Source organism: Babylonia areolata, chromosome 30 (genome assembly GCF_041734735.1).
Source record: "Babylonia areolata isolate BAREFJ2019XMU chromosome 30, ASM4173473v1, whole genome shotgun sequence".
NCBI lineage: Eukaryota > Metazoa > Mollusca > Gastropoda > Neogastropoda > Buccinidae > Babylonia > Babylonia areolata.
The window spans coordinates 8,988,374-9,233,373 of NC_134905.1; the positions used below are offsets into that span (position 1 = coordinate 8,988,374).

Here is a 245,000-nt window from a genome sequence, read left to right on the forward strand (position 1 = left end):
TTCGTGCTCGCGTGCGTTCTCTTCACTGAGCCAAATGGTTCTGTGTGTGTGTGTGTGTGTGTGTCCTTGCCGACTGTTGGGGGCGCCGTGGCGTTTGATCTAGTGTTCATCACTGACGGGGTTGAGGCCTTTCGGCATGCTGTTGTGAGTCCTCGAGAAAGGTACTCGATCTTCTCCGGTTTTCCTCACTGCACTTCACAGGTTGAAGGGATACCAGACTTGGCGAAGATAATAACAACAAAAGGCAAAAGGAGAGTCCTGTCCATACCTTCCTAACCCAAGCACTAGACACAGTGAAATAGAAGTCACTGCCCCTATGACCGAAAAAGGCTTTTAATTCGATCATCATTCATTTATTTTTAAGGTGGGTACCTGTGCAGTTCTAGTGTCAGGAAAGACAGAACAAAATGGGTGGCTGGTTTGACAGGGTTATGAAGACAGTGAGACAGCCTTGGGTCAACTATATTGGTGCCAGAAATCAAACACTGTGCTGTGGATTTGTACATGTCTGTACGTCTCGATGTGACGCTGTATCTGTGTTTGTCTGTGCAAGTCTCTGTCTCTGTTTATACCTGTCTCAGTCTCTCTCTGTATGGAATATGACCCGTGCATGACTTTATCTTCTTATCATAGTGGGGTTGTTATTTTTTGTTTTTGTTTTTTTCATTTTTGTGTTCTTCTTTCGTTCTTCTTTTTTCTTTTTTTCTTCTTTTTTTTTCCTGCCCAGCGCCGGGCTTGACTGTTAAAAAAAGGTAGCAGTGCTTATTCCACAACTGTATTCGTTTCGTCTTCAGTTTTAGTGCTCTCTCTCTCTCTCTGTCTCTCTCTCTCTCTCTCTCTCTCTCTGTCTCTCTCTCTCTCTCTCTCTCTCTCTCTCTCTCTCTCTCTCTCTCTATTAAAAGTAAATGTCTAAAAGCTATACGTTATAGTATTTCGGAAAGGTGGATATGAGAGAACACTGGTTTTACGAGGATGGTGTTGCTATGCCTGTTGTTAATCTCTATATAGGCCTAAGTATTTTGGACTGAGTTTTTTTCTCAACACGTTTACTAAGTTTTACTGCTGCTTGCAAGGAACTTAAAGTAAAGCAAAGTGCTTTGATCTGTGTAATGAAAAATAAGTTTAACAACAATTCATTCCTGGTTTATTCATGAACGGCTTTTTGACTGCCAAATACAACCAATAGTACTGACAATATGGATCTGAGTTATTGGGGTTAGATAATGCTGTTTGTCATTGTGAATCAGTCCATCTGTTCGCTTTGAAGAAGTTTTTAGGGGTAGATATGCGAACGGCGAATGATCTTGTTTATGGGGGGGAAACAAATCGTTATCCAGTATATATAAACTCAGGCTGTTGTGAACTGTATTTGCTACTGGCTGAAACTTCTGCATATGGACGATACTAGAATACCATTATAGGGCTTATAAAATGTTAGATAGTACTAAGGGAAAGACAAACTGGGAAACGAAGGTGCGTCTATATGTTTGTTTGAACAGCATTGATTTGGTTTTGTATGAATAGAACAGCTAGGGTGTTGGAAGTATTAAGAGTTTCATATCTGTTTTCCGCCAAAGGCAAGTCGACTGGAGATAGCAAACGCGGTGTAATCACATTTCACATTCATACCAGATACGTAAAAAAACCCAGTCTGCTGTGCTCCTGATTTAAAACCCCTGAACAGCATTAAACGTATTATGTACATGTATAGTTATGTCACTGGTGACGTCATCAGAAAAAAGGGAAATAGCTCTGGAAGGCTGAAAATTCACACAGTTTATCTAGAGTGGTATATCTCCAGACCATTTTCTCAGTTTTATGTTTATTGTTTTGGATAATGTTTTATGACCTGAAACACCACTTTCTACTGTTTCCCCCCTGGTACTGAAGGGGATTTATTAACCTTATCAGCTGTTAGACGTAACAGGCATTTGAAATACTGTATATGACAACAAGATTTGGATTAGGGATATCAGATTTGACAGTGCATGTTATAGATACAGTACTGTTAGTGTGAAAGATTTGATATGTCCTTTGTGTCATGAGACCCAAGAAAATGAGGTGCATTTTGTCCTTTACTGCCCATTTTTAAGAAATAAACGTCAAATGCTTATAAAGCCGAAATACTATATGCATCACTGTTTCAATTAAGTCTCTTAATGTCGTCTAGTAATGTCAATAAAGTTTGGTTTTTGTTCCATGTTTTTGTATTGGGCATTCAACCTCGGAGAAATTGCTTCTTTTGTTATCTATATTTACGATTGTTTGCTTATCTTATTTCATGGGTTACTAGTATTATGTTCACATGAACCCCTTCACTTGGGGCTGAGGCCTGACTTGATGTGAATCAACCATTCCAAATTTCAAATTCTCTCTCTAAAAATGGAGTATGACTCTCTCTCTCTCTCTCTCTCCGTCTCTTCCCCTCGCTCCCTCCATCGCTCTCTACCCGCCTCTCTCTCTGTCTCTGTCTGTCTGTCTCTCTCTTTCTCCTCTCCTCTCCTCACCCCCTCTCCGCTGTCCCTTCCCCTCGCTCCCCCCATCAGTCTCTCTCTACCCGCCTCTCTCTCTGTCTCAGTCTCTGTCTGTCTGTCTCTCTCTCTCCTCTCCTCACCCCCTCTCCGCTGTCCCCTCGCTCCCCCCATCAGTCTCTCTCTACCCGCCTCTCTCTGTCTCACTCTAATTATCAGTGTCTGTCCGGCAATTCTCTTTCAATGTCTCTCTCTGTCTCTCTGTCTTTCTGTCTCTCAGTATCTTGTCTGTCTGCACTGTCTCTGTCAGTCTCGGTCTTCGTCTCTCGGTGTCTCTCACCGTGCTGTCTCTCTGTTCAGCCGAGTCTGTCTGTCTCTCTGCCGTCTGCATATGTGCCCACGGTCTGTCTGTCTGTCTGTCTGTCTCTCTCCCTAGGCTGTATAAGGAAACTGAATATGACTCTCCTCTCTCTCTCTGTGTCTCCGGCCTCCCTCGGCGCCTCTCCCATTCTCTGTCTCTTCCCCTCGCTCCCTCTCTCTCTACCCGTCCATCTCTCTCTCTAATTATTAGTTCTCAGTTTTTGCCCAATTCTTTTTCAGTGTCTCTCTCTGTCTTTTTGACTCTCAGAATATGTCTGCATGTGTGTCTGGGCAGCTCAGTGTCTGTCAGACGGCTCCGCCGGGCTGTCTCCGGCCGTCTCTCCGTCGGTGCCTCTCATTGTCTCTCTGTGTCTGTCTGTCTCTCTCACCCCTCCCTCCCTCTGTGTGTTTGTCTAACCCCCATTTCCCTATTTGCTTCACATTCTCTTTGACCGTTAATCGGTCAATGTTTCTCATGAATATATTTTGGGTGCCTGTAGATGCGCATGCGCAGCCTGGAGCATCACTTACTGCAACACACACCCACACCAACCAAGTGTTGCATACGAGTCCTGAAATAGAAAACAGTGCTTTCCAAGACAACCGTGCTTCTGTTGTTGTGGTTGCTGCTGCTGTTACTATTACTGCTGCTGCTGTAACTTTAACTAATACTGCTGCTGTTACTACTCAGTACTACTGTTGCTGCTTCTGACTTGCCTATGCGCTTGTTATCGTTTACTGACTGCTGCCGCTGCTGCTACTAGTACTGCTATCACTGCTACTACTACTACCTGCTGCTGCTGCTACTGCTATCACTGCTACTGCTACTACCTGCTGCTGCTGCTACTGCTATCACTGCTACTACTACTACCTGCTGCTGCTGTTAGTACTCAGTACTACTACTACTAGTACTATTCAGTGCTACTGCTGTTGCTACTAATACTCAGTAGTGCTGCTGCTAGTGCTGCTGTTCAGTACTACTTCTACTACTGCTGCTGTTACTACTAGAAGGCCTGCCGTGCTACTGCTGACTGTAGTGCTGCTGTTTCTTCAGCTGCTGCTGCAGTGATGCTGTGCCGTGCTTCTGCCCTTATCACTATTACTGCTGTTGTTGTTGCTGCTGCTGCTGCTTAAGTTGCTTCTCTCACTTTCCTACATTAAAAAGTCTTTTCTGTCTCTGTGCTCCGGCTTGGCCTGTGGGTAATATCTTCACACACTCTCTCTCAGTCTCTTTGAGTTTTTCTCAGAGTATCTTCTTCCGCTGTCCGAGTCTGTGTCCCCCCCCTACCCCCTTCTCTCTCTCTCGTTCTCTTTGTCTGTCTGTCTCCCTCTCTCTCTTTCAGTTGCGCGCGTACGTGTGTGTATGTCAGTGCGCGCGCGCCGGTGTGTCAGTACTATGATGTGTGTGTGTGTGTGTGTGTGCAGTGTGTGTGTGTGTGTGTGTGTGTGTGTGTGTGCAGTGTGTGTGTGTGTGTGTGTGTGTGTGTGTGTGTGTGTGTGTCTGCTTGCTTCAGAAATTTCTTATCTGGTTTGCATTACTTTACAATTGCGAACGAGACTGTCTGTCTCCCTCTCTCTCTCTCTTTCAGTTGCGCGCGTACGTGTGTGTACATCAGTGCGCGCGCGCCGGTGTGCAGTCAGTACTATGATGTGTGTGTGTGTGTGTATGTGCGTGTGTGTGTGCAGTGTGTGTGTGTGTGTGTGTGTGTGTGTGTGTGTGTGTGTGTGTGTCTGCTTGCTTCAGAAATTTCTTGTCAAGTTTGCATTACTTTACAATTGCAAACGAGACACCAGAACACAGATTCATCCATACAAGTCTCTCATGACCAATCTTCTAAATTACTTACTACGCCTTTTTGAATCTGGTGTTTGTGATCAGCACAATCCTATACAGTATTCTGGCGCCAGTCACTGCACACACGTTTTCTTCAACAGTATGGCAAATCTCTCTCTCTCTTATATATATATATAAGAAAGAAAAAACTTGAAGCGTGTACGATAACTGGGACCAGTGATACTATACTGCCTTCACAACTCAAGTATTCCGCTAGTTAAACATCATCATTGTAAGTCAGCGTTTCTGGCAATGTACAGAGCCGCCCCGAATAAATCAGTTTCCGGCGCAGTTCGTGATCTCCTTCTTCTTTTAAGTACTTTACCCCAAACTGTATGGATTTGTTGATTTTACCAATAATTTGATGAGGAACGTACGTGATGAGAGCGTCCCCCACCCTCCAACCCCCACCCCCTCCCCCACACTCCACCCCATCTATAGTAGTAATAATCAATATTTTATTTTTATATAGCGTTATAATGGTGGTGGTGGTGTGTCCATCGAGATCGATGATGACCATCGTTGTCATCCAGCTGGGGGATGGGGGGAGGGTGGTGGTGGGGTGGGGGGGAGGATGCTCATGAATCTATCTGTGAATGCGCAGATGGCTGAATAGTCCAATCTGCGCACGAAATGTTCGCTGACAGTTGGGGCAGACAAAGACAGGCATATCATTGTCAGGGAGCTTGTTTGCCCGTGACTTTCTGGCCTGCCTCTTCTGAACAGCTGCTGCAGTCCTGTTGGCCTCGCACAACTTGGCGCCTTTGTGCACAGCAGCGCGCCATTTGTCACGGTCCACTGCAGATTCCTCCCAGGAGTCAGGGTTGATGTCAAACGCTTTAAGAGAGACTTTCAGAGTATCTCTGAAGCGCTTCTTCTGACCTCCGTGTGATCTCTTCCCTTGTTGCAGCTCGCCATAGAAGAGCCTTTTGGGCAGCCGATGGTCTGGCATGCGCGCCACGTGTCCAGCCCAGCGAAGCTGGGACTGCATCAGAATGGTGAAGATGCTGGGAAGGGTGGCTTTTGCGAGCACCTCTGTGTCTGGGGTCCTGTCTTGCCACTTGATGTTCAGTAGCTTCCTGAGGCATGTTGTGTGGAAGTGGTTCAGCTTCTTGGCATGTCGTTGGTACACTGTCCAAGTTTCGCAGACGTACAGTAGTGTGGGGAGAACTACTGCTCTGTAGACCTTTAGCTTGGTCTCAAGACTAATGCCTCTTCTGTTCCAGACATTTGCACTGAGTCTGCCAAAAGTTGCGCTTGCTCTTGCAATCCTGGCGTTCACTTCATTGTCGATGGTCGCATTTCGTGACAGTGTGCTGCCAAGGTATGTGAACCGCTCCACCGCACTGAGTCTCTGACCGTTGACTGTGATGTTGGGCTCAACGCAGGGTTTCCCTGGGGCTGGCTGATGGAGAACTTCAGTTTTCCTCGTGCTGATGGTAAGGCCGAAGTTCCTGCTGGCAGTGGCAAACTTGTCGACGCTGAGTGTGAGCGTTATAATACAAGCATAAGCAAGCACTAAGCCCTTTACAATCCAGTACCTAAAGTGAAACAAGAAAGCATATAAAAAGTAGTAGAAACATAAAACAGAATCATTAATATTACTGATAAAAACAATGCATAAAACTCACAAAGTGACATACTCTCAATACTACAACGGGTACACTCCAACACACACAAACACACACACACACACACAGACACACACATGATTAAACGGCTGGGATAACAGCAATTTTCACTTAAGTAAAATACATACATGTAAAAAGGAGCATAATTGTAATTTGCATGCCATAGATTTTGTAAAAATTGTAAAATAACGTTTTGGATAGAAAAGGCAAAAGGGGTAAAAATTGGCAGTCATTGAATGATCTCCCTTTCAAACCACACCACCACCATCCGTCTACCCACCCCATTCCTTCTCAGTACTCACCCATCACACACACTCATATTGCCATGAGCCTGGGACAACAGCACTATTTGAGTTATGACAAGTAGTTTTTAAAGAGATAAGTTTTAAGATTGCTTTAAAGGTAGATAGATGAGTTGTTTGTCTGAGAGCAATAGGCAGAGAATTCCAAGTTGTTGGGCCGAAGACGGACGGGAAAATTAATTACCTCTTTCCACAGGACTGAGTAAAGGAAGTATCGGGGAACAGTTAGAGGAATCAGGAGATCTCAATGTTCTGTTTGGCAAGTACGGGTTAACAAGCTCAGAATGATATGACTGAGGGTGTGGTATTACAACTCAGGCACTGAACTGAGCATAGACAGGCAACTTTATATTCAATTCTGGCTTAAACAGGAAACCAATGAAGTGTCCGCAGGAGAGCAGTAGCACTCTCTCTCCTCGACTTTTTAAGGACGAGTCGAGCTGCACTATTCTGTAAGTTTTCTGGAGCTTGCAGAGTTTATCATTGGAAAGGCCAGCTAAGAGAGAACTGCAATAATCTAGGCGAGATAAAATGAAAGCAACAACAAGTTTGTTGGCAGCATCAACAGACAGGAAGGGGCGGATTTTACTAATCTTACGAAGCTGCAAGTAAAGAAGTTTACTGATACAGGTGGTTCGCTGATATGAGTTACCATCGTGAGGGATGAATCCAGGTAAAAACCAAGATTGCGGACAGAACTACAGAAAGAAATTTCTATGCCAGAACAAATGATAGACGTTGTATTTATCTGCTTGAGCTTATCTTTATTACCAGTCAACATCAGTGAAGTATATGAAATCATGGCACGATCACCACTAAAAGGCATAAAATACTCGATAATTCGATATGTTTGAAGTATACATAACATTTGCTGGAAACTGAAGTGCATTTTATAATCCTTATAATCACAAGTTTCAGTTTCAGTAGCTCAAGGAGGCGTCACTGCGTTCGGACAAATCCATATACGCTACACCACATCTGCCAAGCAGACTGGTGCCTGACCAGCGGCGTAACCCAACGCGCTTAGTCAGGCCTTGAGAAAAAAAAAGGTGAATAAATAATAGATAAATACATTTAAAAAAACAACACTACTACCACTACTAATAATATGTATAAGGCGCAAAAACTTGATGAAGTCAACTATAAGCGTACATAAATAAATAATAATTATAATATAAAAAAGTAGTAGTAGTAGTAATAATAATAATAAAAAAAATAAAAAAAATAAAAAAATACAACAATGATGATAAATAAGCAAATAAATGTAAAACATGGAGACACACATTCACACATACACCCACATGTGCATAACAGATATGCACCAAACATGCAGTTTCACAGATATGAAAGCACAGTCAAATACACATAAACGTACATGAGCCCCAACACACACACACACACACACACACACACACACATACCCCACACACACACACATTACCCTGCACCTCCTCTACCCTCCTCCTCCACACACTCATTTCTAGGCTGCGTATCGCAGCTTCCACGGCACACACACACACACACACACACACACACACACACACACACACACAGATGAACATTTACTTGTACAAGCACACACACATACGCCCATATAATCACAAACTAATCATGGATAAACTTAATAATAATAATAATAATGGATACTTATATAGCACACTATCCAGAAATCTGCTCTAGGTGCTTCACAAAAACGCTTTGTTGACATAAAACATTACATCTATGTTACATACACACACCAAAATGTGACTACACACACACACACACACACACACACACACACACACACACACACACACACACACACTGCATACATACATTTTAACATACATGTGTATCTAACAGCTACCCTAACACATACGCACACATTGTCAGGCACAAACGTACATAAACACACGCACACACAATGCACATTCATATACATGCATGTAGTTATGTACACATACATATGTATACACACATAGTCAAGCACAGCTAACGCAAAGGAAGTGGACCTGCCACAGTTGAACTTACAGCTGAGGGAAAAGGTGAGTTTTGAGACGAGATTTAAAAGATGCAAGGGAATCAGAATGACGGAGGTTATCAGGGAGCTTGTTCCACGTCTTTGGCGATTGAAAAGAAAACGATCTGTGTCCATAGGTCTTACTTCTGACGTGAGGTGTCCTGAGAAGTCGAGTATCAGAGGAAGAACGGAGCTGGCGAGACGGGGTATAGATATGGATGAGTTCAGAAAGATACTTGGGGCCAGATCCGTTGACTGCAGAAAAGGTCAGAGTGGATAGCTTACAGTCTATTCGATCAGAAACAGGCAGCCAGTGGAGAGACTGAAGGAGAGGAGAAACGTGGTCAATAATTATTTAGAAGCTGTGCAAATGAGTCTGGCAGCGTTATTCTGAATTCGTTGGAGTCTGTCTAACAGATATTTGGGAAGGCCGGCCAAAAGAGAGTTGCAGTAATCCAATCTTGAGAGAACCAGAGAGCATACAAGTGTCTTGGTTGCATCGGTTGAGAGATAGTGGCGGATAGAGCTGATTCTACGCAGTTCCAAATAGGCAACTTTACAGATATTCGAAATGTGCTGTTGGAAGGAAATAGACTGGTCTAGGATTACACCAAGACTGCGAACAGAAGGAGGAAGTGAACAGGTGTGCTATTGATCAGAACAGAGTCAGGAAAGGAATGATTTTGACGAAACTTCTTTGGACAGGTTATCATAAATTCAGTCTTATCATCATTTAGTTGCAGCTTGTTGAGAGTCATCCAGTCCTTTAGGCCAGCAATGCACTCCTGTGTTCGAGTCACCAGTGCATCAAATTCAGCTATGGAAGCCGACTGATAAAGTTGTGTGTCATCAGCAAAGCTCTCATGCGACATCGCATGATTACTGATGACATCCGACACAGGAGCCGCATACAGCACGAAAAGAACAGGACCTAGGACAGACCCCTGTGAGACACCATATTTTAAGGCAGATACTCTAGAGTATCTACCATTTACACACACTTTCTGTGTACGATCTGACAGGTAAGACGTGATCCATGCTAGTGCAGTGTCACGAATACCAAAGGAAGTTTTAAGTCTGTTCAAGAGGATAGAGTGGTCGATAGTGTCAAAAGCTGCTGACAAATCTAAGAGAGCGAGAACAGATATCTTATCCTCATCAAATCCCGAAAGCAAATCATTCACTATTCTAAGAAGGGCCGTTTCGCAACTATGACCACGTCTATAAGCTGACTGGTGGGAATTAAGTAAACCATTTTGTTCCAGATGAGCTAAGAGCTGAGACAATATGATCTTTTCTAGCAGTTTTGATAAAAATGACAGATTAGAGACAGGTCGATAATTTTTCAAACAATTATGGTCCAAAGATGGTTTCTTGATGAGTGGACGTACAACAGAAGATTTGAAGCTTTCAGGGAAACAACCAGACAGTAAGGAAGAATTGATGACATGAGTAATATGTGGCAGTAGAACATCAATACATTCAACCAACAAAGAAGACGGGACAGGGTCAAGCTCACAGGATTTCGGACAAACGCTCAGACACACTTTCTTCACAAAATCTTCAGTAACTGGTTGGAAACAATGTAAAACAGGACCACTGTACACACGTTCTTGAACGGGTGAAGAAGGAGACACACCAGAGTCAAGCTTCTCACGAATGCATGCTATTTTGCCGGTGAAGAAGTCAGAAAACTTTTGAGGGAGTTCCTGCACCGAAAATGTTGTAGGGAGAGGAGTGTTTTTCATTTTACCGAGTAGATTGTTCGTAGCGTTGAAAAGCTGTTTGGCTGTGGTGCATGCAAGGATTTTAGAAGAGTAGAACTTTGACTTTGCCCTGTCAACAATGTTTGTTACACTATTCCTGGCTGTTTGAAAAATGTCCTTACTGACGGTCAAACTAGTGTCGCGCCAGTGCCTCTCAGCTCTCCTTCTCTGCCGCTTGGCCCCCAACAGCTCTGGTCCCACGGTGTTGTACCAAGGCGACGGGGGACGATTGGAGATCAGGCGCCGAGTCGACGGGGCGTGCCTGTCGAGTACAGCGCGTAGGGCAGTGGATAGCTGGTCAGCTGTCGGCTCAAAAGGGTTATCAGTCAGCAGGTCAGCTTTAAATAAGTCTAAGTCAATTGAGGTCAGTGTGCACACCTCCCTGTACACACGGGGCGTGGGAGGTTTGGTGAGGTTCAGATGACACGTCACACTGTGATGGTCAGAGGACAGGGTGTGATCAACGGTGGTAGACTTCAGGAGGCAGTCCTTATTTCTGTGCAACACCCAATCGATGATGTGACCACGATTGTGTGTAGGCTCGGTTACAGACTGGTTAAGATCGAACAAACTGACAATTTCAAGTAATTTAGAGGTATAAAACTGTGTGGGTGAATCAAAATGAAAATTAAAGTCACCGACAATAAGTAGAGAGCCTGGTAAACTGTTAGCGTATTCTAAAAAGTCCGGAAACTGTTCTATGAACATCGTATCAGAAAGTTTATTTTTCTTGTTTGGTGGCGGACGGTAGAGGCAGAACACATTGAGGTGGGAATGTGGCAGCGACAGTGAAAGCTGGGCCAGTTCGAATGAGGCATGGTTGAAGGGGAAGGCAGTTGTGTACGTTGTGTGTGGGAGCAGCCTGTCTGACACAACGAAGGCGATTCCTCCCCCCGCAAGTTGTTGTAACACGAGGGAAGGAGGTGGTAGTGTAGCCAGGGGGAGCGAGATCTCGACACTTAGCTTCATCCCCAGTACTGCGAAGCCAAGTTTCTGTGATACACAGGACGTCGAGGCTGATCGAAAGCAGATGTTCGTTGACCAAACTGCGACTTCAAAGAACTCAACAAATCACTAAATAAACTCACAAACAACGGGAAGAAACAAAGAGAATTGATCCTAGCCTGGTACTTCAACTGCCCCAACATCAACTGGACCACCCACAGTGTAGGATCATCGGGTAAGGACCAAAAAGCGCAACAGTCCCTGGTCGACACCACACAAGAGCACCTATTAACTCAAATACAGTTAACCCCAACCCGAGGTCCCAACGTCCTAGACCTGGTTTTTATCTCAAACCCCACTCTTGCTAAAACTTCAGTGAGTGTCCCCGGCATTTCAGACCACGACGTTGTAGTCTCAGACTTTGATGCCAAGCCCCAGATACACCACCAGAAGGCACGAAAGTGCTATAGATTTGGAAAGGCAAATTGGGAGCAGCTAAAAGACGACATAAACAACGCAGCAAACACCATTGAAGAAGAAAAGAGGGCAGGAAAGGATGTTGACGATCTCTGGAATACCTTCAAAAACCTCCTAAATACATCAATGGAGGCAAATATACCCACCTTCCTACTCAAACAATCAAACACGTTACCTTGGTTGACTGCTCCACTCAGAAGGATGATTAAACGGAAGAAGAGAATGTTTCAGCGAGCTAGGGCGAAGAATGACTGGTCAGCCTACCGTCAATTCCAGAAACACTGCAGAAGAGAACTCCGAAGAGCGGAGTGGCAGTTCATCAATGGAACAATACAGGAAGGTCTCATCAATAGCAACACGAAACCCTTCTGGCGTTACATCAGGTTCAGAAAGCAAGACTCCACTGGAGTAGCCCCGCTTAGAGAAGATGGACAACTGCATAGCGACAGCCAGACAAAAGCAAACATACTCCTCAAACAGTTCAAATCTGTCTTCACCACAACAACAGCAACCACCCTACCAAACCTAAAGAAGAACACGAACCATATCGGACCCATCAATATCAACACCAATGGGGTAGCCAAGCTGCTTAACCAACTAAACCCCAACAAAGCCTCAGGACCGGACAACATCCCAAACCGAGTACTTAAGAACCTAGCTGAAAACCTTGCCCCCATCCTGACCACAATCTTTCAAACTTCATTGGACACGGGACGCCTACCGCAAGACTGGCTCAGAGCCAACATATCCTGCGCTTTCAAGAAAGGTGACCGGCATACTCCATCAAACTATCGCTCAATCTCACTGACCTCTGTATGCTGCAAACTACTTGAACATATAGTCTGCCGCTACATCATGTCCCATCTTGAACAACATAAAATACTCACTAACCTAAACCACGGCTTCCGCTCGGGCTTCTCCACTGAGACCCAACTGCTTACCACTACCAACGATCTCCTGATGTCCTTTGACAAAGGGAAGCAAGTGGATATGGCTATATTGGACTTCTCAAAAGCCTTTGACACTGTACCCCATGACCGTCTCCTCCACAAGTTGGCCAGTTATGGCATCACCGGTACCCTCCACACCTGGCTTACCTGTTTCCTAACAGAGCGTACTATGCAAGTGGTTGTAGAAGATACTTCATCCAGCGCCACAACTGTCGACTCAGGAGTGCCACAGGGCACTGTGCTTGGCCCCCTCCTATTCCTATGCCATATAAATGACCTCCCCGAAACAGTCAAATCCCAAGTGCGTTTATTTGCAGACGACTGCCTCATCTACAGGGAGATCAACGCTTCCAAGACCACCACACCCTACAAGAGGACCTCAAGTCACTGGAGTCATGGGCAGACAAATGGGGTATGCGTTTCAATGCTTCAAAATGCTACATCATGAGCATCACACAGTCCCCTGCCTCCTTCCACTTTTACTCCCTAAACAACACCATCTTACAGCAAGTCACCTCAAACCCTTACCTCGGCATCCAATTCTCAGCTAACCTCAAATGGTCTCACCACATCAACTCTATCACAAAAAAGGCCAACAGCACATTAGGATTTCTTCGTCGGAACCTCAGGCATAGTCCCACTTCCTGCTGAAGAAATGCCTACCTTGCCCTCGTACGCCCTGTCCTAGAATATGCAGCAATCATCTGGGACCTGCACACGCAGCAGGAGATCAACATGCTGGAACGCGTACAAAGAAACGCAGTGCGCTTTATAGCAAAGGACTACCGCTCCACCACTCCAGGCTTTATAACAGGACTATTGAAGAAAAATGAACTCACTACACTCCAGGAAAGACGACTCGAACTTCGGCTAGGTTTCTTCAACAGGGTGGTTGAGGGTCTGCGGGTGCCAGCGTTCACTCCGAGTGACTTTATCACACCGCAGAAACCAGGACGACGCATCCGCTCCACGAGAGACAAGAGCACATATCTGTCGCAAAACCCTGTGGAGAACTATATTCGAAACAACGATAGATGCAACTGTGTCCCTGAAACAAACACCGACCAATACCGATACTCATACTTCCCAAAGACAATAATTGAGTCAGTGGAACCATCTAGACGATACCATCGTCCATAAAAAGTCAGTGGATAGCTTCAAATCGGCTCTGGCAAAAGCCAGAAGCCAGTAACACCAACGCGTTGCGCACCCCCACCGTCGCGTCTATGTCAGTAAATGGATGTAAGCGACGTATTGATCCAGATCCAGATCCAGATCCACTCGGACCGCTGAGCCGGCGTTTGAGGCGACTGAGGACCAACTGACTGGGCGTTGAACAGACCTAGAGAAATTTGAGCTGAGCGGTGGGAGGGAAAGCAGGACAGAGGTACACGAATAAGGTTATTAAAGTTGATGCATTTAACAGTATAGAAGTTACACGTCCAGTACCACTTATCAGTGATTCTCGGCATTTTGAACACTCTGCGTTATATGCAACAACAGCAACCACAAAACGACGACAACGATGACAAGAAAAACCAATACCACCACCATTGCTACCACCTATACCAACAACAACACCAGCAACAACACAGATTTTGTGATCTGACTGATGCAAGCAGACGTTCAACGCAGAACTGACTACTGTGAATTAAGTACATACAAAACACAAATGTATTGCTGCTTGCTGCATAAGCGATAGTGTTGCCTTTTCATAATCTCTAATCCAAATATATTTTATAATCATGAAATTCTTATTATATTTTCTATTTGATGATATCCTCTGCTTGTATAACTTCATATTTTCATTCTGACTGTTATGACTGATGACTATTTGTGAGCACACTTCACCTATAATTCAAATACAAGTTATTGTTTGAGATTATTGAAGATGGCTTCCGTCACTCTGTGCACAAAATAGTTGCTCCATCGAAACAATTTCTGAGGTGATTCGTTCCTGTCATACGGATCGGGTTGACATTTTAAAGCGGACAAAGACGCCTGTAGGTATGTGTTGATGTTTATCTGTTTATTGAATCATCATACGAAATTGTTTTACTTATTCTTACATATATTGGGTTTTTTATTTTGATATTGTGATAAAATTGCAACAGAAATTAAGATTTTTACAAGTTATTTTTCTGAAGCAATCCACCCTTTAGTGTCTCACTGCAGTACATAATTTAGTGGAACTAGTGAGTTTCCTTCTCTATCTCTCACTCTTTGTGAAAACAGGAAACAGAAATTATGAAAATATTTCAACTTTGTTAATTTACAATTACAGTGTGTCTTTTGTTTTCACAGCGCCATCATACTGGATGCATGATATAATTATATAATTATATATATGTCGGAATCGGTAATTTATAGTTCTTATACTTGAAAAGTATTCAGTTTTCAGGCTGCCTTTAATGAAATTTGAATCTTTTTTGGGTTGAACTTGAAGTAAACAAACTTGAATTACTTAGCAGATGTAGTGAGATCTATACGTACAGTATAAAAGATGAATTTGCTAAATTTGTGTGGGCATGTAGACTAATTCTGTGTTTGATATTATTAATTCTAGAATGATTTAAACAATTTCATATTTTACGGTTATTATTCAGTGAACACCATTTTTTATTACACTTGGTGCAGAGTCTGTTGACATGACTATTGATGAGTATTGATGAAAAACATGCTTCTTCTAATATTAAATTCTTGACAAACAAATGATATTAGGAACATGATAAACACTGAACAGCAAGCATGGTTTAAAAAGTAGCATTAATGATGGTAATAATAATATTCAAAACTTTTTTTTTTAAATGTTATGTTAGATCCAGACACATGTTGGTTTATGTTTCAAGGTGTAATGATAAACATGATTAATTTTTAAACCTTGCAATTTTTTTAAATTTTTTTATTATTATTAATTTTTTTTAAAGATTAGAACTGAGAACTGCAGGTTACGTCCTTATCATTTCTCACATGCCTGCCATGCAAAATGCTGTAGATTGTTCATGCATCTATTAGTATTAAAATATATGGCAATATTAACATTTTTACCCGTGCACTCTTCGGTGTCGAAGTCAGAAATCAAATCTACCCAAATGGGTATACCGGCTGGTGACAAAGTTGTGCACCATCTCTGGTTCGACATTCTTATATTATAATTAACATTTTTACCCGTCTGCAGTACAAACCATATGTGAGAAAGTCCCAAATGGGTGAAAATGTTAATTATATATATATAAGTTTGTCGAATATAGTAGAGGATTTTAAAACAAACTTTTCGAGATTAGAAAGGTGTCTAAAATACCCGGGCTTGTTACGAAGTTGTGCACCATCTCTAGTTCGACATTCTTATATTATAATTAACATTTTTACCCGTCTGCAGTACAAACCATACGTGAGAAAGTCCCAAACGGGTGAAAATGTTAATTATATATATAAGTTTGTCGACTATAGTAGAGGATTTTAAAACGAACTTGTGGAGATTAGAAAGGTGTCTAAAAAGGGATGCTTTTTGGGGCATTCCATGCACCTAGCAAGGGGCTTGGAAAGAATGGGGGATATGGAAAGTGAAAGAAAAAATGTGACCCATGGGTCAGTTCGAACTTACCCGTCTGTGGTACAAAACATGCATGAAAACGATTAAGACGGGAGTGTGTATATATACACAAGTTTGGGTCAGTACTCGTAATGAAACTTGTCTCGATTCTAAATGCCGGTATGTCCGAGTTCGTGGGGCATTCCATGCATCAAGCAATGGGCTTGAAATAGAAAAATTCGTAAAGAAATCAGGACTGCTTGTCGCTGTCATATCTCCAGGAGCGGACATGCACGAACGGGACGTATAAGGCAGTTCGATCGAAAGCGGTCAGTGTACGCGATCGCCAGGTTATTTAAAGTGAAGACGGAATGAACTGTACCATGCTTCGCGAGAGGATGAAAACAGAGTGGGGGACGAGACAATAGGTTCTGATCCTAACATGAACATGACTGAAAGTAATAAAACAGCTTACATGAAACACTCACGGGTGTGCGACGTCAAAAGCCGGAGTGACGGCAGTCTCCTGTGGTGGGTCCGTTTTTTTCCGCCTGTTTCGTTGTATGTCCTTGCTGTATCGGTTCCGACAGCACTGACCGGGTACACGTGGAAACTGCACACCATTCCCTGTATTGCAGTGCTCAAATGCGTTGCAAAGAGGACTTCACATTAAAAAATGAGCTTGACTGATGGAACTGACCTTCCTTAACAACGTGCTGTGCAGAAAAGTCACATACCGAAATAGGAAAGTGCATTTTAACGGCCGAGTCAGTGTCCGTGCTGAACTTAACCGTTTCAATTGGACAGCTGGATGCCCCTTTCTTGTCAGTGATGCTTGCGCCGGCTGTGAATGTTCAAGTCAGCGATTTCACGTGTGTGTGTGTGTGTGTGTGTATGTGTGTGTGTGAAGTTCTCAACACACACACACACACACACACACAGGCACACACACACACACACACACACACACACATGTGAAATCGCTGACTTGAACATTCACAGCCGGCCAAAGCATCACTGACGAGAAAGGGACGTGCAGCTGTCCAATTGAAACGGTTAAGTTCAGCACGGACACTGACTCGGCCGTTAAAATGCACTTTCCTATTTCGGTATGTGACTTTTCTGCACAGCACGTTGTTAAGGAAGGTCAGTTCCACCAGTCCCGCTCATTTTTTAATGTGAAGTCCTCTGTGCAACGCATTTGAGCACTGCAATACAGGGAATGGTGCGCGGTTTCCACGTGTACCTGGTCATTGCTGTCGGAACCGAGCAAGGATGTACAACAAAACAGGCCGAAAAGAACGGACCCACCACAGGAGACTGCCGTCACTCTTTTGACGTCGCACACACGTGACGGTGTTTCATGCAAGCTGTTTTATTATTTTCAGTCATGTTCATGTTAGGATCAGAACCTATTGTCTCGTCCCCCACTCTGTTTTCATCCTCTCGCGAAGCATGGTACAGTTCATTCCGTCTTCACTTTAAATAACCTGGCGATCGCGTACACTGACCGCTTTCGATCGAACTGCCTTATACGTCTCGTTCGCGCATGTCCGCTCCTGGAGATATGACAGCGACAAGCTTCCCGGTTTATTTACGAATTTTTCTATTTCAAGCCCATTGCTTGATGCATGGAATGCCCCACGAACTCGGACATACCGGCGTTTAGAATCGAGACAAGTTTCATTACGAGTACTGACCCAAACTTGTGTATATATACACACTCCCGTCTTAATCGTTTTCATGTATGTTTTGTACCACAGACGGGTAAGTTCGAACTGACCCATGGGTCACATTTTTTCTTTCACTTTGCGTATCCCCCATTCTTTCCAAGCCCCTTGCTAGGTGCATGGAATGCCCCAAAAAGCATCCCTTTTTAGACACCTTTCTAATCTCCACAAGTTCGTTTTAAAATCCTCTACTATAGTCGACAAACTTATATATATAATTAACATTTTCACCCGTTTGGGACTTTCTCACGTATGTTTTGTACTGCAGACGGGTAAAAATGTTAATTATAATATATATAAGAATGTCGAAACCGAGATGGTGCACAACTTCAATTGTCACAAGCCGGTATTTTAGACACCTTTCTAATCTCGACAAGTTCGTTTTAAAATCGTCTACTATAGTCGACAAACTTATATATATAATTAACATTTTCACCCGTTTTAGACTTTCTCACGTATGTTTTGTACTGCAGACGGGTAAAAATGTTAATTATAATATAAGAATGTCGAACCAGAGATGGTGCACAATGTCACAAGCTGGTATACCCATTCGGGTGGATTTGATTTCTCACTTCAACATCGAAGAGTGCACGGGTAAAAATGTTAATATTGCCAAATATATATCTGAGAATTTAAAAAGAAATTAGGACCTTGGAAAATGGACACAGAAAATTTTCAGTGTCCAACCAGGGACAAAAACTACATGAGTCAAGTCAGCCATCTATCTGAATTTGATTTTTAAAACTGTTTTGAAAATCATATTTGATGGTTGCTGGATGAAAGGCTTGTATTCAAATGATAATTCAAAAGAATTTGCTCAGTTGTAATGAATGACTTTTCTAAATCATATGTGTATTAAATATTGTTGGTTGTAAACTTTGATTTATTCAAATTATTGTTGATGCATTTGTTGATTGATAGTGATACTATGGACTTCTGTGAATGTTTTTCTTTCTTTTTTGTAAATTTATCTTTTACTGTCTTAGGGGGATTTTTGTTTTGTGGCTTTCATGATCATAAAACATTGGAGATTAGTTTTTCTTCAGGTTTGCTTCTGCTGTGTGTATGTGCTGCAACTGCCACTTTCAAGTTTCAGTTGTACAAGTGAGGCTTTTAAGTTTTAAACTCATCATGTAGGAGGAAGTCATATTCCATTTTCAGGGGTGTGCATGCTGGGTATGTTCTTGTTTCCATAAAATATCAAAGGCTGACTTGGATTTCAGGATTTTTAATATGCATATTTCATTTGATCTTCTGTGTGTGTATACACTAAAGAGGGTTCAAACACTAGCAGTTCTGCACATCTCTGCCTTAAACTAAGTTTAACTCAGCAGGTGCACTGAAACCAGAAATCCAACTTGGGGAAAACTAGGGTGAGAATCAAGTTCACTAACCCATATGGCATCTACACTTGTCCTTTGTGTTTTGATTACAAAAACAGTACAGATAATATAATTGATAACCATAATCCTTGGTCCTTTACAGGTACAGTTTGAGCAGGGGTGGTGTAGCCAGTCAGGATGACAACTGCTGCACGTCCGACATGGGACACAGCTCGTGGTGGACGGGGCAAAGGGGAGGGGGACCTGAGTGCTCTGTCCAAACAGTACTCCAGCAGGGACTTACCTGCCCACACCAAGCTGAAATACAGGTGCGTAGTAAGTGTAAGAAGGTTCAGTTTGTAATCATTGGAGAAAGGCATACTATGTCATGTGATTCAAATTTTTTTTTTTTTTTTTAAAGACTTGATGACACAGTTATACTAAGTATCAATCATATTCTTTATAACAGTATATATATACCTGTATACATTTGTTATACTATAGAGAAATACAAATGACACGTCTTATTGAAGGTACAACAGATTTGAAGCTGAATAACAAAAATAAAGTAATAAACAACAACCAAATCAGAAAAAAGAGCATTGAATATTATTTGAAATTTGAATACATTACTATTTCTACATTTCCTGTTGCAAAGTTCAACCATTATCCCCGAAGTTGCCTATATGACGAGATAACTCCTCATGGCAAGCATGTACGCTTCGCTGCCACAATGACAAGATAACTTGTCATCAACAAAATATTTTATAGAGTTTTCCCTGCTTTGCATTCAGTTCATTGACAAAAATGCTGGTAGCTTTAGCTTGGGGAATCTTTCTAGATTCTATTCATAGCTAGAAACACCGTCAGGGCCATGAGGCAGTCCTTTATTTGAATGTTTTGGTTGGGTTACTGGCTGCAGTGTTTGTCTGGCTCCTCTCCTCGCTCAACAAAATGTCGGACTGACTGCTCAAGACAGGTGATTGTGGTGAATTAATCAACCAAGATTGCTTTCTTTAGCTGATGCTCAGAAAGAATTGAAGCGTAAATTTGAAGGAGAAGACAGTGATGAACATTTGTAGGATGATTTGATAGTAAATAAAGGGAGCAATCAAGAGAGTGGCCAAGATACGACTATCAGTGAGTGATGCCGGCTGTACAGTTGTATCAGATGACAGACTGACTGAATTAATAGCAGGACACAGTGTGAGTGATTTTCTTGGCACTCAGCCAATGCGGTATGATGAAAACTGGACAAAGTGACCGTGTGAGAGGGGTGAAGAGGAGGGGGGGGGGGGGTGGAAACTGAGGGGGTGTGGCCTCACATCCATGTTATCACTTGGAGAAGTCACAATGCATTGTGTATCTATCTCTTTTTCAGTTTTTTAAATTGTGGTTGTTCTAGTATGATTTTGTGTGTGCAGATATCCATTTGTCCAGAAAATATATTTTAGTGCAAATTACCTGACTAATGTTTCATTGTTTCTAATGAAAAAGTTGAAAATGTGACAAAAAACAAAACACTGATTTCAAAACAACAGCATGTCACTAAAAATATATAAAATGGGAAAACATCATGTGTTTTGTATTCTTTATTCATTTATCTTTCAGAAAATATATACTTTTATGGGTCTTTCTCCACTAACAAAGAGCACATATTTTTTGAAAATTTATATCTGTTTTTTGGGGAAAAAAACCCCTGGCAAATAGATTTCACTTAAATCTTATTTTCCTGGCAGCGAAAGGGTTAAGTTAAGCAGGCTTGTAAGATAATCTAAAACTAGTAAAAGCAAGGGAACATCTTTCAGCTTCATTAACTTTATTAAGTTTGATTTAACTTGAGAGTTGAAATTAAATTGTTGAGATTTTAATCAGTTGGTTTGTTGAGACAAAGGACTGTTTTTGCCATTTCATCATTTTGGTTCAAGAAAGAGGTGTTGAAACAAAAACAACTCTTCTTTCCTACAAAGAAATCAAGCATGGATTTAAAAAAAAAATGTGAATATGATATGATAAAAATTATTGATACAAAATGACTCAACAAAAATGTATTCATCAGCTTCAAGCTCACACAATACACACAGTGTGCACACACAGTAACACAGGTTCACTATTTTCAGAGTTCAAGTTCCTGAATTCATATTCACAATCACAATCAGAATCACTTTATCAGTTTATGAAGTTTATTATCTCCCTCTCGGAACATATTTCTACACACACACACACACACACACACACACACACACACACACACACATATATATATATATATATATATATATATATATATATATATATATATATATATATATATAGCGCACAATATAAAGCACACAGCAAAGTGAAAGCAGGCCCCATAGAAAAAAACACTCACTAAAATTCACTCATGTGTGCACACACAGTTAATGTGTGTTATGCACACATACATGCACAATATTGTATTGGACAAATGTGTCAGTATCAAAATGATCTCTTGTTCACAGGTAGAAAGGGCAGGCACTGTAATCAAACACACATACACACACACACAGTTGTTTTTTTTGCATATACACATACAGATACACAGATACAGAATATATTGAATAAACATTTCAGTACAAAAACGATCTCTTGAACTGCAAACACAAACACACACACGCACACACACACACACACACACACACACACACACACACACACACACACACACATATGAAAACACACATAGAAATAGGCAGAGATGTACAAGTGGGCTTTTACCCTGCCATGTAGGAAGTCATACTCCATTTTCAGGGATGTGGATGCTGTATATGATCTTATTTCCATAACTCATCAAGCGCTGACATGGATCACAGGATCTCTAATGTGCATATTTGATATTCTGCATGTGTATGCACTTGAAGAGAGTTCATGCACTAGCAGGTCTGCACATATGTTGATCTGGGAGATCGGAAGAATTTCAAACCTTAACCTTCCAGGCACACCTATTACAGGAATAAACTTCAGGAAAGTCAGGTGAGAATCCAGCACTTTTACCATATGGCCACCACACCTGTCCAGTATAGTGCAAATCAATATAATACAATGTTTGTTCTTATTGCCCTTGGAGCCACACATGACCATCACTTCAGTGTCAGATAAAGGATATATGACTGTGGGACTGGAGGTGACTGGTGAGACCAGTTTTGGCCTTGAAAGCTCACCCACATGTGGGACACGTTGGTAGGTACTGCAGTGGAAGTGGAGATAGCTTGTGCCTTGCATGTGATACTTGGCCTAGAGGAGTGATGGCCTAGGAAGCGAGAGAATCTGAGCACACTGGTTCGAATCACGGTACAGTCGCCATATTTTCTCCCCCTCTACTACACCTTGAGTGGTAGTCTGGACGCTAGTCATTCGGATGAGACGAGAAACCAAGGTCCTGTGTGCAGCATGCACTTAGCGCACGTGAAAGAACCCATAGGAACAAAAGGGTTGTCCCTGGGGAAATTCTCTAGAAAAATCCACTTTGATAGGAAAAACAAATAAAACTGCACACAGGAAAAAATACAAAAAAATGGGTGGCACCCTCATCGTAGCGACGCACTCTCCCTGGGGAGAGTAGCCTGAATTTCACACACAGAAATCTGTTGTGACGAAAAAGAGAAATGCAGTACAATACAATACAATACAATACAATACAATACAACACAATTTCCTCTGTTGATTCTAGGGTGAGTCTGTTTTCTGCTGCATACACTCCTTTAGTCAATCAGTGTTTTGCTTTGCCAGGTTAGGCGGTCCAGAGCAAGTGATTCCCAGCTACTGGAACAGTACAATGCATTAAATACAATGAATTGTTTACAGGCAGGAAGGGCAGGGCACCACTGAGGAGCTCCGTGGTCGTGACTTCCGTCGTGAGCTGGAGAACTGGGAGCGTTCTGCTCGTGAGAAGAGAGACAAGCACAGAGGTATCGAATAAATCGTCCCTCTGTCTTTCTTTCTCTCTCTCTCTCTGTGCCTCTTTAATCTTGAATCTTGAATCTCTCTGTGCCTCTTTCTCTATCTGTGTGACAGTCTCTTTCTCTTTTAGTTTTTCCCTGTCTTTCAGACAATCTGAGTCTCTCTCTCCCTCCCCCCCTCTCTCTCTCTCTCTCCCTCCCTCTCTCTCTCTCTCTTCAGTCTTCTCTCTCCGTCTGTCTCGCTGTGAACGTGTGTGTGTGTACACATGATTTGTCCATAGATTATCTCTGGCCTTTGCATTTGTGCTTTGGCATTTTCATTATCTTTTTTTGTTTTATCCCCCATCTGTCCTTAACCCCCTTCTTCCCCTTCCCCCTAATTCCTATCAGTAGTTCCTCTGTTCACCTGGGTTGTCAAGTTTGTGACATTTGACATTTTGAGTTGTAATTTGAGTGAAAAGAGAAGCTGAGAGGAAAATGCTTCCACAGTCAGTGGTTCATAAATGTATCTAATGTCTGGCCTGAAAGTGAAACGTTTAGTGGTGGTTAATGTCATTGACTTGATTTCATGTCAGCCTGTGTTTGTGGGGCAGTGTCTGTGAGAAAGGTTGTGTGCTCTGCATGGTGGGTGAGGGTGGGTTGTCTGATCTTTTGTCAAAATAAATGTGTTTGCATGAGTGAGATGGAGACTTTCAGATAATTACAGGTCGTTATGTGAGAATAATTGATCTGTTCACAGTGACTTTAAGTTTATGAACATTTTGTTTCTTTTTTTTCCCCTGGAACTTCTGACTTCAAATCTGTTGAAAAGATCAGTTGCCATGACTACAAAGTAAGAAATGAAAATTTTATCATTTTCATGTTGCGGGTGTTTCATTGACCAGATCAGTGGTTGGGGAACATGACATACATATAGATTGAACTGCACAGCTTCTCCCTGAACACCCGGGCTTATCACATCACCTGGGCTTTGGTTGAATATCAGTTATCTTTATATCTCACTCTCTACTTGTTAATTTGTAAACACACATACCTCTGTATGTTATTTGTATAGGTTTAAAATGATAATAAATAAATGAATAATTGTGACAAAATACAGTCCGTGAAATTTGGACGTATGATGTTAGACAGTGATGTTGAGACATTGAATAAACATGGCACAAAGTTTTAAATTAAAGCTCTGTTATCTGTTATAATACTTCATTTGCAGCAGGAAATGAAAAAAGATACATTTTATTTTTTTATGATGTAAAATTTGAGGATGGTATTGGTAGAAATGTATATATATATATACATGCTTCGTCTGCACTGTTCATGAAAGGAGGGCTGTTTAGAGTGTAGGTGGTGCATGATTGAGAGACTCTACAAACTACAAGTGAACTTTCATCAAGTCGAGAGGAGCATGGTCTCTCATGTCTTGTAACTTTAGTCTGTGTGTGTCATGCCCTGTGTATGGTGGAAGCATATGAACCCTGGTGTGATGTGTGTCTGATGTGTGTCCAGATTCCTCCAGCAGCAGCAGCAAGAGACCCCGTCTGGAACAGATCCCCGCCGCCAATCTGGATGCTGATGATCCCTTAGATGACGATGACGAGGTGAGCTGTACTTTATGGACTTGCAAGAAGAGGGGAGAGTGGGGGAAAAGGGAATTTATTGTTTGAATGTTCTATTTTCTAATGGAAAACTCATGAATTAACTTGTGGGCATTGTTGTTTACAGTTGTACACTTTGCTACCCGAGTACTGATTAACAGGCATGAGATTTTTCCGACTATAGTCGGATTCCTGACCGAAAATTGGCTCCAGAGGCCATTTTTGAGATTCGCGTAAATCCGTTGAGAAAATTGGAAGGGTGAAGGGGGGGGGTGAGGTTTTTTTCCGACCCACGAAGGTTGCACGAATGTTGTCCAACCGATCGACAAGACAGACCCACAGTGTTTGCTAAAATGCTCCATGTTTGGATAAGTGAACCAACGGTTGGGATTACAAAACTCGCTCGCGGGCTTCACGACTTCCAAAGATACCTGATTTCGTCAATCATCTTCAGTCACTGACAACATGAGAAAACTCACAAAGGATTAGAGGATTTTTGCAGCAGAGATCGATAAAGGAGTGAATGATAAGTGGAACTGGGTCTGGCAAGATGAGATCATAAAAACAGAAGTGAAGAATTAAAAAAATAACTTTATGGGTAGGTGACGCCATTCACAAAATTGACACTGCGGACAAAACCAAGTGCAATTGGTGTCAGATTGTATGGGTGCAACTCTTCAGTCCAGGCACAGAAATCTGTTTTCACATTTGCATTAAAAACGGAGCGTCCATTTTCTGGAAGAAAAAAAGAAAGAAAAAGCCGATGGGCCGTTCTATATCGTTTACCGATGATCTGTCAAAACTGAAAAAGGAATGCTCTTTCGAAAGCGTCGCTGGTTTGTTGACCCGGTGAGAGGCGATCCAGTAGCACCAAAATCAAAGTCCAAAAGTTTCCTAAGGCACTGTGAAAAGTATGCACGCGTGCACATGCACATGGCACATGCAGTCGATCACACACACATACACGCAAACGGACATGTGAGGGCGTGCACAATAACACACATACACACACACACAAACTTGAATGGCACGCACAGATACACCAGTGCACGTGATCTCCATCCCTGTCAAGATCTCCATCCCTGTCAAGCCACAAGGGCCGTGGGTATGGTCACTTTGTTCATTCAGCAAAAGCTGCCAATTTTGCCACTGTATGCACAAGTAACATTGTTGGACTGAAACAAACTTTGTAGCAGCTTATTGACGTCAGTGCCTTTTCTGACACAGCCGAGGCTTCTGTACAAACAGTTCATGGCAAGAGTCCGTGTATTTAGATTTGAGACCTATAGCCGGCCAGATTACCAAAGTCAAACAAGCACACACAGACAGCTGAATTGAATGCGCGCGCGCACACACACACACACTTTGAAAAAAAAAACATGAATGAATTCACATATACACATACTCTATTTTTTATTTTATCTCTCTCTCCTTCACACTTGCACATGTGCACACATAATATTATGAGCGCTCACACAATCACACAGAGCTTAATAATACGCACATGCACGCGCACACTCACACACACACTCTCTCTTTCAAGCACACACGCACGCACACAGAGATTGAAAACACACACACACACACACACACACACACACACACACAGAGAATTGTATATAAAGCAATGTACATATATGCACACATACAAACTTGCACTTTTTCCTCCCACCTTCCCCCCCTCTCTCTGTCTCTTTGTCCCTCTATCCTTCTTTCTGTCTCTCTCTCTCTTTCTTGCATATACACACAGAGTTGTATTCAAAACACACACACACACGTGCGCGGAGAGAGAGATCAATTAAATTTGAAAGCAGTGTATACACATGCAAATACAACTTGCATTCTTTCCTCCTACCATCTCCCCTGTCTTTCTGTCTGCCTCCCTCTCTCTCTTGTTTACACACAGTTAAATTGAAACCACACATACACAAGCATGTGCGCACTCACGCTTGTTTGCTGTCTCTCTCTCTTTCTTTCTCCAACATTGTTATTTTCAGAAAGGGGGGTTACGTGGCAAAGAAAGAAATGTGGCTCTATAAAGGGCAGGTAATGTCGGTGGTAAATTCCTATAACTATCTAGGTATGATTTTTTCAACAAAAATTAGCATTTAGTAAAGCTGTCAGTGGCTTAACTTGTAAAGCGAGAAAAGGGGTCATTGATATTTTTATAACCCTTTGGAGATTAGGAGATTGTTCAGCAACCATTTTTGTAAAACTTTTTGACACACAAATTAAGCCAATGTTATTATATGGTGCAGAAATATGGGGTTTAACACAACAGAAAGCGGTGGAAAATGTTCACACCTTTGCATTGAAGAAATTGCTAAATGTCAGCCCCCGAACCCCAAACGACATGGTGTACGGCGAAACTGGATGTTACCCTTTATATGTTCTTACCTATGTCGCTTGCATCAAATACTGGTTACGTTTAACAACACTAGATGATTCCAGACTTCCACGTAAAGCATACAACATGCTCCTATCACTTCATAATGATGGTAAGATTTGCTGGGTAACACAGGTTTGTAAAACTTTATACGAGACGGGTTTTGGCTTTGTATGGGAAAATCAGGGGGTGGCAAATCAAAATATATTCCTGGGATCTTTCAAACAGAGACTACTAGATTGTTACTACCAAAAGTGGACTGAACATACCAGCAGCAGCACTAGATTTAGTGTTTACCACACATTCAAAACATCAGTATCCTTGGAAGCTTACTTCACTACAGTTATGAACAAACATTTCCGTGACATCTTGATAAGATTTAGATTAGGTATATCCGAACTACAGACACACAAAAAACGTTACACTGCTGTATCAGAGCAAGATCTCACAGGTTCATTCTGCCACAATGCTATAGAAACGGAATGCATTTTCTTTTCCACTGCACAGAATTGAATGACTTACGACAGAAGTATATTCCTAAAAAATACACGCTTTATCCATCGATGACTAGGTTTCAGCATTTGATGCAAGACAAGCATTGCCTCCATGACATTGGAAGATACATTTATTATGCAAACTAACGTCGTTAATGGGGTTTTTTTCTGTTTTTTTTTCTTATGTTCATAGTCTGCTATAACAAAGGTTCACTCTGACATTGTCCGCACGATCTGTTGTAACGGGTCATATGGCCTATACAATAAAATTCTTGCGTTCTTGCGTTCTTCTCTTTCTTTCTCCCCTGAACACACACACACACACACACACACACACACACACACACTGATACACACTGACTCACACACACATCGACACAGTCCAGGCTGGGAACTCTCAGCGGATCCGCTATTTTCAGCGGAAGAGCAGTTGATTTCAGAGAGAAAAAAGTCACTTCCCAAACACCCGCCCCCCTCCTGCAGAAGGTGTGTGTGTGTGTGGGGGGGGGGGGGGGAGGGGGTATGAAACCACTGTCAATGACTGTGGCAATTTTGGCACTGAGCCAAGACACTGACCACTAGCTCCAGCTGAGAATCCTTGACTGCTCGAAAGTGATATAACCAGTCACAGACCCACCCTCTCCTCCCTCCAGTCATTCCCCTTCCTCCTTTCTTTCCTCAACCAACACACATGCATGTCAGTGGAACAGAGACTACAGCTGAAGAGACCATGTGGTCAGTTATATTGGTACAGTGCAAACTTGTGTGCTAATACATTTTCCTTGAAAACACAGATACACACACGCACACACACACACACACACACACACACACACACACACACACACTCACTCACTCACTCACTCACGCACTCACTCACACAAAGAGTTTAACAAACATGTATTCAAAGCAGTGAACATACATGAACTTTAACTCTTTCCTCCCATGTCCAGCCCGACCCCTCTTCTCAATCTCTTTGTCTGTCTCTCTTTCTCACATACACACAGAGAGTTGCATTGAAAACACACACACACACACACACCTACACACACACACACACACACATGAGACACGATTTTGAAAATCATGCCCCCAAGGCTGACTTTACAGGTTTGGAAGCAAAAACACTTCAGTTTAGGAAGAATTGGACTGATTTTTTGTCTTCTGTGGGTTGGAATACCTCAGCAGCATTGGTGGCCCGCAAGTGCAGATTTCATGGTTTGAAATTGAGAAAAACCTTCAGCGTTGCCCCATGGACCCCCTACCAGGGGCATTGCCCCATGGACCCCCACTGGGGGCTTTCTCTTTGCGGCCCCCAGGCCCCCACCTTTCAGACTCAATCACAATTTCCCAATCTCATGCCCGATTAAAAATCTGTAGCTCCCGGTTGCCTCCCTTGGACCGAGTACAGCTTTTTCCATACTGCAGTGGGCACGATCAGTTTCACTCTCTCAGTCAGTTGTATTTTCACTTAGTGCATTTAGCTTGTTGGCTTTGGCGTCTACAATGTTTTTAGGGGTTCTGAGTGTGTTCCTGATGATGATGTGTGCGTTTTGTGTATGAAGTATGGGTGGTCCATTGAAACTGCAGTGCAGCTGCACTGATGGAGTCGTCGGCCTCCTTCCGTCTCAGGAGGCGATAGCTGCACCAGAAATGTAGTCACTGCCAGGCATTGCACTTCCTGCTGTGGCTGCGTAGACCGATGCTGGAGTGGCAATTTCTACTGCATGTGGGACAGGTATGGGTAGATGCTGCTTGGTTTACAGAGTTTGACTTGCGTGTGGCTCTCTGCTTATTTCACCCCTCTCTGAATGGCAGATTTCCAGGGTCCACATGAGTCGGCAAGACATTCCCAGGACAGCACATCAATACCTGTGCTTTTCAGGTCCTGTTTGCAAGCATCTTTGAATTTTAGTCGGGGGCAGCCGTGGGGCCTAGATCCCTCTGATAGTTCACCGTAAAGCAGATCTTTAGAGATGTGGCCTTCATCCATTTGGCGAACATGACAGAGCCAGCGAAGACGGCATTGACTCAGAAGGGCGAAGACAGTTGGCAAGCCTGCACGCTCAAGCACTTCAGTGTTTGGGATCTTGTCCTGCCATCGGATTCCAAGAATGCGTCTGAGGCATCGGAAATTGAAACTGCTTAGTCTCTTCTCTTGGGCGGAATATGTGGTCCACGTTTCACTGATGGAGTATAGAGTGTTTATACCTTTGTGCAATGACATTAGTCATAATTGTGTTGTGATGCACACATTAGTCATAATTGTGTGGTGATGCAAACAAAAAGGTATGTCAGATAGGCCATGGAGTTTTGTGTAAATGTAGGCTTTATAAATGTGTCCATACTAGCTAAAGAACTTGTCAGGCAATGTATTCATAGTTTATTGTTGATGTTTTTTTTGTTGTTGTTTTTTGGGAGCAGGGGTGGGGAGGGGGGATTCTTTATGTCAGTGGTAGCCAGTAGTACAGTGGTAGCCAGTGTTTTTAAGGTATGGGGGTGGAGAGGGGATCCTTTTTATTTTTGGTTGTCAGTGTTTACGGCTAACATTCTGTCTGTTTGTAGGGGGGGGGGGGGGGGGGGGGGGGGAATCCATTTTATTTTAGGTGGCCTGTCTTTATGGCCAACATGTCTTTTTTGGAGGGGAGGAGGGATCCTTTTTATTTTACGTTTTCTCTGTGTGTCTAGGATGAGGATGAGAACTCTGATGATGAAGATGACACTGCAGAGCTACTGGCGGAACTGCAGAAGATCAAGAAGGAGCGGGCCACTGAGAAAGCCAAGATGGTGAGACCTTTTTTTTCTTTTTTTTTTCTCAGTGCTTCTCCAGCCTTTTATTTTCTTTTTTTAAATATCCCATTAACTCACTCCAGACGATTTTCTCCCTTGCTTTTCCCTGCAGATGACCCATTTGTTTAGATTAGGAAAAAAATCACAAAAAATACAAAACATAAAGTAACTGAATGAATCTCACTGTACTTGACCCACTGACCCCTCTCCTCATGTTGTGTGAACGCCCACCCCCCTCCCTCTTCAATGTTCTCACTATCAGTAACTTCTTGCTGGTAGCTTTCTTCACTGCAGATACTTTATTCAATGTCTTCATCATCCTCATCGATATCGAAACCTTGAGTTTGAAGCTTTTCAATCACTTAAGCAGCAGTAAATCCACTGTCGTGATCTGGTTTGCTCCAAAAATTTCCACTTGTATCACCTGCGACGCCATTTTCGATACGTATGCAGATTAGCTTGTTAGTTTGCTGTGTGGGGTCCTGAACTCGCTCGCTTGCTGTGGAATGTGTTGTTACGGAATCTCATGATGAAACTTTCCATTCAACCCTTGACACATTCACAGTGCCCAGTGTAGCTGGGATTGTTATGCTACTCCATGAGGAAAACGTGGGGAAAAAATTTTATTGTTGAAACCGCTATAGCGTTCCGTTGTCCGGAACGCTACCTTACATCAGGAACGCCATAGCGTTCCATCGTCCAGAGTTAGTTAAAAAATACATATTGGTGTTTACATGCATCGAAACATTGGAAGGAGGAAAAAAACCCAATAACAATGAATGATAATACAAAAAAAGGTATTTAAAAAAAAAAAAAAGGGTGGGGGGGTGGCACATAAAAAAAAGAGATAAGATACAGACAGGCTGCCAGATGAAGACAGATAGCATTGAATACAAGAGCAGTCAGATCAGGATCATCTGCATAGTGTCCTATAGATTTATAACATTCTTAGACTCACACGCAATAAGAAAGATAAAAAAGGTCCGACAGTGAATTTCTTCAAGTCATCTATCGTTTCCACATTGACATGTTTTATTTGTAGTAATGATAGTTGATAATACTTATATGATGCAAACTCCCTATATATATATGATGGGCTCTAAGCACTTCACATGAAACAATACATGTATACAGTAGTGCACAATAAGATACCTCTGCATATGAAAAAACAACACATATGTATGTCATTATGTGTATCTATATACACCAAGACAATAATACAAATTGCAGATATAAATACACACACATGCACACGCACACACACAAACACACACAGAGCATGCACACACAGTAAACACCCACCCACAGGCGCAGACACACACACATTACATGATGATTTCAGTAGAGGTTAAAGTTGGATGGGTAGGAGTAGATAGACTGCGGACAAACAGTGATGCTTCAGCACACCCAAAGGCCTGCTTGAACAGGTGGGTTTTCAAATTGGTTTTGAAAGAGGACAGCGTTGATAAGTGGCAGAGATAGAACACACATTGTCTCAGTGAAAAGGAAAGTAGAGAAGTACAATCAAATTAGTCTGCACTGAAGCTGACTGCTCAGTCACCATTTCACTGATAGAGTGCAGAACTGGTTGCACAACAGACATGCGGAGAGAGCATTTCCATCTGTCCACCAGAAGGGTTAGTTTTTCAAGCCCTGCAAGTAGAGATGGTACGTAATACACCTTCCACTTTAAACCACTTCGTGCTCGCTCAGATTTCCTGTATGGAACCAGCATACACTATACCATCACTTTCTTTTCCAGCTTATATTATTGATACAGGCATTTTCCTGGGCCTGTCTAGATTTCAGATAAGAATAGACTTTATTTGAGTGTACACACATATATATATATATATATGTATACAGTGTTGACATACACATATGCAAGGGTAAGTTGTCCCAGACAACTTGACTGGTGGGTATTTATGGAGCCCTGTGTAATGAATGTGATAATTACATACAGCTGCTGTTCTGTGACTTGTTTAACATTCTCACCACTGCACTGTGTTGGCAGGAGGCAGATAGGAAGGTGGAGGAAGAGAGGATTCGAACCGAGAACATCCTGAAGGGCAACCCTCTGCTGGGCCAGCCAGGCCAGGAGAAGACAGAGTTCAAGGTCAAGCGAAGGTGAGGTGTCTAAAGGGTTGGGGGAACAAAACTTTTTGCTTCCCTCCTGTTTGTTTTGAACACCTTGACTGACTGCTGCTGACAAGTACGCTCGTCAGTGAAGGGTTGTCATCTCACTGAAATAAAGCTCCCAGGTTGGGTTGTCAGTCAGCATTCTTTATCTGGACTTCTTCTGGTTGTGGTTTTTGTTTAGCAAAATCAGTCACACCACCTCAAAGTACACATGAAGTAGTTCTTGTACCTCAGATTTATGCCATACTTACATCAATTCATCAGTTCATCATTCATGGGTTTAAGGGACTGAGAAATAGTTACAAACGAAATCATTCAGTATTGGGATTGATTGATCTTACTAAAGCTTACTGTATCTGTTAAAGAAATAGTAGTCAATTTCCCATTGTTAGTATTTTATCTTAATTTATATACTTTAACCCTTAGCCTGCCTGGGGATTTGGCAAATAAGTGAATCAAATTTGAGCAGAAATTTCACACAAAAAACTGGTAGGTGTAGAAAAAAGTATACTGGAATTAATTCTTAGATGACAAAGTAATAAAAGTATGTATTTTCTGAAAGTGAATGGACAGTACAGAAAAAAAACATTTTGTTACAGTTAAATGAATATGTGATCCACAATTTTTTTTTTCAAAAATAAACATTACACATACCCATACACACAATTGTGCTGCACACACGCACGCACGCACACACACACACACACACACACACACATGCGCGCGCATGCACACGCACACACATACATGCATATGACATACAGTACACACACACACACACACACATATATATATACTGCATACAGTGCACTCACACACACACACACACACACACACACACACACACACACACACACAATCCCCAGCAAAGGAATGTCTGTATCAAAATCAGCCCAGTGTCAAACCAGCATATTTGGAATTTCGCACACCACCATCCCCACTCTCCACAGCCCCTCCCCCATCCCACTCCTGACTCCACGTCATATCCAGATTCAGTCTGCTCACTGTAATCTGATACCTCCTTCACCCTAACTTCCTCTCGTTGGTATGTCAGTAACGCACTCTGACAGCATGTTCATTTCTCAAATTGCTAAAATGCTGTCTGCTAGCAAAGTACTCTGTTCTGCTTTCTCTGTGAAGAATAGCAGTTCCTCACCTTCCTCTTCCAAAGAAGCAGTTTTTTTCTTTCTCTTCTTCAAGCATTCATTCTAGTTTTCATTGAGCAGCAGCTCAATCTTGTGTCATAGTGTTCAGTTTTGCTCACACTCGCTTGCCTAATTTAATTCATCTCTCTTTTTTTTCAGCATTTTGATTATGAAAGCAAACCTTTCTTTTATGAATTGGTCCATAACTTGTGAAGTCTGTTGAAATAGTTACCAGTGAGGTCAGTCAGTGCTTGGAAAGGAGGAAGGGACAGTGAGAGCAATTTTTAAGTATCGTGATTTGAGGGCATTGGGATGTACACACATGTGATTGGGTTTAAGTATTGTGACATGCTATTGATAATCATTACATTGGTGATATGAGATTTTATCATTTAGGTATTGTGATATTTGATGTGTATGTTGAATATTGTGCATGATGTTGTTTATTTTTTGTACATGTATACATGAATTACTGTTAGTGTTTGATTGGATGTCTGTGCAGGGTTATATTTGTAAGCTGTCATTTTAGTCTTAAAATGCATGCTTTACTCTTCAGTTTTTAGGATGTGCAGCACAGTTTAACATGTTTTACATGGGAAGGCGCCATATGAATTATTAATATTATCAGTCTCATCACTCTTCTCATTCTTGCCTTGTCCATTCCAGGTGGGACGACGATGTTGTGTTCAAGAACTGTGCCAAGGGAGACGATGCTCGCAAATCAAGGGGGTTCATCAACGACACCCTGAGATCGGAGTTCCATAAAAAGTTCATGGAGAAATACGTCAAGTAAAAGAAATCAGTACCTCCCTGTGTGTGTCAGACAGAGGGAGTGCTGAAGTGACTTGTTTTATGATGATAACTGGGACTGTGTTGCGTGGTGGGTGATGGTAGAAAAATTTGCAGGAGGAGAAAATGTTTTGTGAAGATGGTACAAGTTGTTGAGGTTTCAATAAAGGACCCGGGTTGGGTTGTGTAAGCTATCTTTGCACTGTTTGCTTGGTGCTAAATATTGCAGATATGTCAACTGTCCTGATACGAAAATAATATATGGAAAAGTATGCAGCTGTTCCAGAGGGGGAGGACATTTGATTTCTTCAGGCGATCATGATGGCAAGTTGAGATGCACATGTGCCAGTATTTTGTGGAAACTGGAAATTCAGAAAGGCTGCAAAATGAATCGGCAAACCAGCATTGCAGTAAAGAAGAATGCATGTGAGAATGACACTGAAGAGACTTTAAGGGGTGTCGAAGAGGATGCGTGCAGAACACTGCTTAAGCAAAATCAGTGCAAGTGTCTATAGTTGTGCAACTAGCCCAAAGTTTTTTTTCTCTGTTTTTTTTTTTGGTTTATATATATATATATGTGCTGTTCCATGACTGCGAGCAAATGTTACATGGTGTTACTGATAGTTTTGGTTTTGTTCTGCATCTGGATTTTGGGAGGCTGTGGTACTGATCATATTCTCTTGTAGGTTTCTCTGGAATTTGCTGTAATTATATCATGGAATTGGCGCAGACTTGACACAAAGTAAACTACAGAGATCGTTTGTGCAACCCAGCCCTGAACTGTTAGTGTGGGTTGTGCAGGGGGGAAAACAGTAGGCAGTAAGGTACTTGTGTGTGTGTGTGTTCACGGTCCTTGGTAGTGTGTGGGAACATGTGTGTGCATGGATTGGAACGTACAATCTCTTTTGGCTCAAGAACATGTCTAGAGGAGAAAAAAAAGTGTTACAATACGGATTATATTATGTGGAAGCTAGTTTCATGGAAAACATCAGTATATGTGTATTTTAATAACAATGATAATTGATAATAAAAGAATTGTACACCTGTTGTGCTATTGATGATCATTTTCAAAGTTGTCATCGTTTGAATTACTTTTTTTCATGAAATGGACACATTGTACATTTCATTCACATCATATGAACTGCTTTTATTTTTGCCTTTTCCTTTTTTGTTTTTCACCAAACTAGAGCTATCAAAATCATGAAGTTGTTTTAAATCCAGTTTTTAAATTGTCAGTTCTGTGTTCTTTTTGCAGTTGCAGTGACTTTAAAAGAGTACTCTTTTTTTGTCTGGTTTTTTTTTTCTTCCTCTTTCTTTCTTTTTGCCACTGACAGGAAATTGGTAAGGGACTTACTACAGTGGTTTTTTTGACAAATGCTGGAGACTACTCGCAGAATAATTCTTAACGCTAAGCAAACTTATTCAACACTGCCCTGGTCTGATTGTGAGGGCTGATGTCTCCCATGTTCTGGAGATTTTGTGAAAGGAGTTTCTTTCTTTTATTGTTACTTGTCTTAATTTGTCTCCTTTTTTTTTCTTTTTCTGTCTTTCTTTCATCCTGGTCATTCCTCCTGTTGCTGTTTGTTTGGGGGGGTGGGGGGGGGGGTTCTGTGGGTATTTCTCTTTCAGCTCTTTAAAATGTCTACAACTCAATCATTGACATGCCATGTGGCAGCATTGGTTAGGTGTTAAATTCTGATCCAGTGATCAGGGTTCAAGACACAGTTTCAGTTTGGTGGTGTGTCCTTTGGGGAGAGACATTTTACCACTCTGATTTTCCTCACTCCACCACAGGTGTGTGCCTGACTCAGGTTGGGGACGGTTAAAACAGTGGAAGGGGAGGATTGGGCCCTGCCTTCCTGTGCTGTGCTAGACATGATGGATATGGATTCACTGCCCAGCTGGCTATGTAAGGCTTCTTAACTAGATTGCTATACTGTGACAGCCAGGTGTTCTAATTGTCATGAATGCCAGATGTCCCCATATTATTCTGTTGTGACTGGTTCGCAGTTTGTATAAAGCAGTTCTGAAAGCTGAGTCTGCATCATTGTTTCTGCTTTCCTTTGTGATGCTGTGTTGTCCGTGGTCAAATATGAACATGGAAACTTTTGACTTAATTGTATGTAAAATAGAGAAAATCATATTTCACCAGCCATTTTTAGTCCTTTTCCCTTGACTATGGTCAGCAGCTTTGAGATGAAAATGGACCAGTGTGTGTACAGATTGGTGGGCAGGGGAGGCATGAGGGCAGTTGAATTACTCAGATTCAGTTCTAATGTTCATGGGAGGTTGCTTTACAAGTGTCACATACATTCATTGGTTTTATCTTGTAGTGTGTGTGAAACATTTTTTTTGTTTTTGTTCTTTTTCATCTGTGGTGTTTCTGGATTTGTGTCCTTTTTCACTGATGTGTGTTTTGTGGAACGTGCCTGTTTCGTGATGATGAGTTTAACTGAATACATGTGACTTCTGACTGTGGGCTTTGTGTGTGTGTGTGTGTGTGTGTGTGTGCTGTATGTGTTCATGTTGAGCTTGTGTGTGTGAGTGAGTGAGTGTGCGTGAGTGAGTTGGTTGTGAATGTATGTGTGTGTGCTTTGTTGTGATAGTTGTGCATGGCATGGGAACTGCAATTTTTTCTGCTGGAAAAACAAGATGAACATTTTCAAATTTGGGAATTTGAGCAGTTGATGAACCCGTCCATGAAAAGAAAAATTACCAAAGGCATGTGTATGCACAAATTCACTGACACTTTCACATACACATGCACATGATCTCTCTCTCTCTCTCTCTCTCTCTCTCTCTCTCTCTGACTCACACACACACACACACACACACACACACACACATTTTCACTCACAAGCATACACACATTGATTATTTTTAAGGCATATACATAGCAATGAACAAACAGTGTACTCAATATTTAATATCCTTGTGTTATGCCAGGTAATATGCATATTGTACAAACATTAAGTGAACACTTCCAGAAATTGTTACACTTTCAGCAAGTAGGGTAAAATAACCACAAAGGATAAACTTATATATGTATGTATGTGTGTGTGTATGACAGACAAATATTTTGTTTGCTTCACATAGCAACTGGCAAGAAGAAAATACAAGCATATGACAAAAATTAACATCTCTATGTATTTTCAACACTATTTACACCTGCAGTTCTGACATAAAATGTTAAAGGTCCCATTGCCTTTGACAGCAGTCAGGACAGTGAATTCCTATACACTGTGTAGGGCTTGACACAGAAAGCCAGGGCCCATTCCCCTCCCTCAGCTGCTAATAAGCTTCCCTGATGAGTCAGAACCCATTGGCACCTGGGTGGAGTGAGGAAAATTGGTGTCAAGTGCCTTTCCCAAGGACACAACACCTCCCAGAAACAGCCTTGAACCCTGATCACTGGTGGACATTGGATCAGAACACCAAACCCATACTGCCATGGAACATGCATTCCTTACATGCATGGATATGGAAATGCTTACACACGTATGCATGCACACAAGTGCGTACATGTGTACACACACATAGGCACCACATACATGCATGAACACTTGCATATGAGTGAAACTTAACATATCAGGGAGAATTTAACCAAGTGCCTGATCTGCACTCTCCAACCCAAGAGCTCAGTTCATAACTGGAAGGAAAAGATGACACACAGTACATCTATAATGAATGACTGGAATTACATTACAAGAAAGTTGTTAGCCATTATGCATGAATACATCAAAACCAACAATTATGTTGGTTTGAAGAATAATAGTACCTAAGTGGAAAAAAAAGTCAGATTCATGAGGTATATGATTATATGTTCATACCTGCTATTATATACTGGATATAACAGATATCTGTATAGAATGTTGCAAATATACCATATTTATGAAAAGTGGAAACAGATAAATGTACTTGTTTTCACATGCCTCCCCTTCCCCACACCCCCATGCCCCTTCTCTCTTATGGTCAACCTTCAGAATGAACACACACACACACACACACACACACACACACACACAGTGAAAAAAGCAAAAATGAAAGATGAATTTATCAAATTGATGAGAACACAATATCTTTTCCGCTGCAATAGCATAAAATGGTTGCAGACATATAAACTGATATAAAATTATTTCCTGTCAATAGATATGGATACTGTACAAATGATTAATGTATAAAAAGAATAATGACCAAATGAATCAAACATGTGCTTATAGCACAAACATATAGACAACATACAACCAAGTGAAAATGCTAAAACCTCAGAATGCCAAGTTGATATCCGAGTTTCCCTGAGAACAATTTTGCGTTTTTCTCTCCCTTTTCTTCTGATCTGCTGCCCATGGGTTACCTGCCCCCGTTCTAATTAATTCACTGTGTAGCCAGGTGTACAAATATTCACCAGATTTCCACATCATTTTAATTCAGGCACAAACTAACCAATCAGGGGGTTTCAGTGCAAGAAAAAAATCAACCAATCAGGATTCAGTGGCAGGCAAAAACACCAAGCCAAAAAGTTCAACCAGTTAGGATTTAGTGGCAGGCAAAAAGTGGCTAATCAAACAAAACAAAGAAAAACCCATCCATTTGAACAATGGAAAATGTTCAGCAGTTTCAGTCTCTCAAGGAGGCGTCACTGCGTTCAGACAAATCCATACACGATACACCACATCGGCTAGTCAGATGCCTGACAGCAGTATAACCTAACGCACTTAGGCTTTGAGTGCATGCTTATATATTTGTGAACCAATCAGAATGGATTTCTTCTGCAGAATTTTGCCAGAGGATAATCCCCCCGCTGCCATGGGTTCTTTTTCTGTGTGCCAAGTGCGTGCTGCACATGAGACCTCAGTTTGTCGTCTAATTCCGATGACTAGATGTTCAGTTCGATTTTCCAGTCAAGCTTGCGAGAAAGGGCGAGAGCAGGATTCAAACTCACTCCCTCACACACTGTATAGGCAGCTGAGCGTCTTAACCATTCTACCACCTTGCTTCAGACACCTTCCTCCAAAATGTTCCGGAATGAGTAGGCTATCTTTGCATGTTAGTACCAACCCTTTCCCCTCTGACCAACAGCTTGCATGTGACACTGGTCACCTTTTCCTTTCTCAGCTTGACTGTCAGCAGGCGTTGCTGCCTGTGTTTGGTTGAAAGGATTCTGTAGCCTTTAACTGCAAGGGGGGAAGTGAATTCAAAATCACTTACGTTGCCCCCCCCCCCCCCCCCCCCCCCCCAAACACACACCCACACACACCCACACACATTTTTGTTAAAATCAGAAAAAAAAAGCATTTCAATGTCACCTAAACATTCATACATTGAAAAAGATTTACAAGAAATGAAGACATGAAATAGAATACGAATTTACGTAATATTGCAGAACAAAATTAACCAAAGCCTGCCGATTTTCAACAGAAATCGAGATCACACTGACTTAGGTTTTTCGCATGTGGAGGGTCTGGGAAGGGGAGAGGAGAATAAAATGAAGAAATGGAATGTCAAAAGCACTATGCCTAGGAGGAAAACAAAGTATATATATATATATATATATATATATATATATATATATATATATATGTGTGTGTGTGTGTGTGTGTGTGTGTGTGTGTGTATGTCTGTGTCTGTGCCTGACTGAGAAGCTTCATCAGCTGTTCCAGCTCATCTGGCAGCATGAGGCAGTTCCACAGGACTTCAAAGACGCTTCCATCATACACCTGTACAAGCGCAAAGGAAATTGTCAGGCCTGTGACAACCATCGTGGAATATCCCTGCTGTCCGTCGCAGGCAAGACTCTGGCCAGAGTGCTACTCAACCGTCTCATAACGCACCTTGAGCAAGGTCTCCTACCAGAGAGCCAGTGTGGCTTCCGGAAAGAACGCGGGACTATCGACATGGTGTTTGCTGCCAGGCAGCTCCAGGAGAAGTGTCAGGAACAGAACGCTAACCTTTACTCCACCTATGTCGATCTGACCAAGGCCTTCGATACTGTTAGCAGAGATGGCCTTTGGAGAATCATGGCGAAGTACGGATGTCCCAGAAAGTTCATCACCATCATACGGCAACTACACGATGGGATGCTGGCCCGAGTCCAAGACAACGGAGAGACTTCAGAACCATTCCCTGTCTCCAACGGAGTCAAGCAAGGGTGTGTTCTTGCCCCCACCCTGTTCAGTCTCATGTTTTCAGCCATGCTGACAGATGCCTTCAGAGACGCTGACATAAGCATTGGCATCAGGTACTGCACAGATGGCTCACTCTTTAACCTCAGGAGGCTTCAAGCAAAAACCAAGGTGAGGGCAGACACCGTCAACGACTTCCTGTTTGCTGATGACTGCGCTCTCAACGCTGCCTCCGAAGCTGACATGCAACACAGTGTCGACAAGTTCTCTGCTGCCTGTGACAACTTTGGCCTCACAATCAGCACAAAGAAGACTGAGGTGATGCACCAGCCAGCTCCAGGAAAGCCTTACGTTGAACCAAACATCTTCATCAACGGGCAACGACTGAACGCGGTGGACAAGTTCACATACCTGGGCAGTACACTCTCTCGCACAGTTGTCATCGACGACGAGGTGAATGCCAGACACGCCAAAGCCAGCGCTGCCTTCGGCAGACTCCATAAGAACGTTTGGAACAGGAGAGGCATCACCCTGGAGACGAAGCTCAAAGTATACAAGGCCATAGTTCTCACCACACTGCTCTATGGATGTGAATCATGGACGGTCTACAAACGCCACGCCAAAAAGCTGAACCACTTCCACACCACCAGCCTCAGAAAACTTCTCGGCACAAAGTGGCAAGAAAAGATCCCTGACACAGAGGTGCTCACTCGTGCAAACTTGCCCAGCATCTACACCATCTTGATGCAGGCCCAGCTGCGCTGGGCATGCCATGTAGTTCGCATGCCAGACCACCGGCTCCCCAAGAAACTGCTGTACGGCGAACTCCAACATGGCAAGCGCTCCCATGGAGGCCAAAAGAAGCGCTTCAAAGACACTCTGAAAGCTTCTCTGAAGGCCTTCAGCATCAGCCACGACACATGGGAGCTGAATGCAATGGATAGACCAAAGTAGCGTTCAGCTGTCCACAAAGGCGCCAAATCCTGTGAGGCCAACAGAATCGCTGCAGTAGAGCAACGCAGACAGGCCAGGAAACCTTCCGGGCGCGGATTGGCCTGACCAGTCATCTGCGCACCCACAGAGCCCAACCCACCCACCCCCAGGATGACTAGATGGTCCTCGTCGATCCCGACGGACGAACCACATGTCTGTGTCTGTTACTTAAAAACAGCAGTCGTGAAAGGCAGAAAATTAGACATAAGGAGAACCATGACATTTTCTGTTCACACTGCACAGGACTATCATTACATGCAATGTGTGATGTGGCTGTTATTGGTAAATGCTACAGAGTTGAGTTTCACGATCTGTTGATTGACTCCCTTCAGGTCAACCTGTTCAGGGCTGGGGTTTTAGTACTGTACAGGTTGCGTTGCTGGAGGGGGTGAGTCATGGCTAAACAGAGCATGTTTCTAATATACTAAAGAACAGATCTATTTACTTTGGCAGAAGCTGGCTTGTTCTCTTCTGCATTATACTGTGTCCTGACCACCACCACCCATTCAACCCCCTTCCCCCCAAAAATGTCCGCATACTCTTCGCATACTCTAGAGACACATTTTGAATCCGGGAGGTTCTTTCATCCATCTCAGATGTCACCAGCTAGGTTTCAGTTTGAAGATGTCAAAGTGTGCAAACTGATCCATGTATGATACATCACATTAGCTTAATGATAAAAAATAAATAAAGCAGATGCTTGACCTACTTATAGACTCAAACGTGCTGGTCAGTCCTTAAGACCATTCTCTAGGTTTTTATGAAAACATCTTTTAAAATAGTTGAAAACTGACGAAGAAGAGATAGAAAGAAAGAAGTCAAAGAACGTGTATAAAACCCTGTCCATTTACCAGTTACCTGTGACCCTGATTTTCCTGGTTAATTCGTCTGTGCAGAGATATAACAAAACTTAAATTTATGTAAATGGGATGCTGAGCAGGGGGAAAAAGGGGGAGGGGCCGGGTGGGGGAGAGTGGGAGGGCGGGGGGGGGGGGGGGGGGCGAGTTGTGAAAATGAAGGAGATAGGGGGAGGGTAAGATCCCACTCGTCCACAAACCACAGACACAACATAAGTTTTCTGTTTAAAAAAAAAAAAATCACTGAAGTGACTTAGCTGCAGCGGCGGGACTCCAGCGGTGCGTGGCCTCTTGGCGACCTAACATTGATGGTTCCCGATTGGCTGCCGGCACTGAGATTCAGTGCAGTAGACGAACCTGGGTGTAGCTGTGTATTGTATGGGAGGGCTTAGCGTGGGAGTAATGAAACAGTGTAGATGATGTTAAAAAGGCTGAAGGTCCCACAGCCTTTTCCGGCCATCAGCACAGTGATTTCATATTCCTTGTGTCTAGTGTTCAGGATAGGAAGATGGAAGGGGGGATGGGGAGGAGGGGTGTGTGTGGAGGGGAGGGTGGGGGGAGGGGGCAATCCTCTCCTTCCACCCATTTTAACCTTTCCCAGTCAAAGTGAGGTACCCGTTCACATCTGGGTGTGGAGTGAGGAAAAGCACGTCTTTCACAAGGACACAACACCATGCCGAAACGGGGCTTCGAACCTTCATCACTGATGAACACTGTAGACCAGGGAAGTGGAACGCCTGACCACGGCGCTTCCAATGGTGATGTGGCAGCAAAAAAACAAAACAAAACAAACAAAAAAAAAATCATGCCGAAAAGGAAGGCAGCTCCTCAATGTCTTCGTAGGTGACGGTGCTGATGCGTTTGTCTGCCAGCCGCAGGCCCAAGTGCCGCAGTCTCATCAGGTAATCGGAGTGGAACTTGCCGTCTGTATAGTCCATGAACCTTTTGTAGTCCTCTTGCAATGCCTGTGGAATGAAAACAGAGTTCATGACCTGTTCTGTACTCGCACTTCTGCCCATCACTGCTTTTTTCTGCTGATTAACAGTCATACCTTTGCCATTTCCAACTGACGCCATCCCTGTAGACGAACCCATGGTTTGAAATGTTCACGGTTCTTATCAAATTAAGTCTTATTTCACAAACCACAGTTCTTGTAGATTTTGTTTGCACGTTATGCAGATTCAGTAGTCATCATTTATTTCATCACCAGAGCTATTAGTAAACCTGACAATTCTTAGTTATAAAAAGGTATAATAAAAATAGAAATAATAAGAACACCACCACTACCACCACCACTACTACAACTACTTATAATAATATCAATAAGGATGATGATAGGAAGCTCGAAGGAGAATAGTAACAACAACAGTAACAATAATGATAATATTCACTGCACTACCACTATTTCAACTTTTTTTACAGTGAGTTACTAAAGTCGGAGAGAGAGAGCAAGAGACAGGGAGAGAGACAGAGACAGAGACAGGGATAGAGAAACGGACAGAGAGAGAGAGTGAGAAAGACAGGGAGAGAGACAGGGAGAGAGACAGACAGGGAGAGAGAGACAGGGAGAGAGAGACAGGAAGAGAGAGAGAGAAAGACAGGGAGAGAGACAGGGAGAGAGAGACAGGGGGAGAGAGAAAGAGGGAGAGAGACAGGGAGAGAGCGGAGAGAGAGAGAGAGACAGGGGGAGAGAGAGAGACAGGGAGAGAGAACAAGAACAAGAACAAATGTTTTAATTGCGTATAGGCCTGTGACCCGTTGCAAACATAATATACATAAAGAAACCTACACAAGGCACACAAATAAGTAGATAAATAACAGACAGATAAACAAATAAACAAATAAATTAATAAATAAATCTTTCGTCCTCACAGTATCAGTTAGAGACCATCCTTGTGAGAAGACACTTGAATAAGGCAATGGCAAAACATAATTAATCATTTTCGTACCTTAACTAGTTGGTAGTGATTCATGATTCATAAAGTCTCTGCCCTTAAAAGCCAGAAAAAGAAACTTTGAAAGATTTAGTTTACTGTCGAGTCCACCATTCAAAATACTTGCACATTGCTGATCCCGTGTCAAGTATGAGTTGGAACTATTTATACAATATTTCAACCTGAGGTCACTGTAGTTTGGGCATTCAAACAGTACATGGAATTCATCTTCACAGTCAGCAGAACAAAGAGGGCAACCCATTTGACCAACAGGGGAAAAGCGGTGGATGTGACTATTTATAGCCGAAACACCCATTCTGAAACGTGTAAATATTGTTTTGAAATATCTATTATTAATGTGATCAAGGTATTTTTCACATTCAATGGCGCTTTTAAACGAATTATAGAATTCAAAGCGCCTGCTTTCTGACACATGCGCATACCAACGCTGACAAAAGCAGTTCTGTAAGCGCTCTTTAAATATGCGTATGAAGAGTTTCTCATCCCCAACTGCCCCAAACATCCAAACATAACCGAAACCATTTGTACAGAGAAGGTTCTTTACGTAAGTAATCCAGTTTTGTGCATTGTTACTTCTGTTTTGCATGTCGTAAAGCATATCATAGGCTTTTCTAGAATATCTAGACAATGGCTGTTTATGTAGCCGAAACCAATATAGTATACATCTCGCGGCAGAGTTTATAAACAATGGGTATCTTCCAAGTTCGCCGTATACCATATCATTAGGAGTGAAAGGTGGGACGTTTAGCAGTAATTTGCAAGCTTGCAAATGAATCTTTTCTATGGATTCTCGTGGTTTGAAACCCCATAGCTCCGAGCCATACAAAAGCGAGGGAACGACCTGAGCATCAAAGAGCTTGAAAAACAGTTTAGGAGAATAGTATCCAAGTTTCCTTAAAGTTTTCAAAATTACGAAGGTAGCTTTCTTAGCACGAATAACACGTTCAAATCCAGTAGCAACTTCAAAACTAAGTTTAGTTGAAAATAGGACACCTAAATATTTGTAAGAGTTAACTATTTCTAAGCAATCTTGACCATAAAACCAATGTTCTTTCTTTCCTAAGTATCCACCTTTACGAAAAACTATAATTTTACTTTTATCTAGGTTCACTTTCAAGCGTAATCTTTGTGCACACTCATGTAGAACATTCAGCTGATCTTGTAAACCTGAAATGGTGGAAGACATAAGAGCAATATCATCAGCAAATAGTAAAATAAAGATTTCAATATCATTTGGTTGGAACTGTATTCCATGCTTACCCCGCGTAAACATTTCATGTGCAAGCTCATTAATAAAGAGCGAGAATAGAGTTGGGCTTAATGAGCATCCTTGTTTCAGACCTTGCATACATTTAAAATATTTGGTGCATGAATTACCACATCTAACACAAGATTGTATCGTACTATACATACTCCTCAAAATATTGAACATTCTACCTTTAACACCATTTATAAGCAGTACACCGAACAATAGGCTGTGTTGTACTCTGTCGAAGGCTTTACTGAAATCTATGAATGCTACATAGAATTTCTTATTTCTTGACAGATGCTTCTCGATGCAGGCATGCAGAGTGAAAATGTGGTCAATGGTGGAATATGATTTTCTAAATCCCGCTTGCGCTTCTGAAATAATTGAGTTCGTTTCTGCCCAAGAAACGAGTCGATTATTTAAAATGCTTGTGAAAACTTTACTTACGTTATTGATCAGAGAAATACCCCGATAGTTGTTAGTATCATTAGAATCCCCATTTTTAAATAGAGGGATTATGATAGATTTCGTCCATTCCTCTGGAAAAATACCATCTCTAAAAAGTTTGTTGAAGTATGTGACTAGGAAAGGGAGTACTGGGTCTATTGAAGCTTTCAAGATTAAATTTCACTTATAAGATCATCTGGTCCAGCAGCTTTGCTATTTTTAAGACCTTGGATGGCTTGCTTAATTTCCTCTGCTGTGATGTCTGAATCCAGGATACAATCGAATACCATATCCGAGACGTTAAGTGCAGGTTGGTGCTGATTCTCTTCATAGCCAGAATTCAGCAGATGGTCGAAGTGGACCAGCCACTCATCCTGAGAAATGTTGTTAGCTAAGTGGGCTCTACTGCGATACTTACTGATCTCTGACCAGAAAGCCTGAGAATCGTTTGCAACACTCATCAGAGAATCGATGCGCCCTTGATTAAAGTTACGCCTTTTCAGGTCCTTTAGATTGTTATATTTCCTTCTTAGCTGTAGATAGATGTTTTGCTCATTTACGTCCCCAGATCTTTTAAAAAGTGTCAGCGCTGATCTAACTATTCTTTTGTTTTCCTGGCATTCTTTATCAAGCCATGTTTTTCTTTTTACAATGCTTCTAGCAGGACGTTTTGAGCGTACACAGGCACTAGCATTCATTAGACAGCTCGTAAGTTCCTGAAGAGCTGTGTTGATATTTGTATCAATCAAAGAGGATGCATAATCTGTGTTATGAAAGAACAAATCGCAGGGAGAGAGAGAGAGAGAGAGAGAGAGAGAGAGAGAGGAAGAGAGAGAAAGGGAGAGAGAGAGACAGGGAGAGGAGACAGGCAAGGAGAGAGAGACAGGAAGAGAGAGAGAGAGAGACAGGGAGAGAGAGAGAGACAGGGGAAGAGAGAGACAGGGAGAGAGAGAGAGAGACAGGGGAAGAGAGAGACAGGGAGAGAGAGAGAGAGACAGGAAGAGAGACAGAGAGAGAGAGAGACAGGGGGAGAGAGACAGACAGACAGGGAGAGAAGGAGACAGACAGGGAGAGAGACAGGGAGAGAGAGACACAGAGAGAGAGAGACAGGGGGAGGGAGAGACAGATAGACAGACAGACAGACAGAGACAGGGAGAGAGACAGAGACTTTACCCGAAAATCAGACTCCAGTCTCTCTTTGTGAGCCAACTCCTTGTTGTACTTTTGTTGCAGAACATTATACCTGCACACACACACACACACACACACACACACACACACACACACACACACACACACAAACACACAATCAGTCGTGTACCATTTTTGTGGGTCTGTTTTTCTATTATTACTCACTGACATTATCAATAACAATATTTCGAGTAATATACAGATGCAGTTACAGATGAATATCTCTACGCACGCACGCACTCTCACCAAAACAAAAGAAAGGGGCGGTGGCGGGGGTGGGGAGTGGGGGATGGGGCTGGACGTTGGAGGATCCATTAGCAGAAACAGAAAGAGAATGACAGAGACTGAGGGATACAAACTGAAAAAGAAACAACCCTCAAGAGTGCATCCCAGATTTTCAGTTTCAGTTTCTCAATTCTCAAGGAGGCGTCACTTCGTTCGGACAAATCCATATACGCTACAACACACTTGCTAGGCAGATGCCTGACAGCAGCATAACCCAACGCGCTTGTCAGGCCTTGAGTACATGCTTATATATTTGTGTACCAATCAGAGTGGATTTCTTTTTACATAATTTTGCCAGAAGACAACACTCTTGTTGCCGTGGGTTCTTTTTCAGTGTGCCAAGTGCGTGCTGCAAACGGGACCTCGGTTTATCGTCTCATCCGAAAGACTACACGCTCAGTTTGATCTTCCAGTCAAACTTGGGAGAAAGGGCGAGAACGGGACATGAACCACTGCTCTCAAAATATATGGATAGCTCATTGGCCAGGAAAGCTGAAGCCAACTGGACGACATATTGTTACTCGTATCCGGCCGTCAGTCCGTTGAGAAGTCGTCTGCTAACTGGTAGTTTCTGGACTGTAACCGTCTATCTTCGATGAAATCGTATTATGCTTGCCCGCACGACATGAGAAATGTGTCTCGATTGAAATCTGCCAATGGTTTATTTACCAAAGTTGTTACAGGAAAACAGTGCAGTGACACGTGGTGCAAACTTGCAGTGAAGGCACACACAGGAATGTCAGCTTAACTAACCCCACGAGCAAGTGAAAGCATGCCGTGAAGCCAGCTGAGCGCTCGGCTACACATATGGAGTCACCGCTTCGCGCCGTACTGATACGAGAAGCAAAATGGCTGATTGAACACTTCCGCTGGCTTCAGCTAGCAAAAGGGCGCAAAGAAGGCATGCGCTATCCATTTATTTATAGAACAGTGGTTACGAACCCACACCCTCACAGACTCTCTGTATTGGCAGCTGAGCGTCTTAACCATTCTGCTACCTTCCTCCACCCAGACAAATGTAAGCATGTGTCAAACATAAATTATTAAAACACACACACACACACACACACACACACACACACAAACACACACACACATACAGAGAGAGAGAGAGAGAGAGAGAGAGAGAGAGAGAGAGAGAGAGAGAGAGAGAGAGCAGAAAACACACAAAGAATTGTGCATGAATCGTCCCCTCCCCTCTCTCTCTCTCGATTTACTTTCGTGTTTTTGTTTGTTTGCTTGCTTTCATTGCTGCTTTCTGTATAGCAAGAAAGTCAATCCATACTCACCACCTTCATACGCTTCCCGAATTTGTATTTTTGTATGAGATTACACGGACAACAATCAAAGAGCGAAAAATAACATAAAAACAAAATAAACAAATATGCCGACAAAAATAAGGATTGAAACTGGATACGAATGAAAACATTTGTAAGCTGACCATGAATAAATACTTTTGTGTTTTTATTTTACTTATTTTTCCTTCTTTTTTATGATAACTTGAATTTTCAGAAAACTACAGAACATATTTCTGAAAGGCTTTTGATCAACAACAACAATATATATATATATATATATATATATATATATATATATAAGGTGAGGGGGTTAAATGTAAGCTTCGTGGACTTTTGCAAGCAACTGGGGTCATAAAAAAAGAAAGGAGAAAAACAAAAGACATGCTGATATATAGTTATCAACCAAAAATTGATCAGGACATGAGCTTACTTGTGAATAGACGGACAACCATCCCCAAGTGAACTGGGAAATGAGCTTAGGATCTTTTATTTACTTATTTATTTATCTATTTATCTTTCCTTCTTCTTCTTTTCACTTACTTGTGAGTGAGTCGGTCGACCTCGGCCTGGTGCAGTCTGGCTACGCGCTCCGCCTCCCACCGAGCCTCTTCCTGACACTCCTGCCTCGTTCTGGCGATCACTTCCTGTTCCCGCCGCTTGAAACCTTCCTGCAAGTGGTGCCGAAATGAGTATGTATGACAGTCAGTCGCGTCCGACTATGACCATCAGAACAGCACAGGAGGCATCTGCTGTCCTGACTATCTGGGCTTGAGTTTGATTATAGTGGACAGTCTTGCCCAAGTTACATCCCCACTCTCTCGGCCAAGAGGGTTTTAAGACAGTCAGCGTTGGGATGGTTCCCAAAGGCCAGTTAGCCCCCAAGGCTGCAGCAATTAGAGCCAGTACAATTTTACCTCCTAGTTTGAGAGTCATTGTCCTTCACAAAAGACTAAGCTGTAAATGATTTCCCACTGCAATGGAGAAACCATTGATAATAGAGCTCTCACTTTGCTGTTGGCCGGAATAAGTACTTACATGTTAATTAATGTTTTGTCCTGTGAGTAGCAGTAATAGTTCCCCCGTGGGGATGCCGGGGGTCTTTCAGTATAAATAGCATCTCCGCCTTCTGGAAATTCTGTGCTAGAAATTTCCTCTTTTCTATCACTCTCTTTGTTTCTGCCTTTTTTCTTCCTTCACTGTTGTCTCTTTTTTCTGCCTTCCCAGTCCATTCACCTTTCTTTTTGACATTTTTCCTTTTCTCCACAGTCTATGATGTACTATGTGCTGTTTTGCTCTAGCAGTTAGGTAGTGAGATGTAAACACTGGGATGGACACTAGCTGCTCATTCTGCAATGCTACTTGCCTATATGGCCTTTTTGATGGCTCTGAAGTATTGTTGTTGTTTCGTTTTGTTTTTTCTTCCTTTTTTGTAATCTGGGAATGATAGATTAAGCGAAATGGCTGCCATCCTCAGCATGGCCTAGTCTTATTTGCCATAGGAGCTAAATGGTTGGGATACTGTGTCATGAACTGTGTTTTTTTGTTGTTGGTGGTGGTGTTTTTTTTGTTTTTTTTTTAGTAGATGTGAGTTTTCCGTTGACGCGGTTGAGTATTTGTATGGTTTGACAATCCTGATATGGACCTGTGCGGTTGGCTCGACTATAAGCAACACTACAAGAACAAACAGTTATAGTCGTAGTCGTCGTCGTAGTAGTAGTAGTGGTGGTGGAAGTGGCAGTAGCAGCAGTTGTTGTCGTGTTCGGTTTTACGTCTTTCCATTTGAAATGATACCATAGGGTAGGTGTGGGGCTGAGAAACAACACGGGGCGTACAGAATAGGATGTTAACGCGACTGTGCATTGATGACATGACCAACGTGTTAATGTTGGTTTGTGTAGTTGCACGACTTCACGAGGGGCAACTGTCTGTATACTTTAACAAAAAAAGCAAGGCCTTCAAGACTCACTTGTGATACACTTTTAAAAAAATCCAAGCTTTTTATGTATTGAGTATAATGCATTTACTGTTGTATTTATATTTTTTATATTCTCTAAACTTGGCACTTTGATCTGATATTCGACCCAACAAAAGATCTGTCCTTATTATCATTTTTTGTTCAAACAGGAACTTCTTTTGCCAAGCATGGAAGTTTTGTTTATTGCAAACGTTTTGGTGCAGACAGTAAAACAAGGGAAATTACTCTGCTGGGGGACTTAGTTTGCTTTAAACTGATCTTTCTCATCTTAAACATTACATTTTGAAATTATACTCAATACATAAAAAGCTTGGATTTTTTTTTAAAAAGTGCATCACAAGTGAGTCTTGAAGGCCTTGCCTCTCTTGTTTCAAAATGTAATGTTTAAGATGAGAAAGATCAGTTTAAAGCAAATTAAGTCCCCTAGCATTAATTAGAGTAATTTCCCTTTTTTACTATCTGCACCAAAACGTTTGCAAAATAAATAAAACTTCCATGCTTAGCAAAAGAAGTTCCCGTTTGAACAAAAAATGATAATAATGACTGCTCTTGTTGTTGGGTCAGAATATCAGATCAAAGTGCCAAGTTTAGAGATACAAAAAAATATGAATACAACAGTAAATGCAGTTTGCATATAATTAGGCTTCATTTTTTTTTTTTTTTTTTTGCCCAACCCAGAGGTGCAATATTGTTTTAAACAAGATGACTGGAAAGAACGGAATTTTTCCTATTTTTATGCCTAATTTGGTGTCGACTGACAAAGTATTTGCAGAGAAAATGTCAATGTTAAAGTTTACCACGGACACACACACACACACACACACACACACACACACACACACACAGACAACTGAACACCGGGTTAAAACATAGACTCACTTTGTTTACAGAAGTGAGTCAATAAACCATCCATACATGTATCCACATGTGTATCCGTAGTTCTCTCTCCCCCTCTCTACCCAGCCACACTTACTCTGGCAGCTTTTAAAGCCTCAGCAATCGCTTGCTCTTTCTCCACGGCAAACTCGTTGCGCAGTTGCTTGCGGAGAGCGTTGCAGGCGGCCTCTATGGCTTCCTGTTGCAGGCGTTGACACTCCATCCACTGAGCTGCCAGGGCTTCCTCCTTCTCCTTGTGCAGCTTCTTGGTCAGCTCCTTCATGCGTTCTTCCTCGGCCCTGTCTCGTTGCTCGGAGACCCGTTGGGCTAAACGCTCGAAATACTTGATGAAAAATACAGCGTGTAAAGTGATGGAGCAGGCTGGATGGGATAGATGCTTATCATTAGCGTTATCATCATCATCATGGGATAGATGCTTATCATTAGCGTTATCATCATCATCATGGGATAGATGCTTATCATTAGCGTTATCATCATCATCATGGGATAGATGCTTATCATTAGCGTTATCACCATCATCACGGGACAGATGCTTATCATTAGCGTTATCATCATCATCATGGGACAGATGCTTATCATTAGCGTTATCATCATCATCATGGGATAGATGCTTATCATTAGCGTTATCATCATCATGGGACAGATGCTTATAGTTAGTGTTGTCATCATGGGGTAGATGAGTTATCATCATCATCATGGGGTAAATTCTTATCATTAGCGTTATCATCATCATGATGTTATTATTGTTTTGTTATTGTTACGATAACGTTCAACACAACACAATACAATGCATTATGACATTTCAGGTCTCACAATAATTATGACAAACTGGAAGCACTAACAATCATAACCAATCCATCGTATCAACTTTAACCATCACCAGTATAACATATACCAACAGTGTGATATAACAGACATTGATTATGATTATAACTATTATGAAATATTAGACCAAACCAACTCGTTTGGCATTAATTCAAAATGTCACGAAAACGATAATTTACCAAGGAAACATTCACGAAAATACCCAACCGATACACCAGGCATTTATTCTTAACACAACAAAATGCAGCAGTGTAATTATCATAGTCACCAACACGACATACATATCAGCCATTTACCATGACCTTCAACATATAACCACCAGTTCAACACAACAGGCAGTGATCATAATTAGCACTCGTTCAACATCCCTGGTATGAACTATCACCCATACAACGTGATTATCAAACAGCATCACAAGACTTATAATCATCACCTGTGGGATCAACTATCACACATACAACATAATTAACAGACAACATCACAAGACTTATAATTATCACCCATGTCATCCTCAAATCTAAAAACTTTTTTCAAATAGTCTACATAATCACGACACAGCGTTTTCTTTCGACCCATATCTATTTTTCGTGTGTGTGTGTGTGTGTGTGTGTGGCCTGTGTGTGTGTGTCAGTGTGTGTGTGTGTGTGTGTGTGTGTGTGTGTGTGTGCGCGCGCGCGCGTGTTTGCGGCCTCTGTATGTGTGTGTGTGTTTGCGGCCTCTGTATGTCATGTGTGTGTGTGTGTGTTTGCGGCATGTGTGTGTCTGTGTGCGATGTGTCTGTGTGTTTGTGTGTTCTTGTGTGCTTTGTGTTTCACAGATGCTTTATTGTAAAGCGCTTTGAGAGGTTAGAAAGTGCTAAATGTATTATTATTATTTTTTGTTTTTATTATTTTTGTTGTTGTTGTTATCATCATGATTATATTTATTATTATCCTCATTATTGTTATAATTATTACTTGTTCAACATAACTGTCAGACAACACACAAGAATAAAACACCTGACCGCCCCACACAGCAACATCTGTCAGAATTAAGCCGAAAACAAAACGAGCCACTGACACAACACACACCGACCCATTTCTGTTTGTCCATGGCACGTTCTCGTTCGTCGTCTTTCTCCTGTCGCAGTCTCTTGAGCGCAGCACGCAGTTCACGGGTTGCACGTGCTTCCGCGGCCTCCACGGCGTCATCGATAGCTTTCTGTCGGTCCTCTCTGTCGTCCGACTTGGTCAGGGACAGCAGCTTGTCGCCAAGGTCTGCTCAGGAAGAAGAGAGAGAGGGATTTTTAATAATCATCGTGGTGAACACCGCTGATCCAAAAATAGGTAAGATCAGTGGGTGAACACACACACAAACACACACACAGCTGGAGCGATGGTCTTGTGGTAATGCGCCTGATTAGGATACGAGTGTTCGAAGGTTCGAATCCTGTATGTACGCCGAGATTTTTTCTCCCCCTCATCTCGACTTTGAATTGTGGTCTCAGTCAGCCTGAACGTCACACATAGAAATCTGTTGTGAAAAAAGTAATACAATACAATACAATACAATACAAATGGTATGTATTTTCGCGTGTTGAATGGGAAGTGAATACGCGTGCGAAAGTAAGAGGCAGACAGACAGATACAGAGAGAATACGAATGCGAGATGTTTCATTCAGATTTCGACCTAAGCACCTAACTGAAGGGGAAAGTCATATACGAATCACACATCCGTTTTTCAATAACACAGTGCTCGATTTTTACGCTTGAGATAATTAGTGTTAGGAAAAATTCATATTGATACAGTGCTCTCAGTTGTAGCCATACGCAACCGTTTTATGGTATTGTGAATGTAGAGTGCCACACTTCACTGCACAGTCTCCTTCCTGAATGACATGAGCAAATGAAATCTACAGCGGTAAGGGCTATTCATATAAAACTAAACTTAGGCTGGATACATTTCAGTGAATACAGGAGACAGAGATAGAGATAGATAGAGAGGGGGGTGGGGGACACACACACACACACACACACACACACACACACACACACACATACACACACACACTAACACTAACACTAACACTGAACACATAGTGAGTGTGTGTGCTCTCTTGTGTGCGTGCGTGCGAATGTGCGAGTGTGTGTGTCTAGTGTGTGTGTGTGTGTGTGTGTAGTGAGTGTGTAGTGGGAGAGAGAGATGGACACACACACACACACACACACACACACACACACACACACAGAGAACCAGAAACGCTCAATGGTATATTTGATCGATACAGTCAACTGCACGTTCTGATTAATCAGTTCTAATCAATGGTCCATGCTCTGTCAAAACCTGCTCCGCGCAACAAACACAAAAGCCGGACCAGATCGAACTCAGTATCAGAAAAAAAATCAAGGAACACTTTACGTTTCACACAACTTGAAAATTCTCCTGTCACTGGTCACACCTGATAATGGTGTTCAGAAAGGACACTTTCGTACTGTTTGACAAGCGCTTGGAAACGGAGTCACTGTCAACGTCCAGTAACTGTTCAAAAAGGACACTTTGTCGTGTTTGACAAAATGCTCGAAAAACTCTTCTGTCAACTCCAATAAATGCGTTCAAAAAGTACACACGTGGTGTTTTGTCAAGGCGCTTGAACAATCTACTGTCAAACCATAATTATTAATAGATTCGTTCAAAAAGAACGCTTACGTACTATTTGACACAGCGCTTGAAACACTGTCATTGTCTGATAAGTATGTTCCTTATGTACTATTTGACACAGCGCTTGAAACACTGTGACTGTCTGATCATTATGTTCCTTACGTACTATTTGACACAGCGCTTGAAACACTGCCATTGTCTGATAAGTATGTTCCTTATGTACTATTTGACACAGCGCTTGAAACACTGTCATTGTCTGATCATTATGTTCCTTACGTACTATTTGACACAGCGCTTGAAACACTGTCATTGTCTGATCATTATGTTCCTTACGTACTATTTGACACAGCGCTTGAAACACTGTCATTTTCTGATCATTATGTTCCTTACGTACTATTTGACACAGCGCTTGAAACACTGTCATTGTCTGATCATTATGTTCCTTATGTACTATTTGACACAGCGCTTGAAACACTGTTATTGTCTGATCATTATGTTCCTTACGTACTATTTGACACAGCGCTTGAAACACTGTCATTGTCTGATAATTATGTTCCTTATGTACTATTTGACACAGCGCTTGAAACACTCTCATTGTCTGGTCATTATGCTCCTTACGTACTATTTGACACAGCGCTTGAAACACTGTCATTGTCTGATAAGTATGTTCCTTATGTACTATTTGAAACAGCGCTTGAAACACTGTCATTGTCTGATCATTATGTTCCTTACGTACTATTTGACACAGCGCTTGAAACACTGTCATTGTCTGATCATTATGTTCCTTTGACACAGCACTTGAAACACTGTCATTGTCTGATAAGTATGTTCCCTACGTACTATTTGACACAGCGCTTGAAACACTGTCATTGTCTGATCATTATGTTCCCTACGTACTATTTGACACAGCGCTTGAAACACTGTCATTGTCTGATCATTATGTTCCTTACGTACTATTTGACACAGCGCTTGAAACACTGTGATTGTCTGATCATTATGTTCCTTACGTACTATTTGACACAGCGCTTGAAACACTGTCATTGTCTGATAATTATGTTCCCTACGTACTATTTGACACAGCGCTTGAAACACTGTCATTGTCTGATCATTATGTTCCTTACGTACTATTTGACACAGCGCTTGAAACACTGTCATTGTCTGATCATTATGTTCCTTACGTACTATTTGACACAGCGCTTGAAACACTGTCATTGTCTGATCATTATGTTCCTTACGTACTATTTGACACAGCGCTTGAAACACTGTCATTGTCTGATCATTATGTTCCTTACGTACTATTTGGCACAGCGCTTGAAACACTGTCATTGTCTGATCATTATGTTCCCTACGTACTATTTGACACAGCGCTTGAAACACTGTCATTGTCTGATAAGTATGTTCCCTACGTACTATTTGACACAGCGCTTGAAACACTGTCATTGTCTGATCATTATGTTCCCTACGTACTATTTGACACAGCGCTTGAAACACTGTCATTGTCTGATCATTATGTTCCTTACGTACTATTTGACACAGCACTTGAAACACTGTGATTGTCTGATCATTATGTTCCTTACGTACTATTTGACACAGCGCTTGAAACACTGTGATTGTCTGATCATTATGTTCCTTACGTACTATTTGACACAGCGCTTGAAACACTGTCATTGTCTGATCATTATGTTCCTTACGTACTATTTGACACAGCGCTTGAAACACTGTCATTGTCTGATCGTTATGTTCCTTATGTACTATTTGACACAGCGCTTGAAACACTGTCATTGTCTGATCATTATGTTCAAACAGTTGTGAGAGGCCAAGGGCTGTGCGCTTCGGGAGTGGGGTGGGGTCGGTGGGGGTGGGGGTGGGGGTTAATGCTGAAAAGACATCTCTCGAACGTAAACACACACACACACACACACACACACACACTGAACAATGTACTGACAAGGTTGCAGAATGGACGGGAACCCAGGCTTTGGTACACAGCCAACAGACTTGGAGGAATCTGGTGAACAGTTGTGTACGGCGCCCCAGTGACTCTTCACAGAGTAGTCACAGACAGCAACGCTCTGTGGACCCCCCCCCCCCCACCACCACCACCCCCCTCACACACACACACACACACACACCCCTCCGCAATACAAAAGACGTGCCGGATCGAAGTATTGGTAAAACTCTCGTTGTGTTTGACAAGCACTTCAAAACTGTACTGTCAACGCTTATGATAAGCGTGTTCAACCAGTTGTGACAGGCAAAGTAACGTGGAATACATTATGACGGTGCGGTGTAGCACCTGGACATGACACTCCCCTTGGAGGTATTTCACAACAGGCCTTTAATATAAAACACACACACACACACACACACACACGCCCAAAAAAAGCCCGCCAAAACAAACACCTTCACCCTTTGCCCCAGTTCAACTCGAGCTTCTTTTTTCTTTTTCTGTTTTTCTTTTCTTTTGAGAGGGGGTGGTTGTTTTGTTTTGTTTTTTTGTTGTGTGTGTGTGTGTGTGTGTGTGTGTGTGTGTGTGTGTGTGTGTGTTGTTGTTGTTGTTGTTGTTGTTTTTCCACTGGGATGTCTTTTCTTTTAAAAATAAATATTGAGGGGTCATTTTGAGGCGGAACTGGAATGACTCCATACCACGTCTCAAAAACACTCCCAGGGAGTTACATCGGGGCCAGTGGTATTGCCCCAGTGACACCCCGTGCTTTTTTTTGATTTTGTTTGTTTGTTGTTGTTGTTGTTTGTTTTGTTTTTTGCTTGCCCAGAATTCACTCCATCCGTGTTTGTATGGAGCTGATGTGGTATTGTCTCTTAAAGATTGCCGGGATGTAAAAAGTACCAGCTGACGTTGACACATCATGAAGTGATTTTGGATCCACGTCTTGCGTATGTTGGGGACCCCCTGAAAGAACTCCACTCTGCGTTTTCATCAGTAACATACCGGTTTGTGTTTTATAGTTAAATTGGCACTTTTAGGTGTGTGGAGTGATATCAGAGCAAGGGCTGGAGTCTTCCTACTGGGGTCACTTCAGGCTTATCCAGAATGATTCCGTGGGGGTGCTTGGGGAGAGGGGGTGAGGCCATTCCGGGGAAAGGGGGTGAGGCCATTCCGGGGGAAAGGGGGGGTGAGGCCATTCCGGGGAAAGGGGGGGTGAGGCCATTCCGGGGAAAGGGGGGGGGTTGAGGCCATTCCGGGGGAAAGGGGGGGTGAGGCCATTCCGGGGAAAGGGGGGGTGAGGCCATTCCGGGGAAAGGGGGGGTGAGGCCATTCCGGGAAAGGGGGGGGGTGAGGCCATTCCGGGGAAAGGGGGGGTGAGGCCATTCCGGGGAAAGGGGGGGGAGACGTAACTGTTTCCAAGGTTGTAAAATGTGAACAACTCACACATAACCTCGTAAACTTGAAGACGCACGCGTAAACGTACGTAGGTACCCTGCCCAACACCTGACACACACGCAAATCGCAAAAGTGCGCTATCAGTTTCTTCACGTGGAGAGGCAGAGAGGCACACACACACACACACACACACACACACACACACAGATTGTCCAACAAACACACAACCCAATCAGAAACCAGCCTGATCCGATCGACACAAGCATGCTCGTAACAACGTTGAAGAGTCCCAGAAGTGTTGAACTTTAAGGTGAATAATATCCACTGTGTGTCTCGGGCTCGGCACTGCAAGGCACAAGCCCTATCCTTTCCTGTCGCCTTTTTTACCCTCCCTGACCAAAGTCAGGTATCCACTGACACCCGGGTGGAGTGAGGAAAATCAGGAGTGAAGTGCCTCCCAAAGACACAGCACAATGTCGAAACAGGGTCTCGAACCCTGGTCACTGGTGGACACTGGGTCACAAGTGCAACTTGACGTCACGGCGCCTTCAGGAGTGTGCCAGTCATAAATTCTCACCCACCTGACTACACGTACCGTCACTGAAATTCACCCCCACCACACCACAGATCCAGTCTGCAGCGTTTGACAAGCACTTTAAACGCCCATTGAAAACACCCTCTGTGTCTGAACGTGAAAAAGGTATTTACATGATCTTTTTTTAACAACGGGAGGGACACTAATACCATTTAAAACTTAATAACTTTGACGACTGTGGCATTACAGTGAAAAATTGGATTGATGAACAGAGGAGACTCTCTCTTGTATGAAGTGCTAGAAAATCGGATTAGCACACAATAATATAGTACGCACGCAGCACGCACGAACGCAAGAACGCACCCCCTTCCAACACTGACAGATTGACCAACAGACAGACAGACCCAAACAGAAAGCAATCTGTTCTGATCGACACAGGTATGAACGCAGCAACGCTTAAGTGTTCCAGAAATGTTCCAGAAGTGCTCTAGTCATAAAATTCCACCGACCCGAAGACATGTGCCGTCAAACCAATCCCACAATACAAAAGTAGGCCCTATTCACAGAAGCACCCTATAGTGTTTGACAAACACTTAAATGTCCATTGAAAACACCCTATGTGTCTAAAACACATGGGTATTAACGTGATTATTTGAGACGGGTGGGACAATATAACCTTTAAAAACTGCAGAACCGTGACGACCGTATATCATTCAATTCGTTTTGTTAATTATTTAGCCCAAGGTATCCATGCAGAGGCAATATGCATTTAAAGCTGGGCTGCAGCAAAAGAAGGTTTTGAATATTTCATATAGCAGGGGGGGGAAAGATAGTGGGAAGCGGGGAACAGTTGTGGTTGAGGGGAGTGAGTGGAGAGAGAGAGAGAGAGAGAGAGAGAGAGAGAGAGAGAGAGAACACAGACACACAGGCAGACAGATCATGGAATGAAATTCATCGGAGAATACCATCTTAGCAGACACTGAAAAAGCTTTTGACAGTATCTACTGTGAATCTTTAAGCACAGGAGATCCTATGACATAACAGGACCCCCCACCCCCCCACAAAAAATGGACACACAGTGTGAAGAAGCTTCACGGTAATGCTCTCCTTATCTTCAGTAAACAGCAGCGCCCTTTGCACTCAACATGGGAATTAAACAAGGATACACCTTCTTTCCCTTCTCATTTCATATTATAGAACTGTATATTTTTTCACATTTCTGTTCATCCCATGATCCCTAAATCCCCCCCAACCCCACGCACCCTCTCCCCCCACCCCCATTTTCAAAACAGCTCCTTTCCCCCAACTCTCAAAACTCTCTTAACCCTTTCACATTCAAGTACTCCAGCCCTCACGCTTTCTTCAAGTTTCTCTCTCACTTTCAAAACAGCACCTTTCCCCCAGTCAGTCATAAGTGTGTGTTCCAGACGTTGATCTATAATTGTCTCTTCCCATGTCAAAACAGCTTGTCAAGCAGTAACAATCAAGTCAGTTGACATAAGTACACCCCCACACCCATCCCTGGTCCATTATTGAAGGGATTAACCATTGTGCACAACGCTGTCATTGCAACCGACACGCTCTCGCTAATCCCTCCAGAGTCACTGGGAAGAAAGAGGGGATTGCGTGTGAACAGCTCATTGACTCTGACACGGCTGTGTGACTGGGGGACAAGGATTACTGAGCGACAACTGTAGATCTGTGTGTGTGTGGTGGTGTGTTGTTTTGTGTGTGTTAGTGCTTGGAGGCTCTGTGTGTGTGTGTGTGTGTGTGTGTGGAGACAGAGAGAGAGAGAGAGAGAGAGAGAGAGAGAGAGAGTCTGTGTTTGCGCACTCCTATGTGTATGAATACAGGCTGTAGTAAGTCCAGGTTGTAAATCACATCAAGACACCCCCTCAACCTTCACCGAACCAAGACCCAAGCCCTGAACAACTTGACGTGATGGGCATCAGCCAACAGGTCGTTACACTCAACTCCACGGTAAATCACAGTTGTCGTGGTGCCAGCCGTGCCTGGCTGATCTGTAACAATGCTGATCTTTGTATGCGATTGTTCTAATTCTGGACTTGCGACATTTCAGGTTGGAGCAGGGATCGGAAGATTATGCCGATGAGAATGGGTGGGAGAAAACTACACTGCTCTACGTGTTCCTCTCTATCAGCTTCAGTATGCGCGCACAGATTGTAAAACATATACTTACACACACACACACACACACACACACACACACACACACACACAGCAGACAGAGACAGAGAGAGAGAGAAAGAGAGAGAGCATAGTAAAGGCAAAAACAAACAGGCACGAACAACAAAGCCGTTCCGTTCAATAATCCCCCGAGACCAACAACCGCTCAAGATCAATAACCGGTCCCTATCAATGCCAACAATCGATCAAATATCAATAATCGATAAGGCGTCATACAGGAGGTACAGACAGACAAACAGATCAGTCACAGATCTCTCAAGTCCCGACCTTGCTTTGCATGCAATCTCACGCCTGCTGCACTTGTTGATCGACTTGATTGACGATCATTTCCCAGCCACAATAACGACACACAGAGGCCAGGAGACTCACAACACATATACAGCATGCACACGATAAACAAATTATTTTAACTCTCTCTCTCTCTCTCTCTCTCTCTCTCTCTCTCTCTCTCTCTCTCTCTCTCTCCTTTTGTTTTCCAACCCATACTTCAACTTTCGAAAACTGTTTTGTCTCCATCAACTGTGCATTATGTCCATTAACTGCTTCTTCTCTCGTGTTGATGTCGTGTGTATGACTGAGTACCTCAAGTTCCAGTCTCTCTGTCTGCCTCTTTTGGTAACTTCTCTCATACCGCATGCGTGTTTTTTGTGTGTTTTTGTGGTTTGTTTTTTGTTGTTGTTTTTTTGTTGTTGTTTTTGTTTTGTTTTGTTTTTTGGTTGTTGTTGTTGCTTGTTTGTTTGTTTAGTTGGTTGGTTAATTTGTTTGTTGTTTTTGTTTTTGTTTTCTTCCCTTTTTTGTAAGCATTTACATTATATATGTTTAACACCTCAGCAAAAATCAGAGGCAGAGACAACATCGTGATTGGCACATGGAACGTCAGAACTCTCCGTGCAGCAGGAAAAATCAAAGAACTGACATACGAGATGGAACGATACAACTGGAACATCATAGGGCTTTGTGAAGTACGCTTGAAGAACATTAAAGATCTCACAACTGAAGAAGGCCACAAACTGTACTACAGTGGCAAAGAAGACCGCCACGAGCATGGGGTAGGCTTCCTCGTCCTCAAGAACATCACAAACTGCATCTTGGGATGTCGCCCAGTTTCAAGCCGCATCATCACCATTCGGCTCAAAGCCTCACCATTCAACATCACGATCATACAGGCGTACGCACCTACCTCTGACTACGAGGACAGCGAGGTTGAGGCATTCTACGACCAGCTACAAGACATCGTGAACCAAGCACCACGGAAGGACATACTTGTGGTGCAGGGCGACTGGAACGCAAAGGTTGGAGCAGACGCACAGCCAAACTGGCAAGGCAACTGCGGTCCTTTCTGCAATGAGGCATCCAACGACAGAGGTCTCAGATTGTTGGAGTTTGCCAGATACAATGACCTCATATTGGCAAACACACTTGGAGCGCACAAAAAATCCAGAAGATGGACCTGGCAAAGCCCTGGCGGAGACTACAACAACCAGATCGACTACATCCTGGTGAAGAAACGCTTTCGGTCCTGCATCAACATCGCCAGGACCAGAAGCTTCCCAGGGGCAGACGTGGGCAGCGACCACAACCTGGTCATGATGACCTTCCGACTCCGCCTCAAGAAGATCGCAAAGCAAGGTACCACACGAATGAGATTCGACCTCGAGAAACTGAAAGACCCAGAGGTTGCAGAATCTTTCAAAGCCATGATTGGAGGAAAATTCGCCGCACTGACCATCTTGCAGGACGAAGAGGTGAACATCGACAGAGAAACAACTGCATTTAACACTGCAGTGACTGAGACTGCCAAAGAAGTTCTGGGCACAAAACGACCAGTGAAGAAGCCCTGGGTCACCCCTGACATCCTCGACCTATGCGATAAACGAAGAGCACTGAAGAACAAGAAAGGCACCCCTGAAGGAACAAACAAATACAGGACCGCCAACAACAAGGTCAAATCCAGCATGAGAAAAGCAAAAGAAAACTGGATAGAACAACAGTGCTCAGAGATTGAAGACAACCTGCAAAAGAACAACTCAAAAAGAGCGTACGCAACTGTCAAAAACTTGACAACAACCAAGCAAGGACCAGTCAGCACCATCCAGGACAAATCAGGGAAATGCCTCATTGAAGAAAAAGACATCCTACAGCGCTGGACTGAATATTGCTCCGAGTTGTACAACCATGACACCAAAGGTGACACTTCAGTTCTGAACTGTCCCCCATCAACCAACAACGACAGCCAGCCAATTCTTCGGGAAGAAGTAGAGGCAGCAGTGAAGACACTGAAAGCAGGGAAGTCAGCTGGCGTCGACAACATTCCCGCCGAACTGATTCAAGCTGGAGGCGAAGCGGTGATTGATGCCCTCACCACCATCTGTAATAAGATCCTGCAGACGGGAGAGTGGCCAACCACCTGGACACAATCATTGGTCATCACAATCCCCAAGAAGGGCAATCTACAACAGTGCAAAAACTACCGCACTATCAGCCTAATCAGCCACCCCAGCAAGGTCATGCTAAAGGTCCTTCTCAACCGACTGAAGCCGCAAGCAGAAATGATCATCGCTGAAGAGCAGGCCGGCTTCAGAGCAGGGAGAAGCACAACAGAACAAATCTTCAACCTGCGCTTGCTGTGCGAGAAATATCTCCAGCACCAAAGAGACCTCTACCACGTCTTCATTGACTTCAAGAAGGCGTTCGACAGGGTATGGCACGCTGCCTTATGGGCCACCATGCACAAATTCAACATCAGTGAAGACATCATCCAAGCCATACAGAACCTATACGAAAGAGCAACCAGTGCAGTCCTCTTCAATGGTAGCACGGGTAACTGGTTTAGAACCACGGTCGGAGTCAGACAGGGATGGCTACTCTCTCCCACTCTCTTCAACCTCTTTCTTGAAAGGATCATGACTGACGCCCTAGAAGATCATGTGGGAACTGTCAGCATTGGAGGCAGAGTCATCACCAACCTGCGCTTTGCCGATGACATTGATGGCCTGGCAGGAGAAGAGAAAGAACTTGAAGAACTCGTGCACAAACTTGACAAGACATCATCAGCCTACGGCATGGAGATCAGTGCCGAGAAGACCAAGGTTATGACCAACAACAGCCAAGGCGTAACGTCCAACTTGCACATAAACGGTGAAAAACTGGAAGAAGTCTCCTCCTTCAAATACTTGGGTGCCATTGTGTCAGACGAGGGTTCGAAACCAGAGGTCCTGTCCAGAATCGCGCAGACTACTGCCGCACTGAGTCGACTGAAGACTATATGGAAGGACAAAAAGATCTCCCTCTCGTCCAAAATCAGACTAATGCGCTCCCTCATCTTCTCAATATTTCTATACGCTTGCGAATCCTGGACCCTCACTGCAGAACTCCAGAGAAGAATCCAGGCCCTGGAAATGAGATGCTTCCGCAAGATCCTGAACATTACATACAAAGACCACATCACAAATGAGGAAGTGAAAAGAAGAGTCCAAAACGCCATTGGCCCATTCAAAGACCTGCTAACCACAGTGAAGGAACGCAAGCTCCGCTGGTATGGACACGTCACACGATCAGACGGCCTAGCCAAGACCATCCTGCAGGGTACCGTACAAGGAAGGAGGAAGAGAGGCAGACAGAGAAAGCGGTGGGAGGACAACATCAAAGAGTGGACGGGCCTGCCATTTGCCACAACTCAAAGGGCCGCTGAGGACCGAGGCAGGTGGCGCGAGCTGACCAGGCAGTCATCCATGGTGCCCCAACGACCCACCCACGGGTCAAGGGATAGATGAGATGAGATGAGATGTTTAACTGTATCCTATCTCTCTCAGTTAGCCCCCTCTTTTCCACGTCCACCCCTAACATTCTCCTCAAATTCCACAGTTTCATTGCTCGTTTGTATCTACGTTAAACTGACACTGAGGCAACAAACACGACAGACCAATACTGAATGGCGTTTCACCCGTCCTGACCATTAACTCTCTCCATACGAACGGCGAAAGAGAAGACGTTAACACTACAGCGTTTCACTCCAATTACCACCATCAAAATATTGCGAGCGGAAGGCTCTTATACTCAAGAGGTGAATGTTGACAAAGAATACCACAATGATTCTGACGACGGAAGCTAAAGGTTGGGTCATTCAGACACCCACTGGACATCCGAGGGGTCTGTGTAGAGGAGAAGAGAGGACTGGCCGTACTGAGTGAGTTAAATCAGATCGATTTATCACTTGCCCAGGAGACAAGCCAGATCAATATAATCCACGCAGCGGCGGTGTGGCCAGCCACACAACATGCAGTCCCCCCCACCCCCAACCAAACAGAAATGATCAATATCCACACAACAGCAGTGTGACCACACACAACACCGAACAGCTCTCAAACAGAAAGGATCAATAATCACGACAGGACAATCTCCCGGAAATTGCTCTTCGGCGTCTCCCGCTGGCACGAGGGTTTTGTTATTGTTGTTGTTGGGTGTTGTTTATTTTGTTGTTTATGGGGTCCGTCTCTGGATTCATCTGTCTGTCTATTGCTATCTCTGTCTTTCTCTGTCTGTTTACCTGTGGCCCGCTCGTCAGTTCTCTCAGCCTGCTCTGTTTGCCTGGTTCCCACCCTCCAGCTTTATAAAGCGCTCACAGCTTGTCTCCGAACCAGGATAGGCGCTGTGTAAGTATCCATAATTATTATCATCATCACCACCCTGACCCCAAATCTCTGTCTCTGTACCGATTTCTTTTTCTTTTTCTTCTTCTTCTTCGTGTGTGTGTGTGTGTGTGTGTGTGTGTGTGTGTGTGTGTGTGTGTGTGTGTGTGTGTGTGAGTGAGGGCATGGTGTAAAGAAGCTTTCAGCTTATCCAATTTACCCTCAATAAAACATTTGTTCATTGTTCTCTCTGTGTGTGTTTTTGTGTCATTCTCATCGGTTTGCCAGTCTCTGTGTCGATCACTGTGTGTCGATCTTTGTGTGTCAGTCTCTGTGTGTCGTGTGTCAGTCTCTGTGTGTCGTGTGTCAGTCTCTGTGTGTGTCGATCTTTGTGTGTCAATCTCTGTGTGTCGATCTTCGTGTGTCAGTCTTTGTGTGTCTATCTTTGTGTGTCAGTCTCTGTGTGTCGATTTTTGTGTGTCAGTCTCTGTGTGTCGAACTTTGTGTGTCAATCTCTGTGTGTCGATCTTTGTATGTCAGTCTCTCTGTGTGTCGATCTTTGTGTGTCAGTCTCTGTGTGTCGATTTTTGTGTTTCAGTCTCTGTGTGTCGATCTTTGTGTTTCAGTCTCTGTGTGTCGATCTTTGTGTGTCAGTCTCTGTGTCGATCTCTGAGTGTCGATCTCTGTGTGTCGATCTTTGTGTGTCAGTCTCTGTGTGTCGATCTTTGTGTGTCAATCTCTGTGTGTCGATCTTTGTGTGTCAGTCTCTGTGTCGATCTCTGAGTGTCGATCTCTGTGTGTCGATCTTTGTGTGTCAGTCTCTGTGTGTCGATCTTTGTGTGTCAGTCTCTGTGTGTCGATCTTTGTGTGTCAATCTCTGTGTGTCGATCTTTGTGTGTCAGTCTCTGTGTGTCGATCTTTGTGTGTCAGTCTCTGTGTGTCGATCTTTGTGTGTCAGTCTCTGTGTGTAGATCTCTGTGTGTCAGTCTCTGTGTGTCGATCTTTGTGTGTCAGTCTCTGTGTGTCGATCTTTGTGTGTCAATCTCTGTGTGTAGATCTCTGTGTGTCAGTCTCTGTGTGTCGATCTTTGTGTGTCAATCTCTGTGTGTCGATCTTTGTGTGTCAGTCTCTGTGTGTCGATCTTTGTGTGTCAATCTCTGTGTGTAGATCTCTGTGTGTCAGTCTCTGTGTGTCGATCTTTGTGTTTCAGTCTCTGTGTGTCGATCTTTGTGTGTCTATCTCTGGGTGTCGATCTCTGGGTGTCGATCTTTGTGTGTCAATCTCTGGGTGTCGATCTCTGTGTGTCGATCTCTGTGTGTCAATCTCTGTGTGTCGATCTTTGTGTGTCAATCTCTGTGTGTCGATCACTGTGTGTCGCGTGTCTTCCTCCCCCGGCGTCTCTGTCTGCCTGTCTGTCTCTTCCTCGATCGCCTTCCACGATTCCCTAACAAGTAGGTATGCTGGAGGGGTAGAGGCACAGCCCAGAGAAAGACAGAGAGAGGAGACACACACACACACACATACACACACACACACACACACACTGCACGCCAAAGCGCAGTCTCACAAAGACCAACCCTCCACGGACAAAAGAAGAAGGCAGAAAACGGAGGGAGAGTGGAGGTGGAGGTAGGGTGGGGGATAACAGGACAGTGGCACCTATTCACTGCCAACAAAATGGACTTTAACAGATTCCATTACTGGGTGCACCCAACAAACGAACTGGCTTCACTTCTCAATGTCCCGTGGTGTGCACGTTCGTGCCGTTGTCATGGTGATGCCAATGCGACAAATGGTTTTACCGTGGGGCGACAGACAACTTACATCCGGGCCACGAATACGACTGAAAAAAAAATTGAATCGACCTAAAAAATCGGGACGAACGTCTCAGCGATTTTCAATAACAAACATACTACTTAAAAACAGCCGGTGAATAACACGTCCCCACGATTTGAAGAAGAAGAAGAACAACAACAACAATAATAACAATTATGATAATAACAATAATAATAATAATAGCCTAATAAATCGGATAAGGTCTGCACCAATAGATCACAGCGTATTGTCACGGTAATCAGATGGGCCCACAACCATGCTGTCACTTCATTCAATATTGCATACAGCTGGATTCCGTGAAACAAGTACACACAGAATTTTACAGAAACGAACTAAAGAAGAACTGTTTATGTGAACCTAAAACGCGTTGTTTTGTCTATTTTTTCAATCTTTCATTATGACATAAAAAGAATGGAAAAAAATGCAATGAATTAAGGAACGACCGATAGAAAGAATGAAAAGAAGAAGAAAACAACAACAACAACAAAACGACACGGGGCAAAGAAAGAACGAACGAAAGTAAAAGTTTAAAACAACTGCCGCAAACAGAAAAACAGGCAAGTAAGAAAGCGAAATAAACAACAGCAATTCAAACAGGTTGACAAACAACAATTTGCATTCAAGAGAGCACTCAAAACATATATTTTCAAACTGTACTTTTCTCACTGAAACTTTTTTTCCATCTGCATATGCATGCTGTGATTTTTTTTTTGCTGTCTGTTCACTACAAAGTGATTTAGACCGTACTCATTCATTCATTTCAGCACACAGTGCACATACAAACTCATATGGTGGATGTCGATATTGGGTAAGGGATTGGACGTTGGGAGGAGTTTATCATGTCACTTCTATAGAATAAAAGTAATTTTCGTCTTCTTCTTCTTTCTCGTCGTCGTCGTCGGGTATGAAACCACATGATGTGCCATTTTTGCAAACAAAAGAAGTACGTCGTAGCAGAAATAGTAGCGGTGCTTGACGACGACGACGACGACATGAAAAAGAAGAAGAAGAAGACGATGACAATGATGATAACAAGAGACGATGACGACTACTACATGATGAAGATCGGAGGAAAACGAAGACGAAGAAGAAAAAGAAGATAGAATAACCCAACTGATACAACAAGTCTGAACAAAACAAGGAACGCAGGTCTCTTCGAACGCTAACAATAGAACCGGATCAACTCACTTTCACTTCATTGACTGACAGACATTTCCGAACAATTTTCTCCCAGACCCAACTTCAACAACTACTTGAAGTAAATCTCCACTACCCACCTATAATATTCGTGTGTGAGACACGCTGCGTCGTGAGAGTCGTCTTTTGAAGCATTCGCTCGAGTGTTTCGAGCGGGTCACGCGTTCTCTTGATCACCCGTGTCGACATCTTGTCACACCCTCCCTCTCAGGTAGCTCGGATACGCTGTACCCTGTTCACACCTGTTCACTCTTTGAGCTATCGCGTGCCCCCATTGAGATCGGAAGTTTACGGTTGCTTAGTGTCCACGCTGCGCAGGCGTCATGCCTGAGCTTATTTTGGAAATAATTGTGAATGGCATGTGGATTTAGTACGATTAGTATTATTGTTATTTGTAAATTTCTTGTGTAATTTTGAGAAAAATAACATATAAGCCCAGTGACTAGCTAAAAAAAGGATTTTGCAGAACAAACATGATTTAGATAAAAAGGACAGGACAGAATGAAATGGACCCGGAATCCATTTCCTATTCCTAGTCATTTTTTTCTCTGGAAATGAGTTTACCATCTGACACGAGACAACACGAGCTTGCTTATTCCCAACATGGCGCATATCATGGATGAACCTTTTCCCGTTGAGGGTATTTTGCCGAAAAAGGAGACTGGTGCAGCCAGTTTTCTGAAGAAATATCCCGAATATGATGGACGAGGAGTGACAATTGCAATTCTGGACACGGGTGTAGATCCAGGCGCGCCTGGTTTGCAGGCAAGTAGTTGGTGTTACCGGTTCGCAATGTTTGCCGAGTCATCAGCTGTTCACTTTTGTTTTCCGATACAGGTCCCAGGGGTTCCTCTTCATCGGACTCTGCTTCAAGTTTAGGTTGCTAATATGCGCCACTTCCGGTTGTCTGTACATTTGGCTTATCAGTATCAGTAGCTCAAGGAGGCGTCACTGCGTTCAGACAAATCCATATGCACTACACCAAATCTGCCAAGCAGATGCCTGACCAGCAACGTAACTCAACGCGCTTAGTCAGGCCATGAGAAAAAAGAACAAAAAAGAAGAAAACAATGATAATAATTATAATAACAATGATAACAACTACAATAACAACCATAATAATAACGGCAATATTAACATTTTTACCCGTGCACTCTTCGATGTTGAAGTGAGAAATCAAATCCACCCGAATGGGTATACCGGCTTGTGACTTTGTGCACTATCTCTGGTTCGACATTCTTATATTATAATTAACATTTTTACCCGTCTGCAGTACAAACCATACGTGAGAAAGTCCCAAACGGGTGAAAATGTTAATTATATATATAAGTTTGTCGAATATAGTAGAGGATTTTAAAACGAACTTGTCGAGATTAGAAAGGTGTCTAAAATACCCAGGCTTGTTACGAAGTTGTGCACCATCTCTAGTTCGACATTCTTATATTATAATTAACATTTTTACCCGTCTGCAGTACAAAACATACGTGAGAAAGTCCCAAACGGGTGAAAATGTTAATTATATATATAAGTTTGTCGACTATAGTAGACGATTTTAAAACGAACTTGTGGAGACTAGAAAGGTGTCTAAAAAGGGATGCTTTTTGGGGCATTCCATGCACCTAGCAAGGGGCTTGGAAAGAATGGGGGATACGCAAAGTGAAAGAAAAAATGTGACCCATGGGTCAGTTCGAACTTACCCGTCTGTGTTACAAAACATACATGAAAACGATTAAGACGGGAGCGTGTATATATACACAAGTTTGGGTCAGTACTCGTAATGAAACTTGTCTCGATTCTAAACGCCGGTATGTCCGAGTTTGTGGGGCATTCCATGCATCAAGCAATGGGCTTGAAATAGAAAAATTCGTAAAGAAATTGGGAAGCTTGTCGCTGTCATATCTCCAGGAGCGGACATGCGCGAACGAGACGTATAAGACATTTCGATCGAAAGCGGTCAGTGTACGCGATCGCCAGGTTATTTAAAGTGAAGACGGAATGAACTGCACCATGCTTCGCGAGAGGATGAAAACAGAGTGGGGGACGAGACAACAGGTTGTGATCCTAACATGAACATGACTGAAAATAATAAAACAGCTTGCATGAAACACCGTCATGTGTGTGCGACGTCAAAAGAGTGACGGCAGTCTCCTGTGGTGGGTCCGTTCTTTTCGGCCTGTTTCGTTGTACGTCCTCGCTCGGTTCCGACAGCACTGACCAGGTACACGTGGAAACCGCACACCATTCCCTGTATTGCAGTGCTCAAATGCGTTGCACAAAGGACTTCACATTAAAAAAAATGAGCGGGACTGGTGAAACTGACCTTCCTTAACAACGTGCTGTGCAGAAAAGTCACATACCGAAATAGGAAAGTGCATTTTAACGGCCGAGTCAGTGTCCGTGCTGAACTTAACCGTTTCAATTGGACAACTGCACATCCCTTTCTCGTCAGTGATGCTTTGGCCGGCTGTGAATGTTCAAGTCAGCGATTTCACATGTGTGTGTGTGTGTGCCGGTGTGTGTGTGTGTGGAGAACTTCATTCCGTGATTGTCCGTGATGTGTGTTAGCTTGCTTCCTCGACAGCACGCGTCACATACGTGTGTGCTGTGTCCTGTGTTGCATGTCAGTGTGCTCCTGGCCTTCCGTGGAGAACTGAGGGCGAGACATAAAATATTTAGCTCCACAGATGGCCATTCTTTCCGTACGCACATAGTTGTTCATGTTACGTTCGGAACCCATCAGTTGTCTAGTCCTCCACTCTTGTTTTCATCCTCCCGCTGAAACACGGTGCAGTTCATTCCGTCTTCACTTCAAGTACAAGATTATCAATGCACAGTAACCTCTTTCCTACGTCCCCTTCGTGCACATCCACTTCGGCAGACAGGACAGGTCGTGCATGTACAATCACAACATTCTTTCAACATGTGTCTGGCAGTGTACAGTGGCAGGTTCATTCCGTGTTTGCCAGTGTGTCCGTATAGTTGCCGCGGGGGCTCAGGCTGACTTCATTCCGTGACTTCTGATGTTGTGCGAGCCAGTGTACATTCACAAGTTCATTCCGTGATAATGTGTGTAGGGTTGACAACTTCATGGTTCCGGGATTGTGTGTGTAGGCACTGACAACTGACTTCATTTCGTGGCGCACCAAACCACGAAATGAAGTAAGGTGTCAGTGCCTACACACAGAATCCCGGAACCATGAAGTTGTCAACCCTACACACATTATCACGGAATGAATTTGTGAGAGTACACTGGCACGCACAGCATCATAAGTCACGGAATGAAGTCAGCCTGAGCCCCGGCAACTGTACGGACACACTGGCAAACACGGAATGAACCTGCCACTGTACACTGCCAGACACATGTTGAAGGAATGTTGTGATTGTACATGCACGACCTGTTCTGTCTGCCGAAGTGGATGTGCACGAAGGGGACGTAGGAAAGAGGTTACTGTGCATTGACAATCTTGTACTTGAAGTGAAGACGGAATGAACTGCACCGTGTTTCAGCGGCAGGATGAAAACAAGAGTGGAGGACTAGACAACTGATGGGTTCCGAACGTAACATGAACAACTGTGTGCGTACGGAAAGAATGGCCATCTGTGGAGCTAAATATTTTATGTCTCGCCCTCAGTTCTCCACGGAAGGCCAGGAGCACACTGACATGCAACACAGGACACAGCACACACGTATGTGACGCGTGCTGTTGAGGAAACAAGTTGTCTAGCACACACCACGGACAATCACGGAATGAAGTTCTCAACACACACACACACACACACACACACGCACACACACACACACGTGAAATCGCTGACTTGAACATTCACAGCCGGCGCAAGCATCACTGACGAGAAAGGGACATCCAGCTGTCCAATTGAAACGGTTAAGTTCAGCACGGACACTGACTCGGCCGTTAAAATGCACTTTCCTATTTCGGTATGTGACTTTTCTGCACAGCACGTTGTTAAGGAAGGTCAGTTCCATCAGTCCCGCTCATTTTTTAATGTGAAGTCCTCTTTGCAACGCATTTGAGCACTGCAATACAGGGAATGGTGTGCGGTTTCCACGTGTACCTGGTCAGTGCTGTCGGAACCGATACAGCAAGGACGTACAACGAAACAGGCCGAAAAAAACGGACCCACCACAGGAGACTGCCGTCACTCTGTTGACGTCGCACACACGTGAGTGTTTCATGTAAGCTGTTTTATTACTTTCAGTCATGTTCATGTTAGGATCAGAACCTATTGTCTCGTCCCCCACTCTGTTTTCATCCTCTCGCGAAGCATGGTACAGTTCATTCCGTCTTTACTTTAGATAACCTGGCGATCACGTTCACTGACCGCTTTCGATCGAACTGCCTTATACGTCCCGTTCGTGCATGTCCGCTCCTGGAGATATGACAGCGACAAGCAGTCCTGATTTCTTTACGAATTTTTCTATTTCAAGCCCATTGCTTGATGCATGGAATGCCCCACGAACTCGGACATACCGGCCTTTAGAATCGAGACAAGTTTCATTACGAGTACTGACCCAAACATGTGTGTATATATACACACTCCCGTCTTAATCGTTTTCATGTATGTTTTGTACCACAGACGGGTAAGTTCGAACTGACCCATGGGTCACATTTTTTCTTTCACTTTGCGTATCCACCATTCTTTCCAAGCCCCTTGCTAGGTGCATGGAATGCCCCAAAAAGCATCCCTTTTTAGACACCTTTCTAATCTCCACAAGTTCGTTTTAAAATCATCTACTATAGTCGACAAACTTATATATATAATTAACATTTTTCACCCGTTTGGGACTTTCTCACGTATGTTTTGTACTGCAGACGGGTAAAAATGTTAATTATAATATAAGAATGTCGAACTAGAGATGGTGCACAACTTCGTAACAAGCCCGGGTATTTTAGACACCTTTCTAATCTCAACAAGTTCGTTTTAAAATCCTCTACTATATTCGACAAACTTATATATATAATTAACATTTTCACTGGTTTGGGACTTTCTCACGTATGGTTTGTACTGCAGACGGGTAAAAATGTTAATTATAATATAAGAATGTCGAACCAGAGATGGTCCACAACTTTGTCACCAGCCGGTATACCCATTTGGGTAGATTTGATTTCTGACTTCGACACCGAAGAGTGCACGGGTAAAAATGTTAATATTGCCATAATAACAATACTAATAATAAATAGAATAAGAACACAGTAATGATAACGAATGAACAAATAATAATAATAATAATGGATACTTATATAGCACACTATCCAGAAATCTGCTCTAGGTGCTCTACAAGAACACTTTTGTTAACATCAATGTTTCATACACACACACACCAAAATGTGACAACACACACACACACACACACACACACACACACACACACACACACACACAGAGCATACATTTTAACATACATGTGTATCTAACAACTACCCTAACACATACGCACATATAGGCAGGCACAAACTTACATAAACACACGCACACACAGTACACATTCATATACATGCATGTAGTTATGTACACATACATATGTATACACACATAGTCAAGCACAGCTAACGCAAAGGAAGTGGGCCTGCCACAATTGAACTTATTGCTGAGGGAAAAGGTGAGTTTTGAGACGAGATTTAAAAGATGCGAGGGAATCAGAATGACGGATGTTACCAGGGAGCTTGTTCCACGTCTTTGGCGATTGAAAAAAAAACAATCTGTGTCCATAGGTCTTACTTCTGATATGAGGTATCCTGAGAAGTTGAGTATCAGAGGAAGAACGGAGCTGGCAAGATGGGGTATAGATATGGAGGAGTTCGGAAAGATACTTAGGGCCAGATCCGTTGACTGCAGAAAAGGTCAGAGTGGATAGCTTATAGTCTATTCGATCAGAAACAGGCAACCAGTGGAGAGACTGAAGGAGAGGAGAAACATGGTCAAATTTAGAAGTTCTGCAAATGAGTGTGGCAGCGTTATTCTGAATTTGTTGGAGTCTGTCTAACAGATATTTGGGAAGGCCGGCCAAAAGAGAGTTGCAGTAATCCAATCTTGAGAGAACCAGAGAGCATACAAGAGTCTTGGTTGCATCGGTTGAGAGATAGTGGCGGATAGTGCTGATTCTATGCAGTTCCAAACAGGCAACTTTACAGATATTCGAAATGTGCTGTTGGAAGGAAAGAGACTGGTCTAGGGTTACACCAAGACTGCGAACAGAAGGAGAAAGTGAAACAGGTGTGCTATTGATCAGAACAGAGTCAGGAAAGGAAGGATGTTGACGAAACTTCTTTGGACAGGCTATCATAAATTCAGTCTTATCATCATTTAGTTGCAGCTTGTTGAGAGTCATCCAGTCCTTTAGGCCAGCAATGCACTCCTGTGTTTGAGTCACCAGTGCATCAAATTCAGCTATGGAAGCCGACTGATAAAGTTGTGTGTCATCAGCAAAGCTCTCATGCGACATCGCATGATGACTGATGACATCCGACACAGCAGCCGCATACAGCACGAAAAGAACAGGACCTAGGACAGACCCCTGTGGGACACCATATTTTAAGGCAGATGCTCTGGAGTATCTTCCATATTTTACACACACTTTCTGTGTACGATCTGACAGGTAAGACGTGATCCAGAGTGGTCGATAGTGTCAAAAGCTGCTGACAGATCTGAGAGAGCGAGAACAGATATCTTATCCATATCAGATCCTGAAAGCAAATCATTCACTATTCTAAGAAGGGCTGTTCGCAACTATAACCACATCTATAAGCTGACTGGTGGGAATTAAGTAAACCATTTTGCTCCAGATGAGCTAAGAGCTGAGACAATATGATCTTTTCTAGCAGTTTTGATAAAAATGACAGATTAGAGATGACAAATAAGCAGATAAATGCATAAAATTAACATACAGACACACATTCACACACACATGCATAACAGATATGCAACAAACATACAGTTTCACAGATATGAAAGCACAAATAAACATGTACAGGAGCCCCAACACACACACACACCATCTCCCAAATTACCCTGCATCCCCCCTCCCCTCCCCCACACACTCATTCGTAGTTAAGTATCAGATTCCATGGCACACAAACACACACACACACACACACACACACTCAATACAAGCACATACCTCACCACCTTCCACCACCATCCCAACCCCCCCCACACACAAATATATATATGCACACCCACACGTTCCAGTATTCTGTTGCTCCCACAATGCAGACATGCAATGATGCATACACACACACACCTTATCCTCTACACACACACACACACACACACACACACACACACACACACACTCGGACGTGCACACAGCTCTCCTGACACGTGTACACTTACACACTTGCGCACGCACACACGCCTTAAAGTCTTCAAACATGATTTCTTGGTCTGACCAGAATTTGTCGAGCCTGTTCTTAAAAGTGTTTACAGTTTTGCATAAACGACATGTATCGGAAGACTGTTCCAAATGTTGACAATTCTCAGTGCAAATGAGTACTTCTTCAAGAATGTCTGTGCTTGCACTGGGTATATTTCAAAAGATGTCCCCTTGTTCCTGTATATGGTACTACTTCCTTCCAGAGGTTGATGAAGCCACACACATCCATGTCATAAATTCCTGTAATGATCTTATTTTTCAATCATGTCTCCTCTTAACCTGCAGTAGCTAAGCATTGCTAACTTCTGTTTCTTTAATCATTGGGCATAAGGTAGATCTTTAAACCCTGGAATTTGTTTGGTAGCATGCCTCTGAACTCCTTCGATCTGCTCTATTAATTTTACACTCATACTCATAGGGTACCAGATGGAACTTGAATAATCAAGGTGTGATCTCACTAGCGTTTTGTATAGTGGCAGGAATCTCTTCTTGTTTAAGTGGTCTTTCTGATGACAGCAAACATTTGATTGGCTTTTTTCACTTTTTCTCCTACATGTTCTTCAGACTTAAGCCCTTCGTCAGTCACTACGCCTGTATCCTTTTCTGAATTCACTTGTTTTGGAACTGTATTTCCCAGTTTATAATGTGTTGAGGTGTCAGTTTTCTTCCCAGTCGGCATATGCGTGCATTTATCTGGATGGAAACGCAAGAGCCATGTATCACACCATAAGGACATGTCGTTGAGGTAATCTTGTAGAGTCTCATAGTCATCCTTTGTTTTGATTGTGTTGAATACTTTTGTATCATCTGCGAACATGTGGACTTCTGAGTTGACCAGTTCGGGCAGGTTATTGATGAAGATGACAAGCATCAGGGGCCCAAGCACTGATCCCAGGGGGATTCCGGACATGACCAGTTTCCATTCTGATGCCTCACCATTTACCACAACCTGTCGTTCTCTACCACTCAAGAAGTCCTGTATCCAGTTAACCATTTGGTCTGATATCCTATATGCTCTCAATTTGCTGATAAGTCTGTTATGTGGCACTGTGTCGAATGCCGTCTGGTAGTCCATATAGATGCAGCCCACTCTTTCCCCTCTATCAGTCTCGGTCTATCAATCACTTCCAGAAGTTGTAGAGTAGTTGACCTTCCTGATAGTTTATTAATTTTGTGAATAGTTTGTTTCTCTTCATGAACTGCATAATATGATTCCTGATGATTTTCTCCAATATTTTACAAATGACTGACGTAAGACTTACAGGCTTGTAGTTTCCTGCTACACATTTGTCTTCCTTGTCTTAGAATTAGACTTGGTTTTGTAATTCCACACTATCTTTGGGTTCTTTTTGGCTTTTCTAGATATGTCTTCCTCATACTGTTTACAAAGTCTTTTAGTATGTTTCTTGACCGGATTCCTTGCTCTGTTAACCGTTTTCTGTCCTCCGGCCTCTTGGTTCGAATGGATTGCCTGGAGACAGTGTTTTTAAGTCTATTTTCTCAAATGTTTCTTATACTTGTAGTTTATCTGTGGGGAATCCATGTTTCCTCCTTGTAGTTTATTTAACATTTTTCATCAGCACATACTTATTCTCTGTCTCTTGCACCTTCTCTTTAAATTGCTGCCATGATTTGTTTATATCTGTGTCATCAAAGACAGTGTCCGAATCAGTGGTCTGAATTTCCTTATTTATCTCATCGTAGTTTTTTTGTTTTTTTTAAATGTATATTATGATCATAATATTTTTTCTGTGTTATAATTCCAGATGACAAGTGATGGACGGCCCAAAGTGACAGACCTGGTGGATGTAACGGGATCAGGTGACGTTGACACCTCCACTGTAGTGAAGGCCAAGGATGGCGAGATTGCAGGCCTGACATCTCGGAAACTGAAGGTCGGTCTGTTATGTGTATACTTTATCAGTGTATTGAGCTTTGATTGTGATAAACTTCAAGTGAATCGAGTCTTAAGATGACGTCTCAGAGACTGAAGGTCTGTTTGCTATGTTTGTAGTAGTCTAATACTCTGTCAGTGTATGTAGAACTTAAGATGTGATCAACTTGATATTATAAGTTGAGTGTTGAGATGCATCTTGTAGAGCTATCCATTATGATTCATTGATTGAAATGTATTGATTGTGTTGTATATTTTGTATCTTTTTGTAACTGCAAATTTCTCTCTCAGGAGGCCATACCTCAGAAGAGATCCTGCACTGCTGCCGAGTCACTTTGATGGCACAAATATATTCTTACACTTCAGTTTTTGTTGTTCTTCTGTTGTGTTCTTGGGCAGCAACTCCCCCATTCACTTGTATGAGTGGGATTTTACATCCTTATAAGACCCTTTTTACCCCACCATGTTGGCAGGAATACAGCGTTTTCAGGTGTACGTAGTTTATTTCTTTTTTGCCTCCTGTGTGGGCAGATTCCAGACAGCTGGACAAATCCCTCAGGGAAGTGGCATGTTGGCCAGAAGCCAGCCTTTGAGCTCTACCCAAAGCCGCTGGCTGAGCGCATGAAGAAGGAGCGGCGAGAGCACCTTTGGGACCCTCCTCACCGGGTGGCTCTGGCTGAGGCCTCACGCAGGCTGGAGGAGTTTGATGCTCAGCGTGGCCCTGGAACTTCCATGGTCAGCGTTTGTTGGTTTTGTTTTTGGTTTTGTTTGTTTGTTTCTTGTTAACTTGTGTTTTTTTGTTTTTTGTTTTGTTTTTTTTGTGTGTATGCTCTTCCTTAAATGTGTGCGTGTGCATGTGCGTGCTTGTTTGTGTGTGTGTGGTTTCTAGTGTTGTTAGATTGTGTTTTTGTTGTTGTTGATAGAATGTGATTTTCTGAGGTGTCATTAAACTGTGTGTGTGTGTGTGTGCATATGTGTGTTTTTTTGAGGATTTTTTTTTTTTTTTTTTTTTCTTTAGATGGGGGTGGGGGCAGTGATTGTTAAAATGTGGTGTTTTTTTGTTGTAAAATTGTAGGGATTCCAGGGTGTGTACGGCGCATTGAGTTGCATTATTTAAGATTATTTACTGAATAGAAACGATCCATTGTTATTATCGTTATCTTTACTATTATTATTATTATCATTGTTATAAATTTACATTGTTATTATCCTGACCAGGAGGACACACTGATGCGAGAGGAGCTACAGACCCAGGTGGATCTGTTGGTGACCCTGGACAAGAAGTACAATGACCTGGGCCCTATCTATGACTGTGTCGTCTTCCATGATGGGAATACCTGGAGGTGGGGGTTTCTGTTGCTGTCTGTGTTCTGTTTACGTTATGCTGGGTTGGGTAGTGCCGTATTGTGGGTTTTTTGCCTTTTGCTGTGTTTTATTGTATTGTGCTGTGTTGTGTTGTCTTGACTTACGTTGCCATGTGTCATGTTGTACTATTTTGCATTGTGTTATGTTGTATTGCATCACATCACTTTCTTGTCACAACAGATTTTATCTCTGTAAGAAATTCATACTCCCCTCCCTCTCTTCTGTCTGCAAGTGTATTTGATTTACTACTGTCAAAGGGGATATTTCTTTTTCAATAGAATTTTATTTTGTCAGGGGCAACTGTTTTGTTGCTGTGGGTTCTTTTACATGTACTGAGCGCATGCTGTGCATGGTAATGTTAAATTTCATTTTCTCATTTTCAGCATGTAAACTTATTCAGTGGGCCATATAGCTGAAGACTGTGCCAGCCATGTACATTTAACTGTGACAATCAAGAACGAAAGGTGGTGTGGGGGGGAAGGGAAGTCATGATGCTGATGTTCATTGTTGTACAGAGCGTGTGTGGACACCAGTGAGAGAGGGGACCTGGAGAGCTGTAAACTGCTGGCCAGTTATCATGAAGAGCATGATTTTGCACGCCTCAGTGAAGCAGGTATTTTATGGTGTCACTTTTTGTCATACAGGTACTTTGTAGTCTATCGCTTTTTTAAAAATGATACATTTTTTTTGACACAGCAGATATCTCTGTGTGAAATTTGGGCTGTTTTCTTTTGGAAGAGCGTGCCACCACTGTGCTGCACCATCCGTTTATATTTCTCTTGTGTTTTTTTTGCCTGCAAGTGTATTTCTTTTGCTTTCGATTTCTTGACAGAATTTTGCCAGGGAGAACTGTTTCGTTGCAGTGGGGTCTTTTACATGCCCAAAGTGCATTCTGCACACAGGAACTCAGTTTATTGTCTCGTCTGAGTGAATTTCACCCAGACTCCCACTCAAGATCTAGTGAAGGATGGAATAAAAGCATGCATGCATGGGTGTCTGCACATGCTTTTCTGTGCTTGCACACAGATTCACATTTTTCTACATTACAGACTACAATGTAAATTCCTTCCAAAGTGTGCACTATTTTTATCTGCTTGGAGATTCACACTTTAAAATTTTTTATTGTGAGTGTGTGCTTTGTGTGTGTGTGTGTGTGTGTATAAGTCTACATATGTACAAGATATACAGTGTGACAATGAGTTTGATAAGTATGCACATGTAGTGACAATGTGAAATGAATGATTTAAATACTACAACAATCTTTCATTCCTTCATGTCAGATTTTGAGTTATGGTCGTATTTCATTTATGGTTATGATTGATTATGAAAATAACAATATTTTAGAATTTATTTTGCATGTCAGTGATTCTGTGTCATTCTCTGTCTGTATTAATCATCTTTATAACTTTATTTTACATATCTGTATGTATGTCTTTAATTTGTCTGTCCATCTTTTTTTCTTGATTTGTTTCATTTTCTGTATATATTTTTCTTCTCCTTCTAAAGATAACTGGACTGTGCTGCAACCAAAAGGGAGTTCATATACCACACCTTTCGGCTCACAAGCTGCTGCACACATGAAGCACACCACCTGAATTTATCTGCCAATAATCCCATAAAGTGAAAGTCTTCCATATTGACTGGTGCAGAATGGCTCTGCTGACACCAGATGTTGTTTTCTGAGTAATGACATCATCTTCAGAAAACTGGAACGGAAACCAGACTTGTTTTTGTCTGCTTGTTGATTTGGCTCTGTTACTCCATTAGTCTGCTCTGTTGTCTGCTTTAAAAAGTTGGTTTTTGTTGTTGTTTTTTTTACATAATTTTTACAATTCTGAAACCTGCCAGCCCAGGTTTCAGTTCAGTCTGCTATTTATCATGTTCAAAAAGCCATCAGTTAACTTTTCTGATTTCTCTACTTTCACACCAGAAGATAGTGCAATTTTTTTATGACATAAGAATGAATTGCAATAACATTCTCTTAAAACTTGATGTTGTATGCAGTTGGGTTTCAGTTTGATATAACAGTGAACATGAACCATGCTGAATCAAACAGTAGTAGACTGAAGCATGCAAGTCATACTGTTCAGTGTAATTGTGTGTGTTTATGGTAAACAACAATGTTGATTTGTTGTGACAGGTGGCACCAGGTGACAATCAGAATTTCAGAAATCAGTTTTCAGACACACATAGGGTGCATACAGCCAAAAAGACACAAGGGTCAGATCTGAATTAAAAAGTTACACCGTGTTGGCTGGATATTACGGTAAATGAAACTTGTATAAATAACGATTTTGTCTATAAAGTGATGATTTGGTTTGTTGCCAGATATGATGAACTATTCTGTCAACATCCACAACGATGGAAATGTGCTGGAAATCGTGACCAATGCTGGTAAGTATCATTGGATCCCATTAGGCGATGCACAGGGCATTTTCAGTATAAAGATATATCCCCCCACCTTGTGCAAATTTTGTGACAGAAATTTCCCTTCATTCCTTCTCTGTTTCTTTCCCTTTTCCTTCTTCTGTCATCTCTTCTTTTCTTCTTTTCTGTCTTGCTTGCTCATGTACAATTTGTGTCTGGAAAGCCTTGAATGTTTTCTTTTCTTTTGGTAGGTACCGGCAGTCAAAATTTTAAAATAGAAAAAAAGATTTGTGATACATTTTATAAAAAAAAAAAAAAACTTTAAAAAAATAGACAATATACAAAAAGAATGAAGTCTCTACCTTTCTTAGTTTCTGAGATATGGCCATTTTAAGATGACATGTCATGACGAACTTGGTAAATTTAGATTTTCCCCAAGTTCAGTGATACCTGAACAGCATAATCATTACCACAGCAGGCCCATCTTATTACTTTTCAAGAGTTCATGACATATAAAACAAATAAAAAGAAAAAACAAATCCATTACACAGAAAGTTTATATTTTACAGAGCCTCAGATTTGACAAAAATGACAGTTTCATATGTCCAAAATACCCTGATAAAGCATTTTTGGAGGACAGCCACACAAAAACTATACACTGGAAACAGCTGAAATCTATGATTTGCACCCCATACAACATAGTGATTTTGCATATTTTCTTTTCTGTACAGTTAACTTGGTTTACAAAAGAATAATTGGCCTTTAAAAATGGGGTTTTCCTTAATTTGTGGGATGGAAAAAGTGACGTCACAAGCTGTCGAACTTAAAACAGCTCTAACTCAAAATCTTTTTGATGGATTCGCTTCAAATTTTGCATGAGTGTTAAGAATGTTACACGAAACAATTCTATTCAAACAGTAATATACAAACATCAAATCAGCAATTTTGGTTTATCCATATGATGAAAATGAATATGTCTTGAGGTACAAAAAATCTTAAATTAGTGAATAAAAAAAAAAGTCTAACATATTTCTTTTAATCTTAACAACCTGTCAATACATGTACACTTTATGTTTGTAGACTGTTTCCATTACATGAAAAAATGACACAAAAGAGAAAAAAAAGAGTTTACTGGTGTGGGAGGGAGGTTGGTGGCATTGTCACTGACTGTCAACAAGATTTATGTATATCTCTGTACAAGTATATCTTCCTCATTTTGTCATGAACAGACCACATTCTGCCATTCTGCATTGTAACTTCAAAACCAAAAGAAAACATAAACGTTGCAGAAATACTCCCATCTTCTGGCTTATGTGGCCACACATATGTGTTGTTGGCAACTGTACATTTGCGTAGAAAGTTCACCTTAGCCTGGTCTGGTCTAAAAATTTCAGACACTTCCAACATGAAAATCATTGTCATAGAAGACAGCCATATTTTCTCCAATCCTGGTTAAAACAAAATCCTTAAAAGTGTTTTTCTCTTCAGCTGTGTCGCTGGATTCTGAAGACAGGTCATGGTCTGTATCAACATCCATTGGCTCTGGAAAAAATCATTTGTGTGAAACCTGCATGTACAGCAAAGACACTGGGTATGAAATGCTTTGCACAATATTCATCATTCTGTCCCTCAGTGTTAGCACAAAAGCACACACACACACACACACACACACACACACACATACAGCAGATGTGTTGCTGCATGAGTGCATGCACACTTCATGTGTGTGTGTTTGTGTGTGTGTGTTTGTGTGTGCTAAAACTATGAGAGAGGAAGGAGAGAAAGTGTATTGACAAATGTAAACAAAGAGCTTGATGATGTGATGATGTGAAAGAGGTGGTTATTTCAGGTTTATGTCATGAACAATTGTCTTGATTTAAATCGGCGATCCTTTCTTTTAGAATCCTAAAAGGATCATAAAAATGTAATAAAATGCAAAATAATGCATTTACTTTTCATTACACGAGTTTTCATACAATATTTCAGTCTAGAATAAAATAGCACTGACGCGAAACACAACTGGTGGAAACATGTGTCGATCACTTCTTCAAGCGGTCAAAGCTTACTCCATTTATCACGAAATTGGAACCATCCTATGGATTAATAAGCCCTAAAAACTACGTGGATCAATTAAACATGAATTGAAAACGACATAGTTATGGAATGCAGGGTATTGCTTTTGATTATTGTCACGGTTTTTGTGTGTGTGCGTGTGTGTGCGTGTGTGTGTGTGTGATTGCTTAGGTTCACTGTATCCTTTTTGTTGCTGTTATTTTGTTCCTTTCCTTTTATTATTTTTTTTATTTAATAAAATGTGACCAAGAAGTATAAAAAAAAAATTAAACATGAATTGATTTGTAAAATTTGTAATACTTACGTAGGTGATTTTTGATCTGGATGACGAAAATGCTTGAAATGTTAGCGTCATCGCTTGTTGATTTCATAGGAGCCGCTGCCGCCGAGTCGAGTCAATGTGTGAATGTGTGTCATGGTTGCAAGCGTGCCTTTCGTTGGCTGCGGTATATATGAGTGCGTATGAATACCTTGACCTTTGGTACCATTCGAATCAGCGAAAAATAAGCTTTCTATCGCTTTGATGTACCAATGGTTTATATTGCTTTACATCGCGAAAAATTCCTTCAAATGTGTCCTTTTAACAGGATTGGTGTGCTGGCTCTTTGTTATGAAGTAAATTAATAAAATAACTGATGGTGGAACTTGTTTAGGCTTCGACCTTGCGGTTTGACCTTATTTGAATATTGGGGATGGAAAATTCCACAACCTATAAACAAATCAAAACAACCGACCCTCGGACAACATGAATGTCTGCCATGGCAGAAGCGCAACACGGGATCAGTTTCGCTGATTATGGTAGGCAGTTCTCGGAACGAATACGCACTCGCACACAAGTAAATAAATGAATAATGGATTGAAAGATTAATGGCTTGTCTTTATTTCCATTATGTTTTAAACAAGATTTATACACAGTTTCACATAAAAATCATCAATTGAAAAGTGACGAATTTCGGCCTGCTGCCAGCTTTCCCGCAGCCTTTGTTAGCGGGTGCCGGTACCTACTTTTGGACATGGTTATTTAAGCATCCTTACTGTGCTGTTTTCTTTATGCATGGGTGTGTGAGTCGCCTGCCAGCTTTTTGTTTGTTTGTATGATTGTTACTATAGTTATGTGTAATTCTGTTTTTTCAGGGGTATTTTTTCTTATCCTCTTACAAAAAAAATTGATCCTCTTGCTAAAAATTGATCAAGGTCAGGGGCAAGCCAAGGTTTATGTGCAGTGCATGAATATGACTACTTGTGCCTGATTTTATATTCCCTTTTTTGGGGGGCGGGGGGGTTCTGCAGGATCAGCATTGACAGTGTTTTCAAGCCTGATAGACCCTGTGTAGGCTGGCAAGGTTATCAGCAACAGTGATAGATAAACAAATGCTTGTCAGGGATGGAGTGTTATTTTACTGTGATGAGATGAGGCCTTGGGATCAGTACTTTTTGACAAGGGATTTTTTTTTCTTTTTGCCTGTCTTTGACCATCTGAAATGATTACACTTATTGTCAAACATCTATTTAGGACATTTCAGTTTGAACTTACTTTGCTGTCATTCAGCAGGCAAGGGGAGGGTGCAGCAGCCCAGTGGTTAAAGCATTAGTTAGTTTGTTTATTAGATGTTCTTGCCATTGGCATTGTAAGATCCCATCGGCACAGTTGTAAAATGTTGCAGTTTCCGTGCAGAGCCGCACAGCACAAATATTTTTTTTTTTTTTTTTGTAGGAAAACTTATTTGTCACTCACTATCATTAGTCATCCCTCTTCAGCAATTGGTAAAGTGTAGAAAACGCAAAAATGTCTGAAGTTTTTGAAGAAAGGCTCAAGAAAATGTTTTTTGAATATTCTGGGAATGGAAATTTACATAACTTTTCTGGAATAGACTTGAAAGATGCATAAATGTCTATTGTGAAAATGCAGGATGTTTGATTTTCTGGAACACATTTGAAAGATGCTTAAATGCCTGTTATGAAAATATGAAATATTTTCATGTTTTTTCTCATGGCATGGTTTCTTTATTAACTGTTCCTGCTGTGTTCTTGCAGGGTCTCACGGCACACACGTGGCGTGTATCAGTGCAGGGTACTTCCCTGACCAGCCGGAGCGGAACGGCATCGCAGCGGGGGCACAGGTCATTGGCATCAAGATTGGGGACACACGTCTGGGCTCCATGGAAACAGGAGCCGCCCTGGTCAGAGCAGTGAGTACCTGTTCCTTACTCTGTTTGTGGTCATAGTGATAGTCTTCAGCTTTATGTCTTTACACTCTAAGTGATATTAGATGTGGGGGAAAAATTGCTGGTGGATGTGACAGGGAGAAAAGGGAGGAACGGGGTGACAGAGGAGGAAGGAGTGGAGGGGAAAAGATGTGACTGTGCGCATGTCACTGTGTGTATGCTTGTGTGTGTGTGCATGTGTGTGTGTGTGTGTGTGTGTGTGTGTGTGTGTATCCCCACCTTGTGATGAAGCTATACTCCCATTTTGGGGGGATGAGTGGAGGGGGTGATCAAATTTGTCATTGCCACTTTTGCATTGCAGATGATCAAGGTGATAGAGCGCAAGTGTGACCTCATTAACTTCAGCTACGGAGAAGCCACCCACTGGCCCAACTCTGGGTGAGTCATGCATGCCTCCATCATCATCACCATCATCATCATCATGATCATCTTCATCATAACATCATCATCACCATCACCATCATCATCATCATCATCATCATCATCACCACCATCACCATCATCATCATTTATCATCATCACCATCATCATCATCATCATCACCAACATCATCATCATCATCACCATCACCATCATCATCATTACCATCATCATCATTATCATCATCATCATTTATCATCAGTACAGGCTAAAAAGGTGTCCCAGATCCTGTGGTCTTTCATGCCTTGCTTTCAGGGTGACTACAGTTTCCATCCCCCTCCATTTCCATGCTTAGGATGAGTGCTGTCAAAGTCTTAGGTGTCGGCGGATTCAGTGGGGACTATCATTGGAGAGATGTAGTGGCGGTCTCCAATCTGGATGAGTCTGACTCATTATTGCCACTAGTAGGTGGTGTCCTGCTTATGTTGCCTCAGAACAGGCATTACTGAACACTGAAGTAACTCAACAGCAGTGCAGGGTCTCTTCTGGTGTGTGGCCTCCTGGTGACCCAACATCAGTGGTTCACTTTGGATTGCTGGTGCTTAGACTACGGCAGATAAACCTGGGTGTGACTGTGTATGAGAATCAGAATGAGGGGTGTTGGAGTAATGTAATTGAGATGATGCAGATGATGGGACAGCAAAAAGAAAATAAAAAGGATCAGTGGGATCATCACAGTGTCATCATTGATTTCCTTTGAAGCTGACATAGATGTCAGTGTGGTATGCTGTGTGTGGGGGATCAGGACAGGCACTGCTGAATACTGAAGTGAATGAGCAGCTGTGCAGGGTGTCCTGGTGTGTGGCTGAATGAGGACCTGATATTTGTAATTGATAGCTTGCTGTGGACGGCTGGTGCTTAGGCTGCCTTCCTCCATGAAGATGCTTGGGGTTCTTTCACTTGTAAACAGTATCCCCACTTGAAATTCTGTGCTAGAAGTTTCCTCTTTTCTATCACTCACTTTTTCTGGCTTTGTCCTTTTCTTTCTGTTGCCTCTTGGAGTAGAATCTAACATGTTGACAGCCTTGAGATGGCCTTAGTGGTGCTAAGCACCTTAATTTGATTTGATTCTGTTGCCTCTACCTTTCTCACTTTCTGCCTTGCTGGACCATTTGCCTATATGATATTAAAGAAAGCAGTGAATATGTTTTTATCTTTTTGTGGACTTGGTAATCGGACATTCTCTGTGTTGTTTTCTTTTTTTCTTTTGTCTTTTTCACCCAGAACATGTCAGTTGCTCAGTTGCCTGGTGGCATTTTTGACTCACTTGTGTAAACAAAGTGAGTCTATGTTTTAACCCAGTGTTCGGTTGTCTGTGTGTGTGTGTGTGTGTGTGTGTCCGTGGTAAACTTTAACATTGCCATTTTCTCTGCAAATACTTTGTCAGTTGTCAGTTGACACTAAATTTGGCATAAAAATAGGAAAAATTCAGTTCTTTCCAGTCATCTTGTTTAAAACAAGAAGCCAAATTATATGCAAACTGAATTTACTGTTATATTTTTTTAATTCTCTAAACTTGGCACTTTGATCTGATATTCTGACACAACAAGAGCAGTCATTTTCATCATTTTTTGTTCAAACAGGAACTTCTTTTGCTAAGCATGGAAGTTATATTTATTTTGCATGTCTTTGGTGCAGATAGTAAAGAAGGGAAATTAATCTGTAATTAATGCTAGGGGGCTTAATTTGCTTTAAACTGATCTTTCTCATCTTAAACATTACATTTTGAAATTATACTCAGTACATAAAAAGCTTGTGTGTTTTACTCTCAGTGAACATGGCTTTCACTATTTCATTTGCCCAAGTGGTCTTTTTCGGAAAATACTAAAATCAATACCACGAGTGGACTTTATAGATTTATTGGCTGAGCCCTGAAGGTCATGGGCAAAAATCAGTTGCATACACATATTTATACATATTCAAAGCGCGTGCTCATATTCTTCGCGAACGCGAACGACGCCATTTTGTTTCAAGTTGTTGACCTGCCTGTTCAATCCTATATTCAATCGACAATACACAATAACATGTGATGGAAAGTTGGAGAAGGAGACCGTTAAATATTTATTCAGAGAAAGATTTGTGAATGCCTCATCACTTACTGGATTATGCCCCAAACTGCCATAAAAATATCCATAGAATCAGTGGGAATTCACAGTTAGAAATAATAAACCATGAGAGTTCATACCCTTGAATTGATGAAACGCAAAAATTTCCAGTCTTGACTTTTCTCAAAATGAAGCCCTTTTCACTTACGATGTTTAGAAGTACTTGTACTTAGCTTTACATGTTATTAGTTTAACAAAATACTCAATTTTTATATCAACTTTAAAACTATAAAACTAGAATGAACATAAAAGAGAAATTGAATCGACCGTGTCAACCGGGTGTAACTAAACTTGGACATCTATATTGATCCAGAGAAAACGGCTAAATGTTGCAGTGTGATTGCAGCGATAGCCACGTCTCCTTTACTGCGGACTTTAAAAGAATTGTTAATTGCCCTTAAAGATCTTTTGAATGCCCAAGATACACCAGAATAATATTATTTAAACAGCGTTCTCACTGCGAATGCCACAATCGATTTATCGCCCTTTAAAAAAGCATGTTTAAGTGTTATATTTTTGAACATCAGTTAAGGAGCCACGATAGTGTAATGGGTAAGAAAGCTTCTTCTCACCCAGACACGCGGGGTTCGAATCTGTCGTTAGGACTTTTTTTTTTCTTTTTCTTTTAACCCGAAGCTTTATAATAACAAATACAGAACACATTTTAACGATTAGATTTAAAAAAAAAAGTGTATCATAAGTGAGTCTTTAAGGCCTTGCCTCTCTTGTTTGTTTTGTATGTAAGTTGCTATACATGATTTTGTGTGTGATTATGTTTGTGTTTAGGCAGGTTGCTTTTTTTTTTTCCCCCGTTGTCCTCTAAGAGAAATGGTCAATGTTGGAAGCATGTCCTAGGTTCATGTGCAGGAATGTGATCGTACTTGCACCAAATTTTCTTTTGCTTTTTCAGATTTAAAAAAAATTCAGGTTCTAAGTCACAGATATTGACTGTGTTTTCAGCACTGATATGGCTGTGTGGCCAGATGGGCTAGCAACAGTAATAAATACTCCCAAGCCACACTTTGTGACCTGGCCTTTTGGTTGGGTGACCTGGCCTTGACTTGACTTTGTGGTGGGATGAACTAACCTTATGGGGTGACAGGACCTTGACCTGAACTTGTCATGGGGTGACCTGACCTTGTAGAGGTGTGGGTGTGTTTCAGGCGGGTGTGTGACATTCTCAGCGAGGTGGTCACCAAACATGGTGTCGTCTTCGTCTCCAGTGCTGGCAACAATGGTCCAGCCCTCTCCACTGTTGGCACGCCAGGTGGCACTGTTGGCGCTATCATAGGTTCGTAGTTTTGGTTTGTATGGGGAGAGGGAGAGATGCTGTGTGGATGGATGGGTAAAGGAGGGTTGGAGGGTGTGTGTGTGGGGCCACACTCTTGTCACTGGTGGTACGTCAGGCAGCACTGTCAACACTGTAGGTGTGTAGTTTTGGTGTGTGAGTGTTGGGTAGGAGGGTGTGTGTGGATGAGAGGGTGTGTGTGTGTGTATGTGTCTCTGTGTGTAAGTGGTAAGGTAGGGTGGGTGGGGAAGTTTGTGTGTGCGTGTGAGTGAGGGTGTGTGTGTGTGTACATGTGTGTGTGTATGTAGTTACTGTGTGTGTGTGCATGTGTGTGTGTTTGTGTGTGTGTCTGTGTGTGTGTGTGCGCATGCATGCAAGGCCCTGGTCTCTCCATTTTGGGAATGCTGGGTGGCACTGACAGCACAACCATAGGTTTTTTATGTTGGTATGTGGGTGTTGGTAGGGGCATGTGTGTGTTCAGGTTGGGCTGTGGGTTTTTGTTTGTATGTGTGTGTAAATGAGGATATGTGTGGGTGTGTATGTGTGGGTTTGATGAGTGTGTGCCTAAGTGAGAGTACTTGTGTGAGGTTGTTAGCACGTGTGTTGGAGGGGAGTGTGGGTGTTTGTCTTTATATGTGTGTGAGTGATGGTACGTGTTGAGTGCTATACATTGTGATTATGCGTGTGATGTTGGGGTGAGGGTATGCAAACTTGTGTATGTGTGTATTTATTTATATTAATGAAGTTAATTATAGTAAATAAGTTAATTGTGTTACATGGGTTGTTACAGGGGTTGGCGCCTACGTGACTCCAGAGATGATGGCTGCAGAATACTCCATGATAGAAAAACTGCCCCCCATGCACTACACATGGTCGTCCCGGGGACCAGGGTATGTTCACAGCATTTGCCGGTGGGGATGCCAGGGGCTCTGTCAGTTATGAATCACTATCCTACCTAGCAAAGTGTATGCTGGAAGTGTTCCTCTTTTCTCGCAGACCTACTGGTTGGTTTGACAGCAGAAACAAGGACTGTCCCCCCCCCACCCACCCCCCGCCTCCCCCCACTCCCCACCCCTGATGGACAGCAAAGAAAAAGATTTAAAGTCCTCGGCCCACTGACTCACAGGTGTCTATGAAAACACAGGAGGAGGGGTGGTGGAGAAAGGGGTGGTGATGGTCTGTTATTTATTGGTGGTGGTGGTGGTGGTGGAGGGGGATAGAGGAGTGGGAGGAATAGAGGGCGAAGGGGGGTGACCCCACATGGAGGCTTGTTTCTGGCTTAATCACCCTATGATGTAGTCCTGTGCTCTGCCACCAGTGCTACTTTGTTTCCAGCCCCTGATATGGCCCTGTGTGTTTGGCTGGGTAATGATGATAGTGATAATAATCCCTGTGTGTTTGGCTGGGTGATGATGATAGTGATAATAATCCCTGTGTGTTTGGCTGGGTGATGATGATAGTGATAATAATCCCTGTAGGTTTGGCTGGGTGATGATGTTAGTGATAATCCCTGTGGGTTTGGCTGGGTGATGTGATGATGATAGTGATAATAATCCCTGTGTGTTTGGCTGGGTGATGATGATAGTGATAATAATCCCTGTAGGTTTGGCTGGGTGATGATGTTAGTGATAATAGTCCCTGTGGGTTTGGCTGGGTGATGATGACAGTGATAATAATCCCTGTGGGTTTGGCTGGATGATGTGATGATGACAGTGATAATAATCCCTGTGGATTTGGCTGGGTGATGTGATGATGACAGTGATAATAATCCCTGTGGGTTTGGCTGGGTGATGTGATGATGACTGATAATAATCCCTGCAGGTTTGGCTGGGTGATGTGATGATGTTAGTGATAATAATCCCTGTTGGTTTGGCTGGGTGATGTGATGATGACAGTGATAATAATCCCTGTGGGTTTGGCTGGGTGATGATGACAGTGATAATAATCCCTGCGGATTTGGCTGGGTAATGATGTTAGTGATAATAATCCCTGCGGGTTTGGCTGGGTGATGATGACAGTGATAATAATCCCTGTGGGTTTGGCTGGGTGATGATGACAGTGATAATAATCCCTGTGGGTTTGGCTGGGTGATGTGATGATGACAGTGATAATAATCCCTGTGGGTTTGGCTGGGTGATGATGACAGTGATAATAATCCCTGTGGGTTTGGCTGGGTTATGTGATGATGACAGTGATAATAATCCCTGTGGGTTTGGCTGGGTGATGTGATGATGACAGTGATAATAATCCCTGCGGGTTGGCTGGGTGATGATGATAGTGATAATCCCTGTGGGTTTGTCCTTTGTCCTCTGACCTGTCTGGTTTGGGGTGGCCTTGTGCCAAGAGCACAAGTCTCCCATCAGTGTAGCTCTCTGGGTCAGTGCAGGTCACTGAGGCACAAAAGCCCCTCCCCCACCCCTCCCCCACCCTGTACCCCTCTCCCCCCCATCCCACCTCTCACACTACCTTCCACCTACAGCAGTGTTATGATCCTCTAGGAAATCCATGATAATGATGATACTAATGATGACCATTAATTTTGTTTTTGCATCGATGACCAGTTGTGTATGCATTTATGACCATGATTATGGGGCTTGTTCAGGAGTGACAGTGTACTGGGGGGTGTGCATCAGTGCACCTTTAACCTTACCCATTATGTTTATTAATCTCTTACCTTTTCATTATGCTTCTCTGACCATGTGCAGACCTGTTTACCCGTACGATTTTGGCATAATTTGTACGCGGTTTTGACTTGGAGTTCGCCAGTATGCAAAAATAGATTTCAGTATGACTTTTGAGGAAATGGAAAAAAAAAAAGTTTAGCCAGTCAGATTTCTGGTCCTCAACAACAGAGTGGAGAGCACAGTATTGACACTGCTCACGTGGGGACATGTGAAAAGTTCACTGCCAGCGCCCATCCGCCCGCCCATCCATCAGTGTTACATGATAGCCAGTCAGGTCTGTCTGTAGTCACTCCAAGAGGGCGACCTACATCTTCCTCCCACCTTCACCTCACCCTTCCACTTCCACTGGCAGAGCTATCAAAATCACTGCCGCTCTGTGCCCTCACCACCTTCCCTCCCCTCCCTCCCCTCTTGTACATGATCTATCTGTCTGTCTGTCTGTATTGTCTCTCTCTGTATCTGTCTGTCTTGACTCTCTTTCTCTCTCTCCCTCCCTCTCACTCTCTCTCCCTTGCATGGGTTTATCAAATAGGAAAGGGCCATTCTGTACAATCATAACTGAAACCAGGTCACTACAAAATGACCTCCGCAATCCCTTCCCTTCTCATTCCTTCCTCCCCACCCCCACCCCTCTCACTCATGCTCCCCTCTCATTCACTTTCTCTTGCTCTCTTCCTCCAGACACCACCTCCTAATTGATGCCTGCTTCTCCCTACCCTCCACCCCCCTGTTACATGGTCAGACTGCCGATGGCAGAAAGGTTGGAGGCTGAGGGTGGGTGGGAAGGGGTAAGGGGAAAGGTCAAAGTCCAGTTTTGTTGAGGGGACTGACAGTCACACATGTCAAAGTGCATTGTGGAAAGCCCTGTTGCTAAGCAACCTCCATTTAGATAGAACAGCTGTCTAAACCACCACCTTCCCTCTCTGGAACTGTGACCCTTCACCATCCTCTTTCACTCTCCCCCGGCCCCCTCCCCTCGCACACACACTCCAGCATTGTGAACGCCAGAAACACATTCACACATACAGTGACACACACAGGCACACACACACTCACAATCTGTCTCTGTGTCTCTGTCTGTTTCTGAGTACATAACCCATCCTGATGTGGTCATCCAGGCAAATGAATTTTCAACAGTTTCCCTACCGTGCAAGTGAGAAACAATAACTGTTGACCCCACCTGGTAATAGAATCTTACTTGGATCTGCCAGTTCCTGACGTTGTTTGTCCCACAGTGCAAATGCTGGCTTTCCTTTCTTAACTCTGCATGTTGCTGTTTCCAGTGGAGGTTAACCCGGAGAGCGCGATGAGCCACGATCGTGGCTTTCCCGGTAAAGTGCGATGGGCCACGATCGTGGCTCTGTTTACATAAGGTCCGACATCGTACGGCTATGCTCGGCAGCCTTCGTAAAACTGCCTCGTTCTGGTGTTACTGCCTCCCTGCTTGTGTTTGCACAAACTTTGACCGAGTTTATAAGTCCAGATCTTCGTATTTTTTGTAAACAATGAGTGACACTGAAGTTGACAAAGCTCAGGAAATGAGTGACCTTGTCACTAGTGATGATTCATTTGCTGACAGGGATTCTGATGAAAACGGCTTTGTTATTTTGACACTTGGGCATGCTGGCTTGCTTGTTGTTCATTCAGTTTTGTGTCTCCAGCCACAAAAACTGGGGGGTGGGTGATGGGGGTGGGGAGGGGTGGTAAAGTGGGTTAGGCATGGGTTTATTGCGATTTCTTGACCAAATCAAGCTAGAAAACTGGAAATTATTTTGATTTAAAGCATTCTTGCTGCTTTTGAAAGCAACATGAGCTAAAAGAAAACATTTATTTCTGTTTTTGCCTGTGATTGCATAAAGTATTGTAGATGTGCGCGTGCGTGGCGTCAGTGGGTGTGTCTCAAACAAATAATACAGTGCTTATAATTTCATTGTTTCAGTTATATTCATTTCATGATTCTGCAACCAGAACATTTTCTGCACAGTTTAATGCCAATTTTGAGATTTTGACTCTGTAAAAGATGTGAAAATACCTATAAACATTGTGGTTGACGTTTTTGGAAAACAAGTTTGCAAAATTTGTTGTTTATATCCTGTGGAATATCTCCAACTACTTACAAGGTACAGCCTTTTTCTTACTTTTATCTGATTCTTCATTCACTCTACTTTCCAAAAATGTATAGGTTTACCTATTTATTCTTACTGATAAGCATACAAATGCCCCAAATCAGAGCACAGGTAGCGGAGGCAAACTATCCCTTTGTTTTAAGCATGATTTCTGTAAGTATGTTTTATTATATCCAGCACTTTGAGGGTTAAAAGAAGACTTGAGTTGGCCCTGGATGGTCAGCTGGGCTAAACTGAAATCAATAGTACTGATAGTGATAATGATAACGTGCAATGAATAAATGATACAGTTGTATTGTGGAAGTTATTGAATCGCAGTTTTGGATCTGTTTGCTTGATACACTATTTTGAGGAGTACACCATTTTTTTGACAAGAATACACCAAACACAAATATAAGGTAAACAGGTCTGCACTTGTTTGTGCACTTATGACCATATATCTGTGCATTAATGGCCATAATTATTGGGTGTGTTCCGGAGTGATGGTGCCCTGGGCGTGTGCATGACTGCACCTTTCAACCTTAACCATCTGTTCATGCATCTCTGACCACTTGTTTGTGCACTAATGACCACTTATCTCTGCATTAATGGCCATGATTACTGGATGTGTTCAGGAGTGATGGTTCCCTGGGCGTGTGCATCAGTGCCCCTGGAGCTGCCATCGCCTCAGTGCCCAACTGGACGCTGCGCGGGTCACAGCTGATGAACGGCACCAGCATGAGTTCTCCCAATGCCTGTGGCGGCATCGGTATGTTGTATTTTGTTACAGATAGATAGATAGGTAAATATGTTTTATTTTATTCAAATTATTTTGTGTTATTTTATTTTTAATTTACTATTCTTTTAACATATATTTTAAACAATTATAAGGGAAAACTCAACTGTTGGTACTGTACTGACATGCACGACCACTAAATGTTAACTTCTTTTAGTATTACAATTGTTGTGTTGTGTTGTCCTATCCTGGTTCTGTCAGGCCTGAAGGCCAAGAAAGTCCCAGTTCAATTAGTTATGGTGGATTGTGGTGATTGTGGTGTAGTTTTATGGATTGTTCTGTAGTTATTATGGATTGTGTTGATGCTCTGTATTGTCCAGCCCTGGTTCTGTCACACATGTTGTGTAGTTATTATAGATTGTTATGTAGTTATTATAGACTTGTGTTGATGCTCTGTATTGTCCAGCCCTGGTTCTGTCACACATGTTGTGTAGTTATTATAGATTGTTATGTAGTTATTATAGACTTGTGTTGATGCTCTGTATTGTCCAGCCCTTGTTCTGTCACACATGTTGTGTAGTTATTATAGATTGTTATGTAGTTATTATAGACTTGTGTTGATGCTCTGTATTGTCCAGCCCTGGTTCTGTCACACATGTTGTGTAGTTATTTAGGTTGTTATTTAGTTATTATAGACAGTGTTGATGCTCTGTGTTGTCCAGCCCTGGTTCTGTCACACATGTTGTGTAGTTATGATGGATTGTTGTTTAGTTATGATGGATTGTGTTGATGCTGTATTGCCCAGCCCAGGTTCTGTCACACATGCTGCACAGTTATGACGGATTGTCTTGATGTTGTGTGTTGTCCAGCCCTGGTTCTGTCAGGCCTGAAGGCACAGAATGTTCCCTTCACCCCCTTCAGTTTGCGTCGCGCCCTGGAGAACACGGCCACTGGGAGTGACAACCTGGACAAGTTTGCCCTGGGACATGGCATCTTGCAGGTCTGCTGTCTGTCTGTGTGGGTGTGGAAAGGAGGGGATCTGTGTTAGAGAGTGTTAGAGAGAGTTTGTGTGTATGTGTGAGAGTGTCCTGTACTGTTTTGTACTGCACTATCACATATCAAAACCCCCTCTGGAAACCCAGGAAACAAGGGCAAAGGGCAGTTTAATTACACATACTTAACCATGACCCAACTAGTCCGGACTCCGGCAGGGGTCTGACATTCCTGTCCTGTGCAAACTACTATCCGCCTATGCGGAGTAAACGAAAGTACTACGGCCGATAACCTCCCGCAAGTAGGTAACCTCCCCTTTGTCCCCCTGGCTAGCCCCTCTTTTTCCGGCAGCCTTCTCGACACCTGTTCCTGTGCACTTCATACGGCCAAGTTTTTTTTTTGCATTTTCTGTCTATCGATTCTTTGGCGTTTCTGTTTTGTGTCCAATTATGTCTTCAAACAGGTCGCAAAATTATGTGGCTCGATTGGGAGATCGGGCTAAAATTAAGGCATGATCGCAATCGATTCGCGATCACTCTGGGCCCTCTACCTCTGCCTCTCTCAACAACGCCAACCCCACACCACCTCCACTTTCTCCGCTACCTCCGGTCGACTCCAGACCCCCACTACCCCCTACGCCTCCTCCGGCGACTTCTATAGGTTTGTTATCCCAAACACAGGTCAGTGGTACCATTGATGTTATGAATTTCGAACTGCGAACGGACTCGACGCAATCCGCAATTTCTCGGCTCTGCCAGTCGGCAGTGCCCGAGTCGACCTCCTCTATCCCTTTCCCCATGCCCACAGTCTCAACAAGGGATTATAGCACAAACCCTTTGGGGAAACAACACCATACATTTGCTCTAGATCCGCACGCTAGACTGGGCCCTATGTGCGATGCGTCCGTGGTGGCGGCCATGACATCAGATCACGAGCCCCCCACGTGGCATGCCTCGACCGTCTCGGATCCATTGGCGACATGTGCAGGGAGGAAGGTAGACCACTAGGGGACACGCTTGCCCATACGCGTGCACCCCTCCCCTTGACACGAATTTCCGATCCAAGGGAGGTAACTCCTGCTTCGGCTCCCTTACCGGTGACCGCCGCAGTTACTTCCCTTGCACACCGGCACTGCCGCTTGCCTACAGTGCAGGTGCCTGCAGGGTTCCTGCAAGCAATGCAGTGATGTCCACATCTGCCATACTGCCGGCTGCTGCTGCTTCCCAGCCACTAATGGTCTCTCAGCAAGCTGCTCAACCAAACAATCAGCAGCTCATTGTTAACTTGCTGCAGCAATTATGCTCCACTCTGCTTCCTGATGCCACACCTTCTCCTGCTACTGCTCCTCCTTCTACTGCAGCACATCTCCTTCCACCACCCTCTGCCACCCTCCAGCAGCTCCTCTCGCCTAGAACAGGACACACTCATAGCACCCAGTGCAACCACACCAGTCACGTGCTCAGCACACAGCCTGACCCATCACCCTATGCCATTGAAGAGACATTTTCTGATGGTGACACAGACAGAGGAACCACCTTCGGAGGATAATCAGCTGGTTTCCCTGCAGGAAGCACTAGCCCTCCTAGCTTCCTACACTCCAGATAGGGTGGAGACAATTCAAGCACTAGGCACGCCTCAAACCCGCGGTGCCATGGAGATTATGGGCATCCACAGATCCTCCCATGGCCCTCACTACGCCCTTACACAGTCGCCCATGGTACTTGACACCCTGCAAAATACACTGGCACGCATCAGGGGCCAACCCATCAGCAATGTCCCCTCTGACTCTGTCCCAAATTTTCCAGCCGCAATGGGTCAAGGGAAATTCTTGAAAACCCTGCTCAGACCCACTTCAAAGCCCTCACTTTTAGCTCCAGGTCCTATTCCTCAAAGACCCCTGCCTCTTTCTCAGGAAGACCTACTACTCCTCCCGCACAACTCACATGGCAATCGCATAGTAGCATTGCCCGACAGATCCCTGATGGATCTGGAGGAAGCTACCAGATTATCCCTTGAATCAACTGCCGCCATAGACAACTTCCTTGCGGGCCTTGCCACAGCACTGATAGAAACCCCCACTGATCAACCAGCCGGCCTTGACATCACCATCTTCTCCCCTTTTGTACAGCAGATCAGCCAGCTCCTCATGCGGTCTGCCAATATACAGTCACAGGCCTACATGACTGTTATTTTGGCCAGGAGGGATGCTGTGCTCGACCGTTCTCCATACGTGCGCTCTCCACTAGAGCACGCTTCCCTCAGAGCGCTTCCCTCCACCGACGGTTCCCTATTTGGTCAGGGCTTCCCCACTGCGGCCATAAAACACCGCACAGACTTGGGCAGGGACCTTGCCCTTGGCGCAGGCCCTCTCCGCACTTCGGCACACTTGCGCTGCGATCCGCGGCATCAACCCTACACGTTCAGGCGCAGCAACGTAACCACCTTCAGACCGCGCCCACATCAGTCTTCTCCCTCAAACGCCAGAGTGCAACCCAGGGCGCAACCCAGGGGCCAGCCCAGGGTGTACAGGCGCCAGCCACACACATTCTGCCCTCCACACAGGCCATCAGCCACCTCCAGACCGGCCCACCCCCAGTGACTTACCCCCGCCCCTCACCCGCCACACGCGCAACAGCAGCCAGCAGGCAGCCTATCCAGGCACATGCCAGCGTGGCTTTCCCTCCCAGCATGCGAGTGGGTCCTCCGGGTGATAGGGTCGGGGTTCTGCCTGCCTTGGCTCTCCTCCAAGGCACCTCTCTCTCACTCTCCTCCTCCCTTCCCCCCCCCCCCTCCCCTCCCCTTTCCCGCAGGGCGACGCAGCCTGCTCAGCCCTGCGGGACGAAATCCTTTCTCTTTTCCACAAAGAGGCCATAGAGGAAGCTCCTCCTCTGTCACCAGGCTTCTTTGGCCGCATCTTTGTCGTCCCCAAAGCCTCCGGCGGATGGCAGCCGGTCCTAGACCTTTCTCCTCTAAACAAGTACCTCCAGTACAAACCATTCCGCATGGAATCACCTGCGTCAATCAGGGAATCCATCAGGCAAGGCGACTGGGCAGTCTCCATAGACCTCACGGATGCATACTTCCATATCCTCATTCACTCCAGGGACCGCAAGTGGCTCCGCTTCTCATGGGACGGCAAGTCCTTCCAGTTCAGAGCCCTTCCATTTGGCCTTGCGCCAGCCCCGTGGGTCTTCACCAGGGTGGTCAGGGAACTATGTTTAGCCCTCAGGAGCAAGGCCATACGCCTGAGGGTCTACCTAGACGACTGGTTGATCCTTGCGGAGAGCAGGGCCCTCTGCCAGCATCACCTGAACCTTGTCAGGAACCAGTGCCAATCACTGGGCTTTCTAATGAACACAGAAAAATCGGAACTGGAACCCTCTCAACAGTTCAAATTCCTGGGTATGGCGATCGATTCTGTATCAGTGACCATACGTCCGGCCATACCTCGCCTCCACAGGCTACACAGCCTTCTCTCTCAACTATCACAGGCAACCTCGGCGTCTGCCAGGGAACTTTCCTCTGTTAGGCTTCAGGGAGTCTCTCGCTGCACTAGTTCCGCTAGGGAGACTACACAAACGTCCATTTCACCGTCACTTCCAGGACAGGAGGTCCCAGTCTTCACAGACATGGGACACCTGTATACCTCTAGGCACATGGTTCTCACAGTCGACCCAGCACTGGATGGACATGCAATGGCTTAACGCCGGGGTTCTGATCTCGAACCCAACACCGGATGCAGAACTGTACACAGATGCCTCCAACATGGGCTGGGGTGCACACATGGAGAATCACACAGCGTCGGGGACTTGGATCCCACAACAGCAGTCATGGCACATCAACAAGCTGGAGCTGGAGGCGGTCTTCCTTGCCCTCCAGCACTTCCTCCCCCACATTTCGCACAGGTCGATCTTGCTGTGCACAGACAACACGACGGTAGCATGTTATCTGAACAAACAGGGGGGAGCTCACTCACACCAGCTGTCCCTGCATGCGGAGACAGTCCTCCTCTGGTGTCAAGAGCACAGCATCCACCTGACAGCATGGCATGTCCCAGGCAAGCTCAACATTCTTGCAGATTGCCTCAGCAGATCCCACACCGTGCTCCAAACGGAGTGGACCCTGTCACACTCAACACTTCAGCTGATCTGGGACCATTGGCACAAACCACATGTGGATCTGTTTGCCTCAAGATTCAACTTCCGCATTCCTACATACATCTCCCCAGTCCCAGACCCGCAGGCCTGGGCCATAGACACCCTATTGATCAGCTGGTCCAACCTTTCGGGGTATGCCTTCCCCCCACTTCCCATCATGGGAAACGTCCTCAGAAAGGCAAGGCTGGAGAGTGCCACTTTGATTCTCATCGCACCCCACTGGCCAGCACAGCCGTGGTTCCCCGACCTTCTCCACCTCACTCACGTTCCCCCACTCCGCCTTCACATTGGCAGACACTCCCTAGTCCAGCTCCGCTCGGGCATTCCCCACGGAAACCCAGAGGTTCTCAACCTTCACGCCTGGCTACTGTGCGGGAATCCCTGTCAGCACTACGCGCCTCCGATGACACAGCTGACCTTGTGTGCAGGTCACATCGCAAAGGCACTCAAGGCATTTACTCTGCACACTGGAACCGCTGGCTCTCCTGGTGCTCAACCCACTCAGTCAATCCCACACACCCATCCAATATGGATCTCGCCAACTTTCTTGCCTTCCTCTCCTCCTCCAAAGGCCTCTCTTCCTCTGCAGTATGCGTCTATCGCGCTGCAATCAGATCCACTCTTCGGCAACTGGGCGGGCCCTCTTTCTCAGATGACCCCTTGCTTAGGGCACTGGTCCGAGGGGCTTCCCTCAGTCACACACATAAATCCCTCCGGACCCCTTCTTGGGACCTTTTTCTGGTCCTACAATACCTCCGCAAGGCACCCTTCAAACCCCTTGATATAGCTCCTTTCAAGCTACTCTCCATGAAGACACTCTTTCTCATCTCACTCGCCTCAGGCAGGCGGTGTAGTGAGGTTCATGCCCTCAGTGGCATCACACAAGATATAGCCTTTGAGCCGGACGGGTCTATCTCACTTAGGATTCCTCCCCGAATTTCTTGCCAAAAATCAAACTCCCAGTACACCCTCTCCCATTCTTTTCATCAAACCGCTCTCTGGCCCATGACGACGAGGACAGATTCCTCTGCCCGGTCAGGGCCCTGCGCATATACCTTAAAAGGTCGCGTCCCTTCCAAGCGTCCAAACGATGCCTCTTCATCAGCTGCAACCTGGACCATCCGCGTGATATTAGCAAATGTCACTGTCTCAATGGATAGTCAATGCGATTAAAGGTGCGTATGCAGACGTAGGGTTGAGACTTGATGCCTCCTCGGCCAGAGCACATGAAGTCAGAGCATGGTCCTCTTCTCTTGCCTTAGCGCACTCTGCACGGCTGCAAGACATCATGGATGCTGCCTACTGGAAAAATCCTGCCACCTTCATCGACTTCTACCTGAGAGACGTCGCACGCCTGCGGGATGATGGCTCAAGAGGCATTGCTTCTGTGGTAGTTGCACAGCAGGCCATAACAGCACACAGACAGTAGAACAGGCGAACCCTCCACCTTGTCGCGCTATTCTGTACTAGTTGGGTCATGGTTAAGTATGTGTAATTAAAAGGAAATTTTCTATCTAAAATTACGTTTAAATAACATACTTACCGTGACCCAAATTTAAGACCCTCCTGTCTTCCCCGCTTCCTGTTCTCCCTGCTCGCCGCGCTGGTGATCGTATATTGCCGTCAAAAGAGGGCGCTAGCCAGGGGGACAAAGGGGAGGTTACCTACTTCCGGGAGGTTATCGGCTGTAGTACTTTCGTTTTCTCCGCATAGGCGGATAGTAGTTTGCACAGGACAGGAACGTCAGACCCCTGCCGGAGTCTGCACTAGTTGGGTCATGGTATGTTATTTAAACGTAATTTTAGATAGAAAATTTCCTATAAGTACCGTTTTTTTAGTGACAAACTACTGGGCCACTGAAACTGCTGACAGGAATGAAAGAATAAAAAAAAAGGTTTAACTCACGTAGTACTGCCAGTTAACTCCCCTGATTTCCCCCACAGACAATTCATTTGTATGGGTACAAAATAAAATCACCAAAAAACAAATATTAGAATTTATGAACTGAAAACTTCCAAACTGATTTGTGACATGACGAGTTACTTGGGGACAAAATATAAAACTTTCTCACTTCTTATGCTATCATACAGTAAGATAGTGAAAGTATCCATATTTTTGTTCGAAATTTGCACACACTGATGACTTGTAAATGAATCCAGGAAAGCACAAAGAGTTTGAAACAGATTAAATTCAGACAAAGACAAAGACAAAATCTTTATTATCGAGGGTGATAGATAAGCAAGTAACATGCTTTTTTACATCCAGCCCTCGCCCTAAAGAGGGAATAAAGCTAAAAAAGCAAAAATGAGCACAAAATCAAAACACAATCAAAATGCACCATTATTTCACCATTCAAAGCCATTCCACAAAAGGAAGAAGAAGAGAAGAAAAGAAGAAAAATCATCACACACACACACACACACACACACACACACACACACACACACACACACAAATGCACCCACTCAAGAGAGAGTGAGAGAGAACCCACAAATTGTTGAAAGCAATGTTGGATTTCAGGTGACGTCAGTTTTTGTGAATAGGTACATTTTTAGATTTTGCTTAAAGTTGTTGTGGTTAGTTATATTTTTTAAATGTGATGGTAAATTATTCCAATACGTTCCCAATACGTTCCAGTACGTTTCCAATACGTCCCACTGTATGTTAGGCTGGACTTAAAAAGATCAAGATTTGGATGAGGTATATGCAACTTATGTGCATGTCTTATGTTATTTACTGGGAAGTTATTTATAATTGAAGGAGGTGCTGACTATTTTGTGTATAAAAACAGCCTTATTATATTCTAGTTTTAGCTCCAGTGGGAGGATATAAAGTGACCTAGGAGTTAATGAACATGACTTTAATAACATTAAGTAGCCACGAAAGGGCCACTTCATCTAATTCTGTTATCTGCCTTGTGACTGAGACGAAACTGGGTCAGATGCCATTGTTGACATGCACTGTTCACGTGAACCGGTCTCCGTGAAAATAACTCTCCTGCTCGCGAGCACAGCCACACGCACTGCATTTGTTGGTTGCAGTGGAGAGTGGAAAGGTCTATTAAGATATTCCTAGCTCATAACATCATTATGGAAATTCGGTTCCATTCCAAAAATTCAATCCTATCTGAGGCCATGATCGGGGGGCCTTGCGTCTGGAGTAAGGTTTTGTGCACTGAGATCGTATTTACATAGAGCGCGCGAGGCGCTGCGTGAGCGACGCCACAGCCGGGCGAACTTTCCGCCATTTTGGACACCTACCCGTACACCGGCCTTTTGTAAGAGAGTGACAACAGAGTACAACAATGTCCGGAACGTTTTGTGCAGCTTGGGGCTGTTTCAACAGACAAAAGAAAGGGAAATCTTTTCACAGGTTCGTACCTATAATTTTCTTGATATTAATGAGTAAAAAACTAAAGAAAGGATGATTGACTTTACCCCAAACATCCTGGGAAATTTGCAAAAGTATGGTTGTCTCAGGTGACTGTGTTTGTGTGCGTCATTGTGTGTGTAGGGGTGTGTGTGTAGGTGTGTGTGTGTGTGTGTGTAACTGTTGGTGGTGGTGGTGTGTGTGTGTGTGTGTGTTGGGTTATGGAGGTCTTACGACTGTCAGTTTGTGCATGTCTGTATGTAGGCCTATGTGTGTGTATGGTGCATGATTCGGTGTGTGCAAGTGTGTGTGTGTGTGTGCATGTGTGTGCGTGTGTGTGTGTGTGTGTGTGTGTGTGCGCGCGCGCGTGTGTGTGTGTTTATTATAACCTTAAGTATAAGGGAAGTAAAAATGTTTTGATGAACACTCCAATGACAAAATAAACTTGAATTATTCGTGTTTTGTAATCAGATTCCCGAAGGACGAAGAGAGAAGAAGACAATGGGTTGCAGCCCTGAAGAGGGAGGGATTTCAAGCTACCGACTACTCCAGGATCTGTGGTGACCACTTTGAAAAGCAATGCTACAATCCATCTGGCCTCTTGAAGCACACAGCTGTTCCCACCCTCTTTAACTTTCCTGCTCACTTGCAAAAGGTAATATTAAAATTCATTTACAACATCTCTTCTGCATGGGGTAGTTTGTATATTAAAATATTATTTATTTTTCAGAATGCTGCACTTTTCTTTTATCTGCATGAATTACAACAAATCATGTTAAAAATGGAACTAGAATCCCCTATAACCCCTACAAAATGAAACGTATTAAGGAAATTAAGTCAGTCTTACATGTGCATTCATCTTTTGATAAATGACCATAAAAACGCCTGTGTGTGTGTGTGTGTGTGTGTGTGTGTGTCACTGTGTGATTGTCCGTGCATGTGTGCGTGTGCACGCGCGCACGTGTGTGTGTGTGTTCGTGTGTATGCATGCATAATTGTGTTTGTGTGGATGGTGGGAGGAGGGAGGGAAGAGCGAGGACGGAATGGATTGGGGGATCCTAAGCAATAAATTTTATTATCATCATCCTGCTTTGACGATACACACATGTCAATAAACACAGACGAGCTCTAAAAACAGCTGTTTAAAGATGGAACATTTTAGTGGTTCTAGTGGTATGTTTCAGTTTTAAAGTAATTTGTAGACACTATATCATTGTATAGAAATCATAACTGGTCACAACTCTGTTTCAGGAGGTGAAACCACGGAAAAATCCAGCTCCAAGAAACTTGACAACTGAGTCGTCGATGCCCATGTCTTCATCTCCATCTTCATCTACATTGTCCCAACCTGAAACGGGGGCCCCTGGAACAAGTGTTGCCAAACAACACAATTCTCTCATCACGGGAAAATATATTAGAAAGCAAATGAACAAACTTGTTCTCTTCAAAAACCAGTAACGTCTGTCCTAGAGACATGCATGTGCAAATGCACCTGACAATTCTTCACCTTGTGTCAATCTTTCTGGTACATTGTGATGCTACAATCTGTTAATTCACTGTGCCTTCTATGGCGTCCTTTACCCAGAAGAACATACACACAGTCATCCGTTTTCATGGTGCATACCCATGACATAAGGTTGGGGCTCGAACTTGTTCTGTTTGACTTGTGCTGTCTGATTCTGTTTTGGTTCTTTGTACTGATGTATGTCGAAAATTCCTTGTCCTATGTGCATTTATGAAATTGACTCTGAATCGCATTTTTTCTTTGAGTGTAATGTTATAATACTCTTGAGAAGTATGCGTATTTTTTTTTTTAGAAAAAGGTTTTGCGAAAAGGAGAGATTTCGTTTGTTGTCATCTGAAGACTGGAGATTTCGTTTGTTTGTTGTCATCTTATTACACATTCCTTTGCTACAGTTATTTAGGAAACATGCAAATTAGAAAAAAAAGATATTTTTCTGACAGTTAATTCACTGAACTGAAATTTGGTCAATTTTTTTGATGGTCAAATATTATAATTGGAAATTTTGTGTCTGTTTGTGTGTGAACGCGCGCGCGCGCGTGTGTGTGCATGCGTGTGCGTGCGTCTGTGTGTGTGTGACTCTGTGTTTGTGACTGTGTGTGTATATGTGTGTGTGACTGTGTGTGTGGGAGGGGTGGGGGGGGACTGTATATATTATAATGCGAGAACACAATAAAAATATGAATATATTCCCGTTATACTTTTTCTTACCTCCATCCTCTGCCGTGACTCATTTTGAAGCTCACACACACACACACACACACACACACACACACACACACACACACACACACACAGAGTCACACACACACACAATCACACACACGCACAGTCACACACATACGCACACAGTCACACACACACACACATACACAGAGTCACACACACACAGTCACACACACACACACAGTCACACACACACACACACACACAGTCACACACACACGCATGCATGCATGCATACAAACACCAACAGGCACTCAGACGCGCGTAAACACACGCGGGCGCACGCACAGTCTTTTCAAGACTGAGGTAGGATTAGACAAGTATCCATAAGAGGTGTCCAAAATGGCCGCGGCTTGCTCGCTCAGTTGGCGTCAAGTGACTGCAAGGCGCACACAGCGGCATTCCCAGTCCATGTTTATAGGTCAGTGGTTTTGTGGTGAAGAGCCTGTGTGAACAGAGAGGGGTGTGGTGCAGGTGGAGCAGGCGATGGAGCACGTGTCACAGCACGCCCAATGCCAGGAGCGTCACATCCACTTCAACGTCACCTGTTCGGGCCACACCCGGGGTGTCACCTCCCCCACCACCCTCAGGGGCATCTACCTGCGGGAACCACAGCACCTGGAGAGGCCCCGCGAGGTCACGGTCTTTGTGGAGCCTGTGTTTGAGGAGAAGACAGGTGAGTGTCAGTTCTTTGGGGACATGGCGAGGGGCGGGGGGTGGGGGGCTGGATGAGGAAGGTGTGGGTAGGTGTGTGGAGGGTGGTGTGGATGTGAGTGTGTGTTGGAAGTGTGGGGCAAGTGGGCAGACTGGAAGGATGGTGTGGGTATGCCTGTGTTTGGTGGTACGTGTGTGTGTGCATGTGTGTGTGTGTGTGAATATCATGGCCTGGCTTCGCTGACGAAGATCTAGGAAGGGCGTTGTCCACGTCTGATGCAGGCACGCTCATGGCTGACAAGGCCAATGCGGGAAAAGCAGAGTCGGCCGCAGCGGTTGCAAGGGAAAGTCTGGTCTGGGTTCGCAGCTGCAGCGTCGTGGTTCTTCCTCCTTCTGTGTTTGTCCTCAAGGCTGGCCCTGCGGTTGTTTTCGAAGGAGGAGACAGCTTGGTGGATGGTGCGTCGCCAGGTCTCTCGATCAGCGGCTACTGCGGACCACTGGCGATGGTCAATGTGACAGGCACCGAGAGCTTTCTTCAAGGAGTCTTTGTATCTCTTCTTGGGTGCTCCTCTGTCACGGTGGCCAGTGGACAGTTCGCCATACAGCGCGATCTTGGGCAGGCGGTGGTCCTCCATCCTGGACACGTGCCCTGCCCAACGTAGCTGGGTCTTTAGCAGCACTGCCTCGATGCTGATAGTCTTTGCCTGCTCCAGGACCTCGACATTTGTGATGTAGTCACTCCAGCGGATGCTGAGGATGGTGCGAAGGCAGCGCTGGTGAAAGCGATCAAGCAGCCGTATGTGGTGCCGGTAGGTGACCCAGGTTTCGGAGCCATACAACAGGGTGGGCAGTACAACCGCTCTGTACACGCTGATCTTTGTGTCTTTCTTCAGGTGTTTGTTGTTCCACACTCTCTTGTACAGCCTGCCGAATGCGCTGTCTGCCTTTGCAAGTCTGTTGTCGATCTCCTTGTCGATCTTGGCGTCAGACGAGATGGTGCAGCCTAGGTAGCTGAACTGGTGGACCGACTTCAGCTCTGTCTCACCGATGTTGATGTGAGGAGCGTGGAATTCTTCCCGTGGGGCAGGCTGGTGGAGAACTTCCGTCTTTTTCAGACTGACTTCTAGGCCGAAGAGCTGCGCAGCCTCTGCGAAGCAGGACGTTATACGCTGCAGGGCCGCTTCTGTATGGGCGACGAGGGCAGCATCGTCGGCAAACAGAAGCTCTCTGATGAGTTGCTCCAGTGTCTTGGTGTGGGCCTGTAGCCGCCTCAGGTTGAATAGGCTGCCATCAGTGCGGTATCTGATGAAGATACCGTTGTCGTCGCCAAGATCTTCAGTGGCCTGTTGGAGCATCATGCTGAAGAAGATCGTGAAGAGGGTCGGCGCGAGGACACAACCTTGTTTCACTCCATTTCCAATTGGGAAGGGCTCCGAAAGGTCGTTGCTGTGTCTGACCTGTCCACGCTGTTCCTCATGTAGTTGGATGACCATGCTGAGGAATTTTGGGGGGCATCCTAGACGTTTCATGATCTCCCACAGACCTTTTCTGCTCACGGTGTCGAAAGCTTTCGTGAGATCGACGAATGTCGCATACAGTCCTTTGTTCTGTTCCCGACATTTTTCTTGTAGCTGTCTGAGAACGAAGACCATGTCAGTGGTGCCTCTGTTGGCTCTAAAGCCACACTGACTCTCTGGGAGATGTTCTTCGGCGATAGTAGGCACCAGCCGATTTAGGAGGACTCTGGCGAGGATCTTGCCTGCGATGGAGAGCAGAGTTATCCCCCTGTAGTTGGAGCAGTCCGACTTTTCTCCCTTGTTTTTATACAGGGTGATGATGACTGCGTCACGGAGGTCCTGTGGTAGTTTGCCTTGCTCCCAGCAGCAGACAAAGAGGTTGTGGAGTTTGGAGTGTAGTGCTGGGCCTCCATTCTTCCACGCCTCTGGCGGAATTCCGTCAACCCCTGCTGCCTTGCCACATTTCAGCTGTTCAATGGCCTTGACAGTCTCTTCTAGGGTTGGTAGCTCGTCCAGTTGTAATTTCACTGGCTGTTGTGGGATGCGGAGAATTGCCGAGTCTTGAACCGTGCGGTTGGCGCTGAAGAGGGCCTGGAAGTGTTCCGACCACCTGTTCAGGATCGACATCTTGTCTGTGAAGAGCGCCTGGCCGTCTGCGCTGCGCAAAGGACTCTGGACCTGGTATGAGGGACCGTACACCACCTTCAAGGCTTCGTATAAGCCCCGGTAGTCACCAGTGTCTGCACAAAGCTGAGCCCTCTCTGCCAGGTTGGTCCACCACCCATTTTGAATCTCACGAAGCTTGCGCTGGAGGTTGCTGCATATGAGCCGGAAGGTTGCTTTCTTCACCGGACAAGACGGTTGTGCAAGGTGAGCCTGGTGGGCTGATCTCTTCTTCGCCAGCAATTCTTGGATCTCCTGGTTGTTTTCGTCAAACCAGTCCTTGTTCTTTTTCGACGAGAACCCTAGGACTTCTTCAGAGGACTGCAGGATGGCTGATTTCAGCTGTGCCCATAGTGCTTCTGGAGAGGGGTCTGTGGGGCAACTGGGGTCTTCAAGTTTGTCCTGAAGCTTCGCCTGGAATTCAGCTTTCACTTCAGCTGACTGAAAGTTGCCGACCTGGAATTTCTTCCTAGGAGCTCCTCCTTTCTTTGGTTTGGGCTTGAAGTGGAGCCTGAGCTTGCTGCGGACGAGGCGGTGGTCAGTATGACACTCCGCGCTGGGCATCACTCGGGTGTGTAGGACGTCTCGTACGTCTCTCTGGCGCATCAGGATGTAATCAATGAGGTGCCAATGTTTGGACCGAGGATGCATCCACGTTGTCTTCAGGCTGTCCTTCTGCTGGAAAATGGTGTTGGTGATGGTAAACTGCTGCTCTGCACAGAACTCGAGAAGAAGGCGCCCATTGTCGTTGCAATTACCAACGCCATGCTTGCCAAGGACTCCTTTCCAGGCTTCTGAATCTTGGCCAACTCTGGCATTGAAGTCGCCAAGGATGATGACCTTGTCGTCAGCAGGGGTGTTCTGAACGAGGTTGCGCAGATCAGTGTAAAACTTGACCTTTTCTGTGGGGTCCGCTTGGAGGGTTGGAGCGTACACGCTGAACAGAGTGGCATGCTGTTTGTTCCGTAGTGGGAGGCGCATGGACATAATTCGGTCTGAGTGTCCTGTTGGCAGGTTTTCAAGCTTGGAGGCAATGGTGCTCCTGACCATAAAGCCTACGCCATAAAGGCGTCTCTCGGTCTCTGGCTTGCCTGACCAGTAGAGGGTGTACCCAGCGCCGTGTTCCTGGAGGCTGCCTTCCCCTGCAAAGCGGACTTCGCTGACGGCAGCAATGTCAATGTTCAGTCTCTGAAGTTCGTGTGCGACTAGAGCGGAACGCCTTTCTGGGTGGTTGCTGTCTGCAGAGTCACGCATGGTTCGGATGTTCCAGCATGCTACCTTTAGTCCTTTTGCACCTAATTGTGAGGCAGGTGCCGGCCTTTTCTTCTCTATTGTTGTTCGACCGCGTTTGGAGATGCCCGTTGACCGCGGTTAGCCAACTGGGGGGTATGGAGATGAGCATTTGTTTGGACCACCTTTTCTAGGCCCCTCTCCGTGTGGAGCAAGCAGTGCTGTCCCTAGAAAAGGCTGCTTGGTCGTTCAGGGTGCTGCCGAGTGATGCTGTCACCTCCGGGTCAACAATCAGGCGACCAATATCCTGAACCGCCTGCATGCAGGATTGGAACTGCGGCTTCCAGTGACATCTTCCACCTGCCGTTTTCGCCCCTTTCCCATCGCTACAGGGCTTGGAATAGTTGGTGGCGCGGACGTGGACGTGTCCTTCAAGCCTGCGCAATGGAATTTTTAGGTGGAGTGCAGTGTGCGCAGTACTGGCCCCACCCTTTACACCCGTGGTTCATCTGCCATAGCCTAGCAAGCTGGGACGGTGACAGTGAGGTCCTCAGGTCGTAGGTTTTATATCAGACTGTCCTTGTCCTAGCCTCTGGCTCAAAAACCTTCCTCGGAGGCACGGGGGCACGGCTACTGAAAGTCGGGACATGGCCATGGACCCAGGGTCAATGCATGTCGAGACTGGTCTCTACCTGCCACAGGTACCATGTAACCCTGTGCTACCTGTCACATGTGGGCAGATGGAGCTCGATAGCCTGGGAAGGCAGTCCATCTAAGACAAGGAAAAGTCTGAAGTAAAACCCATGAAGTGCTAAGGAATGCAGGACAGTCTCGACATGCATTGACCCTGGGTGTGAATATAATTAGGTATAAAAAGCACAACTGGTAGGGTGGTGTGGGTTTGTATGTGTTGGTGGTGTATTTTATGTTTATGCTTGTGTATGTGTTAGTGATATATTTTATGTTTATGTATGTGTGTGGCGTTTTATGTGTGGATTGCTGTGCGGTGTGATTGTGTGTATGTGCATTTTGTGTGGTGTGTGTGTTTTGTGGTGTGTGCATGTGTATGTGCATGATGTGTGTGTGTGTTTGGTGTGTGTGTCTGTGGTGTATGCACATATCTCTTGTTTTATATTGGAAGCTTTCTCCCCCCCCTCTTTCTCTCCCATACTCCACCACAGCCCAGGAAGAGAAGATCGCCTTCTCCGCACAGTTCCAGTTGATCTGCGACAGCAGTTGGGTGCGATGCCCCGCCCACTTTGAATTGATGAATGCCACACGGTCATTTTCCGTTCACGTTGACCCACGGGGCCTGTCTGAGGGGGCTCACTTCACCGAGGTCAGTGCCTGTAGAGAGGTTGTGTACAGGGATGTGTGTGGGAAGGTGTGTGTGAGGAGGAGTGGGTGTGTTTGGACAGGAGGGTTGTGAGGGGAAGGGGGGGGGAGGCAAGTGTATGTGTGTGTGTAGAGTGTGTGGGATGGGAAGTGTGTTTTTGTGTTTGTATGAGTGAATCAGTGAATCAGTCTTTCCCTGCGAGAGCAGGGAAGTTTTTGTTTTATGTCTGTGTGGCAGTTGTTCTGATTGCTTGCTTTTCATTTGATTACCTAGCACAAACTTACTCTCTGTTTTTCTGTCATTGCTATTGTTTGTTGAGCTCATGAGTGGTGAAGTCTGTGGTACATACAGATAACAAACAGATCAGTAAAAGAGATAACATACAACATGAAAACATACAGCAAGCTCAAAGCAAGCCCAATAAAACATTACAATTATTAAACACACATACACATGCACACACACATGCGCACACACACATACACACACGCATCCACACACACATGCAAGCACACACACAAGCACAAAATTTGCACCTGCACATATGCACACACTCAATCTCATGCACACTTTTATGCACACACATGTGCACATTGTGTTGGACAGTACCTGTGTGTGATGCACAGAGAAATTATGAGAAATGATGTAACATGTAACTATCTGTTTGTGGTGTACAGAGAAATGATGTAACATGTAACCACCTGTTTGTGGTGGACAGAGAAATGATGTAACATGTAACCACCTGTTTGTGGTGGACAGAGAAATGATGTAACATGTAACCACCTGTTTGTGGTGGACAGAGAAATGATGTAACATGTAACCACCTGTTTGTGGTGGACAGAGAAATGATGTAACATGTAACCACCTGTTTGTGGTGGACAGAGAAATGATGTAACATGTAACCACCTGTTTGTGGTGGACAGAGAAATGATGTAACATGTAACCACCTGTTTGTGGTGGACAGAGAAATGATGTAACATGTAACCACCTGTTTGTGGTGGACAGAGAAATGATGTAACATGTAACCACCTGTTTTTGGTGTACAGAGAAATGATGTAACCTGTACTTACCTCTTTGTGGTGTACAGAGAAATCATGTAACATGTAGCCACCTGTTGGTGGTGGACAGAGAAATGATGTAACATGTAACCACCTGTTTGTTGTGTACAGAGAAATGATGTAACATGTAGCCACCTGTTTGTGGTGTACAGAGAAATGATGTAACATGTAACCACCTGTTCGTGGTGGACAGAGAAATGATGTAACATGTAACCACCTGTTTGTAGTGGACAGAGAAATGATGTAACATGTAGCCACCTGTCTGTGGTTTACAGAGAAATGATGTAACATGTGCCCACCTGTTTTTGGTGTACTGAGAAACGAAGAGAAATGATGTAACATGACCCACCTGTGTGTGGTGTGCAGGTGTTGGCCTACGACGTCCAGTGTCTGGGGAAGGGGCCAGTGTTCAGAGTTCCTGTCACCGTTATTATGCCTTCCAGGTGACACAGCAGCTCAGTCTTGTCTTGTCTTGTATTGTCCTGTCTTTTCTTGTCTTGTCTTGTCTTGCCCTGTCTTAACTTGTGTCATGTTGTTTTGTATTGTTTTGCATTCTATTCTTTTTTATCACAACAGATTTCTCTGCGGGAAATTCTAAGCTGCTCTCCCCAGGGTAGAGGGTGTTGCTATAGTGCAGTGCCGCCTACATATATTTTTTGTTCTTCTGTCTGCAAGCATATTTGGTTTTCTATCAAAGTGGCTATTTCTGTTAATTTTTTTTCCAGGGGCAATCATTTTGTTGCCATGGGTTCTTTTATGTGAGCAAAGTGCATGCTGCACAGGAGACCTCAGTTTGTCTCATTCAAAAGACTGATACCCAGACCGCAACTCAAGGTCTTGCGCAGAGAGGGGGGTCAGGAGTAAAAATCAAGGTCCTGTATGAGATTTAACCACAGGCACTTGCTTCCTAGTCTGGCATACTACCACTGGGCCATGGCAAGGGGGTATGTTGGGACAGAGGGGTTACCGGTAACAGATGTAGGGTGATGTCTGTCAGTTTGTGGAATTTTTCTTCTTTGTGTGAGGGTGGGCTGCAGTCTCTTTGTTCAGTTGTTTATAATTACATTGTTTTGTGGCGTTAATGATGGTCATGATTAACCCTTTCAGTACTGAGAAGACTACAGTTTGTGCATTAGTTGTTAGATGATTTAAAAACTAAAAAATGACATAGATCCATTCATGTATGACATAGTCCACATATTATTGCTTCACTTGTTATTGTTGTAAATAACTATATCAGGGTCAAGAGCACTGTATACATCTCAGAATGATGGGCGCAACAGCCGAGTGTGTAAAGCATTGGGTTTTAATCCTAGGGTCCTGGGTCTGATTACCATTGTGGTGCCTGGTGGGTTGAGGGTGGAGATCTTTTTCTGATCTCTCTGGTCAACAGAAGTGCAGACCTGTAAGTGCCTGAATCCTCTTCATGTATATGTATGAAAAAGATCCCGTACGCATGTTAAAGATCCCATGACCTATGTCATGTCTGTGGGTTTAAGGAAACGGCATGCACGCCCCAGAAAATGTCTGTGCCAACATGGCAGGGTAAAAAGACTTGGAGTATATACAAAATCCCGCTTGTACATACGAGCAGGGTGCATCCAGTCATGGAAGTCGGTTGGAAAAACAAAAATGGTGAAAAGAGAAGATAAAAACTAGAATATCCACCAGTCTCTTTCATCATTCATCAGTGGTGAAACAGACAAAAATTCGAATGAGTTTGGCATTGTGTTTTATATAGAAAAGTTCTGGGGGGAAAAAGTAGGGAAAAGGTCTGGAAAAAAAAGTATAGAAAAGGTCTGGAAAAAGTTTGGAAAAAGTATAGGAACCATATGGAACTGGAAAAAAATCTGAAAAAAGTATGAAAAGGTCTGAAAAAAGTATGGAAAAGGAATGGAATTAGAAAAAAAGTATCAAAAAGGTCTGGAAAAAAAAATAAGGAAAGGGTCTGAAAAAAAGCATGGAAAGGTCTGGAAAAAAAAAGCATGGAAATGTTCTGAAAAAAATGCAAGGAAACAGTCTGGATAAAGCATGGAAAAGGTTGGAAAAAAGCATGGAAAAGGTTTGAAAAAGAAGCATGGAAAATGTCTGAAATAATGCTTTTTTTTTCTCAAGGCCTGACTATGCGCATTGGGTTACGCTGCTGATCAGGCATCTGCTTGGCAGATGTGGTGCAGCGTATATGTATTTGACCGAACACAGTGACGCCTCCTTGAGCTACTAATACTGATACTGATCTCTGAAGACTGTTCAGTGATATATCTTCGTGGGTGCTAATGGACTTCTTGAAAGAAGTGAATGTTTTTAATCAGATTTCAGTGTTTTAAACTCATACGTTTTTTTTCTCTCTAATTTTTTTTAGTGTAAAGCTTGAAGCAGTGATTAGTTTTTGTTGTACTTTTTTAACCTTGACTTGAAGTAGATGCTAACTCGGCGATAGCCTTGAGATGGCATTAGTGATCGGTGAGGCTCTAAGCATCATAATTTGATTTTGTGTTTGTGTATAAGAGGAGGACAGGGTGTAAAAGGGGAAAGCACTGGCGTGTGTTGTCACAGGGTACAGGAGGAGTCACTGTCCTTGACTTTCAGTCAGATGACCTTCAGACCGGGTCAGATACGTCGTCACTTCATCGCTGTCCCCAGTCAGGCGTCCTGGGCAGGTGAGATGGGGTGTGGGTGTGTGAGGGAAGGGGGTGGGAGGGGATGTGTGTTTGGGAAGGTTGCGTGTGTGTGTATGACTGGGTTAGAAACATTTTATCGTGGTCCCCAGTCAGGTGTCCTACACATGTGTAGAAGTGTGTGTTTGTGGATGGGGGTAGGTCAGAACGATGGGGGAGGGGCTTTGTATGTGTGTGTGTGTGTGTGTGTGTGTGTGTGTGTGTGTGATAATTATCATCATGAGACATAAATGTGTTGGAATGCCTAGCCAGCATGGTCATTGTCAAAATGTGAATGATACCTGACTGGTTGAGGAAGGTAAAAACTGCCTTCCTGCGCCCAGCCCTGGACGCAGTGGAATGAATTCACTCCCCCTGTGGCTGTAAAAGACCAAGAGACCTTGAAACTTCTTACATTTCAGATGCAAGTCGCATGGTTTCTGAACATCTGCACATTATGGACCTTGGTTCTGGAAATCTCTGCCACAAAATATCACTCTTCTGCTGTTAAATCGTGTAAATTTAATTGTCAAGCATATTTTGAATTAAGATTAAAAAAAAATCCCATTGTGTCTTTGTGTGTTGATGAGGGGGTGTCAGAGGATGGGGGTGTAGGGGTGATTGAGGTGGTAGAGGTGTGTGAAAGCTGTGAGTGATATCACGTTGTTTCTAAAATGGTGTTTGAAGGGAGTTTGTATCTTAACTTTAAAGAAATATTACATCCCCATGTCTTATTCATACCACACAAATAGTTAAATGCGTTTAGAACGGCAGGGTGAGCACTGTGTCAATGCACATTATGTTTGCTGATATGAGATTGCTATGCTTACAGCTGGGCCAGCATCAAAGTGAGAGCTGTGTGATCAGTGGTTTCTCCACTGCAATGTGAAATCATTTATAGCTTAGTCATTTGTGAAGAACGACTACACTTAAACTAGATTGCACTGGCTCTTCATGCTGCAGTTTGTAAATGTCCTAAAGCCGCCTTGACCAAGAGAGTGGGGGTATAACTTGGGCAAGACACTCTCCACTGTAATCAGATCCTAGCTCTGATAATTAGGACAGCAGTTCCCTCCTCTGTTGTTCTGATGGTCATTAATGTCCATGACTGATTATCAGTCACCATACACGGTGATGATGATGATGTGGTGATGTGCAGTTCTCCAGGTGAAGTGGAAGGACTGTGAGAGAGGGGGTCGATTCCAGGTCCACGCCCTACAGCTCCAGCCACAGAAGGGATACGAGACCCATGAGTTTGAGAAGTTTTTCAATGTCTCTGAGACGGGCGAAACCACCCAGGCTTTTCCTGTTGTGGTGAGGAGTTTTGTGCAGTGAAGATGGCAGCACCTTATATAGAGTTGTTTTTTTTTTTTTTTTTTTTTTTTGTTGTTGTTCTTAAGCTCATGTGTGTGTTTACACAATGTCATCGTCAAATCACAGTAATTCACATGTTGATGGGGAAGAAAATTACCCTAAAATAGATGACTAAAAATTGGTTTTTGTATGGAGTGTTGAAGCCAAAAAGCTGTAATGAAAGCAGGGGAAGTTTGAAACTTTGATTTACATCTATATCATGTGGGAGAATGTGCGTCTGATCTGCTTATGAGAACTGGACTATCTCTCTCTCTCTCTCTCTCTCTCTCTCATATAGATGTATAAGTAAGTACTAGTAGCCATGCAGCCCTGGGGAAAGCAGCTTGAATTTCTCACAGAGAAAACTGTTGTGATAAAATGTAACACACATAATGCAGCACAACACAACAAGCATTGCAAGAACATAGCACAGGACAGCACAGCACAATGCAGCACAGCACACAGCACAAAACACACAATGCAACACAACATCGCACAGCACAGCACAACATACAACACAGCACAAAACACAATGGTCCACAGCACAGCGCAACACAGTGCAGCACTACACACAACACAAAACACACAATCATTGCAACACAACACCGCACAGCACCGCACAACATACAACACAACACAGCACAAAACACACAGTGCAGCACAACACAGTGCAGCACTACACACAACACAAAACACACAGTCATTGCAACACAACACCGCACAGCACCTCACAACATACAACACAACACAGCACAAAACACACAGTGCAGCACAACACAGCACACAGCACAAAACACATACTGCGACACAACACCGCACAGCACAGCACAAAACACACAATACAACACAACACCGCACAGCACACACCACAAAACACACAATACAACACAACACCGCACAACACAGCACAACACAACACCGCACAGCACAATGCAACACGTAACACAACACAGCACAGCACAAAACACACAATGCAACACAACACAGCACAGCACACAGCACAGCACGCACAATGCAACACAACACAGCACAACACATAACACAGCACAGCACAAAACACACAGTGCAACACAACACAGCACAACACAGTGCAGCACAACATAGCACACAACACAAAACACACAGTGCAACACAACACAGCACAACACAGTGCAGCACAACATAGCACACAACACAAAACACACAATGCAACACAACACAGCACAGCACACAGCACTAAACACACAATGCAATACAACACAGCACAACAATGCAACACATAACACAACACAGCACAGCACAAAACACACAGTGCAACACAGCACAGCACAGCACACAGCACAAATCACACAGTGCAACACAACACAGCACAGCACAAAACACACAATGCAACACAGCACAACACAGCACAAAACACACAATGCAACACAACACAGCACAGCACAAAACACACAATGCAACACAGCACAACACAGCACAAAACACACAGTGCAACACAACACAGCACAGCACAAAACACACAATGCAACACAGCACAACACAGCACAAAACACACAATGCAACACAACACAGAATAAAACACACAATGCAACACAGCACAACACAGCACAGAACAAAACACACAATGCAACACAGCACAGCACAGCACAGAACAAAACACACAATGCAACACAACACAGCACAGAACAAAACACACAATGCAACACAACACAGCACAGCACACAGCACAAAACACACAATGCAACACAACACAGCACAACAATGCAACACATAACACAACACAACACAGCACAACACAAAACACACAATGCAACACAGCACAGCACAGCACACAGCACAAAACACACAATGCAACACAACACAGCACAGCACAAAACACACAATGCAACACAACACAGCACAGAACAAAACACACAATGCAACACAACACAGCACAGCACAAGACACAATGCAACACAACACAGCACAAAACACACAATGCAACACAGCACAACACAGCACAGAACAAAACACAATGCAACACAACACAGCACAGAACAAAACACACAATGCAACACAACACAACACAGCACAGCACAAAACACACAGTGCAACACAACACAGCACAGCACAAAACACACAATGCAACACTGCACAGCACAGCACAAAACACACAATGCAACACAACACAGCACAGCACAAAACACACAATGCAACACAGCACAGCACAGCACACAGCACAAAACACACAATGCAACACAGCACAGCACAGCACAAAACACACAATGCAACACAACACAGCACAGCACAAAACACACAATGCAACACAACACAACATAGCACAGCACAAACACACAATGCAACACAACACCGCACAGCACAATGTAACACATAACACAATTCAGCTCAGTTTCAGTTTTAAGGAAGTGTCACAGCGTGTGGACAGATCCATGAAGGCTACACCACATATGCTTGAAAAAAAGCCACAAAAAAGCAGGAGCAGATGCCTGACCTTCACATAACCCAACTTGCTGATCAGGTCTTGAGAGCTTGTCCTGGTAAAGCAGGACAGCAGAGCACAGAGAGATAACTGTGATGATAGAGAGAGACTGTGGAGGGGACTGACAGTTGGTGTTGTGGTGTTGATGGGGACTGACAGTTGGTGTGGTGTTGATGGGGACTGACAGTTGGTGTTGTGGTGTTGATGGGGACTGACAGTTGGTGTTGTGGTGTTGATGGGGACTGACAGTTGGTGGTGTTGATGGGGACTGACAGTTGGTGTGGTGTTGATGGGGACTGACAGTTGGTGTGGTGTTGATGGGGACTGACAGTTGGTGGTGTTGATGGGGACTGACAGTTGGTGTGGTGTTGATGGGGACTGACAGTTGGTGTAGTGTTGATAGGGACTGACAGTTGGTGGTGTTGATGGGGACTGACAGTTGGTGGTGTTGTAGTGTTGACGAGGACTGACAGTTGGTGGTGTTGATGGGGTCTGACAGTTGGTGGTGGTGTGGTGTTGATGGGGACTGACAGTTGGTGGTGTTGTGGTGTTGATAGGGACTGACAGTTGGTGGTGTTGTGGTGTTGATGGGGACTGACAGTTGGTGTGGTGTTGATGGGGACTGACAGTTGGTGGTGTTGATGGGGACTGACAGTTGGTGGTGTTGATGGGGACTGACAGTTGGTGGTGGTGTGGTGTTGATGGGGACTGACAGTTGGTGGTGTTGATGGGGACTGACAGTTGGTGGTGTTGTGGTGTTGATGGGGACTGACAGTTGGTGGTGTTGTGGTGTTGATAGGGACTGACAGTTGGTGGTGTTGTGGTATTGATGGGGACTGACAGTTGGTGGTGTTGTGGTATTGATGGGGACTGACAGTTGGTGGTGTTGTGGTATTGATGGGGACTGACAGTTGGTGGTGTTGATGGGGACTGACAGTTGGTGGTGTTGATGGGGACTGACAGTTTTTTGTTTTTGTTTTTGTTTGTTTTGTTTTTTTTGCTGCCTCATCATCTGCACCGTTTCAGTGGCATTACTCCCACGCTGCTCATTTAGATTCCCCCTACACAGCCACACTCGGGTTCGTCTGTCGCAGTTCCAGTGTCGGCAGTCCGCAGGGAACCATTGTTGTTAGGTCGCCAGGAGGCCACACACCAGAGGAGACCCTGCACTGCTGCTGAGTCACTTCGGTGGTGTTCAGTGGTGCCTGTTCTGATTTAACGTAGTTAGGACACCACCTACTAAGCCCCCTACTAACGACAATAATGGCTTAGTCGCGGAGCCAGACTGAGTGAGCGTCCCTCCCAGAGTGGAGACCGCCACCACGTCCCTCAAACAACAGCCCCCCATGAATCTGCTGACACGACAACATTGACAGGACTCACCCCAAGCACGGAAGTGGAGGGGTATCAAAACTGAGGTCACCATGAGAGGAGGGCATGAAAGGCCACAGACTTTGAGACTGTTTTGTTTATATTGATGATGATGGAGGAGGAGGAGGACGATGACGATGTTGCTGTGGAGGTCCATTTTGGTTTGGGACTGCGTGACAATGCTGTACTCTACGCTTCCTGTCATAATGATATCCCGGCGTTAACCAGGCCCGAGAGATAAAGACGCTTGCAGTGTTGGTCAGGTAATTAGAGCAACACACCCAAAGACGCATCCTTTAAGTGGATGACATTCGACTGTGTGGTCCCAGTCTCCCCATTTAAGCCCACAGCACACTCATCTCTGGGTAGGAGCCGGCCACGGGCCGAAAAACCCACCTCTGCTGGGATTCGAACCCGCGTCCTCCCAGCTGTCAGTCCGCAAAGCTAACCACTTCGCCATGGCGGCTGGTGGGGGACTGACAGTTGGTAGGGACTGACAGTTGGTGGTGTTGTGGGGACTGAGAGTTGGTGGTGTTGTGGGGACTGACAGTTGGTGGTGGTGTGGTGTTGAAGGAGACTGACAGTTGGTGGTGGTGTGCTGTTGATGGGGACTGACAGTTGGTGTTGTGGTGTTGAAGGAGACTGACAGTTGGTGGTGTGCTGTTGATGGGGACTGACAGTTGGTGGTGTGCTGTTGATGGGGACTGACAGTTGGTGGTGTTGTGGGGACTGACAGTTGGTGTTGTGGTGTTGATGGGGACTGACAGTTGGTGTTGTGGTGTTGATGGAGACTGACAGTTGGTGGTGTGGTGTTGATGGGGACTGACAGTTGGTGGTGGTGTGGTGTTGATGGAGACTGACAGTTGGGGACTGACAGTTGGTGTTGTGGTGTTGATGGAGACTGACAGTTGGGGACTGACAGTTGGTGTTGTGGTGTTGATGGAGACTGACAGTTGGTGGTGTGGTGTTGATGGAGACTGACAGTTGGGGACTGACAGTTGGTGTTGTGGTGTTGATGGAGACTGACAGTTGGTGGTGGTTTGGTGTTGATGGAGACTGACAGTTGGTGTTGTGGTGTTGATGGGGACTGACAGTTGGTGGTGTGGTGTTGATGGGGACTGACAGTTGGTGTGGTGTTGATAGAGACTGACAGTTGGTGGTGTGGTGTTGATGGGGACTGACAGTTGGTGGTGTTGATGGGGACTGACAGTTGTTGATGGGGACTGACAGTTGGTGGTGTGGTGTTGATGGGGACTGACAGTTGGTGTGGTGTTGATAGAGACTGACAGTTGGTGGTGTGGTGTTGATGGGGACTGACAGTTGGTGGTGGTGTGCTGTTGATGGGGACTGACAGTTGGTGGTGTGGTGTTGATGGAGACTGACAGTTGGTGGTGGTGTTGTGGGGACTGACAGTTGGTGGTGTGGTGTTGATGGAGACTGACAGTTGGTGGTGGTGTGCTGTTGATGGGGACTGACAGTTGGTGGTGTTGATGGGGACTGACAGTTGGTGGTGGTGTTGTGGGGACTGACAGTTGGTGGTGTTGATGGAGACTGACAGTTGGTGGTGTTGTGGGGACTGACAGTTGGTGGTGTTGATGGAGACTGACAGTTGGTGTTGGTGTTGTGGGGACTGACAGTTGGTGGTGGTGTGCTGTTGATGGGGACTGACAGTTGGTGGTGGTGGTGTTGATGGAGACTGACAGTTGGTGTTGTGGTGTTGATGGGGACTGACAGTTGGTGGTGGTGGTGTTGATGGAGACTGACAGTTGGTGTTGTGCTGTTGATGGGGACTGACAGTTGGTGGTGGTGTTGTGGGGACTGACAGTTGGTGGTGGTGTGCTGTTGATGGGGACTGACAGTTGGTGGTGGTGGTGTTGATGGGGACTGACAGCTGGTGTTGTGGTGTTGATGGGGACTGACAGTTGGTGGTGTGGTGTTGATGGAGACTGACAGTTGGTGGTGGTTTGGTGTTGATGGAGACTGACAGTTGGTGTTGTGGTGTTGATGGGGACTGACAGTTGGTGGTGTGGTGTTGATGGGGACTGACAGTTGGTGTTATAGTGTTGATGGTGACTGACAGTTGGTGTTGTAGTGGTGATGGTGACTGACAGCTGGTGTTGTGGTGTTGATGGGGACTGACATTTGGTGTTGTGGTGTTGATGGTGACTGACAGCTGGTGTTGTGGTGTTGATGGGGACTGACAGTTGGTGTTGTGGTGTTGATGGGGACTGACAGTTGGTGTTGTAGTGTTGATGGGGACTGACAGTTGGTGGTGTAGTGTTGATGGGGACTGACAGTTGGTGGTGTAGTGTTGATGGGGACTGACATTTGGTGGTGTGGTGTTGATGGGGACTGACAGTTGGTGTGGTGTTGATGGGGACTGACAGTTGGTGTGGTGTTGATGGGGACTGACAGTTGGTGTTGTGGTGTTGTGGGGACTGACAGTTGGTGGTGTTGATGGGGACTGACAGTTGGTGGTGGTGTGGTGTTGATGGGGACTGACAGTTGGTGTTGTGGGGACTGACAGTTGGTGGTGTTGATGGGGACTGACAGTTGGTGGTGGTGTGGTGTTGATGGGGACTGACAGTTGGTGTTGTGGTGTTGATGGGGACTGACAGTTGGTGGTGTGCTGTTGATGGGGACTGACAGATGGTGGTGGTGTGGTGTTGATGGGGACTGACAGTTGGTGGTGGTGTGGTGTTGATGGGGACTGACAGTTGTGGTGGTGTGGTGTTGATGGAGACTGACAGTTGGTGGTGGTGTGGTGTTGACAGCCCAGTCGGACGCTGGAGCTGTGTGTGGCCAAGTGGTGGGCCAGCCATGGGGAGACAACCATCACTTACACCCTTACCTTCCAAGGGGCTCAACTCATGCACAGGGCACCAGTCATGGTATGTGTGGGTGGGTGTGCATATGTGTGTGTTTGTGTGTATGTGAAAGCAAGCATGTTTTGTGTGTGTGTGTGTGTGTATATGCATGTGTGCTTGCATGGGTGCGTGAGTGTATGTCATCCTAGGCAGAGCCCTAGACACAATAGCTATAAATTCACTGCCCTGATGTTAGTAAAAGGCTTTGGGACCTTTAACCTTGATAATTTCCATGTTATGTGCAGCAAGCATGTCTGGGAATCAGTCGCTTTGACCTGATCTGCCCACTGAAGGCAGAGGAGGTGTCTCCCAGCATCACCTTCAAACATGTCGTGCAGCCCCTCAGGTTGGTGTGTCCAAGGGGCAAGGGGAGTAGTGCGTGGGTGTGGGTATGTATTTGCGTGTGTGAGTTGTATGGGTGTGTATGTCTGTATGCTTGTGTGCATGTATGTGTGGCAGTGTGGTTATGTACGTTGGAGTAGGTTGTGTGCGTGTTATTTTCTCTGTGTGTTATTTTCTCTGTGTGTGAAGGGTAGGAGGGGGTAATGTGGAGGTCTAGATGGACAAAGGGTGAGTGGTGGTGGTGGTGTGTGTGTGTGTGTTGGTGGAGGGGATAATGAGGTGGAAGTAGAGAAGTGGGCAATTGGTGTGTGTGTGTGTGGGGGGGGGGGGAGTTATTGGATGGAGGGGGCGATATGTTGGTTTATGTTTTGTTGGGTTTTTTGGGGGGGGGTTTTATTCCCCAACCCCTAGAGTTGTTACTTGACTCTGGGGCAGATAGAATAAAGAAAGGGAGAATAAGGCATTAAAATGTTCAATAATATTAAATCTTTCTATGAACAAATTGGTGGTAAATTAAAATACAATAAAGAAATTAGAAGAAGGTAATCAGATATTTTATTAAATGAATAATCGCATAAACAGATTCTTTGATAAAAAAAAAAGAAAAAGAAAAGTGTTCCAGAGTGACCACTAACAACATAGTGACGTGTGATGTGCAGACCGGTCAGCCACAAATTGCAGCCCCTGTCCAGCTCCAGAGACCGACTGCCGGATGGACGTCAGATCTACGCTTTGGAGCTGACCTACAACTTCCACATTGTATGTGAGAGGTCATCCTTTCCTTCCTCTTCTTTTGCTCCTTGCCTCCGTTAGGCTCTGGACTTGTGATCCAGTGATCACCAGTGGTTAGGGTTCCAGGCTGTTTTGGCAAGGTGTGTGTGCTCTTAGAGAAGGCACTTTACTTTGATTTTCCTCACTCCACCCAGGTGTGAATGGGAACCTGACTTTGGTTGGGGAATGATGAAATGATGGAAGGAGAGGATTGGGCCCCGCCTTCCTGTGCCAAGCTCTAAACACAGTGGGTATTAATTCACTGCCCTGATGGCTGTTAAAGGATCTGGGACCTTTTAACCTTTAACCTTTAATTTGCCCTGAGTACTGACTTACCTGTAACACTGAGTCAGTTGGACCAAGTACGGATATTTCCATATTGTAGGGGGCATATTCAGTTTTGTTTACTCAGTCAGTTGTATCATTATCACTCAGCGCTTTTAGCATGTTGGCTTTAGCCTCTGTGTTGTTCCTCTGAATTGAGCATGTTTTTGTTATGTGTGTGTTTTGTGTATGAAGTATGATTTTGGCTGTGCATTCAGCTGTTAAGAAGTTTAGATGATAATCTGCAGAAGTTCAATTTTTGTTGCTTGGATTCTGGTCATGTGCATTAAAAGCAACATTGTTGTAGATGGACTTGCCAAGAATGCCATACACCACAAATTTTCTTGTACCACAACACCAAACACAAGTTTAAACTCAGGTTCAGTCGTATGTGAAACACCTCTGGCAAGAATGATGGAACTGTTGAACACATTCCTCCAGGTCTGTTGGTTGTGTCAAAGCCTGGGTCTCTGCAAATGATTTTCCTGTCCATTCTGCAGAGTTGTCAGTCCATCGTTTTAGCTGTCTGCCCCTCTGTCTCCCTTTCTCAACAGTTCCTTGGAGCGTTGCTTCAGCAAGGCCATTGGATTCGTGATATAAAATTCTTCTTCTGCATTAATGTGCTAACTCCCATTTTAACCTACATATATTTGTTTGGGATTTTATGTGTATGACCATTTTTACCCCACCATTAGACAGGTCAAATAACTTTGCTATTTCTTAATGAGAAATTGCATCAGGTGTGATAACTCAAAAGTAGACAATTTACCCAACACACACACACACACACACACACACACACACACACACACACACACACAAATGAAAATGAGAAAGAATATGAAGTGAATAGATAAATAAATTGAAATGAAAGCAGCGGTTCCAGATGAAGTCCGGGGAGGCGATGTTGGACTGTGGGCTGCTGTCAGACCTGCTGTATGAGAACGAGTATGAGAGTCAGCTGTGGATGCTGTTTGACGCAAACAAGCAACAGCTGTTTGCTGGAGATGCCTACCCTCACCAGGTGAAAACACACAAATATGCGGTTTGATATGGATATATACTTAGTAGCATCTGTCCTCAGTCAGAGACCAAGGTCTAATTGCTTTAAACAGTTATTTGTGCAACACATTAGTACCTGTGCTGTAATGTACAGTACCGTAGTGCACCAGTAAAGCACAGTACTGTACCCATATGTGTCCTGTGTTGTGGGCTTTTTGTGTGTGTGTATGTGAGAGGGAGGATGTGTCAGCGTGTGTGTGTTTGGGTGTGTGTATAGCCTATGTGTGTGTGCATGGGCTTGTGTATATTTGGGCCCCATGTGTGAATGTGTGTGTGTGTGTGTGTATGCAGTCAGACACTCTTGTGTGGTGTATTTGGACACATGCACGCACACGCGCGCACATGTGTGTGGGTGTGGACTTATTTATTATTCAGTAATGTTCCTTTGCAGTGTTTTGTTAACATTATTTGTGAAATGCAAATAACTTTTTTTCTGGAAAAGTTCTTTGCAAAGCTTTGTTATAATAATCATCATTATTATAACTGGTGAAAAAAAAAACTAGTATTAGTAATAGTAGTAGTAGTAGTATTGTTATTGTCATTAGTAGTAGTTGTATTATTATTATTATTACACAGCTGCCCAGTTCCCTCACTTCATAACCCTCTAACACATGCACACATGCTTGCACACACACACACACACACACACACACATTCGCTCACTGTCTCACAAACATGCGCACACGCACACGCACACACACACAGAGGCCACTTTCCATATTTTCTGTTTATTACACCACCACCACCACTGATCCAACCTCCACTTCCAACTTCCATCCCCCTCCTTCATCTAATACCACTCTCAGTGAACAGACATAAACAACAACAGCATGATGACGTTTTCTTTCAACCCACCCCCACCCTTCCCAACAGTACCCGGTCAAGATTGACAAGGGAGACTACACCGTGCTCTTGCAAATCCGGCACGAGAAACGTGAGTCGTTGGAGCGTCTGCGCGACACGGTCATGCTGGTCCACCACAAGTTGCCCACGGCTCTGTCACTGGACATCTACAGCACCTGGGCCAATGCTTTGGCTGCCGGCAAGAAAATGCCCGCCACCCTGACTTTGGAGAAAGGCGGGGTGACGCCCTTGTTTGTGGGGCAGCTGCCTGATGACAAGTGAGTTTGGGTGGAGGGATGGATGGGATGGTGTGTGTGGAGGGGTGGCGGATGGGCGAGGTTGAGTTACAATAATAAGAAAAAAAATTTGTTGCAGAGTGCTGAATGTTAACCCTTTCGCAGCCAGGAAAATAAGATTTAAGAGAAATCTATTTGTCAGGATGTTTTCCACAAAGAACGGATATAAATTTTCAAAAAATTCTGTGCTTATTTGGTATTTGAGAAAGACCCATAAAAGTATATATTTTCTGAAAGGTAAATGAATAAAGAATACAAAACACATAATGTTTTCCCATTTTATATATTTTTAGTGGCATGCTGTTGTTTTGAAATCAGTGTTTTGTTTTTTGTCACATTTTCAACTTGTTCATTACAAACATTGGTCAGGTAATTTGCACTAAAATATTTTCTGGACAAATGGATATCTGCACACACAAAATCATGCTAGAACAACCACAATATTATAAAAAAAAAAAGAAAAGAAAAGAGATAGATACACAATGCATTGTGACTTCTCCAAGTGATAATATGGATGTGAGGCCACGCCCCCTCAGTCTCCACCCCCTCCTCTTCACCCCTCTCACAAGTGGCTGAGTGCCGAGAAAATCGCTCACCCTGTGTCCTGCTAATAATTCAGTTAGTTTCCTGTCATCTGCTAAAGCTGTACAGCTGGCATCACTCACCGATAGTCCTATCTTGACCATTCTCTTGATTGCTCCCTTTATTTTCTATCAAATCGTCCTATAAATGTTCATCACTGTCTTCTCCTTCGAATTTACGCTTCGATTCTTTCTGAGCATCAGCTAAAGAAAGCAATCTTGGTTGATTTAGTTCGCCACGATCGCATGTCTTGAGCACGGCATCAGTCAGACATATTGTTGAGTGAGTGAGGAAAGGAGCCAGGCAAAACGCTCCGACAGTGACCCAACCAAAACGTTCAAATAAAGGACTGCCTCATGATGTAGATGAGGTTTCTAGCTATGAATAGAAGCTAGAAAGATTCCCCAAGCTAAAGCGACCAGCATTTTTGTCAGCGAACTGAATGCAAACCAGGGAAAAGTCAGAATATTTCGATGATGAATTATCTCATCATTGTGGCAGTGAAGCATACATGCTTGCGATGACAAGTTATCTCGTCATATAGGCAGCCTAGGGGTTAAGAGGGCTGTAAGCAACAGTGATAAAACAGAAGCCATGTGTTGCAGGGTGCTGTAAGCAACAGTGATAAAACAGAAGCCATGTGTTGCAGGGTGCTGTAAGCAACAGTGATAAAACAGAAGCCATGTGTTGCAGGGTGCTGAAAGCAACAGTGATAAAACAAGCCATGTGTTGCAGGGTGCTAAAAGCAACAGTGATAAAACAGAAGCCATGTGTTGCAGGGTGCTAAAAGCAACAGTGATAAAACAAGCCATGTGTTGCAGGGTGCTGAAAGCAACAGTGATAAAACAGAAGCCATGTGTTGCAGGGTGCTGAAAGCAACAGTGATAAAACAGAAGCCATGTGTTGCAGGGTGCTGAAAGCAACAGTGATAAAACAGAAGCCATGTGTTGCAGGGTGCTGAAAGCAACAGTGATAAAACAGAAGCCATGTGTTGCAGGGTGCTGAGAGCAACAGTGATAAAACAGAAGCCATGTGTTGCAGGGCTTGACATTAACTTTTTTCCCCACTTGCCCAGTCGGGCAAGTCACTGGAAAATTCACTTGCCCGGACAGAATTTGCACTTGCTCAACTTTCAAAAACTTACATGCATCACCAAATACTCACATGCACGCGCACACACACAAAGAAGTAGTCAAACCCTTTTCTTTCACTGATGTTTGTTTTGTTGGGTTTCACCAAAGATAACTGTTGTTTTGAACAGCCAAAACAAGTTTTATCTCAGACTCACTTGACAAAACACTGCCTTTGGCATGTTTTTGCAGTTGACTGTCAGCCACAGAAATTATTTCTTTTTTTTTAACCTCCACTGGAAACAGCAACATGCAGAGTTAAAAAGAAAAGCCAGCATCTCAAGTTGGTTAATCAAAAAGGAAACAACCATTCAGAAGAATCTTAACTTAAACCAAGTCAACACAGATATGACCTCCACAATCCTACCCCCTTCTCATTCCTTCACCCCCCTCCCCCCTAACTTTCTCTTTGTCCCCTCCTCCAGACACCACCTCCCATATCGCAGACTTGCTTATCCTTAACCCCCTTCTCCTCTTCACTCACTTGTGGATCCACGACACCTTCAGGTCCCTCAGGGCTTCCAGGTACTCCTCCTTCTTGCCCTTCTCCTTCTCCTTGTCCTTCTCCTTGCCCTTCTCCGCCTTCTTACCCCCCTTGCCGTTCTTGGGTGCGTTGGAGCGTTGGGGGATCTCTGTGAGTACGTAGGTGAAGTTGACCAAACTCTGAAAGCAAAACATGAATGAATGACGATGCAGATCACAACAAGGCATTCTCTCCCCAAGGACAGCAATCAGACTTTCACACTGAGAAATCTGAGACTTTAAAAAGAATTTGATATAATAAAAATTACAATGCAATGCACTAGTGCAGTGCAGTACAGTAGATTGCAGCACAACGGTGCAAAGGAATGCAGTGCAATGCAATACTGAACAAAACAACATAACACAGTACTGTATTACACAATATCACGCAGTATGAAACAACACAATACAATTAAACACAACACAACACAATATAATACTGTACAACACAATAAGACACAGTCCATACATGTGCAACAAAAGAGTGGCAAACGCGTCGCACTTTCAGTCTAAGGGTTCTGGGTTTGAATCACAGTCTTGGCACATGATGGATTATGGTTGGAGATTTTTCATGATCTCCCAGTCAACAGTTCAGTTTCAGTTTCAGTATCTCAAGGAGGCGTCACTGCGTTCGGACAAATCCATATACGCTACACCACATCTGCCAAGCAGATGCCTGACCAGCAGCGTAACCCAACGCGCTTAGTCAGGCCTTGAGGAGAAAAAAAAAAGAAAAAAAGGTGAATAAATGATAGATAAGCTTACACAAATAAATAAATAAATAATAAATAATAACTATTAAAAAAATAAATAAATAAGTAAAAAGCGCAAATAGATATAAAACATGAAGATACACATTTACACATTCACATATACGCCCACACATGCATAACAGATATGCACCGAACATGCAGTTTCACAGATATGAAAGCACAGTCAAATACACATAAACGTACATGAGCTCCAACACACACACACACACCACACACATTACCCTGCACCTCCTCTACCCCCCTCCTCCACACACTCATTTCTAGTCTACGTATCACAGCTTCCACGGCACACACACACATACATACACACACACACACACACACACACACACACACAGAGATGAACACTTACTTGTACAAGCGTACACACATATGCCCATACCTCCACACATGTACAAAGATATATATATATATATATACGTTCCAATATCCTGTTGCTCCCACAGTGTAGTCATGCATACACTCACATACCTCATCCTCTACCCCACCTCCCCCCGCACCCCCACCTCCCCCTCACACACACACACACACACACACACACGCACGCACGCACGCACGCACGCACGCACGTGCACAGAACTCTACTGACACTTGTGTACACTTACACTCTCGCGCATGCACAAACGCACTCAAAAATACAGACCCACACAAACACACACATACACACACGCACAGAGGCTGCCACTGATTGGCCGCAAGAGGGATGGGAAAAGATCTCGGATGCCAGAAAGTGGCATCTAGTGTGTTGCTCAGTCTATTGTATTTGGAAAAGCCCACAGAGACTCTGTTCCGTTTTGAAGAAATTTGCGCAATGTTGGTTTGGAAATGATGCCGATATTTGTTTGATTAGCAAAGCATCGTGCTCTACCTTTCATGTTAGACTTACGGCCACTCCCTCTCTCTGCTTTTATTTCTTTGAGGCGATCGATGGTGTGATGGCCTTGTACCTGTTCTTTTTGATATTCTTTGACTTTTCTGAGGATTTCCGATTTTCCTAGATGTAGGCCGCTCGTTGGTGTTGCGTTACCAGCAAGTCTGTCAGCTCGCTCATTTCCCTTAACACCTGCATGTCCCGGGCAGTATGACCATGTGAGTTTTTTAATCTGAAAGTTGCGCATTGCCTTATGCCACTCTGGGCTGCACCGCCTGTAGGCCCTCTCTGTCCTTCGCTAACAATTCAACAACTAAACAGCAATGGGATGACAAGTTTTGAGCCCTCTCAATAATTTACTAATAATTCAAACATTAAACAATAACGCGATAACAAATTATTAATCAACTTCACAGAAAAATCACTTATCTTTGCTTTGACGCTTGTAGGCTGTCTTTCACATACATACTGGCCACAGTGGTTTTAACACTTGGCAGTTTCGGCCCTATACACAATTTCAAATACTGCCCACACACACACCTGTTGTGATGGGTCCGCCAAGCGTTACATAACTACAACGGTCAAACTGCGCGCGCTCCCCCCAGCCGGTGCTGCACCGCCTGTAGGCCCTCTCTGTCCTTCACTAACAATTCAACAACTAAACAGCAATGGGATGACAAGTTTTGAGCCCTCTCAATAATTTACTAATAATTACAGTCAACAGATGTACAGACATGATCGTACTTGAATTCCCTTTGTGTGTACATGCATACAGAACATTAAATACAAACAATAAAAGATCTCACAATCCATGTCAACATTCAAGAACATTGTTTCCCATCATGCATACTCCTGAAATCAAAATATGGTTGCCCACAAAGCAGGGTGAGAGAAAAAAAGGATGTACACGTAAAAGCCCACTTCTATGTGAGACCTGCACATGAACACAGAAGAAAAAGCAGACACAGTCTGTATATCACAATACAACACAACACACCATGACAACACACCACGACATGACACACCACACCATGACATACCATGACACAACACAACACACCGTGACAGCACAACACTGTGACATGACACAACACACCATGACAGCACAACACACCATGATCTGACATACCATGACACGACACACCACATGACACAACACAACCAAAACACAACACGACAAGATAAATAAACATGACACGACACACAAACACCACCACACCAACATGACACAACCCAACACAAGCCAACACAGCACAGCACAGCACCACAGCACAGCACAGACAGCAGCAAGGAATTAGAACCATGACTCACCGCCTTCTTTGCCGGTTCCTCCTTGGCCAAGGACAGGCTCCCTGACAGGTACCAGCCAGCCCCGGAACCCTTCGGCACCCTGCAACACATAACTTCTGTTTTATCACTGTTGCTTTCAGCACCCTGCAACACCCTGCAACACATGGCTTCTGTCTTATTACTGTTGCTTTCATCACCTGAGATGCTAGGGAGAGAGAGCGCACAGAGAAAAGAGAGACTGAATGAGACAGAAAGGCAGGCAGATCACGGTCAAAGAAATGGAGGGGGTGGTGGTGAAGGGATAGCGTGGCAGTGATTTTGACAACCTTGCCAGTGGAGGGGTGAGGTGTAGGTGGAGGAAGAGTGGGGGTGGATGGGGGGAAAGAAGATGGGCACGGCCATCCATGTAGGTTGCCCTCTTGGACTGACTTAGTGACTACAGACCGGCCTGGCAGGCTTTTATGTAACACCAGTGGGCAGGTGCCGCCAGTGAACTTTTCACTTTCCTCCAAAGAACCCTTCGCCACGCAAGCAGCGTCAAAACTCTCCACTTTGTTATTGTGGACCAGAAAACTCTGGTTGGCCAAAATATTTTTTTCTTTCCTCATAAGTCGTACTGAAATCTATTTTCGCGTACTGGTGTATTCTAAGTCAAAATGATGTACAAATTACCCCAAAATGGTACTGGTAAACAGGTCTGTCATAGAAACAAACTCTGTTGTTGTTTTTTGTTTAAAGTGGAACGATATTACAGTACGTTGCGACGTGATTTTTTTTAGTTGTGATGTGACGGGCGGAAGATGAACTACGCCATAAGAAAAATTACCATTGGCTCTCCAAAAATAGCAACCAATGGCAAATCACCTTTTACAGCTGCACGATAGCTCTCTTTTTCCGGTGACCACTTGTCACAGTCAGTCTCAAAACATCGTCTGCTAGAGGAAGAGTGTCAGATGATCGGTGTCGGGAGCGTGATGGATATTTTTTTAAAACAAAACATGCTAGGCTTGGAAAATATAACTTGCCTGGTCGGGCAAGTTCGGTAGGGGGAATACTAGCCCGACACGATGATCTACTTGCCCCGGGAAGTCGGGCAGCCGTTAATGTCGAGCCCTGTGTTGCAGGGTGCTGTAAGCAACAGTGATAAAACAGAAGCCATGTGTTGCAGGGTGCTGAAAGCAACAGTGATAAAACAGAAGCCATATGTTGCAGGGTGCTGAAAGCAACAGTGATAACACAGAAACCATGTGTTGCAGGTGCTGAAAGCAACAGTGATAAAACAGAAGCCATGTGTTGCAGGGTGCTGAAAGCAACAGTGATAAAACAGATGCCATGTGTTGCAGGGTGCTGAAAGCAACAGTGATAAAACAGAAGCCATGTGTTGCAGGGTGCTGAAAGCAACAGTGATAAAACAGAAGCCATGTGTTGCAGGGTGCTGAAAGCAGTAGTGATAAAACAGAAGCCATGTGTTGCAGGGTGCTGAAAGCAACAGTGATAAAACAGAAGCCATGTGTTGCAGGGTGCTGAAAGCAACAGTGATAAAACAGAAGCCATGTGTTGCAGGGTGCTGAAAGCAACAGTGATAACACAGAAACCATGTGTTGCAGGGTGTTGCAGGGTGCTGAAAGCAACAGTGATAAAACAGAAGTTATGTGTTGCAGGGTGCCGAAGGGTTCCGGGGCTGGCTGGTACCTGTCAGGGAGCCTGTCCTTGGCCAAGGAGGAACCGGCAAAGAAGGCGGTGAGTCATGGTTCTAATTCCTTGCTGCTGTCTGTGCTGTGCTGTGGTGCTGTGCTGTGCTGTGTTGGCTTGTGTTGGGTTGTGTCATGTTGGTGTGGTGGTGTTTGTGTGTCGTGTCATGTTTATTTATCTTGTGTCGTGTTGTGTTTTGGTTGTGTTGTGTCATGTGGTGTGTCGTGTCATGGTATGTCAGATCATGGTGTGTTTTGCTGTCATGGTGTGCTGTGTTGTGTCATGTCACAGTGTTGTGCTGTCACGGTGTGTTGTGTTGTGTCATGGTATGTCATGGTGTCCTCCCGAAACCTGGAGGGGGTCAAGCTGGTGTTCCCGTGACCCCCTTCCGGGGGGTCACTACCTTGTCGTGGTCGGGAGGCTTAGTGGCCAGTGATCGAGCGAGCTATGTCGGCAGGGGCATCAGTGCTTCTGAGGGTTTACTGCTCTAGTCCCAGGTCTTAATTGACAGCCTACATAGCTGAATAAGTGGTGGTTTTTGTACTAACGCCCCTGATAGGGCTTCCCATGCCGAACAGGTCGTGAGTGAGGCCCAAACTAAACGTGACCCACTGTCCCTTTCGCTATTCTCTATTCTTCTTTTTACCGCCTCTTTTCTGTCCTCAGCTCCCCATCAAGCCTTCTTTTCCACATTCTTTTTTCTCTGCGGCCTTCTTCAGGCCCGCTGTGTTTGCCGTGCGGCGCGACCTGTGAAGGAGGGGAATGAGATCCTGGGGATTGAGAGAGCACGCTGCTCTCAACACATCCCTTTGGCTCGGACCTCTCCCAAGACAGGCAGCACACATTGGCCCGTGTGTGTCAATCGGCTACCCCTTCGTGGGGCTGGGTCAAGACTGGCAGTTTGGAGGCTAACGAGGATAACCCCTGTAGTGCTCGGTTCTCTGTCCCCAGGAGCTGGGCATGATCGGGGGGGAACACGTTGGAGCTAAACTGTTAGTCGTATATCCCTCCCGAAACCTGGAAGGGGTCAAGCTGGTGTTCCCTTGACCCTGGCCCCTAAGTTGGACTCCATGGTGGGTGGGTAAGGGAGGGATGAATGTACAATTATAAAAACCATGGCTTCCAACCAAATACACCCCCCTAAACTTGGGAAAAGGAGGAGACCCGGAACTGACGATTCTGACTCCGATTCAGAGGTTGGCGAGACCTCTGGATTTTGGCCGTCGTGGCTTGTGATGGAGGGCACTGATGATGACAAGCCCTTGTCGGCTCTCAGCCCCTTCGTTATCCAGAAGGGCTTCCAGTGTCTGGCGGGATCACTGAAATCTATCAAGAGGCTGAGGAGCGGAGCATTTCTGGTGGAGACAGCGTCATAAAGGCAGACACAGCTTCTGCTTAAAGCAACCACTTTTGTAGATAGGGCGGTGAAGGTTTCCCCTCACAAAGGACTGAACTGTTCGAAGGGGGTTATCAGATGCCTGGAGTTGAGAGGAGTATCTGAAGCAGAGATTAAGAGTGAGCTGTCCTCTCAGGGAGTGACCGACGTTTACAGGGTGACAGTAAGGAAGGGGTCGGACAGAGTCCGGACCAACACATTTTTCCTCACCTTCTGCTGCCCGAATGTCCCCAAGGACATACGAGTCGGATACCTGCAGGTGAACGTAAGTCTGTACGTGCCGTCCCCTCTACGGTGTTTCAAGTGCCAGAAATTCGGACACGTGCGGGACCGCTGCAAGGAGGAAGAGGTGTGTGGCACCTGTTCAAAGGCGGCGCACCAGGGTGAATGTGTCATTCCAGCCCGTTGTGCGAACTGCGGAGGCGGCCACCCGTCCTCATCAAAAGACTGCCCCACCTGGAAAAAAGAAAAAGAAATCCAGAAGGTGAAGACGGAGAAGAAAATTTCTTTCTTTGAGGCACGTAAACAAGTGGAGGCCGCATTGCCTAAGGCGTCTTATGCTTCTGTCGTCAGAACCAGGAAGGTAGATGTTGCGATCCAGATGACGTCCACAGGGATGCAGACAGACGACTTACCCACATCGGTAGAACCGTTGGCCTTGGGTGGAGGCGTTGTGTCCACCCCTTCCCATCCTGTACGGCGGTCCTCAGGGGCTGCTGGGCGGGAGCGGAAAGCCTCGGGCGGAGGCACGATACCACCTGGAAATTTGGAATCCTCTCGGACCTGCACAAGCTCGGCTTCCGAGGACACCTGCCCCAGTTCATCCACAATTTTTTGCAAGACAGACAATTCCAGGTGAGGGTCGGCACCACCCTGTCTGACATTCACGAGCAGGAGCTGGGTGTTCCGCAAGGGAGCATTCTGTCACCGGCTCTCTTCAGCATCAAAATTAATGACATCAGTCGGTTCAGAAGGGATCGGACAGCTCGCTGTTTGTGGACGATTTCGCCTTATATGCAACTGGCAGCACGTATGCCAGCATCCAGCAATGGCTTCAGCTCTACGTCGACAAAATCCAGTGTTGGGCAGAGGAGAATGGTTTCACCTTTTCGTCCTCCAAAACTGAGTGTATTCATTTTCACAACTTTCGCCAGTTCTATCCGGACCCTGAAATCCGTCTGGGAAAATCCACCATCCCAGCGGTCAAGGAAGCCAAATTTCTAGGGGTTGTTTTTGATCAGAAGCTGAACTTCCTCAGCCATATCAAACAGCTGAAAATGTCTTGTCAAAAAGCCCTGAACATCATCCGAGTTGTGGCACACACGGACTGGGGTGCTGATAGGAGAACTCTCTTGCACCTCTACAGAGCCCTGGTCCGGTCCAAACTGGTTTACGGAAGTGTAGTATACGGCTCGGCCAGACTGTCTTACATGAAACTGTTGGACCCTATACACCACCAAGGGCTCCGTCTCAGTTTAGGTGCATTCCGCACCACCCCTGTGCACAGCCTGTATGCAGAGGCGGGGGAACCGCCTCTCTTCAACCGCAGACTGAAGCTGACCCTCAATTATTACTTGAAACTGTTTTCTGAACCTACAAACCCTGCTTACGACGCCTTATTCAACAACCCTTTCGACAAGAAATTTAAAGACAACCCAAACTGCATCCCTCCTCTTGGACTCCGCATTCAGCCGCACATAGAAAATGCCGATCTGGGTGTCGGTGGCATCTCAGATTTCTCCAAGTTCCCCGACAGCCCTCCGTGGACCTTTAGAAACCTGAGGTCCGATTCGATCTGGCCTTGTACGGTAAAGACTCCACCAGTTCTCTGGCCTACAGAACCTACTTTTCAGAACTCTGCCACAAATTTCCCACTTTTCAAAGAATCTTCACTGACGGTTCCAAGTCAGAGGACGGAGTCGCTGCATCTGCGTTCTGTCCCACCTTTCCTGACCGGCCCTCAACGGAACACATCCTGTCTGACAGCTCAGTGTACTCTGCGGAACTGGTTCTGGTGGTAAAAATGGTTCTCTCTTCGAAACAAAAGAGATTCATGATCTTTTCCGACTCCTTGTCAGCCCAGGAGGCGATCGCCTGCAGGAATATCACTCATCTCAAACTGCTGGAATTTTATGAATCTTTTACTCTCGCAACGAAGAAAGGATACGAGGTTGTGTTGGCCAGGGTTCCCGGACATGTTGGCATTCGTGGTAACGAAAGGGCAGACCTGCTGGCCAAGAACGCTGTAAAGAAAGAATTATCGAGATCCTTTGTACGATACACAGACATGAAGCAGAAGGTGAACACTTATGTTAAGGATCTTTGGCAAGGGGAGTGGAACACCCAGACGGACAACAAGCTCTTCCAGATCCGTCCAGACCTAAAAGAGACCCTCCCTTCAGGGGTGAAGAACAGAAAGGAGGAGTTTGTGCTGTGCAGACTGCATGTGGGGCACACTTTTTTTTACTCATTCTTACTTGTTGAAGGGGGAAGAGGCCCCTCGATGTATTCCCTGTGATGAGCCTCTCACCGTGAAACACGTTCTCCTTGACTGTTGGGATCTGCATGACGTTAGACACAGATATTACACGGCGGTTTCTTTGAAGACTTTGTTTCGTGATGTCCCTACGTGGGCGCTGATGGACTTCTTGAAAGAAGTGAACATTTTTAATCAGATTTGAAGGTTTTAAACTATGGAATTTTTTTTAAAACTTTGAGTGGAAAGTTTGAAGCGGTGACTCGTTTTAATTGGTTTTTTTACCCTTGTAGTAGTTATTAACGTGGCGATAGCCTTGAGATGGCCTTAGTGGTCGGCGAGGCTCTACGCACCATAATTTCATTTCATTTCATGTCATGGTGTGGTGTGTCATGTCGTGGTGTGTTGTCATGGTGTGTTGTGTTGTATTGTGATATACAGTCAGTGTCTGCTTTTTCTTCTGTGTTCATGTGCAGGTCTCACATAGAAGTGGGCTTTTACGTGTACATCCTTTTTTTCTCTCACCCTGCTTTGTGGGCAACCATATTTTGATTTCAGGAGTACGCATGATGGGAAACAATGTTCTTGAATGTTGACATGGATTGTGAGATCTTTTATTGTTTGTATTTAATGTTCTGTATGCATGTACACACAAAGGGAATTCAAGTACGATCATGTCTGTACATCTGTTGACTGGGAGATCACGAAAAATCTCCAACCATAATCCATCATGTGCCAAGACTGTGATTCAAACCAGAACCCTTAGACTGAAAGTGCGACGCGTTTGCCACTCTTTTGTTGCACATGTATGGACTGTGTCTTATTGTGTTGTACAGTATTATATTGTGTTGTGTTTAATTGTATTGTGTTGTTTCATACTGCGTGATATTGTGTAATACAGTACTGTGTTATGTTGTTTTGTTCAGTATTGCATTGCACTGCATTCCTTTGCACCGTTGTGCTGCAATCTACTGTACTGCACTGCACTAGTGCATTGCATTGTAATTTTTATTATATCAAATTCTTTTTAAAGTCTCAGATTTCTCAGTGTGAAAGTCTGATTGCTGTCCTTGGGGAGAGAATGCCTTGTTGTGATCTGCATCGTCATTCATTCATGTTTTGCTTTCAGAGTTCGGTCAACTTCACCTACGTACTCACAGAGATCCCCCAACGCTCCAACGCACCCAAGAACGGCAAGGGGGGTAAGAAGGAGGAGAAGGGCAAGGAGAAGGGCAAGGAGAAGGACAAGGAGAAGGAGAAGGGCAAGGAGGAGGAGTACCTGGAAGCCCTGAGGGACCTGAAGGTGTCGTGGATCCACAAGTGAGTGGAGCCTGGTTTTATGTTCAAAGCTGTGTCATGGATCTACAAGTGAGTGGAGCCTGGTTTTATGTTCAAAGCTGTGTCATGGATCCACAAGTGAGTAGATTCTGGTTTTTCTGTTCATAGCTGAAAAGTTAGGTTGAAGATAGGGAAACTTTGAAAGATATGTATGAGAGTCAGTTGTGTTGGACTATGACTGTTAGAACAGCAGAGGTGGCAGCTGCTGTCCTGACTATCTGGGCTAGAATCTGATTATAGTTGAGAGTGTTTTGCCCAAGTTACACCCCCACTCTCTCTATGGACAGTCAGCATTGGGATGGTTCCCAAAGTCCAACAAGCCCCTAAGGCTGCTGTACTAAACCAGTACAGTCCTGCCTCCTAGTTTGAGAGTCACAGTCCATCACAGAAGATTAAGCTGCAAGTGATTTTCCATTGCAGTGGAGAAACCATTGATCTTACAACTTTTGCTTTGCTGTTGGCCCAACTGTAAACATATGTAGCCGATTAGTAGATCTATATTATTGATTGTAAAACAGTGAAATGTTAATTGATGTCAGCTGTTTTATTAAGAAAAATTGCTCCATTTCCAGCCCTAACTTTGAAAAAACACTTGGTTCTGATGGTTAGCAAAAAATATAAAGATTGTTTTTTGTACGTACAGGTAACCCCCACCCCATCTCTCCATGACATCGAATCCCCTCATCCCTTTCCACACTGGCATTTTCAGGTTTTGTTGTTGAGCAGGAACCACACATGAGCCATGAAGGTTTTGTAGTGTTTTATGTTCTTTACATTGAAGGCTGCATTTTCTCGTTAATGTCTTTACCATTGTAAGAGTTCCAGTCTTCATTCTACGCACCACAACACTGTCACAGATTGACAACTTATGACACATTTTGTATTGGCAGTGCAACACATGTTTTTTCATGGGTGTATTGTGTCATGATGAAAGGTTATTGCAAGGTATTTTTGACACCAGTGAACAAGTGCTCCAAACCATGAAGCAGCACATTGGACCCACGTGAAAATTTTCTGTTGTCAGCTAAGAAAAGAAAGAAAATGACATTGGTATGGCCACACAACAAGATCCAGTGGCCTTGCTAAAAAGTCCTCAAAGGAACTGTTGAGGGAGGGGAAAGTAGTTGATGGAAAAAGTGATGGACCGACAACAGTGCAGAATGAAGGAAAACCATGTGTGTGTGTGTGTGTTTGTGGTGCATGTGTCTGTCTCTGTGTGTGGTGTGTGTCTGTGTCTATATATATATATATGTGTGTGTGTGTATGTATATGTGTGTTGACACAGATTACCACTGGACAGCTCAGTGTATACAGACGTGGCCCAGGAATACACCAACCATGTGCCTGTGCTTCTGTCTCGACTCCAAACCTTGGATAATCCTGAGGTGTGTACATTATGCACAAAAAAGAACCCACAGCAACAAGCAAGTTGTCCCTGGCATAACGTTAAAGCAAAATCCACTCTTTAAATACATGTGTATGTGTATGCCTGACTGAATGACACAGGAATTGAATGATGAGCACTTAAAGGCAGCCCTCAGTTGACTCTGTCCGGGTAGGTAGCCTGGTGCGCAAATGACTGTCAAACGCTAAGAGCTTGGTCTCTGACTGAGGATTGGCGCTATGTAAGTATCCATTTGAATCAGTCGGTCAGTGTGTGGGTGAGTTGGTGAATTTTTTTAAGGATAAAATGGATTGGAGTTGTGTGTGGGAGATTGAGAGAGAGAGTGTGTTTATCTGTGTTTATGTATTTTTTGTGTTTAAATGTGTGTACATGGTGTGTGTGCCTGTGCTTACATGCACATCTGTGTATGTGTTATAAATCTGTGTTACGCTGCAGTACATTTGTAATTATTTTCATTTATAGAGACGTTGATCAAGAAATTTCTCCAGCCAGCAAACATGTTGTTACTGATTTCAGGGACGAAAGAAGTATCTGAATGAAATCCTTTCTCTGGCAAAAGAGGTAATTTCACTGATTGACGCTAACGAACTGCTGATCTATTTCGGCATCAAGTCCGATCAGCGAGCTGAAGCCTCCACAATAAAGAGGTAACATTGTATGTTATTTGTATCTGTATTTCTCTTTTTGTCACAACAGATTTCTCTGAAAGATATAAACAGGCATGCTGTGTATGTAAACATTGTATGTGTTCTGATGCAATTGAGAATCTGAATATTCCTTAAAAAAAATTATGATTATCTCTTAACCAGTACAGTGCCTAAAAGACATCAGCCGATGTCATACAAAAAATGTTGCCATAGTGCCTATAAGGATACCTCACGTCAAAAATAAGACCTATGGACACAGATCGTTTTCTTTTCAATCGCCAAAGACGTGGAACAAGCTCCCTGATAACCTCCATCATTCTGATTCCCTCGCATCTTTTAAATCTCATCTCAAAACTCACCTTTTCCCTCAGCAATAAGTTCATTTGTGGCAGGTCCACTTCCTTTGCGTTAGCTGTGCTTGACTATGTGTGTATACATATGTATGTGTACATAACTACATGCATGTATATGAATGTGTATTGTGTGTGCGTGTGTTTATGTAAGTTTGTGCCTGCCTATGTGTGCGTATGTGTTAGGGTAGCTGTTAGATACACATGTATGTTAAAATGTATGTATGCAGTGTGTGTGTGTGTGTGTGTGTGTGTGCGTGTGTGTGTGTGTGTAGTCACATTTTGGTGTGTGTATGTAACATAGATGTAATGTTTTATGTTAACAAAAGCGTTTTTGTAAAGCACCTAGAGCAGATTTCTGGATAGTGTGCTATATAAGTATCCATTATTATTATTATTATTATTATGGATGTCATTATGTAGAGGTGGAAATAGACTTTTTTGTTGCACAAAAAATATCTTGACTTTACATGCCTGAACAGTTATCTGCAATCAGCCTAATTGGGAAAAAAAGCCCAGAAGCAGAATCTACACTCATTTTCCTACACACTTTCGGTTTACTTTCTTTCTGTATCGCCCATAGCTTTTGTGATTTATTACCCCCAAATCCTAAAAAATCCCTGGCAAGGGGAGAGCACTTTAGAATTTTTTTTTTACAAAATTCTCTGGCACTCAGCTGGTTAAAAAGAGTTCACAAGTGTTGGCATTTCTAAACTTGCACCATCAGTATCATCACCATCATCTGATTGTATTACTCTTTCATAATCGTCACCTATATTACTCTGTCATGATCATCATCATCGTCTTATCATCATTGTTGTCTTATGCTTTTAAATCTTCATTTTAAAATGTAGATTTTTATTTTATTGTGACGTGAGTGACCGGTGCTAACAGTTGGAAGTGAATTTTCAGTTATTGTCACATATGGTTTTTGTTTATTGTCAGGAATATTTTTAAGTATTGTGATAGGTTTTTTAAGTATTTAAGTATTGTGATATGATACTTCATTATTTAGGCTTTTTCATGTGATATGTATTATGAGTGTGATGATTGTGGGTATGTGTGTGTGTGCACAAATTTGTGTTTGGTGTCATATACTGTACCATGTCAAACTGATGCAAACTAGGCCTATCGGCTTGCTCTGTTTGGCCAAATTTTGCGTGGCTAACAGTGAAAAGACAGCCCATCCTGCCCAGTCCACTCTTAGCCAATCAAACGCCTCTAAAAGCTATAAGCGCTGAATCATTCCCTTTGGCCAAGGCTCTCCACACCATCTTGTCAGGTTTACGCTCTGTCTCGTCTTACGCTTTTTTTGGCTATTAGGCGTATTCATATGGCCTGATTTTGCTGCATGCGGCTTGTGTTTATTGTATTTCTTAATCTGTGTACTCGATTCGACTCGGCCCCCTCAAATCGTTCGTTTTTCTCTACCTCTAAGTCGATCCTGTCTTTCCTTTCTCTGTTGGGGATCGGATTTTCGCTGGGTGCCTAAGCGCGGGTACCATGCCTCGTATGCCATCCCACGATGGCAGGAATCATGATGCTGGGATCAAGACCTGGCAAGAGACTCTCCCATGATTCCTCATGATTCTTCCCGATAGGGACCGCGGAGGCGACACTTGTACCAGTAAAACAGTCATGAAGGGGACCAAGCGTCACCTCCCGAGGTGTCCCAGCGCAAGGCAGGGAGAAGGGGGAGTGGCAAGTCCTCTCTTGGCAGTGGGGACTCACGGCTAGGCGTGAACTCCAAGGGGAGGCCACACCCAGCCGTTACCCAGGTCCCCACTTGGAGACGGCCCTCCTCCCTCCTCTGCCGACCCCCATCCCCCACCTCCTTCTGGGGGGGAGAAAATTTTGGTTCCAGGGGGGGACCTCTAATTTGCCCACCCCAGGCCAAGCCACCCCAGTCTCCCCACGGGAGGGGATTCGGGGCGCGTGGCCACCTGCTCTGCAGGTCTTCCCGCTATCCGGCTGGTCTCCCCTGCTGGGGGAGGCCCGCGCGTGTCAGGCAGTTCCGGGCAGTCAGCCCGCTCGTCTTCAAACCAATAGGCCAAGTTTGCATTAGTTTGACATGGTAAGTATATGCATCACCAAATATGGAGTATAATATAAACTCCTCCTCTTGAGTGTTTGGTTGGCTGACTGTAAAGGGCAATGCATGTAAGTTTTTCATTGTGTTTTTCATTGTGTTTATATGCATGTTTTAAACGTCGGTATTTACATTGTACAGCACAATTGAGCATGTTCTACATTGAAAGGCAGTTTATAAATCAAATTGTTATTATTATTATCATCATCATCATGTGCACAGTGAGATGGAGAAGAAGAAGGGGTGGCTGGTGTCAGCACTGGTCTACCAAGGACTGGCCCAGGCAGTGGCTCTCTCCGGCGAGGATCCCCCCTTCGCCCTCACCTCTCCCAATGGGGGCAGGGACCCCACTGTGGGTGGTGGGGAGGGGGAGAACCTCAACAGTTCCTCCTCCTCCTCCTCCCTCCCTACACCCTCCCAACCACCTCCGTGTCCAAACGTCAGCATGCAAGACCTGGACAACACCTTCACTGAGATCCAGAAGTTTGCTGACCTCACAGACCCTAAGGTGAGTTGAGTGGTTTTGTGTGTGTGTGTGTGTGTGTGTGTGTGTTGTTTTTTGTATTTCTTCTTCTGCATTCTGCAACTCCCTTACTAATATGTATGATTGGGCTTTTATGTGTATGACCGTTTTTACCCTGCTATGTAGGCAGCCATACTCTTGTTTTGGGGGGTGTGCATTCTGGGTATGTTCTTTGTTTCCATAACCCACTGTGTGCTGACATGGGTTACAGGATCTTTAATGTGTATGTTTGATATTATGCATACATTTAGGCACAAAGAGGGTTCAGGCACTAGCAGGTTTGCACATGTATTGACAGTGGAAAAATCTTCACCCCTAACCCACCTGGTACACCAAAACGGGATTTGAGAAGAGGAGCTGTCGCTGAATCAGTCAGGCATTGGACTTGTTCAGGGTTCAAAGCCCTGTTTCAGCATGGTGTTGTGTGTCCATGGGAAAAGATGCTTCATGTAGATTGTCCTCACTACATGACTGGGCCATAAGCAACAATCATAGGTGATTCAGGTTTTATGGGATCAATATTCACAGTGTTTTTACCAGGAATTCACTGCTTTTTTCACTCTATCAAAGTCCCTCACTCACATTTCTCCACAAAAGAAGTAGAAAAAATTGAGGCACTCCATCCCATACCACTGTGAATTTTGTGGAGCAGCAGCAATTTCTTCTATGCTTGTGTGTGTGTGCATATGTTTATGTGTGTGTATGTGCGAAACGAAACGAAACGAATTTTTATTTCACAAGGGTAGTGGAGTTAGCACAGCTGCTTTTTTTTACATCCAGCCCTCAATGCTTGTGAGTGTGTGAGTATGTGTGTGCATATATGCTTGCATCTGTGTGTGTGCTTACGTGCATGTGGATGTGTTGGTGCATACATGTGTGTTTGTTGTGGTTTGTGTCTGACTGATGTGGTATTATTGTAAAGCACTTTGTGATGTTTTGAAAGTGCTAGATGTAAGTGCACTATTATCATTGATATTATCATTATTATCATTCATACTATCATAATGTTGTGTAAGCTGGATAGTAGGCTCTCTAGGCCTGGCCAGTGTGCTGGGTGTACGTTTAGGTCTGGCATCCACTCTCCTGTTATTTTAATTCTTTTTTTCCCCCCCAAACAGATGTGATATAGCATACATAGTTTGCTGGCTTCAGCACCCCCTTTATACTGACAGCGGGTTTGGTGTGGTGTCAGGTGGTCACTCCCTCCCTTTATACTGACAGTGGGTTTGGTGTGGTGTCAGGTGGTCACTCCCTCCCTTTATACTGACAGTGGGTTTGGTGTGGTGTCGGGTGGTCACTCCCTCCCTTTATACTGACAGTAGGTTTGGTGTGGTGTCGGGTGGTCACTCCCTTTATACTGACAGTGGGTTTGGTGTGGTGTCAGGTGGTCACTCCCTTTATACTGACAGTGGGTTTGGTGTGGTGTCGGGTGGTCACTCCCTCCCTTTATACTGACAGTAGGTTTGGTGTGGTGTCGGGTGGTCACTCCCTCCCTTTATACTGACAGTGGGTTTGGTGTGGTGTCAGGTGGTCATTCCCTCCCTTTATACTGACAGTGGGTTTGGTGTGGTGTCAGGTGGTCACTCCCTCCCTTTATGCTGACAGTGGGTTTGGTGTGGTGTCAGGTGGTCACTCCCTCCCTTTATACTGACAGTGGGTTTGGTGTGGTGTCAGGTGGTCCCTCCCTCCCTTTATACTGACAGTGGTTTTGGTGTGGTGTCAGGTGGTCACTCCCTTTATACTGACAGTGGGTTTGGTGTGGTGTCAGGTGGTCACTCCCTCCCTTTATACTGACAATGGGTTTGGTGTGGTGTCATGTGGTCACTCCCTTCCTTTATACTGACAGTGGGTTTGGTGTAGTGTCAGGTGGTCACTCTCTTTATACTGACAGTGGGTTTGGTGTGGTGTCAGGTGGTCACTCCCTCCCTTTATACTGACAGTGGGTTTGGTGTGGTGTCAGGTGGTCACTCCCTTTATACTGACAGTAGGTTTGGTGTGGTGTCGGGTGGTCACTCCCTCCCTTTATGCTGACAGTGGGTTTGGTGTGGTGTCAGGTGGTCACTCCCTCCCTGTATACTGACAGTGGGTTTGGTGTGGTGTCAGGTGGTCACTCCCTCCCTTAGTACTGACAGTGGGTTTGGTGTGGTGTCAGGTGGTCACTCCCTTCCTTTATACTGACAGTGGGTTTGGTGTGGTGGCAGATGGTCCCTCCCTCCCTTAATACTGACAGTGGGTTTGGTGTGGTGTCAGGTGGTCACTCTCTTTATACTGACAGTGGGTTTGGTGTGGTGTCGGGTGGTCACTCCCTTTATACTGACAGTGGGTTTGGTGTGGTGTCAGGTGGTCACTCTCTTTATACTGACAGTGGGTTTGGTGTGGTGTCGGGTGGTCACTCCCTCCCTTCATACTGACAGTAGGTTTGGTGTGGTGTCGGGTGGTCACTCCCTCCCTTTATACTGACAGTGGGTTTGGTGTGGTGTCAGGTGGTCACTCCCTCCCTTTATACTGACAGTGGGTTTGGTGTGGTGTCGGGTGGTCACTCCCTTTATACTGACAGTGGGTTTGGTGTGGTGTCGGGTGGTCACTCCCTCCCTTTATACTGACAGTGGGTTTGGTGTGGTGTCAGGTGGTCACTCCCTTTATACTGACAGTGGGTTTGGTGTGGTGTCAGGTGGTCACTCCCTCCCTTTATACTGACAGTGGGTTTGGTGTGGTGTCAGGTGGTCACTCCCTCCCTTTATGCTGACAGTGGGTTTGGTGTGGTGTCAGGTGGTCACCCCCTTCCTTTATACTGACAGTGGGTTTGGTGTGGTGTCAGGTGGTCACTCCCTGCCTTTATGCTGACAGTGGGTTTGGTGTGGTGTCAGGTGGTCACTCCCTCCCTTTATGCTGACAGTGGGTTTGGTGTGGTGTCAGGTGGTCACTCCCTCCCTTAATACTGACAGTGGGTTTGGTGTGGTGTCAGGTCGTCACTCCCTTCCTTTATACTGACAGCGGGTTTGGTGTGGTGTCAGGTGGTCACTCCCTGCCTTTATACTGACAGTGGGTTTGGTGTGGTGTCAGGTGGTCACTCCCTCCCTTTATACTGACAGTGGGTTTGGTGTGGTGTCGGGTGGTCACTCCCTCCCTTTATACTGACAGTGGGTTTGGTGTGGTGTCAGGTGGTCACTCCCTCCCTTTATGCTGACAGTGGTTTTGGTGTGGTGTCAGGTGGTCACTCCCTCCCTTTATACTGACAGTGGGTTTGGTGTGGTGTCAGGTGGTCACTCCCTCCCTTTATACTGACAGTGGGTTTGGTGTGGTGTCAGGTGGTCACTCCCTCCCTTTATACTGACAGTGGGTTTGATGTGGTGTCAGGTGGTCACTCCCTCCCTTTATACTGACAGTGGGTTTGGTGTGGTGTCAGGTGGTCACTCCCTCACTTTATACTGACAGTGGGTTTGGTGTGGTGTCAGGTGGTCACTCCCTCCCTTTATACTGACAGTGGGTTTGGTGTGGTGTCGGGTGGTCACTCCCTCCCTTTATGCTGACAGTGGGTTTGGTGTGATGTCAGGTGGTCACTCCCTTCCTTTATACTGACAGTAGGTTTGGTGTGGTGGCGGGTGGTCACTCCCTCCCTTTATACTGACAGTGGGTTTGGTGTGGTGTCGGGTGGTCCCTCCCTCCCTTTATACTGACAATGGGTTTGGTGTGGTGTCAGGTGGTCACTCCCTCCCTTTATGCTGACAGTGGGTTTGGTGTGGTGTCAGGTGGTCCCTCCCTCCCTTTATACTGACAGTGGGTTTGGTGTGGTGTCAGGTGGTCACTCCCTCCCTTTATACTGACAGTGGGTTTGGTGTGGTGTCGGGTGGTCACTCCCTCCCTTTATACTGACAGTGGGTTTGGTGTGGTGTCGGGTGGTCCCTCCCTCCCTTTATACTGACAATGGGTTTGGTGTGGTGTCAGGTGGTCACTCCCTTTATACTGACAGTGGGTTTGGTGTGGTGTCAGGTGGTCACTCCCTTCCTTTATACTGACAGTGGGTTTGATGTGGTGTCAGGTGGTCACTCCCTCCCTTTATACTGACAGTGGGTTTGGTGTGGTGTCAGGTGGTCACTCCCTTTATACTGACAGTGGGTTTGGTGTGGTGTCAGGTGATCACTTCCTCCCTTTATACTGACAGTGGGTTTGGTGTGGTGTCAGGTGGTCACTCCCTCCCTTTATACTGACAGTAGGTTTGGTGTGGTGTCGGGTGGTCCCTCCCTCCCTTTATACTGACAGTGGGTTTGGTGTGGTGGCGGATGGTCCCTCCCTCCCTTAATACTGACAGTGGGTTTGGTGTGGTGTCAGGTGGTCACTCCCTTTATACTGACAGTGGGTTTGGTGTGGTGTCAGGTGGTCACTCCCTCCCTTTATACTGACAGTGGGTTTGGTGTGGTGTCCGGTGGTCACTCCCTCCCTTAATACTGACAGTGGGTTTGGTGTGGTGTCAGGTGGTCACTCCCTTCCTTTATACTGACAGTGGGTTTGGTGTGGTGTCAGGTGGCCACTCCCTCCCTTTATACTGAGAGTGGGTTTGGTGTGGTGTCAGGTGGTCACTCCCTTCCTTTATACTGACATTGGGTTTGGTGTGGTGTCAGGTGGTCACTCCTTTCCTTTATACTGACAGTGCGTTTGGTGTGGTGTCAGGTGGTCACTCTATACTGACAGTGGGTTTGGTGTGGTGTCAGGTGGTCACTCCCTTTATACTGACAGTGGGTTTGGTGTGGTGTCAGGTGGTCACTCCCTTTATACTGACAGTGGGTTTGGTGTGGTGTCGGATGGTCACTCCCTCCCCTTATACTGACAGTGGGTTTGGTGTGGTGTCAGGTGGTCACTCCCTCCCTTTATACTGACAGTGGGTTTGGTGTGGTGTCAGGTGGTCACTCCCTCCCTTTATACTGACAGTGGGTTTGGTGTGGTGTCAGGTGGTCACTCCCTCCCTTTATACTGACAGTGGGTTTGGTGTGGTGTCAGGCGGTCACTCCCTTTATACTGACAGTGGGTTTGGTGTGGTGTCAGGTGGTCACTCTCTTTATACTGACAGTTGGTTTGGTGTGGTGTCGGGTGGTCACTCTCTTTATACTGACAGTGAGTTTGGTGTGGTGTCAGGTGGTCACTCTCTTTATACTGACAGTAGGTGTGGTGTCAGGTGGTCACTCCCTTTATACTGACAGTGGGTTTGGTGTGGTGTCGGGTGGTCACTCCTTTTATACTGACAGTGGGTTTGGTGTGGTGTCGGGTGGTCACTCTCTTTATACTGACAGTGGGTTTGGTGTGGTGTCAGGTGGTCACTCCCTTTATACTGACAGTGGGTTTGGTGTGGTGTCGGGTGGTCACTCCCTTTATACTGACAGTGGGTTTGGTGTGGTGTCGGGTGGTCACTCTCTTTATACTGACAGTGGGTTTGGTGTGGTGTCAGGTGGTCACTCCCTTTATACTGACAGTGGGTTTGGTGTGGTGTCGGGTGGTCACTCCCTTCCTTTATACTGACAGTGGGTTTGGTGTGGTGTCGGGTGGTCACTCCCTTCCTTTATACTGACAGTGGGTTTGGTGTGGTGTCAGGTGGTCACTCCTTTCCTTTATACTGACAGTGGGTTTGGTGTGGTGTCGGGTGGTCACTCCCTTCCTTTATACTGACAGTGGGTTTGGTGTGGTGTCAGGTGGTCACTCTCTTTATACTGACAGTGGGTTTGGTGTGGTGTCGGGTGGTCACTCCCTTCCTTTATACTGACAGTGGGTTTGGTGTGGTGTCAGGTGGTCACTCCTTTCCTTTATACTGACAGTGGGTTTGGTGTGGTGTCAGGTGGTCACTCTCTTTATACTGACAGTGGGTTTGGTGTGGTGTCAGGTGGTCACTCTCTTTATACTGACAGTGGGTTTGGTGTGGTGTCAGGTGGTTCCCTTCAGCATACGTCACGCCCTGGAACACAAGCACTATGGGCGGGCAGCCAAGTTGATCACCAAGCAGCTGGAGGAGAAGGGCAACAGGAAGACTGACAGCCAGCTGGTGGAGGTGGGCGGGGCTTCACTTGGATAGCGTCTGGTGGTGGGGGAGGGGCTAAATTTGGTGATGTGTGGGTGAAGGCAGGGCTAGGGTGTGCGGCTCAAGTTGAGCTGTTTGGGGGTGGGGCTTAAGGTGGTCATGTGGGATTTGGTTGTGGGGCTTAAGTTGATAATTTGGGGGTTGGGGGTGTGGCTTAAATTGAGCTGTTTGGGGGGTGGGGCTTAAGTTGGGTGGTGTGGGGGTTAGAGGTGGGGCATAAGTTGGGTGGTGTGGGGATGGGGCTTAAGTTGAGCTGTTTGTGGGTGGGGCTTAAGTTGAGCTGTTTGGGGATGGGGCTTAAATTGTGGGGCATGGGGTTGGGGTGTAAGTTGGGTGCTGTGGGTGTTGGGGTTGGGGCTTAAGTTTGGTAAGATTGGGGTGGAGGTGAAGTTGGGCGGTGTGGGTGGTGGGGGAGGGGCTTGTTTGGTGGTGTGGGGTGGTGGGGGAGGGGCTTGTTTGGTGGTTTGGGGTGGTGGGGGAGGGACATGAGGTGAGTGAGTTGTGTGGGTGGAGGATGGGGAGGAGGTGAGGGGGGAAAGGAGAGTTTGTGTGTCTGCATGTGAGTGTGTTTGTAAGCTATATTTTTGGTATATTAGTGAGATTTTAGCTGTGAACAGATGGATCTCTTCCAGGAGACGACTGGTGAAGTGCCGTGTGCTGTGTGGTGTTGCAGGTGTACTCACTGCTGGGCTGGCATCACTGTGCCCGCCACCAAGAGAACGCCCTCCCCATCAAGTACCCCCCATCCTACCGCATGTTTTAACCCCTGTGTGCTCTAGTGTGCTGTGGTACAACACAACACAACACACTGCCCCCCATCCCATGTCCTGTCACCTGTTGTAATGTTCGTCTGATGTGCTGTGGCACAATGCAGCACAACACACAACAGAAGACAACACAACACCACACTGAACAATGCAATACAACACAGTACAACACAAAAGACAACACAGCACAACACATTGCAGTACAGCACAGTACAACACAACACAACAAAAGAACACAGCACAACACAGTGCAATACAACACAGTACAACACAACAAGAAACACAGCACAATACAATGCAATACAACACAGCACAACACAACACAGCACACAACAGAAGACAACACAACACCACACTACACAATGCAATACAACACAGTACGACACATCAACAACAAAAGACAACACAATGCAATACAACACGGCACAACACAATGTAACAACACAGTGCAATACAACACAATACAGCACAACACAGTGAAATACAATATAACACAACACAGTGAAATACAATACAACACAACACAGTGAAATACAACACAATACAGCACAACACAGTGAAATACAATATAACACAACACAGTGCAATACAACACAACACAGTGAAATGCAATATAACACAACACAGTGCAATACAACACAATGCAATACAACACAGTGAAATACAACACAATACAGCATAGCACAAGACAGCCTGGTGGTTGGTTGCTTTCCCATCTGAACAAAACAACAACAACAAAAACTCAGATGATGTTTGGGTGGTGGTGGAGGTGGTTGTGAATCAATTGATTGATCTTGTGATGAAGCGTTTGATGATGATGGCGAGAGCATGTGGGTGGGAAAGCCTTGGTTTAAAAAAGAAATCACGGATGAGGTGGTAATGTGTGTTTCTGTTTTTCAATATCATCATACATTATATGGAATCTTGGTGAGAGTGTGTCAGTGGAAAGCATGTGTTCTTTAAAATAATTCTTTTTCTTCTATTGTTGTCCTGTACTGAGAATTTTTTTTTATGAGCTTGTCAGTGGAAAAGCATGTGTATCTTTGAAAAAATATTTTGTTGTCGTTGTTTCAATAGATATTGTTGTTACTTGGAGTGATCAGGATTTGAGGTCTCATTTTGGCGTGGTTTAGTGTCCTTGGGAAAGGCACTGTACTCTGATTTTCCTCACTCCACCCAGGTGTCAATGGGTACCTGGCTTCAGATTGGGGAAGGTTAAATGGTGGAAGAAAGGTGTTGGGCCCCGCCTTTCTGAGCACGAATCCACTGCCCTGATGGCCGTAGAAGGATGTGGGTCAGTCATACTTAACTTTTATCAAACTTTACTTGGAATCATTGATGAGAGAGTTAGCAGAAAGACTGGTGATTGTTGCTGATGTGGCAGTAAGTGTCTGATTGGAAGGAATTGTCAATTGAAAATATCAGCAGGTTTGCTATTATTTATTCTCTTCTGTTTTTTAGATTAATGCAGTATTTCATGATGGAGATTTGCATCACAAATTATATGTAGTATTTTTTATATAAATTATAGTGGGGGGGGGGGGGGGTTTAAAAGAAATATGATAATCTGATACAGAGATTTGCATTTTTTTTAATAGAAATATGATAATATGTTAGAGAGATTTGCATAAACTGTTGAGTGTAATTAGGAAAAGCTTATGATGTTTTTAATTCTTTTTTTATAGAGTATTTTTAAAGGGTGATTGCATGAAAAAGTGTTTAAAATGTTTAGCGGGAAATGTTGGTATTAGTCTTTAAAAAAAACGTATTTGACCTTTCACATGTGTATACACACAGAAAGGGGTTCAGGTATTGGCAGGTCTGCAGGTCTGTGACTTGAGAGATTGAACAAATCTCCACTCAATTCACCAGTGAAAAATGCTCCACTCTTAATTACCAATGAAAAAATTTCAACACTTAGCAGTGAAAAAATTTCGGCTCTTAACTCACAAGTTAAAAAATCTCCACCCTTAATTCACCAGGGAACCTTAATTCACCAGGGAAAAAATCTCTACCCTTAATTCACCAGGGGAAAAATCTCTACCCTTAATTCACCAGGGAATAAATCTCCATGCTTAATTCACCACCTTTAATTCACCAGGAAAAAATCTCCACCCTTAATTCACCATGGAAAAAATCTCCATCCTTAACTTGGCAAGTTGCAGCCAGGATTGGAACCCAGGACCAGTTCAGTGCTGTTACCATTGGCTGTCAAACTTGTAAAGCTTTTTTTGTTGGTTTTTATTCAACATTTTTCAGGCAGATAAAACAAGTCACTGATAATCTTGTTGGTTGGGTTTTTGGGTGGAGGGGGGAGTTGTTGGTTTTTTTTTCCAAACTATTGTGTTCATTTTGCATGGAGTGTTCAGAGTGTTTGGGCAAAGTTTCTTTGTGTGTTCTTTATGTTTCTTTTTATAGACATTACAAAGATATATATAGTATTACACAGGGAACGGTTGTTTTGTAACTGTTGCTTCTTGTCCAGTTCGTTTTAACTGAGGTTCCCTGTGGCAGTGAGGGGTCCACTTCACCCCACTTTCAGCCATGATTAGTATCTTCACCCGTCTTTCAGCCATGATTAGTATCTTCACCCGTCTTTCAGCCATGATTAGTATCTTCACCACTCTTTCAGCCATGATTAGTATCTTCACCCCTCTTTAGTATCTTCACCCCTCTTTAGTATCTTCATCACTCTTTAGTATCTTCACCCCTCTTTCAGCCATGATTAGTATCTTCACCCCTCTTTAGTATCTTCACCCCTCTTTAGTATCTTCATCACTCTTTAGTATCTTCACCCCTCTTTAGTATCTTCATCACTCTTTAGTATCTTCACCCCTCTTTAGTATCTTCACCCCTCTTTAGTATCTTCACCCCTCTTTCAGTCATGATTAGTATCTTCACCCCTCTTTAGTATCTTCACCCCTCTTTAGTATCTTCATCACTCTTTAGTATCTTCATCACTCTTTAGTATCTTCATCACTCTTTAGTATCTTCACCCCTCTTTAGTATCTTCACCCCTCTTTAGTATCTTCATCACTCTTTAGTATCTTCACCCCTCTTTCAGTCATGATTAGTATCTTCACCCCTCTTTAGTATCTTCACCACTCTTTCAGCCATGATTAGTATCTTCACCCCTCTTTAGTATCTTCACCCCTCTTTAGTATCTTCACCAATCTTTGGTATCTTCACCCCTCTTTAGTATCTTCACAACTCTTTCAGTTATAATTAGTATCTTCACCTTTTAGTCATGATTAGTATCTTCACCACTCTTTCAGTCATGATTAGTATATTCACCCGTCTTTCAGTTAGAATTACCGGTAGTATCTTCACCACTCTTTCAGTTAGAATTAGTATCTGTGTTTCTGGCTTTGTCCTTCACCGTGTTTCTGGCTTTGTCCTTCACTGTGTCACTGTGTTTCTGGCTTTGTTCTTCACTGTGTTTCTGGCTTTGTTCTTCACTGTGTTTCTGGCTTCGTTCTTCACTGTGTTTCTGGATTGGTCCTTCACTGTGTTACTGGCTTTGTCCTTCACTGTGTCACTGTATTTTTGGCTTTGTTCTTCTTTGTGTCTCTGTGTTTCTGGCTTTGTTCTTCACTGTGTTTCTGGCTTTGTTCTTCACTATGTTTCTGGCTTTGTTCTTCACTGTGTTTCTGGCTTTGTTCTTACTTTGTCCTTAACTGTGTTTCTGGCTTTGTACTTCACTGTGTTTCTGGCTTTGTTCTTCACTGTGTTTCTGGCTTTGTTCTTCACTATGTTTCTGGCTTTGTTCTTCACTGTGTTTCTGGCTTTGTTCTTACTTTGTCCTTAACTGTGTTTATGGCTTTGTACTTCACTGTGTTTCTGGCTTTGTTCTTCACTGTGTTTCTGGCTTTGTACTTCACTGTGTTTCTGGCTTTGTTCTTCACTGTGTTTCTGGCTTTGTACTTCACTGTGTTTCTGGCTTTGTTCTTCACTGTGTTTCTGGCTTTGTTCTTCACTGTGTTTCTGGCTTTGTACTTCACTGTGTTTCTGGCTTTGTTCTTCACTATGTTTCTGGCTTTGTTCTTCACTGTGTTTCTGGCTTTGTTCTTACTTTGTCCTTAACTGTGTTTATGGCTTTGTACTTCACTGTGTTTCTGGCTTTGTTCTTCACTGTGTTTCTGGCTTTGTTCTTCACTGTGTTTCTGGCTGTGTTCTTACTTTGTCCTTAACTGTGTTTCTGGCTTTGTTCTTCACTGTGTTTCTGGCTGTGTTCTTACTTTGTCCTTAACTGTGTTTATGGCTTTGTACTTCACTGTGTTTCTGGCTTTGTTCTTCACTGTGTTTCTGGCTGTGTTCTTCGTGTCACTGTGTTTCTGGCTTTGTCCTTCACTGTTTCTGGTTTTGTCCTTCACTGTGTTTCTGGTTTTGTTCTTCACTGTGTTTCTGGTTTTGTTCTTCACTGTGTTTCTGGCTTTGTTCTTCACTGTGTTTCTGGCTTTGTACTTCACTGTGTTTCTGGCTTTGTACTTCACTGTGTTTCTGGCTTTGTACTTCACTGTGTCACTGTGTTTCTGGCTTTGTTCTTCACTGTGTCACTGTGTTTCTGGCTCGTTCTTCACTGTGTTTCTGGCTTTGTACTTCACTGTGTCACTGTGTTTCTGGCTTTGTTCTTCACTGTGTCACTGTGTTTCTGGCTTTGTTCTTCACTGTGTCACTGTGTTTCTGGCTTTGTACTTCACTGTGTCACTGTGTTTCTGGCTTTGTACTTGATTCTGGCTTTGTTCTTCACTGTGTTTCACAGTGAATGGTCTTTTTAAAAGCTATGCTGTGTTAAGAGGGTAGTGTTCTATGAGCGTTGCAAAAAGTGCAAAGAAGGTAGTGTTCTATGAGCATTGCTAAAAGTGCAGAGTTATGCTATGTTTATAAGGTATTGTTCTGTGAGTATTACTAAAAGTGCAAAGTTATGCTGTGTTTATAGGGTAGTGTTCTATAAGAGATGCTAAAAGTGCAAAGCTATGCTATGTTTATAAGGTAGTGTTCAATGAGTGTTGCTAAAAGTGCAAAATGATGCTGTGTTTATAGGTAAATTTTGTTTTGTGTGGTTTGCAAAAGATTCTGTTTAAAGTGATTTTCTGTTTACAGGAGGGTGTTCTCTGTGTGCCTCTCTCAAAAAAAAAAAAATCTTTGCAAAGTGATATTTGATATGTTCATAGGATAGTTTTTTGCTAAAAGTTTCTTTCTAAAGTGATCATGTGAGTATCCTTGAAAGTTTGTTTGGAAAAAAAAGAATCTCAGTTATAAAAAGTATCTCAGTTGTAAACAGTATCCCAAGTTATAAAAATAAGAACCCACCTGTATCTTAGTAATAATTGGTATTAGACTTATAAATAGAATCTGCACTCACATGGAATATCCCAGTGATGAATGGATCTTAGTCAGAAATATCAGAATTACACATAGTGCCCCAGAAAGAATTATCCCAGTTACAGAATAGTATTCCAGTTTACACAGTATGTTCTCCCTGGGAAAGGGAAGGGGGATGAACTTAAGTGTTAATTTTCAGTTTTGCTGTTCTCCTCTGTGAATGTGTGTGTGTGTTTGTGTGTGTGTGTTGTGTATTTGAGTGTGGTGGATGTGTGTGTTAGTGTTCGGTGTATGTGAGGGTGGTGTGTTTGTGTTTGTGAGTGTGGTGTATTTGTATATATGAGTGTGTGTTGTTTTTTATGTATGTGCGTGTGTGGTGTATTGGTATATATGAGTGTGTGTTGTGTTTTATGTATGTGCGTGTGTGGTGTATTGGTTTATGTGAGTGTAGAGTGTGTTTGTGACACTGTGTGTTGTCTTTCTGGCCCTTTTTCCAACAATTTCTCCAACCTCCCCCTCTTTGTGTTTGTTTTTTGTAAGTATATAGACTTTGAATAACATGTTCTGACTACCTGTCTATATTTTACAACTCCCAGATTTTTTCCCCATATTGCATTGTAGGGCACAGCGATCAGATTAATTATATTAGAAAATCCTTTATAAGCCTGCAAAATATACAGTAATTTGAAGACAATTTTCAATGGATTTTACTGAATAAGTATGTTGTGTCTCTAAGGCTTGGGGTGTGGGGCACAGCAATCAGGTTTCAATACGTTTTACAGAATAAATAATTTGTTGTCTTTTTGGCTTACATACTTCTAGGGTACATCAATGATTTTTTTGTGCAAATTGTACAATTTTTGAAGATCGAAAGTTGTAATTATGTTTTACTGGGTTTTTTTTGAGAAATATGAAGTTGTTTTCTGTAAAAGGGGAGGAAGCATGACACTTCACAGGTTGAAATGTTGCACATATTTCCACTGTGACCAAAAAAAAAAAAAAAAGAGAAAATGGAATGCAGTGTCACCAACACTGCTGAATCTTCATAGGATTGATGATATCATGATTGTATTGCTCAGCATCACACTGTTAAGCATACATGTATGTAGGCCATATTGCCTTGCATGGTTTCTAGGAAAGTGTGATTTTTAGGGTGATGGGTATTGCACTGGTGTTAACTTGTACAGTTGTACGAAAGAATTAGTGTTGAGGTTGTGGTCAGTGTGTGGACATTGTGTATGGAAGAAGTGACGTGTATTGAAGATTTGTTGTGTGTTTGTGGACATTATTACACATTTTCATATATATATATACTGCGTTGTCACTTACATATACTGTATTGTTACTCATTTTCATGTATATTATTATTATGAGCATTTACGCCTAATCTTGAAAATAAGCCCTAGGCATTTACAAATAGAATACATATGTAAATATCGAAAACGAAAAATTGAACACCAGATACCAAACATAATTGAAAACTATTCATCCACCACCAACCCCACCCTCCCCCCTTCTGACCCCCCCACTCCCCACACAATACACACAAGCATGTACACACACAAATCATAGTACACAATCGTAAATAGTACACAATCAAAAATACCACCAACAAATCCTGAAACTATCAAAACTCACTTTTCATGTATACTATTTTGCTATTCATTTTCACTATACTCATTATTGTAAAAGTGTATTGTTACACATTGTCATGTTCACTGTATCTCTGTAGAAAGTAATTCTTTGAATTTTGTGGTGTGGGTAAGTGAGCACGCAAATTTTAATGCCAAATATGTGTAAAATGAAATAAAAAGAAAACTTTGATTTTGTTGTGGGTAAATGAAGTGGAATGTGTGTAACATGTCTTGAGAATGGAAAATTGTTTCCTCATTGTGTTGTTGAAATAAAGAAATAAATACAATCATCACCATCTTGTGGCGTGTCATACATTTTACCAGGTCTTGTTGGTGTGTCACAGTCTTTAGCGGATGCCAGTTAAAGAGAAAAGAAAAGAAAAACAAAACAAAAAACTTGAAGTGTTGACAGAAGTGTCATGCTTTTTGACTCTCTTGTGTCTGTGTGTCCATGGTAAACTTTAACATTGCCATTTTCTCTGGAAATACTTTGTCTGCCAATACCAAATTTGGCTTAAACACAGTACGAAAATAATCTTCACAGTCATACCAATATCAGGTTGTAAGTATCCCGAATTAAGCCTTATTTTCTAACCATTAACGGTTTATTTCGTTGAGGTTCATTCCGAAATCCGAAAATTCTAAAACCCAGCTTCCCACTGAGTTAGGCTTACCAGAAGGTAGGTTGCGTTCGAAGACAACGACCTCGGTTTTTTGGTGTGTTTTTTTACAATTCAAAGAAATGCAAATTCTGGACAGAACACATACAATGATACTAAGTACGCCATCGACTTGTTTACTGCATATAAATATTCTAAAGTGGACACTGAGTTAATTGGAATGAACAAAAAAGAAAAATTGAATCGATCGTTTCTTTCAGCCCATGGTTGACTGGTTCGTCAGTGCAGATCTAGAGATCTACAATGTGTTGCGGTGGGCTTGAAGCTATGGCAACGTCTCCTTAACCGCCAAAATAAAGGAATATTCGATATATAATAAAACACACACACACACACAAATATTTTAAACGGCCACTACAATTATTTCTATTTGTCGCACAAAGAAGAAAACGTCAATATTGTTTAAAGGATTAAATTTAGTCGAAAGCCGTCAGATGCACCACACCATCGGTTGACGCTTGTGGCGTCATACCCCACATCATCTGTTGACACTTGTGGCGTCATACCCCACATCATCTGTTGACAGTCGTGGCGTCATAACCCACATCATCTGTTGACAGTCGTGGTGTCATACCCCACACCATCTGTTGACACACTTGTGGCGTCATACCCCACATCATCTGTTGACAGTCGTGGCGTCATACCCCACATCATCTGTTGACAGTCGTGGTGTCATACCCCACACCATCGGTTGACACTCGTGGTGTCATACCCCACAGCATCTGTTGACACTCGTGGTGTCATACCCCACACCATCGGTTGACGCTTGTGGCGTCATACCCCACATAATCAGTTGACACTTGTAGCGTCATACCCCACAGCATCTGTTGACACACTTGTGGCGTCATACCCCACACCATCGGTTGACACTTGTGGCGTCATACCCCACACCATCTGTTGACACACTAGTGGCGTCATACCCCACACCATCGGTTGACACTTGTGGCGTCATACCCCACACCATCTGTTGACACACTTGTGGCGTCATACCCCACACCATCTGTTGACACTCGTGGCGTCATACCCCACATAATCAGTTGACACTTGTGGCGTCATACCCCACAGCATCTGTTGACACACTTGTGGCGTCATACCCCACATAATCAGTTGACACTTGTGGCGTCATACCCCACACCATCTGTTGACACACCTGTGGCGTCATACCCCACACCATCTGTTGACACACCTGTGGCGTCATACCCCACAGCATCTGTTGACACACCTGTGGCGTCATACCCCACATCATCGGTTGACGCTTGTGGCGTCATACCCCACACCATCGGTTGACACTTGTGGCGTCATACCCCACATCACCTGTTGACACTTGTGGCGTCATACTCCACATAATCGGTTGACACTTGTGGCGTCATACCCCACATCATTGGTTGACACTTGTGGTGTCATATACCACACCATCTGTTGACACTTATGGCGTCATACCCCACATCATATGTTGACACTTGTGGCGTCATACACCACATCATCTGTTGACACTTGTGGCGTCATGCCCCACACCATCTGTTGACACTTGTGGCGTCATACCCCACAACATCGGTTGACATCTGTGGCGTCATAGCCCACACCATCTGTTGACACTTGTGGCGTCATGCCCCACATCATCTGTTGACACTTGTGGTGTCATACCCCACACCATCGGTTGACATCTGTGGCGTCATACCCCACACCATCGGTTGACATCTGTGGCGTCATAGCCCGAAGTCCGAAGTACACAAGCGGTTCCAGGTGGGGCAAGGAATCTAGCGGGAAGGGGGGAGTGGGTGTGGTTGTGGGAGGGTCTGGGTGGAGGGACAGGGCAGGGGCTGACGTATAACCGATAATGATCAGCTGGTGGTGGTCTCCCTTCAATGTCATCACTGCAGTATTTGTCACTGTCAGGGCACACAGCTACTTCTGTCAGCACAACAGTCTCAAAGGGCAGAATACAATAGTACACTGACACCATGGCAATGACAGCATGTTACGGCAGGTAGCCAGAATGTCAGTTTTTATTTTTGATGCCCGGCCGGACAAACTCAATCACCTGAATCGCCATGGACTGGTGCTGTGAGTATCATCACACATTCATCCATTCTAATTGCGCATACCACAAAAGATTCATTCAAATTGTCGTTCTCCTGGAAACACGTTTTAATAAAATAAAAAAATCTATTCAGTCTAATTGCTCATACGTACATGTTAAAGATTATTTCATTAAAATTATTCATACATGTAAAATAAAAGCCGATTAACTCATTGTAATTACGCATACTAATGAACGCATGTTAACGGAAAGGTTCATTCATTCTGGTTGATCACATTCATGAACACACATAAAAAGAGTCATTCATTCTAACTGCTTATGAACACTGACGACAGGGATCGTACAGTCACAGAAGTCTGGAAAAATGGTTTGGGTCTTGGTACTGAGGACCCGAGGGGTGTATCTCAAATTCCTAAAACCTGGATGTGATTAATCCTGGCTGACTGATTTTGCTTTTCTGAGTCGCCGCTTATGGTGTATGTTGCCCAGAGATGGTAGGTCAGACCCGATAACCTTTGTGGCGGGTTTTTACAGTTATGTTCTGGGCACGTACCTAAACTCACACCCCGGGGAGTAAACCCAGACCGACCTCCCCCCCCCCCCCCCAATGGTCCACAATCCCTCCCCCGCCCCCTTCAAAATCATCAAATTGCCCCAGACAACAAAATCTATCAATTCAAGCACATTGAACCTGTGAACCTGAAATTGAGGTGGGGGGTGGGGGTATTGGGCTGAACACGAAACAGAATCACTCCCCACCCTGTTCCGAATCCACTTCCCATGGAGTAATCTGGGGCATGGTCCAAAAAACACCCCACAGGGTAGATAAGGCACGTGGCCATTTCACCTCCCTGTCAGGTAAGGTGTGTTTGTGCACGTGCCAAAACTCACTGTCCGGGGAGTAGTTCCAGACACGACAATGGTGAGCCAGAGCCACTCCAGGGGAATGAAATTAGAACAAGGTTGGAGTGATTTCAGACTTACGCCTGAAAATAATTCCCCTCCAGTACTTTGAATGTATACTGTCCCTCCAGGCCTGTTGGTTGTGTGGAAAAACCTGGGTCCATGCAAGTGGGTTTCCTGTCCATTCTGCACTGTTGTCAGTCCATTGCCTTTTTCTGTCTCCCTCTCCCTCCTTCAACAGTTCCCTGGAGGATTGTTCAGTGTTTCATGGCCATACCACATACAAACGTAGTTCCCTTTTCTTAACTGATGTCAGCAGATCTTCACACGGTCCTTCGTGGCGCTTGGTTTGGCGCACTTGTTCATTGCTGATGTGACCAGTGTGTCTGTTGTGTGGTATTTTGTGACAACACCTCATTTTCATGGCTTGTATTCTTCTTTCCAAACCTACTGCGAAGGTCCATGTCTCGCGCACACAGGAAGAATAGAATACAGCAGCGCACACAAGAAGAATAGAATACAGCAGTGCACACAGGAAGAATAGAATACAGCAGTGCACACAGAAAGAATAGAATACAGCAGTGCACACAAGAAGAATAGAATACAGCAGTGCACACAGGAATAGAATACAGCAGCGCACACAGGAAGAATAGAATACAGCAGTGCACACAGGAAGAATAGAATACAGCAGTGCACACAGGAATAGAATACAGCAGCGCACACAGGAAGAATAGAATACAGCAGCGCAAAAGAATAGAATACAGCAGTGCACACAGGAAGAATAGAATACAGCAGTGCACACAGAAAGAATAGAATACAGCAGTGCACACAAGAAGAATAGAATACAGCAGTGCACACAGGAATAGAATACAGCAGCGCACACAGGAAGAATAGAATACAGCAGTGCACACAGGAAGAATAGAATACAGCAGTGCACACAGGAAGAATAGAATACAGCAGTGCACACAGGAAGAATAGAATACAGCAGTGCACACAAGAAGAATAGAATACAGCAGTGCACACAGGAATAGAATACAGCAGCGCACACAGGAAGAATAGAATACAGCAGTGCACACAGGAAGAATAGAATACAGCAGTGCACACAGGAAGAATAGAATACAGCAGTGCACACAGGAATAGAATACAGCAGCGCACACAGGAATAGAATACAGCAGTGCACACAGGAATAGAATACAGCAGCGCACACAGGAAGAATAGAATACAGCAGTGCACACAGGAAGAATAGAATACAGCAGTGCACACAGGAAGAATAGAATACAGCAGTGCACACAAGAAGAATAGAATACAGCAGTGCACACAAGAAGAATAGAATACAGCAGCGCACACAGGAAGAATAGAATACAGCAGTGCACACAAGAAGAATAGAATACAGCAGTGCACACAGGAATAGAATACAGCAGCGCACACAGGAAGAATAGAATACAGCAGTGCACACAGGAAGAATAGAATACAGCAGTGCACACAGGAATAGAATACAGCAGCGCACACAGGAAGAATAGAATACAGCAGCGCAAAAGAATAGAATACAGCAGTGCACACAGGAGCCTGATGTTGTTTTTGCTGTTAAACGTTGCTGTCCTTCCATACAGGTTCCAGCGTGGAGAGTGCTGCTGTCTGGTTTGTGGTCACGGTCCTTCACTGCTGATAGCGGGTCCCGGGTGTGTGACCTGTCGAGCAGTTCCCACCTCCTGTCCCTGGACAGTCACGTCATGGTGACGGTGCTGGTGGCCAGGCGGTGCTGCAACAACCAGACAGTGTGGTGTACATCTGACATGAATTTACCCGTGGATCTGAGAGTGGCAGTGTTGTCGTGTTGGCTGCTCCCCTTCATTTGCTGTATCTTCCTGGTCAGAACAGCTTTGTTGGCCGACAGACTGCAGCTCAGACTGGCTAGTGCCCGCTGGCAGGGGAGCAGGGGGGGGGGGGGGGGGGGGGGGGGGGGGTAGGTTAGTTCATTATTTTGTTAGTGTGTGTTGATAGTAGTGTGAGTAGTAGTGGCAGGTCCTAGTACTTTTCACTTTCAGTTTTGTGGAGTTGACAAAGCCTGCGAACACACACAGACACAGAGAAACACACACATACACACACACACTCACACATGTACACATGCACATACACACACACATGCACACACACACACACTCACACATGTACACACACGCGCGCGCGCGCGCGCACACACACACACACAACAAAAAAACTTGAAATTTTATCAAAATCAAATGGAATCAAACGAAACAAAAGAATAAACAAAAAACAAAACAAAAAACAAAAACAAAACAGCAATATATATATATATATATGTATGTATGTATGTATGTATGTATATATATATATAAACACCAGCAATATAAATAGAGGAGAAATAAAAGGGTGAAGCCAATCAATCAGTTCTATAACCACCATCTCACAATCAATACAGCCGTCCGTATCACTTCAGTCGACGCTATTGATTCAAGCCTTCCAACCACCAACACCTTATTTGGCCCAATGCCTTCTCCCGCCAAACCACGGGGGGTTCAAAACCCCTGAGATCAAAGACTGAAATTGGCACTGCAAATCTGGGAAAGCGTTGATAAAACCACGTTGATTAGCAAAACTACAGAACTGCTACTGAGATAGGCCAGAAGTGTTTCATGGATTAAGTTCACGTGGTTCTCTCTAAAGGTTTGTGCAGCTGAACTCAACTGAACTGAAAAGGGATGTGGTTAAGTAATGTGTGTGTGTGTGTGTGTGTGTGTGTGTGTGTGTGTGCGACAGTGTTTGTATGATGTGGAGATTGCGCGTACCGTTGTATTTGAACAACCACAGTCACAACTTAAACAACAACTACCACCAGTACTACTCCTACTACTGACCACTACAAAAGCCTGTTTCTGAGTTATCTTTTAACACACACAATAACTGTGCGTTTTAACATTGTACAGCGTTTGTTAGCGTTGTATGGAATTCTTTATTAACATCATTATCATTATCATTGTTGCTGCTGCTGCCGCTGTCGTTCCTATCATCATTGTCATAGTTGTCTGTTGAATCATTATTCTCAACACCATCATTGTCATAGTTGTCTGTTACGTCATTATTCTCAACATCATCATTGTCATAGTTGTCTGTTACATCATCATCATCAATATTGTCATTGTCATAGTTGTCTATTACGTCATTATCCTCAACATCACCATTGTCACAGTTGTCTGTTATGTCATTATCATAACATCACAATTGTCATCATTGTCATAGTTGTCTGTTACGTCATTATCCTCAACATCACAATTGTCATAGTTGTCTGTTACATCATCATCATCAATATTGTCATTGTCATTGTCATAGTTGTCTATTACGTCATTATCCTCAACATCACCATTGTCACAGTTGTCTGTTATGTCATTATCATAACATCACAATTGTCATCATTGTCATAGTTGTCTGTTACGTCATTATCATCAACATCATCATTGTCATTGTTGCCTGTTACGTCATTATCATCAACATCGTCATTGTCATCATTGTTATTGTTGCCATCTCATTAACATTATCATATGTATTACAAATGGTGAGCTGTAGTTTGTGAGGTGATGGAGATCATATCAGATTTAAACAGCAGTATAGAACAAGGTGTAGGACACGTAAAAAAACGTCACAAACCAATAATCCACACGATGCCCTCCCCCACCACCACCACACCCTGCTTGACTGCCGTCTCTACCACCAGAACCCCCCTGTCGAACTCACACCAGCCTGGTCACACCCTTTCAGTTAAGTCTCCTTTTCTTCCAACACAGTGTCTGGCACTGAAAACGCGTGCCCCCTGGAAAAGACTAACTTCCTCGTGTGTTCATGTTTCATCAATTCATCTTCCTCAGCTGGTCTATTGATGATAGTGCTGAGGAGTCATGTTTGGTGAGAGGCTTCAAACGGTCAGGTGGTGGGTTTGGGGTGTCGTTCTAGCCTCAGTCACCAATGTTTATAAGGAGGGGGCGGGGTGGGAGAGGGGGGTCCGGGTGTGTGTGTGTGTGTGCGTGTGTGTGTGTGTGTGTGTGTGTGTGTGTGACAGATATTTGGGGGGGGGGGGGGTAAATTCAGTCTCGCGGTTTGACAGATGGGAAACGTTGATAAAAAAGCTGAGTTATGGTTGTGCTGGAATTCTTTTTAATATCTGGGATATCTATACTCGTGTTCAAATCCCTACTTTACACTATGTGTGTTTTCGTGTGAGCGCGCTCGCTCGTTTGAGTGTGTGAGAGTGGGGGAGCCTGGGGGGGGAGGGTGCGGATGCGGAGGGAGGGTATGGGGGCGGGGGGGGGGGTGTATTGTGTGTATATGAATAGATAAGCAAATATGAATAGATAAACAAATATTTTTTTTGTCGTCGCATTACATTCTTTCTTAATCTGAAAGACAAGTTACTTTAAAAACAAACAAACATATAAATATGATGATAACAATAATAATAATAGTAACGATGATAAAATAGATAAATAAATGAATAAATAAAGGAGAGAAGAAAGCATACATTTGCGAATGCATTACTTTAAAATTACTTGGAATTCTCTCTTTTTCTTTCTGCCTATCTATGTTTTTCTGTCTCTCTTTCTATGTCTCTGTGTTTGTCTCGATGTATATATGTCTCTCTATGACTGTGTTTGTGCATCACTCGATGTATATATGTCTGTCTCTCTATGACTGTGTTTGTGCATCACTCGATGTATATATGTCTGTCTCTCTATGACTGTGTTTGTGCATCACTCGATGTATATATGTCTGTCTCTCTATGACTGTGTTTGTGCATCACTCGATGTATATATGTCTGTCTCTCTATGACTGTGTTTGTGCATCACTCGATGTATATATGTCTGTCTCTCTATGACTGTGTGTTTGTGCATCACTCGATGTATATCTGTCTGTCTCTCTATGACTGTGTGTTTGTGCATCACTCGATGTATATCTGTCTCTCTATGTCTGTGTTTGTGCATCACTTGATATGTATCTGTCTGTCTCTCTATGACTGTGTTTGTGCATCACTTGATGTATATCTGTCTGTCTCTCTATGACTGTGTTTGTGCATCACTTGATGTATGTCTGTCTGTCTCTCTATGACTGTGTTTGTGCATTACTCCATGTATATCTCTCTGTCTCTCTATGACTGTGTGTTTATGCATCACTCGATGTATATATGTCTGTCTCTCTATGTCTGTGTTTGTGCATCACTTGATGTGTATCTGTCTGTCTCTCTATGTCTGTGTGTTTCTGCATCACTTGATGTATATCTGTCTGCCTCTCTATGTCTGTGTTTGTGCATCACTCGATGTATATCTGTCTGTCTCTCTATGACTATGTGTTTGTGCATCACTTGATGTATATCTGTATGTCTCTCTATGTCTGTGTGTTTGTACATCATTTGATGTATATCTGGCTGTCTCTCTATGTCTGTGTTTGTGCATTAACTGATGTATATCTATCTGTCTCACTATGTTTGTGTTTGTGCATCACTTAATGTATATCTGTCTGTCTCTCTATGTCTGTGTTTGTGCATCACTTGATGTATATCTGTCTGTCTCTCTATGTCTGTGTTTGTGCATCACTTGATGTATATCTGTCTGTCTCTCTATGTCTGTGTTTGCGCATCACTTGATGTATATCTGTATGTCTCTCTATGTCTGTGTTTGTGCATCACTCGATATATATCTGTCTGTCTCTCTATGACTATGTGTTTGTGCATCACTTGATGTATATCTGTCTGTCCCTCTATGTCTGTGTGATTGTGCATCACTTGATGCATATCTGTCTGTCTCTCTATGTCTGTGTTTGTGCATCACTTGATGTATATCTGTATGTCTATGTCTGTGTTTGTGCATCACTCGATATATATCTGTCTGTCTCTCTATGTCTGTGTTTGTGAATACTCCACCACAGACACATGGTGAGAGGATATATAATACTCCACCACAGACACATGGTGAGAGGATAAATAATAATCCGCCACAGACACATGGTGAAAGGATATATAATACTCCACCATGGACACAGGGTGAGAGGATATATAATACTCCAACACAGACACAGGGTGACAGGATATATAATACTCCACCACGGACACAGGGTGAGACGATATGTAATACTCCACCACAGATACAGTGTGAGAGGGTATGTAATACTCCACCACAGATACAGGGTGAGAGGATATGTAATACTCCACCACATACACAGGGTGAGTGGATACATAATACTCCACCATGGGCACAGGGTGAGAGGATATATAATACTCCACCACGGACACAGGGTGAGAGGATATATAATACTCCAACACAGACACAGGGTGAGAGGATATATAATACTCCACCACATACACAGGGTGAGAGGATATGTAATATTCCACCACGGACACATGGTGAGAGGATATATAATACTCCACCACGGACATAGGGTGAGAGGATATGTAATACTCCACCACAGACACAGCGTGAGAGGATATATAATACTCCACCACAGATACATGGTGAAAGGATATATAATACTTCAACACAGACACAGGGTGAGAGGATATGTTATACTCCACCACGGACACAGGGTGAGAGGATATGTAATACTCCACCATGGACACAGGGTGAGAGGATATTTAATACTCCACCACAGACACAGGGTGAGAGGATATATAATACTCCACCACGGACATATGGTGAGACGATATGTAATACTCCACCACAGATACAGGGTGAGAGGGTATGTAATACTCCACCACAGATACAGGGTGAGAGGATATGTAATGCTCCACCACAGATACAGGGTGAGAGGATATGTAATACTCCAACACAGACACAGGGTGAGAGGATATGTAATACTCCAACACAGACACAGGGTGAGAGGATATGTAATACTCCAACACAGACACAGGGTGAGAGGATATGTAATACTCCACCACATACACAGGGTGAGTGGATATATAATGCTCCAACACAGACACAGGGTGAGAGGATATATAATACTCCACCACATACAGAGGGTGAGAGGATATGTAATACTCCACCACGGACGCATGGTGAGAGGATATATAATACTCCACCACGGACACAGGGTGAGAGGATATATAATACTCCATCACGGACACAGGGTGAGATGATATATAATACTCCACCACGGACACAGGGTGAGAGGATATGTAATACTCCACCACGGACACAGGGTGAGAGGATATATAATACTCCAACACAGACACAGGGTGAGAGGATATATAATACTCCACCACATACACAGGGTGAGAGGATATGTAATACTCCACCACAGATACAGGGTGAGAGGATATATAATACTCCACCACGGACACAGGGTGAGAGGATATGTAATACTCCACCACGGACACAGTGTGAGATGATATATAATACTCCACCACGGACACAGGGTTAGAGGATATGTAATACTCCACCACGGACAAAGGGTGAGAGGATATATAATACTCCAACACAGACACAGGGTGAGAGGATATATAATACTCCACCACAGATACATGGTGAAAGGATATATAATACTTCAACACAGACACAGGGTGAGAGGATATGTTATACTCCACCACGGACACAGGGTGAGAGGATATGTAATACTCCACCATGGACACAGGGTGAGAGGATATTTAATACTCCACCACAGACACAGTGTGAGAGGATATATAATACTCCACCACGGACATATGGTGAGACGATATGTAATACTCCACCACAGATACAGGGTGAGAGGGTATGTAATACTCCACCACAGATACAGGGTGAGAGGATATGTAATGCTCCACCACAGATACAGGGTGAGAGGATATGTAATACTCCAACACAGACACAGGGTGAGAGGATATGTAATACTCCAACACAGACACAGGGTGAGAGGATATGTAATACTCCAACACAGACACAGGGTGAGAGGATATGTAATACTCCACCACATACACAGGGTGAGTGGATATATAATGCTCCAACACAGACACAGGGTGAGAGGATATATAATACTCCACCACATACAGAGGGTGAGAGGATATGTAATACTCCACCACGGACACATGGTGAGAGGATATATAATACTCCACCACGGACACAGGGTGAGAGGATATATAATACTCCATCACGGACACAGGGTGAGATGATATATAATACTCCACCACGGACACAGGGTGAGAGGATATGTAATACTCCACCACGGACACAGGGTGAGAGGATATATAATACTCAAACACAGACACAGGGTGACAGGATACATAATACTCCACCACGGACACAGGGTGAGAGGATATATAATACTCCACCACAGGTACAGGGTGAGAGGATATAGAATACTCCACCACGGACACAGGGTGAGAGGATATGTAATACTCCACCACGGACACAGTGTGAGATGATATATAATACTCCACCACGGACACAGGGTTAGAGGATATGTAATACTCCACCACGGACAAAGGGTGAGAGGATATATAATACTCCAACACAGACACAGGGTGAGAGGATATATAATACTCCACCACATACACAGGGTGAGAGGATATATAATACTCCAACACAGACACAGGGTGAGAGGATATGTAATGCTCCACCACAGACACAGGGTGAGAGGATATATAATACTCCAACACAGACACAGGGTGACAGGATACATAATACTCCACCACGGACACAGGGTGAGAGGATATATAATACTCAAACACAGACACAGGGTGACAAGATACATAATACTCCACCACGGACACAGGGTGAGAGGATATATAATACTCCACCACAGGTACAGGGTGAGAGGATATAGAATACTCCACCACAGATACAGGGTGAGAGGATATGTAATACTCCAATACAGACACAGGGTGAGAGGATATATAATACTCCACCACGGACACAGGGTGATAGGATATGTAATACTCCACCACGGACACATGGTGAGAGGATATATAATACTCCACCACGGACACAGGGTGAGAGGATATATAATACTCCACCACGGACACAGGGTGAGAGGATATTTAATACTCTACCACAGACACAGGGTGAGAGGATATGTAATACTCCACCACGGACAAAGGGTGAGAGGATATATAATACTCCACCACGGACACAGGGTGAGGGGATATGTAATACTCCACCACGGACACATGGTGAGAGGATATTTAATACTCCACCACAGATACAGGGTGAGAGGATATATAATACTCCACCACGGACACAGGGTGAGAGGATATGTAATACTCCACCACAGATACAGGGTGGGAGGATATTTAATACTCCACCACAGACACAGGGTGAGATGATGTATAATACTCCACCACGGACACAGGGTGAGAGGATATGTAATACTCCACCACGGACACAGGGTGAGAGGATATTTAATACTCCACCACAGATACAGGGTGAGAGGATATATAATACTCCACCACATACACAGGGTGAGAGGATATATAATACTCCACCACGGACACAGGGTGAGAGGATATGTAATACTCCACCACGGACACAGGGTGAGGGGATATTTAATACTCCACCACATATACAGGGTGAGAGGATATATAATACTCCACCACAGACAAATGGCGAGATGATATATAATACTCCCAGCAGCAAAGGGAATCATTATCGTCATCGTCATCAACAATAACACAGAGAGAAACACCACACGTCGCCAAAAAATCGACAAACATCGGGAACTGAACAACCTCCCCCCCCCCCCCCAACCCCCACCCACCCCTCCACACACACACACACACATTGCGTTATCACACACTGATGTAACCTTCTAAACACCCAAGGTATATAAAGGGACACACACGACTTTCATTCAACCTCAGACGAACACCCAGTCCTTGCCTGTGAGGAAGTACGGGTGCCTCTTGTGTCTGGAAGAAAATAACATCAAGCAACACAGTGCTCGTATTTTAACTAAAAAAAAGACATTTGTTCACAACAAAGTTTGAAGCAAAAGAGAACTCACCACCATTTGAAAGCGTCCAAGGCAAGGGAAATAACGCAGACATAACATCACGAAGATGAACGCCGCAGTTACGGTACTTCTTGTCGTGGTGCTGGTCAGTTCAGGATTTTCTGTGCCAGTTCAGAGGGTGAGAAAACAAGTCATTTGTGTTCAGTGTTCAGTGTTCAGTATCATGATGGTGTTCAGTATCATAGTGGTGCTCAGTATCATAGTGGTATCATAGTGGTGTTCAGTATCATGATGGTGTTCAGTATCATAGTGGTGTTCAGTATCATGATGGTGTTCAGTATCATAGTGGTGTTCAGTATCATGATGGTGTTCAGTATCATAGTGGTGCTCAGTATCATAGTGGTGTTCAGTATCATAGTGGTGTTCAGTATCATAGTGGTGCTCAGTATCATGATGGTGTTCAGTATCATGATGGTGTTCAGTATCATACTGGTGCTCAGTATCATGATGGTGTTCAGTATCATAGTGGTGTTCGGTGCTCAGTATCATAGTGGTGCTCAGTATCATGATGGTGTTCAGTATCATGATGGTGTTCAGTATCATGATGGTGTTCAGTATCATAGTGGTGTTCAGTATCATGATGGTGTTCAGTATCATAGTGGTGTTCAGTATCATAGTGGTGCTCAGTATCATGATGGTGTTCAGTATCATGATGGTGTTCAGTATCATAGTGGTGCTCAGTATCATGGTGGTGTTCAGTATCATGATGGTGTTCAGTATCATGATGGTGTTCAGTATCATAGTGGTGCTCAGTATCATAGTGGTGTTCGGTGCTCAGTATCATAGTGGTGTTCAGTATCATGATGGTGTTCAGTATCATAGTGGTGTTCAGTATCATAGTGGTGTTCAGTATCATAGTGGTGTTCGGTGCTCAGTATCATAGTGGTGTTCAGTATCATGATGGTGTTCAGTATCATAGTGGTGTTCGGTGCTCAGTATCATAGTGGTGTTCAGTATCATGATGGTGTTCAGTATCATAGTGGTGTTCGGTGCTCAGTATCATAGTGGTGTTCAGTATCATGATGGTGTTCAGTATCATAGTGGTGTTCAGTATCATAGTGGTGTTCAGTATCATAGTGGTATCATAGTGGTGTTCAGTATCATGATGGTGTTCAGTATCATGATGGTGTTCAGTATCATAGTGGTGTTCAGTATCATAGTGCTGTTCAGTATCATGATGGTGTTCAGTATCATGATGGTGTTCAGTATCATGATGGTGTTCAATATCATAGTGGTGTTCAGTATCATAGTGGTGTTCAGTATCATGATGGTGTTCAGTATCATAGTGGTGTTCAGTATCATGATGGTGTTCAGTATCATAGTGGTGTTCAGTATCATGATGGTGTTCAGTATCATAGTGGTGTTCAGTATCATAGTGCTGTTCAGTATCATAGTGGTGTTCAGTATCATAGTGCTGTTCAGTATCATGATGGTGTTCAGTATCATGATGGTGTTCAGTATCATGATGGTGTTCAGTATCATGATGGTGTTCAGTATCATAGTGGTGTTCAGTATCATGATGGTGTTCAGTATCATAGTGGTGTTCAGTATCATGATGGTGTTCAGTATCATAGTGGTGTTCAGTATCATGATGGTGTTCAGTATCATAGTGGTGTTCAGTATCATGATGGTGTTCAGTATCATAGTGGTGTTCAGTATCATAGTGGTATCATAGTGGTGTTCAGTATCATGATGGTGTTCAGTATCATGATGGTGTTCAGTATCATAGTGGTGTTCAGTATCATGATGGTGTTCAGTATCATAGTGGTGTTCAGTATCATGATGGTGTTCAGTATCATAGTGGTGTTCAGTATCATGATGGTGTTCAGTATCATGATGGTGTTCAGTATCATAGTGGTGTTCAGTATCATGATGGTGTTCAGTATCATAGTGGTGTTCAGTATCATGATGGTGTTCAGTATCATAGTGGTGTTCAGTATCATGATGGTGTTCAGTATCATAGTGGTGTTCAGTATCATGATGGTGTTCAGTATCATGATGGTGTTCAGTATCATAGTGGTGTTCAGTATCATGATGGTGTTCAGTATCATGATGGTGTTCAGTATCATAGTGGTGTGAATCATACAGCTTGAAGTACGTGACTTTGTCTACAATCCAGAAAGCAAAAGTGTAACACACACACACACACACACACACACACACACACACACACACACACACACACACACACATTTTCTCAATAACAGTAGATTGACCACAATCTTGTTCCAGAATACGAGTAAGGAAATGCTTGTTTATTTGTTTATCTATTTATTGGTTCATTCATTCATTAAGCAAATAACTGTACATAAAGAATCATGAATATCTTACGTCATCCTCTTATTATTTTTTTTTTTTCATTACCATGATTATTATTACTATGATTATTATGTTGTTGTTATCATTAGTATAATTATCATTATATTGTTGTAACATTTTTTTTTTATATCGCTGCCTGTATTCGATGTCACAGCAGCTGCAATAGCTGTTGAACTGAATAATGGTGGTGGTGATGTTTAAGACGACGACAACGATGATGACGACGACCTCAGTGATGATTACAGTTATAATAACTACGACAATGATCATGGTAATGATGGCACTGATGACACCGATGACGACAATTACCACTGAAGGCAATGAGACTGATGACGGGAATTAAGTAATGACGACGACGACGATAAGGACCAGACCTGATGATAATGATAACTGATGATGACGATAATGATAACGACTAATAATGTTTATGATTATGATGATGACAACGACAAATGATAATGATAATAACATTGCTGATGAAGTCAACGACGACGTTGACGACGACGATGATTATAATGATGATAATATTGATGCCGCTGTTGCTGCTGCTGCTGCTGATGATGATAACGAAGATAATAACGACTGATCACGAAGATAATAACGACTGATTATGTTAACGAAGACGACGACGATGGCGACGACGACGAAGACGATGACGATGACGATGATAGAGACTCATGATAGTGACGACAAATGATGATGACGACGATGAAGAATATGAGGATCACGACGATAATGAATGTGACGATGATGATGATGACGACGACGATGATGATGGTGATGATGGTGGTGATGATGATGATGATCGTGCTGATGATGATGGTGGTCATGATTATGGTGGTGGTGATGATGATAATGACGATGATGGTGGTGGTGGTGTTGATGACGATGACGATGATGATGGTGATGATGACGACGACGATGATGATGATGACGACGATGACAGGGAAAACGATGGAGCGTGCACCAGACAGTGGTGGAACCAGCCCCCGGTCTGTCCCGTGCTGACCTCAGGGAAACCTTGGCCACTGCGCCACACATCCGCTACACCGACAAGGACAAGGTTCGAATCCGAGCTACCGACACACACACACACACACACACACACACACACACACTGACACAGGCAGACAGACACACACACAAACACACACACACACACACACACACACACACACAAACACACACACACACACAAACACACACACACACACACACACACACACACACACACACACTGACACATGACACAGACAGACAGACGCGTGCACACACGCACACACACACAGAATGATACACACACGCACACACACACGCACACACTGGCACAGACAGACACACACACACACACACACACACACACACACACACACACACACTGGCACAGACACACAGACAGACAGACAGACACACACACACACACACACACACACACACACACACTGACACAGACACGGACACACACACACACACACACACACACACACACACACACACACTGACACAGACAGACGCGCGCACACACGCACACACACACACACACACACAGAATCACACACACACACACACACACACACACACACACACACTGATAGTGAAAAGACGCTGAACTGAAGAACGAACGAACACACACACACACTGGTACAGACAGACAGACAGACAGACAGAAAGACACACACACACTGGCACAGACAGACAGACAGACAGACACACACACACACACACACACACACACACACACACACACACACAGGGCAGAAGGGGTATCTACACAGCCTGACCCCTGATCACCACGCACTGCCAAAAGTATCAGTCACAAAATGCACCACTGCAGTCCAAGTCAGAGCTGAGAGAAAAATGACTTTCTGTCTCTGACCTGAAATAGTCAAATAGCAATTTACATCGGAAAACCTGCACGCCATTGCAAAAGGAATGTACTGTAAGATTTGTTGTTGTTGTAACTGTTCCAATTTGGCAGGAGACTGGGATATTTTCAGGAGGTAAGTGTCGTAATGCTGCCTTAACCTTTGGATGGCCTGTGTAAAGTTGCGATCGTATTTTACAAGACAGATGATAATAGAAGTGTGGTGGTTGTTTTCTTGTTGTTGTCTGAAGTGTGCATTAATTTGAATGTTTGTGATTGTGCTCGAGCGAACGTGTGTGAGTTTGTGTGTGTGTGTGTGTGTGTGTGTGTGTGTGTGTTTGTGTGTGCGTGTGTGTGTGTGCGTGCGTGTGTATGTGTGTGTGTGCCTGTGTGTGTGTGTGTGTGAGAGAGAGTCTTTTATTTATTTTGTTGTTGTTGAATCGGATTAAATTGAGAAAGAGAGACAGAGAGACAGAGAATGTCCGTGAGTGAGTGTGTGTATGTTTGCGTGCGCGCGCGCATGCGTTTGTGTTTGCATACGTGCTCCTATTTTTAATCCTTTTTTTTTAAACAGCATTTGACGGCTCTGAAGAACGTCGAGTTCAAGTCCTGTTTCATCGTTGACCTTGACCTTGACTTCTATCTCTCGGAGCCTGAAATGGATGACATCACCACCAAGAGAGTAAGCACGTGACGTTACTATCACGCGACCCTCGTCACTGAAAATTGTCAACAGTTCTGCCTGGACCATTCTGTGTTCCGCAGTCAGTTCTGTAGGGTCGATGTGTCTCGGCCGATAATACCCTGACCCAAATGTGAGGCCCGGAGTTTAACGCATGACTGTTGAGTTTAACGCATGACTCCATGGCGAAACCCCGCTAAGGACAAGTTGTTCAGGGCTGGGGTCTTTGATCACTGAAGGTTGCGTTGTTGGAGGGGGTGAGTCATGATTGTCTGGCTGGGTGAGGAGTCCTGCAGTGTGCAGTGAGGTGCAGTCTTGAAGGATGGAGGGTTCGTGGGTCTTGATACAGCTGATAGGGGCAGAACTGAGGGAATTTAAATCTGGTAGATGGTACTGCATTTGCTGTTGTTGATGATGATGATGTGTGTGTGTGTGAAAAGAGTGAGTGTGAAAGAGTGTGTGTGTGTATGTGTGTGTGTGTGTGTGTGTGTGTGTGTGATTGGCGGCTAACAGAGATCGTAGCCTACAATTAGTGAAGATATAAACAGAAATTGTTTGTTTTTCAATGCATGTTTAATTTTGACGAGTCTTGAGTTACGACGAATAGGTTAGGTGTTAGACTACTAGAATACTGAGAAATTCGACACGAATCACAGGAAAGTTGTGTGTGTGTTTGTGTGTGTGTGTGTGTGTGTGTACAGGCGCCCCAAGTGATCGCCACTCCCCCAGCTTATTATGCGTTCCTGAAGAAGGCGGGGCCTCTGCTGACCGCCATGTGCGAGCGCATGGACATCTACTGGCTGAACGCAGCTGAAGCCACGCCTCTTTCGAATGAAGTTCAGCCACCAATCAGGCTCCCAGAACCAGGCCACGTGACTTCACATCCTACAAATCACAACCCTCTGACTCCGCCCCCTGTTGCACTCTACCGTCAGCAACAGGCTGGCAGGACCGTCAAGACTCCACCCTCTGCCAATCACAACCCTCCAACTCCGCCCCCTGTTGCACTCTACCGTCAGCAACAGGCTGGCAGGACCGTCAAGACTCCACCCTCTGCCAATCACAACCCTCCAACTCCGCCCCCTGTTGCACTCTACCGTCAGCAATAGGCTAGCAGGACTGTCAAGACTCCGCAGAACCGCGTGGAGCTGGCTAATCAAAACTTCCAGCATGGGAGACGCCAAGTCATGGCTCCACCCCCTCTGGAGTTGTGGAAGCTTCAACATAGCAACTGAGAGTTTGAGAAGGGCTGCTGCACTCATTTTGAAGACTCTTTTTTCCTTCAAAATTGTTTCTTGAAATAATGTGGGAACAGGGCCTAGGAGGTTAACCATGTGCATTTTTGGCGTAATAGGTATGTATACGTTGTCACAAGGGATTATAGCATGCAGCAAGCGGATATGTACACAAACGTAAGAGACTTGATTTCTTTTTTTTTTTTTTTAAAGAATAAAATAAAAACTGACCCGTGTATCATTACAATTGTTGAACAACTACTTGACTGCTGGCCCGTGAGACGAAAAGGACCAGTATGACTGAAATGCAGAATTCGTACTGAATTCTGCGAACAAAATTATGCATTTCAAAGTGTAAGAGGTAACAGACAATGTTTCTTAACATCCCGATCTGCATTATCTGTCCTACCATATTGAGGTTAAGGTGTCCTTAGAGTGTCCTTTAATTTACGTGTGTCCTAATTATGTAATCGGATATAATACTTTATTCTATAATGGGTTAACAGCTGATTTATTTTACTGATGGTATGAAAAGAAACACTAAGTAACATTTGATATGACTGAATAACACTGGTCTAAAATTTGGCGGATATCCAAATAATACATGTATGTTTATATATATATATATATATACAATTATAGTTGAAAAACTCTGATAAGCTTAAAAATTATAACAGACTGCAGTTATGTAGAAACACTTTGATAAGCTTAAAAATCACGACAGACTGCAGTTGTCAACTATTATTGAATTTTTTATTCGTTTGCACTTACCTGCCATGTAAGCGTATCTTATGGAGTTCTATTAAATGTATCTTCACCATTAAACGGTTGTTTGGATCAGACGTGTTGTCATATTGTGCAAAAATATGTGTACGAAGATTTTATTAGATCTTTCTTTTTTTTCTCAGCTATAGCAGATTCGTATTTCGTCTGAGCAAAATGAGTTTATTGCTTACTGGTATCATTGTCACTTTGTCCAAAACTTTGGTTCGGAAAACCTTTCACGAGCGTAGCTATCAAACTTAATTTTGAACTAATAATTTACGTCATATCGTGTGTGTGTGTGTGTGTGTGTGTGTGTGTGTGTGAAATCTTAAAACTTTTCCAAATATTCTAAACTTTTCAAATATTCCAAACTTTTCCTGATCTTCCAACCCAAATTCTGAAGTGTTTAAAATCTTCCAAACTTGTTCAAATCTTCCAAACGTTCCAAATCTTTCAAAGCTAACTCTAAACATTCCAATATCTTTAAAACTTTAGTAGTATAAGGGATGGGGGTTCTATATGTGCCCATTTAAGCGTCCATAAGGCCCAACAACGCCTTAAACCATAAAAAAAACCCACGCAAACGGTTTTTTTCGGCTTAAAAAGGTGTATGGAGAGCCAAATCACTAGATAAAAAAATTATGGTTAAATATGTGTATGGAGGGGGAGTCAAATGGTCATGGGGGTTCTATATGTAACGATTTAAGCGTCCATAAGGCCCAACAACCATAAAAACGAAAAACGGCTTAAAAAGGTGTATGGAGAGCGAAACGATCCCCGCGTGCGAGTGTGTGTGTGTGCTGGCAAGCTAGCGACCGCTCGGCGTGTGTGGGACGGGATCAATAGCTAAGAGTGTGGTCGCGCGCAGATCTTCCCGCCCGCGCGCACGGCTTAGATTTTTCTTTCCGTTAAACAACTGAGTTTTGTGTTTCGATTTTATGTCTGTTTTCATTGCATTGAATTTTTCAACTTCAGCCAGAATGAGACTAAATTCTTCATCGCTTATTTTATCTTCTTCTAATGCTTTTGAAATAAGATCATTTATAGTGTTCAGTTTTGACTTGGCCAACACGCGAATCTCGTTGTGCTTCATAACTTGACATTAATTTTTCATGAATAAATTTACAAGTTAAACCAACCACACCAAGGAGACCAGCTCCCACTTCTATTCCAATAGCTACGGGAGCAGCGGCGACACTCAACAGTAATCCAACACCCGATGCCCCAAGGGCGATACTAAGAGTCGTCAGCGTTGTATCTGCGGCTGTAGCGATATTTACACCGCGTTTATATTTTTTATAAAATAAAGTTCTTTCATCACGCTCTTTTTCGAGCTTGTTTTTTATATTCGATATCTCTCGTAGGCGAAACTCCATTATTCTATAGTAATCATTTTTTTAAATGACGGTAACAGGATGAGGAGAGTAGCGCAGTCTTTTAAGCTGAAGAGGTCCGATGTGAATAAAGTGGAGAGATATTTTATCTAACGATGGACGTTTGATGACACCTTCGAGCGAGAATTCTATAGAGGGATCGGGTTGATCAGATGGGTCAACCACTGGAATTTTGATGGTAATTCTCAAGAGTTTATTTTTAAGATTTCCAGGCCATTTTATCTGCAACCCTTTTAAAACTTCTACAAAATCATCTGGCACCCCACTAAGGAGTATATCTAAAACGATAGTTGACCCCTGAATAGGCGGCTTAAAATCAAGCTCTTTAATTAACCGCAGTGTACCAGTCTTTTTACCTTTCATACCAATAACATATCCAAAGTCGTCGCTGTTAACGACGATTAGATCTTTACGCGTATGATAGGAAGCCAACAGTTTACCACTATTTTGTATTTTTTGTAGAGCGTGATTTCTTCCAATACTAACATAGGGTTATTTTATTTCAAAATCTAAATCCCAGTTATCCACCGGATAAGGTACCCACGTATCATCGTCGGAAAGAACAAGATGATGTGGTTTGTTCACAACAACACCGTCAACGTTCACGTCTGCAAGTTCGCTGAATTTGTTGACACCACCATTACTCGTTATTTCTTTTCTTTTGTACGTTCCTTCAGAAAGCTGGAAGGCGTACAACTGATTTTCTTTTCCCGACACATCAAATCCGTCTGTATCTCCGAGATCAACCAAACCGAGCGTAGTGCAGGGTTTGATATGTGTTCCTGGCCCTCCGGGATCAACCATTTCTAATATTTATAGTATATTCTAAATATTCAAATTGATGCAACATAGTCTTCTAAAGGAAATATTTTGAGGAAGAAGGGGGTGGATCCATAAACTGAATGTGTTCTGTTTTGTGGCAATACCTTCAAGCGAGAATTCTATATGACTACCCTGTGGTATAATATTATAGGGCATATCATCTTGTTTTTCAATGGTGATTCTCAGGGGTTGATTTGCAAGATTTTGGGGCCATTTAATGTAAAACCCTTCAAAAACTTCTACAAAATCATCAGGCTCTTCACCGAGAATTACATCATAAATAATACGGAAACGACGGAAACTATCTAGATCATAAAAATTTATTTCAAATACAGATTCAACATTCGGGAGTGTCTTAAGCACATAACACCTCCCCTGGTAGTTTAGTAAATGTACATCCAACGCTATTAAATCAGCGAACATCCAACCACTGTCTTTTATTCTATAATTATTATTTTCTTCTTTGGTAATGTAAGGTGATTCAATTTTAAAATCTAATATCCCCTTGTCGAGGGGTTTTAGCTGCCATGTACCGTTTAAACGAACAAGTTGATAGGGCTCATCATTGACAACATCATCCTCACTCACGCTATCACCAATTTTTACTTCTTTTCTTTTGTATGTTCCTTCAGAAAGCTGGAATGCGTACAACTGATTTTCTTTTCCCGGCACATCAAATCCCTCTGTATCTCCGAGATCAACTAAACTGAGCGTAGTGCAGGGTTCAATCATATCTTATATGAAATGTAATATTTAAATAATCAATAGAAACGGGATTATGATTTTCATCTACTATACAAAGTGTTAAACGTGGTAAATCTCCGTGAGAAAGTCTTTTGTATTGGGGTGATGTCGACGTGGTTGTTCGACCACCCCCGCATCTTTCATTTTCTACTGGGATTGATTGTAACAACGTAGAAGGCAATCCGTTATAGAAATTATCGGTGGTACTAATTTGAGAGAGGTGAATGTAAAGTGCTTTATGTATCGCGAGCCGTGGATGCCTGTTTCCTATGACCATTATTCCCGGCGCGATGAGTTTTGGGGGGAACCCCAGAGTATGTGCAAGACGCTCAGAAAGTTCAATCGATTTGGTGCTCTTTATTCTCAGATAGCCACTCGGAGCGTGCAAGTCTAACTCTGCACCGTGGGGGGTGAACACTTCTTTATTCAATTCACACACATTATAATAACCATCTGGGATTATTATCTTACGATCGATAGTAAAGAAATTGTTTCCGAGCTCATCACTGATATTTTTCCAGTTGGGATAATAAGTTATTTCACGCAGCGCGATTTCTAGTCTTCCACTTTGATTAGATATGCACCGCCGTAATTCGTCTTTTTGAATATCGGTTGTTATTATATACATAGCTATGAATAAGAAAATTTACAGCTTCAACAAGGACGCATCCTATACAACCGGGTATAAAGAAAAAAGAATAAGTTGTACGCAAATGATCTACGTGAACAGCGAATATTCTTTTACCGCCAAGTTTCCCGATGTTTTTCAGTCTTATGCGAACCACACTATGACTGGGGATATTCGCGCGATGAATGCAGCCTGGCTTGCGTGGAGAAACAACCCGATAGTGTGGTGGCAGAATCAAATCAATTTTGTGGTATGGTGCGCGACTGCCGGGTGTGGAGTAACGGAAGAACATTTTCAAGCTTCTGATCCGTTTATTCGAGCCATGTATAGGTTTCATTTTTACTATCAGATTCGGAGGTTATTGGACGAGTTAAAAATCCCGCTACCCACCGACCAAGCATTTAACATGTATAATAATCCGTTTGATAAAGCAGTTTATCAGCGTTTGTGTGCCGAATTTGGGCAGAGGGATTGGAGACAGAAAATAGAAAAGCATGGCTTTGGTTTGGGAGAATTTATTCAGGCTGAGACCCCCGGTGGGGCTGCACGACAGGCAATGAGAAACAGAGGTCCTGTGTTCTTTAGCCTCCACGATAAAATCAGACATACGGTGGACATCACCCGGGCTTGGACAACATTTATTCCTGATAAGGGGTTGGGTTTTACACATGCGGGGATAGTTCGTCTCAACGATAGCATTCGCACTTATGTGTGGGCTCTAATAGGGTCACAAGCGCAAACTCGCACGAGTATAACAACAAAAGGAACTGGATTTGATGCACAAAAACAATTTTTAGCCAATGTTGAAGATGCGATTAATGCCCCCGAAAACCTACAAACGGCGATAAAAAAATACCAGGACGTTCTCCAGTACGCGAGATCCGAAGTAAACTTTGCATTTGGTGTTGGCCTTTATATGGCCCCATCTGATATGGCATTGAGGGTTGGTACACGCATTAATTATAATAATAAAATTGTCATTGCGACAGAAGAACAGAATATTGGTGTTAATGATGGATTAAATGAACCACCTACCCAGAGTGTTTCACCCCAGAGTGTTCCACCTACTCAAAGTGTTCCACCAAATGCATACTATTTTGTTGACCCATCAGGAAAAGCTCTTCAATGGTCTAGAGGTCACTGGGCTCTTGTGCCACCTTCTGATGCAGACTTGGCAATGCTTGATGCGAGTAATACGGTGCTCGATTATAAATCACACAAGCCTTTGACAACACCGAGGACAGGAGCGGGTGAAACGAGAGTTTTGTTAGGCATTCGCGGGTGGTGCACTCTTACCTATAGAAATAAAAAATTAATACAAACATCTCGACCAGGATTTGCAATAGCTACCGGTGCTGGTAATAGACCCTTTCTGTATGGTGCAGGTTCTTCGGATAACAAATTTAAACTCAAACCAGCGAAAGTATCGTACGAAGAAGAGCCAACAACTCACAAAGACTATAAAGTCGCTCTTACTTTAGGATTGATAGGTCTAGGTGGTATTTACTTTCTCTTCTTTAAATAATCAAACAGGAGGAGGCCAGCACCGAGCACGAGTGCCCACAGGTTGTTGGCTAACCACCCAACCGCTTTACCCAACGTGCTTAATAACCACGAAACAATAGCCCCAATGACTCCTGGGAGGGCATCAATCGCCTTTAAACCTAATTTTTTAAGTAATTCTCCCAAATCTTTAAGTCTTTTTCTTATCCAGTTGTCATCTTTTTTACCCGGCGGCGGCGCCCGTGGAGTGCCCCCTCCACCCGTGACGGCCAAAACGATAGTGCTGATAATCATACCAAAGGCAGTAAGAATGGAAACGATAGTAATGCCTTGTTCTCTAAAAAGCGTTCGAATACGTTCTGCTAGTGTTGTGTCCTCCTCAAGAATTCTGTGTATCGTTTCACGCATTCTGCTGATTTGAGATCACAGTGCTTCTTTGTGTGTTGATATTGCTTCTAGTCGTGCAGCACGCTCGATGTTTAGATCGTCTAATTGTAAACGCAAGGGTTTGATTTCGCTTTCATCTTTATCAGCTAGTTCCGCAGACTGAATTCTTATTTTTAAAGTTGACATTTCTTCATCCAGGTGAGAGAGTTTTGAGAGGTTGTCAGAAAGATTACCGCGCTGTCTTTGCATGGCTTTGTCTAAACCTTTGAGTTCACGAATATAACCACCCAGTTCATCGGTGCCATCCAGGGGAGGATCATCTATAGTTTTAAGTACTTCATCGATTGTATTTGGTGAGAAATCATCCATCTCAATTTCTTCGCCCAGTTTGGCTTCAACCTTTTTGAGAGCCGCGACATTTTGGGGTTTTAAGTTTTTCCTCCTCCAGTCTACAAAACCAAGTTCCTCGCGAATAATATTTGCTCCACCAGGTTTTCCCGCTAGTGTTGAAAGTGCTAGGGGTTGTTTCGTGCGGACGTTAATGATATTAAAATCTGGATTATTTTTTAATCGTAGTGAACCTCTACTATCAAGTTCAAAATTGGCATAATTTCGCCCAACATCGGGCTCTTGTCCAAATGCATCATAGTAATCATCAACCGCGCTCTTTAATAATTCTGTTTGCAAGAAACCAGATTCTATTATTGACTCACCACCTTCTGCGAACCCTTCCGCCATCTCACCACCTTCCGCCATATTAAACTTATAATATAAAGTTATATCATTATATCTATATAAAACAAAAAATGAGTGGAAGAAAGCTTAATCCAATGAGAAGTTTGCGGGAGCCGCGGGGGATAAAGGGCGTGTGGCAGACTGTCGTGATTACTAACAATCCGTCAACTATCGATCAGAATCAACAACTTCTTGTACGCTTTCCTAATTTAGGTGTTGACGATGTGATCGTTCCGGGGAGTGTTCGACTAGCATTCAAAATTTCTTTGACTTCTACAACAGATGCGAACAGAACACTCGTTGATAATATTGGTAGAGCCATAGTACGTAAAACAACCATTCGCATTTCCGGTAATGAAATCATGAGCGTTGAAGATAGTGATGTATTTTATACTTATGGAGATCTTTGGCGAACTCGACAAGAACGAAGAAACGCCGTTTATCAAGGTATTGACTTATCTACACACCGCAGTGTGACACGATTGCGTATTAACGCGGATAATAAAGATAACACTATCGCTAGAGATGCCGCCATTGCGGAGGCTTATGGTAATCGATTTTGTATTCCGCTTGATTTCGAATTGCTAGAATCTCATGCACCATTTTATCAGAGTGCTCTTGGCGATCGCCTGGAGTATGAACTTACCTTTAACGCTTATAACAAGGTTATCCGCAGCACAGACCCGGATGTATCCTATACGATAGAAGGGATTAGTCTCGAGTTTGAGAAAGTCACACAACCCGAACTTGCGAGACAGATAGCCGGTTATTATTCGGGTAGGCTCGCTATTTTATATGATAGAATACTACGACATCGTAAAATTCCTCTGGACAAATCTGACACACTCTGGAATATTAATCTCAACGTGCCGGCAAAAAGTATGAAGGGGGTACTGCTGTTGTTTGATAAGTATTACAATCCTAAGATCAATAAGGTTGAAGTGACGATCGAAGGTGTGCCCAATCAACTGTTTAGTCAAGGTATGCGTTCCTATCAACAATGGGATGAAATCAGAAAGTTTTTCGGAAAGCAAAAACGCGACCCCGAAGTAGACAAAGTGGTAAAAGATTTAGAACTAGCGGATGTCACAATCAGTGAATATTTCACGAATAATTATGCTCTTTGGTTGGATATGCGCACAACAGATGATAATTCTCTTCACGGGAGTGGACGTCGTATCGAAAATGCGTCTGAAGGCATTACGATTCAGATTCAGAAAAAAGCTGAAACGGCAGAACCGCTAGATGCGTATGTATTTGTAATTATGGATGGACAATTAAATATAGAAGATGGAAGATTTGTCGAGGCTGTTTACTAAAGAAGCACATTCCGCAATTATTTGCGGGCAAACTGGGTGCGGTAAGACCGAATTTATTTTAGATTTATTACAAACGACATATCGTGGTGTGTTCGAGAATATTGTAATTCTATGCCCTACTCTCGAATATAATAAAGCCTATCGATCCCGAGTGTGGGTAAGAAAGGACCGCGGGGTATATACCGTTAATCCCGGTGATAAACTTCACGAATGGCTTGGGCTGTTTTTTGAAATATTTGCCGGGGAGCCAACGTTGTACATCATCGATGACTGTAGTGACTTAAAGGCTCTTACTCAAAAGAAGCAAATGTTGAGTAAACTCGCATTTTCTGGAAGACACGCGAAACAGTCTGTGTGGGTGTTGACTCAGAAATACAACTCGGTTCTTACTGACCTTCGCGAACAAACAAAATGGGTGGCTTTATTTCACTGTAAGGATAGGGACTCGTTTGATGAGTGTTTAAGAGAAAACGATGTCATTCCAACACAAATGAACGTAAAGAGGTTAGGAAATCATTGGCAAATACCAAACACTCCAAGTTGATATTAAAAACTGATCAACCAGTTGCATATAAAATTTGCTAGTTTAACAATGCTTAACAATTTCTTAACACTGCTTAACAGTTCCTTAACACTTTTAGTCGTTGGATTTGTAGTTTTTCGAGGAGCTCGACCTGCCCAACGAGGAGTCAATCCCTCTTGTCGGGGCTGTGTGTGTCACTCTGTGGTCTGTGCTGGGTTGGGTCCGGTGGGGAGCGGACCAGGGGTTAGTCCCTGGTCCTCCCGGGAACCCAGCATGCACCATAGGTGCAACCCAGTACGGGTAGAATGGGGGATACCACCCGTGGGCACCAGCCATCCCGTGACCCCAGCCCCAAGGGTCACTGGTGCCTTGACCTCGTTGAAGGGAAAAACCTGGCCAAGTCGGAGGGAGGTCAGGTCCGACTTGGGTGTCAGACAGGCCGAAAGGCCGGCGGTCTGACTGCCCGGAACCGCCTGACACGCACGGGACTCCCCCAGCAGGGGAGACCGGCCGGATAGCGGGGAGACCTGCAGAGCAGGTTGCCACGCGCCCAGAATCCCCTCCCGTGGGGAGACTGGGGTGGCTTGGCCCGGGGTGGGCTAAGTGGAGGTCCCCCCCCGGAACCAAATGTTTTTCTCCCCCAGGAGGAGGTGGGGGAGGGGGGTCGACCGAGAAGGGAGGAGGGGAAACAGCACTGGGGCCCCTGAGGGCCGTCTCCGTGTGGGGACCCGGGTAACGGCGGGGGGAGGCCTCCCCTTGGGAGTCCGCACCCAGCCGCGAGTTCCCACCACCAAGAGAGGACGTGCTACTCCCCCTTCCACCCGCCTCGCGCTGGGACACTTCGGGAGGTGACGCTCGAATCCCTTTCCCCCCGGTCCCCTTCATGACCGTTTTATCGGGACGAGCGTCCCCTCCGCGATCAGCGTCTGCAGACGCATCGCCGCGGTCCCTATCGGGAGAAATCATGAGCTCCGGGCCTGGGAGAGTCTCTTGGCGAGTATCTCTGCCAGCATCATGATCCCTGCCTTCGTAGGATGGCAAACGAGGCATGGTACCGCGCGTAAGCACCCAGCGAACAATACGATCCCCAACAGAGAAAGGAAAGACAGGATCGACTCAGAGGTAGAAAAATACGAAGAAATCGAGGGGGCCGAGTCGAAACGAGTACACAGAATGTAAGCACAATATACATGCAAGCCGCATACAACAAAATAAGGCCAAATGAAAACGCTTAATAGCCAAAAAAAGCGTTAGACGAGACAGAGCGAAAACCTGACAAGATGGCGTGGAGAGCCTTGGCCAAAGGGATGATTCAGCGCTTATAGCTGTTAGAGGCGTTTGATTGGCTAAGAGCGGGCCAGACTAAGAGGGGCATCTTTTCACTGTTAGCCGCGCGAAATTTGGCCAAACAGAGCAAACCATAGGCCTAGTTTGCATCAGTTTGACATGGTACAGTATATGACACCAAATTTGCTAGTTTAACAATGCTTAACAATTTCTTAACACTGCTTAACAGTTCCTTAACACTTTTAGTCGTTGGATTTGTAGTTTTTCATTATTTTAAACTTAAAAGGAGGTATATAGAATATAAGAAGAAGATGGACCAATTACTATCCGAGGATCCCAAACGCGACAGGCTTATGGCGGTGGTCTCAGCCGGTGGAGCAAAAGAATATTTAGGGAAAGAGTTTAGTGTTGATAAAATCGAAGCGATGAAAGATCCGGATATAGACAAGCTTTATACGAGATACGAAGCGAGTTTAGGATCGATGATTACAAAATAACTCGGTAATACAATTATACAGCTGTATACCAGAGCAGTTTGTATGTATCTCCCAATTGATGACCAAACAAAATTAAATAGTGATCTCGAGCAAGATCCATTCCTGGGACATGCGCTTAACAGCTTTACTTGCGAACTATATCACAGATTTGGCATGTTCTTAGCTCTGCTCACCACAGCTGTAACTACTGTTAAACATTGTCAATTTAATAAATATAATGGAGGAAGTAACGAAACCAAAGAATCAGAAGAAAGTTGAAGCGGGTCGAAAAGGTGCTGCTGCTAGAAAAGCAAAACATGAAGAACTTCTCGAAAAACTTCGAAAAGCGAAAGAACAAGAACAAGAAGAAGAACCATCATCGAGGGGACCAGATCACGTTTTTATCAATCCCTTGTACATTGCTGCTGCTGCTACGATGATAATAGGTTGTGGTGTTTACATATATTTTAATCGGTCGAAAAAACCAGTACAACCACCACCTGTGGTAACAAAACCCAACCCATTTATTATGTTTTGAACATTAATTTGAACACTATTTATAAACAATGGCAACACCAAATATAAACGGTAAAGAAATTGGAAACACCGTATACCACGCGGTTGTGGTCAGCGCATTGGCCGCTGGTTACTCGAGATTGACAAAATTAATATTTACGAAAGCCCCGACACCTAGACTGGCTTTCAACCTCGAAGATATCGGGATGGTCACTTTGGATATAGCCCTCGCTATGGCTACGAAGGATATGTTGGAAAAACAAGGTATTCTCCCACATGATATTTTGAAGTAATAATAATATCATCATTATAGTATGGCATCAGTAGCGTTACTCGTTGGTGGGGCAGTAGTAAACGCTTTAGCATTTACCGGAAGTAATTTTTTATTTAGTAAACTGGGGTCTTCAGACGCGTTAGAAGAACAGAAATGACACAACAAAGCGCAAGAACAACTTCAGGCAGCGACCGCAGAATGGCAGAAAGAGAGGATTCAACGTTTAGATTATATAAATGAAAAACTAAGACAACAACAACATGCTGTGAACACGTTTAAGGATGTGGATATGGCTATGCAAGAATATTATAAAGTGATGGGGGAGCCACTACCCCCTCTTTCTCATAAACCCCAACTTTCAGATTTTTATACACCCTCAGAGGGACAAAAAGATCGAGAATACGTATTTATTATCATGACCATGACCATGGTCATTTTTGGTTTTGCGATTTCAAAATATTAAACATTTACTTTCTTAAATAAAATGGAAAAGATCTATTACAGCCCAAGCGGTTATTGGAAGGGTTATTCGGCGATTAGAAAACTCGCAAAAGCAGCCAAGGTGTCTGAGGATGAGGCTAGAAAATGGTTACAAAAACAAGCTATATGGCAAATTTATCTACCCCCTCCAAAGTATATTCCGAGAGCAAAATTTGATATTACTGTCCCAAATGAGGTTCATCAGGCTGACCTTTTATTTTTACCCTATGACAGAATCGGGCGTAAGACGTATAAGTATGCGCTGACTGTCGTTGATGTTGCGAGTCGATATAAAGAAGCCGAACCCCTAACAACGAAAGACAGCGTCGAAGTGGCGGCCGCTTTTTTACGTATTTACGACCGTAGCCCATTGAAGTTGCCCAAACTTCTTCAGGTAGATCCTGGCCGAGAGTTTATGGGTGCTGTGAACAAAATTTTTAAAAACGTAAGGCGTGGAAAGACACACAGAAGCCAGGCTATTGTAGAAAGATTTAATCGTACGCTGGCAGAACGATTGTTTAGTCATCAATATGTAGCTGAAATGAAATCGCCGAATCGATCAACAGAATGGGTCACTAGATTACCGGCTGTTGTGGCTGCATTGAATAATGAGGTGACGAGACTTATAGGTAAGAAACCGTCGGTCGCAATAAAGGCCAAATCGGTAGAAGCCGAATCCTCTGCACCGACTAAAGATGATAAAGGAGAGTTACCGCATGATGCGCAAGTTCGGTACTTGAATGAGCCCGGTGAGCTCGAGGGTGGAGCTCGCAAACGAGCAACGGATCCTGTTTGGTCTCTTAAAGTTTATAATATTAAGCGTATGATGCCCGGCGATCCTATTCTTTATTATTTACAAAATGGCCCATCCAGAGGGTTTGTACACGAAGAGCTTATGGTTGTTCCTCACGATACAGAAATACCATAGTGCCCGTAGGCGTAAGATGTAATACCATCATCTAGCCAATAGCGTTTGGAATCGTACGGTGAGAATGATGTCTTCATTTGCTTGATCGTGTACATCTTGTGCTTATACGATCTGAACGATCATACAATTAGTAAATTGAACAGATCGATCAATACACTCCTTATACATATCGGGTTCAATTTCATCCTTCACCACATATTTTTTTATGCCCTTGGCTTTCTTGATAACTGATCCATCATCCGCTACAACCGAATACATCTTCGAGCGCAAGCCGCAGAATTGTCGGATCGGTTTACATCCGAGCTCACTTTTCATGTATCCTGGCACTTTCTCTATCGATTTATCGTACAATCGATGATCTTTTGGGAAATTACTGCGGTCATGTACATTATCATCCATACCAGCGATAAAATCCTCACATTCTACGTGGAGAATGAATGAATCGGTATCAGTATATAACAACCTGCATCCATATTTTTTCTTGTAGTGGTTGTAATACAAATCATACATGAGATACTTTGATAGGTCGAGAATGGCCATCCCGATATAGATAGGTTTATTGAGCACAAGCTTATTTTTTTTGTAGTGAATCGCTGGAAGTTTCTCGTTGATGATCATATGATCGACATAAGCTGGTTTGTTTATTAGTTTGCGTGCCTTGTCCTCTTCATCTAACTTGAATAATTTGATATTCGTTCTCATTCTGATATTTTCCATAGTTTTACCAAATACCGAGTTGTTCATTAATTTATACAGATCTTTATCGGCATCGTTAGTAGCGGCTTGTCTCAGTTTGGTGTTCATCAATATATAGGGCGCCATCCAGGGACTTTGATTAAACTTTAACACTTTTGTGATTTTAGTTACTTTCATGCCAAGTTGCGTGTATAGCTTGAGATTTCTATAGTGAACGACATAACCAACCTTATTCCATAGATTCGGAACTAATTTTCTCGTTTCCTTTCCGCGCATCTCGAGTTTTTCACGAAGGCGTCGTTGATAGGGTGAGAGGTTTTCGAGTTTTATTTCTATTTTCTCAGGAGCTAGGGGATAATCGTTATGTTCGTCGTGTAATTCCTTAGGGTACTCGATATCACACTCCACAATATATCCCGTCTCATCATCGTCGGGGTGATTTAGAATCTTTTCGAGATTGGCATCGTTATCCCAGATAAATCCACCCGTGGGTAAAGCTTGTAACATCGCCCAACCATACAAGTTGTTCGCGTCGAGATACATGATATACGAATCCGTTTTTTCAGGCCTGTAATCTTTCATATACTTGTTATTAGCCTCCGCGTATCTTCTTACAGTCATACTGATTCCACCGCGTATTCCTGCCTCTATCATGTTATATTGTTCGATATCCGTCAACAGTTCGAGTTCTATTCCCGTACTCTTGAGTAAAGCATCCCAAGACATTCCGGGAAGCGTGTAATAATGAACGGGATCGAGATTATGAGTTCGCAAACACGTATTTCTAAAATTCTGGAACACATCGGCAAGTAACAGCACATCAGTGACTAAGTACAGATCGTTATAATCACCTAGATTCTTACATTTAAACTTCTTCCACACATTCAAGGCATGCTTGTGGTCACTTTCTGATATATCCGTGTTGTTAAGTTTACTAAAGAAATGACTTTTCTTTGGTAGTTGTGTATCTTCGTATTTACTCCAATCGGTAATATATTCGTACGGAAAGACTCCTTTTCTCGTAACGAGCTTGAACTCCTCATCTGTGAAATGTTTGCGCGTTAAAAACTTCTTATCATCCGGAAGGTTCTTCGCAAGCTGGTCGAGACTCGAACTCAAGAATGCGAAACTATCTAAAAACTTCAACCTTCCCCAACTGAATGTGATGTACTTCTCTTTATTATTCGCGATACACGTAATTCTACCACCACCTTTGTTCGCGAGCTCCGAAATGATCGCGTGAGAGTCGTAACCTTTGAGGTTGTGAAATAATATCGGCAACACAAATTCGTCGGGTTTTATTCTCAATTTAAGATTACACGATGCATGCGCGGCACCTCTATAGTTCCCTGTGATATGGTCATGATCTCTTACTTTATCATTTGCGAGTAGTTCCCCTCTACATATCCAACAAACTCGTTCGTTTTCAAACGATTCATTATCTTTTTTGGTCATCTTTATTGGAACTGGTTTTTTCTATTCCTTGACAGTATGATAATATATTATTCGAAGTTTTTCGAGAAAATGACTGACCGCATTCTCACCACGAAATAGTTGCGGTTTGTACGCCCTTCCATCAGACCTAACATGCACAAACCCGTATGACGAGATGATGTGTTCACTTTCTTTGATGGTCTTATTCGAATCGGAATCGTCTTTTATTTCTTTACAAATCTCCTCAAAATCAGCATATATCACATCACTAACTTGCATTTGATTTTGAAAATTGGTAAATTTGATCATTTTTGTCTTCTCCGATGGCATCTCAACGCGAGAATAGTTCTTGTGGTTGATCTGCGCGCATTGCTTAATATGTTCTTCTAAAAGTTCTGATGATGTTGTACCTGTCAAGCAATACTCACAAAAGTACATTGCTGCTTTGTGTTTGTTTGTATTACTAAGTAGTCTGTTAAAGTTCTTAATATAAGTATAATGTTGTCCACCATTTTCATTTTCTATAATAAGAAGTTTAATACGCTCCATGTTGGTGGGTTGTTTTGATATTCTTGCACGTTCAATCGTTTTATTTTTTAAATAGTATACATTAATAGCAATATTATTTTGAGTCTCAATCTTTGTAATTTGTTTTATAGGTGTAGGAAAGTCAATATTTTCAAAATTTAACCCATCATCAGAAGGATAGGCAGAAGTTAAATTAGAATTCGTTTTTGTTGGAAACTTGTGTGCACGTAAACAATGTCTTATACATTGATCATCTTTATTTTTAATATTAATCGCAGCTCGTTTATTTTTTAACCACTGTGGTGATTCAATAAAGGATCCTGGAAATGTAATAGAAACTCTATTCACCCATAAACTAAAGATTCTTTTAATGAACCATCCTGAACCTTCATTTGTAAAATTTTCTATTTTTAACAAAATATGTTTTATTTGTTTTTCAATATCTTGATCATCAACAACATCAATAATACTTTGATATTCCGATCGAAATACAGCTACAGTAGTATCATCATTTTTAATTTGACCAAACTCCACCGTTAAAACAATATGTTTGGTCAGTGGAATAGCTCTTTGGTTAATAGTGTCCACTTTACTCATCATAAACGAAAGCGGATCTATTTCATTTGGAAGAGCCGCAAGTTTATAATTTTTAATAATACTACCAAACTCCTCCGTGGATTCAGCTTTATGTTGTAGTTTACGTATATTTTTAATAAGTTCATCTTTTTTCATTCTACTAAAACCACGAATTTTGAGCTTTTGTGCAATATCTTTAAGCGTAGCATTGGTCTCCCCCTCCAAAGCATCAAACCCCAGTGCTTTAATCAACTCAGTTTTATTCATAGATTCATGATTAGGAATCTCTTTTTTAGAAGCAAGATCACGGTAATACTTTTCAGAATATCGTTGCGTCATTTTTACTCTCAATATGTTCTATATATATTCTTTTCTCTAATAGGATTTCACAAGCTGATCAATCTCTGAATCCAATGATAACTCCACCAAAGGGTGGAATATACCCTCTAGAATAGGCTTCAAAAGGGTCAGTTTCATCATCATCATCAGAAGCATAATCCTCATCCTCAGAGTCGCTTGAATGTTCTCCACAATCGGGTATAGGATCAATCTTTTTCTCCACGGGAGGAGGCATCTCTTTTTTATACTTACATGTACAACAAATAGCATACTTCGTGCGTACATAAAGGTTGCATTTTAAACAAAGTACTGGAAGTGGCATTCCTTTTCTATGGCATTTAATATGATCTTTGCAATAGAGTCCCATGCAAGGTCGACCGCATACTCCACTTGTTTTAACTTTGGGGTACTCGCAAATGTTACGCGGAAAAGGCATTTTTTCTATATTTACAATATAATGTATTTCTCTAAAAGGGTGATCACAAGCCGTGCGCGCGGGCGGGAAGATCTGCGCGCGACCACACTCTTAGCTATTGATCCCGTCCCACACACGCCGAGCGGTCGCTAGCTTGCCAGCACACACACACACTCGCGCGCGGGGATCGTTTCGCTCTCCATACACCTTTTTAAGCCGTTTTTCGTTTTTATGGTTGTTGGGCCTTATGGACGCTTAAATCGTTACATATAGAACCCCCATGACCATTTGACTCCCCCTCCATACACATATTTAACCATAATTTTTTTATCTAGTGATTTGGCTCTCCATACACCTTTTTAAGCCGAAAAAAACCGTTTGCGTGGGTTTTTTTTTATGGTTTAAGGCGTTGTTGGGCCTTATGGACGCTTAAATGGGCACATATAGAACCCCCATCCCTTATACTACTACTTTATTCAAAAATTTCCAAAGACTTCCATACTTTTTTTTCTCCAAATCTTCCAACCCTAATTCCAAACTTCACAACATATTTCAACCTAATTCCAAACTTCTAATAATTCTACACTTTCCCCACGTATGCCAGTATGAACGTGCCACAGTAGAACACTTCTCAGGGTCAACTGAACGATCAACCAGAAAACACACACACTTTTTTTCCCCAAAACAAAACAGAAACACGAACTCAGAATCAAAGTCAAACGGGTTCAAAAGTAAATTTTACTGACATTTTCATTAATCCGCCAGAAGAAAAAGAAAACCAACAACAAACAAAACAAAACAGCAACAGCGGAACACAACAATCAGTCAGTAAACACACACATTGCCCACAGATCACTCAGTTCACGTCAAAGGAGAAAACAAATCCACATCAGAACAAGCTTGCTTCACTTTCTTTGCAAACACACAGACATAAAATCGAACCCACACATAAACTGAAAAATCAAGAACCGACTGATAACTCAATTGTCAAATTGCATCAGACATCTAATTAACTTACTTGGCATTAAGACACCCAGCAACTGATTAATTAACACACGTCAAAACGTCATTTAACAATTATAATTGTCACAATACCATCCAACAAATAATAAACTCATTTGTAACAATGACAAATCAAAGATCAAACAAAAACGACATATAAAAGCATCTAAAAATAGACTTTTAAAAGTCATATTAAAATAACACAAAACTGGACAATATTTTCATCAACTACCAACAATTCACTGACAGCACAGACAAATACGATCAGGCAAAGCTATATTTAAAATAAGCAATTGAAAACAAACAAACAAAAAACGAAACAAAACAAAACAAAACAAAAAGCCTGCTCATGGAGGTTATCAAAATAATTGTCGATCAACTTCCAATGATTACGGCATAGAAGTTATTCAAAAACCTCAACACAGAAAGCAATGAAGGTAAAAATTAAAGTTAGAATTATTGCAATGTATACCTACTTGTGATATCTACAAAATAATACAACACTAGCCAATCGATGTTTTCAAATAAAAAACCAATCAACGTTTAATGATTAGAGCACAAATCATTCTAAAAGTCAACCTACAGTACAAGGAAGGTAAAAAATAAAATCATTGCAATGTCCTTGTAAAATCTGCAAGCACAAGCATGAGAGTAGGCTACTGTATAAAGTCTACTGACTATGTATACCTGTTTGTAAAATCGATTGACAAAGGCAGCAATTATATTTTGTAAAGTCTACAAACACACTGGAAGATAAGTCTTATACTGACAAACACACATCAATATCCTTGTAAAGTATATTGACAGACACGTCAATATCCTTGTAACGTATATTGACAGACACGTCAATATCCTTGTAACATATATTGACAGATAAATATATTGAGAAACACAAGCAGCAAACTCAGCTATGATTTTGTAGAGTGTACAAACACACTGACAACAAACAGAGAAAACAACTACAACAACAACAAAACAAAAAAATACACAGATTTGTCGACTCACTTTAGCAGTACTGACGGAGAAAAAATGTTATACACAAAGAGAACGCTACTAATAAACACTTTCATTGATGATCGATACTGTATACCTTTATTTTATATTTGCGTACAGTACAAGCAAATATTGCTTCAGTGACAGTAACAACAGTAGCAATATCAGCAGTTTATGTTGTAGTAATAGCACTAGCAGTAGCAGGAGCATGTGGATGTGATTTTAGTCACAATGGCAAAAGAAATTAAATAACTTGTGGGTGATTGTGAGAGTGAATTACAATTTCTTTTCAAAGGACTACTGAGCAGCAATGGAAAAAACAACACACACACACACACACACAGATATATATATATATATATATATATATATATATATATATATATATATAAGAACCAAAAAATACTATACTTAGTTGTTGTATAGTATTTTCTGGTTCTTATATATATATATATATATATATATATATATATAAGAACCAGAAAATACTATACAAAAACAAAGACAAAAACTCACACAAAGGCAAACAAACGTCGAGAGACGAAACAGGCAGACAGAGAGAAGGGAGATCTATTAATAGGTTCGTGGCTGAGGACACACAGATCTAAACTCTTCACAACATACTGAAACATCACAACCATGTCACTTGGTGGGGAAGGCAACTGACAATGATTTCTTTTTCTCTCGAAAGGACACCTTTCTCCTCAAGTAATACAGTGGGCGTCATTGATAAAACAACAACAACAAAACAACAACAACAACAACAAAAATCAACAGTTCAACACATGCATTCGTTATTAATGGTGTGAAGCTGGTCGCTCTTTGTGAAAACAGCTTGTGGCAAGGGAGCGGAATTCGTGTTTTTTATCCACAAAACCATATGTAATTAACTGTATAAATAAAAAGATTGGAAAGGAATGTTTTCATCCTTTCCATGCATTAGTAAAACCTAAATAAATAGATAGGTAGGTTACAAAGGACGTTTTTACATTTTTCATGCATAGGTAAAACACGAACGTTCTGTACACATTGATAGATGGATACAGACAATGATAAATATATAGATATATAACAAATGAAGGTTTTTATCTTTTCCACATAATTATAAGTGAAATCTGATTTTAATCATACAGATAACAAAGGAACGTTTTCACCTTGTCCATGTTAAACAGCCTTAAAAATGTTTGAACACGTTACAAACTTTAAACCTGTTGCTATTCGTGTCTTGCTGTGCAAAATGTTCTTCACCAATGGCATAATGTGGGAATAACAGTGACAACACAAACCTGATACATTACAATCTCTTCATGATGTCACGGATGACTTTTGTTATAAAAACAACAATCCAAACCAGGTCGGACGGTGGAAAGGCATACAGGGAAGACGACGGAAGGTGCGGGTCGATTACACGCTTTGCCCCGTCTCCTCCTGCACTCCTTTGTAGATTGGCTCTTGGGAAGTGGTGTCGGCGGTATAGTAGTGTCGACTGTCGATTACAAGTCACTCACTATGCGTCAGCTTCGTCTCGGAACTCTCTGTCGATTCGCTCCTGGTCTTCCATCCCTCTTGGCATTCTGCGAGGGACCTGGGGAACAATCATCATCATTGTTAGTATGATGATTTTTTTTTCACTTTCTTAAAAGTCTCGGCGAAAACACATCCATCAGATGTTCAGGAAGGAACAGTGGCAGAACATGTGACACGCAGCGGAGTTACTAGCAGTATAAAATCCATGACACTTAATCTACTAATCCATTTCATTTATAACACTATTAACGCATAACACACATTAGCATACATTAATCACACACACACACACACACACACACAAACACACACACACACACACACATACGCATACAAAACACACATATGTATATACTTCCACACATACATACATGTATAACTATACTTCAGAAATAACTGCATTATCGTTGAACCTGAAATATCAAGGTTGACAACACACCCTGTCACAAACGTATCAAACACAGTACGGACACAACAGCCGAGTACACAAAGCGCTGAAGCCAGATGCATTGCTTGATTCTAACCTTTTGACAGTTACACGTGACAAAATGCCTATGTTGACCGAACTACGCCATTGGTCAGTTCCATACTACACACAGTTAGTAGCGGGTTACGACCATACTAGGCTGTTTCATCCGAGCAATGCAACTGGCCCCTGGACTTGAACTCTGATGACACTGGTTCCAATCCCGGTCACGGACGTGAAATACCACTCGTAGATGTGAGTCAACACGGGAGTTGCAATCCACAAGCGATATTTCTTTTCTACTTGACCCCCAGACAACTAAAATCATAATTTCTAGCCCTGCACGTACACAAACACACACATCCCCCAACCCTTCCCCTCCCCCAACTCCCCACCCCCACCCACCACACCCCCAGCACCCATCCACACCTCCACCCTATCCCACACCCTCAACCCACACACCCCTCTCATCCATCAACAACAACTCCTCACCACAACACTCCAACCACCCTCACCAACACCCCCCCACCCAACCCCACACCCCCACCCAACCACCCCACCCCCACCCCCCCAACCACCCTCACCAACACCCCCCCACCCAACCCCACCCCCCCACCCAACCACCCTCACCAACACACCCCAACCCCACCCCCCACCCACCCCCACCTAACCACCCTCACCAACACCCCCCACCCAACCACCCTCACCAACACCCCCCCACCCAACCCCAACCCCCCACCCAACCACCCTCACCAACACACCCCAACCCCCCCCCCCAACCCCCACCCACCCAACCACCCTCACCAACACACCCCAACCCCCCCCCCCACCCAACCACCCTCACCAACACCCCCCCCCCAACCCCCCCCCACCCAACCACCCTCACCAACCCCCCCACCCACCCTCACCACCACCCCCCACCCAACCACCCTCACCAACCCCCCCACCCACCCAACCACCCTCACCCCCCCCCACCCAACCACCCTCACCCCCCCCCACCCAACCACCCTCACCAACCCCCCCTACCCAAATCCACACCCCCACCCAACCACCCTCACCAACCCCCCCCACCCAAATCCACACCCCCACCCAACCACCCTCACCAACCCCCCCCACCCAAATCCACACCCCCACCCAACCACCCTCACCAAACCCCCCCACCCAAATCCACACCCCCACCCAACCACCCTCACCAACCCCCCCACCCAAATCCACACCCCCCCCACACCAAACCACCCTCACCAACCCCCCCCCCCACCCAACCACCCTCACCAACCCCCCCCCCCACCCAACCACCCTCCCCCCACCCAACCACCCTCACCAACCCCCCCACCCAAATCCACACCCCCACCCAACCACCCTCACCAACCCCCCCACCCAAATCCACACCCCCACCCAACCACCCTCACCAACCCCCCCCCACCCAAATCCACACCCCCACCCAACCACCCTCACCAACCCACCCCACCCAAATCCACACCCCCACCCACACCAAACCACCCTCACCAACCCCCCCCCACCCAACCTCTCCCACACCCTCACCCTCACCCACCCACAGCCCCCAATCCTCCCACAACTCACCGCAGTCCCCCTCCTCCGCGAGTAGAAGATCTCCCCGATCAGGATCAGGCCGCTGAGGACGCCCCCGATCAGCAGGAGCAGGAAGCCCGTGGAGAACCTCCTGAGGGTGACGGAGCGGTCAGCCAGGTAGGGGGCGCTGTTGGGGTCGGCGCCGAACGTGTCGAAGTAAGCCAGGCCGTGGAAGAGGTAGGTGGCCGTGTCGCCCCTCAGGCACCCCTTGTGCAGCCACTTCCGCTTCATTCTGGGTGGGGGTGAAGGAATCAAATCAAATCAACCCCGAAAACGGAGTATGGCTGCCTATATGGTGGGGTAAAAATGGTCATACATGTGAAAGCCCACTCGTGTACATACGAGTGAACGCGGGAGTTGCAGCGCACGAACGAAGAAGAAGAAATCAAATCATCTTGAGGTACACTGGAACAAACCCAGACACTTCCTGTGTGCTCACTGAAATAATGATAATAATAATAATAATAATAACAACAATAATAAAACGCATGCTTACATAGAGCAGTACCCCAATCTCAGATGGGGCTCATCGTGCTTTACAATGAAATGTACAAATTTAAAACTATAAGTGACGTGAACTGGTAGCATATGCAGAATTGACTTGAAATTGCGTCTCTTGTCCATGGAGAGAGTCACCACTCTTTACTGTTCTTGAATCCTTTACTCCCCTGGCCTCATTATTCTTTAATTTCGAATCATGTTACTTAAAAAAAAATCATACTGGGTTTGTTCCAATGTACCTTTTATCTACCCGTGTGCTAGCTGAAACGGTGGCATAAGCAGCACTGACCTGAAGTTGTGTACCTTGTGAATGGAGAGAGTTACCACTCTCCTATTTGTAAATCGTATTTTATTCACTTTTTTTTAGGGTAGATATGAAAACACACCCATCAAGGTTTGTGCAAGTTCAAAACAAATGTCTGAAGTTTGCTGGTTACAGCTAAGACGACCTGCTAAGATGGGGACCTTTTCAAAGCTGTATACCTTGACGCCAGTTCTTTGAACCAGCCTTTGAGCAGTCGAAACGAAAACAAAAATTAAGAGACCCCATTCGTCCATGTCCGGGGAGGAGACAGTGAAAGGTGAAAGAGTTGGGGGGGGAGGGAGGGGGAGTGAGAGATGTGGCGGGGGAAAAAATGGGTGGAGGGGAGAATAGTAATATTTATATCGCGCTCTTTCTCTCCAAGAGCTCAGGGCGCTTTACATGAAAATAAAAGTTACAAATTACATAACTCATTCATGACCAACTTTTTCTCAACCCCCCTCACCCCACCTCCTCATGCATCCTAGTGAGCTGACATGGGCGGTGTTGGAGAAAAACAAAGCTGAGAGTGCTTATGGATAGGTTTTAAGAAGATTGGTTTTTAGTGAAGAAAGGCAGAAATAGAATCAGATGCACGGATATGACATGGAAGGTTCAAGATATGAGGAGCAGCAAAGAGGAAAGAACGTTAAGTTAGTTCTTGTATCGACACGAGGCAGTTTCAGAAGGTAACAGTCAGAGGAAGAGAAAAGTTTTTTTCAGGGTGTGGAGGGTGTTGTGGAGATTGTTGAGGCTGTTGTACATAAGTGTATGTCTGTAGAATATTATATGAGTTCACACACACACGAACACACACACACATCGTAACTATTGTTTACATCTCCAAAACACCTTATCCAAGATTACGGCAGATGCACATAAGCGCACTCGCGCACGCACACATGTACACTAATGTACCATTTCCAACACAAACACATTCTCTCTCTCACACACACACACACACACACACACACACACACACACACACACACACACACACGGCACCACCACCATCACCAACATCATCTACCACCGCTGAACCCAACAAACGACCCCCACTGGCCACGCATCCCCCCCACACGCCCCACCCCCCACCCCACCCCACACAACACGTACTCAAAGACGTAGTCCTCTTCCTGTAGCTGCAGGATGTATCTGTTGAGGTTGTCGCAGACGTCCGTCTCCTTGTTGCAGGCAAACCCATATGCGTGCTCCCCCAGCTCCTCCCCCACCGTCATCAGTTCACAGGGCGGCTGTTCTGACAGGTACTCCGCCATGGGACCTGTGTCCCCACCATCACCAAAAGGCATGACGAGGACGCCAACCATGATAACAAATACACGTGGAAGATGACTTGTGGTGATGATGATGATGATTGAAAAAAAAAAAAGGTGGAAGAATAGTTATGATGAAGAGGAGGAGGAGGAGAATAGAGACGATGATGACGATGACGATGGTCAGGAAAAAGAGGAAGAACAGTGAAGAAGATAGTGATGGGGGTGGTTAAAAGAAGAAGTGGAAGACGAATAGTGATGCTGCTGATGATGTTAAGAAGAAAGAGGAAGAAAAAGAAGCACATGATGATGATGATGATGATGATGATGATGATGATGATGATGATGATGAAGAAGAAGAAGAAGAAGAAGAAGAAGCAGGAGGAGGAGAATACCCTTCCACACACACACACACGCGCGCGCGCGCGCGCGCGCACGCACACACGCATACACGCCTACCAACCTACATTCACACACCCTGCACACCCCCAAACACACAGACCTTCCATGATCTGGTCAAAGGCCTCACGACATGTCAGAGATACAACCACGTAAGAGCGCACACACACACACACATTAACACACACACACACACACACACACACACACACACACACACACACACACAGAGGATGTGTGTGAGCATATGATGATATGTTATCGAAGAATTCATTGGAAAAAGTTCCTTGGCTTCATTTTATCAAAAAGATACTGGTTTCAAATGGATTCTCCCACGTGTGGGAGAACCAAGGCACACTCAACATTAAGCGACTAAAATATTCTGTCATGAATAAACTACAGGATAAATATGTTCAATATTGGAACAGCAGAAAGAACGGGACCATTTTAAGGCTCTCCTTTTATTGCAAAACTGCAAACACTTATACATTACAACCTTACCTGATCAGCTGCAAAAATACTAAACACAGCGGAGCACTATGTCGATTGCGAATAAGTGCACATGGACTTGAAATTGAGCGAGGACGTCACTACAACTTAACTAGGAAAGGCCGGCTATGTAAAGCATGTGGAGTTATAGAGGATGAACTGCATTTTCTGGACAAGTGTAGTGTGTACTCTGACTTGAGATCTCGCCTACTTGTGACAGTTAATTCCCAGTCTTCGAATCATTGACCAGATGGCACTGGCAACACAATAATCCAAAGGCCGAGTTCTCTGTTGCCACAAAATTGTTTCCAGCCAGAACTGGCAAAATACATATATGAAAAGTTCGCAGTCCATAACTATGTCTTATGGAATATCCTGCATGTGCTCACAACTTAGTGCTTTTACTTTTTGTTTGCTTGTTGTGTTTAGTTTATAGTGTCCATAATTCCTCTGATGGGTTTTACGACAATTAAATGAGTTCTGAGTTCTTCACAAACACACACACACCTACCAAACTACATTCACACACCCCCCCCACACACACACACCCCAACGCCCACAGACCTTCCATGATGAAGGCAAAGTCCCCACGACTCTTGAGCACCCTCAGCATGCCTTCCTGCACGCTGTTCACCAGCACGTTGTCAGCGTTGGCACTGATGGTGCCCCACAGTCGGCTCTGCACCGGCCGCCGCGAGCTGTTCAGGTACCCCTGGGTGGATCCACCCCGAACCACCCCGTAGGCCACCTTGGGACAGAAACGTAATTTCATTTACCGAGTTAATGAAATAAAATTATCTACTTCAAATGTGTGTATATTTTTATGTTTCAATGTAGTCGAAAGAAACTGTTCCATATTCTATGCGTCATTAAAGTGTGTCTTGTATCTGTCTTGTTGATGAGCGAAATACAAGCCTCTTTGCCATCCAGCCTGGTGGGTAATGAAAAAGATATGAAAATAAAGAAACACACAGATACACAGATAAAGAACCATTTACAATAAAATAAAATAAAACGGGACACTAAACAACCCACAAGGCTTCATAAAAAAAAAATATATATATATATACACCCTACCACCACCCTACCACACCACACCACACCCACCACCCTACCACACCCCACACAAAACATCACACCTACCACACCCCACAACACCCTACACAAAGCGTCACACCCACCACCCTACCACACCCCACACAAAACATCACACCCACCACCATACCACACCCCACAACACCCTACACAAAGCGTCACACCCACCACCCTACCACACCCCACACAAAACATCACACCCACCACCATACCACACCCCACAACACCCTACACAAAGCGTCACACCCACCACCCTACCACACCCCACACAAAACATCACACCCACCACCATACCACACCCCACAACACCCTACACAAAGCGTCACACCCACTACCCTACCACACCCCACACAAAACATCACACCCACCACCATACCACACCCCACAACACCCTACACAAAGCGTCACACCCACCACCCTACCACACCCCACACAAAACATCACACCCACCACCATACCACACCCCACAACACCCTACACAAAGCGTCACACCCACTACCCTACCACACCCCACACAAAACATCACACCCACCACCATACCACACCCCACAACACCCTACACAAAGCGTCACACCCACCACCCTACCACACCCCACACAAAACATCACACCCACCAAACTACCACATCCCACACCACAACGCCCTACACAAAGCATGACACCCACCACCATACCACTACCCACCCTAAATAAACCGTCTCACCCCACACCCGCCAGAACCCACACCACACAACACCCTTCGCAAAACATGACACCACCCACCCTTCAACAACCCACCCCTCACCATACCACCAAAACACACCCACCCCCTCCCAACAAATCACCTAACCCCCACACACCCATACCCCCACTACCACACTATCCCACACACCCATACCCCCACTACCACACTATCCCACACACCCATACCCCCACTACCCCACATACCCATACCCCCACAATACTCTCCCACACACATACCCCCACACTACCCCACACACCCATACCCCCACAATACTCTCCCACACACATACCCCTACACTACCCCACCTCGTAACCCACCCAACACCCCCTACGACCCCTCCACCCCCACAACACACACCCATACCCCCACACTACCCCACCTCCTAACTCCTCCAACACCCCAAACCACCACCACCCCCACACACATCCATACCCCCACACTACCCATCCCCCCCCAACACTCCCTGACCCCCCCCCCCCCCACACACACACACACCCATACCCCCACACTACCCCACCTCCTAACTCCCCAACAACACCCCCTCTGCCCCCCCACACCCACAACACTCCCTGAACGCCCCTCCACCCCACACACACACTACCCCCACACTCATACCCACACCCCCACATCTGGACTGACCGAGGACTGTTTGGACAGCTCATCAAAGGTGGCGAAGGGCAGGGACCTGATGCTGGGTTTGAAGGCCAGGAAGACAGCGCACAGCGAGGCGCTGTAGGCAGCCACCACCAGCAGCACAAACACCCACCAGAAGGCAGCCAGGAACCGGCCCGCTAGGGACCTGGGGGCCGCCGTGTACCCTAGGTGGACACACAGCATGAGTTAATGAAATAAAATTATCTACTTCAAATGTGTGTATATTTTTATGTTTCAATGTAGTCGAAAGAAACTGTTCCATATTCTATGCGTCATTAAAGTGTGTCTTGTATCTGTCTTGTTGATGAGCGAAATACAAGCCTCTTTGCCATCCAGCCTGGTGGGTAATGAAAAAGATATGAAAATAAAGAAACACACAGATACACAGATAAAGAACCATTTACAATAAAATAAAATAAAACGGGACACTAAACAACCCACAAGGCTTCATAAAAAAAAAATATATATATATATATACACCCTACCACAACCCTACCACACCGCACCACACCCACCACCCTACCACACCCCACACAAAACATCACACCTACCACACCCCACAACACCCTACACAAAGCGTCACACCCACCACCCTACCACACCCCACAACACCCTACACAAAGCGTCACACCCACCACCCTACCACGCCCCACACAAAACATCACACCCACCACCATACCACACCCTGGGTGGACACACAGCACGAGTATATGTACCCTAGGCGTACGGACAACAACATAAGTACACTGGGGTATTTTTCATCTTTCGTGAACCAAGTGTTCAACACGTCCACCGTCTTCTATTTCCTCCTCGCGCATTCCTGACTGACCTTATGCGCAAATACAGGGTTCACAAAAAGTTAAGAACTATCCGGGAACTTGCACAGTTTCTTGGGGGCATGGTGGCATGGTGCTAAGGTTTTATGGCAACCACCAGTGAATGCAGCCCGTGTAATGAGCACCACACACAACATGATGCTTTCTTCAAAGTGCACTTCCACTTTTTACAATGAAAAACGACAGCTATCGTTTCATAAACCACTGAACAGCTGTCGATGTTTGGCTGAAACTGAAAAGTCATGGAACTACAGCTACAGAGAAAGCTTTTGTGACAAAAAGCTGTACAATACAGAACAATGAAACGCAATACCATACAAAAGAATGCAATACAGCACAACGCAACACAATGTAATACAAGAAAACCAAACCTACCCACACCAAACGTTAACCCTGTCCTGGAACTGAAGAAGTACGGGGGATTGTGACGAGGGTCAGTCCCTCACAGCTGGCCGCCTTGCCCATGAAAGCAGTGTCCTCATAAAAACAACAACAAAAGCACAATACCCCACCCCACACCCTTACCCTGAAAAGTCATGGAGCTGAAGGAGTAGAGGAAGCTGTTGATTAGGGTCAGCCCCTCATAGGTGGCCGCCTTGCCCACGAACGCCGTGTCCTCGTATGGGCTGAAGCGGCCGATGACGTAGAAGAGGAGGCTGACGCCGGTGAAGATGAGCAGTAGCATGATCCAGAGCCCAGGGGTGAAGGGAGACAGCAGGATGCCGAACGCTTCTCCTCCGGACCATGGGCTGGGCACCTGGTGTCCGTGTTCGGGGGGCGGGACATCACGATGATGTTAATGGTGGCTTATTCAAGAAAAGGCCATGCCCCCTTTTTGAAGTGTGTGTGTGTGTGTGTGTGTGTGTGTGTGTGTGTGTGTGTGTGTGTGTGTGTGTGTGTGTGCGTGTGTGTGTGTCTATGTATGTGTGTGTCTATGTGTGTGTGTGTGTGTGTGTGTGTGTGTGTGTGCGTGCGTGCGTGCGTGCGTGTAGCTGAGAACAAAATGCACTTCCTCTTCCTTTGATTGTTCACACAAAGGAAACATGGAATCAAAATCATTGTGTCTACAGTGATGTATTGCCAGTTCGGAGACGCCAAGTCAAAACTTAAAAATTCTACATGCCTATCCTGATTTAGTTTGAGTGAGAGAAAGCGTGATGGAGAGTGTGCGTGTGCATGTATGTGTGCGTGAGCGCGCGCGTGAGTGTGTGAGAGTGTATATTATACGTTTTCGCACGCGCGCGCGCGCGTCTGTGTGTGTGTGTGTGTGTGTGTGTGTCTGTGTGTGTCTGTGTGTGTGTCTGTGCCTTTGTATATGCATGTAAGGGAGACGGACAGACCTACAGATAGACAGACCTGCAGACAGACAGACAGACGGACAGACCTGCAGACAGACAGACAGACCTGCAGACAGACAGACAGACCTGCAGACAGACCTGCAGACAGACAGACAGACGGACAGACCTGCAGACAGACAGACAGACCTGCAGACAGACAGACCGACCTGCAGACAGACCTGCAGACAGACAGACAGACGGACAGACCTGCAGACAGACAGACCTGCGGACAGAGACAGACCTGCGGACAGAGACAGACCTGCGGACAGAGACAGACCTGCGGACAGACAGACAGACCTGCGGACAGAGACAGACCTGCGGACAGACAGACAGACCTGCGGACAGAGACAGACCTGCGGACAGAGACAGACCTGCGGACAGAGACAGACATGCGGACAGAGACAGACCTGCGGACAGACAGACAGACCTGCAGAGACAGACAGACAGACCTGCGGACAGACAGACAGACGGACAGACCTGCAGAGACAGACAGACAGACAGACCTGCAGACAGACGGACAGACCTGCAGACAGACAGACAGACCTGCAGACAGATAGACAGACGGACAGACCTGCAGACAGACAGACCTGCGGACAGACGGACAGACCTGCAGAGACAGACAGACCTGCAGACAGACAGACGGACAGACCTGCAGAGACAGACAGACAGACCTGCAGACGGACAGACCTGCAGACAGACAGACAGACGGACAGACCTGCGGACAGACCTGCAGACAGACAGACAGACCTGCAGACAGACAGACAGACGGACAGACCTGCGGACAGACGGACAGACCTGCAGAGACAGACGGACAGACCTGCAAACAGACAGACAGACCTGCAGACAGACAGACAGACCTGCAGACAGACAGACAGACGGACAGACCTGCAGAGACAGACGGACAGACCTGCAGACAGACCTGCAGACAGACAGACAGACGGACAGACCTGCGGACAGACGGACAGACCTGCAGACAGACAGACAGACCTGCAGACAGACAGACCTGCAGACAGACAGACCTGCAGACAGACAGACAGACAGACAGACAGACCTGCAGACAGACAGACAGACCTGCAGAAAGACAGACAGACAGACCTGCAGACAGACAGACAGACAGACCTGCAGACAGACAGACAGACAGACAGACCTGCGGACAGACGGACAGACCTGCAGAGACAGACGGACAGACCTGCAAACAGACAGACAGACCTGCAGACAGACAGACAGACCTGCAGACAGACAGACAGACGGACAGACCTGCGGACAGACCTGCAGAGACAGACGGACAGACCTGCGGACAGACGGACCTGCAGAGACAGACAGACAGACCTGCAGACAGACAGACAGACGGACAGACCTGCAGAGACAGACGGACAGACCTGCAGACAGACAGACAGACAGACAGACCTGCAGACAGACCTGCAGACAGACAGACAGACGGACAGACCTGCGGACAGACGGACAGACCTGCAGACAGACAGACAGACCTGCAAACAGACCTGCAGACAGACAGACCTGCAGACAGACAGACAGACAGACAGACAGACCGACCTGCAGACAGACAGACAGACCTGCAGACAGACAGACAGACAGACAGACAGACAGACAGACAGACCTGCAGACAGACAGACAGACCTGCAGACAGACAGACAGACCTGCAGACAGACAGACCTGCAGACGGACAGACCTGAAGACAGACGGACAGACAGACCTGCAGACAGACAGACAGACCTGCAGACAGACCTGCGGACAGACCTGCAGAGACAGACAGACAGACGGACAGACCTGCAGACAGACAGACGGACAGACCTGCAGAGACAGACAGACAGACCTGCAGACAGACATGCAAAGAGACAGACAGACAGACCTGCAAACAGACAGACAGACAGACAGACAGAGCTGAAGACAGAGAACAGACCTTATAGAGGATGCGCAGACCGGCAGACATGACGGGGAAGGTGAAGTCTACCACCTGCTGTTGTTTGGACAAGATGGACAGGGGGGCCACGGCCAGGTCCACCTCCTGCAACCGTCCTCATCGTCATCACCATTGTCATCATCGTCATCACCATTGTCATCATCGTCATCACCATTATCGCCATTATCATCACCACTGTCGTCATCGTCATCACCATTGTCATCATCGTCATCACCATTATCGCCATTATCATCACCACTGTCGTCATCGTCATCACCATTATCGCCATTATCATCACCACTGTCGTCATTATCATCACCACTGTCATCACCACTGTCGTCATCCTCATCACTGCCATCATCATAATAATAATAATAATAATGGATACTTATATAGCACACTATCCAGAAATCTGCTCTAGGTGCTTTACAAAAACGCTTTTGATAACATAAAACATTATATCTATGTTACATACGCACACCAAAATGTGACCACACACACACACACACACGAACGCACGCACGCGCACACACACACGCACGCACGCACGCACACACACACACACACACTGCATACATACATTTTAACATACATGTGTATCTAACAGCTACCCTAACAAATACGCACACATAGGCAGGCACAAACTTACATAAACACACGCGCACACAATACACATTCATATACATGCATGTAGTTGTGGACCTGCCACAATTAAACTTATTGCTGAGGGAAAAGGTGAGTTTTGAGACGAGATTTAAAAGATGCGAGGGAATCAGAATGACGGAGGTTATCAGGGAGCTTGTTCCACGTCTTTGGCGATTGAAAAGAAAACGATCTGTGTCCATAGGTCTTACTTCTGACGTGAGGTATCCTGAGAAGTCGAGTATCAGAGGAAGAACGGAGCTGGCGAGACGGGGTATAGATATGGATGAGTTCAGAAAGATACTTGGGGCCAGATCCGTTGACTGCAGAAAAGGTCAGAGTGGATAGCTTATAGTCTATTCGATCAGAAACAGGCAACCAGTGGAGAGACTGAAGGAGAGGAGAAACATGGTCAAATTTAGAAGCTCTGCAAATGAGTCTGGCAGCGTTATTCTGAATTCGTTGGAGTCTGTCTAACAGGTATTTGGGAAGGCCGGCCAAAAGAGAGTTGCAGTAATCCAATCTTGAGAGAACCAGAGAGCATACAAGTGTCTTGGTTGCATCGGTTGAGAGATAGTGGCGGATAGAGCTGATTCTACGCAGTTCCAAATAGGCAACTTTACAGATATTCGAAATGTGCTGTTGGAAGGAAAGAGACTGGTCCAGGATTACACCAAGACTGCGAACAGAGGGAGAAAGTGAAACAGGTGTGCTATTGATCAGAACAGAGTCAGGAAAGGAAGGATGTTGACGAAACTTCTTTGGACAGGTTATCATCAATTCAGTCTTATCATCATTTAATTGCAGCTTGTTGAGAGTCATCCAGTCCTTTAGGCCAGCAATGCACTCCTGTGTTTGAGTCACCAGTGCATCAAATTCAGCTATGGAAGCCGACTGATAAAGTTGTGTGTCATCAGCAAAGCTCTCATGCGACATCGCATGATGACTGATGACATCCGACACAGGAGCCGCATACAGCACGAAAAGAACAGGGCCTAGGACGGACCCTTGTGGGACACCATATTTCAAGGCAGATACTCTAGAGTATGTACCATTTACACACACTTTCTGTGTACGATCTGACAGGTAAGACGTGATCCATGCTAGTGCAGTGTCACGAATACCAAAGGAAGTTTTAAGTCTGTTCAAGAGGATAGAGTGGTCGATAGTGTCAAAAGCTGCAGACAAATCTAAGAGAGCGAGAACAGATATCTTATCCTCATCAAATCCCGAAAGCAAATCATTCACTATTCTAAGAAGGGCTGTTTCGCAACTATGACCACGTCTATAAGCTGACTGGTGGGAATTAAGTAAGCCATTCTGCTCCAGATGAGCTAAGAGCTGAGACAATATGATCTTTTCTAGCAGTTTTGATAAAAATGACAGATTAGAGACAGGTCGATAATTTTTCAAGCAATTATGATCCAAAGATGGTTTCTTGATGAGTGGACGTACAATAGCAGACTTGAAGCTTTCAGGGAAACAACCAGACAGCAAGGAAGAATTGATGACATGAGTAATATGTGGCAGTAGAACATCAATACATTCAACCAACAAAGAAGACGGGACAGGGTCAAGCTCACAGGATTTCGGACAAGCGCTCAGACACACTTTCTTCACAAAATCTTCAGTAACCGGTTGGAAACAATGTAAAACAGGACCACTGTACACGCGTTCTTGAACAGGTGAAGAAGGAGACACAACAGAGTCAAGCTTCTCACGAATGCATGATATTTTGCCGGTGAAGAAGTCAGAAAACTTTTGAGGGAGTTCCTGCGCCGAAAATGTTGTAGGGAGAGGAGTGTTTTTCATTTTACCTAGTAGATTGTTCGTAGCGTTGAAAAGCTGTTTGGCTGTGGTGCATGCAAGTATTTTAGAAGAGTAGAACTTTGACTTTGCCCTGTCAACAATGTTTGTTACATTATTCCTGGCTGTCTGAAAAATGTCCCTACTGATGGTCACCATCATCATCACCATTGTCATCATCACTGTCATAATCCTCATGACCATTGTCTTCACTGTCATCATCATCACTGACGTCATCATCATCACCATTGTTATCACTGTCATCATCATCAATGTCGTCATCCTCATCACCACTCTCATCATCATCATAACCATCACCATCATCACTGTCATCATCATCATGACCATATCATCACTGCCATCATCATCACCATTGTCATCATCATCAGTACCATTATTACCATCATTATCATCATTACCACCACCATTTCCATCATCATCATTGCCATGATAATCATTATCATCACCATTACAACATCATTACCATTACCAGTGTTACCGTCATCATCATGACTATCATCGTCATCATCACTACCATCATCGCCAACACTGTTTCAAGCAACAAACAGGTTCTGTAACTCTTGGTGATGTATAGGCAAACGTCAATACATGACTTGATTGTCGGAACACGGTGATAACAAATGGCTGCCGTGTTGCTGTTTCAAAAGTAATGTACAGTATTCTGTTAGAGCTGCCTCTGTATGCCGGGTGTTTTCGTGTATCCTCCCCTGCTGTCCACAGACATAGATAATAACAACAACAACGACAACAACAATAATATTAAAAAAAAAATTTTAAAGAAAAGAAAAAAAGGACATATCTATAGCGCGTTTCTCTAGAAATAAAACAAATAAAACTGCACCCAGGAAAAAGTACAAAAAAAAAAAAAAAAAAAATGGGTGGCGCTCTCAATGTAGCGACGCGCTCTCCCTGGGGAGAGCAGCCCGAATTTCACACAGAGAAATCTGTAGTAACAAAAAAGAGAAATACAATACAAATATTTACATTCCGTTCCACACTCCCCGCCTCCCCATCGATACTCCTCTCCACCCCCATCCCACACACACAGAAGCACGTGCCAGAAAACACTAACGCAACTGAACATTGGAAACCACCCACCCACCCATGACGACCTCCAGAAAACGCATCCCTGCAACACGTACTCTGGCACGCACACACACACGAAAACACGGACGCTCACCAGCCACACACACACGGCAAACACGGACGCTCACCAGCCACACACACACACGGCAAACACGGACACTCACCAGCCACACACACACAGCAAACACGGACGCTCACCAGCCACACACACACGGCAAACAGCCTCTGCACAACAACCAAAAATGCACCCAAAACCAGATCACACCAAGTTCAGGGGAAAAAACATGTTCACGAAATCTTTAACGCGGGCAAGCATATCTTCTTGGGTAATATCCACGAATGGACAGGTATGAACTGACGGAATCTCAGAGAGCGGTGGAAGACAAAGACAGGTGGATGGGAGAGGGGTGGGTGGTGGGTGGGGGGAGAGTGTTGGCGATGTCATCACTGGTGCCCCAACGACATCAGCAGACGTCAAGGGATAGGTGAAGATGTGGAATAAAAATTATCTTCAGTATTAATCGCTGTCTCTGTAATGCGCACATGCGTATCTTCAACATGAATCAATGGATCTTTAACCTGCATGTGTATATCTTTGTTATGTAACGTTCACAAGTTTCACATGGACAACAGGACCTTTAACAAGAATATGCTTGTCTTCAATTCGAATCAAGGGATCTTTAACGTGCAGATGTATACATCTGACCGGGACATCTGGATCTTTAACACGCACATGGACATGCTTGACATGGACAAAGGCAACATGAACGAGATCATGTATCTGTTCCACGTGTATCTGGGGATCTTCAACGTGCATATGTCATCTACATGTGAAAGAGTGTTCAACACGACCACGTGGCTGCGCCTACGCTGACACGCGAGATCGGATTTTAATCTGCATCACATCACTGACCCATCTGGGATTCGAACCCAAGTACCTTGATGATCATTATCCATCCCAGTGACCGCTCAGCCAACACAACCTCAAGGTTATCGATCAATTATTGACCGTCCAGGTGACACAGTACGGGATATGACCAGCCATCTGAGTGGCTTCCCCTCGTCGATTTATTGATTCTGTGGGCAGGGCGGTCCAGGTATGGTTACAAATGACCTCACGACCTTTAGGATAAAGGGGAGAGGTACAGGAGGTGGGAGGGGATAGGGAGGGGGCGTTATTGTTGTGGAGAGATAAGAGACAAGGGGACAAGGAAGCGAGTGTGTGCGAGAGAGAGGGAGAAGGGGGCAGGCAAACAGACAGTAAGAAACAGACACCCTCTGACAGACGGACTGACAGATAAAGACAGTGACACCTCCCACCTACAACTCCCCACCCCACATACACACATCTATTCCCCGACAAAAATACTCACTCACCCATACACGCACCGCACCCCCACCACACTTCACACCATTCCCCCTCCGCACACCACCCAATTAAACTCCACACAACCCCACTCACCGCACCCCCACCCTAGTCTACGCCAATCAGCACAGTCTCCGTACACACCCACCCCAGTCTCCCCACACACCCACCCCAGTCTCCCCCACACCCACCCCAGTCTCCCCACACACCCACCCCAGTCTCCCCCACACCCACCCCAGTCTCCCCACAAACCCACCCCACACACCCACCCCAGTCTCCCCACACACACACCCCACACACCCACCCCAGTCTCCCCACACCCACCCCAGTCTCCCCACACATCCACCCCACACACCCACCCCAGTCTCCCCCACACCCACCCCAGTCTCCCCACACACCCACCCCAGTCTCCCACACACCCACCCCAGTCTCCCCCCACACCCACCCCAGTCTCCCCCACACCCACCCCAGTCTCCCAACACACCCATCCCACACATCCACCCCAGTCTCCCCCACACCCACCCCAGTCTCCCCCACACCCACCCCACACACCCACCCCAGTCTCCCCACACACCCACCGCACACACCCACCCCAGTCTCCCCACACACCCACCCCACACACCCACCCCAGTCTCCCCACACACCCACCCCAGTCTCCCCCACACCCACCGCACACACCCACCCCAGTCTCCCCCACACCAACCCCAGTCTCCCCACATACCCACCCCACACACCCACCCCAGTCTCCCCACACACCCACCCCACATACCCACCCCAGTCTCCCCACACACCCATCCCACACATCCACCCCAGTCTGCACACTGCCAATCAGTCCAGTCTCCCCACACATCCACCCCAGTCTCCCCCACACCCACCCCAGTCTCCCCCACACCCACCCCAGTCTCCCCCACACCCACCCCAGTCTCCCCACACATCCACCCCACACACCCACCCCAGTCTCCCCACACACCCACCCCACACACCCACCCCAGTCTCCCCACACACCCACCCCACACACCCACCCCAGTCTCCCCACACACCCACCGCACACACCCACCCCAGTCTCCCCCACACCAACCCCAGTCTCCCCACACACCCACCCCACATACCCACCCCAGTCTCCCCACACACCCACCCCACACACCCACCCCAGTCTCCCCCACACCAACCCCAGTCTCCCCACACACCCACCCCACACACCCACCCCAGTCTCACCACACACCCACCCCACACACCCACCCCAGTCTCACCACACACCCACCCCACACACCCACCCCAGTCTCCACACACACCCACCCCACACACCCACCCCAGTCTCCACACACACCCATCCCACACACCCACCCCAGTCTGCACACACACCCACCCCAGTCTCCACACACACACACCGCACACACCCACCCCAGTCTCCACACACACACCCCCCAGTCTCCCCACACACCCACCCCAGTCTGCAGTCTCCCCACACACCCACCGCACACACCCACCCCAGTCTCCCCACACACCCACCCCACATACCCACCCCAGTCTCCCCACACACCCATCCCACACATCCACCCCAGTCTGCACACTGCCAATCAGTCCAGTCTCCCCACACATCCACCCCAGTCTCCCCCACACCCACCCCAGTCTCCCCCACACCCACCCCAGTCTCCCCACACATCCACCCCACACACCCACCCCAGTCTCCCCACACATCCACCCCACACACACACCCCAGTCTCCCCCACACCAACCCCAGTCTCCCCACACACCCACCCCACATACCCACCCCAGTCTCCCCACACACCCACCCCACACACCCACCCCAGTCTCCCCCACACCAACCCCAGTCTCCCCACACACCCACCCCACATACCCACCCCAGTCTCCCCACACACCCACCCCACATACCCACCCCAGTCTCACCACACACCCACCCACCCCAGTCTCCACACACACCCATCCCACACACCCACCCCAGTCTGCACACACACCCACCCCAGTCTCCACACACACACACCGCACACACCCACCCCAGTCTCCACACACACACCCCCCAGTCTCCCCACACACCCACCCCAGTCTGCACACTGCCAATCAGCCCAGTCCAGTTGCCCGGAGCGTACTCCACGCCCTCGTGGTCGCCGTGCGTGGTGATGGTGTAGGAGAGGTTGGCCCTCCTCTTCAGCTCCTTCAGGATGTCGATGAACATGCCCTCATAGCTGCTCCCCTTCAGCATCACGTAAGGCTCCTGTAGCATCACCGCCACCTTCATCTCCGTCACCTTGCGTCTCCCCGTCGGCGTGTCTCCGTTGGTGTTACTGGGCGCCTGCGTGGTGGTCTTCTGCGTTGGACACGGACCAAAATTCATTGTAAAACAGATAATGAACACAGGTGGTACACGGAAAGTGAAACATGAAAATATTTGTATTTGTATTTGCATTTGTATTTCTCTTTTTATCACAACAGATTTCTCAGTGTGAAATTCGGGCTGCACTCCACAGGGAGAGCGCGTCGCTACACTGCAGCGCCACCCATTTTTTGGTATTTTTTCCTGCGTGCAGTTTTATTTGGTTTTCCTATCGAAGGGGATTTTTTCTACTGAATTTTGCCAGGAACAACCCTTTTGTGCCGTGGGTTGTTTTACGTGCGCTAAGTGCATGCTGCACACGGGACCTCGGTTTATCGTCTCATCCGAATGACTAGCGTCAAGGCCACCAATCAAGGTCTAGTGGAGGAGGAGAAAATATCGGCGGCTGAGCCGTGATTCGAACCAGGGCACTCAGATTCTCTCGCTTCCTAGGCCATCACTCCAAATAAAGGGTTAAAGGTCCCATAACCGTGATAATTTTCTTATGAATGAATAATTTTAGCCAGTCATTAGTGTCCCATATAATCGTGTTTTTTCTGAATTTTTGTGTTTATTTGTCTTTGTTTTGTTTTTTGCCTTTTCATAGGCAGATTATATTTGTAAAATTTTGAACAAAAAGGTTTTTAAAAAAATGGACCAGCCATTAAAGTTACGGCCACAGGAACAGTGGATTAATATTCACTGTGTGTAGAGCTCGGTCTTAATCTTCCCCGACGGAAGTCAGGTACCCGTTCACACTTGGTGGGGTGGGGAAAATCGGTGTAAAGAGTGTTTCCCAAAGACACACAACACCATGCCGATACGGGGCTTCGAACCCTGGTCGCTGGTGAACACTGGGTCACAAGTCAAAAGCCACACCGATTCTGCCATAGCGCTCCAAAAACATTTCAACAGCAAATATGACTGTGGCAAAACAACAAACTGCATAAACATGACACATGAATGTCCAATGACGTGGTTTTGTTATCAATAAAGGAATACATAGTGAAAAACTGAAGCTCTACCAAAATCACCAGATCAAAAAGAATTGATGGCCATTCTCAGCAAAGTCATTAGCTTTGTGAGTCAAGCTGATGTTGAATAATGAATAGCAGTAAAGCTGGTATCATTTTTAAAAAAGTAAGTTTCTGTGTTTATTTCTCTTTTTCCACGATTTACCTGTTGGCAATTGATGGAAAAGCGTTTAGCAGCAATGCCCTGGAGGTGTACCTTTATCTTATCAAGATGAACAGTACTTATCCCATTGTTATTGAAAAACAACAACCCAAAACAAAATCAAAATGAAATCAAGTAAATAAGAAATTAAAAAATGAAATAAAAACAAAATAAAACAACCATGTGCTCTCCCCTCCCTATATTTTCATTCATTTCTTTATTTTGTTTAGGCATTTATCTCTGAATTTTATTCATTGGTCTATTCATTTATTTGCGAGGCATCGAACCACTACATCAACGATAACATTCTGCGATAATCTTCACCTGTCAGTCAAATCCGCATCAAAATACTTTTCCCCTAATCCCCTTTAAAGAAAAAAAAATCAGTTACTATTTTTACGGATTTTGATGACATTCAGTGTCCGTTGAAGTAGAAGCACGTGCACAAAGCATGGTGGATAAATAAAATGTGCCAGAAATTATTCTTCACGCCGACAGACTGACTGCTGTCCTGAGAGCTTTTAGTGCTGGTGCTGTTTGTGAAACCGGTTTAGTGGTGTGTGTGTGTGTGTGTGTGTGTGTGTGCGTGTGCGTGTGTGTGTGTGTGTGAGCGAGAGAGAGAGAGAGAGAGAGAGAGAGAGAGAGAGAGAATCAAGCACCAATAAAAATGTCTTTCGATAACTGTCCGAATCATGGCTACCACCACTGCTGAGAGGTCCGTCCCCAGGGCTGTCAACCACTGCACGTTGGCTGTTGACCTGCTCTCTCTCTCTCTCTCTCTCTCTCTCTCTCTCTCTCTCTATCTATCTATCTATCTATCTACGTGCCTCTTTTGATTGCGAAACCCACTGCAGAAGCGCAAACGACTGGCTACATGGAATCAGTTCACTATGGTAAGCCTGGAGATTGTTTATGTCATAGGGAAAATTGTTTATGTCATAGGGAAAATCAGACAACATATTATGACATTCCTTCCTTGAATGAATGGTGGAGTCAGTCTGTAATCGTTTTGTCACTTAAAAATCCCTATACTTCAATATCTTGAGTTATTGGCATTATAATTTTTTTGCGTGTGTATTTAAAAAAGAGAAGTGTTTCCAATCGTTCCTTATTTTCACGATTTACAACGTACTGACTGGTTAAGACAACAATCATACCTTATTTCTGTTGACGTTTTAAAATATGAATTGCTGCTGTTGTCCCATTTGTTAAAAGACAATGACAATAAACATTTCTAGTGTCAACTCTCTCTCTCTCTTTAGAGTTGCGGGGTATTGAACCATTTAGGACGGGGACTGAATGAAAAAAACGCACAGCACTTTCCCGGAAATAAGTAATTCTTACCTTGTCTTGTCTTCTCCCCCACCCACCCCCAGCCCTCTCTCTCCCATCTCCCTCCTCTGTCCCAGTCATAATCTATGACACGAAGTTGTACCACACAAAAAAAGAAAAGATCGCCCCGCCACTCACCCCCACCCACCTCAAAATAAAAAAAGGAAAAGAAAAGACCAACAAAAAAACGCGTCAAGTAATGGTAACTTGCATTGTACACAGATTCCCACGTCTTTTTTGTCTCCTGACTGAAACATATCAGTGGTCTTTATACCTGTATGCTGCATAGAGAATAGAGGTGTGTGTGTGTGTGTGTGTGTGTGTGTGTGTGTGTGTTGGTTCTTCGGATGATTGAGAGGAAGGTCCTTGGAGCAAGCCTTGGCTTTTTATACTAACCCCCCTCCCCCCACTCCACCCCGTCCCCCCTCACAGACAAACACACAACTAAATTACAGAAAGTATAGTCACTGACAGTTACGGTGACATCTGCACATCATTCAAATGGGGCTATGGCCTAAAATAAATAACTCACCTCAGTCAAAGTCTCTCTCTCTCTCTCTCTCTCTCTCTCTCTCTCTCTCCAACAAATACCGGAAAGAAAAGAAAAGAAAGAGAACAAGACAAACAGCCAGCAAGACCAAAAGAAACAAAGAGTGCACACACACACACACACACACACACACACACACACACACACACACACACACACAAGCACACAGTGTTTCATTTTTAAGGCGTCAAAGTGTGCATCCCATCTGCACACGCCAGCATGTTGACATGTCGGTACACACACACACACACAAACACGCGCGCGCGCGCGCGCGCGGACACGCATACATATATTCATATACACAAACTCCTCACACACGCGCGCGCGATCACCTCGAACCCCCATCCTTCCTCTACCCCCCTACCCCTCCGCCCCCTCCACATTCACACATCACCTACGCGTCGACGCTGTGATCCTGTGTCTCAACAGAGACATGCTTGTTCTTGTCAACTTCATCATTGACTCAGTCTGTGTGTGTGTGTGTGTGTGTGTGTGTGTGTGTGTGTGTGTGTGTGTGTGTGTGTGCATGCATCGTTTTGTGCGCACGCGCGCGCGCGTATGTGTACGTTTCAATCATTATAAAAAGGAAAATATTCTGCAAGAATGTGTTGACACACAGACGCTGAAAGAAAGGAAATGAGACAGAACGACAAACGGACGGAAAGAAAAAAGGAAGACAGACACACAGACAGATAAAAGAAGTACAGAAATGAGCAGAGGCAAATTGTGGTTAGTTGTTTATTTTAGATGACCCAGTTTGAATTCAGTTAACATTTCATGAAACCTACAACTCTATCAGCCTTTGTGTACAGACAAACCAACCAACCCAAAAAGAACAAGAGAGGCAAGGCCTTCAAGACTCACTTGTGATACACTGAAAAAAAAATCCAAGCTTTTTATGTATTGTGTATATTTTCAAAATGTAATGTTTAAGATGAGAAAGATCAGTTTAAAGCGAATTAAGTCCCCTAGCATTAATTACAGAGTAATTTCCCTTTTTTACTATCTGCACCAAAACGTTTGCAAAAATAAATAAAACTTCCATGCTTAGCAAAAGAAGTTCCTGTTTGAACAAAAAATGATAATAATGACTGCTCTTGTTGTTGGGTCAGAATATCAGATCAAAGTGCCAAGTTTAGAGAATACAAAAAATATAAATATAATAGTAAATGTAGCTTGCATATAATTAGGCTTCATTTTTTATTTTTGTGTGTCCATCCCAGAGGTGCAATATTGTTTTAAACAAGATGACTGGAAAGAACTGAATTTTTCCTATTTTTATGCCAAATTTGGTGTCAACTGACAAAGTATGTGCAGAGAAAATGTCAATGTTAAAGTTTACCACGGACACACAGACACACGGACACACACACACACACACACACACACACAGAGAACCGAACACCGGGTTAAAACATAGATTCACTTTGTTTACACAAGTGAGTCAAAAACGAAAGAAAGAAAAACGTTTTAATATTTCGTGTATCTTTCGCCTTTCGCCATTGTGTTTGTTGATCATATGCATCACATGAAAGGACAGAGTTTAAGCTTGCTGTTGCTCCTCACTTTTTTTTTAAACTTAAAGACTTTTTATATTGATTTCGTAGAATCAGCTCTATCCACCACTATCTCTCAACCGATGCAACCAAGACACTTGTATGCTCTCTGGTTCTCTCAAGATTGGATTACTGGAACTCTCTTTTGGCCGGCCTTCCCAAATATCTGTTAGACAGACTCCAACGAATTCAGAATAACGCTGCCAGACTCACAAAAACTACACTCACAACCAACCAATAAAAAAATGTTCTAAATTTTTTTTTTTAAGTTAACCAACAACAACAAAAAATAAAGCTGAAAAATAAAAAAGACGTCAAGGCAGTGTGTGTCCCGGGGGCGGGGGGGGGCGGGGGGGGGGGGGGGTAAAGGGCGGCTACTCGTCATGAAGAGGTGAAGTGCAGCGAAAAGGGGAGAGAGGGGGAGAGAGACAGACAGACAGACACAGAGAGACAGACAGACAGACACAGAGAGAGAGAGACACACACACACACACAGATACAGACACAGAGAGACAGACAGACAGACCGACCAGAGAGAGAAAGACAGATAGACAGACAGACCAGAGAGAGAGAAAGACAGATAGACAGACAGACCAGAGAGAAGAAGAGAGAGTGAGAGAGGCAGGGACGGTGAGCGGGAGAAAGACAGAGAGTGCGTGTGTGTGTGTTTGTGCGTGCATGTGTGTATATATATATATATGTATGTATGTATATTGTGTATTTATAATTATAGTGTGTGTGTGTGTGTGTGTGTGTGACGATGAGAGGAAGACAGAACGAGATAAAAGAGTCCCCCAGTGCATGTGTGCACGTGCCTGCAGAGCTTGTGATGCGGATAAAGACACAGCGTCCCCCTCCATCCCCTCCGCCCCTTTATTAAATGCCGATTTTAAATAATAATATTGATGATAATAATAATGATAATAATGATAATCATCATCATCATAATAAAAGGACATTTGGTACAAAAGCCATGGACGTTTACAATAATATATGCAGTGACGCGTGCATACTAAAAACACACAAATACACACGCACGCACTGATCATCCCACAACTCCATCCCACAAACCTACACCCACTCCACACAAAATGTAGACACATACACGCGCGCGCGCGCACGCACATCCCGATTGTTCAAGGCATATGAACATGTGTATGTTTGAACTGAAATAGTAAAAACTACAGAAGTAAATAAAACAACAAAAAAACAAAAAAACTTTGATTAAAACACAGAAGTAAAGACAAGGAGTTATTTTCTGATATGAATGGCTGGAACTGTAAATGAGTTTTCAAAGAGGTTTTGAAAAAAGGCAAGAAACAGCATGACGGACAGGAAACGGGAGTGTGTTCCACGCGGAAGAAGCCCGGTGTAACAGGCCGAAACTTATCCCTGGCTGGTTCTTACCCCGAGTAAGAAGTAGCCTAGGCCATTTCTTACCCCTCCTGGCTGGAATATACCCCCTGTGTACACTTCGCTCACCCAACCAGTCTGTATCAGATTTACATTAATGATGATGGTGATGACTGATGATGATGATGATAATAATGATAATAATAATAATAATAATAATAATAATAATAATAATAATGGGAATTTATATAACTCCTTCCAACTCTCAAGCCACTTCGTAATTAATGCAAAAAAGTGACGTGACGATGTCCGTCCTTCGGATTCGAAGATGACCATGGCTTCAAGAGTCAGATGGAAGATCAGTAGCAGTGGGTCTGGAGGTGACTGATGAGGCCAATCCGGGCCCTGAAGTCTCGCCCACATGTGGGACACAAGTGAGTGGGTGCTGTTGTGGCAGTGGATGCTGCTCAGGCCTTGCGCACAACACGCTTTCGGTGTGCTACGGTGATGCTCCAGGCTTCAGCTGCACTGGCTCCTGTAGTGATTATGCTGCCAAGCTGGACGGTCCAGAGCAAGTGTCTCCCACGTGTTGATGTCGACGCCCAGGACTTTGAGGGACGATTTGAGGCAGTTGGTAGCGTTTCTTCTGTCCTCCAACTGAGCGCTTGCCCTGACACTGCAGCTGATTAGACAGTCGGCTGTCTGACATTCTGACCACATGTCCAGCCCACTTGGCTTGGACATTCTGCAAAAGGGTTTAGACGCTGCTGAGGTCAGCTCGTTCCAGGACTTCCGTGTCGGGGACTTTGTCCTGCCACCTGATGTGGAGGAGTCTGCAGAGACAGCTCAGGTTGAGCTGTTTGGCGTGTCTGCTGTAGACAGTCTAGGTCTCGCTGGCGTAAGGATCACTGCACAGTAGACCTTCAGCTTAGTGGTAGAGCTGAGTCCTCTCCGCTCCCATACGTTCTCACGGAGTCTCCCAAAGGCGGCGCTGGCTTTGGCGATCCTGTTGTTGACCTTAGCGTCTATGTTCACATATACAGACAAACACACACACCATCACCCCCTCCCACCCACAGACACACACGTATGTCCTTCACGTGCCATGCCACGCCCGCTCACATCATGCTCACTTTCATTCATCAGAAAGGTTAACAGTGACCTAGTTGGCAACCAGTGCAGGGGAGCATGTCTATGTTTCCCCAGGTCTATATTCCCCTAGGTCCAAGTTCCCCCAGGTCTATATTCCCCTAAGTCTGTTTCCCCAGATCTATGTTCCCCCACAGTTGACCATAGTTGACCACAGTTCAAGAGTGCTCAGATTGCATCATGTTGTCGCATCTGTGCATTATGTCTTTGAAGTTTGACCGCTGCATGACCACTACTGACCACTATCAGAGTTCAGCTTGCATCACATTGCAGGCAATATTACAACGTTTTAGTAGGATTTCACTATACTGCTGGCCATTACTGACCATTACTTGCCACTGCTGACCACTGATGACCACTACGTCAAACTCTTCAGATTGCGTTGTTTTGTCACATTTGTGCATTATCAAGACGTCCTGTTTGTATTTTTTGTTTTGTTTTTGTTTTTGATTTTATTAACTGCAAACTGACCACTGCTGACCGCTGACCACCACTGACCGTTGACCATTGCTGACCACTGTTGATCACTGACTACTATTGACCACTGCTGGCCACCATATACTAACCACTAACCATTATTGACCACTGACCACCGATGACATCCATTGACCACTGATGACCACTGACTAATGCTGACCACCACTGACCACTACTGAGCAACAATGACCACTACTGACAGCTGACCACCACTGACCACCACTGACTACTAGCACTACTGATCACTTACAACCGCTAACCACTGACCGACCAGAACCAACCACTGACCACTACATACTGACTGCTTATGACTATTGACCTCTGACCACTGCTGACCACTGCCGACAGCTTCTGACCACTGACCACTTCTGACAACTGACCACCGCTGCCCAACACTGACCACTGCTGACCACCACTGACCACTGACTTCTGCTAACCACTGACATCACTGTCCACTAATAACCACCGTTGCCCATTACTGACCACTCCTGACCGCTGACAGCCACTGACTACTGCTGACCACAATCACAGAGCACAACTGACCACTACTTACCACCGCTGAGAACCACTGACCACTATATATGGACCACTACTGACCACCATTGACACCACTAACCGCGGACAACTACTGACACTGCTGACCACCACTGACCACTACAACTCACTGACCACTATTGACGACCACTGACCACTACATACTGCTGTCTACCGGTGAGCATGACTGACCACTACTGACCGCCACAGACCACCACTGTCCACCACGAACTGGTGACCACCGTCGACCACTATGAACCACTGACCACCACTGAGCACCGATGACCACTACTGACTGCTTACCATTGACTACTGCTGACCACTGCTGATAAGCACCCAAAAGTGTATGTATGATTAAACAAACATACGTTTAGGGGAACATAGACCTGGGGGGATACAGACCTGGGGGAACATAGACCTACCAAAAACGTTTTTGGGGGAATATCGTCCTGGGGGAATATAGACTGAGAGAACAAAGACCTGGGGTAACAAAAACCCAGAAAACGTAAATTTAGGGGAACACAAACCCGTGGGAACATGGACCTGGGGGAATATAGTCCTGTAAGAACATGTAGCTGGCTGAAGGAAAATTCTGGGGAACATAGACTTAGGGGAACATAAAGCTGACCCCCCGAATTATCTGCAAAATAAACCGCTAAACCATCATTTCATGGAGTGTGTGTGTGTGTGTGTGTGTGTGTGTGTGTGTGCTTTGTCTCTGTTCTTGCTCTTTGATTTTTTAGTGGAGATACCTTTCTTCAATACCCTTTTTCTTTCTTGTTTCTCTTCTCAGTTTCTTCGTTCTTCCATGTTCATTGTCTAAACAATTATAGTTTAAAGTTTTATTCATCCTTTCACTCCAGTTGCTTATGGAGGACTGCTATCAAATGATACTTTTATGTCCAAAAGAAAACTTTCAAATCCTAAACACAAATATGTTTCAAATAACAGTTAGCATTTGAATGTGTAAATTTGATAAACGTACTTACAGCTAACAAATTCCATCTGCTTCATAAGAACAAAAAACAAAGATGAAAACCGACTTCGGAAACAAATATTTTTCATGCGCACGCTTGTTTCGGAAATCATCATACCATGCGCATTCCATTATAAAATAGAACTCATCCCCAGTCACAGACATATTACAAACTTTGCATAACCGCAACTCTCGTGGTGTGCCACTACGTCTCCCTCTTTCTATTTCCAACTCAAGATTACTAAGCATAATTCATCCAAGGCAATCACTGTACATCAGAACGACTGAACGTCTCTAGGAGCGAACTTAATGGTCAAAGATAATATCAATTAAAACAGGTGTTCAATATCGAAAATTTTAATTGCAAATAAGACAACAGTTTTTATCCAAGCAACAAGTTCATTGATTACTTTCCAGTTTTGAATAAAGCCCATTGGTAATAACTATTGTGTGAAATATATTCCTCGCAGTTCACATACCCTTCATTCTAATGTTGTTAATCTTGACACTCTTCAAATATCAATGTATTTCAGAGAAAAGAGAGGGGGTAAGAAATGGCCCAGAGGATAAGAACTGGCCTTGGCCAAACTATACCCCGGGTATACGGGGGTAAACTCTGGCCTAGGCTATTTCTTATGGGGGTAACCTCTGGCCATGGTAAGATCTGGCCTGTTACACCGGAAAGAGAAAGTGCGTTTTCCATATGATCTGGTTCTGTAGGAGGGAATTTTTAAGAGGCGTGTCCTCTTGAGGCAATATTTACCGAGCAGGCCTACACACGCCTCTTGAGGCAGTATTTACCGAGCAGGCCTACAAACTATCACATCACATTGCGCAGTTGTGACATTTTGCACAGAGAGAGAGAGACCCCGCTCGTATCTCATTTACAACTTTAGCTAATACCCCTTGCAATTTTGTCCCCTGGTGGATTTGACAGAGCAACCACGTCCACGACGCAAACAACGAAACCTGACGGCACTTCTGAATTTGGAAGTTGAAAAAAAGGAAAAAGTATACAACAAAAAATACGACAGTTACAATAATGTTTTGTTTTGTTTTTAAACTGAGTTTGTGACACGATGTAATTATAGTGCCTGCCCCACCCATTTCTCTCAGCTGTAATGGGAACTATATTTGATTTCCAGTAACACATACCTTTGTCATGTGTGTGTGTGTGTGTGTGTGTGTGTGTGTGTGTGTGTGTGCATGTGGTTGAGTCTTATGTCATGTTCCTTGCAGCTGTTTCTCAAGTTGTATCATGTTGCTTTTTCGTGGTGTCATGTTCTTAGTGATGTTCGCAGTTCCGAACAAAGACAAGTATCGAAATTCAAGCATGGTATTCTCGACGTGAACCCTTTTTTAAAGTTGACATCATTCTTGGTTCTATGATTCCCGTCAACTTAATGGCTTTACTACAGAAGCGGAGGAACTGGGGTAATATTTCACTTTCAGCAATTTATTTTCTCGTCTGTTATTATTCAAGAACAATTTTTCCATGGGTCTGTGTGAACCTATAGTTAATCAATGACGCCGCTTGCCAGTTTCCAACGATTTCCTAAATATCTGTCTTGCCCTGGCACAGACTGTTTTGTACATGTCACATTCACCATACATGTCTCCGTGTTATCCACCTGTTGCACCTCTGACATGTCTGTACTGTCACAATCATTTCTTAATCGCTTTATCGAAAGTGAAAAAATCTATCACTGACGACGTTTCAGCGAAATCAACGTCGTGTGTTTGGGCCCGGCCAGGTACCGTTATCTCCCGGTCAGGTACTTGTATTTGTATTTCTTTTTATCACAACAAATTTCTCTGTGTGAAATTCGGGCTGCTCTCCACAGGGAGTGCGCGTCGCTACACTACAGTGCCACCTTTTTTTTTCCTGCGTGCAGTTTTATTTGTTTTTCCCAGTCAGGTACCGTTATCTCCAGTCAGGTACATTTATCTCCAGTCAGGTACCTTATCCCAGTCAGGTACCGTTATCTCCAGTCAGGTAACGTTATCACCAGTCAGGTACCGTTATCTCCAGTCAGGTAACGTTATCTCCCTGTCAGGTAACGTTATCTCCAGTCAGGTACCTTATCCAGGTCAGGATACCTTTATCTCCAGTCAGGTACCTTATCCCGGTCAGGTACCGTTATCTCCAGTCAGGTACCGTTATCTCCAGGTCAGGTACCGTTATCTCCAGTCAGGTACCTTATCCCAGTCATGTACCGTTATCTCCAGTCAGGTACCTTATCCCAGTCAGGTACCTTATCCAGGTCAGGTACCGTTATCTCCAGTCAGGTACCTTATCCCAGTCAGGTACCGTTATCTCCAGTCAGGTACCGTTATCTCCAGTCAGGTACCTTATCCCAGTCAGGTACCGTTATCTCCAGTCAGGTACCTTTATCTCCAGTCAGGTACCGTTATCTCCAGTCTCCAGTCAGGTACCTTATCCCAGTCAGGTACCGTTATCTCCAGTCAGGTACCTTATCCCAGTCAGGTACCTTTATCTCCAGTCAGGTACCGTTATCTCCAGTCAGGTACCTTATCCCAGTCAGGTACCGTTATCTCCAGTCAGGTACCGTTATCTCCAGTCTCCAGTCAGGTACCTTATCCCAGTCAGGTACCGTTATCTCCAGTCAGGTACCTTTATCACCAGTCAGGTACCGTTATCTCCAGTCAGGTACCTTATCCCAGTCAGGTACCGTTATCTCCAGTCAGGTACCGTTATCTCCAGTCAGGTACCGTTATCTCCAGTCAGGTACCTTATGCCAGTCAGGTACCTTTATCTCCAGTCAGGTACCTTATCCCAGTCAGGTAACGTTATCTCCAGTCAGGTACCTTATCCCAGTAAGGTACCTTTATCTCCAGTCAGGTACCTTATCCCAGTCAGGTACTGTTATCTCCAGTCAGGTACCGTTATCTCCCAGGACTTCTGACTCACTGCTGTCGACAACGCCACTTTTACAGCAGCAAAGGAACCTCGGTCAATGTCGCAACGACGTTCTGATTCTGTAGCATTGTTCTATCACAATCTTTCTTTATCTACCTCTGTCACCTTCCCGGCAGAGTTGAGTTTAACGACCTATTGTCATAAAGCCCTTCAGGTCCAACTGCTCAGGCTTGGTGAAGGCTGCCGGTTGTTCGAGGGGGCGAGTCCTGAATAACACCCTCCTACTCCTACCTCCCCTCGCCACCACCAAGCCAGCCCAGCAGCCGGAGTAGCACACCGTTCACCTGTGCTCATTCCCACCACAACGTCTTGGCTGGATCAAGGGGCCATATATTTCAATGGACAAACCCACTACACACCCAAACAACTCCAACCGAAAAAACTTGACCTTAAGGGTATAGACGCCAATAGGTCGTTAAACTCCAACAAGGATCTACACGCCCCTCTCACGATTTACAGGCTTCAGCTCCTGGCCGTGTCACCACCACCGTGGGATTTTCTTGGGGAAAGTTTCCTTTATCTGGCTGGCATGAGTAAACCTACATACACAACTATCACAGGGTCATGTTGCTCTGATGCATAGGGCATACCCCTGATTCCTCTGGTCTCATACTCACACACACAAAAACACTCACTCTGAAACACACACACGCATACACACAATCGCACACACACACACACACACACACACACACACACACGCGCGCGCGCGCACATACATACATACATACACACCTAATATCACTTTAAGTGGAAAGAGGTTAAACTGAAGAATACATACACACTTTTACACTGCTTGTTCTGTCGGTCAATCTGTCGACTGAGACACAGATGGTCGTGATAATTTTATGGAAAGGTGAAGAGACAATTATTGCGGAAGTGAAAGAATCGTCCCCCCCGCCCCCTCTCTCTCGACGGTCTCTTCCCTTCTGTTTCTCTCTCCCCCCCGCTCCCCCCACCTCTCCCTCTCCTCTTACCCTCTCACTCTCTGTTTCCCTCCCTCTACCCCTCTTTCCCCCTACCCCCTTCTCTCTCTCTCTTCAGATTAAAGAGGCTGGCTTGTTCACTAAGGAACTCAACAACAACAAAAAGCAGACGAATAGTTTTCGACACGGGATGAATATTGCCACAAAAGACGTGTGAGTCATGAAGAGTTGTGCTCTCTCCCTAATCCGCCTCCCCTCCTCACCCCCTTACACCCTTCGTCACACACACACACACACACACACACACACACACACGTGTATTTTCTCTGTCTGTCTGTCTGAATTCAATTCAATTCAAAATACTTTATTATCTGCTTCAACCAAAAACAGAAAATTATCTTTAGGTTCACTTAAAATAAAATAAAATGCCTGTCAGCAAAAATCAAAGAGAAAAAAAAACAAAAAAAAAAACTGACACACCCTTCACTTATCACCATGCACACATGAATTATTATGTAAAAAGAAAAACAAGTGGGTAAGATACATTATGATTTAGAGTGTAACAACTGTGTGTGTGTTGCGTGTGTGTCCGTGCGCGTGCATGCATCGTTTTGTGCGTGCGCGCGTGCACGCGTGTGTGTGCCTGCGTGTTGAGCATGTGCGCGCGTATGTGTACGTTTCAATCATTATAAAAAAGAGAATATTCAGTAAGATATTATAACATTTAAAAAGACAAATGCTCATAAACAGATAAAACCGAAAAACGAATGAGCAACTGGCACACCTTCCTTGATCACAGCATACATATGAACTATCATGTAAAAAGAAAACATTTAGGTAAGAAAACAAAAATGACATTTTAAGACAAAGTGAAACATGTCATTTCTCTCTTTCCCCCACCCTCACCAGTGTTCCGTTCAACGTTATCTGATTGAGCGCTTGACATCAAGGCTCCCACAGGACATAAAAAATACATCACATGCTGTCAACTGTGTGTATTTGGTCGTTTGTGCACTTTGTCTTGTTTCCGGCGCTGCAGTGTTGTCAAACGGGCCAATGTAAACAGTCAATGAATGGATGAATGAAGGAGTTCTGAATGGAAGAACGCAGTACGTAATTCTATTGAGGGAGGGTGGAGGTGGTGGTGGTGGTGGTGGTGTTTGTGTGCATGATATGTCCCAACGATCGGCTTCTCTGAGATTGACATAATCTTACTGTTCGGCCAGCAGCAGAGCTGTGAGCTGTGTCATCAATGGCTTCTCTGAGATTGACATAATCTTACTGTTCGGCCAGCAGCAGAGCTGTCAGCTGTGTCATCAATGGCTTCTCTGAGATTGACATAATCTTACTGTTCGGCCAGCAGCAGAGCTGTCAGCTGTGTCATCAATGGCTTCTCTGAGATTGACATAATCTTACTGTTCGGCCAGCAGCAGAGCTGTCAGCTGTGTCATCAATGGCTTCTCTGAGATTGACATAATCTTACTGTTCGGCCAGCAGCAGAGCTGTCAGCTGTGTCATCAATGGCTTCTCTGAGATTGACATAAACTTACTGTTCGGCCAGCAGCAGAGCTGTCAGCTGTGTCATCAATGGCTTCTCTGAGATTGACATAAACTTACTGTTCGGCCAGCAGCAGAGCTGTGAGCTGTGTCATCAATGGCTTCTCTGAGATTGACATAAACTTACTGTTCGGCCAGCAGCAGAGCTGTGAGCTGTGTCATCAATGGCTTCTCTGAGATTGACATAAACTTACTGTTCGGCCAGCAGCAGAGCTGTGAGCTGTGTCATCAATGGCTTCTCTGAGATTGACATAATCTTACTGTTCGGCCAGCAGCAGAGCTGTCAGCTGTGTCATCAATGGCTTCTCTGAGATTGACATAAACTTACTGTTCGGCCAGCAGCAGAGCTGTCAGCTGTGTCATCAATGGCTTCTCTGAGATTGACATAAACTTACTGTTCGGCCAGCAGCAGAGCTGTGAGCTGTGTCATCAATGGCTTCTCTGAGATTGACATAAACTTACTGTTCGGCCAGCAGCAGAGCTGTGAGCTGTGTCATCAATGGCTTCTCTGAGATTGACATAAACTTACTGTTCGGCCAGCAGCAGAGCTGTGAGCTGTGTCATCAATGGCTTCTCCACTGCAATGGGAAATCATTTACGGCTCATTCTTTTGTGAAGGACTCTTAAAATAGGAAGGTAGACTGCCCTGTATCTTTGTGCTGCAACCTTAAGGGCTAGTTGGCCTCTGGGGACCATATCAATGCCGTCTGTCCTAAAGCCCTATTGTCGGGAGAATGGGGATGTAACTTTGGCAAGACTCTTCGCTCTAATCGAAGTGTAGCCCAGACAGTTGGGACAGCAGTTACGTCCTCTGCTGTTCTGAATGTCATAGTCGGACTCGACTATCATACATATATGCATGCATGCACGCATGCATGCGCGCGCGCGTGTGTGTATGTGCGTGTGTGTGTGTATGTGTGTGTTTGTGTGTGTGTGTGTGTGTGTGTGTGTGTGTGTGTGTGTGTGTGCGTGCGTGCGGGTGTGTGTGTGTGTGTGTGTGTGTGTGTGTGTGTGTGTGTGTGTGTGTGTGTGTGCGCGCGCGCGCGCACGCGACAAGGTTATAAAAAATACATGTCAGTTTAATAACTGAGTGTGTTTATCGTCATTGCACAATGTGGATTGTTCACTGGCTGTGCTGTGCTGTCAAGCAGGCCTGTACAAACACGTGATGAATGGGCGAAGGAATGAATGAATGGCTTTCAGTTTCACTTTATCATGGAGGCGTCATTGCGGTCGGACAAATTCATATATGCATTGCACCACATCTGCTTGGCAGATCCTCAACAGCAGCATAACCCAACGCGCTAAGTCAGGCCCTGAGTGCATGCATGCCTGCACTGTATTTATCTATCTATCTATCTATCTCTATGTATCTAGCAGTGGATTTCTTCAACAGAATTGTGCCAGTGCATAACACTTATTCCAATCTCCAAGTGCCTGCTGCATACTGGACCTCAGTTAATAGTCTCATCGAATGACTAAAAGCTCGGTTTGACATTCCAGATAAAATGAAATCGGGATTCAAACCCAGACCTCACAGACACTGTATTGGCAGATAAGCGTCTTAATCATTCTGTCACCTTCCTCCGCGCATGGATGAATGAATGAATATAGTACGTAATTTTGTTGAGGTGTGTGTGTGTGTGTGTGTGTGTGTGTGTGTGTGTGTGTGTGTGTGTGAGAGAGAGAGAACAAGCACACACACTGAAATGAAGTTAAAAACCTATAACCCAGTCACCAAAAGGACGCAGCGTTCCACACCTCACCAATGACACAAGTCATAATAATAACTGATAAAAAATAATAATACATAGTTTTTCTATGGCGCGATAACCAGCACCAATGCTGCTCAAAGAGCCTTACATCATCCAGTAGACTATAAACATGCCTTAAAAAACACATCAACTGCTATCTCACAATGGAAAACATCCAGTGTGTTCATATGAATGAAAAAGCATACTTATGCCCATCGTTCACGGGGCGTCGAAGCAGCAAGTTTCACGCAACAAGCAGCAAAAACGTGCAGCGCCCCGTGTGCGAGGTATTCAGGCAGCAGGAGTCGCGCTGCCACGCAGCAAGATCGCCGTTGCCTCGCGTCAAAATCCTCGATAGAACTTGTCCTATTTCCCCGCGACAAAAGCGGCAGACGTGCGTGGAGCAACCAATCACGATATCTGCTCGTTTCACGTGACACAAAATGGCTGACATCGTTTAGACTCGTTCATTCGTTTGACGTTGCTCAATTAATCATGAAAACAAAGTGTTTTGGAAGTAAACGATTAGACTGTTTGGATGAAAAGATCGTCATTACATCTGAACGCATGTCTGCTAAAGAGTGATTTCTGTGAGTGCCCCCAAAAATGTTGACTTTGAACAGCAACTCACATGGTAACGTTTGTAATACCTGCCTGAGAATATTCTGAGAACTAAAGTATCTTTGACTGAAATTGTAAGGATAACTGGATTTCCAAATATCTTTTAGAGCTGTACACACTTCTTCTTTATTTCCACACTCACATCATGTGCAAGTAAACACACACACACACACACACACACACACACACACACACAACCACCACCACCACCACACAAAAATAGGACTGAACATTCACACAAACCCTACTGAACACACACACACACACACACACGCACGCACACATGCACGCACGCACGCACGCACGCGCGCATGCACGCACACACACCACACCACACCACACACAAATACTACTAAACACACACATACACACACCACATCACACACTCGCACAAACAGTACTGAACACACACACACACACACACACACACACACACACACACACATACACATTCTGTACCACACCACACACAAAAACATGACTGAACTCTCAAACAAACAGTACTGAACACACACACACACACACACACACACACACACACACACACACACACACACAAACACCACTGAACACTCACACAAACACTACTGAACACACACACACACACACACTACTGAGCACTCACACAAATACTACTGAACACACACACACACACACACACACACACACACACACACACACACACACATACACACTGTGTAGACACTGAGAGCACAAAAATAACAATAGACATAATAATACATGAATATGTAAAATCAAATATTTGAGTTCTGCATTTTTAACAGTTCACTGATCCTGAAGTAATGTGCTGGGATAACCAACAAATCAACTGAAACAAATATTGATTGCAACCATAACTAATTTTTTTTTTTTTTTTTTTTTTTTTTTTTTTTACTGGATTTACTGGAGTGCTATTTTACCAATATTGATTACAAATGTTGGTTGCAACTTAAATTGAATGTTTGTAAACAGTCAGAATACAAATATCATGCTGACAGCAGCTAAGTGTGACTATTTCCCCATGAAATCACAAATACTAGCATGAAATTATGATCAAATATTGGTGACCTACTGATTTTAGACAGCATGTTAACTTTCTTATCAATCATAATTATGATTTATTTTGATATTATTCTAACATAACTTTTTATATCTATATTAGTTCATGTGCATGGCTGACCAGATATCACAATGTTACAACATATCCCCTACAGCAATCAGTTGTTTGTAAGCAGGCATACAGCATATGTTAAGATGAGTAAAACAAAGTGTGAGATATATACATGTGGTAAACTGACTTCAGGTTAGTGTGATTTTCAATTTATTTTCCCCCAAGTGAAACAAATACTGAATGCAGCATTATTTATTATGTGGAGCTATTTTCTCAATACTATTTACAAATGTTGGCAGCAACCTAAATAACATGTTTATAAACGGACAGAATACAAATATTATGGAATTTATGCTGACTGTAGCTAAGTGTGACTATTTTCTCATACAAATAACAAATATTAACAGTATGATTAGTGTTTGGTAAGCAACTGATTTCAGATAGCATTTTAACTTCACTTCCTGTCATAGTTCTAATTTGATTGTCTTTTGACATAGCTTATCATCCATCATAGGTCTGAGTGCAATCAAAGACTTACCTGCCTGATTTCACCTTCAGCCCCCTACCTTCGCCTGAAATAAACATTTCCCAGCAGTTTGTTCTTACAGTGTTTGCCAAATGACTTGTCATTATGTATATCAGTGGGTTTTTTTTATAACACTGTTTGATAACTTACATACCGTTGATTAGTATCAGTGTGTTTTGATGTTTTCAGTTTAGTTGTAACTTGTGTTACTTCATATTGGAGAACTGTTAGTTCAACACAAATATATGCTTACATAATTGATTTCTCCTTCATGGTCTGAATGCAATTGTAATTTCTTTTCTTCCTTTTCAAATCATAGTTTGGAACTGAAAAATGTTGGAATCTGATTGCATCTGCAGTTATATCAGGCACAGTTTATTGGTATGAAGCTGTGCCACTGATGTGGAGAAGAAAAGAACTGTCACAATTGCATGTACAAAATTCTCACACATCAACACGAATGTAAACGAAAGATTCAACAACCTGAAATTGTAAGGATGACTGGATTCCAAATATCTTTTAGAGCAATACACACTTCTACTTTATTTTCACCCACACATTATGTGCAAGCACACACACACACACACACACACACACACACACACACACACACACACACACCACACCACACCACACCTCACCACACCACACCACACCACACAACACACAAAAATACTACTGAGCACTCACACAAACACTACTGAACACACACACACACACACACACACACACACACACACACCACACACACACACACATACTACTACTACACACACACACACACACACACACACACCACACCACACCGCACCACACACAAAAATACTACTTAACACTCACAGTCACACAAACACTACTGAACACACACACACACACACACACACACACACACACACACACCACACCACACCACACCTCACCACACCACACACAAAAGCACTACTGAACATTCATACAAACACTACTGAACACTCATACACACACACACACACACACACACACACCACACCACACCACACCACACCACACACAAACACTACTGAACATACACTACTGAACTCACACTACTGAACACTCACACACACACTACTGAAAACAAACACACACACACACACACACACACACACACACACACACAGAGTCATTCCTTGATGTTCTCCTTCATCCACATGCTCACTGTATACAAATATCATGGGATTAATACAGACTGCAGCTAAGTGTGACTATTTTCTCATCCAAATCACAAATAAATCACAAATATTAACAGTATGATTGGTGTTTGGAAAGCAACTGATTTCAGATAGCATTTTAACTTCCCTACCTATCATACTTATCTGTTATCTGTCTTATTTCAGCTTCCAGCTGAAATAAACATTTCCCAGCAGTTTGTTCTTACAGAGTTTGCCAAATGACTTGTAATTATGTATATCACTGTTTTAATAACACTGTTTGCTAACTTACACACCATTGTATAATATCAGTGTGTTTTGATGTTTTCAATTGTAACTTGTGTTACTTCCTATTGGAGAACTGTTGGTTCAACACAAATACATGCTTACATAATTGATTTATCCTTCATGGTCTGATTGCAATTGTAATTTCTTATCTTTCTTTTCAAACCATTTTGTTTGGAACTGTAAAATGTTGGAATCTGATTGTATCTGCAGTTATAACAGGCCCAGTTTATTTTATGAAGCTGTGCAACTGATATGGAGAAGAAAAGAATTGTCACAATTGCATGTACAGGATTCTCACACATAAACACTAATGTAAATGAAAGATGCAACAACCAGGTTTGGTTCCAATGTAAAATTCTTCTTAAATTATTACATTTTCTTATATATAGTATATATACACTTTTTGTATCTGATTGTAAACATCAACACATAGAGGACACACACACACACACACACACACACACACACACACACACACACACACACATATATATATATGCTCACACATATTCTCTCTCACACTCTCCAGCAATAGATCATTCCACCAAATCTCTCTGTGTCTCTGTCTCTGTCTCTCTATGTGTAGAAGAATTTGTTTCAGAAGATAGGCTAATTGCTTCATATAAACAGAATTGGCACTGTAAAATGGAAAGCACTGAGAAATATAGATGGTTTTATAGTTTTAAAAGTATATTTCAAACAGAAAAATATATCACAGTCGTGACAAACAAGTGGCACCGAACAAGTCTCGCCAGATTTAAAACGAGAACGATTGGGTTGAATGCTTATGAAAAGTGGTTTCAGACTGAGCCCTCGTTACTCTCCCCTTGTCCGATGTGCGGTCATTTAAGGGAGGATGAATTACATTTTTTGTTTAGTTGTAACGCTTATGACGATATTCGAGAAAAATGTGTTGTATTTAAAACAAATAGCAAAGAATGAAGATATTTTTGGAGTGCTTAATCTAAATCTGGAAACTTCACTACAGTCACTTGCAAAATATATTGCCGAAGCGAATGACATGCGACGAAAAAAACAACAGTAATAAAATAGTATCAGGTGTTGCTCATTGTGAAAATTGAAATCTGTGTTGTCATTCTCATATGGAAAATATTTATGCTATACATTTATATATGTTTTTGTTTTTATTTCTCACTACATGTCATTACTTTGAATGGATGGTCGAACTGCACTTTGTTGCACAGATTGATTCATTTCGTTTTGGCTTTGGTTTTCATCAATATTATTGCTAATTAATGCATGTTGTTATTTGTATTATGAACCCCCATGTCATTAGGGCTGTAAAGCTATTAACATTAAAGTGTTCAGTGTTCTCTCTCTCTCTCTCTATATATATATATATATGTGTGTGTGTGTGTGTGTGTGTGTGTGTGTGTGTGTGTGTGTTTAAAACTAGATTTGTTTATTTGTGATTCTGCACACTATGGCTGTGTCTGGTCACCAAGACAGAAAAATACTGTAGCCAAGTGTCTTTTGCATACCATGTAATGTTTTTGTTATTTCTAGTGTGATAGGAAAAGAATCTTAAAATGAATAAACAAGTTTAAAAAAAGAAAGATGAAATAAATGAACAATCAGTCAAGAGTATAAATTGTTATAGTTCATCTTGTCATGTCAAATATTTGGAATGAATGATTAAGTACAAGTAAATTAAGAAGTAAGCGTATGAATCATTGAACAAATTATTAAGGACAGACAGACAGTTGGACAGATAGACCTGTATAATGAATAGTACAATATTAGATAAACAAATACAATGCAGAATATAGTCACTGAAGGAAAGGGTCAGTGAAAACTGGATGGCAAAGAAGCAAAATAGTGATAAAATTAAAACAGGTCAACAATTTAGTAGTAAACAAATAAAATGAAATAATGAATAAATGCAGTTTCATGTTTATAAACAAAATGTTGATGACTTATACATGAAGTGAATAAAATGAAATCAGCAAATACATATAAATGAATATATAAGTATGAATTATGATAAATTTATCCAGTTTGTCTAATTGCATGAATGAACAGACAAGCAAAATGGCATGCTAAACAACACAGATTTTATTTCATTACATTGTTTGAGACAGTTAACAGACGAGAGATCATTTGATTGATGTAACAATTAATATAATGACTGGTGAGTGACTGAATGATTGATCAAATGATTGATTTTGCAATGAATATCAATATCATGCATGGAAAAGTGACTGAATAATAACTAATAAACAGATATACTGGACAGGGTGTGCGATGAATAAAATCAAGGAAACGTGGTGATGTGTTTGAAAAAACGTCAAAAGAAAATAAAGAAACAAACAGTATAAAACAACAAAAATATGTTATATCTAAATGTTGCCCCATTTCAAATGTAAAAAAAAAAAAAATTAAAAAATAAAAATAACAACAACATCATCAAAATCAACAACAAAAAACGAAGTTTTTTTTGTTTTCTTCCTCGGAAAAAGTGGGGGGTATTTTCATGGCAACAGTCAACCATAATTTCCTCTTCAGTATCAACAATAAATTATCGTCAGGGCGACACTGACAGCACGTGACTTTCCATATAAGGAGCGTGATGCGTGATGCCTGGGGAGATTTGTCGCGCGTGTGCGAGTGACACACCTCGCTACAAGTTTCAGGCGTCGGCGCGACAATGTAGCCAGGCATCAAAAAATGATGCGCGGCTGTCGCTGACGCCCTGTGGCGTCTGACAGGCTAGCCTTCGGAGATGAAAATTACATGAGCGACACAAGAATGAAATTTCGTCGTTCATAGTCAAGGTCTGATCGAGATATACACCCAGGTGTTTGGCTGATGTTTGAAATGCTACTGAAGCAGGGCCAAACGTAACTGGGTCATAAACATGGGCTCGGGAATTTCCCCGGGGAAACAGCTGTTCCAGCCGTTCCCGTTTCGTCTGTCTATCTGTAACTAACACACACACACACGCGCGCGCGCGCGCACACACACACACACACACACACACAAACACACACACAATTTGCTGGCCAGATCCCCAACAGCAACGCTGTGACAAATTACAAAAATGGACCATATTTAAAAGATACAGCAAATATACAACACAGAAAAGCACTATGTTATGAGTCAGCGCCCATGACTTGCAAATCGAACAGGGAAGGTATAAAAGTACACCGAAGGAGCGAAGACTGTGTGATACCTGTTAGAGTTTAGAAGACGAGATGCACCGTTTAAACATTTTGTGTAAAATATAGTGTGACCAAGCGTGCTATGCTTGCTCCAGCACTATTCACGCACAAGCTGTATTAGCAGACGACAGTTTTCCCCCCTAACCCGCGCACAGAATGTGTGACGTCACTCTGCTTACATCATTTTGTCCTCGCCAGACACCTGCTGACTGCTTGACCAGTGTCGCGTCGCGATACGTCATTGGCTGAGAGCAAACTTGTGTTTCTGTTCCACAGTATTTAATTAATAGCTCTTTTGTCAAATCAGTAAACTACTAGTATTATATACTGGCAGAATCGTCTTAATTCCATCTTTAAATCTATTCCATTTATGTTTGCCTACGTGAAACTGATTTAACGCAGTTTGTAATTTTCAGCGACGAGCTCGTTAAAACTGACCCTGTTCAGGTGACTTAAATTAAGATTATAAATTCATCTTAAATAATCAACACTTCATTTTACACTCATTATAAGGTAGGCGTTGAGCTCTTTCTTTTGCAACTTATCCGATGCAAATCGGTTCAGGAATCATTTAGAAATCTGTTACTGAACACCTTGTAACAAGCACAATTCTCATCAGATTTCTTCAGATTAGTGACGATCTGGTTTGCAGCCCACGTGATTGTCTTTGTAGTTCACCTAATTTGTATAAATTGGCCGAGCGGGTGATGAGTGGTCACTTCCACACCCGAGCCAGCCGCGGCCAGCACCTGCTCTCTTTGTCTCTTGCCGTGTAGTGGTCAGTGTTGTTCCCACAACAGCAACATCTCGCTACGTATGGCTGTAAGTACTAGTGTGTAGAATGTGTTGATTTGTAAATTGTATTATTTGACACAGTACTTGTGTTTATATGAGTATGTTCAGTTATTGCTTTGTTCAGTTAATTCTTTGTTCAGTTATTGCTTTGACAAGTTAGTCACAGATCGGCTATGACTGATCTAAATAATTGCCATGTCGTCATCTGCATGGAGCAGTGTTCCATTTGATTCTTAACGTCACAGTCAGTGACGTCTCTCGACACAGATAGTTTGTTCCAGAATGTTCTAGTGAGTGCGTAAAGTTCATTCACCACTTAATGGTTAAGCCATGGTGGTTCTTCACTTACTATCTGGTCTATCAGTTTGCCAGTATTATATCTAAGCCACTGATTCTCTATCTTGTTTGTTATTCAGGTATTATCTTTCACACTAATATCAGTTGTACTGCTACAGTGTGCTCAGTACTCTAAGATGTGTGTAGTATTCTGCTGTTGTGATTTCAAGATAGTGTTGGATTAATATCAGTTATTGGTCAAAACCACCTGATATGTATCAGTCTGTTAACTGTAATTTAGTTATCATGCTCTCTCCTATACAGCTTACTCCAGTATAGTGCAACATGATAAACTGATTCATTTGAGTCATTTTGACACAGTATAAGCTTTATCTAATCTATACTGTCAGTGTACTTTCACTAAGTCAGCATCGCTTCAATCACTTTAACTGCACTATTTAAATGTATTAGAAATGTCATTTGATGTCAGCGTTTGGTCTTCACACATATGCATTATGTTGTTGTGTATCTCAAACCCGAGTGATAGTCTTTCCATGTAAAATGTGTACATGCGCTTTATTATTCACTTGTGCAGACATGTTGTGCTAATGACATTTGTTTGTGTCATTCCAGGCACTGTCTTCTCTTAGACTAGTTCTCTTCTAGTCTTCTTCTCTTTTAGTTCTTCTCATAGTCTTCTCCTAGTTGTCTTCTTCTCATTATTTCTTCTTCTTAGTCTTCTTCTTTTAGAATATTGTAAATAAACCAATAGAAAACCCCATTTGTGACTGGCCTCTATATGTTCCTGGCCTGTGCGTGGGATCTTGTCTATCCTTCAATTAATCATATTTAGTTAAGTCTTTTGTGCCGTACCCTTCAGTAACCACTCGGTACACGGCTACAATAGCATTCACAGAAACTGATTCCTAATCGATGTATGTCGTCCAAATGCCAAGCCTAGTGAATTGATCCTACTAAAAGAATTACAGACAAGGCTGGTGAAATTTGTTCATGAATGTTTCTTTTCTTAATATGCTCATGTTTATGTTTTATTGTGTCTTATAACCCTTAAGGTTTTATGACAATAAAATGTTCTATTCTATTCTATTTACACGCGCACGCGCGCGCGCGCGCAATACACAGACGAATTGGGATCACCAAATGGGTGGTGAGGTAATCGGGGAAAAGTCGACAAGGGAAAAGGCGAATTGGGATATCTCTCTCTCTCTCTCCTGTCCCCCAAACACCTCAGCTCCTCACACACACCCATACACCCTCCACACCCTCCTCCCCCGCTCCGCATTGATTGATGAACACAGACACACGCTCACTATCAGACGCTGACTCGATCGTGTAAAGTTCAAACCGAGTTCGTTAAGTGTGTGTGTGTGTGTGTGTGTGTGTGTGTGTGTGTGTGTGTGTTGGGTGTGTGTGTGTGTGTGTGTGTGTGTGTGTGTGAATGTGTGTGTGTGTGTGTGTGTGTGTGTGTGTGAAGTGTGTGTGTGTGTGTGAAGTGTGTGTGTGTGTGCGTGCGTGAGTATGTAGAGTGTATATGTGAAGTGTGCGTGCGTGCGTGCGTGCGTGCGTGCGTGTGTGTGTGTGTATGTGAGTGTTGTGTGTGTGCGTGTGTGTGTGAAATGTGTGTATGTGTGTGTGTTTGTGTGTGTGCGTGCGTGCGTCAGTGCGTATGTAGCGCGCGCGCGCGCGTGTGTGTGTGTGTCTGTGTGTATGTGTGTGTGTGTGTGTGTGTTGTATATGTGCGTGTGTACGCGTGTTGCTGTGTGTGGGACGAGGACAATTTTGCCCTAATCTTTTAGCTTCAAACAACGTCACGTGAACAGCAATGACCTTGTGGTTCAATTACCCACTATGGGGGCGTGGGGTGAGATGGGAGCGTCAAAACAAACACTGCAATTGATCAACACAGGAACGCACAACCTAAAATTTTTTTTAAAGGACGCTATAAAAATTAAAAAAGAAAGGACGCTATCAAAGTCGTTCATCTTCAACCTCCCCTCCCCCCAGTCCTCGTTCTCCCCACCTCCCCTCCTTCCCCATCCTGGACAATGTGAAATACGTCATCCATTGACAGACTGAGAGACAGACAAACATGCTGGCATAGAAACAGAGAGAAGGACACAGAGAGAGAGACACAGAGAGAGAGAGAGAGACAGACAGGCAGACAGAGACAGACAGACAGACAGAGACAGACAGACGGAGTCACAGAGAGAGCTGTAACAGCTGGTCAGGCAGGAGTGACACAGCCGACAGACAACGAACACAGACTGGGAGTGTGACAGCTTTCTAACCCCTCAGCGAGTAGCTACGTATCGCATTATATTAGCTCTTGTGCTGCAGCCTTGGCGTTAGTTGCCCTTTCATGACCATCCCATCGCCGACTGTCCTGAAGCCCTCTTGACCCAGAAGGTGGGGAGGTAACTTGGCCAAGACACTCCCCACTACAAGCCCAGATTGTCGGCACAGCAGCTTCCTCCTGTGCTGATCTGATGGTCACAGTCGAACACGGCGATCATACAAACTTTGCTTTGCCGAAAGAAAAACTGTATCACATGCGCACGTACGCTTGCATGTGTGTTTGCGCGCGTGTATGCGCATGTATGAGTGATACGTGAGTGTGTGGTTTGAAAGTCAGATCAGTCAGATTATTTATTTATTTATTATTTGCTGTCTCATAATCTGCGCCGTTTTCAGTGGCATTCCTCCCACACCACTCATTCCGAATCCTCCATACACAGCCACACGTGGGTTGGTTTGTCGTGGTACCCAGCGTCGGCAGTTCGCAGGAAAACTATCGATGTTATATTGCCAGAGGGCCACAAACCAGAGAAGACCTTGCACTACTGCTGAGTCACTTCGGTGGTGTTCCGTAGTGCCTGTTCTGATTTAACATACTTAGGACACCACCTTAGCCCCCTACTGACGACAATAATGGCTTGGTCAGGGAGCAGGGAGTGTTCCCTCAGAGTGGAGACCGTCACCACGTCCATTCAAAGACAGTCCCCCGTGAATCTGCCGACACCGAAGACATTGACGAGACTCATCCCAAGCACGGAAATGGAGGGGGATCGAAACTGAAGTCACCATGACAGCATGCCACGAGAGGCCACAGACTTTAGGACATCTTTAAAAATTGACGATGAAGGAGAAGCATGGTGATGATGACGATACTGCAATGGAGGTTCATTTATGTTTGGGACTATGTGACATGGCTGTTCTCTACGCTTCCTTTCATATTGATATCCCGGCGTTAACCAGGCCCGAGAGATATACACTTGCAGTGTTGATCAGGAAATTTGAGCAACACACCCAAAGACGCATCCTTGAAGTGGGTGGTACTCGACCGTGTGGTCCCAGTCTTCCCATTTAAGCACACACCACAGCTCAATTCTGGGTAGGAACCGGCCACAGGCCGACTCGGAAAAACCCACCTCCTCTGGGATTCGAACCCGCGTCCTCCCATCTGTAATTCCGCGACACTAACCACCTTGCCACGGCGGCTAGTTAGCGCGTGCGTGCGCGTGTGTGAATGTACGTGAGTGTGTGGTTTCAGTCAGATCAGTCAGTTTATTTGTTAGCCCTTGCGTTCGTATACACAGATCACGCGCACGCGTGTGCATGTATGACTGTATGTGTGTGCGAGTGTGCCGGTTTATGAAAGAGACAGACGAGAGACAGACAGAACGGAGAAGAGGGCGAGACAGAGACAAATGGACAAGAGGGTAGCGGACGGTAGAAGGGTAGG

The 245,000-nt window shown here is 44.1% G+C and overlaps 6 protein-coding genes across 10 annotated transcripts in view; 3 read left to right on the plus strand and 3 right to left on the minus strand.

Annotated features, from left to right (window-relative positions):
• LOC143275345 (monocarboxylate transporter 12-like) overlaps positions 1 to 347 on the minus strand; it is a 29,831-nt gene extending 29,484 nt beyond the window's left edge. For 2 of the 3 annotated variants that reach the window (XM_076579381.1, XM_076579380.1), the window contains exon 1: positions 1 to 345. This exon is cut by the window's left edge and continues 382 nt beyond it. The gene's annotated coding sequence lies outside the window, so the exon portion shown is untranslated. The other variant, XM_076579379.1, reaches the window with a different exon arrangement.
• A 14,269-nt stretch (positions 348 to 14,616) lies between these two features.
• LOC143275386 (spliceosome-associated protein CWC15 homolog) lies at positions 14,617 to 37,055 on the plus strand. Of its 2 annotated transcripts, none has more exons than XM_076579455.1 (7): positions 14,617 to 14,745; positions 19,486 to 19,651; positions 23,148 to 23,251; positions 24,746 to 24,837; positions 30,403 to 30,501; positions 32,519 to 32,631; positions 34,455 to 37,055. In XM_076579455.1, the coding sequence occupies exons 2-7, from the start codon at positions 19,521 to 19,523 to the stop codon at positions 34,579 to 34,581; spliced, it is 666 nt and encodes a 221-aa protein (XP_076435570.1). In that variant the 5' UTR covers positions 14,617 to 14,745; positions 19,486 to 19,520; the 3' UTR covers positions 34,582 to 37,055. The 2 variants fall into 2 exon arrangements, with proteins under 2 accessions (XP_076435570.1, XP_076435571.1); XM_076579456.1 differs by having other exon boundaries at positions 14,633 to 14,741.
• A 5,654-nt stretch (positions 37,056 to 42,709) lies between these two features.
• LOC143275383 (uncharacterized) lies at positions 42,710 to 69,314 on the minus strand. Its single transcript, XM_076579451.1, has 6 exons — positions 69,136 to 69,314; positions 53,746 to 53,927; positions 51,923 to 52,168; positions 49,515 to 49,642; positions 47,374 to 47,443; positions 42,710 to 43,514 (listed from the first exon to the last, which is right to left on the minus strand). The coding sequence occupies exons 1-6, from the start codon at positions 69,242 to 69,244 to the stop codon at positions 43,353 to 43,355; spliced, it is 897 nt and encodes a 298-aa protein (XP_076435566.1). The 5' UTR covers positions 69,245 to 69,314; the 3' UTR covers positions 42,710 to 43,352.
• Positions 69,315 to 69,652: 338 nt separating this feature from the next.
• On the plus strand, positions 69,653 to 158,446 carry LOC143275598 (tripeptidyl-peptidase 2-like). 2 transcript variants are annotated; one of them, XM_076579819.1, is made up of 29 exons: positions 69,653 to 69,820; positions 78,215 to 78,343; positions 78,874 to 79,077; positions 79,561 to 79,685; positions 80,223 to 80,320; positions 82,036 to 82,101; positions 86,182 to 86,336; positions 86,674 to 86,750; positions 90,061 to 90,188; positions 90,976 to 91,075; positions 95,610 to 95,743; positions 96,580 to 96,710; positions 106,952 to 107,153; positions 111,723 to 111,880; positions 113,302 to 113,378; positions 115,492 to 115,595; positions 116,752 to 116,906; positions 123,549 to 123,665; positions 123,887 to 123,987; positions 124,643 to 124,742; positions 125,956 to 126,102; positions 127,014 to 127,261; positions 134,109 to 134,187; positions 139,141 to 139,331; positions 140,635 to 140,734; positions 141,271 to 141,401; positions 144,063 to 144,348; positions 150,278 to 150,397; positions 151,101 to 158,446. In XM_076579819.1, exons 1-29 carry the CDS (start codon positions 69,659 to 69,661, stop codon positions 151,188 to 151,190), a joined length of 3,915 nt encoding a protein of 1,304 aa, XP_076435934.1. In that variant the 5' UTR covers positions 69,653 to 69,658; the 3' UTR covers positions 151,191 to 158,446. The 2 variants fall into 2 exon arrangements, with proteins under 2 accessions (XP_076435934.1, XP_076435935.1); XM_076579820.1 differs by having other exon boundaries at positions 125,965 to 126,102.
• Positions 158,447 to 171,623: 13,177 nt separating this feature from the next.
• On the plus strand, positions 171,624 to 178,663 carry LOC143275508 (uncharacterized). The gene is made up of 4 exons (XM_076579661.1): positions 171,624 to 171,879; positions 175,027 to 175,143; positions 176,519 to 176,626; positions 177,328 to 178,663. Exons 1-4 carry the CDS (start codon positions 171,808 to 171,810, stop codon positions 177,733 to 177,735), a joined length of 705 nt encoding a protein of 234 aa, XP_076435776.1. The 5' UTR covers positions 171,624 to 171,807; the 3' UTR covers positions 177,736 to 178,663.
• A 16,676-nt stretch (positions 178,664 to 195,339) lies between these two features.
• The window catches only part of LOC143275287 (glutamate receptor 2-like), a 72,020-nt gene continuing 22,359 nt past the window's right edge, over positions 195,340 to 245,000 (minus strand). Inside the window, exons 2-9 of the mRNA XM_076579272.1 lie at positions 216,716 to 216,982; positions 209,736 to 209,840; positions 207,006 to 207,237; positions 205,630 to 205,808; positions 203,737 to 203,920; positions 202,127 to 202,292; positions 200,200 to 200,440; positions 195,340 to 198,210 (exon numbers count right to left, since the gene is read on the minus strand). Of these exons, the coding sequence (XP_076435387.1) occupies positions 198,133 to 198,210; positions 200,200 to 200,440; positions 202,127 to 202,292; positions 203,737 to 203,920; positions 205,630 to 205,808; positions 207,006 to 207,237; positions 209,736 to 209,840; positions 216,716 to 216,982 (1,452 nt within the window). The 3' untranslated portion in view covers positions 195,340 to 198,132. The remainder of the gene's footprint in view (positions 198,211 to 200,199; positions 200,441 to 202,126; positions 202,293 to 203,736; positions 203,921 to 205,629; positions 205,809 to 207,005; positions 207,238 to 209,735; positions 209,841 to 216,715; positions 216,983 to 245,000) is intronic.

Bases quoted from the DNA above. Each gene is read 5' to 3' on its own strand.
- LOC143275386 (XM_076579455.1), top strand. From the start codon at position 19,521: ATGACAACTGCTGCACGTCCGACATGGGACACAGCTCGTGGTGGACGG. The intron at 23,252-24,745 runs GTATCGAATAAA...ATGTGTGTCCAG, and splicing joins GAAGAGAGACAAGCACAGAG to ATTCCTCCAGCAGCAGCAGC. The intron at 32,632-34,454 runs GTGAGGTGTCTA...TGTCCATTCCAG, and splicing joins GAGTTCAAGGTCAAGCGAAG to GTGGGACGACGATGTTGTGT.
- LOC143275383 (XM_076579451.1), bottom strand. From the start codon at position 69,244: ATGTCGACACGGGTGATCAAGAGAACGCGTGACCCGCTCGAAACACTC. The intron at 52,169-53,745 runs GTCGGTGTGTGT...TTTTTCATCAAG, and splicing joins CCATGGACAAACAGAAATGG to TATTTCGAGCGTTTAGCCCA. The intron at 49,643-51,922 runs GTAAGTGTGGCT...CACCACTTGCAG, and splicing joins AGGCTTTAAAAGCTGCCAGA to GAAGGTTTCAAGCGGCGGGA.
- LOC143275598 (XM_076579819.1), top strand. From the start codon at position 69,659: ATGGCGCATATCATGGATGAACCTTTTCCCGTTGAGGGTATTTTGCCG. The intron at 91,076-95,609 runs GTATGTTCACAG...GGATGTGTTCAG, and splicing joins TGGTCGTCCCGGGGACCAGG to GAGTGATGGTTCCCTGGGCG. The intron at 107,154-111,722 runs GTGAGTGTCAGT...ACTCCACCACAG, and splicing joins TGTGTTTGAGGAGAAGACAG to CCCAGGAAGAGAAGATCGCC.
- LOC143275508 (XM_076579661.1), top strand. From the start codon at position 171,808: ATGAACGCCGCAGTTACGGTACTTCTTGTCGTGGTGCTGGTCAGTTCA. The intron at 175,144-176,518 runs GTTCGAATCCGA...TTTTTTAAACAG, and splicing joins GCTACACCGACAAGGACAAG to CATTTGACGGCTCTGAAGAA. The intron at 176,627-177,327 runs GTAAGCACGTGA...GTGTGTGTACAG, and splicing joins ATGACATCACCACCAAGAGA to GCGCCCCAAGTGATCGCCAC.